Raw genomic sequence first — 288358 nt, forward strand, 5'->3', positions numbered from 1 at the left:
TGGAACTTTGCCCTAATCAATAGTAGCAAGGTTCATGTCACATGAGAGTCAGAGGATAGAATATGGTGCTTACTGAAGTCAGCAAATAAGGTAATTATACTTAGCCTGCTTGAAGAAGGGGACAAGTGAGGTCTGGTCCACCCACATATTAATGCAATCATCATTATCCTTATCCCTTGTTTGCTTTGTGCTTATATTACAAAAATCTTGTCACAAATGGAGGGTGCTGCTGACCCCTTGTGGAAGAAATACTCAGACATTTTAGAATGCACAAGCGTCACTGGGGAAATCAACTCAGATTTAAGGTTGTCTACTTACCTCCCTCAGATTTATTTCTACAGAAAACTCAGTAAAATGGTGTTATAGTGTTGCAAGGAGTCAGTATAGTCTCACAAGGGTATTTTCCTGATTTTAGGCAATTTTGCAGAAATTAAGTTTTGTATTAACTTCTTCAGGGTAGTCAAGTAAGCCCCAACAAATCCTAACTGCAAGAAAAAGATTTTGCACTAAGTTTCCTATAAATTAAAAGTCTTGCATTGTTACAGAATAAAACTTACACATTATCAGCTCTCACAGTTCTTGATTTCTAATGTAATTTAAACTATTTCAGTCCATCATAGCATCATTCGCTAAAGACTGCTTTAAAAAAAATACTTCCTATCTCCTGGAGAACCCAGACATACTACTCTCATTACTGAAAAGGGAACAAAGTATTTAAATCCCGAAAGTAATTTCCAGCCAAAACCTTTTCATAAGCATCAAGAACAGTTGATAGGCTTTATTCTTCAAAGTAAAGGCTTTCCAACGCATGCTACTTTGTTGACTTGAACAGGGTTGCACAAAGCACAAGAACAAGATCTTCAACAATACGGTTTCTGACGAACTGAAATCACCTTTCCATATTGTGGAAAACCAAGTCTGAAAAGGAAGGCTATCACTTTTTATTCAAAGACTGCTGCTAATTTTTCCTCCCTAAATAAAACAGAGTACAGCCATGAAGAACCAACCACCCTCTGCATTTAACTAAACGTCAAACCCAAAGGAAATCCCCATGGAGTTCATCATCCCTGCTGCAAACAGATGGCTGCATATTGGATAAGTTGGAATCAGTTACAGCAAAGTGCATTACACAGAGATTATATTATACAGTATTTATATTATAAAATATTACATTAATTATATTGTACAGTATGAAGCAGCCTTCTCAAAATCTAAACACATCAATATCAAACACAAGCAAAGACAGCAGCTTGCATTGTGAGCAACATTAGGGGCTGAAACCCTAGAGACCACAGAGACCAAGTCTTAAACCTATGCCAACACTGTTGCCATCACTTTCAACGAACAGGTATGGAGAAGTATGTGAATAGCTTGTAAGTCTCAAAGCAAAGAACAAGTGGCTATTTAAAATGTATTTTGACAACTGACATCAATTGTTTTCAAATAAAAAGTTAAAAAAAGATATCTGAAAATGTTATGTTTTCATATAGACCTGTCATATAAGCCAAAGTTGAAGGAATCTTGAAAAATGAGAAGAAACTGAGAAAGAAAGCAAGAAACTTTTTATTCTGTCAATTCATTTTTCACCTGTACACTATGATAAATTAAAACACTAAGCCATTAAAGTCTGGTTGTTTTAGTTGCCTTTCATTACATATATATCTGTATTTTTGAATGCATCCATTAAATCGAATCCTAGAAGTATAAACTGATGCAGCAACTGTTGTCGCAGAATATGGGAGTTACTGTATCTGGCAGGCAATTTTTAAATGATCACATTCATGTAGCCAAATCGGCAAAGGCCATTCAATTATAAGTAAATCCGGAGGCTAACATAAACTTAACAGCAGCTCTAATCAGTATTATGAACTGCATGTTTACAGAAAAATTTGCACATATGCCATAGATAAAAATTTTAAATCAACTTTTTTGTTGTTACAACATACTCCACCCTTCATACTTTTACTGTGCTGCTTAAACAATATTTGATTATCTGGGAGATTCAAAGGCATGTAGCATTTCTGATGTTGCTACAAGCTCACTCTTCAGGGATACATTATAAAGAACCAGAATTTTTTGAAATTTGGATTGCAAACTTTCTCAATGAAGTCTGGTGCGCTTTTAAACACCGTATGTCAGCCACTAGCACAGCTACCAAACATTTGTTCAGGTATACAATTTTCTGATTCCGTGGTGACATCGAACACCATTACAGCTAAGAAGGAAGAAGTCAAATGAGCCACCACTCCCTTCCCAATACTGTGTGCAAAAAAATCAGTATTAATTCAGCCCAATTACATCGTTAAATCACAGCTTTTGAAAAGTCAATATACATCTTATATAATAAGTTTTATTAACCATACAGTACAATAGCATTTCCTTTGAAAAAGCTTAGCCCTCGCTAAGCAGTTTTAATGAGAGCAATTACATAATGCTATCTGCATACAGAAATCCACTACATTCACACAGGCAACCTTAAATTTCTCCAATAAACAGCCATGTCAAAACCTACAGTTTACTGAAAATACAAAGTTGGTTTTAACAAAAGCAAAAACGTTCCTGTGGTTCAGTAAAACTTGTTTTCTAATATGAATAGTTTGCATTCATAAAGATGCTAAGCTTGGGACAAAGAAAGTATGTCCTAGAAGCTTAAAAATGAGACTTTAATTTTTGTAACTATTAAATGACATGCAAACATACAAATTTGTCGCTGATTATTTCTCTCTCTCTCTCTTATAAAAGACTTACTGGGCCAGAGTAAAGCAGGTATTTTTACATGTTTGTTTATACAATGACCTCTCCCCCTCACACTAAAAAATGTCATATACAGAACATTTTATCAGCTGTCTTTGCCCAAATGCTGCTTCTGTAAATTTGAATACTATGCCCTTCAGACTCCCATGACTGGTGCCAACAATTAACCAACTTTCAGAAAGCTTAACAATACCTAAATTTGCCAATTTTCCTCTACAGAAAATATACACAAGTTTATAAATCCATGGCAGGGGTATTACAATTATATTAACATCAACTCATTAACTGGATTCAAAAGATACCTGCATTCTGTAAGGACTCTATGGCTGCTGCCCATTCAATAGTTCTATCAAGGTACTGTACAGTCATTAAATCTCTAATATTCTCCAAGATGTGCTGAAGAATATTGTGAATGTGTTTAAGTTGTTAAAAAGCCCTGAGTCAGAACTTTCGTGTTTACCACAGGCTTAGCTATAAAAATGGCACATACTAAAACTTCTGCAGATAACAGTTTTGCTTTGTCAACATAAACAAGTTATGAAATGCATAAAAAGACAATAGTACGAATTCCAGCAACTTATGCAAGAATGATATACAATTTACATTGTAGCAAATCACACGCTTCTATTGTACGTAATCTATACAGTCAGTAAAAAAAAAAAAAACCACCTTCGCAATGTATTCAAAACTGATAAAGCAAAACAAAACCGATGTGTTCCCCATCCCCTCCTAAAGACAAAGAACAACTAGAGAAAAATTCAGTACTTTAACAGAAAGGAGGTAGCACTGCTAGAAGTTAGGCTGTAGTGTTGTTAGTTTGGTTTTTTTTTTTTTTTTTAAAGTGAAAACTTGACCCATGCAGCACAAAGAACAGGACAGGCTCTTCAGTTCACCAGCTGCTACTGGAAGAGTAAAATTAAGTTTCTGACATTTAATTTTGTAGAGGAAGCTTAGATCACTAGCTCAAAGCAGCTTCTTCAAACAATTTAGTGTTTATACAAACTGCAATTAATACTGCTAAAAATAATTAGGCATACATAAAACTTCATCTCTAGAAAATATCTACACAATAAGTACTTAAATCAGATTATTTTTAAAAGACCATTTCATGTCTTTAAAAGAAGCTAAAATACCGATTGTAAGACTATGATAACAAGGCACAAGTACTTGTGCAAATCTGCTATATCCTCACCCAGTCCAAGTTAAGAACACCACCTCCTAATCAAACTTTCACATTTACAAAGTAACTTGTTTATTCTCTTGCCAGTGTAATTTTCAGTATCCACTTCAGCAAAAAGGGATTCCTCCAAACCCCAACATACAAGTACACAGTATTTCAACAAATGGAAAGCAGGTAATAATAGGCCAAATTTTGAGAAGTGCCATATGAGCTTGGGGCATAGCAAGTGATAGTAGGTTTGGGGAAAAAAAGTCAAACACAGTTATACAGAAGTTAAAAAGCTACAACTATTTAGCATATTCTGATAGCCTTTTAGGTTGTCTTTATACTTTAAATCACTGTGTACTGATGTGACCGTTTATGTATTTTACTAAATGGAAAAAAAAAAGAAGTATTTTACTTAAACATCTGAGCGTACCTCACACCTGAACAATCTATATTACTAGGTGCCTTCTTGACTGTTTCAAGAAACACACTGAGATATTTCATTCAATTTAATTTCAAAACTGCTATTAAATAGTGGGGGATAATCATAACAAACAAAGCTTGCAACTCTTACATTTTATGATTTTACAATATATTAAAGATAAATGCCTTACTGATTTTTCTCTCATTTTCACTTTGCTTCCTAACAATAGTGATGATAATGAGATTTACACGTTCATCTTTTGCTGAAGACAGAGGCACAATGACATATCCTCAACTCTCCTACTTGTTATGATCCCCTTTGGCTTCCAAGTGAGCTTCTGTTTTTCATCCTGCAATATATTTAAGTGTTATCCAATTCAACGTTTGCGCTCTGTACACGTCGCACAGATGATACCAGACTAAATTGAGTGAATGAACTTACTAGCTTCCTCAACAACGCTAGTTCACCTTCTACATCAGAATCCAAAGACAGTGTGTGAATCTAAATATCTATTTCCGTAAATTATACTGGATTTGCAAACATTTTTCCTCATTAAGTTTTTTGAAAGGCAAGCACTGTGTAGCCTTCCCAATACAAGAATCAGCTCTTTCACCTGTTAGTAAGAAGCCTATATCAATAATTCAAGCATGTTGGTTAGCTTACCTAGTTTTTCTAATTCAGCTGTTTCTTGTGGTACCGTAATAGCATCAAGTTGACATACTTTAACTTCAGCTGGCACACAACACCGCCGAGTAAGTCCAACCACAAACTTGTAGGCAGTCACATACATCTGGTGTGACTACAGTATAGAAGACTACAGCTGCTCCTACAGTGATGCCTTCAGTCATTGTCTCTATTTCCATAGGACTGTGATGGCATCCAAGTATTAAGAGTGTTATAAAGTAACTTACAGCTTCTCTGTTGAAAAGTACATGCCTAACAGAGCACTTGCCCATCTATGCTAAAATATGTGCCTCCTGCAGACAAGGAGTATTTAACATTCAACTCCAGTTTCTCACCCAGGATCAGTTCTTACTCAGCTGAATTATTCAATTGATGCTAAGTTGGAATACTTCCAAGTAATTCTGGCTTGTTCCAGTGAAAAAGAATTAGGAAAATGCCAACTGCTATATTGAGGTTTCTGCATTATGAAGAAGAAATCCACCCTGCCTTTGTGCTGACAACAGTTTATAGAGGTCCCCTTGAAGAATAAATAGGATACAATATTCAAAATATGTCTTCCAGAGCCAGAGGAAACCGAGGTATGCATCTGATGCATTACAGGCTAAAACTCAGAATGGATTGTCAAATGGCACATCCTATTATAAAATTATTTTTATAATAAGACTGACAAGAAACTGAAGCCTACTGTAGAAGGTTCAGCTGTCAAACACACTACAAAAAAAAAGTCAGGCTTAGTGACATACATATTGGCCAAATGAAAATTGCAGTTAACACCCAGGTGCACTCAGAGCTTAAGCAGAGATAGTGAAATGCTGAACTGAAAAAAAGCATTATACCAAAAACTTTCTAAAGCTACTGAAATTTTAGTATTTTAGAATAGGGACCCAAGCAGCAAGAAAAAAGGGAGGGCTATTTCATTTGGCCAAGACGACAGATACACAGATTATCTGAGAACACATGACTACTAGTATGCAAAATAAAACAGACTATTATATTGACTCCAGATTGAGATTATGTTCAATGAAAAATTACTGAAAAGAATAACAAACATTTGCAATTCTGGATCGGGATTAAAGATGGCTATAGAAAGGCTGTGTATTACATCACTTTGCTATGTTAAAAACCACTCTACATACATTTTTCCAATATATCAGTGTAGTTGTTTCCTGGGAAACTATTCAGTGTTTTAACCTTGTTGGTTAAAAGTTCACCTGTCTTTACTAGTAACATTCTTGTGAGACTTTTGCCAATGTTTGCACAATTCAGACATATCAACATAAGCTTTAAAAGATTGAGATCGATTTATCTGAAGAGATCACAATTTTATGCCTTTATCCTTATTTGGATCTTCCCCTGAACTATCCCTTTCTCCACATTTTTGACATATGCAATGAGAACCAAATGAGAAATTAATCTTAGCTGCAAGTAAGGCACCTAAGTGACTCCAGCATGGATTTAATGTTCTGCAAGAGCACATCCAAATGAAGCCTGCACCATGGCAAAGGACTAAACTATGCACTCAGAAAACTGCCAAATCACTTAGGAGCAAGTGCACATTCTTTTTAGCTACAAGAGATCCTTAAATCAGCATACTTTCTTCCATCCAAAAAGATGGAAGGACGTACTTGTTATCAAAATGTTAATAGTTTGCAGTTCCTGACAGTAGCATTTCTGGCGTCAGGTACACCTCTTCGTCACATCAGCGACAGCTAACTCCTCCAACCAATTTCAGCTCACCTAGGCATGGCTCACAAAATTCACTGCACTGTGAGCAATATCTTCATTTGCAGTATTACCCAGTAATGTTGACAGATAAGTTCTGGTGTTCACACACAACTTAGATGAATAAGCAATATTAAATCTTCTCTTTTGCTGTTGACACTGTTTGCCTGGAGACAATAAAACTAATTTAAGAGAGGAAATCTTGCAAAATCTCTAGGTTTTTCCTAATCCATAGACCCAGAATTTTTAAATGGCCCCACATATATATGTGTTCCTCTAGAACTGAGCAAATTCACTCCTCTGAAATGGATAACTGACCCATTGCTCAAAAGTTTTCCTTTCCAGTCAAGTTAAAAGCAATTCCATACAAAATTATGTGGCTAGCAGAATTAAGAAGTTCACTATTTAACTTAGTTTGAATCTGTTAGACTGAAGTGCAGTTTTGGGAACATAATGTTTCTAAACTGGATTTTTCTTTTTACTGTTTCCTTCCCAACCCATCCTCAACAACAAAGGGCATGATAAAGTTAGAATTACCTTAACATTGTATTTTGAGGCCTGATCTTATGGAAATAGTATTTTTATTACTACTGTGTATACACTTTGTATTGATTTTGCATCTTTCAAGACAGAAATTGTTGTGAATCGTAACTGTCACAGGAAATTTCAACATTCTCCAGAAAAGCATAAACCAAAAAAATCCTAAATATTTATCTTTTATATTAACTGACAATATAAAAAAACCCCTTACATCACTTGACACCTGATACATACATTAAAAAACATGAATGAAACCAAAATAAGATTGTCCCTTTAAACTTTAAGGGGAAGAAGAAGACAGAAAGAAAATGAAGAGACGACTAGTTTAAATTCGCTTCAGGCTTAGATGTTTTTTAAGAGTAAAGGTAAAAGCTGACTGTTCAAATACTGTTCTCTTATTTGGTGTGTTCACAGTCTTTAAACAATTACCATGTAATGAACCTGTGCTACAGTATTAGAAATGTTTTCATTAGAACCCTTTACTGCCTTTCGAACGTAGAGAGATTTAAATCATCAAAATGTCCTTACTATTTCATAAACTAATAAAAGACACTGGTTCCACTACTTAATACAAAAGGATCCTTCGTTCAATCGCCTTGCGGCATATAGGGCATTCACTCATTCGGTCTCCACAAAGTTGACACGTTCCATGGCCACAGAGAAAGATCATATTCTTCAGACGGTCCAAACAGACAGGACACATAGTCTGTAAAAGATTTTGACAGGTTACATAGTCAACAGCAGTAGTGATACAGTATCAAATATGCAATATATAAATTATTGACATTTAATAATAAATATACCATCTTAAGCACAGATCATTGTCATTGCATAACCCAGCCACTAACTTGAAAACTAAATTGTTTTTTTAAAAAATCACATTTTTACTTCACATTGACTTAAAATATTTGGGCTTTTCCTACTGCATCATGACACAAAAACTATGTAGCCTTTTTCCAAATATGGACCCTTTAAGTAAGACAATCCGGTAGTAGGTTGACATCACATTTTCAATATCATTACCCAAGTTTGCAACATTAAGACATTCTTCAGCAACATTCCCCCTTATGTCATGTAATCTTCCACAGAACAAACAACACAAACAGCTTTATGTGTGCAATGCTTGGGTAATGATTTACCAATTTCTTCTCAGGCTACCTAGCCATTCATATACTTACCTTTAAACACCAAGTAGTGAACACATGCAGAAGTAATAAAAATGCTGCATAATCAATATTATACTTAAAGATTCAATACTGGTAACTCCAGCCTTTGCTCATGAAAGTTATCTAGATTTTCAACCAAAAGAACACCTCAAGTTTCAAATGAAGAACTTAATAAATCTGTGACCTTCAGTCATAACAGCAGCACAGCAAACTTTTAAAATCAGTTTTAATTGCTGAACATTAAAGTGACAGCCAATGCCCAAAAAAGATCTCCTAAAGTTCTTCAACAGGAAAGTTCATTTTGTACCAAGCCACTAAGGAACAATGTCCTTCACCTTGTCACAGGCAGAAATTGAAGTTTTGGTAAGGCATGTTCCTTCACCATAAACGTATTGCAGCCATATTAGGAATTCATTTATAACAGTTTATCAAAGGTTAGTAAATGAAGAGATGTTATAATAGATGATAATTGTTAAGATGATTCTATAGTCCAACAAATCACATCTAAGATGTCCTCAGATCTGAGATACACTACTCATATCTAACATAAATGTTGATCTCGTATACAATATGAAATATTGACAGGGCTCGTATTTCAAATGCAAATTCATTTTATCACCACTTTGCACCTGTGACTTCTTTCCATCATTGGGGCTTTACTTCAGCTTTTTCATCTCATTAGAGAGAGAATCCATAGCAGGAACCCTATTCAGTATAACCTTAAAGCACACTTTCTATAGAATCAATAGGTACTACTTCCTAGGGTAGATAGCTTAGTTGAAGATCAAAAAAATTCACCATCTGTCTGCTTATACAGAGTTTAAATTGGCATGGATTCTGGCCAAATGCCTATTTTAATCTCCAGGATACCAGTATAATGGGCTAGCAGGAATGTAAAACTTCCAGATAAAACCTTATGTGAACTGATGGTTAAAAAAAACCAAAAAAACAACAAAAAAAACAAACAAACAAAAAAAACCACCCTTCACTCTTCCCAAAAATGCTGTGCTCTAGCTTTGTCAGAACTTCCACAGTACTATAACAAAAAACTCTCAAACTAAAACTTTGCAAAAGATCAACTGTCTGTCAGTCAGTCCTGCTCATTTTTCCATTCATACCAAGTCATCACCTTCACATCCCAATGGGACAATTAGAGCATTCTTCCTCCAGTAACCTACAGTCTTCAAATATCAATGAAACAGCTATTTCCAATGAATATATAGCTGTCCTGTGACAAGTGCCTATAACCTGATAGTATTGACATGATGTACTTTGACAAAGGACTGACTGATAAGATTTATCTTTGTAGAAAAAACTTGTAGCCTTTATTCTATGTTTTTAGCTTAATTATTTGCTTTTGTACCTAAATATAATGTCAGAATTACTGACGTTAAAGGTCTGTTTTTCTCCAAATGCCACACCATCATTTGAAAACGAAAATATCCATCAAGGGACTCAGAAATAGTAAAAAAAAAATAAAAACTGTTCAAACATCATTACTTTTCATTATTTCATTCAGTGAAGCACAGAAATCCTAACATTTTCATTTTATAGATCTTTTCTGCAATTGCATGCAGTATTAGCAAACTGCCCAATTTCTGCTGCTTAGTACAAATGCAGAGTATTTAAAATACATCAGCTGCTTAATTTCTTAATATGATACTATTTTAACATTTAAATTACTTCATACAGTAGAAGAATTCAGCTGGCAGGAACAACTAAACTTCCTGTTGCTATGCAATTCTATTCTGACAAGGATTTTCTTGATTAGTTCAGCAGTTTCCCAGTGGGATACAAACCCAAATAACTGAGTTTTATCCAACTTTCAAGGAGCATTCATTACTTAACCACCAGCTTACAGGCACTTTTGCAGTGGAAGAAAGTTCACTGCGTGCCTTATACCCAATTTGCACCACAGCGGCAGGAAATAAGCAGTATCTGTTTCTATTGTACTATTAGCTTGTTTGAATGTTCTCTGCATGACAACCCGCACTCTACTTTTTTAATCTGCATGAAACATTTGACTCCCATCTTTTGAAGGAAAACAAATAGTATAAAAAGGCACTACACCTGTTCTATGTGAGAATTACTACTTTGGATAAGTAAAAGTAGTCTGAAGAAGTGCTCATCGTACCTGTAAGTATAACTGGGTTTGCAATTCACATAAATTTCTACCACTAACAAGGTGCTTTAAACTGCTTGAAATATCAATTCCTCATCACCAAAACCAGTTTTTCCAACAATATACAGGTGCACAGTGACAAAATAAATTTATTTTTAAAGGAGAAAGAAACTGATGTAAGTATGGTGAAGGAACATACATAAAGTATTAGACAGATGATGGTGATTATGTATGAAATGGAGTGAAGGTATTGCAATTACAGTCAAAAGGGTTCACATTCAGGGAATCCCTGAAGAATGGTGTGGTCATCAGATGTAGGAGATTCTGTTGACATCAGCATCACTTCTGCTTGGCACCAGAAATGGTTTTAAAAGCTTGCTGCACTAACATATTAGATTATCATTGAAGGTATGAGTTGAAACATAGGATTATACCTGCTGAAAGAGAACAAATTAATTTTAAGTACAAAAATATCAATGTAACATGAAAACTGAACTGTTAAAGCACAAATCAAAAGCATACACAATTATAGTGGAATGCTGTGCATCATTTCAAGGACAAATTTAAAAGATGAGATGACTAATTTTAATCAAATCCAAACTTGCTACTCACAAGTATGATACACAACTTGCCCCGTCACAAGACTAAGCAGAAAAGACACTAAGGAAAACATGAAAGAGTCTCAAGCCAAGATGCACATGAAAATGACCAGAACCATCTCTTTCTAGTGAGAGGCATTGAACAATCTTCAGTTTTATACTGATTTAAAATAAACTATTGGACAAAAGGGCATTTCAAAGTAAAAGAGTGCACTTAAATTCTCAAAGCATGCTGTTATTAGATCTTTCTTACTACTTCAAATATGAAAACCAGAAAATACAAGTAGAAAATGACACGTATAAAGTAATTATTCTCTTCTCCCTAATACAGCGTAACTTTCTGATATTAGAAAGCTTCTAGCTAGCAAATCCCAAAGGTAAAGATGAAATTGTTAAGAATAAAAGAGCACCTAAGGAAAACTGAAAAAACTGAGATCACATCTAATCAAGAAGGAAAAATGTAACAAAGTAGTTTTCCTTTCACATCCCTATATATGAGTATTAGCATACTCAAATAAAACTCCAATCTTTTATAAACTCCTAAAATAACCAGAAAAGAAAAAAAAATACATCTGAAGAAAACAGATTACTTGCATTTAAGCATTCATCTGTATGTTTTGCATATATCATTTTAAATGCCAAAGCAGTAACCTTATTCTTTTCATCCAATGTTAAAAAGTAAGACAGAAGCTAAACAGTAGATGTAAGACATTAGAGATATCTAGAAACTCCAGATGTTATTGTCAAGATAGACAGGCACCTTTCAAATGACAATTTTTAATCTGCATGTTCTTTTATAGACAAAAGCTACAAACTGATCTATTTTGAATTGGATATTTGAATTTCTATTACTGGGGTGTTGGCCAAATCTCCATATGACAGCTCTTCACAGACATGTCATTGAGGTTAAAACTTGACAGCATATCAGCTCCCAAACTTAAAGCATTTAGAGATACGGGCCCTAAAACTGGCGACTTAAACACTTAAGTCTTAGCTTTCACACACACGAACAGCTGTGAGCAACAACTACCCGGACTGGATGTGATGCTGCCATCACTGAAGCATTACTGACTGCTGTAAGTCTACAGGAAGAAAAGGCAAGTAATACAGTAAGAACGCTTTTCTGTTTCCTGTATCCATGAAAAGTTTCTTCCAATTGTGTTATACATAGGGAAGACAAAAATCACATTATCAGGGTTCTAAGAGAATAAGTTCATACAATAGTCAGATACCCCAGGTCCTTTACTGCTGAAAAATCTCAAAATCATGTTTTTCTTTGTCCAGATGGAAAAGCAAGGAAACAATTTAGTAATTTAAGACAGGGAAGTTCTGCATGTAAATGACTTCCTAAGCACTTCTAATGGAACTACACTTACAGACCTAACAAATTTGAATAGGTAACTGTCAGTTATCTGAGACATTAGTTTTCTGTTTTCATTAGGTTTCTAAATTGCATGTAACTTAACCAACGAATAATCAATACAATCTACAGTCCATTTGTATAAATTTCCTCCTGCAAACACTATGCATAATTACAAAAGACAAAACTTATCCTTTACATTCCAAATATTCAAATTATGTGTACGGTACTTTCAAAGATTTTAATTTTGCAACCACACAATTTTTTTAAAGAGCTCATAAACTATAGCCTTCATACGACAGGTAACTGCCAGCCATTGTTCAAAGGCATTTCATGAACAGACAAGTAAACATTCAGGTAGACACAGAATAGTGAAGAGTATCTACTTTTATTACTGTTCTGTAAAAACAGCTTCTGCTGGACCTACACACTCAGGTCAGCTAAACAGGCAAAGAACATATCGACTGGGCAGAGTATCCTTTTTTTAGACACACCAGAGATGCTCTAATAGATGGATTATCAAACATGGCCAGTTGATTTTTTTTTTTTTTTTTTTTAAACCTGTACATAGAAGACATACAAGCCACATCATGCACAAAAAATATTGGTTATTTAACTAAAATTTAAGAACTGAAGCATTTCAACATGTCATTTTGTTTTAAATAACAGAAGATGCATTGGCTTTTTCAGTTATTTTAGTGGTCGACAAATTTTTATCCAGCACTTTTACCTGTTCCTTGATGTCTTGTAACTGTTGCTGCAGCTTCTGTACATCCGCATTGACATTGGTGTTGTCTTTGTCTTTCTGCAAAACTGGAATGTTCCCACTTGCTGTAATTTAGAGAAAATAAAGATGGGTGATTATGCATCAATCTAATGGAACAGGAATAATTATTTCCAGTGTACTAACTACAATTCTTCAATTATCTGAAACAACGTTAGTCAAACATATTTTATAATCTAATTCACTACATCACTGCAGCTCAATTCATAAAGAACTTAAATTTGAGTTTATTGGTGACACTTCTTTGACAAATATTTCCTCAATAATGATGCTCGAAATGCCTGTAGCCCTTTAATGTTCTCAGAGTTCTGATTTGCCAGTGAAGTCCCTGCAGTAAATTTTTTTGCACATGTAAAAAATAAAGCCAAATCCTTTCACACTGAAAAGACTTTATCTACACAGCTGATTCTTTTTGGTGTTCAAAACTGCACAAGCGTCTTGGAAGTAGTTTGTTCAAATCTGAACAAGCTCAGATTAATATTCCTGTAATTGACTGATCCGGCAAGCAATGTCACCGTAAGAAACAGAAAAATAGAGAAGTATTTCACATGACAAATTTTCAATTTCCAGTATGAGTATTAAAAAACTGATTTTAAGGATTATTCTTATATTTATCTATTTAGGAACAGTATAAGAAGAATAACCTAATATTCCAATTCACATAAACTCAATTCAAACACTGCATATCATGTACACACACACAGAGTAAATACAAATAATTCATAGAAATTATTCAGAGAAGTCACAAGAAGTTTAAGAACTAGTCAAAGCAGGAGATGTAAAACTGAGCAATCTGTCATGAAAGTTGCTTGTACCTAGATGCAAAATATTTACCATTCCTTAACCAGTCAGAGTTCCAGAAATAAAAAACAAACAAACAAACATTTATTTGCTCATTTGCACAGTTACAGACAATCTTCAGCTCTTGCTTCATAGGACCTTAATAAGTGGCCAAGAAGTCATATACGTTTCCGCTTCTTCTCTGGATGCTGGAAGCAATCCTTTAGTGTAATGACTGGTGTTACAATCGCATCTGCTGCTATCAGCGTAGAAAGCAGTGCAAACAGCAAATGGATACCTGGCTTAACACTGTTTTTAATAAACTTTTCCTTAAAAAGTAGAGGAAAGATTTAGGTAATTTAAAAGAATGGAATAAGAAGATAGTGGGGGAATGTGAAAGAGTATGGCTTTTGGAGTCACTCACAAATATCATCAGTGGTATCTTCTGTACCTTTCCCTCCGCAGCACATTATGAAAGGCACTCTTCGCTCAACCACTGCCCGACACTGTACACATTTCTTCATCAAGCTTGCACAATCTGAGAGGACAGAGAAATAAATCAACTCTGAATCCTGCTCTTTCATTTTATTTCTTTCCTATCCATGCGCTTGTTTATTCACGGTAACTATATAGCAATGCCATAATAGATGCTTATAATACAAAACTACTTGTGTTCATCTTCACATCGTTTTCTGCAAGTCAAACCTACAAACAATGTCTTGTTCGGGATTCAAAGTAAACCTATTCTGTTTATCGCCTTTTAACATATTTAAAGTGAGCACGTTCCTCTTTCTCCAAATGGATGTCTATTCCACAAGAATTACATAAGTTAAAAAAGTAAAAATCACACACATTTGAGACCAGAACCTCCAAGAATGTCTTGACTACCTGCTTTTTCCTTTAGAACACAGGATCTCACTTACTGTCCTAATGCTCCGGGGGCAAACAAGTGTGGCTCCTTACCCTTAAAAGAGTAAACCTATATCTTTTGATATAATCCTAGAAAGGAGGCTGTAATTCTTCCACAAAAGGCAAATGATTATGCCTCATAAATGTTGAAGGTTACTGTGAATCAACAGAGTGGGTCCTATAAACTACACGAGTTTAAAGACTCTCTCTCATCCTGCTTGAACAAGATGTCCAGAAAGTAACCTGGAAAGAAATCGCCTACATCTGTGAAACCTTTTGCTGTCCTTGTTACAGCTTAGACTTGGTGATGTGTATTGCACTGCTGAAATCCTTCACCACAGCAATCAATCTTTTTGCTGTTCTCTTCCTGGGAAACTAATCAAAAAAGCTTCTTTGATCATCTTTCAACTGCAGACAGTGAAAGAGGCCAGATCAGGATAACTATAAAGTCAGTGATTCAATGTCAGGTGTCTCAGCCAGAACAGAAGAAGAAACCAGACTTCTTTAGCGAGACCAAGTAAGCAGTTACTTATGGGAATGATTATCTTCCCTCTTATGTAGATCCTTAGTAACAAGGACTGCTCTTCTCTAGGCAAATGACCCTTGAACAAAGCCCTGAAATGTCTGGTGACAAGGTGATCGCTGCATTCTCATCCACATATTCTCAAAACCAAAAAAAATTCTGGAAGTCTTCTATGTCTTTTTTTGCTACACGAGATAGATCAGAGCGAATCATAACTCGTGCTCTTTGCAAAGATATATGATGTGTCTTTTAGGGAAAAATATAGCCCTTGTGCAAATCTGTACATTAGCAATGAAGCGTATTAAATAAATATTTACAATATTCTCTTAAAACACCATTTGCACATCTGAATGCCCCAAAATTTGCAACAAAGCAATAAAATTAATTCTAATTACTTTGGAAGTTTTAACAATATACAGCAGGCTTCTATAATCTGAGCAAGCCTACTTGCAATTAAATAATTCAGATGGAAGAGCACTTGCTTTCTGAATTTTTTAAAATCTCCAGTTTGTCATCCAATTATTTCATTACCAACATGCCAATAATGCCAAAATTCTGACTATCACACCAGACAATCAAGTAAATTGGACCTGAAGTCAGATTACTAATAAGCTTTTAGCAATCTGATTAAAAATATTCTGTTTCAAGATTACTTCAAACAGAACTTCCATCAAGTTTACTTACTCTCACAGGCACACATATGACCACAAGGCTGGAAAAGCACTGCTGCCTTTTTGTCTGAACACACTACACATTCTTCAATCTGTAAAGAACAATAAACACACACATGAGAAAAGTTTATCTCCTGCTCTCTACGTTAATTTATTTTTACACGCTCTTTGGCATGCATGTGGACTTTGAGAAGCTCCATCTAGTGTTATTTTAACTAATTCAGCACCTCAAAATGCAACTTCAATGAGTGATCACACTGACTTCTAAGAATAGATATTTGCTGGCAATATTTGTATATTCAGTACACTGACAGGCATAGAGAAGCAGCAAAGACTGCATGTGTTTCTTTTTCTCTGTTCTTTTCTCCTCCTTTGTTCCACCATATATACTTAAATTGGGGTTGTTCACCCTGGAGAAGAGAAGGCTGCGGGGAGATCTCATTGCAGCCTTTCAGTACTTAAAGGGAGCTTATAAGAAAGATTGGGACAGACTTTTTAGTAGAGCCTGTTGCAACAGGACAAAGGGTAATGGTTGTAAACTAAAAGAGGGTAGATTTCAACTAGATATAGGGAAGAAATTTTTTATGATGAAGGTGGTGAAACACCGGAACAGGTTGCTCAGAGAGGTGGCAGATGCCCCATCCCTGGAAACATTCAAAGTCAGGCTGGACGGGGCTCTGAGCAACCTGAGCTCATTGAAGACGTTCCTGCTTGCTGTTGGGGGGCTGGACTAGATGACTAACTTTAAAGGTCCCTTCCAACCCAAACTATTCTATGATTCTATGAAATTCACTTATAAGAGACTTTTATAGCAATCTGTTTTAATATTCTGGGTTAGGGTTTCTTAAGCCCTTTAATGTGATGAACTGTATATATAGTGTGACTACAGATACCACATACCACTCCATTCATACTGGCCTGGACAACCTCTTCTAGGCCATAGAACTGTTGTCCAAGTTCATTCATTTCTTAGCTTTGCAGATATTACCATAAGAAGTATTGAACAGATATTCCACTCTCTCAAAAGAAATCAAAGGAAGGCTATCCACAAAGGTTAGCTTTCACCTGGGAAAGCTGATTGCCATAGATCAGCTTCTTTAGATGGATGAGTGGAAGCAGAAGCCTTACTTTGCTGCTCTGAATCACCCAGTGGCAGAAAGACAGCATAATGAAATTCATGATTCCAAAGAAAGAGAAAGTAAAAGTTGAAAGTAGTTATTAACTTCAAAAACAAACACATATTAACTAACTCAGTTTACTGGCAAATCATCTTTCCAAGAAGCCCTAGGGAATAAAAGAACTCAGAACTGAATATTGCTGAAGGAAATTATACTTCAGGGAAAGCACCAATTTATCTTAACATGCGGAAAAAAGTACCAGGGGGGGCAGGGAAATATCTGTTTAAATAAAGCATCCCTAGGTGACTGTATTAGGAACTCTGAGGACCTGAACAATGAAGACATTGCAAGGTGGGAGGAGAATGAGGGGCAGGTAGGACATGAGTACAGGCAAACAGAAAAGGGTAACATACAATGTTGGGACAAGGTATCATTATGCTGCAAAATTAATTCCATCCAGTGAGACACCTGTAAGGCAAAATACCACTTAAAATATACTACACTTTTCCCTGACCTCTTTTTTTTTTTTACTTTTCCATTAAAAACAGAAAGAGAACTAATAAATTTTGGAAGTTTTTACCTTTGTCCTAGACTGAACTTGTTCTTTACAGATGAGGCATTTTTTCACCCGTGGCGAACACAGAGAACATGTGGCAATGTGTCCACATGGGCCAAACAGAGTATCTCTCTTCATGTCTGAACACACCATACATTCTTCTAAGGTTTCAGAATCGTTGTTGATCATAGATGGACTTCGGGAACCAACCTGACCACTACAAAGAAACCTTGCAGTCAAACTTACTTTTAAGAATTTTTAAAATTCTTCATTTAAAATGCACATGAATTGGCTGTTTACCTATATACTCCTGTGCATTCAGGCATCAGTGTATCACCATAAAGCAATCCAAACTGCATTTCCCCAAACATACAGTTGACACCAGAGTGCAAGGTCACATGGTCAGATAAGACGTCGTACAGAAACAGGCCACACAAGACAGAATAGCATCTCATGAATATAAAAAACCCTTCCCTCCCATTCTAAGAGTTTACTTTATTAACAGAGATGTACCCTGTAGATTTAGAACTGCACAGCTTAACACTTTAACCTTCAATATACTTCCAATACTTAGCAAATGACAGGCTTGTAAAAGAACCCCCAAACTCCGAATGAATTCACCTCGGATCTTTGTCCTATGCTGCTGCTCACCCAGCAGAGGGAGCGCGGGTTGAACCTAACCAGCCCATTCCTACAGCCCGCTCAAGCCCATAAAAGGTGGTGAGAAAGAACAGCCACAGGGATGAGGCTGAGACAGACAGACACAGAGAGAAAGACTCTGAAGAAAATAAGCACCTTACACACCAGGGTAGCATCAACAAAAACAGTCTCTCTCCGTGACATTTTGCAAGTACGTTTTTGATTTCCATGCAGGAATTAAGGATGAGAATCATGTAAGCCAACAGTGGGAACACAACCAGGACAAGTAGCAAGCTGAAAATTCTCATACTGCATGCACTTGATAACATGGCATTTCACTGAAATCAATTCCTAGAGAAGTGCTTCTGAGACATCAGACCTACCCTCTCTTTCTTCTACAGGATCATACAATCATTCAGGTTGACAGGTACCCAGGAGGTCACCCACTCAAGGCAGGGTCAACACTGAATTCACATCAGGTTATACCTGGCTTTGCCCATTCCAGTCTTCAAAACTCGCACGGACAGATATTTCACAACCTCCCTGGGTAACCTGTCCCAATGCTTAGTTATTCTTCCAGTGATTTCCACCCCCTCGCCCTTTTCTGGATCAGTTTAAGTTCTACCAACCTCCAACTGCACGTTGCCACCTTCCCATTCTCCTCCCTCCCATTTTAACATGTATGAAAGTCCTGTAAGACTTGTGTAAGTTTCAACTAGTGTATTTGTAAACAGCATTCAATGTACTATAGAATACAAAGAATTAATTGAAAATCAAGAAAAATCTTGTATATTTTAACACTATTGCTAATAAAGGCACAATGTTTTGAATTAATCAGTTAATCTATAGAAAGCAGAGATTTGGAAACTGTGTATTTTATCAATATACAAACCTGACTTTTTCTTTGTGACATTTAGCCAATGCTTTGCAGAGACTAGGATCAGGGCAGAGGTCGAGAGGAGACTGACCCTTCTTATTACGAATGCTGAGGTCAGCTCCGTTGGCTGCCAGGAAGCAGGCAATAGATGCTGCGCTCTTCTTCTCTGCTCCCTGAGTGCCAAGTCCCATTATTAACTGAAAGAAAACAAATATGTAAGCAACTTGAGAGACTCTCTAAACAGTTAGGAATAGTCTGGCTAAAGGAAAACTACTCGACGTGCGCACATGCAGATACACACGTACGAACAAATCTGTAGGTCCAAGGAAGCATCTCTAGAACTAAAAATCAAAACAATTGTATGGTTGCTTAATACTGAGTCAGCTATACCCAACCTTCCTTTAAGGAACTAAAATTCAGCACAGAATAGTTCAGCTATTGAAGCATTCAATCTCCTGCACGCCTATACTCACTTTGAAGTGGCTGTCCTTCTATATAAGCACTGTAAAGGGCAAAGTCCCAGTGGGTATATTCAGAATACACTTAAAGTATACTGAAATTTCTGAGTGCAGACAAAATGCTACCACCACCACACTTGGACCGTAAAATGCAGTTGGGCAGAGAAGTGAATACACACACTTTTACTCTAGTGAGTAAAGCACCAGCACAAGAAAGACTTGATTTCAGTTGCCTTCTCAGCCTGGAGGGATTTAAACTCACATACCTGTCCTCCTGGGCTAATAATGTAACGCTCCTTCACCCTATTACAACTATTACTGTATTTCTGTATTAGCGTACTGATTAGGCACAATTCACAGAGCCAGCTAGAAAAATAAAGAGAGAAGGCTCACTACCCAGCAACGAAAGGATTCACCTACTCTGGAGCATTCTGGGCCTGCTCCAACATCTTTTTGTATTAAAGCTTGATCAGATAAAACACATAAGTATAATGCAGACTACATATAACACAAAACTGCTGGCACCACTAAGAATCCCTCAGCAAACTACACTAGACTATATTCAAACGAACAGCTTTGGCACAGCTAGGACAACTCCAATTCAAGGAGTTTTAAGTGCTGAATTCCAGAAATATAAAGACTTTGACACTAGGATAAAGGCAGGATTTTGTATGCACCTCTTTCCCATTAATTGGTTTAAGTGCCCAACTTGACTGATGTACATCTTTCTTTGCCACTTTCAGTTTGTACAATCTATCCCTGCAGGTGGTCTTCTAAAAGCTGGGTGTCAAGTATCACCCCTAAAAATTAAGTAATTTTGGCTGGATTAACAACCATTTTGTATTTAAAGAACTAGATGTGCTATTTTAGACCCAACAGAATACAGGAGTACATTTAAAATACCAGATACCTGTCACTGTAGCCCTAGAGGTTGCATATCTTGAAGTCTGAACTACAAAGAAAACAGTTTTCAAAACCCTTCTAGTTATTTCCCCCACCCCTCAGAGGTGACTTGTGAAGAAAAAGGCTTGGTTTGGGTCCATGTCTTGCAGGAGATGAAGTATGTATTAGAAGTCTTTACCCTGCCTTGAAAACTGCAAGATTATCCTTCTCATCATACAGCCACCCAGTTTCCTAGAGAAGCAGTTTTTTTAAACCTCAGTCTATACATTTTTTTCTAGTTAGGAGTTTTTATATCAATAAGTATCACTGAGGTGCTATGAGACTCTTGAAGGTCATTTCATGAATTCACAGATACTCATGTTCCTCCATTCTTCCCTATGATCAGGTAAGAACAGTAAAACTTGAAAGACTTCATACCAGGAAAACCAGGAAGTTATGGAAAGAAATTGTTTTGTGGTGTTCAGATCACAGAACATTTTTGTTTATAAATTCAGACCATTTTTCTGCACCTCAATTACAGCATTGGCTGAAGTGAAGCAGAGATTTTATCTAGCTTCAGCCAGAGTACCTTGGACCATGTCAGTAACCCAGCCAAGGTAGCACAACGCCGACTGAAAGCTGATTTGCTCCGAGGTTGGCAGAGTACACTTTTTGAAGGCATGCCAACACCAAACAATTTGCTGTAGTCCTTTCTTACTTGCTGGGACAAGAGTTCTCTTACCATCCACACTGGTACCTCATGGGCTCTGAGCTGTTCCTGAACGAACAGCTATTGTATCTCCAAAAGGAAAATCAAACACAGCTAACAGGACAGTTTGCTTCACTCGGTGTGGATATACACTACGCCAAGACTGGCTCCTCCACCTGGAACAGTCATCAACATTATTCAAGAAAATCTTGAGTCCTAAAATGCCTCTGTGTGCTGTATGCTTTAAAAACACCAAGACAATATTGCATCCCATGACACTTCTCTGGTAGTCTGCAACATTTCAGGCACACAGAAGGAAAAAAAAAAAAAAAAAAGAAAAAAAAGAAAACAAACCACAACTCAACCCATGCACAAAAATAAACATTATGTCTTAGTGCCTATTACGGCTGCAGCAAGCCTCCTCTGGAGGGTGCTTGCCCTGAGATGCATCAAGACAAGCCAGTCCCAGCTAATTCACCTGCGAGAGAGAAGACTCAGTGTAATCCACACAAACAGCATAAACGACATCTAAGTTATCATAGCTACTGAGCTATCTTTGAAGCTGTAAGCACCTAACTGACTTCCATTAGAGTTTCTTTAGTTTAAGTTAGGATTTAGGTGGCGGCATCATTTTGAATCTTGAAAGCATTTTAAGGGTCTGAAAAATGCCTATATTAAAATAAATTACACTAAACGAGCCTGGGGAATGATACATTTATTTAGAATAAAAACTACCCTAGACCAAGGAACACTGCATCTATAATAAAGCAACTGAAACAACTTTTTTTGTGGTGGTGGGGACTGTACTTCAGAAAATTTCTTCTCCTCCCAGATGTACAATCATCGCAATGGGCTGGATGAAGAACATTTAAAATTATTTAAAGAAATGGGCTTCACCACTCATAGCACTTGAACACAGAAACGTTTTTCAGATTGATACCTAAGATGTGTAGGGCTTTGTGTATTATCAAGATTGTTCACTACATGCATTTTAAATATTTTATCAAAAAACAGCTGAAGAAACCTAACAAAAATTGTTTTAGTTATTACGACAGCTTAATGTTGACATTCGGAAGGAATTACTAAAAATCAATGCTAAAGAACTCATTCCATATAATGCCACTTACGAAATAAGCTCACGATATCAGTCAAAAGTTTGTTTCGTATTTTAAACCATGCTCGAAGCAAAAAGTAACAAATGGTAAAATCTCAGTGGAGCTGCTGTCCAACCAACTTTATCAAATATGAAAAACCTCTAAAACCCTGCAAGTTAATTTTTTGTTATTTTTCAGTTTATTCAACTGGAAAAAAAAAAATCCTTATTTGTTGAAGTACTATACTACAAAGAGGCACCCTACGGGGCTAGTAGGTTGGTATCTTCAGGACAGTAGTCCAAAGTTAATTAAAATTTAGCCAAGCAAAAATGAGCTCTAAAATACTAAAGATTTACGTATCAGATTTGCTATCACATAGACTAAAGGAATCTGACATGTTTTCTCCATCTTTAAAGAAATTAATAAAAATTAATCCCAAAAATACAGACTCCATGAATTTAACTTAAGTCACCATATTCACAAAAAGAAAGCCTTTCTGTTTCTCAGACTAAACTATTAATCCTATTTATCCTCTATCATCCATCACCTGTATTTGCAATTCTACACAAGACATTACAAATGTGTCCTTGGATCGCTTTAAAGGTCCAGATGCCTGCACATATTTCAGCAGCCTAGATCCTGTCTTTTTTTGATATACGATTTTGGCCAAAAGGCGGCCTACTATTAAAAGTGTTCACTGGTAAAATCTAGTTTATAGCATTTTTACATTACCCTTAAATAAAGGTAGGTAGGTACAAGTATTGTTCTCAATTACTATTTTCCACAAAACAACATTTTCAAGATAGTTTGATCTGCTGATCACCTTAAAGAGTTTTCAGGTATATCTTAGTCAAACTTTACTCCATCTTTTACATTTCAGCCACATCTTATGTTGCTGCCACATAAAATTAAAATAAGCAAGTTTTCACCTCTTTTCTGGGGGCACATATCTTCTCCACACTGCTTAAACCTCCCAAATTTGTTAATTAGGCAAAAAAGTTTTTTTTTTTTCAGCTAAACAAAGCGCAAAAAAATGACCAATAGTTTGATCAAGCTAATACAGGAGGTACTGGTTGATTGTGAGGTTTTGGTTGTTTGGTTGGGTTTTTTGTTTGTTTGTTTGTTGTTGTTTTTTTAAACATCAGCACGTTTTTAGGTGACCAGAGAGAAAATCATGCAGGGATTTGTTTGTTTGTTGCGTTGTCTTCCCCCTGCCTTTTTTTTCAATTATTATTTTAATAGGAATAAACCAAAAGTTTAATTTTTTTTTTTTTTTTTTTAAACCAAGGATACGTCTCAAATGAAACTAGAAGAAAAACTTATTCTTTGAAACATAAAATCCCCCAAAACTAAAATTTAAAAAGGCAGTAGAAAAAAAAAAAAGCCCACTTCTTGTGTTAAAAAACTCAAACCACAACAACTCTAGTTTCTCACTAATAAGACGGGCAACAGAGAAAACTATTTATGAAATGCTGAATCACAGAAAAAGTATTTCTCTCCTGTTCATTCGTTTCACAGTTAAATACATGCATATTAAGTATTTTGGCCACCTCTCACAGAGTCCATTTCAGATCATGGAAACAACTGAGCTGTAATTGCTTTCCTCCTCTCACTTAAAAGGACGCTAGCATTTTCTTACATATACCAGTCATATTTTAAATCTTTTTTCAAAGCTTATTCCAGTGTATTTCTGCGAGATTAAGTAATCAGTCTGAAAAACATTTGTTGTACAGTGGAATTATTGTTTTGAACAAAGGCTTTTTAATAAAGTTGTTGGGGTTTTTTTGAATTAAATGAATGTCATTTAACATTTAAAGACAAATTTGTTGTCTTTCTCAATCCCAATCACTCAAAAATTTTACTTCTCCTTTGCCTATCAACAAAACTATAAACTTCAGTTTTGCATATGGTGTTCACACAGCTTTCTGGGTGTGAGCATTTCTTTTTTCAATAAAACATTTTGACCTTTATTACCTGGAGTTTCTTAGACTATTTCCTTACTACAGGACAATTTCTGAAATGAACTCTGTCAGAAAGATACATAACAATAAACATATAAAGATTAAGAATGCCTTGTTCTAACAGAATAAGCTTTCAGAAGGTTACAGAAGCAGCTGAACAATTAAAGCTACAAGGACATGCAAGATGTTGAATCACAGAAAACATAATTTTAGTCTTATTCTGTACTGTGATACTGCTTATTTTTCTTTCCTAAAAAGCTATTTTTGATTTTTTTGGTAGCCATACACATTCACTATGGAAGACAGATTTGTAGAAATATTTTGAACTAAATAAGCCATTTTTTCTTTAACAAAGACAATAAACACATGTGAAAAGCCACATATAACAATACGATTTCTGCCTACACTGCAGTCTAATGCAGAATGTCTATGTAAATTTATGCTGCCAAAAACCAGTTCAACAGTACAGAACCAGACAAACTAGACAAATAAAGAGACAAATGTGCAGGGGAAAAAAAAAAAAGGAATAAATAAATGCATTTTATTTACTGTGTTCTTTGATGGCTCCCAAGCAGTATCTACCTTGCCCACATCTTGCATGTCTTGGAGTTGGCGGAGCTGTGACAGGGTGTGGTGTCTCAGGGCTTCATGCAGGGGAGTATCCCCATCTTTATCCTGAATATCCAGCTTAGCACCTGCACGGACTAAGAGCTGAAACGAGAGAGAAACCAATTTAAAACTCAAAAAAAAAAAAAAACTATTTATTCCTTTTAAAACTAATTTCAGTGAAACTATGGTTTAGGATGCTCTAGCAGGTCCAAAAGGGTTATTCTTATCTTGCTACAATTTACAGTTGAGTTTATTTAAATTTATTTTCCATACTTGGAGCTCAGCCCTCAACTGAAGCACTTATCTCTTCAAATATCAAGCTTATTTCAGCAGAAGCCTAATGCTTGCCTGTCCTCTGAAGAAGCACTACAAGAGATGCTATTTTAGAGACTTCTTTCTACTGTCCAAAACCTTTAATTCTTACAAGATAGCCTACAAACAATGTAACATATTACAGCAATATATCAGAAACAGAACAAGTGGGCAATAATTTAGATATGTACATATTCTTTACTATTAGGTTTCAACGACCTCAAAAATCACCACTTTCACACCATGCTAAACTTTACAGCTTAATTTACAGTATCCTTCCATTAGCAAAGTAGTTAAGCATGTACTTAGGTTTATCTTTATTCAGCAGAAGACATAAAAACCACTGACACTATTAAATACTATCTTAGAACACTTTAGAAAGTAATGAACTGTAAGACTCATCTTTAAGGCTAATTTTAGACACACATTCCAGGTCACATGACACAAAAGCAAGCATAAGGCTGCACAGGCCCTCCTATTCATATTGCCTTTGCATACAGCCCTCCCATAATTCGATACACCAGAACTTTCTTAAATATGCTGTTAAACAAAACAAATCAACACAGGCTGACAGATAACAATCGCCCCTAAAAATTAAACCCTGTCATTGTTGCTATTCAGAAACCTGTAGATAGCAGCTGAGGTTTTAACTTTAGTTTTGAGCTTCTGCTACTCCGCAAAGTTCAGATTAGCAGCAGAGACAAAAGGCACAGCCTAGACACAGGAATACATGAAGTGGGATCTCCCTCTTCAGAACCTGCATGCTTACAAGGATCTCAGCCTCTTGGAATCAAAGAATCTCAGACTCTAGAAAAGGAAAATAGCTTAAAAGGAATTCAGAACTTAATTTCCAAGGAAATACCTGCCTGTGATTGACTGCAGCTTACCATTTTCCCCAACCTTTTCTTCCACAAGTGAAACCAAGAAAACCAGATAATAGTTGCAACACACTCGCCCCAACTTCTTACACTCTCTAAATGGACTTACTCTGGCCCAACTTTTCTTTCTCATATTCTTATCTTGTGTCTGCCACTAGCTATTTACTGCTTACGAGCTTCTTCTGGAAGAAAATCTATAAAAGAACTGTTTTCAGAGCAACGTGGAATCCTTGGCTGCCATGAAAATTCAAAGCCTTTGCAGAAGTTAAAAAAAATTAAAAAAAGCAAACCACCACCCTTTGTCATGGGAGCAGGGCTTTTAAAAGAACCCTGCTACCTTTGACCACTATTCCACAGATGCCTGAGGGTACAACCCAGCCCTGGAAGGTACCCAGTAAGAATTAACTTTGAAATACGGAGCCAACATGCTCTTTGCATGGTTGCACGAGTTATTTTAGGACTTCTCAAAGTTAATCCAGCTCCGAAGTACGGATACTCTACAGGGTCATTCCCTTAAACATTCTCAGATATAAGCATGTCAGTCCAATACATATACTAGTTCTTCAACATGCCTACCTTCCTGCTCATCTGCTACATTAGTATTGTATTCCCAGGTACCGTGTCAGTTCCAGAAGGGCACAAGAGCTCACCAAATATAGCTGCGAATAGCTTGCAGGATGCAAATGACACTGACTCTAGGAAACCATTCTTTTGGTAGCAAGCAGTTCCAGATATAGGGCCATATCACATGTTTCACTGTAATGGGATCACATCCATCAACCCTTGGAGATGGAGAAACCTTGTGGCAAAATAACACTAAACAGAACCACAGATATAGGTCTGCATAGGGGGGACAATTCTCTGCAGGCCTAAATAAGAGATAGCTTTTAACATGCCACGACTCTCACTCTATAAAGACAAAATAAAAAAAAAATTACTCAGAGGGCCAAGGCCAGGTTGATGTATTCACTCATAGGGAACATGTCCTATAGCAGTGAGTGCTCTCTCTGAGCCTCAACAACCCACGCTAGCAATCCAAACACTAAGTCACATAGGTCCCCTATGGACAGGGCACACAGGCCCTAACGGGCAAGCTGTGCCAGACTCCCGTTTCCTGTGCCAGTCACAAAGTTTTCTTAAACTGAAGTATTAATTTTTGCAACCATGCGAGCGAAAAACAGAAACAGCATGACTTTCACCGGTAAGGTACTTCTGTTACTGCTTATAGCCCTCCCAAGCTAAGAACAGGGAGTTACACACTCAGAAGACTGAAAAGTAGTTAAACTCGTAAAAAGCTGTTTCACTTAGCTACAATTTGCAAAAGTTATGAGCAAGAATAATTACTCATACAGCAAGAGGCATCAGAAATGCTATTTGAAGGTCCCATTACAGGATCACAAGACTCAGACATGTAACAGTGGAACACATTCTCCCTTACTCAATAAGGAGGGATGCTGGAATTGGCAACTGCACAGAGGAAACTATAATGTACATGTACAAAAATTTAGCATTCCTGAAGTGTCCTTCATATTGCCAACTGACCTTCTGAGCAAATTAGCAGGTTTCTGAATTGATCAAAATTAATCATACAAACATTCAAGGGCTACAAGTTGTTAAATCATTTTTTAAATATTCATGAAGCACCCATGTTTTAACAGCTACCATCAGCTTGAATCAAGTACCATTAACCATATGGCTTATTGCAAATAAGATACTTACCCTAACAATTTGTGTATGCTGTCGTTCAACGGCAAGGTGCAGAGCAGTTTGCTGGTTAACATTCTGGATATCCAGGTTAGCATTGCCCTGAAAGATATTCAAAGCATTAGATCATTATCATCCTAGCAGTTCATCTACAGGCAAGGCAGTCCACTAGGGCACTGAATATGACCCTGAATATGATTCCTAGTTTGGAGGTTTGAGAGCAGAAGTGATTAAATACTTTAATTATTCACTGTACAGATGTTGATCTGTTGAATCAAACGAGGTATCAAATTCTTCGGTCCCTCTGCACCATTAGGCCACTGTAATGATCTCAAAGGCAAGTTTGACCTTTACAGCTCACCACGTGTCCTTCCCTGCTCCATCGCTTCTGCATTGCAATTGCAGGTGTAAAGCAGCAAACTATTTTCACATCAGACGGTTAACTGAACTGTGACATTTAAATCCTCCTGACAGAAGAGTCCTACCTGATGCACCAAAAGTTCAGCCACTTCCACATGATTATTGAGAGCTGCCAGATGCAAGGCAGTGTAACCATCATCTTTCTTCTCATCAACAATCCATGGTCGTGGTAACTTGGACAACAATACACGCATTGCACTGAAATAAACATCCAGAGATGGCATAAATGCACATATAATGTATTTGTTGAATGACAATAGGACAACAGTAAAACAATATTCATTCTCAGAACTACAAAGTAGTAGTAGCTAAAATAACATTAGCGTTTTTTCAAAAAGAAAAAGTGGGTGAAAAGCTATACCAACAGTTCCAAAGAATAATTTCATGTTCAGTTCCTTCTAGTTAAAGCATACAAACCATATAATACCCAAACCAGAGTGTGGGAATCAGATTTTATTTTTTTTTTTCAGAAGAATGTTATCTAACAGTAAAAATTACCTTAAAAAAAAGTATTCATACAAATTCTGAAACATAGATGACAGAAGTTGTTCTCCCTCAAAACCCTTATAGCATCCTTTACTTAATTATTTAATGAGCAAGTTCCACTACATTAGATTTCTTTAAAATGATCACTTTATAAACTGATGCCATTGGCTGTAACAGTTAAGACTTTCAATTTCTGAGATAAAACTGGAGTAAGATCTCTTAGGCACAGAAAAAATAAATGCTGAAACTGTAAAGCAAATATTAGTGGAATATTTTCATAACAGATAGTGGCTGAGTATAACACATCATGGCAGTGTCTAGTACTCCACCCCACTTCTGTATGTGCTTACCTGGATGTGTACCAAAGGGGATTTATTATCTTACACCTCAAATTCAAGGGTGGGGAAAAGCAACTTGATTACTACAGTATTAAAGCAGACTAAAATCCACAAAGTCCAAAGACTGTAGTGTTAAGGGTATTAATAACACAATGCTAGATAAACAAATTGCTCAATCTTGTATTCTCTCAGAAATATACTTTTCTTAAGTTCATGTGTCTTCACTTAGCTTTTGGAATAGGTAAGTAACCAAACTTAAATCCCTTATTGTCTTATCTTTATAAACAGCACATGCAGCTCCCTTATGACAGCTCCCGAGACAGAAACAGAAAACCAGAAACTGCTACAATCTTGTGCCAGGAAACCTCTTCTGTCATCTGATCTTTCCCTACCATTGAAGCAACATGCTATTTACAGGAGAAAACAGAGCTTCTTCACAAAATTCAAACTTTAAAATCCAAGTAATACTAGCTAATGCAAGTGGAACCACTTAGTCACAGAATGCCTTGCAAGGCAGATACCATAACTGAATTAAACAGTTCTTCATTAGGCACCTGATATTGAAAACGTGGGATCTCAATAAGCCTCAGAAATATCCTCATAAAACGAGCCTCTTAGCTTTTACTTTAAAATATTCTCAACAGATAGCAATAAGATGACTGCACTGTCAAGTAATAACTGAGCTCCTAATTCATTCCAATAATCTGTTACCTTGAACATCCACACTGCATAAGTGCCATTCACTCCTAAGCTCTCTTTTAGAGTAAGCCAACAAGTTTCCTATAAAACAAACAAACAAAAAGCTGTGGTTCTGGGGATAGCTCACTCCAATGAGCACTCCTGAAAAGCAGAAGTAAGAGTCCAGGAGGTAGACTATTGTACCAGTAAGAAAGTGCACTCCTTCCTACACGCTGCTTGGACGCTATCCTAACAGACCCTGACTTGTTAAGCATCTCCATTTTCTCCTGCTACTGCACTGAGCACGCAACATAAATCCTCAGTTTCACACTTAATACACCATCCTGGCAATTGCAGGATAACAGTCACTTTTTCCCACCCCAGATTCAGAGTGTCTGAAGGAACCACAGCTAAGCAACTGCATCTTCAGGCCGCAGGATCACCCAGGCCCACAGGAGACCCATGACCAACTGCTACGTGAAGCGGCCGCAGAGTGGACATAAGCACTTGGCCAGGAACTGAATGCATTTTGCAGTCTGTGGGTTATCTCAGTCTTTTTAGACTACATCAAAATCACAGCTTTCTTGAGGTAAGCCAATAGATAAGAAACCATTCGCAACCTCTTAAGATTTTTTGTTTTCCTGGCAGGGCTAAGCTTCTCACTTCCTCACAGTCCAAATCACTTATAACACAGCAAAATAAGACAACACTTAACAGATTGTACATTGCTCATTGTGAACCATTGCTCAGCTTCTATTCATAACACCTTCTACAGCTCTGTCACGCGCTAGGAAAAGAGACTAGAATATTTGGAAAAAAAAACCCGCCAACATTAATTCTTTGAGAGATTCATTTATGCAGAAGTTTCCAAAATCAAGGACATGATTTAGTAAAACAAGTTACCAAAGCTTTAAGAAATGTGGCAAAATAAACGAATATTAGTTGCATTGATAAACATCATTTATTTTGTAATGAAATGATGTATTTTCAAACCTAGGATATAAATGTGTCTCTGGTTCAATATCAGAACTGTTGCTAGCTGCCTTAGAGAGGGATCAAGTCTGGAGCACTGTGGTTCGTGTCCTGTCTGGACTGTACCTGGGCACACCACCGTCAGCTCTTCAGAAAGCCGGGCTGATACAGAGCACGCCTCAGGAGCACACGAGACCAGCAGCACAACAAGCCAGTCTACTTTCTACAGTGGCTTCCCACAGGGCTTCTAAAGACCCCATAAAGCTCTAGAGTATCTACTGTGGATCATCGAAAAAACACAACAAAAATTACCTGAAAACTCCTTATGACTGACAGAAGCAATATGACCACTGGAAGTGACCAGTAAAAGGTGGGGCAACAATGACTTAAGAAAAAACCCAAGGTAGAGAGTTTTTGTGGTTTGTGGGGTTTTTTTGGTGGGTTGTTTTTTGGTTTTTGTTTGTTTGTTTGTTTGTTTGTTTGTTTTTTTCTCTCTCCAAAGCAGCTCTAGTCACTAAACAAGGAACCATCCTAATCAACTCAGATGATATTTTATATCCTTTTCTTCAGTAAGGAAATAAGGAAACTGCCAACTCCACAGATAAATAAAATAAATAGAATTTAAAGTACATTCACACACTTTAACAGATGCATTGAGAAGTGAATATACTTCAGAAACATTATTGTTGCCATTTCTTTAACACCTCTCATCTTTCAGAGAAAAGTAAGAAATTCATTGACTTAATATTTTGTATGCTACAAAAAAATTCACTCATCCTCATATTTGTAAGAGTGCCAGCCTTACCAGATCCTCTTTCAAATCCTTTCCTATTTAGTGTGCTGTCAAATACCAGGAAAATTTTCATCTTAAGTTCAACTGTAAAATATTTGGGGGCTAAGACCGCATCTTGCTTTCATATAAATGAGATGCCTGCTACATTTTTGGATGCTTTTAAAATGCATTGGTCCTGCTGAAAAAAACAGAAGGACCAACAAAACAAACAGCTTCTATGTGTAATAGATTTTTATCTTATTTTTCACAGCAAAGCATCAGAGGGCCAGTAACTACTCCTCAGTTGCTTCTGCCTATGCAAGTTAGAGACCACATCTCTATCTTCCAGACTGTGCTAAATTACTGGACAGCAGGATGGAAAGACAGTTTTATGGACATGACACTTCAAAATTCAGCAAGATATTAATATGCTACAAACGGCAAATTCTTTTATGATGCTCAGTGGCTGCATCCTCCTTCTCATTAGCTGAGAGGTAGTTTCTTTCAATGCACAAGATCCTGTTCCTTCACACTGCAGCCTTCCTTCCTACAGCTATTCTATTTTGCAGGATTTTCTAGAGCTGCTGCCAAAATTTTGACAGCTAAGTGGTTACCATTCACAACAGTACTCACTGGAACAGGCATGCATTGTATCATAAAAAGTCGTATTAGTGAATTAATGTTGCATGCCAATTACACAGTAATTCTTGATTCACTTTTCCACACAAAGTGTTAAAGAAGCACTCAAGTTGTACTGCTCCATTTTCCAGACCACAACACAAGTGTGGTCCTGAAAACTTGCTTTCATCTTATATACATTAGAACAGACCACAGACTACTTTCGCTGTAGTTGTATTGAAAAGACCAAGAAAACAGCAAATCTAATGGTAACCCTGACCATGAACTATCGTCTTCAGTGTATTCAACTGTTACAGTTACCTGGCTAATTGAGTAGCTGCAAAGATTGTTGGTAAAATGCTTAAAATTCTTATTGAAACACCAAAATTATGTCATAGTTATGCTCTTTAAAGATTACTACTAAAGCATTAGTGATGAAAACAATTTTGTAACAGGTAAGCTTTGGCATTTGTTGGTCTGCGGTATTTTCAGGTCAGCAGGAAGCTGATAAAGATTTTGGGCCTTTTTCAGTTGGATGATCTTTTGCAAGTTCTGAAATTTTCTAGGTGGGACAACAAAAGAAAAGCTTCAGTGAAAATTTTTGAGGAAGTTGTCTGTAAAGCTTTGAAGGGGGTGAAGAAACTAGTTCTGCTTTCATAGGAGCTAAACACCTGCTCAGTGAAAAAGGTAACAAGAAAGCATATGTGTGTATAAGGGGTTGAGATTAAGGTATCTGTTGCTTTCCCAGGCCCAGCTGTTGGTGGTACAGTGACTTATAAAGCCCACCATAACTAGCATAATTCACCCCCATAAAATGACAATCCAGGCTCTAATACTTAGAAGTGATTTGATAGAAGGAACACCCATTTATACTGTGTTACATTTCGTTTGAGATGTAGAAGACTAAGAGCAAATGCTGCTGCTGAACACACCTTTAATTTGACCTTGCCACATGAGTATTATTAATTTTTTTTCTAAATTCAAGTTTTTAGAGAGACTGGAACCACAGCTTAACACTTATATGCTGTATTTAAATTATAAATAATAGCAGAATTCAAATTCAATATAATGAATTTTATATTTGCAACAAAAAAATGCATCGCAGATCTGAACAATAACACCAATTCATTTTTAGCCATGTAGAGCAGTTGTTTCAACACCAGACATATGAAACAAAAATCATTGTTATGACCAAAGGCATCCTTCCACCCTGCTTAAAAAAATATGTAAAGAAAAAGTAGAGAAGATTCTCTTCTACCAACTGCAGAATGATTTAAACGGGGAAGGTTGGGGATTTGTGGGATAGTAGTGGGGTGGTTTTGTTTGACCTTTTGGGGTTTGTTTGGGTTTTTTTGTTTGGTTTTTTGTTTGTTTGGGGTTTTTTGGGTTTTTGTTGTTTTTTTTTTAAAGAACAGATACTTCAACGTAAAAAAAACCAGAGAGGCTACTTCACAATCAGCATTAGCACATTTAAATTAAATTGCTACTGAAAGACACAATCCCACTCTTCCCTGCACTTCAATTCCTGCATTATGTTGGCTCTACAGACACGTCACTGTCTGGTGAGTGAAGCGCCCTGCCAGACTCTCGATTTGGCAAGTTTGCTTTCAGACAGATCAATGAGCTAATCCAACCTACCCTGCGATTTCACAATCACTAGAAGCGATAGGAATAAGGAAATGATGAAGCTGAAGTTGCAGGGAGGGCAGACTGCCCTTTCCAGAAGCAAAGTCTTAGATCAACATAAACTTATCAGGAATCGTATCTCTAGAGGCTACAAACATTCAGTCACTTTCTACTACAAGTTTCTCTACTCCCCTGCCATTCTCCTCCGTCAGGGTCAGCTTTCCACTGTCTAGCGTGACATGGTTTCATAACATATTTTACAGCAATCCTGTCTTGAAGTATTCACACACACACACCACCTTCTCCACTTATTCCCACCCCTGGCTCAGCTAAACCTGTTCATCTGTTTCCTGTCATGTCCTTAAACGGTTGAAGGAACAGATCAGATTTAAAGACAGTTTCCATTGCAAAGCTTTCTTTAAAGGCTGTGTAGTATGACATGCATTTTAAAACACAACTAGAAGCAAGATTATTTTTTACTAATCCCATTCTTGTCCACCTCTGCTCAAGAAACAAAAATAGCGGTCCCAACACAGCATCTACAAAGTCACCCCTTTTTGTTGGATTATTTCTGACACAGAATAGTACTCCGAGTCTGCTCACTGTGAAGCCAAAGAAATACTTGTACCAACATAGTGCAAGAAGTAACACAGGAGCAGGACAGTGCTATTTTTGGCAATGATATGATCTTAAGTGCACATCAGCACACAATTTCAAGCCAAATCAGTTCCCTGATCTGGTTCACACCACACTCGCTGTGTGTGCAGCACAGGGAGTTACGCTGGAAGAACGAAGAAGTATCCCTCAGGAACAAGTAACAAAGAACAGATTAATATCTTAGACTGCTATTACTGAGCGCTCTGTATCATGAAATTAGAGTTCAATATTTCCTATCTGACTGATGGCTCAGTTAGCATAAGTTTAAGCAAGCAGGCTGTTTCCTTCTTTTTGTCTCTCAGTATTTTCAAGTACCTCTTGGTATTTGAAAAATCGATTTCAATATACATGAACCTAAAGAAAACAATGAAGTATATAAACTGATATGGAATTCACAAAACTTATTCTGTATTAGCCTGGATCTTACACAACACTTTTGTCTTCAGTGTATGATTACGAAATTGAAGAAAGAGAAATGAAAAAATGTGACTTTTACCAGAAAGCTACACTGCAACAGAAGTTACAGGGTAAGCAGCTACCAAGCACAGGACAAAGTCAACACAAAAAGAGGAAGCAAGGAAACTATAAATCCAAGATAGTGGTCCATTCAGGACTTTGCAATTCGCTCTCTGCCCTACAGTACTGATCTTTAATATATTAGTAACTATTAATTACATCAATATTCATTGAGATGTCATTTTCATTTAACAAGTTTATTTAACTTGAGAGACTGAGAGGTTTTCAGCTTTTTCACTCTTCCTGCTCCTGAGCAACATAAAGAATTTTGTCTGAAAAATATAGAGAAAGTCTTGAGGTATTTGGGTTCCTGATTGTTGTATTTAAATGGCTAAATTTCAGTTGCTTTACTCTTTTCTGAAGAAAACACTGGATATACTCCCTACAAATACAAAAACCCCCCTTTTCATATTTTGAATGTGTAGTTATTGGTCGTGTTATAGGCCAACTTTGCACACATGAAAGCCAGATTAATGGACCGAGCTGTTCACTTGATTTCTTTTTTTATTCTTTTCTTCTAAAACTCTTGAGTTTTTTCAAAGAACAGTAGCACCTAATTTACACACGTATTTATTTTTTTAAAGTAATTTTATAGCTAAGCATTATAAACAAAATACTGTGGAATTATTGAACATTATAGTACGGAATTATATGAATTTACTAATTAAAGCAAAGGTATCCGTTTTCCAAATCGTTTCTAACTTGATTTGGATATGGAAACATGGGGCCACAAATCAGCACCAACTTCTTATTTGTAAAATAACAGTATGATTTGCAGTTGAAAACTTAAAACTAGATGTAGGCAAGGCCGCTTAGACCTCAGGTTAAACGGCACGTCGTTGCTCATGGCGTTTTTCACTGATCAAGAAACCAGGTTACACAACCTGCCGTGGCGGCGCAGGACATTTGTTGTTCTATATCTGCGTGAAGTCCTTGCCTTGCTACTAGCAGGGCTGCCTTTTTTTTTTTTCCCTCCCCTCTCTCCCTCCTCCCCCCCCTCCAAAACGTTTCTAAGTATAGTGCCAGCCTCATCAGGGTTTACTAGTAGCAGCGCAAGCTCAGTGAAAACCTGGGAAATCTAACTGGAAACACGAGAGAGTGCTTTATTTGGCAGTGCTAAAAAAACCTGGGGACAAATGGCTCAGCGGCGTGGAAGTGCAGGCTGCACAATCAATAGGCAGAGAGCCGGATAGAAGCTCCCTCCGCTGCCGGATCGACAATCGACAGCTGAGAGACTATTTTTTGCAATGGTTGACTAAATATGGTCAGGGAAGAGAGAGGCACAAGAGAGCCTGTTTGCCTGGGAGTGCATGTTTCAAATGCTTAGCTGCCTATAAAGCCGTAACAGTTTTGCTCGTGCCCTCTGAGTGGGAAATACGGTCAGTGTCTTCTCTAGTGTGCGTGAGGGAGCCCTGACCTCGCTAGCAGACTTGACCTCTGAAGATGGAAAGTAGCTTCAACACAGACCTGCCTACAGTTAAGCCTGGAAACATAACCTCAAGCAAGAAAAGATGCAGTGCAATATCTAAGGAACTAGAAGAAACCAATATTTGCCGGGGGAGGGGGGAGACGATCGCTTTTTTTTTTTGGTGCCTTTTTTTTTTTATGGAAGCGACTCCAACTTTTGGGGGCTCGGTTTGGTTTTTTGTTGTGTGGTTGTTTTTTTTTTTCCTTTTTGCCTGTGATTATTTTCATCTGACAGTGGGCTAAGTCCACCTTCCCTTGGCTTCCTAGAGTTAAGACTCCAAGGATAGATGCTCAGTCCAGCAGACATAAGGTATAATTTTTATACAACATCATCCATATTTTAGCATTCCAAGAAAGGCAGCAGGTGCCAATTAGGCACCGGTCTTTATGCTTTTTTGTTCCTTTTAAGTTTTATCTATTTAAGGTGGTGAGGTACTGTATGCACCGACATTCGCCCCCCCCCTTGCCTCCCCCTCCCATGTAATGAAGAGCTGATTCAGCGAATAGAGTGAGAGAGCACTCAGGATGAGATGGCTGCTGCTGATGTGTCTCTAGGTCATTACCTCTCTTCCAACTGCAAATGCTGCATGATACTAAGCTTACAGGTAATAGAACATCAGGAGACCTGCATTATTCTGCACGTTTAAAGGATGCCTATGACTTTCTGCATGTATAACTTATTTACTAGAATGTTTTCTTATTGTTATATTAATCCCTCTACTCTGGGAACAGCTTAATTTTGAGTGCGTTAAAGTACCAAGCATTTGTAGTGTAAAGAGCAGGTTGAAAGAAAACAACATTAGTCCAAATTTCCTAGCAAAAAAAACCCCAACTTGCTTGGTAGGCAGAATTCTTTTTAAAGAAGATAAACTCAAAAATTGCAATGCCATTAACTGATTGTTCATTTCAGTGAAATATATTCTTATCTTCCTATGCACAACTAAAAAAAATTACCAACTTTAAAAAGAAAAATCTAATAAGCAGTGTGGTAGTGCAATGCTGAGTTCTCAAGTAGGTCTAAGCAAAATTTTCAAGGTGCTTTATCTCAGATGTACATGAAAACAACCTACTTAAAAACTAGAATGTGACTGCTGTGACTCTAATGCTGCATTGCTGTTTCTCCTTGTAGTACTGTGCTAGCTACTGCTACACTCTGATTTGCTCTCTATCAGCTGCACTAGGTTTTTGTCATGAGCTGCAGAAATTCTTACTTCCTCTGCTCTCAGCTTTCCTTACAACTATTACATTTACTAATTGTTAAGCTTATTCCAAATTTACCTTCTAATGCTGTAAAGACAAAGCTTATTTTACTGTAACCCCAATCAACTCCTGAAATGCAAATTAAGCAACCATAAGCTATATCTGACATCCCCTTAGAAGTCAAACCCGTAGTGTACATCAAATATTTAACTACCATTCCAAACCAAGGCGCACAAGGTCTGACAAAACAGGGTTAAACTTGGGGTTTGTTTCTTTGAGGTTGTTTTTTTTTTGGTTTTTGTTTTCTTTTTTAGTTGTCATAAATATTTCAAGTGTGGACAAGATTTTGACTGAAGCAGGTGAGTGCCAATTTTAAAAAATGAGAAAAGCTGCTTGCAGAAGTTTTGAGTAGGTATTAGCTTTCATATGTGACCTTCGGCCTAACAATCCAAATCCTGTCACAGCAGTTAGAGGTTGTTTTCTTAATTCAATGTCATCATCTTTACAATAAGCAGGATCACCAGTGGCATGTGCTGTTGTTTTTTTGGGGGTTTTTTTTGTTTGTTTGTTTGTGGTGGTTTTTTTTTTTTAAAACCACTCTGACCTACAGCAGAAATAAGTATAAACCTGCAAAGAGTTTGCAGAATACAGGATGGGATGAAAAAAGCATGGAAGTGGGAGTGGGGAGGGGAAGAAAATAAGTTTATAACTGCCATGTTAGACGAGTCTATACTTCCCTTCAGGACGCTAGATGCAAACTAGCATGGAAATCTGCTACAAGACCTGAGAGGAAGCTGAAGTTTTTACAGTGGAATACAACAACGAATTCCAAGAAAGCACGTTGCAAAGCTACCAGTGATGCAACTCTCCACTCAAACGTGATCACTCAGAACGAACAGCAAAGACTGCAAAAATCTGGAAAAGCACTTCTAATGTCCATGCCATCCCAGAACAATGAACTATATTCTGCTTTAAGCCACTCTGCAGGTAAATTGCATTGCAAAGTTCAGCTAGAATAATAAGTTTATTTTCTACCATCAGTTAATCATAACATTGTTCTTCCAAAGAATTGTCAGCCTGAGTTTTAACCTAACAGCAACGGAAAGCAGCAAAATACTTTCCAGGTTCATCTGACAGGTAGTCGAGCAACTCTATGTGTACCTGCTCAGAGTACATACTTCTTTATGTACCCATATGAACATACAATGCTATGGAATGTAAAGAAGTATGTATTTTTGGCAGGCACGGAACGACCAGTAAGAGGAAACTAAACAGCTGTTGGAAGAAACAGGTTTCCCTCTTGTTTGAATGACATTCATGTGACAAGTTAACTTGCTAAGGGTCAGCTGGTATTGCCAAAATAACTCATACTTGTTAGTAACGAATCACAAAACATTAAATTAAGTGACTATAAAAGTGGGTAGGAAGAATTGTTAACAGCTAATAAGCAGAACATTAGTTGTAAACAAAGAATTCAAAACAAGGCTGGAAATGAACCCTTGAAACACACCATAGCTGCAAAATTTATCATTACCCGTACTCCTCACTTAATAGATCCTAAACTGATCTTAAAAGCCTGATTACCAAACCGTATCTCATTAAAAACAAGCCATTGTTCTATTAATCACAGCCAGTTCTGTGTACTTCAGATGGTAGTATTTAAATTTACATCTACCATAGAATATTTAATCTACAGGTTGCAACTAAGGCACAAGTAGAAACAGCTGAGAAATTAAGGCTGTGATTTAGAGAAAGGATAGCCAAAATAATTGAGTAGGATAACTTCTGCAATTTAATATATGAGACTTAAGTTAGAATCTTCTCTAAATCAGCACTTATTATGCTCACTGAGCTCTTCGATACAAAGTGCAGTGTCAGGTTTATGCACAGATAGTGACAATACAGAGATTTCTAGGCTGCAGTTGCTAGTCAGCGGATTAAAGCTATTGACAGATTCCTAAATGAAAACACAAATGACAACTACAACCTAGAAGGTAAGTTATCTTAAATACTATTTTCAAATAAGCTGAATTTATTTTAAATCCAAATTTAAGAAAATTGGCCATGAAAATATGACTTTGTAGCATCCAGCAAATTGTAATAACGACATGAGAAATAGTCCTGCAACAGTTTCAAGTTCTAAAAGTGGTATTAATTAAAATATACCAGTGCATAGCATCCCTAAGTAAAGACACTCAACATCAAATTCAGGAACAAGGAAAAACATGAGGAAGGACCTCCCGGCTCATCAATCCAGCCATTCCTATCCATGACAGCAGCCTTCTAAAAGCAGTTATTAAATAGGATACGTCCCTGATAAGTAGGCACATTTGGCCCAGATTAAAGATTCTAACTGTACCCCTGTGCTTACTAAAATGTCTGGGAGGAAAAAAAAGAAAAATAAAAAAAGGGCAATGCACCATTTTTAGATGGAGAATCTTATTTTTAAATACTCACATAATTCTCAAACACCTAATGCTATACATAGCCTGCTATTTGTATTACCTGAAACTATGGAATAACATATATACAAGAAGAAACATTATCTTATACGAACCATTTTCTTATGTAAAATATTGATTTTGTTTTAAAGCTATTTCTCTTATGAGCAGATATTTTTGCATGAAGAATACAGTATGTTAACATCTAAATTAAAACCTGCTTTATAGTGGGAAACAAATCAGATCATGCTCACAGAAGCAGTTTGGTATTACCAACAGCTTTACAGAGGGGTTAATTGCTAAGCGTTTACTACTTTTCTTGAAGAGTTCCTGTCCCTACCACCAATTGATCTGGCTTCCACTATATAATGAGACCATCTTTTTAACAGCTTAAATTTATTTTGAAAGGTTTTTGGTAACAATTCGTCATGTTGTGTTCTTTCTTGTCTTCTTTGTATAACATTGCAATGCTATTCTGAAACAAAATGACAGTTCAGAGTGATACAAAAGTTAAAATTATATGTTGACATTGCTTCCTGCTAGTTCATGCTAGCATATCTCTAAGAATACATATCCAGTCACTGTGAAATGTCACATCCATCACTTAGATCAGCTGTTCAATTTTAACTGAGCACATGCTGAACTTTGGGCATCTGCTGACACAGTTGTAACTCAAACATTTCAACTGTGTGACTGACAGGGATAACAGATGCTGACATTATCAAATGCTACACGGCTTTTTTTCCACGGCCGTTTTTTGTCCCGATATGGCCAGTACATGAAACTGTATTGCTATCCAAAAGCGCACTTGAGCAGCTGTATCTGTAAAACAGTTCCTGTATAACTGGTAAAAATAGAAACTAATTTTATAGCCATCTTTAATGCTTAAGTCCAAGTGACACACCTGCTATGCTCCTATTAGAATACACGGCGTTGCGAATATATTTACATAAATCTTCTCACCAGCATCAGACTATGCAACAAACAGATGTAGACTATACTTGACATACTCATTACTAGTGAATGGCTTGAACTAAGGTTGCCCCCTACTTCCCACTGCAGTCAAAGCGCAAAAAGAATTCAGCATGCAACATACAAAAAAAGCTATGTGAGCATGCACAAATGTATTAAGAACCTTAATTTAGAAGAAATCAGACGCAACCCCAGATTATTCTTTAAAAGCTGTGTTTTTCTGACATTAAACGTTTTTATGTATACGATCAGGGTAAAAAAAAAAAAATCTATCCTGCTATATATTACATAATCTTTCCTAAAAAGTTAATACTAACCAGAGATATAGCAATGGAATTGAAAGCACTTGACATTTATACTTGTGCTAACCAACTACAGCATTAAAGCAGCTGCAAAAGGGAACCTGCCAGAAAAAGAATGGGGGGGGAGGACGGGGGGAAACCGAAACCTTCTTCCCCAGTAAAGCTTAACATAAAGAGGCAAGGGAGCTCTACACGAGTAGGAATTGTAAGACGACAGTTTCTGGTCACTACTCTAGAATTTCATTACTGCACACAGGAGAAAAAAAAAAAAAAAAAAAAAAAAAAAAAAACACCAGACCCAAAAAAACCAAAAACTTAGAACTGTAACTATAATTTGATTTGAGACTCATTCAAAGAGCCTCAAGGAAACACTCGAGGAAGGAACAAACCTGGATACCGTAGAGGCCTTTCTGTTACACAGCTTTCCATTTTGCCGCCTCCAAATTAGTGAAGGAATTTAATTTGCATTGACTAGAAACAAAACATGTAACACAGAAGAAAGCCCCATGTTCTTTGTGAACTGTTCATGTACTTAAAAATGTGTTACTGAATTATAACCTTCCTGCACTCCAATGCTTTGCTAAAGCTGGTAAAATGGAACCAAATCACCTCTTCAATGGATTTGGTCCCCTTCAACCAGCTGTAGCTATGCATTGATCACTACAGGATTTCTCGTATTTTTAAAACCGGACGCTAAGTCTGCTCAGAGTGATTATGCAGTCCTCTCTGCAGTTGGGAGTTCAATTATTCTAGGCAGTTCGAAGATAGAAGGTAACAAGTGTAGTAAATTCTATATTCCAAAATTTCAAGGTTGTATTTGTAAATAAACAGCTATTGGTGTTTAATATGCTGTCCATATTCAGTGAAAATTGATCTCTTATAACATTTATAAAGAAGATAGGTAAACAGTGAAATAAACACATTTTCCAATGATTTATTGTCTCTTGTATTTTTCCTCAAGTCTGTTGCCCTTTGTAACAGAACTGACCAAAGAAATGTAATCAAAAGGAAGCAATCATGAACAGCACTGGCAATGCAGGGAAAGTCTGCTTTCTGGGCACCTCTCTTCCTGTCGTCCCCCCCCCCCCCCCCCCTTTTTTTTTAATTGCTCAAGGAAGGAAACTCCACAGGGTAGGAATTGTATTTGCCATCTTGCACATGCTGGGCATATTATTTACTATTTAAAGATAATAAATTTGTCACTGACCTCAACAGTTACAGGCTAATCTGCCATCTAATTATAGGTCTGCACATGGAGATTATATTCTTTCTCCAAATCAACTTGAACAAAAGTCTTCTTTCAAAGCATTTTCTGACATAATACTTTAATAAGAGGTTTCAGGAGCATGCTTTTTTTTGCACTCAGCTTCAACCTACACTTACTGTTAAAACTGCAAATATGAAAGCAAAAAATCCCTTTTATTGGTTTAGAAAATAATTGTACAACTCTGATTACCTCACAACTTGTCTCTGTGAGGACCTCCACGACAATACAGCTCAAAAGTCCCTGAGACACTCATTAACACAAAATACAGGTGAGAAACCCCACCTCTCAAATAAATGCATGGCTAAAAACAGTTAAAAATTCCACTGCCAACCAATTCAAACCATCTGCAAGTCTAAAAACAAGCAGAAATCTACTACATAAGACAACCATGGGGAAAAAAGTATAATCCGATTTTAAACCACAATCTCCTACTTGCTAGTTTATGTACTTAAAGATCACGTACTCCTTGCTACTGGACAGCAATATGAAATCTGCATCTTACCCTAATATTTTAATATTTTGATTTGAAGTCCAGCAGACTTTACTGCTCTGAAAATCTAGTCATATGCATGTGCAAAGTCAGGTCAGCTCTAAAAGCAGCCTCTATTTAAGATGCTAGCTGCAGTGTGAATAAAGCTCTCTTCACAAGATACAATGCAAATCTAAAACTAACTGGGGCAACGGATATAAAATACGCCTACACTTCACAGTCATGTCTTCAGCTCAAAAATCTGAAGTCACAGGTATGCGAACAGATCAAACATAACCAAGAGTTGAGAACACGGCAAAAATAACCAATCTGTACAGTATTTTCAAATTTTACTCTCCTTTTTTCTGTCTGAAAAATCTCATTAACACTGAAGAGGCAAGTCTGCCAAGCTTTGAGGTTCACAGTACTTTGAAAAAAGTCCAAAATAAATGTACTTCTAATATGACCGACTCAGTTAAAAATCATGAACAAGAAACCATGTATTAAATAAAATCTTAACTTTCCTACACTTCATTTAAAATTTCTTTTTAGCTCTACCTCCCATGCACAAATTTAAAGCTACCTACTGCATAAATTGAACAACGTCCGTTCTACATTTCAACATTATACATTAGCATGAAAAACAAAAGTTCTGTTTCTGTACCAATTCACAAGGCCTGAAGAGAAGCAAATTAACAGGAGAAATATTCCGCTAACAACAGGATGCTCTCCAAAACACACTACACCTTGACTTCTGGAAAACACTGTCAAACTGTCATGGAAGATTAAGTCCTGAGAAAAATCTAAGCTATTTGGTATCAACTGTAAAAAAATTATATAGAAATCTAGTTCACTTTATTTTTGTATCCACACACTTAATACATGCATTTATTTTATTATCATTAACAAGGAAGATGGATATGGACCTTTATAAATACTTACGTACATAGCAAATATTTTATTTTTCTAATTATAGATATACACACATATGTATACATGCTTATATACATATATGAATATATGTTTAACTTTTATATAATAACATTTATAAAATAACATAATATATTTATATATTTGACTTTAAGGGGAATTTAGTGCACTGTATTCCATATAAGGCACCACATCCTAAAGCCACAAAAACTCCAGTTTAGGTGAAACAGGAAAGCTTAGGTTAGGAAAGATGAGTCCTTAAGTAAGGTTTCAAGCAGACTATATTATGTACTGCTTGTGACCCATACCAGCTACAAGCCAAAGTTCAGGGGCTTATTTTTAACAGTGTTTTAAATAGCTTGTGCTTAGTGCATTTAACAGATTGGTAACATCCATTGTTCTATATCAGATTAGAAAAACAAAGTGGCAAATATAAAACCTTTGATTTCATTCAGAAACAGGCCAATGGTAGAACTATAGAATCAACAATGAAATAAATGACTATCACTAAAGTCTTAACGAAAATAAAACAACTCCTAAATGAATCAAACTACTATAATGACGTTTTGGCTAGAGGTAAAAAAATGAAAAATTATTCAAAAAAGATTTCTTTTGGTTTTATTTTCATGAATTTCTTCCCAGGCTGACGTGTAAAATATCTAATGCTGTGAAAAAATGAAACTACTACTTCTCTGATGGAGACAACATTCTCTCTTTTTACATGCTTCAGAAGTGCTCAGATATAATTGCAACCAAAAAAGTAGATATCTAACAGCTTCAGATATCTGACTGGTTTAGATGCAAATGAAACCTCATGCATCGGGGAACCTACACAGGGTTCAAATCACTAATACTGGAAATATTTTCCTATTCTTCTAATAAAAACTTTTGTAAAGGAGAGAGGACTCTGGGAAAAATTGCACTATGCCTCATACTCTACCAACTGTTAAACTGAGCCAGTCTGAACTACAATTTGGATCCCTCCATCAAAGAAAAAGCCTGCCGCTCCTAAAACATTCACCCACAGAAAAATCTTCAGCACCCCTATAAAGAGCTTTTTCTCCATACACTTTCCCTGCATCTCATATTGACATCATGACACGCAAACTATCACAAGAGCCTAAGGAAAACAGCGTAGAACAAAAAACTAACAAAAAATACCCCACCTAGGTAACTGGAGACAGGAAACGGTACTCCTGGCTAATGCTGGTATGTAAATATGGAGAATTCACATTAAGTGAAGAAGGTACCAATTCAGACTTGAAAGAATTGTCTTCTGAATGCCAAAAATAAGCTCCCTTCACTAGGTCCTTTACATGTTCTCTTACAGACCTTTTGAGCGCTGTAGAAAACTGTAAACACATTTATTGTTCCTATCAACACTTCCAACCACTACTTCTACTTTGTGAAGTGTGATTCCATTCCACATACATATATAAATACTTATGTTTACTTTCTAACTATCAGTCTTGATAACTATGTTCTAAGAGACTAACCCACATTTTATTCCCATATATTAATATACAGCCTTATTTGTCCAACTTCACTTAACTGAAAAGTAGAATTTAGTAGTAAAGTTAAACGAGTAAAACGCACACATTTCTTCCTTCATGTAAACTATACTGAATTCTCCACCATACAATATAATATTATTGAAGTCTTTCCAGAATGCCAGGTCTGAAGAATACCATTCATCCACAACGTAATAAGCAACCAGCAATGCAGCAAGTATTCCATTAAGTTCTATCTATGCAATATAGTTGCTATATAAAAGCTGAAATAAGAAATTCCTTCTATATGTACTTCTAAGAAAGCAAAATTACATGTTTCTTATACTGACAAATACAATTTCATGCAACAATCCTAAGATCACTTTATAACTGCATGGTATATTTAATAATTACTCACAAATAAGTATTCCTTAAAAAACACAAATCCCTTTCCCAATTCCAATATTCGAGAAGAGAAACATTTCTACAAATCCCATCTTAAGATCTTACTTAACAACTTACCTATCAAAACATTTATTGGCAAAATTTTACAGCCACCACAGGAAATTTCCCAGGGATTTGGAGTTACCTGTATACAGGTAACCTGAATACAGCATTAAACTGAGTAGACCAGTAGCTTCATTCTAATAATGGCTTCTCAAGTATTAGAAAGATGCATATCTAAGCAACATCAAAATTTAAGAAATATGATTACATGCAGGTTCAAGGATCTTTTGAAAGAATACCATAATTCTACCCTCCTCTGCATTTGTTTTCCTTTTACAAATGATAAAATAATCTTTAAAAACAAATCTTTACCTAGGGTTTCCTCTTAGTGCAGCATGGTGAAGAGCATTAAATCCGTTGTTGTTGGTGATAGTAACATCTGCTCCAGCTTCTAACAATACAGCAAGGATGTCATCACGCTTTTTACTTATTGCATCATGAAGTGGAGTGTCACCTTCAGAATCCTAAAACCAGAACCAGCTTACATCAATTTTTGCATGCATCCACATTAAAGAAAAAAAAAAAAAAAGATGCTTAAATATAACTAGGAAAACTGACTACACAAACAGAAAACAGCTCTTCAGACCTTAAAGTGTTGCTATACTGCAGAGTTCAGAGCAAGCTGCTTCTGATCTTGCTCTGGTTTTGCAAATACTTCAGTGGGTAATCCTCCCCAGAGCTCCAGTATTCTACAATTACACTGCTACCAGAACTCAAACCCAGAGCTCAAGTATGCCTTGCATCTGACCGTACTGAAGACACTGGTGTAGACACCAACTTCTTTAAGCCTCATATCCAGATGGAGTTGATGCCTAAGTTATAAATTTATGAGTAATAGAAGGACAGCAACAAAAACTAATGCAGCAGAGAGGAGACTAGTCAGGCGGAAGGAGGCAGGGAATTTGGCGTAAAGAACGCTAAGATTGAGCCAGCAATTAACCATGTAAAAGACAACACCAAAAAGACAGTGTGAAATAAAAGCATAAGCAAATCAAAATAAAAAGCAGTCCAAGTAATAAATTTAGGCACATCTGCTGTTTTAACTGAAGCAGATTGTTCTCCATGAAGCAAAGGCCAATGTCATAAGCAATATTAAGCTTTTAAACTTGTTATGGCTAATACCAGATTACATTACACAAGGTACATGAAAATATTTCAGTGCATAATTGAACAAGCGAAGAATTTATATTTTTAGCTTGACGTTTTATTTTTCAAATATCCCAAATAAGGGAAAAATACTTTTTATTCCTAGAAGCATTTTGCACATTACTTATTCAAGGACCCAAATGGCTGGACTGAAAAGGAATGCACTAGACTAACAGTGAGAAAACACATCCATTTAAGCTTATTTGCTGCTATATAGGCAAACTCTCTAGATTTATGCTTCCAGTAAAATTTTAACACCATATAAGTCAGGAAGTCTTGTTATTGACACTGACTCAACTACAAACTAACACAGGAACTGAACATTTTAGCAATACACTAATATGAAACCAAATCTTTACAATCTTTACAGTAAGAATCAAAAACTGCCAAACAAAAAGTGCCAGAAAATGGAAACACTTGAACCAGTGCGAACCAGTTTGCCAAAACTAATTTATATAGCTTTTATTTTGTTTAATTGATCATATTTCCCAAAGTTACTGTTTACAGACTACATGTGTTTCTGTTTACACAGTGAATTGGCGTGAGTAGCAGAGTGCTGGCCAGTTAAATTCCAGTCATGCCTCAGTCTGACTCCCCTGTGCTCTCATCCACCAAATCAATTGCCTGCTTGCATTTGCACATTGGAGCTCCTCAGCACACATGCAGGATCATTATTATTTTCAGTGACAATCACATTTTCCAGATGGAATGTCATAGCACCACTCTACTGAATTTTTCAATCCAGACAGAATTCTATAAAGTCAGACACATCCACTTTGGCTAGCCATATCTCACACATCATTATATGATATACAGTCACCCTTTACTGGGCTCAACACATCAGGCTCCTTATTATATCTACTGTTCAACAAATACTAAATAGGGTCTGGATGGATGTTAGCTGGCTAACAGTTCAACCTCAGCAAGAGCAAGACAGTACCTATAAAGCCAGGTGGAAGCAGATAAATAATCACGATATTCACTAATTTCAAGAGTTTGTTCATTGTTTGTTATGTGGATATACAGCTTCAAAAAAAATCACTGATTATTGACATGGCAAAACAAGGAGGTAAATGTGTTACTACCACATATCTTGATTTTCCCAGGATATTACAGCTTTTTCTTTCTGTTGTAAACATCTTCAAACTTACCCATTCTGATTTGTTTTACTAACGTGGCTGCATTCAGCTCATGCAGAATGTGGATGCCTGCTTATTTGATAGGAGGTTTCTACTCTACCTTCTCAAGAAGTTGTTGCATTCCTACGTCACAGCTTCCACCACATTCATTATAGATAAAACTTGCTGTGAAATGATGGTATTTGAGGCCCTATGCATGAGGGCCTTTTAGATAAAAGGCTGAACATTTAAAAGAGAATCCGGCTAAATATTTCTATCAATGATAGGTCAATTCTGAAAAAAGGTTTCTTTTAACAAAACATTCCACAGTATAATCAGCCAAAAACCACAAAGCTATAGCTTGCAAAAGGAGCAAACAGTCGTGGATTTGATAGAGGAGTAATTAACAATTACAGATAACTACAGTTTGTGAGAATACCAATTAACATCAACTGGCTAGAATAAATCAGGTGCCTATCTAACTGTCAAGAAAACAAATAGATTTAATAGTATTTTTATAACAGCTGATCACATGTTGGGGTAGAGGCTGGGACAGATAACTTCACAAGGTCTGTTCCTTTCAATCCCATTTTCCATAATTTTTCTATTACCTACACACAGCATCTACACACAGCAAATCATAAAATTCAGTAGCTAAGAAGTGAATCTATATTAATATTTACTTTACCTGGAGACTAGGATGGCAGCCAAAGTCCAGTAAAGTCTTCACAACTTGCAGATGACCTTTGTTGACAGCAATATGAAGCGGAGTCTGCCTGCGTTTGTTGCGAGCATTCAAATCTGCACTGCCTCGGTGCAAAACCTCTATCACAGCACCCTCATCACCGAAGGCTGCATGATGGACGGCCCTGTCTCCATCTTTGTCCTAAAGCAGAAACATTAATTTGACCCAGTATATTCCACATTTCCCTTGCATTTAAACAAGACGACTAATTTAAACTGAACCATTGTGCATATTTGATTTCTTTAAAGAGAAAGAAATTAGACAACCATGATATCATTCAAATGTCTAATTAAAATAATTGCTCAAACCACAGCAATAGAGGATGAAGAGTCTGTTTGTATATAATATATTCTATGACATATGATATTCTATACCATATACAACTATTGCCCTGAATCTTTGTGTGATGTGTTCATCAGAAACTCAAATAGATTCATGTGGGTTTCTACTACAAAACAACCACTTTCAAAAAACAAACAAACAAAAAAAAAAAAAACCCCAAAAAAACCCAAACCAAAAAACCCAAACAACCCCCCCCCCAAAAACACCCAACCCTCAGCTTCCCAAAAATGTTACACTCAGTAACCCAGGGTAACCCTTCCCGTAACCCAGGAAGCATTACAGATTCCATATCATGGTATAGGATAAGAGAATTACCTTGTTCATACAATTAAGCTAATATTTATTAGGGTTTATTATAGTGCCCTAGTTTTCAGTTAATAAACCTTTTACAAAGGAAATTTCGGATTGATGGTGAAATGAATTAGAAGTTCTGACTCTATGATGATGATTCACAGCATTAAAGCTCTGATTAAATTCAGTTTGTTTCAGTTTCATCCAAAGTGAGAATTAAGGTATTAAAGTAACAAATTTGTCAGTTTGGGTTATTTTCACATCCGTAAGAGTGGACTGTACTACATGAAACATTTTTACATATTGATCAAGTGATTTCAACATTAATGACAGTATACAAAAGCTAAAAGTAAAATGGAAGGTATATAAGAGGTTTCAATGAAATAACTTCCATAAGCTAGTTTCTAACTAAATTTTTGTGCACAGTGGAATACTACTATGTAGGATTCAATTTTGACAATAGAGAAATACTCAGAATTGTAAGGAGGAGATAAAAATCATGACTGATCAAGGGTGCACTGACGCTCTCTCTTGGGTAAGCTTAGTTTCTCTTATCAATTTGCTTCCCGTTCAGCAATGTTTGAAAGTTATTTTTATTATCATAGAATCATAGAATGCTTTGGGATGGAAGGGACCTTTAAAGGTCATCTAGTCCATCCCCCCCTGCAATGAGCAGGGACATCTTCAACCAGATCAGGTTGCTCAGAGCCCCATCCAGCCTGGCTGGGAATATTTCCAAGGATGGGGCATCCACCACCTCTCTGGGCAACCTGTTCCCGTGTTTCACCACCCTCATCATGAAAATTTTTTTCCTTGTGTTCAGTCTGAATCTACCTTGTTTTAGTTTAAAACCATTACCCCTTGTCCTGTTGCAGCAGGCCTTGTTGAAAAGACTATCCCCATCTTTCTTGCAGGCCCCCTTTAAGTATTGAAAGGCTGCAATCAGGTCTCCCCGCAGCCTTCTCTTCTCCAGGCTGAACAACCCCAGCTCTCTCAGCCTTTCCTCACAGCAGAGGTGCTCCATCCCTCTGATCATTTTTGTGGCCCTCCTCTGGACCCACCCCAACAGCTCCATGTCCTTTGTCCTTCCTTTGCTGATGTTATGTGTAACACATTTCTAATATATTTTACATCAATGCAAAAATTAGTAGTTCTTAGAATACACTGTATTTGCACAACTACAAGATAACAATGAGACTATTTACAGCATTTAAAAAATGATGGAAGGAGACTTATTTGCTAATTATCAAATATATCTTTTAGGAAATATGAATACAATTTTCAAGACAGTCAGGGCACTAAACAGCAGCTCCAATAGCTTTTGAAAACAAGATATTTTTATGCCTTCCAAATCAACTCACGCTACAAAATTGTCTTCTAAGATAGCAGGATTACTTCTCAGGCTCATCTAACACAAACAGTCAAAAGAAGCCAAAGCTTGCCCATTTGGAAGGGGAAAGGATCAGAAAGGGGAACTTCTCTGTATTTCTCATCTGGTTATAAAGATCATTATGAGGTGAAACTTATCAAGAGCATGACAGTAGTGTTAAACTGCTACAACATTTATATTTACAGAGCACTTTGCTTCACAAGTACGTCGTAATTTGTCTTTTCATATTTGCAGTCTGCGAAGTACACCGAGATACTTACTGATGAAACCCCATATAATTCATTGAATATTTTACAGTTTTAACATATGCCAATTTTGAGATGCAAATCCCTGATTTTATAAAATCTTAAACGTATAGCATTCCTACTTTAATGAGTAGGGGTCAAAGAAAGCACGTGCCTTTTTTTTTAGCTCAGCATCAAAACAAATAATCTCAGGAGCTAAATCCCACTGTAGTTTACCTAGACAATAGTATATTAATATACCTAGAAAAAGCTAGCAACTAGTTAAGCATCTGTCCTCAGACTTCTATTTAGATACAAATCTAAATATTAAAAGCACTATATTTCTACACATGCCAACCATATAATATTGTCAGTACTGTCAATACAGTAACTGATACCGATTAATTTCTGCAGACTAGGAAGCTACATATTTTTACCGTATAATAACTACACCAGGCTTTTTGAGCTCTCTCAGTAACAAATTGTTTTCTGACTAAACAGAGGCCACTTGTACTCTGCATTAAGCTGTCAGAGACATAAGCACAGAGGAGACAACAGCATGAGGGCATCCCCAGAAAACGTCATCATGAATGTTCATACTCTGCAGCAGTGACTATAAGTGTAAATATACCAAATATAGCTATAAAGCAGGCGAAGTAAGGATTTTTATCTATTGCTTCCATGCCACAGACCACAATAGTGAAGTAAACGGACTAAATTTTTGCTCTCTGTGTAATGGGATGACTCTGCTGCATCTGTTCACATCACTAATTTATAGACAGCTGACATTTTTAAAGCCTGAAACATATAAACATTAATCTAAATCACATTATATATATGATTAATATTATAAAAATTAATGCAATTATATAATTAACTAGGAATATCATCTTCACTCAAACAACTTAAAGTTACATGAAAAAGCTTGAAAATTCAAACAGAAATCCCTGAAAATTTTTTTAATGCTAGTGTTACGATACTTCTGAAGCCTGAGCAAATGTGAACTCTTAGCAATTCTACTGCTAGCTGGTTACCAGGTGTATTATCTTGAAGCTGTTTCAGCGGTGCTTCTACTTCCCTCTCTAATGCTTTTTTATCTAGTATAAGGAAGGGTTAAAAGTATCAATCCACCACTTAACACAGCGGTTTTGATCCCATAGTACAGATGAAAAGCAGCTTAGTCTAGTTTATAACAGTGTATGCTATGTACCGCAGTGAAAGCACCGCTTCTAAAATGAAGCTACTTCACAGAAATCAGACCACAGCAAGTGTGTACTGCATCAAATCTAAGCCACCTTTACCATTTAGCAGAAAACCTTTATAAAGTAATGGTGTATCTGTGAATATAAAAGTACTTTTAGTTCCAAGGATTACATCATCACTTCATTAATGTATTAACATATTATAACTTCTGTATATCAAATACAATATAAACATAAATGCCCAAGCATATAAAGTTATTCTTCTGTTATGTGAACAATGACACCCTATTAACTTTTAAGCATTATATTAGGCTTTAATTTATACTCTTAAGAGAAATTTGACAGATGCTTCTTGTGCTTCACAAAATGAGCAAAGGCTACAATATCAGTGCATTCTGTGTAAGTAAACGAGGCAAAATCAAATCAAAATGCAAATGCATAGTATGCTGACAGATAATTTTCCTCACAAACAACAACTCTAAAAAACCTAAACAAAAGAAATCTTTCCATTTTGGGTGAAGTTCAAAAAAACCAAACCCTGAAAAACTGGAAGCAGAGTTGGCAGTTCCTACCCAGAGATACTGTTATTACTTTCTGCTCAAACTTGCTTTAGTTAAGAATGGAAAACTTTCTCCTAACTGAAGACGGTATATACAAAGCATGGCAAGTATCTGAGGTTGGAGATGCAGCATCCGACATCTTTTTCTCTGAATGCCACAGGCATTGTGCTAGCCTATTGCATTCTACTGTTGAAATGAAATAAAGGAAATATGGAAGGGGCTTCATCCACTATAATCACATACTAGCTTACATAGCTCTGTTATATTAGCATTATATTTCACTTAATTAGAGGTGCTAAAGAACTGGATATTGACCTTTTGTAATATTGTTAGTAGGAGGCTAATTTGGGAACATAATCACCGTAAGAAAAGCTTTTTTCACTCACTCTGACATTTAAAAAGAAGGCAACTACAATAGAATTGCTATTTCTGTATGTAGCAAAGTTTAAAACTTAAGGAGACACAAAGTGTATTTTGAAATATTTAGGTTACCTCTGCTTCTACATCCACATTCTGCTTCAGAAGCAACTTCAAAATGTCGACATGGCCATTCTGACTAGCAGCTTGCATAGCTGTGTGTCCAGCGCATTGTCCATTCACCTGGAAGCACATCAGTACTTTGAGATAAGTTGCAAGATACACACACATACCTATGAGCCACTTTAGAAGTATATGTGCAAGTTTATTAGAAAACTTAAAGCAACAGCACACATATTAAAGTATCAAATGAACCATTTTTAGACAGCTGCCTTTCTGGCACATATAGATAATCTCCTTCCTTTCTATAGCATCAGCTAGATCTAAGGAAAGCAGCAAGAAATGGATTTATTTCAAACACTAAGACCTCAATGATACTTGGATTAAAAGCTTTCATCTTTGGGCTATTGTAAAGGCAAGATTTTGAGAACAGGTCTCGGAATAATACCAGTCCTCTGCCCTACAGTATATTTAACTTCATTTTCTAATTTATGGCAACAACAGGAGTCAGCCTGAACAAAATACCATGTTTTGTATAATCTTGAGCTACAAATCAATCCTCAGAACAGATGGAGTTTAGTCTCTTATCTGCAAGAATTACTACTGCTGTAGTGAGAAAAACATCCAATTGTGATTTTAAAACATTCTCTGAACCAAGTCCTGTAATTCTTAGGCATTTTCTTTTAGGCTTTTCACTCCTAGGTGATTACGCAAGTTGGTAAAAGGAATCTGACAGAGAGCAGATTATATGATCTTTATCATGAGTTTAAAAAAAAAAATCCAAAACCCAAAACAGCAGCAGAAATTCACCAAAATCTACCCTCCTTCCTTCTATCGCCTCGAAACAAAAGCAGTTGAAGAGCCTTCACTAATTGTGAGTGGTTGGTTCTCTGCCCTGATTCTGGCAGACAGAGGCTGGAAGGTATTTTAACTCATAGCAGACGAGAGAACACAAAATCTGTCCACTGAAAAAGAGTGTAAAGCACTATTTTCACACACTCCCCAACACATTTCATAGGACAACAAATGGAAGAAGAGAAACACTGGAACCAGCTGTACTACTTCTATGCCAACACACTAGTGACTGGCAAGGAGTAACTAGGACAGCTTCACTTCCCTTAGTATTACAGATCCCCAGAACAGGTCCTCCCAAACCAGAACACTCACATCTACATCTGGTCTCTTTAGCAGGTCTTCCACTTTAGCAACATCTCCATTGGCAGCAGCTTTAACCAATTCTTCATTGAGATCTCCAGATTCTTGGGTTTCAAATAATTTCTTCAATAGCTGGGACAATCTCTCTATAATTATTAAACAAAGGACAATTAAGATTACAATTCTAATCACACAAGAACAGAAAAATAACAGCTAAATTTGTCATGTTTCTAAAGGCATGTACAAAGTAATACACAAACCACCATAAAATGGCAGCTGTAAGTTGTTATTCAGTTCTGAATAAGTGCTGCACCCCAAAACCCTTTAGATAGTTGAGACTGTCACAACAGACACTGCAAAACAAAGTTGACTGAACCACAAATAGCTTGTCTACCACAAAATATAGTAGGGAGGGGAGGAGGTAAAAACATGAGTTTACATATTGATATAACAGGCTGCTTAGTGTTCTAGCTTAACTGCCCTCTGTGATTTTAAACGCTAAGTTATATTACTCTTCTAGCTAGTTTTATGGCCACTGTGACTTTATCTTTGTTGCAGAAAACTCACTGTATCTATGCCTTCCTAGGAAAAAGTCTAGAAACTATGTAGAAAGGTTTCTTGGCATTAAAACAAATATGTGAAAAGGAAAAAACAACTAGCTATGACCAAAAAGAGGAAAAACATTCTAGTTTAATTGATCTGTGAAACAGCCAATGGAACATAAAACATTGGACAGTCTTTCTGCCTTGTTATTAGATGAATAAGAGCAGGTTCAGCAGAACTCAAATGTGATTACATAGACACAAAAAAAAAATCCCACTGTAATTAGTCAAAGGATGTCTGACTAGATTTTAAGATAGAAATTTTAAGGAAAGAATACTATCCTGAGTAACTGCTTGCAACAGATTCCTCACTTAACATTTGCTATCCCACACCACCTATGGAACAAGGAGTATGCTGCTTGCTACACCAAGTGACACCCTCTTCATGCCTTGGTCCCTATTCCAATCTAATGTTCCTTCCAATCATTTAAATTTTAAAGTCCTTAGAGCAGACGTTCAAAGACATATCTGCACTGTGGCCAAACAGAAACCCATATTTGATTTGGAGTTTTTGCACCTTATCAAGATAACAACAACCAACATCTCCATCCAGACTGCAAGCTTTTTCTTATATCTTTCTCTAAAACATAACATCAATTAGCCAAACCGCAAGTCTGAGTGTTATTAACCTTGCATACAACTTATGTACTAGTACTTATTAACAATTTTTTAATTAATACATACTTGCTGTACATACATTACTGCTTATCCTTCAAACTTACCGCCAGATGCATTACTTATAGCAGATCCTGCTGATGCCACCTTTGAGACAGCTGCTGGATTATATGTCCAAGATGTCCCACAAACCTCTACCTTTAAGTCGCTGTCTGAATAGATCTGCTGGACCCGACCAACTTTACCTAAAGTCTGCATTAAAGAAAATGTCAAATGAAATAATACTAAAAATAAAATATTTAGAAATCTGAATGTCATAATAAGCCACAAATTTTATTAAGTCAGTTGTTTAATAGTACAGTCATTAATACCTTTAGCTAAGTTTCCTCAGGCTAAGCAAATTACTGCATCTGAGCAAGTATTACACTGAGTTTGATGAAATCCACTTTCTCTAACTTAGAAGAAAATCACTGACTCCCACAACCTTGAGGTATTATTACCAACCGTAACTAGAGATACTATACAAGTTTTACGATTCTATGAATCCAAACATACAACTACTTACTGGAAGCATTGCTTCAGCCCACTCTCCATGACCTCTCTGAAGAAGCTTGATTCGCTCTAAGTCATAACATACTTGAACAAGGTCACCCACTTGAAATTGAGAGGTACCTCCTTCTGCACCTTGAGCAGCATCTCCACTTCGAACAACATTGGCTTTGGTGAGAACAGCTGGATTAAACGTCCACCTAGACAATGAACCATTTAAAGTAGATTTTGAACGTGCAAAGTGAAATATATGCTTAAAAATTATCTGTTGGACAAGATTCTGCTTGTATGCCTACAAACTTTCTGCAATTGGATACTATGGCATATTTATTGTTAACCATTTTTTGCCCATAAACTTGTCTGTGGCTCATTAGTTGAATATTTCCAGGGTAATCTTCAGAGACATACATTTGTGAAGCAATGAAGAAATATCCTGCCTAAGGGGAAGCAAGCTGACAACAATATAATAATCCTGAAAACAGCTATACACTTTGTTTATTTTTCCGGTGAGAGGAGGAGACAACTCTAGTTGAAAAGGGGAAGATCCAAGCTGTCTCACAAAGGATTGGACTGTCAGGACACAACATGGGAAGAACACAGGATTTTGCCCCCTCCCTCCCAAGTCATAAGCTGCAACATTCAGTTATAAAAATACTCTTCCATCAAATGGTTGTTCTAGATACATCTCAATTTTTAACCAAACTATCCTAATTTGTACTATAAATTTTACTGGTTTAGAGACATTCAGATGTTTTTATGCCGAGTTATATTCTAATATATAATGTGGTGATCTCTCCTTTACGTGCCATTTGGTCTAGGGTTGACTTTCATTCAGCTATATGATCTAGTTGAGAAGCATCAGATAATCTCTATAAAGGCAAAGTCAGGGAGGAAACCACAAGATAGAGCAGCTCCTCTCATTGGCTCTGCAGCCATGACTGTCGGAAGAAACACCATTTGCATCCCTTCAGCTTGTGTTAGCTGGGAAAACAACTTTATTTTGCATTACTTTGCAATATTAACAAACAATATCTTGAGGGAAAGCCTGAATGAATAATGCACTGTTAATCCTTTCTGGACAAACTGAAAAGGTCAGTCTCCAGATACAACTGAAACGATATTCCATTCATCAGCTGCTTTTTAAAGGTAAGCCCAATACTTCAGAGCAAGACAACACAAAACCATGTGGACAGATCAGCTCAGATCCAGCTGTAGAGCTGGGTTTGAATCCTGTTAGCATGGATGCAGCTCATCAAATTTCAAACCTAAACTGCTTGCAGTGAGTAGTTTTGGCAACAGCTTCCCCAACACGTCCCATCCTTGGTCCATCTTTACATAAACTAATATCCCTTTGAATAAGAAAATGCTAGATATAGATCATGCCAAGGTCATTCTATATTAGACAAGATCCCCAACACAAAAAGTTCGTCACCTGTCCTCTTAACCCATTTTCCTGAAAACCCACAATGCATTGCTATTACCATTCCCCTTGAAGTCATGGGATACTTTGTAATTAATAAATGAAAGTACTGCTTAAAACACTACATTTTGCAAATAAAGATAGTCCAGAACATTATTCATTATTTTGGACTCAAATTTTCACCAAGTGAGAGAGACAACAAACTTCCTTTTCACACTAAAGCATTTTTAAAGGTAAGTCTTCATTACACATTGTAGAAGGAACATAAAAATCCTCAAGAAAATCTTAATAGACACAAAAGGAGAACAGAAAGTTTCTGGCACCAAGTGATCACAAGTGCTAAAGGCAAGGGAAGTTTGTGAGAACCAATGATGAAGGCTATGTAACAAACCTGTTGCTACTTGGATATTGTACCACAATGTCATGATCCTCATCAATACCACAAACTGTTCCAGTTGTTGTTAAAGTTTCAAACATGCCATCAGTCCATCCTCCATGACCATGCTGCAAAGACTGTACAATTTCCAAATCAAGGTCAATGTTTACAAGGTCACCTATTTGCAGCCCACCAGGGTTTCTGTTACCATTTTGCTCACCTGAAATGGAATTAGAAGAAAATGTTCACATGACCACACTACTTCTCCATGCCAATTTAAAGAACAGAAGTTAATTTCTGAGACTCGATGTCTCTGCAACTGTAGCAGTCAACAGCTAAAAGGGAGTGAACCAGTAAAAAAGAACTCTGAACCTCTGGCTATGGACTTGTGCGTTTCCTGCTGAGTTTTCAAGGCAAACAGCAATGACACTGGCAAATGCTAAATACTTGTGACAGGCTCCCCTATGGGCTCTAACTGGGATGGTAACAGCTATCATATGGTGTTAGACATCTAGAATATATAAACTCTGATAATTTTGAGAAAGTCACCCACAAAGTGCCATCTATCCACTCAGCGACTGCAAGATAAGCAGAAGGCCTACAGAAAGTGGTTTTGAATTGGGTCAGTCCTTGAATGTGGAGAAAGCACTGGCAAAAAAAATACCTCCAAAATGACCAACGATGAAAATCTTTAACCTTATAACTGGGGAGATGACTACAAACAAAAAAAACCCTGCGAATTTGAACTTAAAATGCGTTCCCTGGACAATTCCTGCTTTCAAATGATGTGTCATAGCAAAAATTCATTAGCTGGAGGGAAACGGCATATATTCACACACATCAAGCTGTGTTAACTGATGAGAGAACACACTTGTGGACCTGCTCACTGCCAGAACCAGAGGATGGTATCTGGTGCCATCCACAGACAGTGAAGAGTACAACAACTGCAGAAGTCATGTAGATCAAGTTCAATGGCAACATCAGTGGTGAAGGACAGGGTGAGCACCGTTCCTTTAGTAATATTGCTGTCTCCAAGCGGGGTAAGGCAGGGGGTGTGTGTGTTTGTTGTTCCTCTTCCAAGCAAGAGGTAATAATAGAGAAAGGGTCCTTGCACTGTAACAATAAGGAAGTACAAACAAATAGCCTGACACACGGAGGCGAAAACGTTATTTGAAGGGAGATGATTCCAGAGCCTGAAATCCACACCAGATGTTGGCAGCACTAGTTGGAGCACTAAAAGTCTCCAGAGGAAAGAATAGCAAAGAAGAGAATCTGATACTACTGAAGAAGAAATAGCTGAGAAAGGAAACATGCCCATGAATAAATGCTAAGGTTCAATGGACTTTGACTTCCGTGACCAGCCCATGACTTCTTTCTGTCCTGGTCTTAGTTTAAAGGACTATAGGTGAAGTGCTATTTTCAGTCTGCACCCTTCACCTTCACAGCAAAACACACATAACATGGAAAAAAGCCACTTCTGCAGAGGACAAAGTCAAAGATTACTTCTTCAGAAAAGCTACTGATATGGAACTCACTAGATAGAAAACTTAGACAGCAAACTTCCCAGGGACAGCCCTGACGAGACAGGAAAGTCTAAGAAAGGAAGAGATACAAAGCAGCAAAGAATTATAGAAGCATTAGTTGGAGGAAAGGATCTCTAGAGGTCATTTGGTCTGATATCCCACACAGAGCTGAATTAACAACCAGCTGAGGTCAGCTGTGGCTTTGCCTGTCTGAGTCCTGAAAGCCCCCAAGGACTGAGGTGCCACAACCTCTCCAAGTAACTTCTTCGAGTGCTGCAATATAGAGCTGTCGGTGTAACAGAAAATTTCTTCAGTATCTGGTCTGACCCTCTCGAGTCACTTAAGGTGGCCTTAAGGGCACTACCATTTGTTTTTATGCCATTTGCCACTACTGAAATTTTGGTGCCATCATTTTCAATCACCCTTCAAGTGGTTGTAGGTGGCTAGGAGATTACATCTTAACCTCTTTCTTACCAGACTAAAAAAGCCCAGCTCCTCCTTCCTCAGCAGGGCTCCTTACTCAGGCATTCACAACTCCCAGTCTGGGAATTCCTGGTACATAGGCTTATTCCAACCAGAGTGCAAAACTGCACTTCCGATTGCACTCCATGAGGTATCCATTCACCAAAATTCTTCACTTCCTCAAGGCTCTTCTGAATAAAGCTCTACTTTCAACCACACCCCTCTGCCAACTTGGTGTCATCTGCAAATTGCCTGGGATTGTATTCCGTCTCATCATCAAGGTCACCGATGAGGTACTGAACAAAATCAGTCCCAGTATTTTGCCCTAACTACATACTACTCCGTATCAATTAGGCCCCTGCTGGAATACTATTTGCACTCTGAGTGTTGCAAAGCTTCAAAAATAACTTTCTAGTTTTTAATGCAAGCATACATTTACATTCACAGCATGAATTTATCTGTGAACTACATTCAGAAGACAAATAAAAGGGACAGATGTTCTAACAAACAGTAAGACTGAGAAGATGGAGGTTAATATGGTAAGAATGATGAAGAGAGTTCATTATCATCCTTTAAGAGCAACTTAAGATAGTGGAAGGGGAAAAATTCAACAAAGAATAGCCTCCTACTATCTTTAGTGATAAATACTCATGCATTCAAATACAGTTTCACCCCATAAGTAAGCTACATGCAGAAAACAGACCTGTACTTTTAAAGCAAGAATGAAAATGAATACAGGGCATTCATAAGAACCTAAGTTTACCTGTGTAATAAAGAACCAGTAAGATCCTATTACTATTTTCCTATTTTTATTCACATTAGACTAAAATGACAAAACTAATTTTAAGTACTAAAGCAAGATACAAAGATCAGAGCACCTTGGCTTTTTATTTACAAACAATTCATCTACTTGACAGTAAACATCTAAGTGACTTCTTGGACAACTGTTTTTTTTTTTTTTTTTCTAAACAAAACAGACCTTTACTGTTTTACCTTTTCACCAATGCTGTCAATAAAAGACTAGTGCTTGCAAGTCCTAGTTCAAGTACTTGTGCAAGGAATTAGATTAAGACTAGTAAACAGAGAATTCTCATTACTTTACAAAAGCCAGTACTATCAGCTAAGTTTTTTATGCACTGAAGTATAATAAGAAACTCAAGAAGAAAAGCAAAATTTTCTGTAGTGTCCAGTTTTAAGACCACATGTTTTGCCAAGGAAATACACATTAATAATTACAAAATTTGTGTCCAGTAATCTATAAAATTTATCCCAACTTGCCCATATTTTAAAAACCAAAACACCTGGCAATTATTTTTTATAATATACTCTTCACATGTCTACAGCCCAGCCAAGACACTAGAGGAATAAGTCAGCGCAATAGCTGATATGGAAAACCTCAACTGAGATTGCACAACATATTCTAGTATAAAATAACAGGTTAAGTTATATGTTCGAATGACTCATGCTTATGGCCATGTACATGCTACTTCATTGAACATCTCTGAATATTTAAGACAGTCTTATAAGAATGCACAGCTCTGTTTGGCTCTTTAGAAATATAGCGCACAAGACTTGGGACTATTACTTAGTCAACACTTAACAGCTCCCTTGCCATCCACTTGGCACACTGATACCAAATACATTTAGAAAAGTGTTACAATTTATTATTAATGCATGGAAATGCTACCATGTACATTCCACTAGTAAGGACAGTCCTTTTAGACGACATTTAAAGAGAAATCCAGACTGAGAATAATTAACACACATCAAGATAAATTTACTTCATCTTCAACTCACCTAACACAGGACAATGGTCCCTGTAGAAAGAGCCTCCTTTTGCATCTTGGACACATTTCAGGTCAGACTATGGAGAGAGATTGAGACAACTTTAGTCCTCACTGACTGAGTCTCCAGGCTAACGTAAGTCAGTGAATCTAGAACTGAGATGCACTCAATTAAGAAAGGATGAAAATTATGTGTACAGAAAACACGCCCCATGAATTCGTTACTGATGCATATAATCTCAAATACTTTCCAATCTATTAGCCTTGACATCCTCAAGATTTTCATAACTTTTACTGATATTAAAAGGCTATAAAGGATGAAACATTTTTAATTCAAAGGAAGGTATTAAAATAACACAAAGCTGCTTTGCATTGTTCTGTAAAGTTATCTTTCCTTTTAAAAAACACAAGCAAGGAAAGAAAAAAAAAAATCTGCAAACAGTGCTCATGGCCACCACCTTTCCTGTACTGACCATTTAATGCCTGCCAGTGCTGCCCCCTCTTCCCAGCTCTTTTTGACAGATACATGTTTATCTTAGAGAATAAAACCTGGCACCCAAATTCTATAAAACGAAGAATTTCTGATTAAGAATATACAGAACACAAGGATATTCTTTTTTTAAAAAAAACACTATGCTGAGCTAAACATGATCTTTTTAAAGACAAAAGTTCTAAAGCTCATCCTCTAGAAAGACTCTGTTTAATATTATCTGAGAAACAGAGGTTTCAAGTGTGATAACCAACTCCTATTCATAAAGCCAGCAGAGTTCCTATAATTCTCCTTTCCTTTAGCTTTTTCCCTGTCTAACCCTTAAAGCCAAATGGCTACCATCTGCCATTGCTCCTTATGGAACAATTCTCACTAAACAAAGGCATTTTGTGCACATGATGAGTTGGGAAGGAGATAGGAAACTGTTTGCAAAATGTGTCAGAATATTCTATGGGGTGCGGGAGGAAATAGAGGACAGGTGGTGGTTATGATATAATCAACCAGAACTAAACAAATACTCTAACAATTATTTTTCCCACACTCAAGATTTATTGACAGACTGTGCTCCTGCAAAAGGATTAAAATGAAAACTCTCAAGTCTTCCAAATCATCACGGCACTGACAAACACAATACTACCCTCAGTGACCTGTAATTGCTAAGCAGCCAGAAACAACAGAAAATTCAGTGTATATCCTGATCTATGACGAATGCACCGCCACTTTTTGCAAAAGTGATGAAAACAGCCAGAGGAAAATAATGAGATTTAGCCGCTCTTCAAATCCTATGAAAAAAGAAAAAAATCAGAGCACCAGAGTTTGTTGAGCCCAGCAGCAGCAGCAGGCTGGCGACAAAATGCTGCCACCCGGTGGGCAGGTGCTGGGTTTAACTCGGCAGAAGCCAAGAGGGCTGCCCTGACCATCCCAGATGGCGAGCTGATTCATTCCCCCAGACCAACAAGAGATTTAATATGGCCGGGAGGCACTCGGTCTCACCCGCTGAATACAAACTCTTCATGTCATGCAACAACCAGCTGCCTGCACAGGAGTCAAGAAGGGGTATACGCGCAAGAGCTGTGTTCGCATTCTTCCGAGCCATAAGAAAGGAGCGCGGGAGGGTCCTAAATGGTTCTCCTCCCAGCCAGGCAAAACCTGGGTGAAAGATCACTTGTGTTACAGTAAGTGTTAACATACTGAGAAGATGGATGGCTACAAGCTAGCAGAAGAAAAAATATTCAGTAAAAGGCTAATTACTATCTTGCAGCAGGAATTATTAGGAAGCAGGTTAAGATACCTTTTACAGGGGAAGAAAAAACAATGAGAAATCTACAAATCTGCTCTCTTTTTTTACCCTGCCTGTACTGTGCCCTACGCATAGTTTATTTCTGGAGTATAATGATATATTTGGTTGTAAAACTAAGTGGTAGCTTGGTGTTGAACCTCAGCTTCACATCTGTCTTCCTTTCACTTACGTGGTGAAGTCAATGTTAGATCACTAAGGAGTAAAACAAGAGTCTGATCTAAGTATCACAGAAAAGCAAGGTAACATGTTTATTTTTTTTTTACATAAGCCTTCACTAAAAAATTGAGGACTCAAAATGCGTAGAAAGCTGAGGGACTGACAAAGATTACGGCAGTACAAAACTAACTTGTATACACTATATATACAGCAAAGAGTTCCTTCAGCAACTTTGCAACCAGCACTACTAAGAAAAGTAACATCGACATGATAAAGGCCTGCAAATGTCTTAAAAAACATAGCCAAACCCAAAAAAGATCCTGGAGTTTTAAGATAGGAAACTGTACTTAGTTGTACTTCAGTACCACGGAAGGTGGGTAAGCAACTATAATTCTACTTTCAGCACTCAGCTACTCTATTTATCAGAAAAGGAAAACAGGTTTTCTTCTGCCCAAGTAGTTTAAGTAAAAAATCAGGGGTGGTGTTCAGCTCCTGGTCATCCTCCCCTGGGGACTGCACAGCAAGAGGCTCCCCTAGTGAGGGACTGTACCAAAACAAAAGGGATGTTAAAACCCAAGTTTTAGACTCACGGTGACCCCGTGCGCAGAAAAAGAAGTAACAACTGTGAGGCTGGGTGTAAATATGTGGCGGACACAAACGTGCAAAGATGAAAACAAAACATAAGCTTTTGTACACTGACTTGATGGAGACATCATTCAATGAACCCCGAGTAGGATTCTTTCAAGAAACAGAAAAACAAGCTATAGATTTTGTGGAATTTGTGCATAGTTAGAGGAGAGATAGAAGTCCCAGTTAAGCAGGAAATCATTATAATGAAAACTCAAGGAACAGCACAAGCACAAAACATTGCACAGCAGGACTTTCAAATCAGTAGTAACGGCTGATGCACATGAGCAGTGGGTAATAATGGCTTTTGCCTACAGCGGAGAACTTTGGTCTTCTAGCGTCTACCTTCTGACTTGCTGAAAAACTCTTTGCATTCCAGCTGTATGTGACTGGATTACAAAAAGGTCACGATCTGCTCAGCCAAATGGGAAATCCAGAGAACCTAACAGTTTACTTTGACTTACCATCCAATTATACCGTTGAAAAAACAGCAGCAATTTCATCACCATAAAAACTTCAGAGAATGACAAAAAATGTAGATTACAGCAATGTCAGCAGTGTTGGCAGATGGTGTAAAAGCACCATCATCACTGACCTTGAAGAGGAAAACAATGCTGAAGGAGCAGCTGCCTACTGGAATAACTATTAAGTTACTCCGATCAATATGGAATGCCATCCATCAAAACCAGGGAGGGGAGTCTACAGACTTGATAAGAAAAGAAGGTGTGCTCCTAAGAAAAAGAATGCTTGGTCCAGATGCACTGAAATAGCATCTAACACCAACAGCAAATACCAGGAGAGAAATTAATACTGCTCTTACAGATACACTGGCAGGAATGGTGCCACAGCTGCAGGTGTTTGAGGTAGCAATGAATACACCCATTATAGGTAATTTTAAGTCTTTAAACTCACAACAGCTTTTGGCAAGGAACTAAGCCCTTACAGAGCAAATGGAGAGAGCCCAGTAAGTGCTGCTTTGTCAGCTGATTGAGACAACAAGGGACTGGATAAATCCATAAGTTTTAGCTAAAGGTTTATAAGAAATGCTGTATTTCAAGTTTAATGAACTCAAATAATTTTCAGTTTCAAGAAGCTGAGAAAAGTGAAAGCAATAAAAGGAGAAAGCAGAAGATGGTAGAGAAAGTGATTGAAATGACAAAGAGGTGCGAGGTATAAAAACAATAGCAACAGCTTCTCACAGAAGAAATCAGACCTCAGGCAAATCTTGAGTGAATGGTTTATAACCTTACTGTCTACTGATTATAGGCACTTATAAAAACTTTCCATGTGTAACTTTTTTTTTTTTTAAGGAGGATCATTTTAAAGTCTTCCTTGTGAGTCAATACTGTAAATAACAAAATTGGAAAAGGACCAGAAAGTACACTTCTGCTTAAGAGAAGTATGTTTCCAAGCAACTCAGTTACAGAGAGATGAAAAACTTGGCTTGGTTGAGACTATAGCAAAAATGTACAGAATTAAGACTACATAAACAAGAAGCGAAACGAAGTCTGCTGACAAATGCAAATAAATGCACAAGGTATAAGCAAGTATCTCCTTCCTGTCTGGATTCCAAAACAACTAACCACCACCTAACTTTGGCTACACTGTCAGTAATGTAATAAAAACCACCTGCTCCATGTGTAAAGGCGGCCAAAATTCACATTTCTGTGTTTTACATCAGTTTTGATCAGCACCTAGAAGCAACAGAAGGACACTAAACTAACAAAATAACAAAAATTCTTTTTGCTCCTTCCTAAACCCCTCATTTTGAATGTACTGGGGACAAGACAAAGGACTAGAGAGCTGAAGATTTGACTTACATTACAGATCTGACAGTTGTAACTGCAGCAGAAAGCATATTTCTATATACTTTGTTATAAAGTATATAAAGGACTCACCAGCAATGCCTAGTACGCTAAGACATTTACCTTGTTTTTATTACAAAAGGTGTTAATAAGTCATTCTTAAAACCCTCTAGAGAAATTTCAAGGTTTATCTTTAAGGGTAACCCTAATAAATGCTGACGAACAGACATTAGGTATCAATCAGGATAAGAAAGTTTAAAGCAACGTCAAAAACACAAGGGCGAGGAATCTTCTCAGTTTCCCTTATGCACTCAACTATTCAGAATTTGTGGAAAAAAAAGTACACAACCACAGATGGCTTACAGATTACTGTGACAATGATGGATGATGACTACAGTTACTTCTTTCAGAGGTTACACAGATGAAAGCAAGATCCTCCATAATAAAAAACAAGAGGAGGAGGTTAATCACAGAAAAAAAAAAAAAAAGGCAAGAACAAAGAAATTTGGTAGCACAAAACCAGTTCCTAAATAATGAAACTGACTTAGGGCACTCTTGCTGATGGAACTATTTTCTGAAGTTTTTAGAGCAAAATCATTCTATGAGTAAGTAGTAGAATATAATGCTTATTGAAAACCAAGGGAAGTTACCAGCTTTAAATTCTCAGCTGTGTGATATGAAGAAATAAAAACTAGAAACAAGTCCGAAAAGCTAAATCACGATCTTCTCATTAACTCTCTAATTCCACATAGTGGATCTTTTTATTGCAAAAGGCTATGTTCACACAATTCTAAAGCAGGTAATGTGGTTAACAGCTTGGTCTAGCTCTAGAATCTGAATACATACAGACATGAAATGCAAGCAGTGTCAATAACTATATTAGCCAATAGGACTTTATTCCTACTATGGATGTAGCAAACACGTTATTCAACTTAACAGTATCATATAAACAGATTTCCATTTGGGAATTTGTGGCCTGTGGCAGCAGAAACTCACAGATTTAAATTGCCAGGCTTCACAAAGACAGGCAAGATGCACCCCTCTCAACCACTTCATATGTAAACACAGCAACAGCAAACTCGAATAAAAACTCTTAAGGATCTGACCGCAAATAAATGCAAGTTTTCAGCCAGCACCTGCTGCTCCACCAGCCAGTCCTCATCTCTCCTAAGGAAAAGCTGGCAGGCCAGATAGATTAATTTTGAGGACCAGATGCAGCCTGTCAGCTATCAAACAAGCAACCCTGACTTACAATAATAAACTGTGTTTCTTTAATCAGCTCCATTTGCATGAGTCAAGTGTTATTCATTTGCAAGTAGGGGTCTCTTCCCAGCTGTATTTACATGGGCAGACACTGAGTATTGTTGATTGCACATTCTCAGGACTTTCTTATCCAAGTCCCAAGGCAAGTTTGCCCCAACTTCACATGAACTTTCTGACAGTCTATTAGTCAACTTTACATAACAGCACGTAAATAGTAGTAAATAATAATGAATTGTACACTTAGCAAGTGATGAATCAGTTATAAAATCTAGCTTTATATTCAAATGACTATTTGTCACAGATATCCAAGAATCCATTCTGTCTGAAGTGAAAATTGCATTTGATAGAAGTATCTGACAAAGATAAAGTTATTGTAAGAATGGATTACAATCAGGTAAGCACTACATATAAAGCCTCAAATTATCCTTTTTATACGTATGTATGTACATATTTACATATTATTCTATATATACATATATAACATATACATAGATGTAGTTTCACAAACATTTTAACAGTTTTTTGTTGTTAATTAAATGACTGACCAAAGATTTCTGTTTGTACAAATCTTGTGTGAAGGGTCACCAGTATCCATTCAAACTTACAGTTGCAGTAGTTAATCAAGCATTCTATAAATATTTAAAACTTTCATGTGGCAACAGAATATAGTTGATTTACAAATAATAAATATATTTTTATTATTAAGGGAATAACTGTTTCAGAACAGGATATAACTTATCTTAAATGTACTTTTTACTGAGGCCCAGAAGGAATATTCAATGATTCCACAACACTCCTACTATGCAGTGCACAAATTTTAACACAGCAACTGAAATTGCAACAAAAAAATCAGTTGATCTGTACCTCATTCTATCTAGATTTGGTAATTGCACTCCTCCTCCATACATCACAATCAAATATAAGGGTGAAAGATAGCAACCATTGGTTTAATAATAATATACTACGTAATGCTACATATAACTTACTTTCCCTTTTCCCAGTATATAAGGAATTTTCTTTAGAACTGGTGGGGGGACCATGAAGGACATAATTCAATACTGACATGTTTTATCCTTAGCATCTTCATGCATCAGAAAAGCTGACCTGCACTAAGGATGTTTACTCTTTTTAAACCTGACACTAAAACACGTATTTGCTGCAAAAGTGGTATCTAGTATTTATTTTTTATTATAAAAATAAAGCTTATTTCAAGTGAGGCTATAAGGCAAAATATTTTACTTTCAAAAAAAGTAGACTAGTAATTTTTTAACCTTTTATTATTGATACACATCTGACAAGATGACACTTGAATGTTAAGTTAACATGGTTTTCCTCTGCAGTATCAAACAAAAATCATGCAAAGAAAATGCTAATTAAGATGTTATAAGCAGCTGATAATCAAAGTAACCTTTCCCTGACCCACATTAGGATAAGAAAACCCAGCAACAGAAGGCACTTAGGCTAGAGTCTGACCCATTTTCTCTCTAAAGCTGTAGAAGTAGCTGTAGAAGCTAGGCAGTGAAAAAGAAAAATTTAGTGCTAAAGCAAATTAACATTGTAACTTAATTCAACAACTTTCCATTGATCAAAAAATTGCTCTCAAGAGGATTCTGAGTGTTGCCAGTAATTTAAAAACTGCAAATCTTGCAGTAATCACATCAAAATTTGAAGTGAATTTGAAGTTCAGGAGTTAAAGAAATAGGGTCTTTAAAAAGTTCACAACTAAGCTTCTTTTTCTTTTCTGAATTTTAATTTAAGCACAATAGTAGCACGGTAAGACAATAATGTATGCAATGTAAATATTTACTATACTCTGGCAGAAACCAGCCCTTAACTTTAAGTTATTCACATGTTTTATAAATTCCCAATCATACTTTCTTCCTAATACATATGCATGATCCATACAGCTGTATTCACAATGACCTGACTAACAGCATACAAACTGACAGAGTATTACAAAAGAAGGATAATAAAGCACAAGTTATTCTTACTACCCTTCCCCCACCATGCATTTTACCCTTTGTGTTCTTTTATACTTACCATGCCCTCAAAGCCAACTCTGTAAAGGTTTTTAGCACCATTGTCCCAAAGAACATATGCTGCGCTATGTGGACTCGACGCACTCCAATCTTGGATTTCAGTTACCTATTCAGATTTAAAAATAAGAAAATTATTTCTAGAACAAAGACTTAAAAGCACAATTTCATCTTAAAACCTTATTCATCTCTTCAGAATAATTCAGGATACAGCAGTTTTACTGAATTTAATAACATTTATTCTGAAGCTGTTTTCTGTTTGATAGAAGTGTTCCCTAGGTATCTTAATAAGATGGCAGCCTGAATATATACTTTGTGGGCCTATTTTTCTTATGTATATTTGGTAGGTAATCTAACTACACAAGTAGAGGACAAAATCTGAACTGTAAAAATTTATTTTATGATGCTTTGACATGTTCTTACTAGAAGCAGCATTTAACTAAGAAAAACAGGATGAAAACTATTTTAATTGCTTCAATTTGTCTGGTTTAACCTGCACTAGCCTGGTGGTGGTGCACTATGTTAGGAGACAAAGTTTTATTTCCAGAGCCAATCTGTTTAACAACAGTACAAAAGAAGGAGAGTGAAAAGGGCTTTCCCTGACATTTCTGAAACCATGAGGGCATGCACCAAATTCTGAAAACACTTCCATTATTCAAAAAAATAAATTTCCAGAATGTCATCTTATCTGCATTTATTTAAAAGCTGTTTCTGCTATCTACCATCTGCTTTTCCTTGTTAAAAACATTTATATGCATTTATACATATTTTCAGCTTGCAAATAATCCCACTAATTCAAGTTTAGTACATAAAGCAGACAATGCAGGATAAGACTCTTATTTTTCAAAGTTTCAGAGATTTCAAAATATCTTGCCACATTCACAGCAAGGGGTAGATAATCAAGATGAATAAAGCTGCATCTGAATATCCCTTGCTTTAAGAGATTTAAATTCATTATTTCCTCTCAATAAAATCCAAAATGAAATCCCCAAAAGTCCTAAAGCTTCCATAAATGTCTAGGATATAAAATAGGCTAAATATCTTATTCAAGAATTTTTCACTTTACTTTAAATACTGCTTAAGTGTACTAAAAATAAATGCAACAACAACCACCAGTTCACCAAGATATGAGAGCATCCAATTCTCCTTCTAGAACATCTCATATTTGGTGATAAAAGTCATAGCATATTTTACACTCCCTGCTGTATGTTCATACTTATAACAAACCTTCATTAGTTCTCAAGGTAAATGTAAGTTGTAAACGGAAAATTTACAAAGGTTATGATTAGCAACATATAAATCCATGCAATTTTCAATAAATCCAAATATTTTTATTATACCACAAATCACAAACACTCATATAACATCCTAAGCCAGTAATATACTATCCACATCCAACACTTGCAAAATTTCTAATTTTAAACTGGAAAAGTCCCTATAATTATTAGATGAAGAACAAAAATCCAGGGTGCAAGCACTGAAAACCAAGAGCAAGAGATACTCAAATGTGCTGACCCACAAGCAGTAAGACTACGGAATGCAGTTACGACCAGAAAGGGCTATTCTCGAGAGCTCTGTTTTTATACCAGCTCTCTAGTAATGCTGAAATATGCCCAAGATCTTACTGTTGCTACAAGCCAGTCTTAAACAGAACCACGAAGACAAAAATTTAGTAGTTTTAAAAACTTTGTGTTGTTATTGTAAAAATGTAAATTTAAATTAAAAGAACTGGTCATAGTATGCGTTCCCTCTTCTTTCTAAATGCTGGAGCATTACAGAGTAAGATTTAAAAATGTCCAGCAAATTAAAATATAACTTCTATGGTGATATTTTTACTCTACAATTAGAAAGGCCACTGAGGCCATTACACGAGCATGCAGAAATGCATCTTCTTATTTAAATCAGTTTTATTTTTACCTTTCCTCTACGCCCATTGCCACCATCTTGATCTTCCCATTGCCAGTCAACTCCTCGCACCACCCTGGCACCTGCAAAGATTCCTCTTGCTGTAATTTTCTTTGATTTACGGCGAGACTCCAACAATACCCTGAAGTTATTAAAAGAAGAATCCACAAATGTCAAGATAATAAAGTCCAAAACAAATCTTTGGGGATGGGAAGGAAGGCGAGCATCTTGAAACAAAAATAACCCTACAAACACAGATTTCAGTGCATGAATCGCATCCATTCAATTCTCAACTTGAACAGCACCCCACAAGATAAAAAAACATGATCTTCCTAAATCTGATTTATTGTATGTTTATAATTAGTTTTTAATTCTAATGATAATTTCTGCTTCCTACTACCAGCAATAATTTCGTAACTACTTACACATAGATCTGTACTCATATTATTAAAATCATTAACATACAGAGTCATATAAACAAGACATTTCTGTTTCTCTTGGATGCATCCTAGGCCAATATTACTGTCTTGCAATTGTCCTGCCACTTTTATTCAAAACTATGCTATTAAGTAAGAGCTACAGCCCTTTCCCCTCCATGTCTCAGTTTATTTTCCACATCCTTCTAATAGCATATCTTGGCAAATTTAATTCAATATATCAGCACCCATTTTTTCAGTCATAATATGTTATTTTTCTAAAGCAAACCTCTTCTTTCCCTCTGACTTCAACATAACTGAAGTAGATAAGACCAAACAGAACAGTTCATGAGCATTTAACTTACAAGTAGAAACAAAGAGACAAACATTTTTTCTGCCTTTTCAGTCATCTCAAAAGCCACCAGTTTGCATGCAACCAGGTTTCTTACTTCATGCCAGGAAAATGTTGCCAGACAAAAGTATTTTTCAGCTGAAATTCTGAATGTTTCCTGACCTCTTCAGGAAGTGTATCACCCTCCTGCTAAACTTTTAACATCCAGCAGATGGCAGGCAAGGAAAAAGTTAAACTGTTAGAATTGACGCAAGGACCACATGAAAATATAGCCATTTTTATCTAAGTAATATAAAAGAGTGATAGAAAACACACAGAAATGTTGTTTATAGCAGCCTTTTAGAAAGACCTCAACACCTACAAAACTGAGACAAAACCCAGCATACATTACTTTAGTATGCTGCTCCTATGATATCCCGGACTCAAGAATAAAATAGGTAGCTTTTGCTTTCCTTCATCCAAAAGTCCTTAGATGCCTCTTGCCATTTATCGTATGAGATATCACTCAAATTCAATAGCACTGCTTTGCCCTTTTCTCCTCCCTCAAACAGTCAACTTCAATCAGTTTTTCTCAATTAAGCTTGACCCAATAGAAACAGCTCCTTGGCAGATGAAGCTGCCTTCTAGAGAAGAGTTGCAAGACAGAGCTCAATGGGAGTAAACAAAGATAGGGAGAAAGTGACAAGATGCAAAAGATTTCCTGCAATTGCATACAATCTATCTCCAAAACCAAAAATTATGCTTTATACACCAGAACAGACCACTTAAAACTACAAAGGAAACTTCAGCTTAAAAGGAAGGAAAAAAAAAAAAAGAAGAAGAAGAAGAAAGTCTGGCAAGCATTCTCAAAAGCAATGAGATTTTTAAAAAAGAAATAAATAGAAAAAACAGATTTGTGTTTTGTTATCTATCCTCTACTAATTACACTAAACCACCACTTTCTACTCTTGATTTCAACTTCTAAGTCTTGTTCTGCATTAGAACATTACAATTAAGACGCAAGCTTATGATATCTATTTGGTACCTAGATCTGCTGTCATGAATCTCAAAAAAAACAGAAGTTACTTTTTGATTAAGCCACTGACCTGGGCATTTGAGCCATAGCTAAACTTCAAGGCAAACGTTTGAGAAAACAAACACAGGCCCTACAAGACACGATATGAGAACTTAGTTTGTGTGCTCCAACCACTCCCCTTAACTGTAAAAGCACTGATAAAAGCACATCACTGAATTACAACATATTTGTAAACCTTACTTCTCCAAGAAGAGGAGATAAATGTTGTCTTACACACATCGGATTTAGCTGAGTATCATAGCTAACAAAAAAAGCTTCCAATGATTTAATGAAAGAACATTCTGGGGAGTTATCACAGAGGTGATACCACAGCATGTAGCCTTTACACAGTGCTTTACTGTAGCTCTCCAAGTATTTAGTAATAGGCAAATATCACTGTTCTCACTTAACTGGTAGACAAATCATGACAGAGAGGGGCTTTGGATTTAGACAAGTTATTTAAAGTCAAGAACACAAGAACAGCTATGCAAGAACACACTAAATGCCAATTTTGTTCAGAGTTCTTTGCTGGGAGACAATAATAGATGCTTAAAAAAAGAACATGAAAACCAAGGCAAGGGTAGAACAACCTTTCATAGCATCTTTGCTCTGCTTTCTGTAGCGAGCAGTTTAAGCAGTTCAAGTCAGAGGTTTTGTTGCCAGATCGTTCTGTTTTTCATAGCCCACAAGGAGGATATTTTCCCTCTATCCATCTACACCATTTTTGAACCTAATTAAACTTTCACATTCAGGAATTCATTGACAAATCATTTTGCAATTACACATTGTGTAAAGATAATTGCCTTTGTTTTAAAGCTGCTATATGATAACACAAGAACTAGGAAGACTGCAATGAGCTTAAAAGAAACTGAATAACCATATCCTAACTTTTTTCTCTACTCCACTCTTTCTGAAACTTCCATGTTTTCCAAGCTCCAAAGATCTGTCCTAGCTACCCTCCCTCACAAACAGGCAGAGAACCAGTAACAGAATCTACACCTCAAGCCACTATCTTACCTAATACAAGTTTCAGTAACTAAATCTGAAATTTAAAAGTTAATATCAATTAATGGTTCCTGTTCAATTTCATGAGGAAAAAAATTACATTTTACCTTTCACTTCCTGGTGTTGTAATTCTGTAAAAACGATGCCTCAAGTGATGTTTGTCCCCATGATAGCAAACTGTGCACAAGTCATAATTTGTACATTCAGCACATTTCCATCGGATGCCAATGATGGGTTGCTGTCGACAAGTATCACACATAGTCCCATCATGCTTGATACCTGTGGGGAGAAAAAGGAAAAAAAGACTAACAACTTTGCTACATCACTACACAGATTTCTGTCGCACACCGTTATAATTTGAAATCATATACTAAAAAGTTAACAATAAAGAAAGGCTGCTAGTGATACCCTATCAGCCTCTACGACTGAGGGGAAAAGATAACGGACTTTGCCTCATATCTCCAGTTGCCAGTCTGTTCCTGAAGTGTTCTGTTTTTCTCAGCTCAAACAGCTGAGAAAGCTACGTTTGGTTTTTTCCATCTATGCAAATCAGAGAAAGAAAATGAGAAATCCTTTAACTACAAGTTAGAGGGTCAGAAACGCGTATGTCAAAATATACAGGCAATCTAGAATTTTATCTCTGGATTAAGACTATCAACACACCTTATACCACAAAGGCTACTGTGTTCAATTGTGCATGACAGTTTAAAAATCATTGGTTTGACTTACACATTTTGTATGGTGGAAAAGATAACTGCTTATCTCTATTCTTTTTATACAGGAAAAAAATAAGCTCTCTTAGACAGATCCATTAGCTTCATGAAAACCTGTTACCATTTTTTAAGCATTTTACTGCTTTATGTGTTGGGTTTTTTAAAAAGAATGTGCCAAAGACAGACCAGGTGTAAGCCACCAGCATGTGCTCTGCCCAGCCATCCACAAAAACTGAGTTCTCAAGACTACTTACTCCTACAGCTTTGCCAAGCTACAGCAGAGTGAAACTGATCAGTCACAGACAGTTGCCATCCATGCGTTCTGAATACAGTGAACAGCCACAAGTTTATTTAATTAAAAAAAAAAAGTCAAATTCTGCTGCTGTTTGGAAAAAATTGAGTAATAGGAGAGAAAAGCACTGGCATTCAGTCTGTAGCACAAGATAAAAATGAGCACTAAAAGGCTGGAGTAGCACAGAATTTTCCCAGTCACGCACCCTTAAAAAAACAGCCAAAAAAACAGATCACTCAAATTAGTGAGGAAAAAGAATGTTTTTTGTCCCCTCCAGAAAGGATGCTTTTGGAAATGACTGCCAAATTCACTATAAACTTATTAGTCACTTGTGTTCAACAGCTAAGCCACCTGCAGTGAAGAAAAATCAACAGTTGGAGAGGCAAAACTGAAGGAAATGCCTTCTTGTCTGATCATTTCAGAGAATCACGTAATAGCTGAGGCTGGAAGTAACCTCTGGAAATTGTGTAGTGCAACCACCACTGCTCAAAGCCGGGTAAACTAGAGACAGTTGCCAAGGACCATATCCAGTCAGGTTTTGAGCACCTCCAAGAATGCAGACTCCGCAACCTCTGGGCAGCCTGTTCCAGTGTTCAATCATCCCTAGAGCAAAAATGTTTCTTCTTACGCTTAAGTGGAAATTCCCGCATTTTAATTTGTGCCCATTGCCTCTTGTCCTGTCACTTTACACCACTGAAAAGTCTGGCTCCATCCTCTTTACAATTTCCATCAGGTATTTATATACACTGGTAAGATCCCCCTGAGCCTTCTCTTCTCCAGGCTAAAGACCACTAGATCCTTCAGCCTCTCCTCATACCAGATGCCTTAAGACCTCTTAAAACACATTTGCAGCCCTTCGCTTGACCCACTCAGTATGTCCATGTCTCTTTTGCACTGGGGAGCCCCGAACAGGACACAGCGCTTCAGGAGTGGCCTCACCAGTGCTGAGTGGAGAGGAAGGATCACCTCCCTCCATGTGCTGGCAACGCTCCTCCTAATGCAGCCCAGGATACCACTGTCCTTCATTGCCACAAGGGCACACTGCTGGGTGACGGTCACTTGGTTGTCCACTGGGACCCCCAGGTCCTTTCCTGCAAATCTGCTTTCCAGCCAGCTGTCCCCAGTTTGTACCAGGTATTCCTCCCCACGTGCAAGACTCAGCCTTTCTCTTTGCTGAATTACATGAGATTCCTGTTGGCCCATTTCTCCAGCCTGTCAAGGTCCCTCTGAACGCCAGGAAAATCATCTCGTGTATCATTTCTCCTAACCAAGAAGGCTTCTCACCCTACCCGCTTCCAAACTTGATTATAAATGTATTTAGGAAGATTTCTGTCCTCATGATTAAAAATTTTCCTGATGCATGAACATTGGAATAAATATTTAGTTAAGGCTGAAAAAGGCAACACATTTGGAGCAAAGTCTGCACATCGCACCACAGAGATCTGAGCACCTCTTCAGGACAGGCAAAGATAGCCTTCAGTGACAACAAAAACACTGAAACTGCTGACAGTATACTAAACGAGCACTGTAATTCCTGGAGCAGTTCATGACTAAGGTGGCATCCATACCTTGACCACAAAGTCTGTGCTGAAATTTTGAAGGTCTGGCACAGACAAGTCCTATAAACCGTAACGTTATTTGCCAACTCCAATTGCCAGACAACACACCTCGTATACCATAATCATTCTTTTTAACTAACCTTCTACATTTAAAAAGTATTTGCTGCCTGGTAACAACAACTAAAAATGCTATTTTTCTACAAAACAAGAACTTGGAAATCACCCATACATCTCCTCCCCCCATACAACTCCATCAATGACCCTGTTCCTAGCGTGGAAGATTAACATCAAGGAGAAAGCTATCTTTCTTGTTATGTTCACTGAGACTCTGATGTCTGGTATCTGTTGATTATCTGTAACACTCAAAAAGATAGCATTAGCTATGACCTTGCAGTGGCTGCCTCACTGATATGAATTGTATTGAACCATTTTACTACTTTTTGGTAGTGTTCAAGAGCAGGTGCATTAAAAGGACTCAGATAACGTGTTACTGTTTTGTTGCCTTGCTTAAAAAGTCTAACTAGTTATGGCACTTGGGATTGAGGGGTAGCATTTGGGGTGGTATTTGTTTATTTTGTTTGTTTGTTTGGTTTTTTTAAATTGATTGCTAAATTGGTATTTCACATAGAAACAGAGAAGTAACACATCTTTGGAATTTTTTTAATGGTTGCTGAACTTCAGGGAAGACAGTTTGCCAAGGATCACATTTGTTCTGGATGTAAAAGGACCAAGGAATTGGGTGCTGCAGGATTCTTCAGTTTGTCCAAGCAGCAGGAAAGAGGGCAAAAGAGAGGTATAATCGTGAGTCATGTAATACAGAACTAGGTCATCTCACAGTAAACTTAAATAAAAACTAAACATTTCTAGGCAGTGAGGCAAAAGCAGCAGTGGAAAAACTCAGAAAAACTTCCTTAGGAAAGATAAAGAAAAAATATACAAAGATGTTTGACTTAAAAGTCATTTTACTGACTAGAGTGTCTGGGACTTACAAGAGAACATTACATGACTGTATTTGGAGCCTCTGATCGAGAGAGTCACATCTCTATCTCTCAGATCCCTAAACACCACCCTGATAGATACAGCCTTTCTTCCCCCACTCCCTGACACATGATTCCAGCAGCAACGCCCACTTCAGTGCATGCCTCACCTGACCATGCTGCTCCATTCTTTCCATTATGCCAGCAAAAGGTTTTTGCAGAGTTAAGCTGTAAACTGGATCAAGAAACATACCCGGATGAAAAACAGCCAGGAGGAAAAATATTCAGCTGGATTGGTTTCCCAATCCTGTTCTTTGTGGTGCTGCACAACACTGCTGGCATGACAAACAAAGCACTGCAAAGCAGGAGCAGGCAAGTAATCCTGTTACAGAATGTTTAACCACTGCACTAGAGATCTGGAGGGAGAAGTAGATTTGTATGCCTCTGGTGACAGTGGACTAAGAGAGTTTTAAGTTTATCTGCTAAAAAAAAAAAAAAAAAGATGCTAAAACAAGGTGCTACTACTGGATCATGAAATGTGATAGCTAAACTCTCATTCATGTTCATAATACAAAGAAAATGAACTATTTAAATCAATAGTATGTTTTAAAGAAGGTTGAAAGATTTTTTTTTTTAGTTGAACTAGATATTATAGGTACACGAGTGTGGTGGGTTGACCTTGGCTGGCTGCCAGACGCCCACCCAGCCACTCTCTCACTCCCCCTCCTCAACAGGATAGGGAGTGAAAATAAAATGGAAAAGCTTGTAGGTCGAGATGAAAGTGAGATCACTTACCAATTACCATCACAGGCAAAGCAGACTTAACTTGAAGAAAATTAAATTTATTGCCAATTAAAAAAAAAGAGAATGGTGGGAAAGACAAAAACTAAAACACCTTCTCCTTACACTCCCCCTCTTCTTCCCAGACTCAACTTCACTCCTTCATTCCCAACTCCTCTATCTCCCCCTGCTTCTCCCCTGGGGGAGACAGAATCATAGAATCATTTCTGTTGGAAAAAGACCCTTAAGATCACCAAGTCCACCACTAAACCACGTCCCTAAGCACCACATCTACACGTCTTTTAAATACCTGCAGGGATGGGAACTCAACCACTTCCCTGAGCAGCCTGTTCCAATGCCTGACTATCCTTTTGGTGAAGAAGGGGAATGGGGGGTTATGGTCAGTCCATAACAGCCCCTCACACTTTTCCCCAGCTCCAGCATGGGTCCTCTCCACGGGCTACAGTCCTTCAGGAAAACACTGCTCAAGTGTGGGCCCTCCACGGGCTGCAGCTTCCTTCAGGACATATCCACCTGCTCCAGCATGGGGTCCCCCACAGGCTGCAGTGTGGATACCTGCTCCACTGTGGCCCTCCATGGGCTGCAAGGGGACAACTCGAATCACTGTGGTCTCCATCTACTCATCAAAATTCAGTATTAAGGACCTGATGTTGGTACTACACACATTTGGCGGGAGGGAAAGAGACATTATTTCTAATGTTTCAGACTAGCTCTGCTCTAGCCCCACAGACTGAACTCTCATCAGCAATGAGATCATATCTTTCAATTTACTTTCACCAAAAAGTAAACTAGTTTGTGTGCTCCAAAACCACCCCATGATGTAAATCGAAGCACAGTACACAGGAACAACCAGAAGACTGGGTCAAGCGTAGGCTCTGGAGCCAAACTGAAATCCTGACCCAAATGCAATCTGTATCTGTCACATAAACCGCTTCCGCTCTTCGAAAGGAAGGCGGTTGAAGAAAGGTTGAGAAACAAAAACTTTACAAAGTTTATATTAGGAAAGAATGCCTTAATTAAACTACTGGAATACATTAAAGTGCCATAAAAACTTCAGAATTCAAACATCAGCCCTGCAGCTGGCCAGCTGTGAACCAGAAGAGCACTTTAGCTCTCTAAAGTGAGATAATGCAAAAACTAAACCTCTAAATATTCTTCAAAATTTCCTAGGAGCAGGCTATTTCAAAATGAAACAGGTTTTGTATCATCCTCCATACTGCACTGAAAAAAAACAAAAGAAACCAGGTAATGAGAAGGGTACTTTCACCATGCCTAATTACTTTCACATAGCTGCCATTTCCTAATGCCCCTCCAACCTTAGCACACCATAAAATCCAGTATTCCTGATCTTCACTTGTCATTAGTATTTTTACTATTTGCATTACATATTAGTTTCCTACCCTTATGTCCCTGCCACAGTTATTTTCACTTTTGTCATCTATTCCCAAACCTTCCCTGGATTACCTAGCTCACCATTCCTCTGTCAGCACTCATTTATACATCAATTTTACAGCCTTTGCCTGCAAGTTTTTAAAACCCACGCTCGCTCTTAAAGCTATGAAAGGAAATAGAAGCAGTGTTGCTCAAATTGGTATTTGAATTTGTTACGAATATCTCTGCTGTAAAGATAATTTTCAAAGGTGGCAATATACAACTGTCCAACAAAAGAACATTTATTTTAACAGTAAAATAAGATGTACAAGAGGTATCCATACCACTCACTGTTAAGCACAGCAGAAGTCAATAGTGATTTCAATTACTTCTCAGAACCAACAAAATCTGGTTTCCAATGGACTCGTTATTCTCTACAGAACTCTAATAAGCCGAAATCTTTTCGTATCATAATGACAATACTATCAGGCAAGGGATATCACAAACTACTTCAAAAAGTTATTCATTTACATCCCAATTTAAAAAACAATACCAATGTTTTGTTCTTCCCATTCTTCCACTCCAGATAGTTTTTACACTATGACCAGACTGCAGGCAAACTGAAAACAAAGAATTCTTAGATTAACCAGATTCTGACAAATTGCGTGAAAACTCAAATCAGCGTCCGCACAACCATAACTCATTTATTAAATACCCTGTTTGGCAGCAGCCAGCTGACCAATTACTATATACAAGAGATGCCAGACTTGCCAAAGCATGTGTCCTATCTGGTAAGGGTATCACAAGATACAGGAGGAGGGAGAGGATTATTGTGTAGGAGACATGGGGGAAGGGCAGGAAGAACAAAGGACATGTTTATAAAAAAACCCAGGCTTCCCAAGTACCACTGCTCATGAAGCTATTAGATTTTTCACTGGTGAGGGGTTCTGTAAGTATTTACAAATAGCCACTAAAAAAACCCAACCTTGACTAAGACAATTTGCCTTAAATTACACTTGATGTGCTAAAAGCAAGAACAAATGAACAAATACGTAGGATAAATCATCCAAGATGCTCCACTTTTTAAAATGTTCCAACATGTACGACTTCATGATGATTTATGCAACTCTTTAGGTTACAGAAAACTATTAATGCAAGTACAGAAAGCCACACAAATCTTCAATAGATAACACCTAAATTTTCAATATTAGCAAAATACAGGACATAGAGCTTTCCATGCCGCACAGATGCACGCTCTAGCTGTGGGATAATTCCATGACAAGATTCCCTTTCCTGACCCCAGCCCCTCTGCCACCTCCCCTTATTCAAACACAATTGAGTAAATATTTTAAGCAGGAAAGTAACATTGTTACTTTGAACCAACCATATACAAGAGGAAACAGATGACAAATGCATTTTTGCCTAAGCTTTGTAGAAAGCAAATCTTCAGAAAGAGAATAAACACTGAAACTTTCTGTAATGATCATGAGTATTATGTGAACGTAGTCAGGAGTGCTCTCTACAAACATGCTACTGTACTGCCTTTACCTTTGGCAGAAGGCTGCCTTCCTTTCTAAATATAAAGCTTGGGTTTATATACTTTTAGCTTCTGTTCAGCAACTCAGAAGACTACTCCTTTCTGTTTCTTTTTCCACAACACTACCAGGAAAAGGGGACTCTCAAGACTCCTAGATCCTGGCAAAAGGCTGCGTTACAGAAGGACCAGGATTTATTTGCAAGTAATCGGGCAACCACACTCCACTGCTAGCGTATCGCACCCCACCACTTACCCCGTTTAGGAGCCAACTACACAGGACCTAACTGACATTTCCTTTCCTCTAACTGAAATTTCCTTTCTTTTCAGATTCTTAGTTTACTAATCCCCCTCAATCTCTCTGTCTTGCTTAAACAAACGCTGGCCAATGTAAATATGATCACCAATGGGAGCTAATACAGCTAGCTTGGTAGACATAACCGAAAAACAAAACAAAATTCATATCACAAGTCATTCATTACCCAGATGATGACATCTGGAGCAAATAGCTTACAAGAGAAACTTCATGTAACTCATCGATGACTTTTTATTTTGAAGAAGACCATCCTAAAATCTTACTACTAAGGCTATTTAAGTTTTATAAAAAGTTAACATGCTATGAAAGTTGCAATGCTGGTAATAGCCTACAACCATTAAAATACAAGGACAGCACATCATTAAGTCTATGAAACATTGTTCTGGCATTAAAGGCATATACATATATATATGCACATACATGTATCAAACTCAGATTTCTTTTTTTTTTTTCCCCTCAGTAGAATGAGCTTCAAACATCACTTCTAGAACACAACGGGTTCCTGATGCATCACTACTGTTTCTGGCTGCACAGGCCTCAAACTCAAAGCAGCAACTCTGGCTGCAAGTACCACTTTTAAGAACTTATAATAAAGTCTGGTTTTGAATACCTAATAAAAAGGACTCCCAGCAATAAATAATTTAGTTTTGCTTTCTACTGCTGTATGTTTATGTTTATTCTCACTATACACTTACAATCATGTTGTGACTGTAAATTTATGAACCAGAGAAATTTTTTTTCATTTTAAACTATAAGAGCCATGATTTAACACTGTGCTAAGTATCACCAAACCAAAACCGACCCCATACTTGATAACATTTCCTTGCTCACCAGCATCATTATTAATACTACAGTTCGAAATTCCTGTCACCTAATGCCACTTTTGCTGTAACTATTTATATCAAAATTATCTAAATACGCCTAGAGATAGTATCAAACTATCATCCAAAGTCAGAGTCCCTTATTCTAAACCATGGATAGTCACTACCATGGAGAAAAATAAGTAACTATAAAAAGGTGGAAAACTAAAGAAGGGAAGTGATTTGCCCAAGAATACAAAGTGAATCAGTAGTAAAACCAGGATTTCAGTCCAAATTGACAGTATCCTAATTCCATGAATTTTGCCCTTTTGCTGCTACTACTTGACAGATTCTTACCCTTCCTATCACCAGGGAACCACGACCTCAAAAGTAACTCCCCCTAGCAAAAAGCAACCCTGGGTAGCTCCATGCAGCAGCTCCGTCAGGCTGATGCATGCGCTGGCCAAAAACCTCAGGAAGAGAAATGCCATTTTGCAAAGCCTGACAACAGCAGAGTTTTTCCCACAGCAATATACATAGTCCTACCTGAAGTAGAAATTAAAATTCTAATACAAAAGTATAAATATAACTGATAATTAGAAGGAATAAAGCAGCAAAAAAACTTACCGAAACAAAACCCAGGGACTTAAAACTGAGTATTAAGTGTAGGCTTCCAGATGCAGTTAACAGGATACTGTCAGCTTGCAAATACGTCAGGTATAGCTAGAATAATGAGCATTCAAGGCTCATATTCAACATTTATGCATACACTTCAGTTTTAAGCAGAAGTAGTCCCACTGGTTTCTACAGGACATCAAATGCAGGTAAAGTTTCAAAGCATAAACAACTGCAAGACAAGGATCGACAACTTGGAAGACTACTCTTAACTTCTTGTTCCAAGGTCCATTTCAAAAAGATTTTCAGCTCATTTTAATAGCATCTACCCTCCAAAACAACACCAAAAATCCAACCATGAAGCCAGGGGAGAGGAAGGTACCCAGACACAGAAAAATTAAATCCATCTCAAAGGCTCACCATGCATGTGGTGTGTTTTTTTTTTTTTCTTAGCAACATTTTTGTAATTAATTAGAATGAATTCTGTGATGCTGTCTCTTCAGAAGTCTGTTAGCTTCAACCCACTGCTATAATTTTCCTTTCTGTAACACTACACGTAGCTGGCTCAAAGATGGTCTCTCCTCTTCATCATATTCTAAATGAAAGACACGTTACAAAAACAGTATATCTAAGTAGCCCAACAAATCGGTCCAACCATCTCCTTATTGAGGCAGTCCTGCCCGGCCCAAAACCACCTCACTGTATTTCTGATGAAACTAAACAATGTATTTTTCTTTGTTAGTTTTCACTGTAAAAAAAACAGGTGCTAAAATAACATTTCCCTGCAGTGTTTGCAACACTAACGCTGCCGCATAATGTCAGTGCAGATCTAAATCCATTGTCCAAATTGACTGAATTTAAAGCATAAATATCAAGCAGCCAAGTAATTACAAAAATGAATGAATGCTTTTTTTTTTTTTCTCCAGTACCTTCACTATTTTACAGCAGGTCTGGCAATACAGATAAAAGGCAACATGCAGATTATAACAAAACACTGTTTCAACCACTTGATGTAATCTTTAGCAAAAAGGTGCTACACCTCTTTTCTGCAATCCTCCCTCCCCATACTTGACTCAGGACGACTGTCACCATTTTACAAAACAGCTCTGAAATATAAAATCGGGGGTGGCGTGGGGTGGGGTGGTGTAAAAACCAAACCAGACCTTGCGGGACCATCCTCTCGGTTCCCTCCCTCCACTGCCTCCCCCCAGCATACCGGGAGCCTCCTCTCTACGGCAGATCACTTTGGCTTTGTCTACCCCAATTTGAAAGTCCCAGGACAACTTCTCCTCTCCCCACGGCCACACACCATCTATTTGTTCTAAGCCAGCGTATGCATATACATAGGCACGCACGCACACAGACACCCAGGCGCGGCCATGCGAAAGGCGGACTTTTCCCTCCCCCCCACCCCCCCAAAACCGAGAGGGAGAGGCGGAGGGGAGCAATCCGCCCCCAGGGACGGGCCCCGACCCTCACCCGGCCGCGGGGGCCCTCGGCTGCTGCCCCCCGCACCCCCCACGGCCGCGAAGGGGTCGCGGGGGCTCCCCCTTTCCCTCCCACCCGGCCGCCGCTCACCGGTGGGCGCGCTGTCGAGGATGCGGAGGTCGTAGGCCCCGGAGCAGCGGTAGTTGGCGGCGGTGCCGTTGTCCCACACCACGACCACCTCCTCGGGGCTCTCGAAGCTGCGGACGGTGCCCACATGGCCCTCGCCGCCATCCTGTTTCCCCCACTTCCAGTCCGGGCCCCGGACCACCCGGGCCCCGACTCCCTCCACCATCACCCGGTTGTTCCGCGAGCTGCTCATCCCGGCGACGCCCCGCGGGCCCGGGCCCCGGGGCGGCTGGAGGGGGCGCGCAGCCCGCAGGCGGCGAAGGGGGACCCCGATGGGGACGGCTGCCTCGGGCGCCGGGAGGGAGGGCGCGGGCCGCGGGTGCCGGTGCGGCGAGGGAGGGAGGGGGGCAGGAGGGAGGGGGGCAATCCTGACGCGACGGCGAGCGGGGAAGGGAAGGACCCTCCCGACGGGCCGGGGGACGCGGCCGGGCGGCGGCAGCCGACGGGCGGGAGCCTCCGGCCGACTCTTCTCCTCGCTTGCTTGCTTTCTTGCTTCCTACCTACCTACGCGCCCATCCCCGGCGCCGCAGCGGTCCCCCCCCCCGGCCCGCGGCACCCGCCCGCACCCCACAGCGGCAAAGCCGCCACCGCCGGCCCCGCGCGCCCGCCGCTACATCCGGGAACTGCGGCCGCGCCGGCGGCAGCACCAGGGAGACCGGCGGCGGCGGGGGGGGCGGAGCGCGCCCTCCTCAGCGCCCGCCTCCCCGCCCTGCGCATGCGCGTGCGCCCGCCCCCAGCGCCCCTGCGCAGCCGCGGGGCGGCCGGGCCCGGCCGAGGCGGCGCGGGGCTCGAGCGCCACCTGCGGAGCCACCGTGGGCACTGAGCGCCGCCGCCCGAGCTCCGGTGCTGCCCCCGCGCCCGTCCCCGGACCGGCCGCGGGCCCGCGCCGGTGGAAATGGGAGGACGCGGAGGAGGGAACAGGGATTTATTTATCCCCGTGGGCAGAGCTGCCCGGGGCTCCCCCAGGTCGCCGCCCTGGCGGGTCCTTCTGCGGTCCTTCTTGCGTCCCCCGCCCGGCCCGGCCCGCCCGGCCCTGAGGTGATTTTGGCGGCAGCGGCCGGGAGGGCGCCCCTGCGGCCGGGCAGCCCAAACCGCCCTCTTCCACCCCACCCGGGAGAAGTTGCTCCTATCGCCTCTCCTTTAGTGACAGAGAGATTATCAGTTAAACGGCATCAACTAAGCCTTGCGCGATCTAGCTGAGGTAAAGGTGTCGCGTTTTCCTCGTTTTTCAGTTACTTCTGTGCCTTGAAATCCCATTTTCTTTTCAAACTGTGGGCGCGAGTCTTGCGTGCTATTGAGGTGAGTCTAGCCGGGCTGTACTTCTGTAGCCCAGGAGCTTTTTTAGCTGGTCTTAAGGTGCTCCAGTCAGCAAAAGGGGGGGAATCTGTACCTTCACCTGCCCTTCCTGCCTCGCAGAGCATGTACCTACTCTCACTTTGAGCACATACCTGCAATGACGTTCTTCATAAACTACCCTCTTCGTTAGCACTCTCACGACACTCAAGGATTTCCTTTTAATGCCACACATCCTGGCTAATCTTATATAGAATATGATTCTTCACTTTTAAAATGGTCCTCCGATTGTTTTTGTCTCTCTCTAATCATGCTCTGTGTCAGCTTTTTGAAAGCATCCATCTTAAAGGACAGAAAAGTCTGAACCAGACAAAAAAATACCATTTCTTAGTCAACAGGAAAATGGCTGATAAAAGGCAACTCAGCTACCCTTGTGTCCTGGGTATTTTGACTGTTTCTGTGCTTCCTTCCACCTTTGTGGTTAGTAGTATGGCTAGAAGAGGCTATGAGATCATTTCCTGACTTCTTTTCTGTAGTTTTCTCACAATACGTATAGCAGGGCAGAATAATATGAACATGTAACCATCAGACTACCACCACATTCCTCACATAATTCATTCCTTCCTAACCCACGCTAAAGAATGTTGCCTTAAACATGGAATAGTGTCCTGACAATAGGCACTCCCAAGCAGTGTCTGATTTCTACTTCTGCAGTGGAAACCTCAAAACGCTAACAGATACCACCCTAGGAGAGCATGCAATTGCCAGGCAGTTCGGGTTTTCTTGCAGATGCTTCTCCCCATACAAAAGCTAACCACAGCTTGTACTAGCTTATTACATTTGGTACGAGCAATTGAAATGAAATGTATAACACATGGCAGGATTTCCCAGAAATTCTGGAGGGTTCTTGATCTATGGAAGGATCTAGCTAGGCTCTGTCTATGGTCATAATGTTCCCATCTGCCTCACTCTACTTTTTTTGTGCTTTGATAGTTCTGGGCAAGTATAATGTTCATGCATATCTAAGGATAACCCAGAGCATGTTTTTCTATTACCCTTTGATAGGGTTGGATAAAAAAGCCTTTTTGCAACAGGGAATGCGTGCCAGGAAAACCAACAGAGTCTGAGATCAGAATTAGTTCTCCTGGAGAGAATCAGAAGAGTTCATCCCTTCCATTTATTTTTCCAAAAAGGGTATCTCCTAAATTACAGACCTTAAGAGAGTCTGCTGCTGCAGTTCAGCAGCAATGCATGTGGGCAGATACTATACTGGAGCTGCTTCTCTCCTGATAATGCTTCTCTTGACCACTCCTGCTCTCTGTATCCCAATAGCACCTGCCTCTCCTTCTACTCACTTGCTTTTTCTATCAGATGATTTACTTGCAAAAACCAAAATCTCAAAAGATGCCTGGATTATTTTAGAGGTGTCTTAGACACCCAAGAATACAGGTAATAACTGGAACCCAGCGTCTATTGGACTGAATATGAATGCTCCTCTAACAGCGAAGAGAGAGTTCTCCGTAGCTCAAAATACAGAGGCTTGTACCATTTTATTGGTGTGGTAGAAAATAAAGAGTGGATAGACTGATCTGATATATTCACTTGCCAGTGACTACGTGACTGATTTCTAAACTCTAATCTCCTGTCATTTTAGTCCTACATGGCCACAAAATTGTGGAAGTTGCAAAATTGTCATTGGCTACGTGATCAAGTTTTCCAGAATCCCAAATATTTTATGGTGTTGTCTCTTTGAATCATACATAATATTATTTATTCTCTGGACCTGTTTGATGTTTAACCAATCAGTAAGGAAAAAAGGTCTTTAGCTCTTGCACCTTTTATCTGAATTAGCCTTCAAAATAATCAGTAAACACCGGTCTCAGATGGAGATTTAGAAAGTGAAAACAGAGAATAGAAAAGGATATAGCTTTGGGGAAAGATTTATTTTTTAAGTTATATTGGACATTTAGTGGTCCTACCTGATATTTTTCTGGTATCAGCCACAGGAATATGTATCAGCATGATAATTAGTACTAGAATAATAAGCAAAAGAATCTGAGTAAGCACCTGAAGACTATTTGAGACTCACAGAAGGATGGAGATAGAAGAAACAATGTGAGCAGCAAAAGAAAAAAGAGAGCTTTGAGTTTTGAAAAGAAGCTGAAGCAAAATTAGAGATAAATAAAACAAGCAAAGGTATAAACAAGATGGAGATTCCATAGGATGTTGAATGCAATTAACACATTGTGACAAGAAAAGTGACAGATACAGCATTTTCAGGTATGTATCAGCATTTTGTTTAGACTGGGAAACTAGACACAGTAATACCTTAAGGAAAAGAACTCATATTCACTTTTCAGCTAAAAAAAACCTTGTTGGCTTAGGGCCTTCTGCAAGGCAGAGGGGATTAGCTCATTGGCTGGTTGGTTTTACACAGAATAAATGCACGTGATTTTCAGTTGTCTTTAACAAGTCTCTGGTCCCTCGATGGGACTGTTCTCTTGATGAATGCTGAGAGGTTATCGCATCTCCTAAACTTGCATTTGCCCTTCATTGCACAGAATGGCTATTTTGCAGCCGAGGAGAGGAGAGGAGAGGAGAGGAGAGGAGAGGAGAGGAGACTATTTCAGTTGGAAGGGACCTACAGTGATCACCCAGTCCAACTGCCTGACCAATTCAGGGCTGACCAAAAGTTAAATCATGTCATTAAGGGCATTGTCCAAATGCCTCTTAAGCACTGACAGGCTCGGGGCATCGGCCACCCCTCTAGGAAGCCTGTCCCAGTGTTTCACCACCCTCTCAGTAAAGAAATGCTTCCTACTGTCCAGTCTAAACCTCCCCTGGCACAGCTTTGAACCATTCCCATGTGTCCTGTCACTGGATCCCAGGGAGAAGAGATCAGCACCTCCTTCTCCACTTCCCCTCCTCAGGAAGCTGTAGAGGGCCATGAGGTCGCCCCTCAGCCTCCTTCTCTCCAAAGGAGACAAGCCCAAAGTCCTCAGCCGCTCCTCACAGGACATGCCTTCCCGCCCTGTCACCAGCTTTGTTGCCCTCCTCTGGACACATTCAAGGACCTTCACATCCCTCTCAAATGGTGGGCCCCAGAACTGCACACTACTCAAGGTGAGGCTGTACCAAGCTGAATACAGCAGGACAATCACCTCTTTTGCCCAGCTGGTGATGCGTGTTTGACACACCCCAGGGTGCGGTTTGCCCTCTGGGCTGCCAGGGCACGCTGCTGACTCACACTGAGCCTGCTGCCGGCCAGCACCCCCAGATCCCTTTCTGCAGGGCAGCTCTCCAGCCACTCCTCTCCCAATCAATACTTGTGCCCAGCGTTACTCTGTCCTAGGTGCAGAATCTGGCATTTGGACTTGTTAAATTTCATCCCATTAATCATTGCCCAATGCTCCAATCTATCCAGATCCCTCTGCAAGGCCTCTTGTCCCTCAAGAGAGTTGACAGCACCTCCCAGTTTGGTGTTGTCAGCAAACTTGCTAATGCTGCATTCAACTCCAGCATCCAGATCGCTGATAAATATATTGAACAGCCCTGGCCTTAGAATTGAGCCCTGAGGAACACCGCTGGTGACCGGTCACCAGCCAGATGTAGCTCCATTCACTACCACTCTTTGACCCCTGCCCTTCCGCCAGTTCTTCACCCAGCACACTGTGAACCTGCTCATCCCACAGTTGGACCACTTGTCCAAAAGGATGCTGTGAGGAATGGTGTCAAAAGCATTACTAAAATCCAGAAAAACTACTTCCTCTGCCTTCCCTCATCCACTGGGCAGGTGACCTTATCATAAAAGGATATCAAATTAGTTAAACAGAACTTTCCCTTATGAAGCCATGCGCTCACGCTCCAGGTAATTTAATCTGTCAGTCCTCAAATTGTGGTGAAAAATGCCATCTAAAACCTCACTACTGGAGTTAGCAGAAGGTTTATTTCTTTGCTTTTTCGGTCTACAATCTAGAAATCATACTCGCTTGTAACCCTCCTCAAACCTAGCACCAGCAGAGGAATGGGACTATGGTTTTTTCTGCCATTCCTGTGCACGGGAGGAGACCACCAGGGCAGACTGGCAGAGCAGTACTGCCTTAAACTGCTGCAGCAGAAGCAACCAAAGCTCATCTGCCGAAGGCCTTATTTACCTGAGCAGTGCTGCTGTAATTACCCACTGCTGCCTGCCTTGTGAGGCAGGGCTCGCTTTGAATACCTCAGGTAGTCATGACAGAGCAGTTAAATCACAGGCTGGAGGAAGGGAATCCACAGTGCTTTAGGCATACTCGCCTGTAATTGCAAAGACTCATTACTACGCATTCAGTGCAGGAATCTGGACGCACAGAAAGAACTACAGAACGAGTTCCCTTCTGGCTACCCAAAATGAAGTGCGTTGCTAAGTCACACCATCCTCCAGCTGGTGATTATAGTCTTCCTCACTATTTCCTGCTATATTAGAGCAATCCAGCGAGGGGCCATGAGAGAAGACCTCTGGTTTATGCAGAATTCAGCGCTGTGCATAACCTAATGACATCCCTTTAAACTCCTTGTTATTGTTGGAGAGCATATTGGCTTTTTCTAAGAGCAGCTGCTGCCCTCCTAGAGGGTGGGACAATGCTCAAGACAACTCCAGTAGAGTCACAGGAAATAGGACTTTGGAGATCATCCAGCCTATGCTCCTGATCATCTAAGCCCTTCCAGAGAGCTGCTTGCCTAAACTCTGCCTCGTTGCCTTTCAGTTCTGCAACATGTCACACTCCAGCAGGGGATCCTACTGTGAGTATTTGCATGGATTGAATAGAGACTTAGATAGAGGTTTTGCTGGACTATCTTGTTTGGTTAAAGCTGAAGTTGCAACGTAAGATCTGGAACACGCAACGCAGAAAGGGGACTGTGCCTATTGCAGGTGAGAATCCCACGTGAAAAGCCTCGTTTTATATGGTTTAGAAGAAAAAAAAATGGCAACTTCTTGGAAAGACAATTATTAACTCATGGAGTTTTGGGGTTCTGTTTACTATCTTGCACAAATCCCGAGTTCTCAGAATTCGTCATATGAAGGGTATATATAAATAGCTTCCTAGGAGTTGAAAAAGAGCCTCTAGTTTACATGTAATGAGCAGACTGTAGTTTTGTTTTTAAAATAGCAGAGCTTATTGATTTATACCAATCTGAGTTCAAAAATTCTGCCTCCTCAGTTCAAGACTGTATTAGAACAAGCAGTTTTCTCAGTCCTCCTCTTAAAAATTGAAGGCATTCTAGATTTTAATTTTGTGGTTTTCCCCAAAAGGGGTTTTTGTAATGCAGTTTTTTCCTGTGGACAAAAATATTAGGAAAAGGAATTAGGAGAAAGTAAGCAACTGCCTTGGTTTTATCAAAATACGCCTGCTCTACTGGGTGGAACTAACTCAACTAACTGAGGAAGAAAGATGGAAATATTGGCAATTGAGATGAAAACTACTGTTTTGCTGAAAATAATTTGCCCCCAATTTTTTTTTAACAATTAAAAAGATGTAATCACTCTCCACAGAAACTTCTAGTCTGATGAACATGCCACATCTTTTCAAGTGAAAATATACGTAATGTATATTTTCTAGAACCTGAAGAACCAGTTAGAACTTCAGACCATATCCTATTTATCCGTAGTTTAATGTAGAAAAAACCCCTAATTCTTCAGTCTCTGCTGCCATCCCGTGGCCATGTGCCATCCCTCATTAATACTAAAACACACCTATCCTGTTAACTTGTTGCCCTGTATTTCCACTGCTTTTCCAGATCCATTAGCCATAACACAATCCAATTTCTTCCTCAATTTTCAGAAATGTCATGAATAATTGGCATTGATTTTTTTTCCTAGTTTCTGCAGATTAAAATATTTTTTAATGCCAGATAGTGAGCAAGCTGTCATGCAATACAGCAAATTGCTTTGGTGGGTTTGGTTTTTAATGTGCTACTGGCATCCTCTGTGAAACTGTTAATTAGAACACAGATATTAACCCACAGTGTCCATGCCGCTGTTTCTCTCCCTAAGAAGTTCTATCTGCTACCTCTTTTCTAGGAAGGAAAAACAGCTGCGCAGAGAACAGATTACAAATACATCACTTCTTCATTTTCCTGCTGTGAAACAAAACTAATCCTATGGAGATCTGCTAAAAAGAAGGATTTTTTTTTCCTATATCTGGCTAAAAACTTCAACATGTTGAAAAAAGTAGGTTTGGATAAAGAAGATTCTCTTTCCTAGCAGGAGCATCCTGGAATCTTCTTGCTTGGTTAAGGTTTTAAGTTTTACTAAGCTGAACTATTTTTAGTGGAGAGAAAACAACATACCTGTGAAGTTAAGCTTGAAATTTTAAATATTCAAAGATAAAATAAAATAAGTAAAAATAGTGTAGCAATCTAGGGCATACACACTATAATACCATGTACTTGGGTTTGCACATCTATACAAATTCTCCTACTTCAGCATACCTCAGAGGATTAAAAAATGTATACTTACCTGATATTTCCAAACGTTTAGCCACCTATTGTTGTTTTATTCATAGATGATTTTTACATTAGATGATGCGTTGGGAGGGATTAATTTCTTTCTGATACTAAATTTCCTGATTGTAAAGACAGTACTTACTTAAAATTCTAAGATGTATTCAGAACCAGCTAGGTCATATTTTTAGACTGATAGGAAAATAAACTGTCTCTATGGGTCATCAAGATATTTTAAGAATGTTCCTAATTTAGGTGCATGATAATTTTTGTTGTGATCAATGGGACCAATCGTGTGCTTACAGTCAAGTACAGGTCTTGTCTTACAAAGGCACTCAACATGCACTAAATAATGCCTGAAAGATGACCTAAGCACTGAATAATATCTATGTTTAATTTTAATAACCTGCTAAAATAGTAACAAACATTGAGTAACTCAAACAGAATATAAACATTGTATGTTTTGTCATAAGAAAATAGACCCAGTCACAACATTATGTAATCCTAAATTCTAAGAAGTAAGATTTCCAGTACACTCTGATAGACTTGTTGAAATCTGTATTTATTAAAAACACAGCTAGAAATTTTCAAAAAAACAACAAAAAATCTGTTGCTAAACAAGGCTATATGCTTTGCATAAAGTAGACATTTTTAATATATATCTCATTTAAGATTATGTCTAATGCTTATAAATATTTTTAACTATTAACATGCTAAAGAAAATCTAAGAAGCTGCCTAATGGAAGAAGATTCATTGGACATATTTCTGACTCCCTGGAATTCAGCTGGAGCCATACTGTTGATGTAGGTAGAACAAGAGTTTACCAAATTTATATGGACGTTGTTGGGTGTTTTTTTACATTATTATAAAGTATTCTAAAATGCTTTGGGTTTGTGTTTGAAATACAAGATGCAAATTCTTAACCGTTTTGAAGTTCTTATAAAGGAGTGAAAATAAGTAAATAAAAATGCAAATGTTTCACTTCAAGCAACAATTAAGATTCCATGGAGCCAGGAGGAAATTTAACTCAGATTCAACATCCAGTTCTATTGTACTCTTCTGAAAATTCTCCAAGTTCTGTAGCAGCTTCTGATAACATTTTTAATGAAAAAAAAATTTTAAGAGAAATGTCCTCAATATATTTGCTTGCTTTCAGGTTATTTTATACTGTACTGTCTCATGTTCTCAGTTGTCAGCATGCCGTGGATTGTCATCTTTGGTTTCTGAACAAAATGATCAATTTTAAGTTAATTCACATTTCTGAGAATTATACTCAGCTATATATCACAGAATTTTAACCTTTATTTTAACTCTTCTGCGAACATTTTAAATGACACAAACCAAAGTTTCATCACCATCATTTAACATGATGATGAGTCAAATCGCTCTGGTCCTCTGCTAACCACGAACCTGTATTTAGCAGTTTGCCAGCTGTATTCAAACGCAGGGAACTGGTTTCATGTAGACTAGATCCTGCAGGAGTCATTCCAAGGGGGACAAACATTGGGCAGTCTTCACGTTACAGCAGCTGTTGAAGGTCTCTTCACCCACCTAAACAGAGAGTGAAACAATACTAAATTAGGCATTTGTAATCAGGATACCCGCTACAGCTGCTGAACTGAAATACTCACATTTTAATTGAAGGAAATACAGTTAAAGAAAGTTACATCAAATGATACAAAACATTCCTTTTGAATCCTATGTTCCTTCCAACTTTACCACTGGAAAGGGCTGAGAAATACTTCATGAGGGAGTGAAGAGAAGCAGCATGGAAGAAAAGGAGACAGATGCATGGGAACATGGAGGTAACAGTAAGAGCAACAAAGCTCAAAAAGGGGACAAACAGAAGCAGCTATTCCTAATGCCACAATCATTGATTTTTTTTCACGAGTACCAAGAGTACAAACATAAACACATCCTGGCTTTTTCCTCTGAAATTTGAAGAGGCTCCAACACAGAACATTTACGTTGACTTCATTCACACTTTAAGGGAAGAAAAATCTATAATATGCATGAGGAAGGCTTGAGAAATGCTGACTTGAATTTTTCAAATGCACTTTTTTCCTCCCATTCCCCTGCTGATGATAAATACCAGGAACAATGAGTGCCCTCTTCCCTGCATTGATGGAAAAGTTTTCAGATGTTTTACACGTGAACTTGGAGCTTTTTAAGTATTCCCAAGACAGGTCAGGCTGACGCAAAGGTATTTTTCCCATTTTGTTCGATGAATGCTAAAGTTAAAACAACTGTTAAAAGAATATAACCAAACAGAACCTCAAATTTAAAACTCGGGGGTTAAAAGTCACACCTCAGAGGTGCTGCACTGCCTATTGAAATCAGTTCCAAGAGTGGGGCTACAGAGAACCGCGCTGGGACCAGCTTGCAATTGTCCACCGGAACGTCAGTAAGAACGTAATAACTCCCCCCCAAGCCCCCAGTGATCACGGAACCACCTCCCCTCACAAAAAATAAAACAAGGACAACATAGCGCTAGTGTAGCCTCCTAATTAAAAGTGTAAACCAAGCTGTGACTAACCAATTGCTTCTGTGAATTATTATCTATTGCTTAAGCAAAATAAATCGGGGGACAATACGGAAGAACAATGCTTGTGCCCTTTCCTTTCTGCCTAATCTATAATCCATTAGAGCTGGGTTAATGCAATCATTTTATAAAGCACTTAGAGAGCAGAGAGCATAGTGCAAATAGCAAGTCTCTCTGGGAATGTAGCACTGTCTTCCTCTGAAAAAGATGCGGTAAGAGTTCGGAACACCATAGCGACCACCTTCTTTTCTTCCCACACACACAATTTGCAATCACTAAATCGCTCGGAAGCAGTTGTAATATGAGCAGAATACAGCCTTTTCTTTTTCAGCTCTGCAAAATGTGTTGTAGGCCAAAGGATAATCTTTTAAAGATTTAAAAAGAATACACTGAAACTGGGGAGGATCTGATGGGGATTGCTTAAAACAGAAGGTTATTAACATTATTGCTATTGACAGTGTAGCAACGTGGTCACACAGTAACAAAAAACCCTCGGCACTTCTCAGTACAGGTAATTTGTTTCGGTTTGCCTACGCATGTCATCAGTGCCTGACGTCATGTTTAATTAACACAGGGTAGTGGTCAAAGACCAGATAAACCGCATCAACCTTTGCACCTGGATCTTGTCTTGCGCATTCAGTCTCTCTAGGCTGTTGATCAAGTCATTAAACTGCCGGTTTTGCATGCCTCAGAAGGGTTTCTCTAACCATCAACAGCCACGCCTGCCGCTTTTCCGTCAAATGTGCGTATATGCGTTCATAAGCCTTCTAGTCCCAGGGACACAGGCTGTGTCCTCTTCTTTCTCAGCCATTTGGGATTTGTCTTTTCTTTAGTTTTTGGGTGGCTGGAGGATTCTTCAGCTTAACGGGGAGAGGACTTGAAAGCAGGAGAACGGTCTGCTGCAAGCGACACCCAGTTCCCTTCTTTGGAAGTAGCAGGTTCCCCTGCACCCTAAAGTCTAGTCAGTTCAGCCAAATTAGTGCCTCCGAGGATTCCTAAATTCACGTTGTTGGTGAAGCCTACGTGTTCTCAGAACTAAGCCGTCTCCTCCCACTGCTCACGCTGGAGTGTTCCTCCACGATAAATCCTTTTATCTGGGGTGTACAACACGCATCCCCAGCAAGTCAGGACCAAGACCGGGTATGGCTGTTCTCCGTAAGCAGAAGCAGAGGGAGCACGGTGTTGATGACAACAGGCTTTCCATCCATTCAGTTTCCTTTTTCTCTAACAGCTGCAGGGAAAAGAAACAAACCCCAGATCCTTCCTAGCCTCTGCCTACCAATTCCCATACTCTTTTCCACGGCTGCAGTAGCTCTGCCCCCATGTCTCTGGAAACTTCGGACAGCTGACTGGATAGGAAGAATAGGTATTTTTAAATTTCTTTAGAACATTGCAATACACTCTTATTAGTTTACCTTTCTTAATATAATATCAATTAATTACTTTGCATACTTTCATCATTCTGATTCTTCAATGAAAAATTCTTAACATTGTACAAACGGCTTTTACTTGAGAAGAAAAAGAGGGTGAGAGGTAGAAGATTTCTGCTTCCCAGACTGCATGGTGAAACATGCTTGATGTTTCCAAATCCCACATCCAAATGAGCAATGCAATCAGAAACAACCATTTGATTGCAAAGTCTTCAGACGTTACAATGGGTTTTCATGATAGTTGTCAAAGCAGGACTGGAATCCACTGTTGCTGCACCAAAGCAGAGTGTTCGATCACACAGTATGAACATGGTAGCACTTTTCTCTACAGTATGGAAAACTAAAGTCCCTTTCAGGATTTCTCTAAGTTAAGCTGTGGCCCGATATCCAAGATCTTGCCCCCACTATTTCACAGTAAACAAGAAAAAGTTGGGCCCAGATGCTCTATGCCAGAGCAGAATCTCTCTGGTAAGGTCTGCCTGAGTAAGGAGAAGCAAATGAAATGGGCCACACCTCATTTTCTGCTCTTACATTCTTTTTTTTTTTTTTCTTTTGGTTATGGTACCCAATTCAAGTAGATTTTTAAATTTGGATATAGAAAGAAAACATGGATAAGGTAAGAAGTGAAGAGCCTCACCGAGCAAAGTCTGTCTTCTCTCAACACTTCATGGAGCTGAGGCATAAAATAAGGAGCAGGAAAGTACTTCTGTGTCCTGTGGCGCACGCACGCATCTCAAACAGCGGATGCTCAGCTCCAGGATCCTTGTGTTTTCAGCTGCGCTCCTAGGACTCGGCCAAGGAAAAGACGCAGATACTGTGCGTCTTTTTCTGAAGCTGAAGGGGGATGCATCCGAGTTAGCGAACACGTGAGGGCCTGCATGCAACAATCCACAGAGCTGGAAAGGGAGCGGGCAGAATTTCTCTTGGGAGGCAGAGAATACACCTGCTCCTCTCCGATCCTCACTAACGCCTTGTAACAGCAGTGGGAAGCGGAAAAGCACTCGCACGCTTCAGTCTCACTTAAAATATTTAGATAGATGTTTAGGCAGATATCGATGCATCAACCAATGCTCCATCTGGAAGCACCGGCGTCCCCTCGTCCTCCTGTACGGTACGGGACTTGTGCCCTGCACAAATAATAGCGTGTGGGAAGGGGACACGCTGCCCGGCCGGGAGCGGCTGGAGTTTCCACGCCCGCATCAGCTGCTCCCCACGGTTTCGGAGGGGCGCCGTTCCCGCCTGACCCCACACGCCCTGCCTGAGGATAAACCGCAGGGGTAAGGTGACACCGACGGCGCCCCGGGAAGGCACCTGCCGTGCGGCGGGCGATGCCGGGGCCGTGCCGCCGAGGAGGCGGCGCTGCCCCGCGCCGCCCGCGCTGCCCCGCGCCGCCCGCGGCCGCGCTCCGCCGCTCCGCTCAGGATTTCCTCCCCGCTTCCGGGAGGAGGCCGGCCCGCCCGCCCGCCGCCCGCCTCTCCGCGCCGAGCCTGGCCCTGGCCCCGGCCCCTCCGAGCCGGCCACGGCCCGGGGCCCCCGCCCGCGCCCCGCAGCCCCCGGCGGCCGGGGCGGGGCGGGGCGGGGATATCGCCGGCGGCGCTGTAGCGCGGAGCGGTCGGCGGGCAGCGGCAGCGGGAGGCGGGCGGCAGCTCCTCCTTCTCCTCCTCCTTCCGCGCCGGGGTGGGCTTGGCCGCGGCAGCCGGGTGCGCTGCGCTGCGCTGCCGAGCGGAGCCGAGCCGCCTGTGCCATGGACTGGCAGGTGCTGACCAGGGAGCTCTCCCTCTACCTGGAGAGCCAGGTCCGCGTAGGGCTCTTCGGCTCCGGCGTGGGCTTGTCCCTGGTGCTGGGCTTCGGCGTCGCCTACGCCTGCTACTACCTCAGCAGCATCGCCAAGGTGAGCGGGAGGGCGGCGGGGCGGGCGGGCTCCGCAGGTGTCCCGCCGAGGGGGGACCGTCCCGGGAAGGTCACCCCGACCCGCCCGTCTTAGGGGAGGCAGCCGGCGCCCTTCTGGCGGGGGGAGCGGCGGCACCTGAAATGGCTGCGCCCGCCTCATCCCCGCACCCCGCGTCCTTCCTCCGGAGGTGCCGCTCCGGGGTCCCGGCTGGCCGAAGCCCCGCTCGCTCCCCGCACAGGCCCGTCTCCCCCGCCGGGCCGGGCCCCGCCGCCCGCCGGCTCTGTTGGGCCCCCGGTGAAGCGCTGAGGCCTCTCCTCCGCTGGGGCCCGCCGGTCCCCCCGCTGCCCGGGGCCGGCCGCCCTGAGGGAGCGCCCGCCTGGTCCTGCCCGGCCCGGGAGGGGAAGGGGCTCTGGCCTCGGGCGCCCCCGAGATGCAGCTGTACCGGGGGAGAGCTTGGCCGGGGGCGACGGCCTGGCAAGGGAGGTCAGGAGCCCTCCCTCCACATCGAAAGCCCGACCTCTTTGGTTCACTAACGGTGATAAAGTAGTTTGCTGTCCTTGTGGCTGCCTTCGGTACCATCGTAAATACCTTCGGAGCCGCCGTCGCGGTGGTCTGGGGGCTGGGACACTCGTGTACATCTTCTCGTCAGTAGTGGTTTCACAAATTAGGCATTCGCAAATTACTTGGATACAGTGAGCCTGATCTGATCTAAAGGGGCCCCGTGGCAAGAGCGCCTCGTTGAATGCTTAATCAACTGAAAACAGGCATATCAAAAGATTTATGACTGTTGAAGACATGTGTGTTGCCCCAGCCCTTCAGACAGCCACGGAGAACATAGCCTTCCTCTTCATCGAGAAGAGGGTCCTTGGTTTTGGTCGGAGGAGAAACATGAAGGGAGGATACGTCGCTACCGCTGTGTACGTGTAATGGTTTTTCTTCAAAGCATCTCTTATTGTCCCACTAATGCTTGTGTGTTGGAGAGCCAGTGTTAAAAGAGAAGTTTAAGAAATGTGGTTGCTTTAAAAACGAGATGTTTGGTATGCAGGGATTTCCACGTTAACTGGCATACAAACAGAAGCTGTAAAAAAAATCTCTGTGTGCAGAGCGTTATTAGAGATGAGTAACCAATGCACTTGTGTACTGTAGTATGAGGAGCGTCCTACCAGGTTAAAATAGATACTGCAGGTATACAGTCAAAGTACACAGATTGAGTCATTTCTGTGCAGTGCAAAAAAATTGATTCAGTAAAATCTTGCTCACCTACTGTGAGACAGTGTGGTTTTGATTTGTCAGTGAAAGACACAATGCTGGGAAAAGTAGAGCTAGAATAGCATGTTATTAGAAATAGGTAAGGAGTCCATTATGTTTAGCGGGTTTCACTTTTCAGTTGGGCATTTTGGCATTTTGTTTGGTTTTTGTTTACTTCTCTCTTTACCATGAAAGGAAAAAGCATTGCAAATAATTATAGGAAAGAAATCAGTTTACTGGGAGAGGATTGAAGCAACCTTTCATTTCTTTCTTTCTTTGTTTGTTAGTTTGTTTTATACGTATACCCATGCCTGACTGTAGTCTCTCTTCCTAGAAACCTCAGCTGGTGGCCAGCAACAACCGTTTCTGCCGCTTTCTCGAGGAATATTGCCCTGTTGTGACAGAAACTTACTATCCCACGATTTGGTGCTGGGAAGGTCGGGTTCAGACACTCCTGCGTCCCTTTATCACCTCTAGACCCCAAGTACAGTACAGGAAGTAAGTGCCTTTCTTCTGGAAAGTGATTGATTTCGTAGCCAGCGGTTACCTTGCCCTGACCGTGTCACAGCTACCGTTGTTGCTCAGCTTGTGCCTGTTTTTTTTGCTTTATGCCTGATTTTATAACTCCATCATAGACTTGGAACCATCTCTATCCTGGATTCAATATACAGTAGGTTTGAAAGGTCAAGGTTCCCAAATGGCCCTGGTTTGGCTCGGAGAGTTTTGGAGCATTGAAATATTGGTGACAATATAAGAACTGATGTGGTTCTATGTTCACAGGATCACACAATGGTTGAGGTTGGAAAGGACCTCTGGAGGTCACCTTGTCCAACCCCCTCTGCCCAGGCAGGGCCACCCCTAGAGCCAAGTTAACCCAGACCGTGTCCAGATGGCTTTTGAATATCCCTAAGGATGGTGACTCCACAGCCTCCCTGGGCAACCTGTGCCAGTGCTCAGTCACCCTCACAGTCAAAAAGTGTTTCCTGATGTTCAGAGGGAACCTCCTGCGTTTCAGGTTGTGCGCACTGCCTCTGGTCCTGTCACTGGGCACCGCTGACCAGAGCCTGCCTCTGTCCTCTTTGCACCCTCCCTTCGGGTATTTAAATGCATTGATAAGATCCCCTTGAGCCTTTTCTTCTCCAATCTGAGCAGTCCCAGCTCTCTCAGCCTTTCCTCATAGGAGAGATGCTCCAGTCCCTTCATTATCTTTGTGGCCCTTTGCTGGACTCTCTCCAGTATGTCCATGTCTCCCTTGCACTGGGGAGCTCAGAACTGGACCCAGTACTCCAGGTGTGGCCTCGCCAGTGCTGAATAGAGGGGAAGGATCACCTCCCTCGACCTGCTAGCAACACTCCTCCTAATGCAGCCAGGAGGCTGTTGGCCATCTTTCCTGTGGGGGTGCCTTGCTGGCTCATGTTCAACGTAGTGTCCACCAAGACTCCCAGGTCCTTTTCTGCCAAGCTGCTTTCCAGACGGTCAGCCCACAGCCTGTACTGGTGCATGGGGGGTTGTTCCTTCCTAGGTGAGGGACTTTGCACTTTCCCTTGTGGAACTTCATTAAGTTCCTGTCAACCCATCTCTCCAGCCTGTTGAGGTCCCTCTGGATGGCAGCACAGTCACCTGGGGTATCAAGTATTCTGGTGTTTGAATGCCATCAGTTTGCAAAGGTCATGCAATCACTGTATCTGTCCATTGAACAAACGTGTTCTGCCTTAACCACAGCATGGCCACATTCAGCCTTGTTTTGAATACATAAAACTTCTGGGATTTTCAGAGTAACTTTTACCTGTGGGGTTTATGTTGTGTTCTTTGATGCCTAAATTCTAAGAGGGAAAAGGCTTATATTTATTGTTTGTCCTCAGCTGATCTCTCTCACACAGAAATGAGACTTACTCTGGCAAATGAGGCATTTGGCACAAGACCTAAGGAGAAGTACTTTTATGCGCCGGAACCTGGATGCAGCACAAGTTGTTTCAGCTCTGTTTGCATGGTAGAATAGATTTAGCATTTAGCAGCTTCCCTCAGTTTTAGTAACTAGGAAACATTTCAGTGGTATGGCCATGTCCACTTTTTCTAGCCCTTCTTGTATACTCTCTATTTCAAGGTTTGTGAGGGAAGAAACATAGTTCCATGGGGCAATGCTTATTTTGCACCATTTGAGATTGTGTTGGCAGTACACACCAGTATTGCATCTACTTCCCAAAAAAGGGCAAAGCTGAGCTAATGAGTCCAACAAGGCTGATGAGCTTTAAAATCTCGAGTAAGTGCTATCAAGACTTTCAAATGAAAAATCAAATGCAAGGTACGCTTACATTTTGGTAGTTCCTACACCAACTCTCTACAATGTCTTCATTGCCGGGTAGAGGGAAGATGCTGTATGTTTCTAAAAAAAAAGAATGAAACCTTCTTGTCATTGTTTAATGCATGCCTAGCTTCTTGGGATATTATAATATTTGTTGCATTCTTAAGATATATGGTTTAAGAGTGCATTCTAGCAAAGTTTGTGGAGATGCAGGGTGAAAGATATAGTAGTGTGTGTCTGTGTTCCGTATGTTTAAAACATAGCAAAGTGCCATCCATTATACATGCTTCTGCTTTGGATACAGAGACAAAAGTGTGATAAATGTTTAACACGTTGCCCAGTGTGTTATCAAAAGATTCCCGGATGATCCAAAGGAAATCTGCAGTACACAAGCCTATATAAAATAGAAGGCAGTGCCAAAAATCGCATTAGTTACAAGCTTCCAGTACATCAGCTGCAATTCATGAAAGGCCAGCTCTTCATTTACTGTGAACGGGAATTGCTCCACAAATTGACTGTGCTAACTCATGTCAGCTGTAGGGATGGCTCTTTCTGAATGGTAAACATGCAAACATACCTAGTTAGGTGGCACTTTGAGTATTAAAACATAATTAAAAATGCAGAATTCATACCTGGTAATTTGTACACTGTAAGCACTCTTAATAGTATGTGTGTATTTTTCAATCTAATCAGTGTTGTCTTGAAATGTGCCTTTCAGTGAGCTCATTAAAACACCAGATGGAGGACAGATTTCGTTGGATTGGTTTGATAATAATGACAGTTTATATTATCCGGATGCCAGCACAAGACCCACTGTTCTGTTATTGCCTGGCCTGACAGGAACGAGCAAGGAATCCTACATTCTTCATATGGTCCATCAAAGCGAAACGCTGGGATACAGGTGCTGTTGTATTTCATTGCTAGTATTTTGCTTCTTCTAATAAGATCCAATATAAGTATGTATAAGATGCCTTCCTAAGGCAAATGAGATCTAAAGACATTAGTTTATGTAAGAAAGTATTATTAGTAATAGTAATAATAGTAGAATTATGTAACAGGCAGTACATTCGGAAGGGCTGTTTTAGTATCTATAGATATGCCCCAGAGATTGCAGTGAAAGCAAGCTAAGTCTGCATAGGCCTTTGCTGCTGCTTCTTAAATTATAATATCAGTATTTGTGTTACCTTTATACTTTCTAGAGAAGGGGTTTGTATTCAGCTCCAAAAAGACTCGTGTGGATGGGTTGCTGGCAGCAGGCCTCGGAGGAGGTCAGCTTCTGAATGCCAAAATTGCTTGATTCAGGAGCCTCAAATTCGTGAGTGCAGAAAGGAAAGCTAGCCTGCTCTTACTGGTGGTGGTTAAGGAAGAGGTTTGTCACCTCTTAATTGTCACTGCTTAATTTAGTTTTGTTATTAAGGCTCCTGGTCAGAGTTGGGTAAAATAAGTGGATTAGTTGATGAGTAGATTCCTTTATGTAATCATCTTGCTGCCACTGTGCTTTAAAATAAGTTGTCATTGTTCCAGGATCTGTATTTGGAATATTACATTTTGTCTTTGCAGATTGGCTTCTGGTGCTGACTATAATAAGTTCTTCAAATATGTATATATGAGCTTTTACCTACATGTCTGGCTATCTTATTCTCTTTTTGGAGGTCTGGATAACTGCTTTACTAAATTATGAAAGTAAAGTAGCACTTTAACTGTTCAAAGTACTTTTAAAGTCACTTTAAAACTTACCAGTAAAAAATATCAGAGGCGGAAAGCCCTCAAATCAACAACTTCTTACTATTAATTTTTTAAATATTCCTGAAAGAAGTATCTGCATTTGATCACCTAAGAAAAGAAGGTCTAGCATTAAAAAGGAGAGCTTTAGGTCAGATTTCAACAGAACGCTATAATTTTGTTTTTAAACAGAAACATTTGAGAAAAATACCGAAATAAGTATTTTTTTCATGCCTTCAACCCATCTAAAAATATATATGTATTATTTAACAAAATTATTACAGTGAGATCGTAGAAGAGTAATAGAAAAGTAAGATTTATTAAGAAAGCATAGATCCTTAAATCACGATAATATTGCTAGAAAATTCAGAGACTCCCACCAGCATAGAGAGAACAGAAACTTCTGCTATACCAGACAAAAAAAAAAAAATCCCGTGCCCAAGAACCTGCCACTTAGATGCAGCTATATTGCATTTCTTGCTATTTAATATAGTTATGTAGCTTTGGAGGATGTCTACACATGGATCTCTGATGTCCTCTTTCAGAGCACGTTCAGAGCTCAGCCCTGCACTGGCAGAGCTTATGGCTCGTATTTGGCCAGCTCAGCGTGCAAGCAGCACAAGATGCACGTGCCATCTTCGGGTAAACCCTGGGGCTCTCATCCTGCAATCTGTCCTTGGCCGGCAAATCAGAGCTCATATAGAATCCCAGTGACTTCAGTGAACTCCATTTTGGTGTAGAGGTTGTTCCACTCAGGTCAGACTTTAGGATCTGTAGGACTGTAAATATTTATGTGAACTTATTCATAGAACCGGCTTGTTTTTCTTTATGCATTTTCATTTGTTTGTGTGTTTATCTTTTTTAGTGGAATGAACAATGCGTATAACTGAATTTACTGTCTCAATTTTTAGATGCGTGGTTTTTAACAATCGGGGGATTGCTGGTGAGGATCTTTTGGTAAGGATGACTCCTAAGATAAACATCTCTCACTTATAAGTGGTATATATGGAATGATTCAGGTCTATTTGTATGGCTAGATTTAAATGAGAGAAACTCACAGCGTTTTTTGAAAATGCAGAGGAGATAATCTAGTCATCTGGTAGATAATCATGTGCCAATATTCATCTTTTATTTTAAATCTCAAGTCAGCTGGTCAACACACAATTTCTGTGAACATTTCATTTTGGGAAATAATTTAAATTATTAATATCTATAACATTAAAATGAACAATCCTTATACTTTTCTTTCCAAAAATACTATAGTCTCTAAAATGCACACATATAAGAAATTCCATTCAATCAATGCAATTTTCTCCCGTTGTTTTAATATACAATTCCAAATATAAGCATCGTAATTACTTTCCCAGTTGCCAATATGAGTTTAAAATAGATTTTGATATGGTTAAAAAGTTGTGCCATTAAAGTTGATCCCTATTATGTGTTATTGAATTAATGAACCAGATTTTTATGGATAGCCATATCCTAAAAGTTAAATGTGTTCTTGTATTTTTCTCAGCAATTATGCCACAAACTCAGCTACAAAAGACATTTTTTGTGTTCGGGACAGACATACCATGTTTGCTTAGAAATAACTGGCAGTTCCACAAATAACAGAGTCTTGAAGCTAACCATTTTCTGCAGCTAGGGACAAGGCATGATGAAATATTGCTGAATAAGCTTTGTTTCTTCATATGCGTTTGGTTGACAGTTCTGCAGCTGGAGTGAATGTGCATAATACTTGGTATTGTTTTGCATTTTTTAATCCCCTGGTTTCAAACTTTAAAAAGCCCAGAATGTTTTCCCATAATCAGATAAAGCATTTCAATGCAAATATTGCCACGTTAAGAGTAGTTTTCTGCATACTTTTGGAGATGGATCTACAAAGCAGTTTTGTAACACACAAAGTCCTTATTGATGAATTTCTGAATCGTTAAGAGAAAAGATCTCTTGTTTGGATGCATTGTGTGTATTTTACTGTAATCGGATTTACATCTTTAAGCTTTGTAAGATCTTACTGTGAAGCAAACCAGCTAAATTATCACATTTTCTGCAAAGGGGTTTCTACATTTTAATATAAAATCCCTAACTAATGAGTTTCAAGCATAGTTGAGCACCACAGTAGAAATTAGTTATGCAAGTAGTTCTTTTTCTAGTCTCTTTTAAAGACAGATTCAGATTTACACCAAATAATAGCTATTTAAAGAATCAGTTTTAAAATGCTGTTCTTGTTTGTTATTGAAAGTTACTGTGAATTATTGTTACGGAATAATCAAATATTAGATTGACCACAGCCAGTGTGAGCTAAGATGGTGTTTTAAAATATCTTCATACAATGAGTAGATAGATAGACATTTAAGTATCAGGAATTAACTGAAACTAAAATGCAACATACCTCTCTAGTTTTATAAACTTTTAGTCAAAGACACTTTCACTTAGAATACATTAGACCCTTGCTACCAAAAATAATTTATTTTTCCTTGTAAACTTGACAATTTAATTAAAATAAAACACATTCACACTGCTTATAATTAATAGGGTGTAAAACAGTGAAGAGTGATTCATGTGGATGAGAACTAGAAATGCAACATAAATGGAAATTAAGGAAGTCTCCAGTTTTAATTATCCACATTTAGCCTTTCTTTCCTTTTTTTTTATCTTTTGACTTTAACATTTCAATATTCTTGTTAAATGTATTTTAAGTAATTAGCTTCATCTAATTAGACTTGTTAAAATTGCCCACAAATATCCAGGCTGTTTAACTGAAAGCAATTTAAAAAAAAAAAAACACCTTAAAAAACATTGTTGCTTCAGGCCACAAATAAGTTCAATTAACTCATAATTAAGTATTTTTATATTTAGTTTTAATGTTTATACTGAATTTTGGCAGGCCAGCCACTACCTATAGTTAAGTCAAGGTCACTAAGAGGTTTAGTAGCAACTCTATAGTTAAAAGCTCTCTCATGCTGTAGCTGAAATCTAGAGAACACCATTAGAAAATAACTTATTTTACTGTGATTCTTACTGTACCTAAAAGGACTTATCTCCCTTATACTGCTCAAGATAGTCCCCTAGATTGCGGCCCATAGCAGTTGTCTGTGCAAGTGAGGCTCAAAAGCTGTGCTTAATCCTTCAAGTAAGCAGGGAAGGGGTTACCCAAATCCAGTGATGCCAGTGGAAGTCATTCCGAGTCCCAATTAAAGATTTTAAGAGACACTGATGGTGGATTGAGAAGAGATAATATGGATGTTTCATTGATTTAGTTAATAGAGTATTTTAGTAAATTAGGTAAATGGCACTGGTGAATTTATTTATCTCTTTATTTGCTTGTATTGTGTGTAGAAGCTACATATTGGCTACTTTTCAAATGCTAGCTGACAGAACTTTAAATCTAATGTTTTGTTTTGCATTTCAATGTGTGTGAAAATGGTAAAATTGTCATTAAAACTTTCTTTTCTGTAAATTGCAGCCTTTATGATGTATTTTCATTTCCTCGGGGTATTTTAAAAATATCGGTGCCTATTAGTTCTGATCTAGTTCTATCTAGTTTAGCTTGTGGCTCTGTGTTCAGATTTCATCTAATGACCTGGTGGTTGCAGATATTGAAGATATTTGTCACCTGTTTTATTTTGTAATGATAACAAGTATAACTCCTTCCTCCACCTCCTCGTGAAATGCTCTGGGTTTATATTTGCCATTTAGCACAGCTTCACGATAAATGCTAAATTTATCTTGTTATATAAATGATCCCCTGTTCTGTTTGCTTTGTCCTGAAAGGATAATACAAAAGCTTATGGTGGCATTTTTCCCTCTGACTCCTTACAGACACCAAGGACTTACTGCGCAGCTAACACAGAGGATTTAGAGGCCGTTATTCATCACGTACACAGCTTGCACCCCTCAGCTCCGTTCATGGCAGCCGGTGTTTCCATGGGAGGGTAAGGTATTACATAACACAAGTCTCTGCTTAACTGCGATCATAAAATGAAGACCGTTGTAGCCTGACTGTAAATTATTACTCTGCAATACTTGCATTACTTACTGAACTGCAACTAACTTGGGTCTGTCTCCAACAGTTAATATTCAGAAGACTTTCAGAAACTTCCCGTCTTCGAGGCTTTTAGCTCTGTGCCAGGGAAGGTCAAAATCAGCCAACATTCAAAAGTTGAGGGGGGTGGAGAAGGACAGGAAACACTGACAGACAGATTGACAGCCTAACAGGTAGACAATACAATCTTTGGAAACTATGGAGGCTGTCTTTGGAACAGAGGGATAAAAATTAGGGACTAGAGCTAGCATACCATGTTTCTTAATAACCTCTGGAAATTAGAAGATTTATCTTCGCTCTGTTTGGGTTCTGCAGTGTGTGGGTAGCTTAAGATGGAAGAGATGTGGGTATCTGCTCTGTCTGGCTCAGAAGCAAGAAGTAGTATTGTTGCTGAAACCAGTATGGGTTGATGGAGCTTGTGGTATTAAGACTTGCTGTGTCCTGGCTTCTCTCCAGAAAGCACAGCTAGAACAGACAATGACAGCACAGTTTCTTGAAAAAATCACTGCTAGAAGCTAGGAGAAATGTTCAGACAGCCTCTTTAACGAAAATTGTAGGAGAGGAGAACTTCCATTCGAAATGCTGCAGACACAGCGGTAACTTCCTGAGACTTCCCTTCTTTCTGATAAATTTTATGGAGGGTGGGCAGATATAGCCCTGTACATTAACCTACTAATGACTTGTAGGAGCTCTGGGATAAATACGGTTTTGTTCAAGCAAAATAGTTATTGATAATCAAATAAATAAGTAACTTGGAAGCCTTTTAAATCAGGTCAATCATTTTCCATTCATGTTGCTGGGATTTTGCCAGTGTCTTCAGTATGAAGACGTATGAATCTCTCCAGTATGTCAGTGTCTATCGTGCTGGGAAGCCCAAAATTGGGCACAGTGCTCCAGATACAATCTCTTAAGTGCCAAATGCAGGGAAATAATAATTTCCCTAGACCTGCTTGTTTTGCTCTTACTAACAAAGCACAGCATGTCGTTAGTCGTCTTCATTGCTGCAAGGGTGCATTGCTGAGTCATGTGCCATCTGCCCAGGTCTTTTTCAGCTACTCTCTATTCAGTCATTATTCTGTCCTCAGTACAGGCCTTTGCTTTTGCCTTTGTTGAACTTCATGAGGTTTCTGCCAGCCCATTTCTCCAGCCTGTTTAGGTCCCTCAGAATGGCAGCCCTGTCTTTCAGTTCACCAGCCACTCCTCACAATTTGACCTGCAAGCTTACTAAGAGTGCATTCCATCTCATCATCCAGTTAATGAAGGCGTTACACAGAATGGACCCCTGAGGAACACTACTAGTATCTGGTCCAACCGCTCCAGTTGGACTTCAAATTCCTGATCAAAACTCTCTGAACCTAGTGGTCTGATCAGTTTTCCACACACGTTGCAAGTCAAATTTGGCTATGTGGAGACCATGGAAGACTGTCAAAAGCCTTGCTAAAGTCAAAATAAGCAACATCCACTCCTTCCCGTAATCGATGAAGGCAGACAGCTCATCATAGAAGGCAATCAGGTTGCTCAGGCATGCTTTGTCCTTGGTAAATCCATGTTGGCTGTTATCAGTCACCTTCTTTACCTTTACATGATTGGAAATGGTTTCCAGAGAATATTCCCAAAGCGCTGAGGTTAGGCTGACCGGGCTGTATTTCCTCCTCCTTGCCGTTCTTGTAGATGGGTTCCTTTTTTTTCCAGGCATCAGAGTTGCTGCAATCTTTCAAAAGTCATAGCGAGCAGTGTCATAATGACATCAGCTGCCTCCCTCTGGGGTTTCCAGAGGGAAACTGGGTCCTAACTTGATCTTCCTCTGCCATGAGTAATATTTCATTCTCCCATACTCTGCCACTAGGCACAGGGACCTAGTAGGCCTGAGAACAGACCTCAGCAGTAAAGACAGGGAAGACAGGTAGCCTCTGCTTTTTACAAATCTTTTGCACTAGGTTCCCTGCTCTGTTGAATAGTGGTCCCAGGAGGGAATAAAGGCTAGTCAGCCTAACCTCAGTTCTTTGGGAAGATCCTCTGGAAGCCATCTCCAAGCACATGAAGGATAAAAAGGTGACTGGGTTCATCAAGGATAAAGCATGCCCAAGTGATCTGATTGCCTTCTATGATGAGATGACTGGCTTCATTGGTGAGGGGAAAGGAGTGGATGTTGTTTGTTTTGAGCCTTTTTTTGTACCAATGTATTTACAGAAGCCTTTCTTGTTGCAGAAGCCTTTTTCTTGTTGTCCTGCATATCCCTTGCTAGCTTCCTGCACATCAGAATGTACCACACTTTTGCTTTATGTTCAGTTATCCTTAAGCTCAAACAGTTCTCCCAGACCCCTTTGCCCATTAGGGCCGTCTCACATAGGATCCTGCCAACCAGATCCCTGACCAAATTAAAGCTGAACTTTAGTTTTCCTAACTGCATCCCTGCATGCTTGGGCAATGACTGTTTCTCCCAGGCAGCCCACCCTGCTTCCACCTTCAGGATACTTCCTTCTTGAACTCAGTCAGGAGTTTTTTGTTCCTCCATGTGGTCTACTGCCACTCTTGCTCAACTTCCTGCACATCAGAATGTACCACACTTGTGCTTTATGTTCAGTTATCCTTAAGCTCAAACAGGTCTCCCAGACCCCTTTGCCCATCAGGGCCATCTCACATAGGATCCTGCCAACCAGATCCCTGACCAAATTAAAGCCAACTCTCTCTGGTATTGTAATCCTGCTGTTTGCCTTCCCCACTCACTTTTTATCTTAAAAACCCACCATCGAATAATCTCAACGGCCAAAACTGTTCTGCACCTTCCTATACCTGATGGGTTCTTCCTTACATGTGAGTAGCAGATCCATAGAACATCTTCCCTATTTGGATCATTGATTGTGTATCAAAAGATTGTCCTCAATAATCTCCAGAAATCTGGTCTGTTTGTGCCTTGCTGTGGCAATTGATGTTACAGTTCCCTGTATCCGGTGATTATGAAGTTTCTTTTAGCTGCCCAAAGACTTGGATTCTCTGATTCCTCCTCTTGATCAGGAGGTCTGTAGCAGACACCCAGCATGATATGCCTTTTGTTAGCCTCCTGTCTGATTTTCACCTATTAGCTCCGAATTGGCTTATAACCTGCACCAGGGAAAAGTTCTGTGCATTTAAATGGCTTCTTTGTCTAAGGTGCCTTCAAGGCCTTCATGAAGAGTTTGTTTGCATCCATCGTAGCATAGTCTTGTCTCCCTGTGAGTCCTCCATGTCACTGTGATCCAATAAAATTATTCTGTGACTACGCACAGACTTCTGATTCCTCCTATTTTCCCCATGCTGTGTGTTCATGCTGGCACATGAGATGGTCCGCAGTCGTGCTGCCTTCTCAGGGAAGCGTGAGAGCCTCCCCAATTTAGCTAACCCTTGGGTGCTTCATCAGGGCCTGCCAGGCCTTCGCATCTCTTCAGACTTTGTTCTCTATCCCTTGACAAACCTAGTTTAAAGCTCTTCTTCACAAGGTTAGCAAGCCTGTTGGGTCTCACCTCACTTGGCACGCTACCTCTCCCCAGCTCAGACTCTTTTGCATGCAAAACATGAAATAACATGATGTATTGCAAGAACATGTTTCATTGGAAATGGTGAAAGCCAAAGAAGCATCTGCAGTAGAGGCTTGTTTCAATGATGAGGTACAGATTTAAAACACAGTAGTTCTTCATGGGTAGCTTCATGTGTGGTGCACCATTACACTAGAACTAAGAGGGACGGGGTGTAGTAAGTGAAGAACCAGGTTTTCAGGGCTGAAGGTGCAGTAGAAGCTAGCCATTCTGCGACTGCTACAAAAGACCAGTTTAGCCCTTAGTGTCATTTCTGTCCTCGGCTTAACCTGTTTATGGTATCCTAAATAGTGGCAAAGTCTGTTAGTGTGGCACAGGGGATCTGTGTTTTGTTCCTGGTTTTTGCCTCACCACCGCCACTGGGTGATTTTAGGCAAAATGTTCCACCTTCCTCCTCTAAAATGTTTTTAATGTCCCAAACCACAAAGAGAAAGCATATGCTTAATTGTCCAGAAAACTGAAAAGAGTCTCTAATCATCCACATGGGGACCATTTCCATGCTTCAAAATTAATTGGAGCACCTGCATGTTTAAAATTAAGCAGAAGCAGAGATCTCACCAGGGGCGTATTGTGAAAATCATCCCTTGTCTTAATCTTACGATAGTTTTTATTATCTATTTCTTTTCAAAATTTTCTGAATAGCCAGTTAATCTGTACAGGACACATTTGCCCAATTAAGAAGAAAAATAAACATTCACTTCACGAAGGTGTAAACATAAATGAAAGCCCACTTGTTCTGCTGATCTTCAGTATGTACTATTTTGGAAAGGGACTTTGTTTTCTAACATAAAGATTCCTAAACCTTCTCTCTACCACATATATTCTGTGTATTCTGTTAGAGAAGTGGCTTCTTCAGCTTTTTTTTTTTTTTTATTGGTTTACAGTTCAGTGTTCTTGCAGTATATAGACTGGTGACTCACAGGTTCCTCCTCTTCTGTGGGTGAGAGGGAACTTATGCTACCTAACTCCTATATGTGCCACAGGTAACTTTCCTCATTGTGTTTAACTGCGTGAGCTGATGACAGGAGCCCACTCCCAAGCGCTGTTTGCTGTTCTTTTCCTGCTGGTTCCTACCAAGTGGCAAGTCTTTGGTAATACCAAAGACTGGTTTCCCTTTTGCACTGCTGTCCTATTATCTGGTAGGTAGCACACAGGGATAAAGTCTCTGTGATGGCAGGCTGCTTCATGATGTCTTTGCTAAAGGTTGCTGTCTCCTGAAGTACAGTAGATGAAGCCAAGGTACAGAGTGTTGGTGGTCCAGGGAACAATATTAAGTTGTAGAACTTGTAATGTTTTGAGTTAAAGGCTTGGTATTAAAATGCTGGTTGTAAACTTTGGGGCCTCAGGCAGTAAAGTAAGACTTACAGCTTTTCTGTTAGTATTTTTCTTTTACTCCCTTCCTGCTATTTTAATTTTTCGACATTTCAACGGTCAGGTACTGGTGAACTCTCCCCTTTTTTCAACTCAACATCAGCAGTAGAGACTGTAAGTTGCAATTGGTCAGAAAGGCAAGACTTAAGCCATTTATTTGGCTCATAATTTTGTTTTGCTAGTTTTATTAATTATCCAACACTTCATTCTTTACACACTTTGTGTTAAAGAACAGCTGTGTTCTCTCACATGTGTGAGGTGGGGTAAAGGCATTGCCTTCAGCTCAAAAGACAGCTTCATAGTGAGGCAGGCGTGTCAGGGGCAGCTTGCATTTGTCAGGCACACAGATCCGATTTATCAGATCAGGAAGACCAAGAGCTTGTAAAACGGTACAACTTACTAACAACTTGGGAATACCTGTTCCATGAGTAAGATTTATTTGACCTTTTCCTCCCTTTTAGTGATATAAATAAGACTAGTACATCTTTTTATTTCTAAATGCGCTCCCACCCACATCCTACGTGGTGCACTCTCTGACAGTAGAGAGAGAAAGCAAACTTCATGAGTCATATGTTGATTACATTGACTACCTTTTAGAAGTATTAGGCACAACTGTAGGGGTGATACAAGAAACTATTGAAAAACAGACAGAAAGGTGGCTGATTGTTATATTTGCTTTAAATTGAAGCAAACAATTTGATAGTATATATGTTTCTGTTTTTCATTTCTGTTTGTAGCATGCTTCTTTTAAATTACCTGGGCAAAACTGGCAGAGACACTCCTTTAATGGCAGCTGCAATTTTCTCTGCGGGTTGGAATGTTTTTGAATCTGTAGAATCTCTGGAGAAGCCACTAAACTGGCTTCTTTTCAACTATTACTTGACTACTTGTCTACAATCCTCTATCAGCAGGTGAGTTGCCTTCTGAACTATTTAGCAAGGTGGAAGGATGTTAGCATGAGATCTACAGCAGGTATAATAATATTGGCAAAATTAATGCTGTAACAACACTTCACATAGCTGTTCTGTGTGCATCCTTCTGTAAGTTTTGAAATCAAAAGGGTCTTTGCACGAAAGATTGTCATCAATTTGACTAAATTTCTCTGCTCCTCAAGGGACTTGGCAGAAGACCAATGTACTTCTGTATTTATGGATAAAGTGAATGGATTTTCTAATATTTTAGACATGCACATATTGACTTTGAGTATATATGCATATATGGTAATTCTTTTAAGTCGGTGTTGACTGCAAAAGCATGGAAAGGACTAGTTCATCCTTTGCTTTAGAAAATATGTAAAAGGGTGTATTTTGTATTCCCAAATATTTAGTTCTCTTATCTTTGGCATCTTTCTCATGGCTTATGCAGATTTTTACTATGTTGCTGGATGTGCCTGCATATGAATGAACAATTCTTCTGCTCTTGGATTCCAGACAGGTTTTTAATATGACAGAAAATTAAAAACAAGCATGTTCTTGTTAGGGTGTTATTTCTATAAATGTATTTGTAAAGCAGAGGACTTCGACATCTGTTTATAGAACAAAAAACAAGCCCTCCAATTTTTCTCTCTCTCTTTTTAGGCATCGACAAATGTTGGAGAAATTATTTGATATGGATCTCGTGATGAAGGTATGTGAAAATGTTACTTCTGCTTTAGCTGGATGCTGTTTTCCAAATGCTGACATTGTTCCCTATTTGAATTCTGTACTTCAGGCTAGAACTATTAGAGAATTTGATAAGCGGTTCACTTCAGTTATGTTTGGCTACCGTACAATTGATGATTACTATGAAGACGCTAGCCCATGTCGCAAGCTGAAGTCAGTAGGAATTCCAGTGTTATGTCTAAACTCTGTGGATGATGTTTTCTCACCAGGTCATGGTAAGTTTAGGCTTTTTAAAATATATTTATCTGTATATGCAGTCATTAAGATGAACTACATAGGTCTGAGAATGAACTCAGACCTACGTGTGGAGGTGTATTTAAATGTTACTTGTACATAGGATCAAAACCTCCAGGGATGGATCAGTCTTGCAATTTACTTACAGTGTAAGACATAAAAAACAGCTGATGATGGAGAGACGTGATAAGTACAGAATGTAGAGGCATATGGGGTGGCAATCATTAGCCATTAGTAGACTCTTTACAGTCAAAAGAAAGAAATACGCACATTTAGGGTGTGAGTTATCTCACTGTAAGGAAGGTATCAGATGTATTGCCCTTTCAGAAGCACCCATTTCTATTCACCAAGTATGAAGAGAGCCTATAATGAGGAACTCTGATTCAGATGTCTGGGTTGTAGACATTCAGAGTTCAATGAAAGCGAAAACAAGTATTTTTTATTGCCATTTTTCAATCCAGTCCCTACAAAGAATGTCTAGGAGTTGCTTGTGTTTCAGATTACTTGAAATCCTCAGCTGTTCATCTCAGTGCCACCTCCAGTGCCTGAAAATTAAAAGTAAGAAAAAATGTAAGGTAGTATGTAGGCCACAATCTAGGCTAAGCGAAGAGATATAGACAAGGTGAGGTCCTAGAAGGAGGCACATTGAAATTAATAAGAATCTAACTAGAAGCAGCAATATCAGCTAGTAACAGATAGGCTGAAAACTCTGTTTTCCCTTTTCTTCCTATTTTCTGCCAAACACGTGATCATTATGAGCATTCTGCTTTTGATCTGAAGATCAAAACCCTGTTGCTAACCGTCTTAAAAAGACATGCTTGTTCCTGTGGTCTGTGTGTTGGTTATAGTGTCTGAGAAGAGCGGGAGAACAAAAGCTAATGTAGAGGAAAACCACTATAATGAACAGCTGTTGGAGGGGACAGTCTTCAGCAGTGAACACCTGACACCTTTAAATATGAAGTTTATACACTTGATTTATTTCAGGGAAGTTTTCTTCTGCCACCACAAGTCAAGTGAGATTCTTGTAGAATGAGTCATGAAACCAAAGTGAGTAGGCAAACAGATTAGAACAATAAAGAGAAGAATGAAGTAATTGGAAGACACTCTGTGTTTGTGTGTGTGCCTACTGTTCATCTGTGCGCAGATGTACGACACATACAGAGACATGCACGCACTTCTGTTGCTATTTATAGTTCGAAGATCTGTTAGAGACAAACGTGACATGACGAGAAAAGGGTCACTCCAGCAGAGTGCACTGGAAAAAGACAGTCTGATTTCTTCTCCTCTTGAACAAAAAGCATCCATGCTATGCATGAACAATATAAAGAGGTGACAGCCACCTAATATGAGGGAAAAAATGGTGACTCTGGGTTAGCCAAACTACCTATCCCTTATGTTGGCCAAAACAGAGGCTTAAAAAAAAATAAGATTTGGGCAAACATAGCAATATTCTTCCAGAATACTGCATCCACCTTTAACAATTTGCGGTTCAGGGACTTTCGGAGACAGAGTTAGTCCCTTTGTATTTACTGGCCTCTGTGGGATTTTTTTTTTTTCCTTGAAATTGGCCAGTTGCTGTTTCTGTTATAAGCATATAATGCCCTGGAAATGAGAATGGATGGGGCTGTGACCCTTAAATCTGTGTCCAAATATAAAATCTGGCTAGTGATTCTGAAGATAAATTTTTATGGGTCTTAGGACCCTGGGGATGATTTTCGCCATAGTACTGCAAGGTGGGTGATCTGCTGTGCCGTGCTTCTGCCATGAAGCCTCTTAGAGAGGGAACAATGGCTTCACCTCTATGTTTAGCTCTAGCTCAGTTTGTGGTTTCTGTTCTAAAGTGAAGTAGTAACTGTGGCAGGAGTAAGCTAGCTGGTTAGCACACGTAACAACAGCAGTGAACCAGACAGAGTGCCTCTGTCCCTGGAGGATTTGTTAACTTTTTCCAGCCTGTTATCACTGGGACTGGGACCTTTGTTAGCTAGATTAAAGCTAGTGCAGATACTCCGTCCCCTTGTCTCTTCATTTTGGAATACAACCTCCAGCTCTCAAGAGCTGACCGTAGACCTTGACCCCATGAAATTCAACCTGAACACAAGAAAACACTTTTTTACTGTGAGAGTGGTCAAACACTGGCATAGAGGGGTTGTGGGATCTCCATCCATGGAGATACTCAAAACCTGATTGGACGCAGTGCTGGGTAACCTCCTGGGTAACCCTGCTTGAGCAGGGGGGTTGGACTAGGGGATCTCAAGAGGTCTCTTACAGCCTCAACACTTCTGTGATTGTGTAGTTTGACTACAATCAAAAGATTGAGTCCCCTAGAGTACAGCTGTAGCGGATCTCTCCTCCCTTGAAGCTGTTTTTTAAGAGAAACACAGCTCTAGGTGAACAGTGGATTATAGGGATGGTCTCTTGTGTAAGATTAAGTATCAAACCTATTGTTAGAATGCCTTAGAAGTCTTGCAGTGTAGAGGGGGGTGAGGTAGAGCGCCAGCACTTCTGAAACAAGAACTGTAAGGGTCTGTTGTAGTGACTGTCCATCCCCTCTCAAACTTTGACCCTAACCAGCCTTTCTCCGTTAAAATGTTTGGGTGGTTAGGCATTCATTTATTCCTTGTTCACAGAGTTAATGCTGTTGGCTGTAAACCATTGTCCTTGTGGTGACAAGTTTACCTTAGAAAAGGCCACTGGGACAATGTTGATTTACAGCTAGTAGCATGACTCTGTTATGCGTGCGTATCCTTGGCTCCTTTTTTGTTTGTGCTATGCACCCTCAATGTGAAACGTTGTGCTGGCAGGTGACACAGGGCACCCTGATTAGCAGCCTAGAAATTATGGCTGCTGCCATCAGTTACTGGAGTTCATTCATCTTGACACTGCTGCGGGCTGTTTTAAGTTAGCAAACATAAAGGGCTGGTGTTACTCTGGGAGGTGACTATTCTGGTAACTGGCTTGTTTTTTCTGACTTAAAAGTGTGTGGACACATGTAAGCCTGTGGCAACCAGAGGCAGTTTCCACTCACAACTGTATAATGGATTCAAAGCCACAAAATTTCTTCTCATCCAGACCCCAGCTTTTTATTGACTTTGGGGACTGGTTATTTCATGCCTCATCTCTCCCAGTAATACCTATTAGCTTTTAAGCTACCTTCCACCTCTGTTGTAGATAGCTGTAGTTTCCAGCAGCTGGGAAACAGGCCTAGAAAACTCATTAGGGAGAAAGCTGTGCCAGAATTCCTTTGTGTTTAAATATCCTGTATAAAACCAGCCACATCTATCTTCCTATAACAGAGCTTGGGGGATACAAACCCAAGTCTGCTTTGTCACTACACAGTATGGACCTACAGAGAGACTTCCCTTAAGAAGTGCAGATGCTGTCTCTGTTGCCTCTTCCTACCTGAGCATTTCTTCTCATGTAGCTTTTTGGTACACTTTACTTCCCAGCAATTATTTTTTAATATATTGTGAAAATGTGCCCTTTGATCTCAATCCAAGATTAGGAAGAAACAATTGATTTGCAGTCCGTCCTTAATGTTGCTGTTTAAAGTTCATAGAACTTGGCAGCTGATGTATCTATAGTTTAATTCTGGAATGCAGTTCTCATATTGCATAATACTAACTGACGAAAATAAATGCTTTCTTCATTGCATGACACTTCCCTCACCATAACTAATTTAAATGAGCCAGTGCTTCAGGAAATATGTAATATCACCAAGTCAAGCCCTTTTATTTTCTAAGTGTCAAAAATAAATCAAGAAGATGGAATGATAGCATTCATTATCAGCGTCACATTTAACTTTTCATCTGAAGTGGCACTTTTCGCCTCAGAGACTTCAAGCAGCGTATTAGGCATCTGACTTAAGTTTCACTATACTAATGCTTAGCTAATTGCTGCTGGTGAGCATTGTGCCCAAGCTGAAAGCCTGCCCTTGAAGGTAGATATCATGCCAGCTCTCTCCTGATCCACTGGGCCAAATAAGTGCATGTCTGAAGCTCAGTTATACTTTTTGTTGACCTCTCTGAACCTCTTCCATCCCTCTGAATCCAAACTTGGAGTAATTACTCTTAGGTGTTATTTTGCATCCTATTATGTAAACAGCACAGTTGAATGAAGTTGTCTGGAGAGACCAAATGGCCAAGGACTGGCCAGACAGATAACAATTAGGGTAAGAGTTTAAGGAACAGGGAGAAATCAGCCAAACAATGGAACAGCAAGTCTGACAGCAGTGACTTATTTAAGCCTTATGTATTCTTTTTTAAAAAATACTTTTTGCAAAGGATGTACAACAAATTGATTTTAACAAGGTAATTCTGCACATATGTATTTACGTTGTGGTTCTTTGATCACAAATAACAGGACTGTGCCTCCTGGATCAAACGGCAGTAGAAACTTTGGTCAGTAGAAACATAAGTACAAGGTTACCTGTGGACAAAAATGAACAGTAGTATCTTTTGGCATGCCATCCTATATCCTAGAGTGCATCACATCCAGTGTTCCATTCATCTGCCCTTTACATTGCAGAATTTCCTCTGTTGCATTGTGGGTTTATTTGTGGATGGCTAACAGTCCCTAGAAGCAGCCTTCAGAAAAGTACTGCACCCCTGCCAAGCATCATTTGCATTTTGGCACTGGCGAGCAACACAACATTTTCAGTTCTCTCTTGAGAAGCTGCAGAGCAAGAAACTCTGCTGGGAGGGAGTCGTACAAATGGTGACCCAACTGTATCAAGACCGACTATGCCAAGGGCAGGCTCTCCTGTTCACCACAGGGGAGGGAAGAGCAGGGAGGTAACAGCAGGTCAGACTTGGCACCTCCTAAAAATCCTCACTGCAGGTGGAAGCAAATGACTGCATATTCAGCACAGTGCTGCAGCTTGGGATAAGAGCAATGATCCGTGGCAGAATTCTGCTGTGAACTCATGTTAGTTAAACAGGGGGAACTTCAGGATGGGGAAGATGACATTTGTAAAGACCTGTGTGTGGCTCGCACCTTACCTGGCACAGAAGATATCCCGCAGCCCTTAGTGCATGTAGGCTTCTAGGAGAGGGCTGCTGTAGCTGTTTGGAGGCAGGCAGCACGTGGCACCCACTACAGTATTGCCTGTCAGTTGTGGAATTAATAATTAACCACCAGGAAATGGATTTGGGAGGTATCATTACGCTGGCAACCTCTGAATGACAGGTATGCTGAGGTCACAGTGAGCTTTGCCTGTAAGGCCTTCCCCAGGCTCTCTCTCCTCACACGCTCCTCCCCGTACCTTTGCATATAAGCCCTCAGTGAGCAGGCAGACAGCTGCAGAATGGCCCTGCAAACTGTGATTCACTGCCTGAGGCAGGAATGGGGGACTCGGGCTTGAGTCCGATCCCCGCTTCGCTATCGGGATTCTGTTTAACGTGGCCCATCTGCTGCTAGAGGGAAGAGGAGCAGATGGCTTGGTAGGGGCAAGCGGGCAAATTCCCATGCAGTCAGCAGAAGCTGACATGAATCGTAGCCACTGTCTTTGTACGCGGCAATGGGTTCATCCACAGAATCCAAGGGAGCCAGATCAGAGATGGCTGGGCAGATTAACTGAGGCAAAACTCCAGACGAGCGCTTGCTGAGTCTGGAGTCTGAAAATGATGCATGTGTTGGATTGCAAGAAATAACACATTGTTTTCTGCATCTCTTGTTTTCAGCCTGTGTTATTTCCCAGTCAAGGCTGGCAGGCCCTAGGCTTTTATTTCACGGACTGTTCTTTTTAGTCTTGCCTCAGTATTGCTTTAAAAGGCCCAGATACTGCACATAGTATTTTCAGTTTTCCAGCTGAACAAAGGAAAAGTCAAGGACTTTTTGTAGAGACAGTGGGAAGCACAGTTTCTCCCACCTAGTAAAGAATCAAAATCACTTGCTAAAAGCTGGAACCTATAGGCTACTTGGATGCATGCAACTTCGAAACGAGGAAAAGAGTGAAAGAAATGAATAGCACTGAGTAGCAAAGAACCTCAAGTACTCTGCAAGAGAATCCCCATTGCTCTCTGGGGCTCAGTCTGTGCTCCATTCAGGGCACAATCAAGTACCTTATGTTATGGGCAGGAACCTTGTAACACAACGTTCATAAAAGACACTAACCCTGCTACGGATACAGTCGGTTTAGCATCCATGCTGAGGCTCTGGAGTGGAACAGAGCACGTCGTTCCGGCACTGCTGGTAAGGACCGCCGAGGCACAGGCACCTCCCCTGACTCTGCAGGTCCAGTGCTTCTGCCCTGATCTATTTTAGGTTGGGCATCTGTTCACCACAGTCATTGCGTTCGAGATCTTGAGTGACGTACTCTGGCTGGGGGTCCTTCTTTGGCTAAGGAACGGGGGCCGTGCTCTTACTCTAGTTGCTGAAAACGGAGGCAAATCGGCATCTGAAGCACACAGCAATGAGCCCGCCAGCGCCCAAATGAAAGCAAGGAACTCGGCTAAAAAGAAGGCAGTGATAGGCAGGGACAATGACTATTCACGGATAACGACCTTTGAGATAGCAAATGTATGAAGGGGTAAGGGAAAGCAGGCTCCTAGAAACAGCAGTGAGTGGGGGGTGTCTCTGAGGGAAGTTCAGTCAGAAAGGGATGGGGACAACTGAACCCCCCCAAAAGTGAACCTGATTAAAAGTCTCTCTTCAAAAATACTTCTTAATAAATAAGGCAGCAATAGAAATCCTGCGAATGACTTGCTGCTTTGTGTTGTAGTGCCAAGGCATTTTTACTTTAGCAGTGTATGATCTAAAATCCAATTTATTTTCTTGTAGAATCATAACCTTTTTTAGACAATACAGTGAAAATCCTACTATTCCCTTCTCTCTGGACAAAGCACGTCTTCTTTTGCTGTTGTTTTTTCTGTCAATCCTGAATAATTAAAAAATCTGTATTACTTCTATTTTTTCCCTTCCATGAAGTTTATTATTTGAAAACTGGAACTTCCAAAGGCATTCTTTACTGAAATGTATGGAGATCTCTGCTTGTGCAGGAGTATATTTAGCACACTGAAAACTCCAGACGAACTTGCTTAAATAAATTTTTGTATCAAGAGCGCGAACACCACAGCTCCATAAAGCTCTGCTGTTGTGTCAACCGGTTCATATGATAATAGTGTCATCCCATCACACTGAAATATCATTTGTAAAGTCATACGCCTTCTCTGTTGTCAGTCTGCGCTAACTGACCTGTATTTTCTTTCACAAAGGCAACTGCCCAGGTGATAGCATTGATTCAGCTACCCATCTGTGCATGTTCAAAATAAGATGCGCTGAAGCCTCCCCTTCTGCGCATCTCAAGATCAGCGCACGTCTTGGGTGTAGTTCGCTGATGACTTTAAGCTAACGGGAGGCTGTCACCGAAAGGGCCGCCTCACTGCAGCCCTCATCTGACTGTGCCTGCCGCCATTCACATAGTGGCATTAACGTGGGGAACCCAATCAGGGAGCTGATCCAGCTGAAAACTAACCCAGCACAAGAAAAATCCTCATAATATCTGGTCTAATAATCCAAATTAAATCATTTTCTAGCAGTCACTATTCAGCAGAGAACCACTAACCTACTGGGTGACGTGGGGCAGCTTTCTGTGTCCACGTGCAGTGGTTTGCCCTTCCTCTTTTTCTGTTTACTGTGCGTGTTCAGGTTATGAGCTCCTCAGGGCAAGAACCGTCTGCCAGGGTGTTTGCGTGGTGTGGTCTAAACGTGCAGGTGTAAATATATGGCAAATCAGATATAATAATGATAATAACCCAGGATCTTCTTTAATATTATCTGATAGGATCTTAAAGACAAAATCTAATCATGACATGAAAGGTTTTGCACTTGGAGTCTCCTACAAAAAGAACAGGATTCCAAATTAAGGTCCCAGTTCCTCAGTTTTTCCAAAGCCGAATATTGCAAGACAGGTTAAAAACTACAGGCTTGATTGTCCTTTCACTTACACAATTTATACCAAATCGTGAGTATGCGTTAACGTGGGTGCTGTTCCATCAGTGGGACTGAAAGAAAGATGAAGCCCAGTGATTTCTGAAACTTTTGCAGCAGCCAGGAAAATCACACAGATAAGGTGAGTTAATGATGAAGAGATAAATGGTTTTTTACACATCTATGGTTCTATGTCCTGCGGTACGTTTAAGCATATGTTGATATTGTGCATATTTATAAATATGTTACATGAGAAACATTTCAGAGAGATTATTCAGTGGCTAGCATTACACAGAAGCATGAGGACTTAAACTTTTTTTCCCCCCCCTTTTAGCTATACCAGTAGAAACTGCCAAACAAAATGCAAACGTTGCTTTGGTTCTGACTTCGTGTGGAGGCCACATTGGTTTTCTGGAAGGAATATGGCCAAGGAAGTGCACTTACATGGACAGAGTCTTCAAGCAGTTTGTGCAAGCTATGTTTGAGCATGGAAACAAAATCTTTAGCATGTAGCTTTGGACCACTATTATAGCACAGTGGCACATTCTGACAAGGGCAGTTAAGCTTAATGCACAAATTTTAACTCCTGTAAGCCAGCAAATGGATAAAGTCCATTACTACATGCAAAAATATTTTTTGCCTAAGATTTTGTAGCAAGAAACTAAATATTATGTTGTCACTTTTATATTTATTTTTAATATGCCTTACTAAGAATGACCTTAAATGAAACAGTATTCTGCATACATCAAATTGCACTTAACCAAAACCACCAAGTAAATAGATTATAATTCCTCAGGATTTTAATTTAAACCGGTACATATTTAAAAGACTTAATTTAGATGGCTTTTAATATTAGAATGGCAACACTCAAAATAGCATATATTATCCTGTCGCACATAGTACAAGTTGGCCCGTTCCTTAGGGCACTGATGGTGAAAATCTTAAAATATGAAAACAAAAGAAGGAGGGAATACAAAGAAGCACTGGTTCTTCAAATAAGTCAAAATTTCAGCATGTTGTTCCATAGCATTAGATTGATATCTGCTTTTGCTGTTCTACCCTGAGAGTATTCAGAGTTAGGGCTAGTTATTGTTTTTTAAACTATGTCAATGCTGTACTTGTCTTACATGATTATTTTTTTAAACAGCTAATTTATAGTGTCTACATATAACCAAAAGATTCCTTTAAAACAGTACTGTAATAACTTATGTAATTAAAAGACATACGTATTGCATTTCAAAGTTCATGTAAAGCTGGGCGTTGTTATAGAATGTAATACATACTTCATACAACTGGTAAACTCGATGATTCTATCTGTTATGTTTATATTACCCTGCAAGAACTTTTCAGTTTTAAAGAACGAACATTAGAACATCAGGAAATTATGATATAATCTGCTTTAAATTAAAAAAAAAAAAAAAAATTATCCAAACCCTTTGTCTCTGCTATTGTTTCAGATAATTTCTAAAAAGAATGTAACAAACTGTTTAAAGAAAGCTGGGAGCTGGGGTGGGGGGTCAGAGCCCCGTCTCTCTGGTTTGTTTATGTGGTCATTTGTCAGCACTTCAGCAATAGGTTGTCAAATCACTGAAGCCTTTGCAAACAGGTTTCTGCCCTAGCGGCGTACAAGTTTGTGGGGCTGGCGGGGCATCACTGTTCTCCTCAGCCCTGAAACAGAGCAAGAGCCAACGCGGACCTCTGGGGAAGAAGGGCAGTTGGACAGAATGTATCCTGAAACTGCTGGGAAGTCCTAATTTAGGGCATACTGAAATTAAAAAAGGCTTTTAAGCAGCTTCTGTGGAACTCCCACCTTGTGCTGATCACTGATTTGGGCACGCAAGATAAGTCAGTAAAGATGCCTTTGCATTTTTATTTTTATCTTTTGAGCAGGGTCAGTACAAGAAGAAAACGCGGAGAAAAAAGCAAGTTAGGTCTTTTGTCTCAAGCGGTACGTGAACAGTCCTCTTGCAAGGCATGTTTCCTAGTAACAGCAAAGGAGAACAAAAATACTTTTTGTCTTTAGAAAAAGAAATTGGGACATGCTATAAGAAAGCCCGTTTTGTAAGGTGGAAGGTTAAATTAAAAAATTAGAAAGTGCTTTCAAGTTTTGACTTTTCAGACAAGCATTGGCCCTTGCCCAAATAATAAAATTTAACTTTTTTTTTTCTCTAATAAGGAAAATGAGAAAAGTGACTTGTAAAAGCAAAATGAAAATTTGTGCATGTTACTACAATACACGAAATCAGCATATTAGTAGGGTGCCTTATTTATTCTTACATTCATTTCCAGTTTTTATGTTGATACAAAAACAATGAGCAATAAACAGTGTATTGAGCATTATATTTGTGAAACTGGGTACAGTACTGTTCAAAATTCAGCATCGAGTATTAATAAAAATAAAACCACTTACATTAAAAGCACACCTTACTGTTTAAATAAAAGTAACATGATTAATGGCAGCATTTCTGTCTCTTTGCACTGTCTTATTTCATTTAGGTCCAATCCCATATACAAATCCCCATGAGACATTTCTCTTTAAAGCTATGTCTAGCAAGTGGCTATAAAGCTGGGATTTTTTCCCCAAATGCCGAGTGTTTTTCCTTACACCCCATTAGAGGAAATGCACTGTTCAAAGCACAGTGTGCAAAGTGGCAACAATCAAATTTTCCTACGGATATCTTCAACCTTTCCCAGTCAGATTTTCTATAACATAAGCAGACACCTCAGTTCTTGCAGGGGACACACAAGCTAGCAAGAAGTGTCAAACGTTTTTGCTGCGTAATTATCTTTGTACCTTGTACACAGAGTTTCACCAGTGAGCCAAAATACTGACTCCAGAATGGGCCCTCTATTCAAAAAAGTGTGAATTCATAGGGTCTTTATTTGGCTTTTCATGGGATCTGAGTATCCAGACAGCAATAGGGATATGAAACGTTGGAGGTGGCAGACAATCGTTAGTTACCAGTGTACTCATTACTGGAAAGATGGAGTATAATGAAAATAAAAATCCAAGTCGCAAAGGTTGCAGACAACTCTTAGAGAAAACTTTCTTCCTAGTTCAGAATCACATAGTTGAAGTCGGAGCAGACCTCTAGAGATTGTCTAGTCCGATCCCCCTGCTCAAAACAGTACATACTACATACATGCTTCAGAACATCCACCTCTTCTCAATTTGCTCTTGGAGTCAACTCAAGGTACTGTTCTTTTTACCCGTGAGGCCTTCAGTCACCCAGGAACCATCTGTGGCCTCAGCTGTCTTAGTAGCAGATCATAAAGACCAAGATTTTAAGGTGTAATTTATTATGTCTGCTCTTGCCAAAAAGACCTAGAAAAACTGAGAGTTTCATATTGAAAAATATGGTTCTATGAAGGCAGAGAAACTAACCCATGGTATACATTTCACACTGAACAAAAGGAGGATTAATGCTCTTTTTAGAAACCAGGACATACAACAGCACAGTTTACAAGACTGAGCAGAATGGGCTATGGAGAGCAGTACAATTCTATAGGAGCCGGTGTCTAGAAAATGTGAATAAAACGCACGTGACTCCAGGCAGGTCATCGTGGTCCTGTCTGTATGGCACCCAGGATCACGCTTCAGAAGCTTCTCCTGACCTCCTCCATGCTGCAAGCTGCTGTTGCCAACTGAGATCAACTGTTTTGGCCCTGCAAATTAACAGAATGGAGCAGCTTGCTTATCTCAGCAGTTCCCAACCGTTTCAGGCAATGGCCCCCTTCCCTTTTTCTGTAGTTGTCTGGACCCCTCTGCACGACTCACCAACATATACAGCCACTGCCTGGCCTGGCCCCAAATCTCTGCAAACCAGCTGCCAGGCTTCCCTCCAGATGTAGCTATCTCCAGTCCTTTCTATCCCTGCCCCCCCCCCCCCCCCCCCAAAATCTCACACTTGGCATGTGAGGAAAATGGACAAGTCCCGGCCCAGTTTTTTCCTGCCTCCCTGCAAAAAGAAAAACACAAAAATAAAACAAAAAAGCCACGACTCTTGACTCCCCACCCCCCTCCATTTTCAACATGGGCCCCCTGCTTGCTTGGCTAGATCCCCTGTAAAGCTCCTTTAACTCTGGGCAGTCAGGGCACCCTCCAATCCCTGCTGTCCCGTGTGCCATCTACGCAGGAATTTCACAAGGGAACTGCCTCTTTCACCTGCGACGCCTACAGCTGCCTGGCTGACACCAGTGACGCAGACCTGCCAGGAAGAGGACTTTCAGCCCTGCACACGGCTTGCTCATGAGCAAGCACACCGCGCTGCTCTCCCCAGGCCGCTTCAGCTCAATGCACCACCGCCCTGCGAAAAAAAGAGAGGAAACACCCGTTCCCTGAGTCACCGAGCTGCCGTCACGCACGGGCGTCCTTCAGCCGGAGCCACGTGCTGTGGTTCTCATCCCAGGATGCCTGCTGGTCAAAAAGAGCCTTATAATGCTCAAGGCAATGAAGAAGAAAGAGAAAAGTATAAAAAAGCCCGAGAGAGTCTCCCTGGGGGGTTTCCACACACCTCCAACATACGTGCTGGATCCCCTCCCCACAAGAGGCTAGTGGTGCTTCTTACCAGCCAGCAAAATAACTCCTGCAGCCAATCTGCTGTAGAATATCCCAGCCGTGGTTTTTCTTTTCATTTTCGTTCCAACAGAAGAAAAGGAAAAATCTGCCAAATGCACCAGCAGGCACCACAGCCAGCGGTTCTTCATTGGCAAACACCTCTTCCTCTGAGGGATCCAGCTTTCCTGTCTCTTTCTTTCTACCGGAGATGCAAAAATCAGCCTCTCCCTTCTTCCTGGATGAGGGTAGAGGGACTTTCTGAATCTGCTTAAAGGATGGAAATCAGGGCCCTATGCCGCGTCAGCTGCTCTTCCAGTCCCTTAAAGGATCTATACATTTAACGATTAGAAAACTGCTAGTTTACATCAGCTTCACGTGCGGCCTTAGCTAACCTGTCTGAGGCATTCTTCTGATGCACTAGGAGCGCTCGCAGGGTTAATTACAGCTGAGAGGTTTAAGCAGGTACTGCCTCTTGGTTGTCAGTCACCGCTTCCTCCTCAGATGAGGCCTCTGATAAGCAGCAGGGCGGGTTGGGAGTGCGTTAGCATGTCAAACAGGGCCCCAAGGTCTGTCCCAGGACTGCTGTGATTGAGCTTGGGATCAAGAGCTCAATCCTCTAACTATGTAGCCCGCCCTAGGGCTGCAGTTTCACAAGCAGCTGCCAAGGTTAACAGCTCCCTCATGCCAAAAGGGAAAGGCTCCTCCCCTGCCTTTTCTTTTCCTCCCTGATTCCAGTCATATGGTCCTCAGCCTTTCTTGCCCCGGCAGAACATGATCCAGTTTTTCCACTGGATTAATTATTTGCTAGCTCAGTGAGTTAAATTTGCTTGCCTGGAAGGGTGCCTTAGGTGCTAGAGGGTGGGTGGCATGAGGTAAGGAGTTGGAGCATGCTGCTGAGAGCGGGGAAAGAAAGTGGGAGAGGGTTCCCCTTTTTGGTGACAGCCAGCTGTTACACAGGGTCACCGCATCTCCTGAAGCTGTAGCTCAACACGGTGCTCTCTGCAACCAGTGCGACAATCGATGTATCAGCTGCGATATTGCTGCTGTGAAAAAAGGCATAACCTAGAAGCAAGGCATTTTTCACTTAGCTGCGGTCAAGAGGCACTTCAGCAGCAGTGGTAAACAGGGCTAAATTAACATAAAATCCTTTTGGGCTTAAATCTGTTCCTATCCACATACTCCACCGATGTGAATGCAGTTCTTCCTCCCTCCCCAGGTCTCCTAGTTGTACAGCAAATCTGTGTGCGAGCACTCCTGTTTGTATTCACCACAACTTCTGAGGAGAGTAAATTTCTGTAAAGTTGGTGTTCTTTCAGCAAAGTGACATTTGATAGCAAGTTCACAGTGACATCAGTGCTTCAAAATGCTGCCCCTTTCTGTGGAAAACTGGAAATTTACTCACATTCTTCTATCCCATTAATTGAGTTTTTCCAAGTTCTGGAATTTAATGCTTTATAAGAATGCCTGCTTCTTTACTGCTTCCCTGATGTACAGCAAATCACTATTCCACGGAAGGATGTGAGAAAATCTAGCTTATACTTGCTTCATGTTCCTAAGAAAGAGGGATGGGAAAACATCATGTTAAATTTACAAAGTCAGCGATAACATAAGGCAATGCTTTTATCATCCTCCAGGAAATTTACAGGCAACCCAGTGATTAAAGTGTCCTTAATCTGGAAAGTATTCTGCAGGTTACTGTAGGAGAGCAGGAGACCACATGTTGCTGCGTTCACTGTAAAGTCACAGCAGATTATCGTGCATTAAAGAGGAGCTGCAGGCAGTTATAAATAACATCTCCTTCTATCAGCTTTTTAAAAAACCTGCAGCTGCTGAAAATTTCCATTTGTCTAGGACAAACTGTGCTTCCATGAAGTGTGTCCAGAAAGAGGACTTATCAAGGAAGGCAGTTCCTTGTTTCAGTTAATAAAGAGACAAAAAAATTTACAGACAGAACAAAATATCTCCAGGTAATTTGATCTCTGTATAAAAACTTTTACACTATTCAGCAACTTGACTGCAATTTCCAACAATTAATCCCATAAATGTAATAGCTATAGAAAGCAATAAAATGTTTGGAAGATTATAAAAAAAGGCCTAAAAAGTTTATTATAAAAATCAAAATAACCACTTTTAAAATACCTCAAACATTAATAAAAGAATATTTGAAGAACGTCTACGCTGCATAGCTTCCAAGTACTAAATTACTTGTGCGGTCTCTGTCTGTTAGATCAGCGAACCGTAACCAGAAATCTGTACAGGAAATGAGACATCTCTGGGAGAAATACTGTCACATGCTGCCAGTCAAAAAATTTTCTTCTAACATCTTTCATGGTCATTTATCGGTTGGCTAATGCCAAGGTTCATCATGCTGTTCTCCAGCCATTCTGATGTAGTGATGTATACACATCACCATGCAAATTTGTGGTCAAATAAGCTGAGACTGTGTCTGTATTAGCAAGTAGCAATTACTGATAGGAGTGGACAGACACAGCAAAGCTACTTAATGTTCAACAAGGCTCAGCATCGGGTCCTGCACTTGGGTCACAACCACCCCATGCAACGCTACAGGCTGGGGGAGGAGTGGCTGGAGAGCTGCCTGGTGGAAAAGGACCTGGGGGTGTTGGTTGACAGCCGCCTGAACATGAGCCAGCAGTGTGCCCAGGTGGCCAAGAAGGCCAATGGCATCCTGGCTTGTATCAGGAATAGTGTGGCCAGCAGGACCAGGGAGGTGATGGTGCTCCTGTACTCGGCACTGGTGAGGCCGCACTTCGAGTGCTGTGTTCAGTTTTGGGCCCCTCACTACAAGAAGGACATCGAGGTGCTGGAGCGTGTCCAGAGAAGGGCAATGAAGCTGGTGAAGGGCACAAGTCTTATGAGGAGCGGCTGAGGGAACTGGGGTTGTTTAGTTTGGAGAAGAGGAGGCTGAGGGGAGACCTTATTGCTCTCTACAACTACCTGAAAGGAGGCTGTAGCGAGGTGGGGGTCGGTCTCTTCTCCCTAGTAACAAGTGATAGGACGAGAGGAAACAGCCTCCAGTTGTGGCAGGGGAGGTTTAGGTTGGATATTGGGAAAAATCTCTTCACTGAAAGGGAATACCTCCCATCCCTGGAGGTATTCAAAAGACGTGTAGATGTGGTGCTTAGGGACTCGGCTTAGTGGTGGAGTTGGCAGTGCTAGGTTAGTGATTGGACTTGATGATCCTAAAGGTCTTTTCCAATCTAAACGATTCTTTGATTTTATGAATGTTGAGATCCTGACACGCATACTATATGCATTTGAGGTAGGATGTATGTCAGGTTAGCCCTAGCCTGGTAATATGGTTGGAATGCACTAGGTATGCATGAGGTATCTCTACATTAGTACTCTAGTTAGGATCAGGAGCACACTTTTGAAGGAAACCTTCTAATTGTTCCCACTTGTCACGCAGGGTTTTGGCGTGTGCATAATGGATTCCTTTTGAAGGAAACCAAACCCACAGATACATCCCCAGAACATACCCAACGCGTTCCAACCCTATCGGTCACTGCATCTGCAGGACTAGACTAACGCTGGTCTGGACTGGCACGTCAGTGGTGTGGACGTCAGACCCTCAGCTCCCCTTCCCTCACTCAGAACTTCCCTTGTTACTCGCCAACGTAGGCATAGGCTCAGACCTGGAAATATCCTGAGGCAATGAAGCCACAATGTAAGGTTAGATGAGGTACAAAGCCATTACCCAGTGTAGTATGGACTGAAATATCCCCGAAATGGAAAAAAATCACAAGTACCTGGTTATGCTATAGAACGAGTTGTGAAACATAGTGCAGAACACAACTTTTTAAACAGCTAGCCGGCATCTACAGGGTTACTACTGAACTTGGGAAAGCAAACCTCGCTGGACTCAAACAGGCAGTTCAGTGAGTGAACTCATTGCCCTGGAGAGAGAAGTGGACGCCGCGCAGGACCAGGACACACCCCGCAAGGCTCTGTAGTTTCAGCTCTGAGGCACATCTGTCCTGCTTTCACGCCCAAGCCACCCACGCGGGCACAACGCTGCACCCGCGCTTAGGAGACCGACCGCTGTCTGTGCGCCTAAAGCAAAGCTGACCGGCAGGAAACCCCCCATCACCCCAAAATACGCCCTTAGAGAAGCTTCCGAAGGCGTTGCAAGAGCGGAGGCGGCTTCCAGGAGAGCACCCAACCCCACCTTCAGAGGGATTTCCAAACGTGTTTGCCATACGCGGCCCACGCACGCTTAGGGAACGCTGCTGTACCGCCACCGCGACCAGCAAGCGCGCGACTCGGCGGCATTTTTCATTTCGCACGTAGTTGCGCCAGTCGTGAGGCGTCGCCGACGGGCTGCGGGCCACCACGGAGGTCGCTCCGTCACCACCACGCCGCGCTGCTTTCCCCCTCGTTTTTGGCAGGCGAGGAGCCTAACGGCGGAGGACGGGGGCTTAACAACCAACGCGGGCCCCCGCCGGGGCCATGCCGCCGGGTAACACCGCCAGGCCGGACGGGACGGGACGGGGACAGCGCCGGGCACCCGCTGAGGCGGTGGGGGCAGCGCTCCCGCCCCACGGACAGCGGGGCGGGGCGGGGCGGGGGGGGGGGTGCGGCGGGCCCGATCCCCCGCGGCGGCCGCGCTCCCCTGGCCCGGCCGGTCGCGCTGGCGGGGCGCGCTGCGCATGCCCGAACGGCACCGCCCCCGCGCCGGCCGGAAGCGTCCCCTCCGCCGGGGGGGGGGGGCCGAGGGGGGGCTCCAGCGGCGGCGGGCGGGGCGGGGCGGGGCCGCGCCGGTGCCCGGATGTGAGGAGGTTTGAGGGTCGCGCTCGCCGCCGCTGCGCGAGGGGATAGGGAGGGGGCGCGCGCCGCGCTGACCTCGACGCCGCAGCGTCCGCTCCCCCGCCCCGGCCCCGCGCGCGTGCGCGCGCGCCCCCCCCTCCCGTCACGCGGCTCCGCCCCGCCCCCTCCCCCTCCTCCCCCCGCCCCCCCGCAGCTGGCGAGCCGGGCGAGGAGGGCGGCTCGCGCTGCCGGCACGTCGCTGACACCCGCGCGAGGTAAGCGGCCGCCTCGCGCCGGAGGGGGGAGCGGGGGGGTGGGGAAGTTTGGCTCCCCCCGCAGCCCGGTGCGCCAGCGGCTCCCGCCGGCCTTTCGCCCCGCTCCGCGACCGGTGGCCCGTCCTCGCCTGGAGAGGTGCCGCCTGCCCCCGCCTCGGGGCCGAAAGGCCGGCGTCTCCTCCTCGGGCCTGCCTCGCCGGCCGCGGCCCGGGCCCGGGCCTGCCTGCGGCCGCCGCCGTCGTCTCCGCGATGGCGGTGGGAGCGAGCGTGCACCCTGTCGCCGACTCCGCACGAGTGGGAGCGGGGGCGGGCGACCTACGGTGCCACGGCTTCTCCCCCGCAGCCCCCGCCTCGCCCCTCGGCGGCGCTTGCCGTGGCCTGAGGAGCGCTTGGCCGGGTTCAGGGGCTCGCTGCCAGGCCCCGCTCCAGAAGGGGCTGTCACGACGGGGCGCTGAGGCGGATGACACTGGGCCACGCTTGGAGGCCTTCCCTTTTCTTCCTTCCTCTTGAGTGCCCGTCGTGGGGTCTCAGCCGGGAGCTCAGGCGCGGGGGCCGCGAGGTTCTGTTGCGACAGGCGGCGGGGGAGGCTCAGGTGTGAGACCCCAGCACCCTGTCAAGCAGGTGGACACCCCCACCCCCACCCAACCCCCGTCGCAGCAGACACCAAGGGCTCACCCCAGCTTTAAGGGCTCGAGGGTGCGTGCGGTGTGTGCTTCTGTTTCTCCTCTACTTCTTGCACCAAAACCTTTGATTGTTGTATATTTTGTTCTTGTACTTCTGAGTCTTCTTTCCATAATCTGGCTTTTACTAGAGGGGACTTCTTCAGGGCAGAAACTGCCAGTTCTTGCACGTCTGGAAAAGTCCTTGCTCTGCTGTGCAAAGTATTAGTAGGAAAGAAATGACTATTAAAGAGCTAGCTCTCTTTGTGGGAGGAGAGTGTATTTGTCAGTCTCCTGAGAAGCAGTACTGCTGAGGGAAGGATTATATTTTCTGTTTTGTACTTGAAAGTCTTTCTTGAGTATGCCGTGTCACGTGGCTGAGAGTGACAGTGATGTCTGTATACGTCTGGAAAAAAACCAAGAAGGTCTAGGTGTATACAGCGCGTCGCATGGCGCTCTCAAATTCTGAGAGTCAATGGTGTGCTCTCAACTAAGAGAACAGAAGACCGAAGACTTATTCGGCAACTAGAGCTGTTATTTTCAGTGTGAGTGGCTCTGACGGATAATCTTTGACTAGTGGAAACCCCTAGGCTTGCTAAGTGTCATGGAGCTTATGAGCTATTAGAAGTAAGGCATACAAATTCTGTTACCTGCTCCTTAGGGAGAGACATAGAAATAGCACTATGAAAAGTGCTATTAGAGTTTTCTTCCCTGGATATGTTCTTTAATTCTATTTCAAATATGAGCTGCTGGTCATGCAGCTTCTTTAAAGGAGAAAGTCAGAAGACAGCACTGGTGTCTGGAATTTGAGCATTATCAGTCTTGTGTTGTTAGAAGTGTCTGCATAAAAGAGTGAATACATGAAAATGGGGTTAAGGACAATTTAACATCTGAAAGAAAATAAAAAGTACAGCTCTTTTTCCTTTTGAATAATGAATAATTATTAAAAGGGGCTTAATGTGAGTATCTTTCACGTTGTTAGAGGAAGACATGCATTTGTCAATACTGGAAGGCTTACTGTAGTTGTAATGAAATGAAAGTATCTGGTCTGTGTTGTACAACTGGTGACTTAAAGTTCCTGTTTGACCTTAAAGTCTGTCAAATTTAACATCAGCTTAGTTGAGGTTTGAAAAGTAATATAATTTTGTTACAGAAATATTTCTTTGCAAGTCTGTTAGTGGCAAAAATTAATAGATAATTCTTGACCTAAAAAGGTGATATGGAAGTTCTGAGCACTCAGTCTTCCAGTAAACTTAATTTTAAAAAGATATTAGTGAAACTTTGCTGAACAATTATTACTTACGCCATAATACAAAAACAGTGTCTTTGAACAAGAGGACTTAAAAGTTTCAGAAGCCACAAATAGATGTGAAAGGTATGATTAACCAAATCTGTGAAGACCTTTTACTGAGGATCTCTGCTAGTTTTCAGACTCTTGTGCAGATCAACTTCTGCATCGTTAACATCATTTCAGTTCTCACGAAAACATAATTTTTAACTGCCCAAGGCAAATGTCTCAACTAATGCCTACTTTCTAGGCTTTCTGTCTCTGATTTGTAGCTTAAGTCATATTGGAAGGAACAGTTATAGGCAGTTGCTGATGTCTGTGGAGTTCTGTAGCAGCAGCCACAAAACTTAAGAGTCCAGTGGATTTATTCACTGTTGCTGTGAGAGACAGGATTGACAGCAGGCCCACTTTTTTGCGGGCTATGAAAGAGAGCAACATACTATTTTCTGGAAAAACGTGAAAGGCTAAGAAACTTCCTTTCAAATGGTACTATGTCTGCCACCTTTCAAAAGGTAAAAGGGTAATGCTTAAGATGGCAAAATGCCAAAAATTGTTGGATATGGAAATAAAATTTGTAGGTTTTTTTTTTTTTTAATTGATTATCAAAGAAACTTTAAAGCTAAGCATTGTTTGAAGAGATGGAAGAGGGTGGGAGTGCCAAGTTCAGAGTCTGACAAGGAAGTTAATAAAGTGCTTACTGCATGAACATTTTATATTTTTCATAGGTGGCATGAAACATCCTGTTCGTAAGCATATACATAAGGAATGCTCTTGGCACACCTTGATAAGTTACTTTGGCCTAAACATCGATTGCCTCTTGTAAAAACCTGTAAGTAAAATAAATGTAATTTGATTTGAGATTGCTTTGATGATTTGCTTTCTGATCATAGTGAGCATGGTCTGCCTCTAAAAGGAAAAGCAAATATCAGTTGCCTTATTTTGTAAAACGGGCAAATCTTCGGTTATATTAACTGACCCTGTAACAACAGTTGACAGAGACTCTAAAAGATGAATCAATTATTATGTTTTACAGAAATGGCAGCTCAGAAAAGGAAGTCTATGTTAGTGGAGCCTTCTGCTAAACGTCCAAAGCTGGACAAGAACAGCAAACCGTCATCGGCGAAGAAAGAAAAAGAGGTGTCAGATGCAAAACATGTCTCAAATAAATCAAAACCTAATCAGTGTGCAGTGCAGGAGAAAACTGTACTCAAAACCTCTGTCAAATCAAACAGGTCAGTGACAAAAAAATAAGTAATTATTCTAGGTTATCTTCCTAGACTAAATTAGTGCAGCAACAATCTAAGCAGAATGAATTTGAGTTAAAGATACAGCTAAGTAGTTAAATAGTACTAGTGGGAAGATCAGCCTTAAATCATTAAGTATGATAGCTGCTACATGATCTTTCTCTGGAATCATGTTAGCGTCTCAAAATCCAGAAAGACTTCTTCCAAAAAAGGTTCTGAAACAAAAATAAATCTAATATATATAATCTAATACTTCATTTGAAAGCCACAAGTGTCAACAATTAAAAACTGCTAGAGATGTTAAAAACATTCATCTGGGGTTCACAGGTCAATCTTGCCATGCATAAAAAACATTAAGTACTACACTTTGGAGTAACCAGGTTGAAGTGAAGTCCTCTTAGAATGATTCCAGAGAAAATTCTTCTGAAAGTATTGAGGGTGTAAGATGTAGTGTTTTAAAAAAGAAAAGAAAAAAAAGTTAGAGGCAAAGGCTAGTAGGAATGAGAAGAGTCTTATGACAAATTCTACTTTCTGGATACTGAAAAAATAATTATTTGAATCTTTCAGTGACACCACCAATGAACCTGAACTAGGAATGCGCATGACTACAAGATCATCAGGATTCAGCTCGAATAATAAAACAACACCTGACAGAAAGGTCCAACAGCAGCCTAAATCTGCAAAAAATAAGGAGGTATGCCAGAAAAAACCTGTGCAAGAAATTCCTAAGTCAAAATGCGTAATTGCGCCAAATGAGCCAGTAATGAGGAGATCACAGAGACTGCAGCAGTTAACACATGTACATGTACCAGCAAGATCCCTGCGCAACAGAGAAGTTAAAGAAGAAAAAGCATTGGAAGTTAAACAGAGTAGTCAGGCAAAAAAACATACTCACAGTGTTGCAGCAAAAGTACTTAAATCTGCTGGAGAGAAAACGGAACAGAAAAACACAAAAACAAAGCCAAACAGTACAAATGAGGATAAAGAAATACATGTAGAAGTGACCAGCTCCCTGAAAGAGAAAAAATGTAAAGCTGAGAATAAAAATGATAATTCCAACAGCTTTCAACACAACCTTCAAGGGTCATCATTATGTCCTGATGAGAGTCTTGAGGAAATTAAGAAAGACCAAACGGGCCCTGTATCTCCTGTTCCTAGCAACACAAAGAAAGTGGAAACAGATTCTCTTAAGCCGAATTCTAAGACAGTAACTAAGGAAAAGCAACAAACGCATCAGACTGTAAAAACCAGTACAAAACCAAAAAAGGTTCCACAGCCATCTGTAAGTGAAACAAATGTGGCTGATCAATCAGAGAACGATGCGAAATCCAAAAGGGTAAGCATCCTTGAACTTTGTGAAGAAATCGCAGGTGAGATTGAGTCAGATACAGTAGAGGTGAAAAAAGATTCCCCTAATGCTGAGGATAGCAAAACAGAAGAAAAGCATGCCGACATACAGCTTCAACAAAGTGAAATGCTTACTCACAGAGAACCTAGTCAAAGTACTCAATGCAAACGGTTTTTCCCTAGCAAAAAAGGAATGCCTGTCAAATGCACTCTGAATGGTAGAAATAACTCCTCAAACAAAAACTCTAAATGGACCAAAATTAAATTACTGAAAGCTAGTAACATGAAGCAAAGTAACTTAAATTCTGCAAATGCCCCCAAGCTTTCTTTGTTAAAAGATTACCCTGAAGTTTCAGAGGCAAGTCAAATAGCTACGGAAGCAGAGCTTTCAAAGGCACAAGGCAAGCTGTCAATAACAGGATTCTCTGAGAATGAAAGTGCAACTTGTGTGCAGGAGAAATCAGATCCTTCATCTGAAAGAGCTGGAGCTAAAGAAGTGACATTAGAAATAAAACAGCCCACAAAGAGAGGTGCAGAAAATGGTTTGTTGCGTAATTTGACAAAACATTTATGTGAGCCAAGACCAGATGAGGTAAGTCATTTTAATTATGGTGTATGGTGGGAGGGTGTTCTAAATCTGTTCTGTTTTCTGAGAATGCCATGCTTAGAAAGTTTGTTTTAACAATGACTTTATTTTACAGTAACTTAAAATTTTCAAATGTATTAAAGATCCTTTACTGGTGTGTTGTCATAGACAGGATGATAGTAAGCTGGAAAATTAATCTGTTCCACCCTCCTAAGTTCTGTAGTTAACTAAATGTCAATCGATAAAATTTCCTGCTGGAGCTGAAGGTTGTACAGATTCATATGGACACTTCTTGATGACTTAAGTTTGCATACCTGTTCTGTTCTGAAAAGGTGTGTTAAAAGAAATGAGAGGGGGGAAGAAGTGTTCTCTATCTGAATGAGCTTCTACTAAATTTTAAGGACAAAGGTGTTCTATAGGAAGTATTTTACAAACTTATATATAAAATGAAAAAGATTTTTTGCCAAATCAATACCACAAACTTCAATATGGACTAGGTAATCAGTTGCATTTTGTTTGCTTGAAATAATGTAGGAATCAGAAAACTGGTGCTGTATTCAAGATGTTAACTGAGTGATTTTGTTAACAGGTTAGAGGCATTAAGTAGTTCGGGTTTTTTATTTAATGTTTTCTGTTTTGTTTAGAACTTTCGATTACATTTGGAATCAAGCCCAGAAAGTTCTCCAGTAAAGTATGTTACAGCTCCTAAACCACCAAAACAATTAAAAAAAGAACCCGTAGAAAGTGAACCTCAAGGTAACTGTTTACTACTAATTTTTCCTCTTCTTCCGACCAGTTATATGGGAAGCATAAGTCTTCCTTTCAGAGGAGTGTTTCACAGAATAAGGTGCAGCACTAAACATCTGGGATTGGAACTGTTCACCAGGGTTTTCGTATTTCTGTGTGCGCCACACCCATGGCCACTTCAGTAGCAGCGAATGTCCTTTTATCTCTGCACGGTATAGTGGGAAAGAGAAGTGTCTGTTTTTCTACCCAGCCGTACTTTTAGTGCATCTTTATGCTTTGTGCATGAATATTTTAATGCCTAAATATGCTCCATTTGAGTAAAAGTGATTACTTTAAAAAACAAACAAACAAACAAAAAAACAAAACCAAAAACCAAAACAAAAAACCCCCACCCAACCAAGCAAACAGGAAAACCCACAACCAAATCCTTCCCTTTTCCATGTAATAAAGTAGTAAAACTTCCATATTTCAATTGGGTTCTTCTCCTGGATTGGTTTCTGTTAAAGATTTTTCTGTTGGTTACTGCTTTCTTTGAATAAGTATCTGCGTTTTGTTCTCCTAAACTGTTCTACTTGATCTCGACCAAATTATTAATTGAGTAATTGCTCTCCTGTTTTTATTACCCAGTCTTCATTTATCAGCCTGTGAATGCAGTTTGTCAAACCTTATAATGAGTGTGATGTGAATATTTTGACTCAAGCACATTTGACTAAGAAATACTATTGATGGATCACTAACATCTCTCTTCATTAACCTCCCTCTTGATATTTCATCCTTTTGCTTTTGGGTTTTTGGTTTGTTGGGGTGTTTGGTTTGGTTTGAGTTTCGTGTTTGGTTTTTTTTTTGTTTTTGTTTTTAATCTGAACATGATTTTGTGTGAATTGTTTAACTATTTAGCTTTACTAAATTTTTTTTTTCCCCCTGCCATTGTAGGGTGTTTTTGAAGGGCAAAATACTCTAATTGTACTGTTAGAGAATGTAAAAAATGTTTTTTCTTTCTTTTGCTATTCTTGATTGTTTCTTTTCCTTAGGTGTTATAGAACACACCTTGGATGAGGGCATACTATACATTTATGATTCTAATACTGTACATAGAGCTATTTACATGGGTGTCGATATAAACAGATTTAAACTCTGTGTGTTTTCAGTACTGGCCTTGTTTAGCTGCTGGCAAACTGCTCTGCAGAAATGCTATGAAAATGTTGAAGAAAATTGCTTTGTTTTTTTTTAAGTATAGATGGAGAAACATCTGAATACTGCCACGAGGTTGTATCTTTTTTTATTGGCCATGAACAAATTGCAACGTTGTCTTGAATAGGTTTTTGCAAATTGTTATTTGTGTAGCTCAAATTTCCTTTGCAACTAAAAACTTTATAATGAAGTTATAATCTTTGATTAATTGCAGGTTTGGCTCCCAAGCAGTTGACACAAACTTCATTTACAAATCAAACTTCTGAAACTGAGAACAGGTATAGTATTTCATACATCATGAAATTACAGTAACCTTCCATAGAGTTATGAGAGGTTTTATTACAAGACTAACTGTTCTATTTGCTCCCAGCCTCAGCTTTGAGATTCAAATAAGTGACTTGTCCTTTATAAAAATACCTTCATTTTACCCAGTTAAGAGATGTTTTTATTTTGTTAAGAAAATTATTAAGTAAGGTATTTGTAACTGCACGTTTATTTTAAAAAGTAGAATTTAACAGGGTTGGGAAAATGCTTCTAGTGGTCTCTTCCTCAAATCAGATGATAACCAGAGTGTGGGAAGGGTTTACCGCGTGGTTTTCACTTACTGAATTATTTCACTTACTTTTGGAAGAGTTTTCTAATTCTTCATTATGGGAGTCTTGTATATATGAGATCTTTTTAGATGGGGAAGAGGGGATTTAATTTGAGATTGTTTTGTGATTGCTGTGAAATGAAGGTATCAGCTACCATATAAAAAATGGTTCTTAACTAAATTGTTCTTACTACTAACAGTTCAAATGTACATTTTATCCTTGATCACATTGACTGTTGTAGTTTTTGAACAGTTGTGACATAGGCTCTGGTTTTAGCCACTTACAAGCTAAAGACAATAACTTCTTCGTACCCGATACCTTGAACAGCAACATAATTGGCACAGTGGTTAGTATACTGGTACTGTTTTCTATATTCATAATGGAGACAAGAAGAAATGATGCAGTACATTTTCAGTACATCTGTCTGAGGCCAGATTAACAATTCTGATTAACCAACCCTTTTGTACATGTTGAAAAACTCTGCTACTGTGGAATTTCACAGAAGATGGGTGGTAAGGTAGATCTAAAACTAGCTAAATTAATATTTTTAGATTTTTCAATAAATATTACAGTAACTTTGATTTTTCATATTTTTAGTCTCAACTGCCGAACAGCTTTGTGGTATCTACTCAAATTTATTAACTTTTTTAGCTGAACAAGCCTGTATTGCTTTACTAATATTTGGATATATATTTTTCTTGTGAGAGCTTTCTTACTTACATATACTATACAGAATTTAAGCCATCATTCTTTCTGTGGTACTCCTGCCATAACATAGAGTAATGTGCCTATCTACAGTGTAGCTCTCTTTAGGGCTTTGTAAGAAAAGGTTGCAATGGGAAAAGGCAAACCTTGAAGTAGCTACTTAATGCAAATTTTGGGGCACATGACAGGAATAAAAAAAATTAGCTCTGATCTAGCACAAAAAATGCTGTTTTAAAAATGTCTGGCAAGAGTTTTTAGTTCTGAAAAAGCTTTTGAATTGACCTGCTACATGTACTATGGCAGCTGCTACAATTAAGTGTTTGGCCCTGTATCCTTAGTTTGCTCAGAAACAGAAAATACGTAAATACCTAGTTGAAGTATGAGTAATTTTTGTATGTGTTTTGCTTTGGTGATCTCCACAAGTTTTATCCAAACCTGGAATCAATGTTATTTTTCCCCTGAATATAGTAGCAAGTTCATAGAATAACTTTGTTGTTGATGTATTATAGTACTTTCCAGTGTTTCTTTCAGTCATGACAAGAGGAAACTTAAACTGAGTGAGAGAGATTCTAGTGATATCCATCCATTTATTCCTCAGGTCTTCTTCTGCCTCTCTTCACTGTCAGCCATTAGAAGAGAATAAATTTGAATTGAATTTGAGAGATTTATGACATCTGTTTTATGTTGCCCACTTATATTTGTGGGAATATTTACATGGTCTGCTTTAGCAGCCTGATGTATGATACCTGACACTAGAAAGCTAAACCTTACATAGGAAATACATAGCATTAGGCACCATCAGTCATGGTCTGAAAATGCCTCAGTTACATGCTTATGTTAATGGTTGTGACTAACCTACCCCACTTGATTACAAATTTAATATTTTAATTTTAAAAAAATTCTTGTAATTAGTCACAAACTTCATTTTTTGGTTAATCCTTTTATTTCCTTATTTTTCCATTTGAATTACAAATTAAAATATATAGGACTGTGTTTTGGGTAATTAACTTTGATTTGCATCTCGTTAAAGTTTAGTTATACTAATCACAATGGCTTTGAGTATCTAGGATGACATGTATAAGCAGTCCACTTTTTTAACATGAAATATATTTGTATTTCAAGGGTTCCATTGTCAAATCCTTCATTAGCATCAAAATGCAGTAACTTCCTACCATCTGAGGAACATATTCAGAAGCTAAAAGAAGCAGGAAAAGATGGTGATAAGCAGCTGATCATAGTAAGTAATACGCTTTTAGTAAGGCTTAGAGCTTCTCGAGGAAATTACTTTTGAATTTGCAGTGCTGTGTTTTTATGAACTTGTTTAAAAATCATTGCTTGTACATACTACTATTGCCATTGTAAATGATTCATGAAAGTAGAACCTGTATTAGATTGTCATTCAGTATTGATGGAAAAAATGGTGTCAGACAGACTTAACGTTTAAAGCTGATTCTTCTTAAAGCAAATTTCTGTATTTTTTTTTAATAGAATGGCTGTTCAGTAAAAATATGGTTGTTTTAGGGAGAATGAACTTGCCTTTACTTATGTGCAAAATCCCCGTTTCTTAATATTTCAGAATTATTGGGGGAGGTGCATCTGGCATATTGTGTGCCAAATTAATATAATGTGTGCAGATTTATTCCTGCATCACTCAAATGTCCATTGCACTGAGACAAACTTAGAGATTTTCCTGTGGGTGCACTCATTTTCAACATAATATTTAAGCAGCAATATGGCTTGGTTATTTGTTCTTCCCCTTATTTGCTATTAGCTACCAAATGCAGGTATCTCTTTTAAAACAAGAAAACGCAAAATTAGAAGGAAGAGAGTGACGCACAGTCATTAGTACATCTTGTAGAATCACACAACTTGATAGTGGAACAATTGGAGGTTTTGTTTGTGTTTTGTGTTTTTAATAATTTACACATTAGATAATCCTTGAGAAATGAAAGACTGGAGCTGGGAAGCTACAGAGGGAGAGGAATCCAGGCCATTAGGAAGGAGGACTCTGTAGTAAGCTTCTTATGAAATTAACCCCTCTCACATGTAACTGGTGGTCTTGCTAAAACACAGTTTTTTCATGTAATACATGGATTATACACATGAAAATAATAACTAAAATAGAACCAGGTGAATTTTGAACACTCTTATATCCATAATGAAATATTTTAAAATCAAAGCTTTTGAGAACCCAATTGATAAACATATCCTTGATTTGCCTAAAGTGATACAAATCTAGGCACTTGAATGCCTGGTCACAGGATGATAAATGAACCATATCTAACACTTACAAAGTATTTCAGCTGTTGCCTCTTTGAAGCTCATTTTACCAACAGAGTTAAAATGCATGATTATGACCTTAACTATATTAAAAGGACTATAAAAATATTCCTTTTCATTTCAGTAAAGCTAACTTAATTTTTGCTCATACAGTAATAGAACTTGACTGAAGAGTTGCTAGGATCTTTGACAAGAAGAAATACATAACAATCTGGTTAGCTACTAAAGAGAGGTGGTGTAGATCTCCTTTACCATATTCAAAGAAAGACATTTTTTGCAACTTATTGACTATGCTGGTAGTATTCTTATTTTCAGCCCAAATTAGGAGAGTAATATTTTTCCGTAGGTATTCAACAGTAAAAATTTTAAGTTACTTACCCAGCAAAATTTTAGAATATAAAGAATGGGTCATCAATGAAGAACACTAGGGAAAATGGGAGAGACCTAGTTTCTTTTTTTCTGTGTATATTTTTGGAAAATGCAAGTGAGTACTGTATTTAATTTTTAAGTGTGAAAGTAACAGCTTCATAATATCTAATATATTTCAGCACTTCATACAAAACTAGTTCACTTTGATTTCATTGAGTTTAGAGTAGGCTTTTCATTGTGTTGAAAGGGCATTTTGGTAATGCCTGTAGTTCTCTCTACCAAGAAAGCATTCGGTAAGGTACTGCTCTGTTATTCTATTATGGGGGAGGATGACACAGGACTGCTTTTAGAATTGTCAAAACATATAGAAGAACCCAAATATTTGTTAAGCCATTTTGTAAAATACTGTCCTTGACATTAGTTACTGTGGAGACGAGACATAGTTATGTCTAGAATAGTTTCTGCTAGCATCTGGAAGGGAAAAATCGCTAAATTGACTTCCAAAGTACCAGACTTTGCTCGTACAAATACTCAAAAGATTGGGAATTAAATGGATATAATAAAATAAGGTACATTTCGTAATTAATTGTGTTGTTTGCAAAACCATAGTGAATTTCTTAAATGTTGATTCTGAATGGCTGGACTTTTTTTGGGTTTTTGGGGTTTATTTTTTAGGAAATATTTTCAAAGGTGTTTATGTACTTTTGTAGCGATCCTCTGAGAACAGAGAAAAGATTCATTTGGTTTAAAAGCTGTTCAGGTTGAAATTTCTCCTGTACAGAGCAGTCTTACTACACACGGCCAAATCACTTAAATTAGCATTTATAGTGTCTGTAAAAAATTTTATAGTTAATAGCTATAAATCACTTTTATTTCAAGTTTCTGGTGTGTGGTATTAAGAGAAGCAGTTTCATTATTCTTCTTTACTTTGAGCAAAGTTGGGAAGTCGTGATTTTATTCTTAGCAAGGAACATTTAACTTGCACTTTGCTACACTTTTTAAAAAAATCAAATGCCTGAAAGGGGCAATTTTGGGCTCTCTACTGTGAGATCTGATTCTTTTGGAGATCTGTCAAGCCAGTCTATCTTAATGTATGTACAGAACCCTTTTTTTCTTTTTGTAACCAAAGGGGAAAAATTAGTTGAGCTTAGTTTGCCTCACCACGTGATACATTATCTTTGTTTTGCTGTTTTTTTGCTATTGAATTTTCCTGGTCTTTTGTATTTAAGTTTGACATCTGTCCTTTTAATTGTCTTTATAGTATCTGAGGCCTAGAGTCTGGGATGTTACAATACTATCTGTGTATTCTAACCTTTCCCTTTCCTGAGCTATATTTAGAGAGGTGTTATGGTAAAACTAGTCTTTGTTTTACACAATATGCTTTTTTTTTTTATATTTTATCCTTAAAGATGTATCTTACGTTCCTCCTTCTCCCATATGATTGCTATAATGAATAGAGTCAATTTCTATTTTTCTTAAGTAATATAATCTTTAACAGGCTTTAAGGCTATTTGACTGTAACAGAATTAAAATAATACAACTTCTGCTTGTAGAAGAAATATTTAGTAGCTGTACTCGCACCATTCTCTTTCTTGGTACACATCATCTAGTTATCTGAGCAGCTTTCAGACATAAAATTACGTTCATTTTGTAGAGGTACAACTAAGACAAAAGATGAGTTGTTGCTGTTTTCTTCAGATTTGTTGTCACACATCTTAAAAAGCAAGTCTCTTCAGAGTGTAGAACTTCAGCTGAAAACAGCAAAGAAACTAATACTGCAGCAAACTCTGTAAAACAAATGGGCAGGAAACAATGGTGTTCGAAGTAACGTGCAAAGATTTAGGTTCAGACTTCGGAAAGTATGATCTGTTTTTTCTGGAGGAAAGAAATTAAGACTGAGGCTAAAACTATGTTATGTTCCAAATCCATGACTTGGTGTTTAGAGAAGTAATCTGTTCTGAATGTTTGTGAACTGTACCCTCTTGCACTTCATTTAAATGTTCGGTTGGTAGGTTGACAGGTTACGTGAAGCTCCATATAGGAAGTTTTAGAGAGTAATGCACTAAAATTGTTTTTTTTGCTTTGCAAGTACTTGAATCTAATGTGCAAATATGAGAACTTGAATATGAAATCATCTGTTCCTTTAACTTCTGAAATGGAAAGAAATACAAATGTGCAAAGCATATGTTTTTGATTTTCATAAAATGAGATATGCTTTACCTCCAAGACAAGGAAAGTCAGTTGTTTGCCTCTTGTAAAAATTCTGCTTGCCTGCCAGACCTAGGACAAAATTTTGACCACAAGAATAGGAATTGATAAAAGCATTAATGCTAGAAAGGAATGTTCTAAATAATGACCTATGAGGTACAAGGATACTTAGTCCATTTTATGCCACGGAGGAGGTGTGTTCCTTTGAAAATTAAGCTAGTCTTTTGAAAATGATACTTATCAATTTTAGGAAAGGATGTGTAAAAAGAATGAACAGTAAAAACAAATCACTGAAAAGATACAAAAAGATAGTATAGCGTTACAGAGACTTTTCTGCCTTTCTAGGGTTCTGAGTTAATGCCTGGATGCAGGCAAACATGATTAAATGTAGAGGATCTTTATAAGTGTCTGCAAACGCATGGATCAAGATTGCTTGATGGAAGATGCTTTTGATTCTGAGGTTCGAATTGGTGCTGTCTGTGGAAGCGATGTGCATGCTAATTCAGTTTACACATTTGGATATCATACTTGAATTTTTCCTTAAGTATATTTTGGTTAAACTTGAACATAGTTTCCTGTTTGACTGAAATAGGTAACGTATGAAAGAAATATGCTGATTTAAGCTCAAAACACAATCCTTCAGTGAAAATAGTAAGTGTAAAAGTGGTTTCTTATGAGCCTGAAGAAAGCTACATAGCTGTCATTTAAAGTTGCTGTTTTCTTCCTTAAACTGGTATAGTCTGGTTGGCAATTTCTCTGAAGAATTGGACAATGGCTTTTGGGCAATCGTTTGTTGTTCACATTAGTTAAGTACTGCCTCTTTTTTTTTCCCCTGTAATCCCAGTAAAAACAAGGCAGTGGTTACTGCATAAGTGACTGGGGAGGGAGTTTGGTAGTTGTGATCAGTCACTCTTCCTTTCTTCCCATGTAAATCTTACCCTTTGGGACAGCTCTGCTCTTAGGGGGGCAGTAATGGCCATCCTTTCTTGTTATCACTCCTTCCCATTTCTACTTCACTGCAGCAGCCCAGCTTTCTCTAGCAAATTTGGGTGGGTTCTGTTTGATGTCCTTTGTCCTGCGGGTGAGAATGTTTTGAAAGGTTAGCTGGGCACCTGATAGAGGAATTCCAGCACCAAGGCTACTAATGTTGTGTTATGAATTAACCCTGGCAGGCAGCTAAGCACTGTGCAGCTGCTCGCTCACTCCCCCCAAGTAGGATGGGGGAGAAAACTTGTGGGTTGAGATAAGGACAGTTTAATAGGTAAAGCAAAAGCTGTGTGCGCAAGCAAAGCGAAGCAAGGAATTCATTCGCTACTTCCCATCGGCAGGCAGGTGTTCAGCCATCTCCAGGAAAGCAGGGCTCTGTCACGCATAACCGTTGGGAAGACAAATGCCGTAACTCCAACCGTCCCCCTCTTCCCCCTTCTTTCCTTCATCTTTGATTCCTCAGCACGGCATCATGTGGTATGGGATATCCCTCTGGTCAGTTGGGGTCAGCTGTCCCAGCTGTGTCCCCTCCCAGCTTCTTGTGCACCCCCAGCCGACTCGCTGGCACAGCAGCGTGAGAAACAGAAAAGGCCTTAGCACTGTGTAAGCACTGTGCAGCAATAGTTAAAACATCCCTGTGTTATCATCACTGTTTTGGTCACAAATCTAAAACACAACACCATAGCAGCTGCTGTGAAGGAGGTTAACATTATCCCAGCGAAAATCAGTACACATTGGAACACTCTCTGTAATATATTTGAATTATGTTTTTATATTGGTTGAGAACGGATTACTTCTCTGTTGTAAATATTGTGCAGATTTTTTTTAACTTTGTGTTTTTTTTCATACTGCTTTAGCTAATGACCAGTGAGGACATAATTTCATGGTGGATAATGACCCTACATTTTCATTTTTCAAAAATGTTAAATAAAATTAGATACATCACAGTTCTGAAGGTTTCGAGTTGTTTTATATCCTTTGGCTAAAATAGCTTTTCAGAAAGATGGGTACTGGTGATGTGTTGTTTTGGTGTTTTTTTTTTTTGTTGTTGGTTGGTTGGTTGGTTGGGGGTTTTTTTGTTAAATTCCACAGTCTTCATTTGAAGTGAAACTTGTTTCTGAGTTGGGTCATGTCTTCTGATCCTCCTGGTCAGCAAGGGGATCTACCCATCAGCTTCAGTCTTGAATGCATCTTTCGTTGAAATAGCGTTCTTTGACCTTTTCATTTTCTGTGGAGAGCCCAAAAATCTTTGTGTTGTTCCTTCCTGCTCTTGTATTTCCTTTCCAGCCTGCCTGTTTCTATGGCTGGGTTTTATTCTTTGTTCTGTGAAAAGACTAGAGGAAAAAATAATCTTCCTCTAACTAACACTAGGTAATCAAGAAGGAGGTGACCTAATCTGTGCCTGAAGAGAGAGGGAAAAAAGAAAAGAAAAAAAAAAAAAAAGGGGCCCCTTTTCATCTCCTACAGAGGCACCAAATGCCTTTTTTGCTTGCAGGGCTCCTTATTCCACATATGGAGGATCAGCAGACATGCACCTTCTCAAAGAAGATATTGGTAAGACTTTTCTTTCTGTCTAACACAGAATTAAGAAACCCTTCTGGAGATTAAGACAACATTGTCACAATATTCAATTACAGTTAGCCTTGAAACGCTGGATCTCATATATCCTATGCCTATATTAATGAGGATTGCCTGAGATGTTGGGAGTGCTTAATTGCCATCTACACATGCAGAATTTGCTTAGGAAATGAAAGTATCCTTGCTCTTTATTGTTACTGTGTAGAAAATTGAGTTTTAAATAGAGTAACACATTCCTGTGCTGCAACCCCATGTTTCCTTAAATATTACTTTGAAAAACATTTCTCTAAGTTCTGAGAGTCAAACCTCTTACATCTTTTTCTATTTGTGGCAAGTTGACAGTTTATTCTCCAGTGCCTAGTATCTGATGTTTGCTGAGATTTTTTTTTTTTCTCTCCCCACCCCCCCAATCCCAGTTTTAAGTTTTTATTTACTCTCATATGTGGTGCATAAGGTCCTCTTGGTTGTTTGGGTTTGTGGGGTTTTTTTTTTGGTTGTTTTTTCTTTTGTTGTTGTTCCTCTGTCCCCATTAGAAAGTACTGGCAACCTTTAATGCAGTATTATTGTTTGTGAGCACTTTTTTACTCTTGATGCATGCCCTTTCCACTTTTGCTTATGCAATGACATCAGGTGAAAAATAGTCAGATGCTGGAGATGTTTTATTAAAGTACAAAAATAAATTCTTCATAATTCCTGATTTTATTTTGCATGTCCTGGTTTTTTTTGTTGTTGTGGTCTGCATTGGATTTACAAAGCTGCCTTCCCCCCCCCCCCCCAGCATTATGTCCTGTGGTGTGGCTTTGAAATAGTACTTCGGTTACACAAAAGGCTATCTTCTTTACTACCCTCAGGATACTGTAAAATATTTGCTAAAAAGTATAGTCAGCATTTGTTAGGGCTACAGAGTTCACAAGATTGCTTTAGATACTACAATGTGTTTTTTCTGATATTCACTTAACGAGTTTTTTATTAACCTATGTGTGTAGCCCATTGATACAACTGGATGCATGTAAAAATGGTAATATCAGTGAAATCCTTAAAAAAACAAAAACCAAACAAAAATTCCCCCCCCAAAAACCCAAACCCACTGATACCAGCAACATCCAAGAAAGTCAAATTGTAAAATACAATATGGTTGTACTGTTCAAGGGAAAGAATCTGTTCCTGGAGACTTGGAAAACGGCATATGTATTTACAAGGCAAGATGGGGATGAGCTAAGGAGCTTGACAACTTTGAGGATATCCTTGCCCCAGATTTTTCATGACTTCCTACATAGCGAGGCTTTTTTTTTTTTTTGGCTTGAGATTTTTGGTAGTAAACTAATAGATATTTTAGCTTAAATACCTTTTAGCTTCTTCATCACTTGAACAGAAATTGTTTCATGAGGCTTACTGCAATACAGATATGGGCTAAGTATTTTAAGAGTTGCTTTATGTAGCTGATTTTCTAATTTACATGTCTTGTTCTTTTGAAGTATATTCCAAGCATCAAAGTAGGCTTCCTCTTCACTTATCCTACCCTAGGTACAGGGGATATGTTCTCCATCTTCAAGATAGGAATTACTAAGTTCGGTTCAATTGGTTCATCTTAAGATAACTGCCATACATCATCCTTCCTGCTGAACTACCTTTTTTCATCTTTCATGTATAAACCCTTGAAATGCAGTATATTTTGGTGGCCAGATGGGTACCTTGTTTTGAACTATATTGCTGCTTTAAAGGAAGCCTGCAGGTAAAATAAAATGTGTTGGATTCAGTTTTTACACCTTTAGAAATATCATCTTATTCTGACTTTGCAAATCTCAGGGTTCATCTTTCCTTTTTCCTTCAGAAAATTAGGGTACTGCTGTTTCTCCTTCTGTGTACAGTAGGAACGTATAAATTGACATACCATTAAAGCAATGACGTCTCAGATGCAGCATCTTTCTTTTGGCTGGGTTCCATACATTTGCTCTTAAAGAGAAGTTCAACTCTGAATTTGCCTGGCTGGTTGTACCTTTAGTCTCTTCTTGGAAAGAAACTGATACCTACATTTTAGATTTCACTAATGACTGCTTGAAATAAGTTGCTGTTGTGTGGAGAACTGAGCTGTCATCTAGCTCTTAGATGCACTTAAACATATCTTTGAAGATGGGAGCAGTAAGAAATGATTTGTAAACACTTTTGCGGTGTTGCAAAATGCTTTCTTCTGCAAAGTAGGCTTTTTTACTATGAATATTTTCAGCTCTTAGAAAACAAAATTAAGTTCAGGTGATCTGTTTTCTTGCAAGTTGTTCACTTTCAATTTGTGCACACAGATCAATTTCCTTTTGAAAAAACACCTTCAAGTCTTCTTTTGCTTATATAGTATCCTATTTTAAATTATAAAATAACTTTTTGTTTATTACTTATGATATCTGTTAAAATAGATTAGAAGTGACATTTATTGTTGCTTACATAAACTCAATTTCCAGATGTAGTTAAAGAAAAAAATACTGTCTTTGAGCATTAAGCCGTAACTTAAAACATGCCTTTTTGGCTAGAGACTTCAATCTAACTGGTATTCTTTTGCTGTTTGCAAAAGGCACCCCCTGCACCTGACACTTCACTCTTTATTAGGCACTGACTCCTTAATCGGAGCATAATTCCAAATTAATAACACTGTTTTAATGAATAAATAGCAAAGCAGCAGGTACTGAGTAATGCTCTTAATTTGGTAATGGTTGGTTACAGAGTAGGAGGATAACCTAAAGGGTCATGAGTAAAATGGTATGATCTTCCATTTGTATTGTAGCTGCTATCCAGTGTCTGAAAAATAAAAGTTATGAACCCTGTGCAATTAAGATAGCATGTCAAATGTCATAGTTAGCTGTTTCCAATTAAGACTTAAGTCCTGAGAGTATATTAAATGAGGCTTTAATCAATGAAGAGAGGGATAAAAAAAATACTATTTGATTGCCTTGAAATATTTGGTTTTCGTAAAAACCTAAAAGGTAGTGATCAGCTGTTGCAGATATATTACTGTTCTTAATAATTGTTTCCGTAACGTTTGTGTTTTATAATGTCCTTCCAAACGTTCAGGAAAATGGCTCACCTTTGGCCCACCTCAAAGCAACTCATAACCAAAAGACAGGCAGGCAGCAGCAGCACTGTAGGAAAAACCAAATCGTGTGGGGCTGGATGTGGGAATTTTCTTTGTGAAAGATGATTACATTTCCTGCAAATAGGGTAACGAAGGAAGAATTGTCTGTTCTTTGTACTTCATAAAATAAAAGAGAAGTCATTTGCTCAAAACTAATGGGAGGGGAGCAAATTTCAATGTTGGGTAGAGTTTGCTCTGTGATTGATGCCTGTGCCTTTTGAGGCTGTGTGGGTTTTTGAAAGATGGAATTCTAAATTCTGTACTTGTTTTCTCCTGCTTCACTCCATTTTAGCCTCTTTGTTGAGTTTCCAGCAGATAAGTTACAAAAGGCATGTCTGATTAGATGAAAGTTCTGTTGAACTGTATTTACTGTGCTTGCAATTGACAAATATTTTTTTTTCTTCTTTTTTTTTTTTTAATAGGATGCAGGACAGAAGAGATTCGGTGCTATTTCCTGTAATATTTGTGGAATGCTTTACACTGCGTCAAACCCAGAAGATGAAACCCAGCATCTGCTCTTTCATAACCAGTTCATAAGTGCTGTAAAATACGTGGTAAGAAAACCTTATCTTTTTGAAGACATAAGCATTATCTTTTATTTGCTGTGTACTAGTTACAATTCATATTACATTAAGTCACATTTTAGTAGATTAGTATCATAGTAAGCCATGAATAACTTTGGGAAATAGATGTTTTTAAGAGCCATGGTACACACCTTATATGTAATGTATAAAAATATTTAGTAGGATAGTGGTGTTTCACTGCCATTGTATTCTGTCCTTAATCTTGGGGCATGGTGTGGGGGTGGTGGTAGGAAGACAAAGGAATGTCACTGTTCTGAAAGTGCTAAATACAGGTTTCAGTACAACTGGTGTTTGCAATGGTTGGCTTAATAGTCAGATAAAGAGCTGATTGTACTGTTTTTGTAACTGTGTAATGTTAGATGACTTCTAAATTACTTTTTCTTAATTATGTGTAATTTGAAGAGAGACTGCCTAGGAATCCAGCCGATACAACTTCATAGTATATTGAAACTTTACTGAATTTATAGTATGATTGTAATCTTTAAATATAAAGTCCGAAGTATTATTCCGTAACTTCATTATACGTGCTGTATCTGAGTGTAACTCTCGTATTAAAGCTCAGATTTGAAAAATTTTGTACAATTTAAAATATATTGTAAAATCAGCTACTTCACACTAACTGATACTACAAGACTTACAGGAAATATCTGTTTACGTGTCTGAAATCCAGAATAGAATCCACAAAGTGTATTTTCTTTATCACACATGTTACCTTCAGTACTCTACACTCGAGTAGATAAGACCTCCAGGATAACTGAACTGAGGCCACCAATTCATTTCATGTAGGTACCAAATAGCTGTTGGGCTACTCTTAAATCTCAAGCTCAATTTTATCCCACTGTTTGCAAATATAAAGATATATCTTTGGAGCTAAAGTGTTTGAAACGATCTGGTAAATAGTTCGGTATTTGTTCTGTTCTTGGTTAGTTTTTGCTGAATAATCCAGACTTTTGAAAGATCTCTTCTGATACGCATTAGCTACATCGCAGGGTGAGACTGGGCAGAAAGTGTGGTGGAACGCAGTACGTTGTAATGGCAGCATATAATACGTTTCCCCGTTTTATTCCTGTTTATCCTTTTCCCGTCCCGTCCCCCCCCCTGTACTTTCAGATCTTGAATGTTACCAAAGATGTAAGCGTAATTTACAGAAGATGGTGTTAGTTCTCTAGGAGAGAAGCTGGTGGATGAGTTCAGTAGTTATTTAGAGCTGCTATGTTCACGTAGGTAGGAAGCTGCACTGAAGTTTGAGTAATTTTGAAAGAGCTGAAATTTCTCACTTGTATGTATGTCTAGAGTAACAACATGACTAACATAGAAGTGAAAGAGCAGACTGCCTTAAACCGCTTGTAAATAACTACGTATACAGCTAGGTATGCTTTTAATTTGAGAAAATCTTTCCCTGTTGTTTTCTTAGTTGCTAGGCATCTTTTTAAAACTTCACACAATGTGTACTCAAGCAAATTATTTGTATTGTCAGTTCAGTGAGTAAACAGTTCTATCTCTGAAATCTTTTAAGACTCTAGTTGTGTTTTGTGACATCATAGATGGCTTAGAAGTCTTCAACAGTAGTCATTTGACCCATAGTCAGTGATTCTTAGTTGATTGTATTGTGGTAATGTCTGTGACAGAAACATCCTCACCTCCTCTTAAAAAATAATAATTTCAATTTTCGATAAGCCTACTTGCCAGTGAATTAGCACACTAGATCTCTACTTGTTAATTCTTAGTCGTCCAGAAATACCAGAATAATGATGGCTAGTTATCCTAGTTTTGCTAGGAGGTTTCTAGTGGGGATTTTGGGAGGATGGCTTGGAGGTGTGATATGCTTGCTTTCTAGATATTTGTATGTAGTTACTGTTTTGAAACTGTAGCTACCTACAGTAGTGGTAACTTCTTGGTTAGACTTTCTGGTCCAGGAACATCTGGTCTTGTTGACCTTGGTATGTTACTTCATTAGCTCTCCAGGTATTCTCTTTTATGTAGTTAATGTATTTGGCATTATTGTCAATTTGAAGGCCATTCTCAGGTATCTTAGAAGTATTTTTCGTTCTCTTGTCAGTCACATTCTTCATGCCATATGATGCAGTTCCAGTCTGACGTGAGAAGACTTCTCTCAGCTTTTCTCCCTTTTGAGTGTCTCTTGTTACGTGCCTAGTAATTCTGTCGATGATTCATTTCACAGAATCAAAAAAAGAAAGCCTATATACATTATCATGCTAGAGCTCCTTGCTGTGAACTGTGAAAATGGACTTTATTGTTAGTGTCCTGCCCACCTGCATGCAGCTGCTTTGTGGGTTTTTTAAAAGTACTGAGTAGCCAGAAGATAGTTTGCTTGTAAACAATAAATTACTTACCATCGTCAACAAAACATAATTTTGTTTGGGTTTTTTTAAGGCCTATCTTGTTTCTTCTAGTAAAATTCCATGATGCCCCCAGAAGTAGGACAGGCTAATGAGGAGATGGTATTGGGATACTTGTTCTCTCATGGATGGCTGATAGAGGCAGTAAGGAAATTGCAGGCCTTGGGTGGACAGAGGAAATTTGGCAAGTTTAATGACGTTTTCTGGATTTGGGAACAGAAGATTGGCAAGGACTGATAAGGGTTTTCTGAAGAGTGCCATTTGCTGTTAATAGGAGCGTGCAAATTGAATAAGCAAGAGGGTAAGGTGGTCAAGGATAGTACTGGAGCAGGAATAGATTAGTGGGGAGATGTCCCCTACTGCAGACAGATGTCGGAATCTGTCACACTATCCTTCTGTTTTCAGACATCTGAAAGTCTCCAGAAAAAATGCGCCATTCTAGCATGTGCATGCATTGAGTGGTGACATATACATCAAGTGGTAACTCCAGTGGGATGGATAACTTTGTGGGATGGATACGTGGTTTAGTTCTATAAAATCCTCCAGCAGTGATACCACACCATCAATTGTGTATCCTCTCTGTGATACCGCATAGTATCAATTTAGTATTTCTGCAAATTTTTTCTAGGAGCAAGACATTTTTAATGACATTTTTAAGTTGCAAAGCCAAATACTTAAGTTAGAAAATGCCTGTGGATTCAGGTGCCTGATATGAATGCAGTTAATGTGTGTATTTCAAGCTTATCCTCTTAGTTAAGGGTATCTTGAGCTGAAGAAAGTGGAAGAAGCTGTTATTTAGGCTCATGTCTAATCTGATAACTTTTAAATAGCTATTCTGCTGTAATTGCATCCAGGCCCATCTGTGAGGTTCTTACGATTTTCAGATTAAAACGACGACAAAAAAAAAAAAGCAACATTTGACTTCTTGGAACCTAATGTTAATAGAATATCGGGATTGAAGATGATGATGAACTTCATGTCATTTTAGAAAGATTTCGTGGTTGTCTTGATTTGCATTAATTCCAAAAACGATACATCTGTACAATATAAAACTTAATAATATTTCAAATACAGTTCTTACCATTAGCGATCTTCTGTAAGAATCTTAGTTTTAACAGAGGGTAGTATTTAATAGTTGCATCCAAGGATCTTAATGTGTTCTACAGTCAAAACCTCATTCTCCATATTACACTTGTGGGAAAGAGGCAGAATACCTGTAAATTGAAGGAATCAGGAAGAATGCAGTAGACCATTTCTCTGCTACAAATTATCAAGGGGACAAGGGCACAAAATTTCATACTAGACTTGATTATTAGGGGAAAATTTAAAAAATGTGAAGGAGTTCTATAGTATTAACCACATTTTCCTCACTATCTCAGTATTTTTGAGGAAAAAACAATGTAAGAAAAAACCACCACCAGTTTTCATTAATTTGTATTCATTTGAGAAATAGGGAGTACAGACAAGCCAGAACTGACATCTATGGAAAAATACCAGGTTTGCTGTCCCATTTCCTGCTCTTACATAAGAACTTTTAAAACATGAGGAAATGCATGGGAAGCAGTCTGTTGTGTCTTCTAACTTATGCTTTGAAAGGCAAACCTACATTAGATATTATTTTAAACTATAAGTGGAACATAGTTCATGTGAAATTGAGTGCTGAACATTTTAGCTACAGTGCTATTAATGTTGGAGCCATCTTTCCAACTGTATGCTACACCATTTGTTATATGCATGTGTATTGTCCAGGGAAAGCGATATACTACACAGCGTAGTTGTAATTACTGTCCGTGCTACTTCATGATGCGGTAGCAACTGTTTGTCTGTATTGCACTTTTTTGAAGGATTTCTTTCTTCTGTAATTCTGTTGCCATTGCACCTTAACCAAGCAGAAGCAATCTTGAATCTTGTTTGAATTAGGAGGAAAAGTTAGAGGTAGATTAAAAATGAGTTAACTGTTCATCGCGGAGTTGCCTTACGTTCTCAAACCATTAAAAATACCTATAGGATAACTAGCCGTAACATGGAGGGGAGGAGGGTATTGCAACAGTTACTACACAGCAATGGGCTCTGTACAGCTGGCTATAGGTAATCTGTTGTTGAGCACAGGTTTCCAGTATTAGGGAGGAGCGGTATAAACACGTTCTTTTACTCCAGGCCTTGCAGAACATGTATCCTGGTGGGAACAGTAGCGTTCCTTTTAACTTCTTTGGTCATCACAAGCAATGTATATCAATACTTGGGCATCTCGTTCAACAGTAAATAAGTCTTAATGCCCTAAAGTAACGTCAGTTCAAAGGAAAGGAAGAGCAAATTTTCTGACATTGCAGAAGAATATTACAAAGTATATTGCAGATGTAATGCTTTCTTCTTAAGTGTGTTCTTGCCATCTGGCTGAGTTAAGGAGTGCTACTTTAGTTCTCAGTGATTGAAACAAAATACAACAGTCTGCAAGGTGTTTTAATAGTGTTAAAATAGTGGGGTTTTGTTTAAAAAAAAAAACAACAAAAACAAAACCACAAAAAACCCAAAACAAAACAAAACAAAAAACCAAAAAAACCCCAAACTGAAATATGCTAATAGGTATGTTAAGGGAAATCATCTTCTGACCACATGCAAGATAATGGTACTAAAGCATATTTTGTCTATTGTAGGTATCTAATAGGATCAGTCCCAGTTGAAGCTATAGCACATTTTCCTTAACAACTTTAATGTTAGAATATGAAAGAGCTGCGACCTATCTTGTGCATTACTTGCATTTGTCTGGTTTAAAGGAAGCACAGTTCATTCCTTACTAAGACTGAACAATAAGGATACTGAAGATGCAGATGCTTATGTGAAATGTTAGTTTTTCTTTTTGAAACTGAGAGCTGCTTCAGTAACAAAGGAATATGACTTTAAAATGTCTTCTCTGATGTAAATCAAACAAAGTAAAAATCTTGGATGAGCTTAGGGTTTGCAGGAAGTTTTTTGAAAGCTTCATCTAAAAGATATATTTCTGTATAAATTCTAAAATACTTCAATTTAGAAACTACTTCTCCTGTGAATATGTTCAGTCCCCATGGTATACTAATCACTTAAGAAAATTAATAGGTGGACAATAATGAAAATAATGAGTTCTAAGTATTATAGAGTCAGTTATTGCATTTTTACGGAATTATTTTTAGACTTCTGCTAATACGCTGTTGCTTAAAAGTATAATAGCAGTAAGCTGTTCAGAAACATTTTTTTCCATCAGATTTCATTTTGTTGGAAATACCTGGCTATTACATTAACATAAAATTTAGGGTTGAATTTTCTGCATTAGGCCTGCCACATTCTGGATGCTGTAACGGGAGGATTATCAAACACATTGCGTTTATCTGCTGAGTGATGGTCATGGTTGGTTTAAAATAGGCTATAGAAAGCTTTTGCAAGGCAAACAGGTAGCCAAAAGGCAGCAAAAGACAAAAAAATGGAGAGAGGATGGTGTTTGAGGCTGGAGAGTAGTAATCTTTGCCTGAATTTTTTGACACCTTTTCTAACAGTCTGAAAAGGCATGTCACAATCCCACAAATTGCACTTTTCTGCTTACTTCAATATTGTGACACTGCTGTTTACTGCCCTTTGTGTTCAGACCATAATATCTATAAATTCAAATAGGATCTTAATTTGTGGTGGTATTTAGTGCAAGTACTACTGAGAAGAAAAGCAGGCAGGATTGAAATGGTGTCTGTGTTGCAACCGTTGCCATGCTGGGTGCTAAACTCGTACGTAAATAGTTCCAGGGCTACCAGCAAGTAGGTAAATTTCTAAAATTATTCTCTTCATGTCTTGTTTGGGATAAGGGAGTAAAATCAGCATGATTAAAATGAGATACAGATCAAGCGTTATAACACTTAAATTTGTCATTTTTTTTGTGGTAGTATATATGGCATTCATTCAGTGCCGAATTCCATTGTTTGGTCTTTAGTTGAACGTTATTTTATGGGAAGGTACAGATTTCAATGAGAATTATTCCATCAATATTGTTTCTTCAAAGGCTTTTTTATTTAAAGTTGCTTTGAGTAAGACTTGTAGATCAGCCTTTTTAGTGGCTGAAGTTACTTCTGCTTTCAGTATTTTTAGGTCCCATCAAAGCAACTTGAGTTCTAATATCTACCAGTCCCATCTTACTAGATTTAAGTGGCTTTTTTGTTTTGTTTTTTTCCATGCAGGTACTGCTCATTATTCACCACGAGTGTGGATCTGAAGAAGAGTTAATTACCTCTATTTTTTTGAGTATGTTTATACTTCAGATACACACAACGTAGCCTCCTTCCCCATTAGATTCTTAGAAGGTAGTTATAAAATTTTCTCTAGTATCCTTCTTGTGGCTTTAACAGTTATGATCAGTAACAAAATAAACTATTCCTTACATTTTGGGCAACTGCATGCCAATCAGTTCACTTAGAACCTCCTGGAGGTCTTTCGCATGCCAAACTTTAAAACTGAGTGTGTATTTGTGGAGGTAACTATGTTAAAAAGAAATCTTTTATTAAAACTTAGGGTTTTTCCCATTCACTGGACTTCGGAAAATAAGTATTACATAGGTTTGGAAATCAGTTACGTGAGCTGAGTTTGCTACTTCTATTTTAAAATTCAGTTTGCACTGCAGTCCTGGGGGAAAAGAATCTAGTTGGGAAATTATAAGACACTCACAAATTGTTTCTAGATATAGTTAGGCTATTGTATAAATTATTGTATAAATAAGATTGTATTATATCTGTTGTGCTCATTTTAAAAAGCTAGCTGAAGTTTCCTTCTCTAGCAAAGCAGCTGCTAAATAGTGTGAAGTCTCTGTATAAGTTCAGTGTCTAGAACAATAATGTGCAATTTCTGTTTGTAAAAGTACATCGTTTGCATGGTTTAGATAAGTGTTTGTTTTATTTAGGGTTGGAAAAAGGAGAGAATTCTGGCTGAATATCCTGATGGGAAGATAATAATGGTTCTTCCTGATGACCCGAAGTATGCACTTAAAAAGGTATGGTGAAAAGGACTGGACTTACGTATATCTTACCGTGTTTGATATTTTAATATAAGTAATGAGAATGGTCATGGAAAGCTTGTATAATTTATGTATGAGCAGTTGAAGTTGGAATCAAAATGGCAGTGATCTTGTAGCTTTTTCCACAAACAGGCCAGATATCTCACCCTTAGGCACTGCTGCTCTCTTCATAGAGGGGATGGGTCTGAGCAGGAGTGGAAGGCAGGGGTGGGAACAGCATCAAAAAACTGACTTTTTTTACATTTTTTAGTATACTTGCTGAATGTCTGCCAGATATTTTACGTAATATAAACTTCCTACTATATTTTAAAAAACTGAAATGTATCGAGGCAGCATGAACACGGCACCGTTCTCTAAACAATTTTTGGATAAAAACAGGTTTAGGTGGAGAGTGGCCTCAAAGTCACATAGTCCATTCCCATCTCCACAGCAGGATCAGCTCTGGTTATGATGCATCTGACAAATTTCTAAAACTTCTACCAGTGGAAGTTTTTCTAACCTCTCTGGACTCTGTTACAGCGCTTCGCTATCCGTAACATTAGGATATTTTTCCCTAAATGTACAACAGAGCCTCTGTACTGAAATTTAAGCACATTAGTGCAAATCATACTACCATAGCTGTAGAAAACATCCTCCTTTTCCTCTTTGCAACAGCTTTTTTGTGCCTGAACAAACTGATTGTTTCGCCTGAAGAAGATGGACAGGATGTGCTGTTTTTAAGTTTATACTCCCAAATAATGTTTTACAGAGCTCTGATCATTGTCATACTCTCCTCTAGGTTATTCCCTTTGTGCCATGTCTCTGGTCTCTTTTGAAACTTCATCTAAAACCGGGCACAGTACACTAGTGGAGACTTAGAGCAGCAGGATACTTCAGTGTCTTGCTGGCTAGCCTGCGTTCAGACATCTTAATATGTCATTACATTTGTTTTTTCAGTAGCATGGCATCGATTCTGTTTAGCTTGGGATTTGCTGTGACTAATAGGTACGTTTTTACAGTACCACCATGGCAGGATCACGGAATGGTTGAAGTTGGAAGGGACCTCTGGAGGCTGAAGTGATGCCCAAGACAGCTCTTTCTGATGGTGTGACTGTAGGGGGGTTTATTTAGCCTAACACAGAATTTTTTAAGTTATTGAATTGAAAAGAAACTACAGATTTTCTTTTTACAATATTTAATGCAGATAAGTTTCTTTATTAAGTTTTGTTTCTCTGGTGGTATTATCTTAATTTTGGTACATTCATTGCACATTCATTTTTTACTAAAATGGCCGAAGAAAAAATTACTTAGAATACCTAAGTGGGGCAGAGGAAAGGAAGACTGTAGCAACTGAAGTCATTTAGGATAGAGCTCTCTGTAGTTCTGTGTGGTTAAAGCTGAGAGAATCTACGACTGTCGCCACTGTGGATGACTGACTTCAAGAATGGTTACTTAGTGTGTCAGATCGGCTAATTGGACTTGTCATTAAAAGACTGGTACCTGAAGGTTAGATGAGAATGTAGAGAGTAACTGATACCATGCCTTTTAAAAGTTATTTTAAAAGCATTTTTTAACACAATTTTCACTTGATCAGTACTAACTTCATATATTCATAGCATCAGTAATTCTAGTTTTGCTTTACTAATGTAACTACAACATGCATTAAAGAAGCTTATGTCGTTTAATGCACCACATAGGAAAGGCCACCTTATTTCTGTCTCTCAGGAGATGACAGAGGGGTGATAGAGGCTGTTTCAATGCCTGGCTGTAGGTGCAAGAATCCCCCAGTAAAATCTCAGCTCGTGCATAAGCTTTTGTTTACATTCATGCTGGAGTTTATATATTTCTTCTAAACTTGCTAATATTAAACAAACCTGTATTTTTAGTTTCAGTTACTCTTTGGAAAGCTAATGGAAGAGCAGAAAGCTTGAGGAAAGAGATGACAGTTAGTCATTCCTTTACAACAAATGCATACATTTTCTAGCTGCCTTGGCACTGTGCTTACCGTCATCTGCTCAAAACCCTTAATGGATTAGTTCTTTCAAGACTTTAAAAATAACAGACAGAAAACCTTCAACTAAGCTAGTTTATCTTTTGGCATAGATCTCATTTACTTCTAGAATATCAGAGTCCACACTTTGATTATCTACATTCTCTCTATTAGCCTTTGACTAATGGAAGTTCGGACTTAATGGAAGCTGACTTAGAGGTCTCTACTCTTCCTATTTCCAGCTGAGTATTATTTAAGGAACATTTATATGTTGCAGGTTACTTAGGGTAATCCTTAACTTCTGGAATAGCTTTCAGTGTTCTAGGTACCTTAGCGCATTTTTGCAGATCTGTAATTTTTATGTAAATTTATACAAATATGTATTTACATGTATTTCTTATACAGCATTTAAACTTATTTTGACAGGTTGAAGAAATTAGAGAAATGGTAGACAACGACTTGGGATTTCAGCAAGCTCCGCTCATGTGTTACTCTAGAACTAAAACTCTTCTTTTTATTTCTAATGACAAAAAAGTTATCGGCTGTTTAATTGCAGAACATATCCAGTGGGTAAGTGACTGAATTGGAGAAAGGCAATCTCTGTCAGTGCTTAGTGACCGTGTTCTTCAGACATTCTGAAACTATAGAATTACCTCGGAGTTTAAGTCTAGTCATTTAGCGAATAAGTATTCCGTGTTTGCCTTTTCCACAGAGGAAGAGACTTCTGGTGGTAGAGCTTTCTGCAATGTAGTTACTCATTTTTGTATAGTTGACGCTGAGCTGAGACACGTCTGTGGTGTCATACTTGGCTCAGACCTGCTCATCTAAGAACTCGCTACAGCCGAAGGGTGGGATTTTTCGTCCTCTGCTCTTACGCTAGCTCTGGCTCTCCTCTTGCTTGTTGACAAGCAGATTCAACTGCCTGGCCGGCAGAAATCCAACGTGGGTGAAAAAGTGGGTACTCTGTAGGACTGTGTTGAATCACCGCGGGGTCAAACGGCTCCACAGCGAACAGAAGCAGAGGGCAGAACTGTGCAGCGGAGAGCAGGACAAGAAGTCGTACTGCCAGGTGCAGGACTAAAAACTGACGGCAGAGCTTAGTCATATATTCTGGCTGTTCCCTTGTAAACTGTGGTATTTTCTGCTGTCCCTTGGGCGTAGCAGGCAAAAAGCAAAACAATCTTAGTCCAAGTCAGAGAAATTGATGCAAACACTTTAATATAGGTCATAATAAGAAGTGGATTATTTCGTTGCTGCTATTTTAAATCGGATAAGCTTTAGAGGGTTTTTTGGTTTAATCTGTTATCATCTGTTCCAATTTTGAAGCTGTTAAGAGAAATTAAATGAGACGCAAATATGCGGTCTTTTTGTTAAGGCATTTTAGCAAGTAAGTATGTTTAATGGAAATAAATTACAGAAGAATTACTTTGTTCAGTCATTAGTGATGCTTTTATAAAGTGACAAATATTTTTTACATCACCTGCAGGGCTACAGAGTTATAGAAGAGAAGGTTCCAGAAGTCAGTTCAGAAAACGAGAAAGTCATCTTTGAAAGACAGAAAGCATGGTGCTGTTCAACTTCTCCAGAACCTGCTATTTGTGGGATTAGTCGAATATGGGTATTCAGCATGATGCGTCGAAAGAAGATTGCTTCTCGGATGATAGAGTGTCTTAGGTAATATAAAAAAAGTTCCTTGGTTACATATGTTTTAGATAGAACTCAGTCCAAGACAGTTATTGCTTTCTGTGTCTCAAGCTTGTATTTTTACGCTGCTGGTGATATTGGGGATGTAGCTTTGAGCACAGTTGACAGTTCCAGTGTTCTGTGGAGTTCAGTAACTGACGTCAGTGTTCTGCAATAGCTCGTCTTTAACAGCAATCTTTCTGCTCAGTGCGGTTGTAATGAGTCACCCTAGCAGACTGCCAGTGGGCTTGGGTGGATTCCTCTGAGGTAACGATGAGTGAAGGAAACGAGGCTGTCTTTGGTCAAAGTGTGAGATTACCCAAGCGTTACTAACCATTGGCTGAATGTCCGTTCCTTAGAGGTAGAAAGGGGGAGAGAACAGAGACGAGTGCACTGAACTATTTGATACAGTCTGATGGCTTCCAACTGGTTTGGGGTTTTTTGTTTGTTTGTTTGTGGTTTTTTTTTTTTTTTTTTTTTTTCTGGTTGGTTTTTCTTTTTTTTTTTTTTTTGCTTTACTCGGGTTCAGTGAGCCTTTTGAGATATTTTCAATTTCCATGGAGCTTCAGTAGCTAGTGATGAGTGTATTCAGCTGAATGCTAACTACTGGATCCGTAAAAGGACTCAAACATCCGCGTTACTGTTTAGATAAATGTTAAAAATGTTGAATCTCCAAACCTTACGTTTCTTCCAGTGACCTCTCCTAGAAGTTTAAACGCTTGTTCCGAGTAATGCGAAGAATTACCCAAATGTTGTTACTGCTGGGCTGTCGGGTTTGTGCTAGGTGCCTGGCTGGCCCCATCGTGCTGGAGTTTGTGGCACAGGCACTGCTGGGTCTGCCAGCCCTCGCCCTCTCGGGTGTTCGCAGAGCCTAGCAAAGCTGTCCTGCTCGGCAGAGTGCGCCTTGCCTGGCTGGTGGAGCAACCAGAAGGTTCTTAGCGGATCACGTTCTGTCTGAACGCTCGGCTGTAAAGCTGCATTCAGCTAAGCATATTAACTCGATGATTTGGTTATATTTTTGGCTGATTTTTAGTTGTGTATTCAGTAGCTTCCTAGAAACTGTTTCTAAAGGAAAGACTTCTTCCCCAAAGCAACGGTGGAGTTGCTCCCTCAGCTATAGCTCTACAGGATCTTTACAATCAATCTCACCGGTTGGTTGCAGCCGGCGAGAAGAGGTCTCGGTTTTCCTCTCAGCCGTGCGCTGCAGCTTCCCTTTGGCTGTGCTCTGGTGCTTGTTTGGCCTTCCATTAGCTCACGGCTGCCTGAAAACAGGTTCACCAAAGAGCTTTGTGCTGTGCTGGTGCTCGGTTGGTTTGTAGAAAGGTCTGATGAGCTCTAGCGGTGGCGTCAACAAGGGAGCCCAGGAAGTCGCAGAAGGCAAGGGAAAGGAGCGAGACTCGCTTTTTGATGGCAGTAAGCAGTTAGATTTGCTCAGCTGCCAGAGAAACCTCAACCTAAATGGCTTTCCTAGCAAAAGGTAGTTTGAACGGGAGGATTCTGGTAGCCGGCTAAACCCTGATTTCGGAGCGTTGAAGGCAGCCTAGCAGACTTTTAAGTCCATTTTGAGAATGTCTGCCCTGTTTCACTCGAGCTTCCACAGCTGACCCGGAGTCCCAAAAACCCAGTCAGACAGTCTTAAGAACCTTGCAAAATCGTCTTCCTAAATACACTAAAGAGAAGGGAATAAAGCTGGTAATAATTAAAAAGGATTTTGTTCCTATTGTCTTTTCCTCAAGATTTAATGGAGATGTCCATAGGATCAAAGTTCCTACTTGCTTTGCAAGTACATGTAAGTTAATTTTCTAGGAATTAAAAACACTTTAATGGGAGTTTCTTCTGTTTCCAAGGATAAACATTACCTCCTCCTTCCCCTGCTCGAGGTCTTAAAGCCTGAGATCAGTTTTCTAAGTTTGCTCATGTAGCCATCCAGAAAGGTACAATGGTATCCCTTGATTCTCTCCTCTTTCTTCCAATAAGAATAAAACATACATAAAATATTTTCATGAAGTTGTTCAGCAAATTGAATCTTCCTTTTCACATAGTTATTACTGAAAGTGTATCACGTATGAATTGTGCCTCGAGCTTGTGTTCTCAGATGTTCTAAATTAATCCAAGGTGCGCTCTCATCCAAATGTCAAATGTTTTTTCAAACCAAGAATTTGAAATTCCCCCTCTGTAAGCACCCGAGCTCGTTTGTAGCTTATGTTTTCTTTCCTAGTGATTGTAGTCATGGTCCTAGCAGTCGCTTTTCTATGAAGAAGTAGTTGGAATGAATTCAAACTTTTTTTTTTTAAAAAAACTCTGAAATTGAACTCTTGATGGAACTCGCGAGCAATTGCTCTGTACAAACATTTCTTCTAAAATACCAAAACCTTATAAAAGCCCCTCCCAGAACAAGTGATCCTCCTTGCCGTTTGGAGGAGCTGTCTCTTCCTAATAGAGCTGCTTCCTTTTGGATGTCCCTGCCACTTAATGGTTTGTGGCCTCAGGGCATAAATATTTTTGCATTATTCCCTGAGGGTAATTTTTTTTTTTTTCCTTTTAAACAGGAGCAACTTCATATACGGCTCATACTTAAGTAAAGAAGAAATCGCTTTCTCTGACCCCACTCCTGATGGAAAACTCTTTGCCACGCAGTACTGTGGCACCGGCCAGTTCCTGGTGTACAACTTCCTCAACGGACAGCACCAGACTTAACTGTTCCCGAAGGAATTCCGTTTTTATTGGGAGACTTCTGCCGAAACGTACGGAGTGGGGGCAGACCTGCAGCAGAAGCCAGGGCCATTTTTATTACAGTGAACTCAGGACTGGTAACAACCGAAAGGTTGTACTATTTTATTAAAATTGTAAACAATGCAGTAATAGGCTAACTTTGTTTTTTTTAAAAGAAAGCTATTTTATTAACTTTTACAAAAGTTTGATTGTATTTTATCTAGTTAGTCATGTTTACATGCAGCAGAAAATTGTTCATAGTGGACTGTAAACTAATGCAAAGACTCTATAGTCTGACTGACGAGTAGGTGCTGAAGTTCTTAACGTGGCGACATACCAGTGCTGCTCGGCGCCGGAACCCCGCTGCCCTGCCGCCGGTGCCGGCAGCCGGGTGAGGCCGGCGGCGCTCGCTCGCTCGCCAGAGCCCAAGGCCACGCTCCAGGGCGCTGAGGCGAGAAGCGGCGCGGCGCGGCCGGCGCGGTGATAACCCCGACGGGCGGGCGGCGGCCTCCAGGGTGGGCGTAAGGGAGCCTGCGGGGCGTCAGCGTCGGCAGCTCCTTCTGCCCTGTCCCCGCTCCCCCAGCTCGGCTGCGGAGCGAGAGGCAGAACGGAAACCCCGGGGGCCGGGGTACTCGGCGTTCTCCAGCTCCCGCGCTGAGTATGTGCCTTCGTGAGGGGACTTCGCTTCGATACTCGTCACTCCTTCATAAATCTCTCCTCTTTTAAAGGGTTTGTATGTTGAAAAACTGCTGTGGCCTTTCTTGATCTGTACATAATGTAGATAGATTAAAAATAAAATACTTGATAGCTTTTTTAAAGTTACTCTGTATTGGTACTAAGTGCGAACGAATCTTTAGTGTGCTTTGTACGTCTGCGTGTGAAATACCACCCTAGTGGCTAACGGCAGCGCGTGTTTCGAAGCAGGCTTCGGAGAACACCGTCGCTGTGTTCGTGCCGGCTTGGGGTCCGAATTCCCTTCGTGACGAGGCATCTGCGGCGCGCCCCAGGGATCAGCTCCCCAGCAGCTCCGGATCGGTACCGTCCCGATGCAGGGTTTACAGTGAGGTGAGAGGTGATGCCTTTGGCCTTGAATAATGGCTTAAAACCGGACTGTAAGATGGGAAATTTAAATTTAAACTCATTCTTTTTTTTAATTTTGGAACTCATGTGCAGTTAGGCTACGCTTGTTTGTATCGTGCTGTCCTTACCTTGGTCTGGACCTAAAGCAAAGAACCCGCACCACCTCCCAAGCGTTACTCAGCGTGCTTAAAACTGATGTAGCCGAACGGCGCTGCATCCTGGCCCGCGGCGGCGGCTGTTCCCAAGCTGCGACCGGTAGTTTCCGAGGGGACTGTGAGCAGGCTGCCAAGGGGCTCGTCACGAAAGTGGCGGGGGTTCACGGAAAATCTGAAGGGGATCCCCTCTCCGGTGGGCTCGGGAGGCCGGCAGCGCCGCGGGGCTGCTGCTGCGCCTAAGCTCTTGCCCGAGCCGTGCCGAAGCGCGGCCAGACCAAGCCCCTTTTCCAACTGCTCGTACTTAAGGGGGCTAAAAGCTGGTATGTGCGGCCGGGGGCCTCCCCCTCTTGGCTGTTTGAAGCAAAGCCGCTCTCCCGGGTCCCAGGTACCCGGCTGGGAGGAGCCCCGGTACCCGCAGCAGCCTTGCGCGCGGAGAGAGAGAGAAAAGGGGCCCTGGGCGGGGGCCAGTGAAGAGGCAGCCTTAAATGGTAACTTAATATATTCAAATTTAATGAAAGCACATTATAAACATACCATAGCCACAACTTCAGACAGTTTCAGTTCATAAACGATAACATGAGGTAGACTGACTAGTGAAGCTAAATTCACCAAGTTTTTGGTTAAGAAAACTTTACACTAGGAAAGCAACGTTTTTAACCCTCTTCCAAAAGTCACAAAAAGCAATTACATAAGTTAAGCAAAAAGCATCTGCATATGATTCTTTAAATCTTAGTTTACATTCAGATTTAACCTGTGAACAGACAAGAACATCTACAGGTAAGAGATAACGCTGGCCAGTTTAATACATTCATAAGAACGGCCTTGATGGCGAGGCTTACAACCAGAACGGAACAGCCATAACCTCGCTGTCCCCTAAGTGTCTCCTTCCCGGGAGCTCCCAGGCAGCCATCGCCCCCTTGGCGGGACGGGGCCTCGCCTTCCGAGCGGCTTCAGGAGGCCCCGGCCGGCGTCACCCCAGCTCCTCGCTCGCGCAGGGGAGGGAGTTACCGAAAGGGGGTTCCTGTTATTTGGGAAAGGCGGCAGGCAAATACGCGGACTCCCTGACGGCGCGCTCAACCTGCGCGACGGTTTCGCGCCGCTTCACCAGAGGGCTAACTCCTCCTAGTAGTTCTCAGCACCTGGAATTTTAAGAACTTAGTGCAAACATCAAATACACAAACAAAAAGGAAACCGTTTTTGACCACCTGGAACTTCTACAGCACGCTAAGACTCGGGGGTGGCCTTAAGCCCTTCCGGCAAACCCAGAACTACCGGAATGCATTCAGGTGTGTATCAAAAGCTTCAAGAAGCATCTTTTATATCCCTACTTCTTCCAAGTGTTAAAATAGATAAGGCAGGTCGTGTCTGAAGGAAAATAAAAAATAAATTTACAGAAACGGGTTGGTCATCTGAACTTTGCTAAATTTACAGCATCGGAGTTATGCTACATTAACACAGACATATGCAAACCATTTTCCTTTAGCCTCTGTCAAATATATTATGTTTTTTTTCATCTGTAAACATCTCTTCACAAGATAAAAAAAAGTTGCTTAATTAACACTATGCGTTTAAAAAAAAAAAATGCAGCTTTGGCAGGTCCTTCTCCAAGGAGTTGCAGGCCGAGTATAAAGACGTGTTAATTTTCATTGCTTTTTGGGGAGCAAATCACTGTTCCTGCACCGCTTTTAAGAACACGCTGCATTTTTCTTTTTAATGAAGGGGTGACAATGTGCAGGAAGAGGATTCTTTTTTTGTATGGGAAGAAACCCCAGTGGGGCAGCCCACGCTGGCTGCACGAGGAGAACGGGGTCCCGCTACGCTGGAACCCCGACGACCAAAAGCTGCTGCACCCAGCTCATTCCGGAACAACTTAAAAGGATCAGGCGTACGCTTGTGAGTAGAACAACGTGCGACTACCGCTACAACCGATATTTACAGAGGTTAACCAACATAAAGGGCTGACAACGTTAGGTGATGCCTTCAAAGATCTTTGCTTCTGGACAGAGTCTCTCCTGAGCAGCCCCAGCTCCCTGGGACTTCTCCCCCGCTCCCCCGGAGCTGTCGGAAAAGTCTGGAAAAGACTGGAAAAGACCTCCTGTTTCACTCGGACGCACATTCTTTCCTCTCAAACCCAGCTCCGGCAGCGTTGCCATCCTGCACGTTTTTTTGGTACGTTGATGGACGTACGGGTACGACTTGACCGACCTAAACCGCAGCCAACTGGAGTCGGGTGAAAAGGAGACCCAGAGGAAGCCGCGTACGGCCCGCCGCCGAGGCAGGGGACCTACGGCAGGACTCGTTTCCCTACGCAAAGGAGGACGGCCCACAGGTTTTCAAAACTCTGTCGAGCGTGAGAGACCGCAGGCGTTTCGCTGGCAAGTTATTCTGCCCTCCGACGGAGGAGAGAGCAGCTACGAGAGGCCGCCTACGAGAGGCCCCTGGAGTCGAGGAGGAGGGACGGAACGGGGTGCAGTAACGGTGCTGGGAGAACCCGGGTGCACGGTGCCTGCCACGCATTTGCTGATTTGTTCAGGTTGAAGCAGTAAACTTTGAACACCTGTGGAAATTTTGCCAAAGACAGTTTCGATACATCCACAATTACAAATTTTAAACTAACACTGCACAGAGAACAAGACTATTCCTTTTAATACAAATCTCTACGTTATATTGTAGTTTCAAACCCCTGAGTATTCCTGTACCACAGTACAGAGCTGAAGAGACGCGGTGGGCTCTCCTCCACGTATCTCCAATAAATTCCACATGTGGGTCGCGTTTCATCTAACACGTTCAAGCTAGCAGCTGCTGAGAGCAGCGTCTTCCCCTAGCTCAGCTGAATAGAAAAAGAATTCTTCTTCAACCAAATTACGTCCTCTTCCTAGATCCTACGGCTTGGGTGGCCGTGTGATTAGCGTCGGCGGTTGTGACCGATGTGAAAATAACTTGAAGCCAGGATCCTTTGAATCATAACTGATGTGGTGATTTTCTCCCTAGGAATAAAGCCTACTTCAGAATTGTGGGGAATCCTTGAGAGCAGTCTAGATAAATACGGGTTGCACTTTGCTCCACAGTGATTGTACTTTTTTAAAAAAAAAAAAAAAAGTTCTTTTTTTTCCTTTGTTAGCGGTGTCTTAGCGAAGCTTATATATGGCGTCCGGTGAGAAAATAGAGTGGTTTGTCGTCACTACTGTTAGCAGTTTGAAACTCATCCCGAAGCCGGAACTGCCACTCATCCTCCAACTCCAACCGGACTATTGTCTGCCGTAACGAGCTTCTGTCTTGACATATGACGCACAGGGTGGCACCTTCAATTGAAAAGCACGTTAGATTCTCAGGGTACAAAACCAGCTCTATTTCCTTCATGCATTTTCCGAAGATATTTTAAAGAAATCTCTGCTGCTAGGTAGGAAAAAAGAAGGATTAGAAGGGTCTATCAACCACGGGCCAGCCTAGGCTCAGATCAGTCCCGTGAGCCCTGGGGCAGAGGCGCGCGCGTCCATTTGGAGGAAGGCACGGACAGGGAGAAGCAAGCGTGGCGTGGGGCCTGCTCTCTATCACAGGACGTTGCTGCCTGGCTGCTCTTGGTATCATCAGCCGTAGCAGAGAGAAGGTTAACTTGAATCCAAGACCCTTAAATCACTACTGATAATTACGCCAGAAGAATAAAGCCTACTTTTTGGTTTTTTGGTTTTTTGTTTGTTTGTTTGTTTCACGGGACATTTGGGTTCGTACGAGGTCAATGATGAAACTCCACTAAGCCAAACCACAGGCAGTCCCGCAACTGACTCCTGAGAAAGTCTGCTATAACTTCCCTGAAGTATGAGAGCTCCCCTTGGTAAAGCACCGTAAGAGGAATAACAAACCCAATCCCTAATTTCCCCGGCTTAACAAACTTGCAGGCTTCCTTCCACCGGGTGGTACCAGACTGCGCGGTCACTTAACGCGCAGGAGAGCTGGGCACCTTCGGGGCTTTCTCTGTTCTGTGCTGCAGCCCCCACACCTGGCACAGGGAAAGTTCAGGTCCAGACCCCTCCTCTGCTCGATTCGAGCAGGGGAAGGCCCTTCCTACCAGGCATCCGCTGCTATTTGTTAGTATTAAGATAAAATGATGAAGAAAGATTTTGATGAGGTTTATAAAGTTCTGGTGGGGGCAGACCTCATCACCCTCCAGCTAAGACCTGCCCTGATCTACAATACTGAATATTTATTGCCATTCTAGACAGATAACTAGAGCAGAATTTCTCTTCCTCAGTAACACCTATGCTCTAAACCCTCAAGTTGCTGACTGCATGAGTCACCGACTGATTTCCACGTATCCTTGTTTTTCTGAACCTATTTCCATTTGATGGCACTTTAAAATACTTTAATGAATGTAATTTACCAAAGCTTAGTGAAAGTTCAATTACTCGCACTTATTACCAACAGGAACAGAAGTTTTATACCCTCCCAAAAGAAACTCTCCATCTACTTCTTTTGAAAACGATGGCAGCACTAACTGTGAAAATACTGGAGCTGTTTAACGAAGCTGGTTATTCCTCTACCTTTCCCTTTCCCTCCCTGCCGTTGCTTGGCAGGACAGCACGCGGGATGCCCAGCAGAGCAATGAGATGATTACCTTTCAGAAACCTGAACCGCTTGAGGAGGTCTGCACCGACGAAGGAGTCGCAGAGATAGAGCAGAAGCCCGCTGAAGAACACCCCTTCGCAGTTGACATTGACGGAGTGCGGGCGGGAACTAACATAGCATATAGCCACCTGAAACAGAAGGGGAAAAGAAAGGAAGCGGTTCTGTGTTAGAAAATGCCTAGGTAAGGCTTTAAGTGGAAAGGAATACAACTTAGTGATAACAGGTGAGTCGGCTGGTCCTGGTAAAAATACAGCCCAACAAGAACGCGGGACTGAGCAAACTTCCCCTAGGAAATCACACACGGGACAAACTTCTAGGTTCAGATTTGGTCACCAAGTCTGCAATATGTAATTTCAGGGCTCTCCGTAATTCAGTTTGATTTTCTGCTTCTCTGTGAATTACCTGCTTATAACGACAGTTAAGATTACTCAGGTTGTTCTAATGAGGATACATTTGTCAAACACAGTAAGCAGTTCCACGAGTCCTGAAACTGCTGAAGCTTGAGCTCCTCTGCGCTGGCGCTTGTCTTCTCTTGCTGACCGCAAGCATCAGCTAAGTGGTTCCCAGCACTGGGGCCCTCCTGTGTTTCAGTGCCGCGATGGCTGTTCCCTATCAAAGGGTTTCTCCTCTATCTTGCCACTGACCTCCATAAAATTTGTCACAACGAAACCCTTGTTAGACTTTCACCCAGTTCAGACTGACCAGTGGGTTCAAAAGTTCTGATCTCCCTGCCTACGGAGATCTCAGGCATACTTGCAAAACCCTCGTTTCCCTAGAAACCCAGGTTCATAAAAAGAAAAGCATCTGAAAGGAGAGCTGCATTACAAAGGATGAGCTTTGTCCATCAGTGAAGCAAGCCACCAGACAAGGGTCGTATCAGAAACTCTCTTGGCCAAAACAAGTTTGTTGCAAGGACAAATCGAACACAGATAATCAAAAGCTGTATGACAGGACAGTGATGTAAAATATTTTATGGATAGTTTTTGTACGGACTATGCAGCACACCACGTTCTGTCAAGAATGGCGTCACTTTCGGGTTTTTGCTTCATACGAAATATTATTTCAGACAGACATGCCCAATTCCTTTGCAAATCACATCAATCCATCACAGACCTCTGGTCTCTACCCACACCAGCCAGCTAGGAGGCTTTGCCACCAGCCCTTCCAGCGGAGTTGGTCCTTTAGCTCCAACAGCAGAGTCTCACTGTTTGAGAGCAAAGTCTTCAAACACTACCCTTGATGCCGAGGGTTCATAAAAGAAGGGGCTTTCAACACAAGAAAGATGTTGAAGTAAAGGTTTGCATTTACTTGTCCCCATTATCCCAGCAAATATTTTGTACCTCGAGCCCGATGTTCAGGTAGCAGTCAATGGCCAATACCGGGTTCTTGAAGTTGTGAATGGCCTTGGGGAAGAGTTTGTACGTAGCGTGTTGAAGGAACTTCTCCAGGAGGAACTGAGACGGGGCTGCCAGCAACGTGTGCTCACTGTCAGGGGCACAGACGTACTGAAGAGGCATTATTGGTGCCAGGCTGTCCGAAACCTGCAATGGAACCAGGGGCAGCCCCTTTTAACCCACCTACTCAGTGTGTCTTCTCTGCAGGAGTTCCTCTAGCTGGGGAAGGGGCCACCATGACAGGGCAGGAAGAAAGAGAAAGCTGGGGGAAAGAATCAAAAATCCCCACCCAATTTTGACACAGCACCACAGCACAGAAATAAATGAATGAATTGTTCTGTGGTTGTTAAGTACTTCTGTGGGTATCGGCTCGCCTAAAGAAGGGACATAAAGTTGGGAGTTCAAATTGCCACAATGCCCTCCGTCCTGCCTTACTCCTCGGCAGTGTAGGAAATGACATCCTCGTGTGGAGTCATCCACAGAAAACTTTTTCTACGGAGTTTTCTCATAGGCCAGTCGATCACTACGGCTTCCACTGCAACCACAAGAAAAGGAAAAGTCTGAAAATGACCTCCCAAAATACTGAAACCCGGGGTTCAGTCAGTTAAATCTGAAATACGGGGGTGAGTTTTTAAGAGAGGGATGGTGTGGGGTGTGTTTAAAACCACCAGGAACACAAGTGGTAAGATTCCTAGATTAAAAACCAACTCTTTGAAATACACCTCCATGTAAAGACGGCACAGGTGTAACATACTCTGCATAAAATATTTGGTATCCCCACACCATTTTTGTAAATAGTTGGATTTCCTCGGTGGATTTCAGAAGGCTGCAAATTTCAGTGCCTTTGCTCAGGTCTCTTTTTGTCAGCAAGTGCAAGGACTGAAAGTCAACACAAAGCAGCAAACACTGGAAGCTAGTGGCTGTGTTAAAATTATTTAAACTAGTCCAGTACCACTTGCCTTCTCGTGATCAGAGTGTATGTCTGCAAATTCTGCTTCCATCAGAGATACTCGTGAACAGCTAGACAAAACTCTTCCCAGTCCCAGTCCATCTTCTAACAGATTAGGAGGATTACTGTTAATAATTTATAATCAGCAAAATATTTATTATTTTCTGTTTCTGATGTGGCAGCCCTACCATGGAGTAGGCCATTAATGTCAAATAAGCACTAGATAAATCTAAAGGGCTAGAGAATTCATTCTTTCTAGGGGAAACTGGTCCTGATTTTACCCTTTGTGTATGACGGCGCATACATCCACACTCACCATGATTTTTGGCTTAACGACAAAGTCCTTTTGTCCTCCAACCTGAATATGCTTCTTCATGACGCTGAAGTTGTTGAAGCGGCAGATGAGCAGGCCGCTGCTGTTCGTCCGCAGGTTAAAATCTACATCTTCACAGAAATACCTGGACGTTAAACACAAGATCACTAAACCAGCTGTGTGGCTGCTGTGTGCGAGCAAGCATTCACACACCCGCTGCTGAAATGCACCGGAACGGGTTCAGTAGAGATTTTTGGAGACCATCTGATATGGTGCCTATACAAATTCTCTACATGACTCTAAAGACTCATTCCTTCAATGTGCTCCTGGTGTAGGAAAGCAACTTCTGGTCATCTTAGGATCAAACAAGTCTTCACTTTTCAGTGCGTCGGTATGTTTCTCCCCCATACCAAGTCGAGTTAGCCCTCTCATCCTCATCATGTACTGGCATCAATCATTTCTTCCCCATCTTTTCCTTTTTCTTTTTTTTTTTTTTTTATATATTTATCTCGACAGCATTTAGAAATATGGTGACAAGATTCTTATCATGTATATATATCAGTGACAAAAGGAGGGCCAGGGAGAATCTCCCTCCTTTGTTGGATGCGGCAGGAAACATTGCCACAAAGGATGAGGAGAAGGCTAAGGTACTTAATGCTTTCTTTGCCTCAGTCTTTAATAGTCAGACTGGTCATCCTCGGGGTTTTCAGGCCCCTGAGCTGGGAGATGGAGATAGGAAGCAGAAGGAAGCCCCAGTTGTCAAAGAGGTAACAGTCAGCAACCTGCTCCTCCACCTGGATGCTCACAAGTCCATGGGGCCAGATGGGATCCACCTGAGGATACTGAGGGAGCTGGTGGAGGAGCTGGCCAAGCCACTCTCCATCATTTATCAGCAGTCCTGGTCAACCGGGGAGGTCCCACATGACTGGAAGTTAGCAAATGTGATGCCCCTCTACAAGAAGGGTTGGAAGGAGGATCCCAGGAACTACAGGCCTGTCAAGAGTGACCTCGGTGCCGGGGAAGGTCATGGAGCAGGTCATCTTGAGTGCCATTACGCGGCACGTGCGGGACAACCAAGGGATCAGGCCCAGCCAGCATGGGTTTATGAAAGGCAGGTCCTACTTCACTAACCTGGTCTCCTTCTATGACAAGGTGACCCGCTTAGTGGATGAGGGGAAGGCTGTGGATGTTGTCTGCTTGGACTTTAGTAAGGCCTTTGACACAGTCTCCCACAGCATTCTCCTGGAGAAGCTGGCTGCACACGGCCTGGATGGGCGCACTCTACGCTGGGTTAAAAACTGGCTGGATGGCCGAGCCCAGAGAGTGGTGGTGAATGGAGTCAAATCCAGTTGGCGGCCAGTCATGAGTGGTGTTCCCCAGGGCTCAGTGTTGGGGCCGGTCCTGTTTAATATCTTTATCAACGAACTGGATGAGGGGATCGAGTGCACCCTCAGTCAGTTTGCAGATGACACCAAGTTGGGTGGAAGTGTCGATCTGCTGGAGGGTAGGAAGGCCCTGCAGAGGGACCTGGACAGGCTGGGTCATTGGGGCAGGGCCAACTGTATGAGGTTCAACAAGGCTCAGTGCCGGGTCCTGCACTTGGGTCACAACCACCCCATGCAACGCTACAGGCTGGGGGAGGAGTGGCTGGAGAGCTGCCTGGTGGAAAAGGACCTGGGGGTGTTGGTTGACAGCCGCCTGAACATGAGCCAGCAGTGTGCCCAGGTGGCCAAGAGGGCCAATGGCATCCTGGCTTGTATCAGGAATAGTGTGGCCAGCAGGACCAGGGAGGTGATAGTGCCCTTGTACTCAGCACTGGTGAGGCCGCACCTCAAGTGCTGTGTTCAGTTTTGGGCCCCTCACTACAAGAAGGACATCGAGGTGCTGGAGCGTGTCCAGAGGAGGGCAACAAAGATGGTGAAGGGTCTGGAGCACAAGTCTTATGAGGAGCGGCTGAGGGAGCTGGGGTTGTTTAGTCTGGAGAAGACGAGGCTGAGGGGAGACCTTATTGCTCTCTACAACTACCTGAAAGGAGGCTGTAGCGAGGTGGGGGTCAGTCTCTTCTCCCTAGTAACAAGTGATAGGACAAGAGGAAATGGCCTCAAGCTGTGCCAGGGGAGGTTTAGATTGGATATTAGAAAAAACTTCTTCACCAAGAGGGTGGTCAAGCATTGGAACAGGCTGCCCAGGGAAGTGGTTGAGTCTCCATCCCTGGAAGTATTTAAAAGACGAGTAGACGTGGTGCTTAGGGACGTGGTTTAGTGGTGGACTTGGCAGTGTTAGGTTAACAGTTGGACTCGACGATCTTAAGGGTCTTTTCCAACCTTAACGATTCTATGATTCTATGTCAGCATATTATTTTACCACATACATATATTGCCTACCTGTTTAGATCATATTGCACATTCTGGGTCAGGTCTATGTTGAGCAGTATAAAATCACGCACGTGGCACCTGGAGAACGGAGCCTTTGCTTTCCTGGCATTCAGCTTGCTGTTCCATTTCTGAACACCCAATATTGCATAATGAACAATTTTGGGGGTGGCTTCAATGTGCTGGAGGACGCTCTTCAGAGACACATTCTTGCTGGAACCCCCAGGCTCCAGGGACTGGCTGCAAAACATGATCACACACAACATACAAACATGGCTTATTATTTCTATATAACATACGCTGCATATACATATATACATACATATATGTGTACACAGAGGACCAAGAAATTCCATTAATAACTGAGAGTGTTTACTCTAGATGCTGTAAAATATATACATAAATGCAGACTTTTTAAACAAGAGCCAACTAATCTTATCCCATCAATTTAGTCATTATAAGAAAATGGGCCTTTCAGGAGAATAAGGTCTTATACCGCAATTTAGAAAGGGAAAAGGAATTGCCTTATGCACCATGTCTGGAAGGCTATTTTCTCCGTAATGGACAGCATAAGCGCTGAGAGGAGCAAGAGCTTAATGCCTTCTAAAAAGCTAAAGTTCCCAAAATAAACTGTTTTCATTGAGAAACATAAATTGAATCAAAACAAATCAGGGAAGTAACATATTGAGGAATCACTCAAATAGTCCCTAAAAGCAAGAGTGGCTTTAGGCAAAGAACAAGCACAAGCAGAGGTTTGTTGATGGTACTGACTGTGGGACACAGATGTCAGGGTAGAGCCAGGTGCAAGTGTTCAACAGCAGGAGGTTGGATGTTGGTGGTCAACAAGACAAATCTACAGCCTTCCTACTGCTCTGAGTGAAAGAGCTGATGTTTTGCCTTTTAGACAATATATCTAATGTCCAAGCGAACAGTTCCTGGGCTATCTGAATAATAATTGAGTGAATAATGACCTCTGTGAGGCCCTTTGGACAGGCAGCCTGGTATTATTACATCAAGGCCACTGCCAAAAGCTTAGAAATATTTTGAATATGTTACCAGCAGCTCCAGCTGCTCAACTTTTCCAGTTGTCTGGTCTTTCATACCCTGTCAGATGCTAGAGATGAGCCTAAGTTGCAGGTGTGCTGCTGTCTGTGCTGGATCACTGCAGGGACCCCAGCACTGGGTGGTTACTTACCTCGACTGTTCGTGGACACTGTGCATGTTCCACAAGACGCAGGAGTCATCCATGACCACGATGAACGGCCACACGCACTGGCGCTTGACTCCCAGTTCCTCCAAGCGATTTCGTTCCAGTTCCAGATTGTGGTAGGAAAGTTCCTTAATAAGAAACCTGGCAGCACCTGAGAAAATACCATAAAGAAGACACAGAGGTCTTTATTAGACTTTATCACTCTCTCTTCCCAGAGAATGGCTACACAAACATCTGCAGTCATTACCCTTTATGAACCTAGTGCTCATAACATCTTAGTTTAAAAATAAATCAATATGTCCTTTTTTCCATGTAAGTAAATCTAAAAGGCGGATACAAAGAAGACCGGACCCTTTAAGAGAATCTGCAGAACATGATTTTGTGGGCATTAATAAAGTAACTTGAACCGGGAAGGGGCTGAGATTCTAAAACTGAAGCTACTTAAAACTTCTTGCAGGAAAAACTCAGCATCCATGAAAACAAAGTCCAAAGTTCAAGCCCCCAGTGTTCAGCTGCAGTTAATATTTAGCTTCTGCTAACTAAAAAAGTTGCAATTTGAAAAATCATGTGTAAAATGTCTAGAATGAACATTCACACAGCCGGGCTGAGTAAAATGAGTGAATACAACCTATAAAACTTCAGATTTTAAATTGAGAAGGCAGTGATCAATACAAACATATATTCCATGGCCGTAACAGCAGTTGTTACACGTCATTGTATTTTGCACAGATACTGCTGCTATTATCACAGCATGAACGTGAGGAGCTGCTGCAATGTTTCCTTCAACAACATGATCCACATACTGTCCAACACAGATTTTGATATCTCCACAGCAATGCACTGATGGTGTTTCTTACCAACGCCAGCATTGTTGAACATGCCTGGCAGGACAAGCATGATGTGGTTGGGCCAGTATTTACGGTAGAGCGGCATTTCATACTCTTTGACTACAAGGAGGTGAAGGTGGCTGACACCTTCCATGGCATGGTAGAGGTTCAGGAGGCCGTGTTCATGACGTCCACTTGATGGAGTGAAGATAGGACTCTTGACTGCATTCAAATTCTGCTGGAACAGGAGATATTTTGGCAACATTAGGTAAAAAGCAGGTTATTCCTGACATGGATTTTTATTTATTTATTGTTTATACTGGATTTTAAGATTATTGATCATTGCAACACATATGAATTGGACACTAGGAATGCAAAAAGAGATGATTGTCCTCAAAAACTCCAGTTCTAAGGACAGTCAGGCAAGAATTATGCACAGGACTTTAAAATTAAAAAAAAAAAAAAAAAAAACCAGAAAAAAAAGCCCCAGCCAACCACCATTGATTTGCAAATGTATGTCAAGTTGACTGCATTCAGCATTATGTAGTCAGCAGATGGATAAGAGCCACACACGCACCTTGTCAGAAACAAGTGGGAGACGCATGCTTTCTAGATGTTTTCCCTGCTTGCTGAAGACAAAATGGTTCTCTTTGGACTTGGGGATTATAAAATGCAGTTGAACCTCTTCTCCTAGCATCGAGGATGAAAACGTGAATGCATGCAGAGTGGAGTCAGATATCTGTACACAACGAAAAAAGTGGAAGAAAGATTTGCAAGCAGGAGTATATGGCAACCTGCTCTTGCAGTCAAAATACCGGAAGGCACCAGAGAAGAACATCCAGAATATCCTCTTTCAGTAACTGAAGTTAACTCTATTATAGTCTCATGTTCCTCTACCATAAGCCACATTACTTAGGCATGTAACTTGCCTTGCTATTAAGACAATCGGCGTTCTGTACCAGTAATGATCTTTGGCTCAACAGGACTCTTCTGAAGTCCATTTGAGCTGGATATCATTTATCAATATTTCTAAGACGTGAAAAATATATATACTAGGAAACAAACTGTCCAAATAAATTTTCCCAAAAGATTCAAAGAGCAGTGCAGCATGTGGGTGCACCTCCACAGCAGAACGCACTGCCGTTCAGACACCTCAGCAGCAGCATGGCTGCATTAGTATCGTATTTTTCCTGCGGCAATGCTCTTCTAAGCAGCTAGGTAACCAAGGCAGACCACACCATTCACAAGGCTATGAAGAATTTGGGTGAGCTTAAGTTTGCACAGTGCTTCACTGAACCGTGTTAAGTGTATACAAAGTGCCTATGTATCTGATAAGATTTCATCCTACAGAAGCATGTCTTACTACAAGGTCAAATCTTTACTCTTAGCAGTCATCTTTCTATAATTTTTACTAAAGACTATCAGCCTAAGTAAAGGTGAAAAATGAAAGGGGCTTTATTTAGGTTCTGTTAAAGCATTGAAGAATCTCTCTCCCTTCATACTGCCTGCTATCCGATGACTCCCCTTTGGATGTGTAATTTCTCAGAGTTCAATTATCTTAATTCTATATACACAACTCACACTTGCACATACAAGTAGATATTTATATTTATTACTAGTCGTTATGTTTGACCACATGCACAAAGATGAGTGGAGGGAACAACAGACATCCTTTGGGAGGATTTGCTTGTGTCAATGTACTTAATGAAGCATGAGGTTTAAATCAGACCTGCTGGTGCTGCTCCAAGGTAACTGACATTGTACATTGCCAGGTCAGTGTGTCTATGCTGTGTTAGGTTAATAGCAAGCTGTTGGAAAAGATTAGCAAGCAAGGAGAGAACGATTTGAGATGAGAAACCTCCAAGTAAAGTATCGGTGGTAGTTAAGAAATAACATCTGAGCTATTAACCAGGAATAATCTTACCTGACAGGCTCCTGTGAGCATAACTGTTTGTTTTAGAGATCAAAAAGTTTTTAACTAAACAGTTAAAAATGATCATTTTTGTCTAGTGACTCATAAGCTACTGCTGAGAAGCATGCACAGTTACATACAAAGGGGGGGGAAGAAGTAGGCCTTCCAGTCTCCCATCATAGGTGTGGATGGCTGGCATTTAGGTAAGAGAAGCATCTCTCTCAATTTTACAGTCCTCTCCCATGAGATACTGCAAATGCTCTGGGCAGGCTGAATAATGCTTTGGCTTGAGACAACTAGTCACAATATTCACCCTTTGTCAGAGGCAACTGGAGAGGAGAACTGCTCATGCAGAACACAGCAGACACAGTTGATGCTCCAGGGTCTGTAGCTCAATATCTCCCCTGAGAATGGAAGAATTAAACAATTCCATCTCAGGGAAGGTGAAAGCATGAGTCCTGAGACCAGAGCAGTACGCCTGGAGAGACCACATTAAAATCAAGGATGCAGTTTGCCCCTGGACCTAGACACCAACCTGTGCGGCAGGATTAATGTCCATATACTGATGGCACTGCTCACAGTGATGGAACGTATTGTAAGCTGCGTATTTAGTCAACATCATGGACACAGTCTCCCTTTTCTTAGGTTCCTCTGATTTTGTTTCTTTGCTTGTTTCTATGCACAAAGAAAACAGAAATTTTATGACTGTTAAAAAACAACAAAAAAAGTGTGATCCCAGTAACAATTACAAATAACACACAAAATGTTTGGTTTCATTTCATTTTGGAGACTAAAGGCTCTTGTGAACTCATGTGTTCAATCAAACCAATAAAACCTGATTATTTGTAGGGAAGTAGTCCTAAAAAACCTTTACTTACCTTGTTTCACTCTTGACAGTTGTTCTGTGTATACGGGACTTATAGTTCTATACTTGGGGTCATGTACATTCAGGTCAAAAGACATTTTGCTGAAGATCTCAATATCCGGCCAGCGGTCATTGCTAGACTGAGTAATTTCACTGTTTTCTGTATGACCTGCAACAACACACTTCAGGTAAGCAGTATCAGATACCCACTGAATGGTGTTTACATGATGTTTGCCGATTTACAGTTGCACAGGAACTCACACAGGTGCATACACACAAAAAGAGACCTCTTTGAATGTCACAAATATTACCGGAATTGAAATTATTATCCACACAAAGCCATTTCAAAGAAATGGCAATTTCTTGGAAAACGTACACAAGCAAGGAAGCCTCATAGGTATCTTTCTGCTCTGCTCCTCATCCAGCTGCTGAGGTACAATTCACTCTGGTTTATGCAGAAAATGCTCAAGTGAACAGTCCTACCTGTGCAGAAGATACAGGTGGAATCTCAAGCCTCTCTGTGGTTCTGTCTTTAGCACACAAAATGAGGAGCATTGGGTAAACGAGAAGGAAAAGTATCCAAAGGCAGAAGGATGAAAGCAAGGAGAAAGAAGCTGTATAAATTTATGAACTAGTAGCTGATGGTACATGATGAAGGCAGTAAAAGACACGCTCCTGTTAGAGAATGGGATGTGACCAGCAAGGATCAACTGGAACTTCTTTGCTTTGATCCAACAGAGGAAAGTCTAAGGTAGAAAATCAAGTGTTAAGTCACAGAAACATTAGAAAGCACTGGCCAAAGGCAACAACCTCGGACTGCAGCTTGAACATGAGTCGACTCAGTTTAAAATGAGGTGGAAGAACACACAGAAGTAGGTGTGTAACTGAGGTTATTGATTTCAGAAAAGCAAACTCAGATGAAACGAAGGCTGGGTTTACAGACAAGCACGTGTTCACCCTACCCAGACTGACCCAGTAGGATGTGAGCCAGCGGCAGTTTAGAGGCCATTAACCTCACTGGCACCCTGTCATGCTCAAATTAACATACGCTGCCTGTCAGGTGAGGTGTATTCATTTGTCCATACAGACAAATCCTGAGAGAGCCGGCTCTGTAAGTCAGCTGCCCTGAGAGAACCAGGGACTTGCCTATGAATGAGACTTGGACTTCTTAGAATCGCAGTTGCCAAACAACTAGTAACCAGCAAAATAGAAACACCAGGAGGAAGGGGCTTCAGAGGGACTGCATCAAAAAGGACACTAAGAATGAACAAAGTCCATGAGGAATGGAAAAAGCTCAATAGCAAATGAGGTTTTGTCTTAAATGTCAGCAAGTGTGAGATAAAATAAGCTTTGCCAAATGTAAAGCTGAGGTAGACTTCAGAAAGTGCATGAAAACAAATAACCATGTTCTTTGCTATATCACCTCCATTATATAAATTACATTTTTATTAAATTTTCTTTTTATTTTGATGATTATGTTTTTAAGGGAATAAAAGGTTTACTATAAGCCAAGCTGGAAACAAAACTCTAAAAGCTTGATACACACTCAAAACAGAGAGAAAGAATAACCTCCATGCCAGTTTTCTGAAAGAACAGGTATGTGAAATCAGGCGGGAGCCTGATTTCAATGAAAGCATAGCGCATATATTATCACCATTTAAGAGGAGATACAGTAATCTACGGAGCTCTGGGTCCATTACTTTGACTTTGGTAATATTAAAAACTTGGGGACGGGGAAGGAAATAATTAACGATGTTGAAGTAAATGAAAAACGTAATAAAATGCAACATGGGTTGACCAAAGAAATCTTGTGTTGCTTTCATTATACAGCTATGATATATCTATTTCTCTAAACAAAGGAAATGAAACATTTCTTATCCTTCTGGACTTAAGTATTTGATATGATACTGTATGAAAAATTATTAATACAGCTGAAGAAAATGGAGACAGTGAATAGTCTGTAAATTGAACAAGTTGATTAAACAGAAGATGGCAGCATGTAACATCGTAAGTATTAAGGCAAATGGAGATTACTAGTGAAGTTAAAAGATCAGCAAAGGGGCATACTGTTTAATATTTTCACTAATGTCACCAACTCAAAAAAAACATTGGCTTAAGTTTGCTGGCGGCACACTGTGCCAGTTTTGGCTGGGATACAGTTAATTTTCTTCATAGCAGCTAGAATGGGGCTGTGTTTTGGATTTGTGCTGGAAACAGTGTTGATAATACAGGGATGTTTTAGTTACTGCTGAGCAGTGCTTACACAGAGTCAAAGCCTTTTCTGCTTCTCACACCACCACAGCAGTGAGTAGGCTGGGGGTGCACAAGAAGTTGGGGGGGACATGGCTGGGACAGCTGACCCCAACTGACCAAAGGGCTATTCCATACCATATGATGTCATGATCAGCATATAAAGCTGGGGGAAGAAGAAGGAAGGGGGGGATGTTCAGAGTGATGGCGTTTGTCTTCCCAAGTAACCGTTACATGTGATGGAGCCCTGCTTTCCTGGAGATGGCTGAACGCCTGCCTACAGATGGGCAGTAGTGAATGAATTCCTTGTTTTGCTTTGCTTGCGCGTGCGGCTTTTGCTTTACCTATTAAACTGTCTTTATCTCAACCCATGAGTTTTCTCATTTTTACCCTTCTGATTCTCTCCCCCATCCCACCGGGGGGGAGTGAGTGAGAGAGCGGCTGTGGGGTGCTTAGGTGCCAGCTGGGGTTAAACCACGACGCCCATTCTGAGATTCATTGTCAATATGGAGAAGGAATCGAAGATGATCCAGAAAGAATTCAATGGCTTTGAAAACTGTAACAACAGAAACTGGATGACATGTAAGAGAAAAAAAAAGTCATATGTACAATCAAGGACTAATAAGAAGCGTTTCTGTAGCAGGTTGGGAGCACCTTGGATGGAAATGACTGAGTTGCAGAGGAACCCATGAGTACAAGCTATGTATCAGCACTGGTGAAACGGGAGAATGGAAAAGACAAGTGCAATCATAAGTTTCATCAATCATGGGGCTTTCAGTGGGGGAAGGGAAATACACGGGCTGTTGTACAGTGGTTGGTTAAACATTCTGCAGAATACCACATTCACTTCTGGTCACCCATGTACCAGAAGGATAAACTGAAAATAGATGTGCAGGCAAGACCTACTAAACTGATACGGAGAATAAAGAGCCTGTCATTTGTGAGGATCCTGTAAGAAGATCCAGGCTGCCTAGATGAACACTGAGAGAGGGTAAGATTGCTGACTATACCACAGAAGCAAACATCAAAGAAGAAAAAAAGTATTTTAATTTAAATTAATATTTTCTTTGGTCCCAAAGAGAATGTTTGTAATTGGGACAGGAACATCTTTGGGTTGGAGAATAAAATAATATTATCAATCATCAGAACACTAGGGCTCTGGAAAAGCATTCCAACAGAAGTGGTGGGAGCAAAAAAGCCACAACCAAAAACCCCAAACAAACCCAAACTACTCTTCTGGTGGAGTGCCACACATTCCTGGCAGGGGTGTGACACGTTGCTGTGATCACAACAGGCCAGACAGCACGATGCAGAACTTCTCTTACATTTTGATATTTCAACCTAAGTTTCTGGGGTACTTTAGTTAAAATAATGAGAGAGTAACAGCCCTCAAATCTCCAAATCAACAGAAAATACATCTTTGTGTTGGTTTTTTTTTTCATTTAACAGCACTCTCTGAGGAGAAATACAAATTAGTCTTTTCAAAGGTTTGACAAGAACTACATTTTCAGGATGCCAGTCTAATGGTCGTGAGATTTATGCACCACAGTTATCTTCACTACGAGACCACAGAGTTACATAAAGAACACCCTGAAGAGGGCTCATTTTTAAAAAGGTTTGTGCATCTCAAGGCAAAGTCCTGCCACAGCAGTTAATGGATCTGTGAGATCTGACAAATGAGCGCAAATCCAAAGAGGCTCCCCCTCCCCTTTTTCCTCAGCATAAGATCTGTAAACTGCAGACAGAAGACAGTCTTACTGAAAATTGGTATCTATTTATAATTAAACATAAAAAATAGTGATGGTTTTGCCAGGAATGAGATGTTCCTAAATGTTTTGTCTGCTTAAAAGCAGCCAGTGCTTAAAAACTAGCAAGGAGAGGCAACATGGGCAGATGTTGCCCATTTACAGTTTTGTGTTCACTTTCATTTTAGTGCTATCCAAATATATCAATCCAAAATATGTTTAATAGTTCTCAGCTAAGCCCAATATAAAACTTATGGTTTTATTCATCTATATTTAAATATATGCAGACACCTGCAGTAAGTCTAGCTACACACTAATGGACAGGACAAGTGGTAGGTGTAATTTTTAATCTTTCCATGAGCCTAAAAATTTGTCACTGCTGAATAGTACATAACAGAGCGTCTTTATAATGCATATTAAGAATGACTACTAAATACTTACTGGCATTAATCTCTTCTTCATCGTACACATCTACTTCCAGCAACCGGATCAGCATGCGGAAGAGAATCCTTAGGAACTGCAAGTATGAGCCAGTCTTTCCCACCTGAGCCAGAGATGGAAAAAAGTCCAAATCCCAACTCAGACTAATACAGAGGAAGGATACATTTCAGATAAATGCCTTTGGGCTTACCCTATCCTAGCTCTGCCTGAGAACATAACAAGATGTAATATTCCCCATTACGCTGAATAGTATTACAAAACTGATCTGTGAGCAAAATCTGGCCCACAGCCTGTATCATTTTTGTACGCAGGGAGATCAGCAGTGATAACTGTTTCTCTACTGATAGGCTCATGGCAATTTTATGCCCAGTGCCATCCACAGGTATTTCATTTAGGCTAAAACATGACATACAGCATCAACCTTCCTCTCCTTACCACTTCCAGCACGGACTCAAGCTTAAAATTCAACTGATTTTTGACCTCGAAACACATCACTGCGTGCAACCTTGCAGGGGGCCTCTACAGTACGATCTGCAGTCCTCATCATCGGTCCTCTCATCCTGCTAATAAGGCAAGAGGAAGGAACTGTTCTCTTACTTGCGGTGGTCCTGTCAAAAGCAGCCGCCTGGGGTGAAAACTCCTTGAGCCAGACGTCTCACCCTGATTGCTGAAGTCCGCGTGGTGCTGTCGGGCCGTCGTCCACTGCCTGTAGTAGAGAGACTGCTCTTCACTGTTCATGTCCTTGTGAAGCAGAGGCCTCAGAGAGCTCAGCCAAGACACATCAGCATGAGGCAGGAGGGAAGAGGAAGAAGGCAAATTCCCACTTTTCTGCGAGCTCAGGAGACAGTAGGCAGCTTTCGACAAGATGACGATGCGTGGCAGCGCAGCACGGAGGGCCTTGCTGTCTTTGGCCGAATGGGCAGGCCACCGAAACGTCTGGGAGACCGAAGACAGCGATGATAATTTTGAAGTGGTGCTGCTCGCCATCTGATTACCCAGGGAGTCGCATTCTTGTTTCAGGGTCTCTCCGGCTGTGAAACTGGGGTAAGTTCCCTCATCTACCGAGCTGTGCGCCACAGTCTGAAAGTTAAGCGATGGTGCTTGCTTCTGAGACTTGTCTGCAGCACTCGAGGAGCTCACGCCATTGTCCGCCAGGGAACCTGGGGAAACAAAGAGCAGGCAATGAACAGATACTGGCCGACAAAAGAAAATCATGAACTCTGATCTATGGGACAATCCTAACGTACAAATACTTCTGTTCAATGAGTGCTGCTGTGGCATAGGCCAGTGTTTCACCATTTAAAAAGAAATTGTTGACATCCATCTGTCCCTCTTGCTGGAGAGGCAACAGCCCTTCTGCTAGGGTTCAGAGTCCAAACACAAGTGTCCCAATCCCAATCTCTGTATGTTACCTATCATTTCCCATCTGGGATTTGAAGTTTGATAGTACAACCTTCTGAAATTCAAGTATAACACACCACTGTATACATAGACCAATTTGACCTTCCTTTCTATGGATAACAGTGCATTCATTTCACCACAAGTTTAATGTGAACTGGGCTATGCTCCCTCCTCCATACCAGTCAGGTTTAGTTAGCGTATGGGAAGATGTGGTCTACGGCAAAGGTCCAGTTCAGCTGTCTTAATACCTCAAGCTCACAGGGAAACAAAGGGAAGGACCCAGAAGTGCCTGAGGAATGCAAGGAAGGGAAGGCTTGGTTGGAGATGAGGCTCCATTGATGCCTGAAGAGGTATGGCAAGACCCAGCCATTCTGTTGGTCTTGGCAAGGAGGCAAATACAAATCCTCACCTATAGCTACCCCCCCAGTTACAGAGCATTTTTCTATTCCTAAAATTTTATACTATTCATTTCTACTCTGATTTTTAAGATCTTTTCAGGATCCACCAGACAAAACTAGCAACAAATGTGAAATGTAAGTTTAAATATAAAAATCACAAGGAACCCTTAGCTATGGCATACCATCGTCCCATTGCAACACCATCCCCTTTTAGCTGTACACAGGAAAATTGCTCGCTGTGGAAAGAATCTGCTACTGACATTTCATTGCCTATCTTGCAGCAGGATATGGCTAAGCAACCCACATTTGACTAAACATCTCAATGTTTGCATTCAAATTCCAATGACATAGGAATGGCGACTTGTTTTTCAGAGCAACAGCAGAATAACTGACCTGAGGTTCCAGTGACAGCGCTGCTATTACTCTGGGGTCGGTCCAAGTCTATCAACAGCTCATCAGAGTCATTCTCGCTACCATTAGCCTTCTCATGCTCCTTCTCGCTAAGGTCAAGAGCTACAATAGGCCCTCGAATTGCCTCCTTCGAGACGTAGCAGCATGCCAGGCCTACTTCTTGCTCTAATGCAGTCCGAGTTAAGTAGCTTGAGTCAATTAGTCGAAGGTCACAGTATTTCAACGACCTAGAAAACCCAACGCAAGAAAAAAGAAAGTTTTGTTTTCTCTGACTTTGAAGAATAGTCCCTATCTTTAATTGCTTATTAAATATTTATGAACAATTTTATTAGCCAGTAAATATAAAAGGATTTTAAAATATTCAGCACATGAGTTACGCTCCTTGGTACTTTGCACAGACATTCACTGACCCACACAGTACAGTAGCTTTACTTTTCACAAACTGTGCTTTCCAAAATTTTAAACTGTTCCAAAATAAAGTCTAAAATACACTTTTTTTGTGAAAAAAGTAGCCAGACGGTATCAAACCACTTATCCATCCCCCAACTTATCTAGACATGTTAGAGAACAACCATATTGCAAGAGTAATAACAGAACCTGGGGAAAGTTTCTCCTAGAGGGTCCTTGCCAGTTAGAATAACAATGCAAGGTAGACCTTCCAAATCCTGATAGGTGCGAGGGATCCAGTCATCCTGCTCATTTCCCCTCCAAGCCTGTGAACAGAGAAACTTCCGGTCACTTTTAAATGACACCTTCTAAACCTTCACCTGTTCTTTTTTCAGTTCCTGCTTTTTCTTTATATACAGAGTTCGCTTGCCTGACAGCCAACAAGAAAGAGGCCTTAGGTACAGGCATGCATTTTTTCTGATAGCGAAGCGTTAGCCAAGCATTAAATGCACAGAAAAAGGATGCATAACATATGTTATTCAGTGCTGGAAACATACACCTGGTGTGGTATTAGTGTGGTCTGTCAGAGAAAAATGCTGTTGATGCCTTCGATTTCAAGCTGGCACAGATAAAAGTTCTTCCAAATTAATGGAAAGCTAAAGTAAGACCTTCAAGTGGAGTATGAAAATGATTCAATGATCCCCAAATATTTGCTTAATTATTCCATATAATGAAAGATTATATGAAAGAAAAAAAAAATTCCCTTTCACTGGAAGTAATCCCACAAGAAAGGACTCCTTACCTACAGTCTACCGAGGCCACAAAACTACAATTTTCCCTTAACACTGGAAAGACTGGTAGCGTCAGTCCCATGTCCTTGCACCCTTCAGTCCCTTGGTTCAGCAGAACTTCCTGACCCTGGCTGAGCCCATTTGTGTTCTCTGTGTTGGATGCTGCCTCCTAAAAATATTGCTCTATCTTGAACAACAGTATCTTTCTTGCTGTGTTGCACAGTGCTCAGACTTCCAGATGACACAGGCAGTATTTAATCAAGACAGGCATGGGCACCCTACAGCAACTGTTAAAAGGAAGTAAAGCCGAAAGACTCAGACCATTAAGCCCTAATGGTTACATAATCATCAAGTATTTGAGCTACAGCATATCACCCTGATGGAAAACATTTTTCCTTCTTTCTTATTAATAATGGACAAAATCAGTTCTGGAGAAGACTCTTACCTAGCTGAGGCACGGAATCTACTTTGTTGAGCTATGACAGCAAGCTCAACCACTCAAACTGCTCATTAAAAATAATACATATGTATATATATATATTACTCTTCTCAGCACAGTTGTGCAAGACAAGGAGACACAGCTCTCTTGACAGAGCAACAAGACTTATGCAAGCTTTGTGCAAACCATACCTTGCAAGAAGAACCCTATCTTGAATTCCCTCTTGGTTCTTCTAGTCTCAACCCGTACTCTTGACCTGTTCTCTCCTTAGCCTTTCTCTTCCCCAGAAACGCCATGCTTTATGAGTAATCTCCTCAAGCAGATGAAGGGGATTGAAAAGGAGGACTCACTAGCAGATCAGTGACTCAGTGTGCCATTTAATCTTTCGAAAATTTCCACTGAAAAAAACCTATGATTATTTTTTTCTTAGCTTAGGAAGAGCATGATTTGGAGTAATATTCCCCTTTTCTGCTGTAGCTCTATTCTCTTTCAACAGTTCTGATTTCTTTCCCCTGCTGATTTCAGTATTCTCTGTATAACATGTTCACAGAAAAAAATTATTTCTCCAACTACCTAACAACATCTACTGGCTCAGTAAAGCAGCTTTGGCAGCACAGAGATCTCTTCTGGCTCGGCAGGGTTAGGCTGGCTAGATGTTATCCTGCCTCTCCAGTGATGGAAGTTTCTGTGAAAGCACAGGGCTAGAAAATGAAATAGGGGAAGACAGGTACAAAGCTGATTTTCTTTCTGCTAGCCTAAGGACTTAAAAAGAAGCCTGAGTGCCTGGGGCTTTGAGCTGTAAACTTGCACACAGAAGATTTATTTCTTGACCATCTTACTCAGGAGGGGCAGAGAGCTACAAGCCCTCTAGGCTCCTCACTTCTGAATGCCTCCCAAACGGTTTGATTCTTGTTATGCTTAAAGGGTCTGCCATGACAGCATGCCTGGTCAACAAAATAGTTATTTCAATTATTTTCCATCTCTTCTTTCATTCTGTACCTCTGGGTGTACCATGCCCCTTGAAGCCTGGCTCCCTGATGGAGAGGACTGACCTGTCTGGCTGGCCAGAGGGCTGGTCTGACAGAGAGGGGAACGGTCCAGCTACCAGCACTGCAGAGACAGCTGCCCACCCTCCCTGCCCCGCTGCGGCACCAAACACACTGCTAACGCCCTCTTAAGGAGAGGCTAAATTAATTCAAACTTTTCAATTGGGGTCACTAAGAGCTATAAAGTTTCCTTCCCTGTCCCTGAAAAAGGTCGGGATGAAGTCTCATCCTCCCCACAACCAAAAGCGGTTATTGGCAGGACCAGCATTTCGAGCCTCAGCCTCACCAGAAAGCACTCAGTAGCCTCATATTGCTCTCCGCCCCCCCAAAAAAGGGCCTGGGTGCTTATAGTGGAAGGAGGCAGTGACCAGTTCTCCACTTGTTCTAGTCCTCCAGCTTCAGTACTCCATCTAACATCAGGACAAAAGCCAAGCAGCACAGAGATTAAATCAAAATTGTCTGCAATAAACTAGACTCAATGGTAGCATGGTTGATTAATTTTATAATGGGAATCAGTTGCCCAAACATATGCTCACACGATTTCAGATACCCCACGTTATCCTAGGCACCAGACTAGCAGGTACGGCAGCCCAGCACAAGACTCACAAGCGACTTTGATCATTTTTGAGCATCATGGGGATAACCAACCTAAAAAGACACTACAGGCTTATCTTTGGGCAACTGAATTCCTCTCCTCCCTCCCTTCACATGCATGTTTCAGAATTGAGAGGGTTTTTTCTAGTCACCTGTGAGGAAAGAAACAAGTCCAGAATCCTACATCTTTGTTTACTCCAAAAAAGCATCTTCTGTTGTGGGGGAGAGGAGTAAGAAGAATTATTGAGAAGTTTTTTCATTCTCTGCCTGATCAAATTCCTCTATTCCAGACCAATGGCTACATGGATATTCACCTGCAAGAGCTTCACACTCAATCCTGATCTGCACTAAAGGCCTCAGAGGCTGCTCCAGCAATGTGTAAGGGCTGCAGCCCTTTATGGCAAAGGGCCATAAAGAAGCCCTCACAGGACTCAGAGTCCAGAATGACTTAAGGTTGGAATTAATGCCTAGCCAAAAAACCCCAGCACCACAGAGCTGCTATCTCACATGTAGTTTTCTCCTTCATGACTACTACTTTCCTCTCTTACCTCTTCTGCTGCAGACAAGGTTTGAGAAGCAGAGGTGGTAGCTCCTTTAAAGGACATTTTATCTGCTTTTGGTTGTAGGCGAGCTCTTTAAGAAAGGCTCACAAAATTCTTTCCTTTTCTGTGTAGCTTTGAATACACTGTGTAACTCATGGTAGAAAGAGAAAATTAATCTCTCTGTGAGACTTAGAGCAAGGATCAGAACAGATAACCAGTATTACTTTCAGGCTGGTACCTAAGGCAGGCAATCCGTTTCCCTTTGTGTAATGTAGTGAGGCTAATGCAGAAAGCGGGTTTGGCTAGTTGAACCATGCTCTTATAAATCCATGCAAAAGTTTAGCTTGGTGCATATATGCTGTGCAGAAGAGGCTTTCAGCATGCGGTGGTTTAAGAAGAGAAGTCTATGACAAACAGAATACCAGTTATCAGAAGAGCAGAAGATGGATGGACAGAGCAGACAACAGATTATGCTAGACAGACAGATAAGCTGGTGGAAAGAATTAGTTTGCCTAAGGAGATCTGAGCTCTGCTTTCTGAGATTCAGAGATGAAACCTATCTGGTCCATGCCGTTATTCAACTTTAACAAAGAGAGATAACATCCAGTGTTTGACTTGATGGGCCAGTAACAATTCAATTTTCTTCCAAGTTTCTAAATCATTTATGCTCATCAAAAGCACAGTAAACTTCCACAGAGACAGACACTGAACATGCACTCTTCTTCTATAGAATAATTAACCTAAAAACACGTGGGAATGAATACAAAATGTGTATGACAGTCAGACGACTACAACAGGCATACAAAGAAATATTTAGTTTCTGCTAACCTTCAACCGTGTCACAAAGTGTTTCGCGACAGTAAGCTCTGAAGCAGGATTCCCAAGGAGGATCTCAAAACGATACTGCAGACCTAACTTGTCTCTTACTTCTTGTAACCTCTCCTTGGCCAGCATGGCTAGCTGCACAGAGGGCACCCTAATGACGAGCATGTGGCCACAGCCATTCTTATCCTTTCCTGGAGAAGTGATAAGGTCATCCATTATGCTGAGCGTTTCAGGTGTGCTGTGATCTCTTAGTGAGGCCATGGTCGTGAGAGCCATCAGAGCTTGGGAATACTGCTGAATGAGAAGGTAGCAGCGAATCACCATGCTGTGCAGCCGGGGGTACCTTTGAGGAGACAGAGTTCCATGTTAACACATGCAAAATCAAGGCAATGCCTGAAGATTAGCTAAAAACCAGGACCATGTGGTAAAGAAGTGCCCATTTTTTTCTGTAGCCTTTGATTTTCACGGACAATAATTTAGCACAAAATGTAACTGTGTTTTAAGTAACTGAATATAACATGGTCCAAATGCAGAAGAGCCAAGTCCTGTGGACAAGTAACAGGAATTATAAACTTCTGTTATCTTCATTTGGGTGAAAATTTCAGCTAAAGATCTTTAACTTGATGGAGATACAGATCATCTGAGATCCATAGCACAGGCTAATAACTGCTTTGCTGTCCACAAGCTTTTTTCTTCATGGAGGACCATCACTGCTTCAGGTGGCTTGTGGGAGAAGTACTTCATAATTTCACACATCTCACCCTCTCACCAGAAAGTTAGACTTACCAATGGGGATTGCTGGCTCTGAGCCAAATCTGAACTTCCATTTTGCCTTTTAACTTAAATAGCCAACGTTTCTTTCTTTCTCATTACAGCTATATGTGGTGACAACAGATATGAACTCACAAAGTAAAATGCTAAGAAAAAAAAAAAGATTAAAACCTACTCAAGCAAAATAGCACTCCATTTCTAGACATTCCCCATGAGGTCACTCACCACCATAATATAGAAAAAAACCTATGTTATTATGCCTTGAGTGCTAGTCTTGTGCCACCAAAGTCCAAATACCTGGAACAACTAAAAGTTCCAAATTTTCCTGGTCTCTTTCTTGGGTGATTTAATAGATGATACAGGATCCATTTGAATAAAGTTTTGTGTCTGTCTTTAACCAGTAGGTGTGGTAGCTGGCTCTGTATACCATAAGCCAGTCATTAAGTCAACGTATTTTTAAAACACTTTTTACTCCTCCTCCCATAAAAGTACCCACTGCATTTTCGCTACTAAAAAAAATGGACCGTTTCTTATAATACCAAAATGTCTGCAGTGTTTTCAGCCTTCTAAGCTTGTATGGCTCACCCACCCAGACAGAATAACCCAGTTTCTTGAAAAGAGAAGCTAAATCAATAAACTGCGATGTGAAAGCATATCCTGGCTCCAAGGTATAGATTCACCTCCCATCAATTTCTAGTCTTATCCTAACCCCGTATCAGGGCAGTATTTGCACATGCATTAATCCTCCTTCATCCTCTTCCCCATCCGCATTTTAAGAACAGAAAGAGAGCAACAGTGACCACTATCTATTCCTTTGGGCTTGGCCAGAAAGAGTATGAGAAGCTTAAAGAACTGACCTATTAACTGACCGTATTATTATTTATCACATTCATTGCTTACATATTTGTAGATAATAATAAATATTAATTATTAATTATGTGCTTAATTATTAATTCATGTTGTTAATTTAACATATTTGATATTGCATTTTACTTAATAAATATAGATACATTTACAATTATTAATTATATGGACCTAAATAAAATAGGCAAAACAGTACTGAAGACAGAACAATCCTGTTCTAGTAAATATTAAAATACAATGAGAACTATAGCTTGAACTGTTATAAGGGATCTGTCCTTCTGATACACAGAATAGATGTCCACATCGCTGGAAACATTATTGCCTTCATTCCTGTACTGTACGCAGTTAATTATATCTTGGATATGTGCTACGGAAGGAGCTTGTTCTGGCAGCTGCGGGGTACTAACAAGCCACTTTCAGGCTCTGAGGTGCAGGAACCAAAACCATAGCCAGCAATGAAATAATAAAAATTACATTTTTGAAATAATATGTCACTCACCTGGGCCACCATTGAAAAATCTGTTGGCAGTCTCAGCAGAGAGACACCACAAGTGGTGAGGTATGAAACCCCTGGTACCTTCTTAGTTTAGCGAGGGCTAAGCCACAAGAAGAGAGTACCACAGCTGAGCCTGGACTGCTGCTGAATGGGCCTAATCGCTTCTATAAACAAATGAAGGATATCCCCTCCTTCTTCAACAGCACTAAATTCGTTACAAAAATAAAAATTGCACATGCTTCACAGATTCCACGGTCAACATCAAAGGTCATCATGTCTTCATCCCCCTGTGATGGGGCTCATAAATATATCTGTATCCTTAAGATCCCAATTAAGCAGAATCCCAAGCTCCCATGTTACTATTTACCTTTCTAAAAGCGTGTTGACCATTTTTTCGAAGGTTTCATCACATCTCAAAAGGGGACTTGTGACTCCCCATTGGAGGGATTTGCTGTATTCATTCAAACCAAAGTACAGCTTGTCTTCACTCGCTGCGTCATCCTGTTCCATACAGAGACAGCAAAAACATAAGGAAAACTAGAAACAATTTTAATTTCTTTTGTCATTAAAAATAGGTGGAAAGTATTTTCCAAAGCAAAGTATCCTTTCTTTTCATTCATTCTCCCTCAGTGATGCTATTTGTTTGTTTCAAAGAACACAATAAAAGGTAAACTGTTTTTTACTTAACTCATTATTTGTCTACTGCTAGGAAAGACAGGTGTAGGTCCTTGCAAATTCTTCAATATATCTCCCACCTGTGATTGCAGGGGGTTTCTAGAATCCTGCTAATTATTTTCTGACTCCCTATCTCTGGCTTTATATCTACTGACAACTGCTATCTCATTTCTATTTAAAGCAGAACCTGAAAACAGAAGGATTATTAATTTCCAAAATTCTTATTGACTTGTCAGATTCTACACATCTCTAATGGCAATCAGAAACTGATCATTTCTTTGCTGGAATGTAAATCTGCAGACAGCAATCAGCAAGGGCGAATATTTGCTGCCTCAAATTTCATGAGGCCTTTGCTGGAAGCACAGCATGGTCTCCAGTGCATTTGCATCACCGGTAATTACTACGAGTGTAATTAATCACACAGTCTCCCCTTTTCTTGTGGGTTATTTTTTGAATCATAAAACTGAAAGTTTGATTTTTTACTTTTGGGAAAATAAAAATTGTCACAATTGCTTATGTTAACCACTGTCACAATGGCTTATATTAACAATCAACCAAAAGGTAAGCTTTGAATATTCATTCACTCCCTCATTTCCACTATTCCATTTGTTTGGCTTCAACTATTTTTTACAGCTACCACTTTAAGACACAACAGTCCACTCAACACAGTATCAAACTTGATCTAAATATACCAAACAAGGAACAGGAGAAAAGGCTGGTTTTTAAGCAGGTTTTGCCAAAACATCCTTAGAATCAGCTGGCTGAAATGGTGAAAAAAGCTAATGGTGCAGAATGTCCAACATACCTTTCCCACCTCTTCTCTACCCAATGATAGCATCTACTACACCAGAACTTGTTAACCTAGCAGACATCTTTGATTAGTACCAGAGAAGTAGTGAACAGACTTGACAGGCTATGTGACATATAACTTACAGTCAAAAGTCAGACTGTTTGAAAATGGAAAGCCAGCTCCAGAGCTTTATGGCATGTCTACATAGGTTTGTCTGACAAGAGTGTAGAAAGTAATTTCTCATATTACATGACTGGACAAAGAAAAATGTGTAGTTCCTGGGCCTAAACGTCAGTGCTACCTCTACCATCAGCATCCCAGGGCTGCACACCTGGAGCTTGAGAGAACAAATTCCAACAGAGAAAGAGCTCCCTCCTAACATTTTTCTTTAATACACATCTGCTAGATTCTGTTCGGTGTGAAGTCCACGTTAAAATTAACAATTAAAACACTTACCACATTGTCAAATTGTATCCAATGTACCTCATTGCTAGAGCTGATCCTGGACTGCTGCGTTTGCAAGGCATAAGGAAAAGAGCTGACCTGAAGAACAAGGAGGTTGAATGCTTCAAGGACCTCCCTGCAATTAATAACTCTATCAGCCAGACCATGACTAGGCTCACCATGTGACAGGGAACTTGAAATGGCACTGCAGAAATAAGAATGCAAAGAATTGCCTTACTGACAGCCTGAGACTCAACGGATTACTCTCTTCCTGCAGAAAAATCTCCAAATGACCATGGCACTGAGAATCACAGCTCAAAAAACTCTTTGGAAGGGTGAAAGATGTCAGAACCATTTGAGTGTTTTCTGTGGGTAGACTCAGGCAACAGAGGAAAAAAAACTACACAGGGGACCAAAATCTGCTGGCAGTGAGAAGGTGAATTAGTGCGCCAATTTAAAAGAGCATCAGATGGAGGAAACCAAAAATAAGCCAAAGCTGATGAAATCCCTCTCATGTTCCATGAGCTGTGGGGTTAGGATACAGTGACAATGTTACAAAGTCCAGTGGATTGCCCAGCCTGAAACATCCTCCTAAAAGACTGGGGAACCTGACAGTCTCCTGATGTTCTCATTTCCATCTCCTGGAATTATCCTCGTCTCCAGAATATTCACAAATTCCAAATTCAGCGTACAGCAAAGACAGTAACAAAAATGTGATGGGGGGGGATAAGGTAGGAAAAATGTTGCTTTTATCTATTTTCAGCTGTCCTTCAAGGAAAGTATTTTGTTTGTTACAACTCTGATATTCCAATTCATCCCACAGCATTACACAGCATGTCTAAATCACATTAAGATTATTCTCCTGAGTTTACTCATGGAACAAAAGCAGAATAATTAGCTTTACTTATGTCTTTCTTTTTCCATAGCAAAGTTGTGATTCAGTGTGAAGAAATGTTTCTGCACACGTGTATGTGTTGTTCTGTTTAGACCTAACACTGACCAAATGCAATGTAGCTGATTTTTAAATCCTTTTCTTACAGCAGCTAAGGCATTTTTCAGATGATGCAAAGAGTTAAATGTCTGTAAGCCTTCTTATATTAAAAACACCTCTATCATCAAGGATAAAAACATGAATTAAAACATGAGTGGATTGTGAACATGGGAGAGATTTGGGTTTGAGTAGAGAAAAAGGAGGTGAACAGGAAAAAAGACAAGAAGAGCAAAGAAAGTTGCAAAATTCAGCCCTTTTTCCTGGACTTCAGTACCATAGCACTCACCCCTACAGTCTTGTTAGGGATCCAAAAATCTGAAACTAGTCTCACCTGTCTTCAACTGAATCAAAACTAGTTAACAAATATCATGGGCAAGCAAAAAAGATGATTTCTGATTCTGAGGCACAAAATGCCTTAGGCCTAGAGAAAGCATTGGGTGCCTAAGATGGTCTTTTGAAAAACCTAACTGAAAGATACTGGGAGAGGATGGTTTTCCTTTGGTAGATTGAAGCAGCTACCTTGTTAAATCCACATGGGCATTGTCATGAACCAGCACAAACAGTGTATAGGGATTCTGCTTCACTCGTCTCATGAAGACTTCAAATTTTGTTTGAATCTCATTGTCTAGCCGAACCACATATTTCTCGGCTCTCTGGTATGCCGTTCCATTGTCTTCTAGGCCCAAGTCCACAAGGACACCTGTCAGAAAGAAGAATACAAGAAAAATCTTTTCCTTTGAGTGCATCCAAAAATGAAGCTTCAATGGTAAGTTGCCACTTGTCCGCCAATATTGGGACTTAGCCAAATCACTGATACGCCCCAGTAAGAAGAAGATTATCCGAATACATTTTATCTCACAACAGGGACCGAAATGTGCTTCTTGGCTTCTGGGTTTCCTCCAAAAAGTGCCTGAAGACCTTTCAAAGGTTTCTCACATTACCAAAAACAAAACAAAAAAATTTAAAAAACCTCCACAAAAATTTCCAGAGCAGCTCTCAGTTGGCTATGCTCCATGATCCTAAGCCAAACCTGCCCACATTTAGCCAATATATTAATCCTGCTCATGTCAGAAAAAGTTACCCTGACCTTTCCTTTGCAAAAATCATAAATTTATATAAAACTGACTCTCGCTACATATCATTTTTTTCATGCCCTGCTTCAATGTTAGTGTCGATACAACTACTCTTTAGCAGTCTTTGTAATGACAGATTGCCATCATATTCATAAAGTAGGCATGATGTAATGTATATGGCTTTGAATGCCACTTGAATTAAAGTAGCAGCAATAAGCCACTGCGAAACGTGGGTCAACTATGTATTTGCCAGGGTCTTAATGATTTAAAAAAAATATTTTAAAAAGTAAACTAAAAACCATTCCTTTAAATAAAATAAAATAAAATAAAATAAAATAAACGTGAAAACCTGTTAACAGATATCAGAAAACCTCTGGTTTAGTGTCTAGCAGCAAATTAAGTAAATACAATGTCTGAAGAAATAAGGAATGGAACAAAAAAACCCACAGTTATGTTAGAAAGAAAAAGTAACCCGTACTTCAAGTAATCTATTTTATTCTTTTCATTTTACTAGTAAAATACTACAAAGCAGAGAAAAAAACCACAGAGACGGACCACAATATTGAGCAATATCAGGGCATACCTGCACAATCAAGAAGTGTGGGACTGTTTAGTTCACAGTACAAAATAAGAGGGAAAAAAGCCAACAGCTACCCAAGCCCACTCATAGACACATTACACCAGAAGCTCATATTCATGTTTTTCAAATGCAAATGCAACATATTAGATAAAGCTGAAGGCAGAACAGAAACGTTCAGCTGATTAAAAAAAAATCCTAAATACACAACTATCCTAAGGGCTTCATTACTCCCAGATACCAGAGACCAAGAGCTAAAAAGGACCAAGCATCTACACAGACAGTCCTCAGTTCTATTAGACAGTAATTTTCTCCATGGAGAAACTCTTATGCTTTTCTGGATACATGTCAGTCACTAACCAAGTGGATAACTGAAGTCATTCTCAAGGGGGACATATTCCATAACATGTCTACTAAAGCTTTCTTCATCCTCTTGAAGCATTTGGTACCAGCCATGGTCAGACACAGAACCCCAGACAAGAAAACTCACCACCTGAATCATATGGCAATTACTGTGTGCCAATGTACATGTATTACTCAGGCATTTATCTACCTAATAAGAGAGCTTCCTGCACATACATATGTGCTAATACATATGAGAGCATATGCACAAATGTGTACCTAGAACAAACGGCACTAACAGCTCTAGGGGATAAAAGATCTGAAGAACCGCATTTGCTCATTCACTCCCCCTCTTGACAGCTGAATGCTTCTCCAGGTCATACATTCCTCAGACCTGTATGAATATGGAAGTTTTTTTTGACACTTACGTGGCACAGCTTGGGCCCAATTATGAAAGGAAGATATTTAGAATTCATCAATGATATCAACTAATGGAGCTAATATTGGACATGCAAAATACATGTTGGAGCAACGTACTTCTCCATTTATACCAGATATGATTTAATAACATCACATAGTTTGGTTTAACAGTCTCTTTTCCCTCTCCTCCCTTTTACCTGATTGTCGAATCCGTTGAAGGGTCTGCTGCACCAGGACTTCTGAACGGGGAACTATAACGATGAAGTCTACTTTGCTGAAGTGGCCCAGATCCAGGCTCTGATTGCCACTGTCTGCTATAGCACAAACCTGGGACAAGAGCTTTCTGGCAACTGTAAGCTGCGGCTGGTAAATTTGGAAGGTATCAACATCCAAATCTAGAGTGTGTTTGTTTGAAAAAGAAAACAAAACACAACAAGAAACATGTTTACTTTCCCACCCCCCCAATAAACATGACCCTCCAAACAGCCTACCCTCTATTATCAGAAAAAAAATCACTCACCAGAATAAACCCCAAGACTCTGGAGAGCTGGGTACAGATCACAAATGTCAATTTGCTTTTTTTGATCAAAATACGATTACATATCAGACCTCAAGTACAGCACTGCCCATTTTTTCAATGCCCTAAGTGTTTTGAGGATTTTTCACAGCACAACCCAAGGAAACCTCAATGCCCACATAGTGAAATGCATTCTGTTAAATGAACCAACACATACATAATATGCATGCAGAGAGAGAGAGATAAAATGTGTGTGTGTCTGTGTGTTGTGTATACATATATATACACATAGCTCTAATCTTCTGAAACTTGCAGTTCTTCAGGAGCATCCCTCCATCACTCCTGCTGGGAGAACCAGCCATGGGTGCCGAAGCTGCTGTGCTCAGGGCACAACGGGATGAGAGCCAGCGCACTCATTAATCTGAGGAAACTGAGCCTGCGCTGGTAACCCTGCCAAAAAGACCCTAACAGGACAGCAGGTCACCTGGGAGTTCATTTGTACATCCTCTCCGCTCTGAAGTACCGAGCCCCACTCTAAGTCATGACTGAGATAGCCATATGTCTATATACTGACTGATAGTAACATATGCTGTGAAGGGAAGATGAGCAATACACCTAGGCAACAAATCTCAATTATCGGTGGAGATGTCATTTATTTCTTTGGAGTTTTCTTGATTTTTAACAAAAGTTTAGTCTCAGATTTATTTGAACTTAATAGATGTCAATATAACGCTAGCTGCAGAGAACTGGGGGACGGGAGCTTTGCTCTGTATAGACATCTACCAGAGCATTCATGTTTCCTCGAAGAAAAAGCATGTTCCTGTATTTCAGTATTCCCAGTAGATAAATTCTATGCCTGGCAATCCATGTTTCACAAGCCCCTGAATATTTTCAACTTGCAGATTACCAAATTAAATCCTATAATGCCATTACAGTTTTTGTTTATGGCAGTTTTTCTAGTACAAATTAAATTCTGATTAATGGACTGCTTATCATAAAAACTACCTAGGGCAAATTTATTAAAAAACCAAAGAAAAAATCCAAAAGTACTGCAAATTTAATAGACAAGAACTATTGTTGCTTCTTAAGTAACAAGCCACTTCATAAAATCTTGCACTTTACATGAAAATTGGAAGGTGTTTGGGCAAAAGCCTGGTATGTTAGTTTTCTACAGGCACACGTGTATTTGTGTGTGCGTGCTTACCTCCTGCTCAAAGCTGCCTCAGTGTTCATTTCAGTAGATCTACTTTGGCAGAAAGGTCCCTCTCACTGCCTAGGAGACTCACTTCTCCTTTTTTTTAATTCAAGGCAGATTCCCAGTAGCTTCAATCATTGTACAGCCACATTTTAAAGACAAAACTAGCTCAGAATAATCGTTTGAGAAAACACGAAGGTTTAAAAAAGCACTGTTGCACATCATTACATAGTAAGAACAAAAAAAACCACAAAAAAACCAGAATCAAAAGATCATTCTCCTTCAAATTAATCCTGTGAGGAAGCTCAAGACTTGTCCTTCTGGGGGTGCCAGAACAAAGTACCTGGCAGCCTTCCTATTTGGATCTTCTGATCTGTGTGGAGACTATAAACCACCTTGCTTTCACTCAGATCTAACACTGAGCTGATTAATTTAAGCTAACTAATGTGAGTCAAGAGCATACCTTTCTTTCACAGGGAAAAAGCTTTATTGGAGGTTGAATTTTCTTTGATACCTAAAAGAATCTCAGTGTTCACAGCAGCTCAATGTATCTTTTACCATTACTGTCATATGAAAAGGAAAGTATGGTTAAAACTCTGAATAATGAAAGAATCCCAAAATGAGAAAATTATAATTAGTATTTTTAGACAGGCAATCCTAGCTCATCTTTTGCAACTAAGTATCTCATCACATTACGCTGAATAAGACACATCTCAAATAAGCAAATTATAGATTACAATTGCCTAGCTCTTTCAGTCCAAGATCTTAAAACACTTTCCCTAGAAGTTTAAGCCTCAGGGCACAAGTGTGTAGTGTATGTTAGTACAATTTTACACATGGAAAGTGAGGAACGTCAAAAGTTAAGATACAGGAGGACACCTGGGGAGATCAGAACGAGAACACAGTTCCCCTCTGCCTTAAGCCCCAGGTTACATTCCTTTTCTAGGTGCAAAAGGGTGAGATGAGTCCACGCTGTCAAGGTTATACAGGAACATCTTCTGTATTCTGCTTAGTGCAGAACAGAAAATTACATATTTTAGCTTAGGATTTATAAAACATAGGGGAAAAAACATCGCTGAAGGTTACTACAGAGATTTTCTGTCTGAGAAACTGCTGTATTGCTACATTCAGCTGGCAATATTAATATTTGAAGGTTGGCATGCTGACTGCCGCTGTGCCCTCAGACTCTTCTGAGGCACATGCATTTTGACATTTAACAAGCTACTCACTTATTTCACATCTTGCATGTAAAAAAAATTACCTGGTTCTTGCGTAGAAACCATGGCAATTGCCTCCTGAGATGACACACACTCACTAACATCTCCATTAAAAGGAATAATGACACTTTCCCCTCGCTGTTGTAGCATTTTCTCCAGCAGCTTGTCCAAATCATCACCTAGATAAGAATTAGCAACACCAAATTATCTGGAAGCCATTTCAGACAAGCGTTGTAGAACATTACATACACACATGTTCTCACATAGCTGATGCTGAATCTGCAAAAGGGGCAAGGGGTTGGAGATACAGGGAAGAGAGGGAGGGAGAATATTTTCCTCTTTTATTTACTGATTTGCCAGTTGAATGAATTCCAAAAAAAGAAACCACAGCTGAATAATTTCAGCTCTGTGCCTTTACAGCTAGCGGTGACATCTGATGCTTACGCACACTATAAAACAACCTCTAAAATCTGTGCTAAAAGCGCAAACAAGAAAAGACTCATGCACTTAGGGGTGCCCTGCCATCACATTCAGCAGTATAAACAGTATTAAAAATGTTTTGCCACAGGATGAGTAACTCACACTGCACGGGTGAAGGAGACGAGCACTCCTTTACACGCAGTGAATGGGGAGATGGAAAGAATGCCTCTCAGTGGAGAGGGCAGAGCTGTATTCACGTGCGCTTTAACTGCTGAACAGGAGACACACCAACCCTAATGAAATTACTGACTTGGCTAGAGCTTCTGTTTCTTAGGATCACTCACCTAAAGACGTATTTTTGAAATGTGATGCCAGGAAACTAACTTTCCCTGTGATGAGCTCGTAACTGATCTCTTTTAAAAACTCACTGGTGGTAAGCATGCTTTCTGCAAGTGCCCTAGATTGATATTGACCTGGAGAAGAGAAGGGAAAAAAGCAAGATCAGTCTTTAACACAGTGTACTATCAACACAACCTTTTCATCCTAGAAGTGTGGGGCACGCTGATCTTCAGTCATGGATCCCCACTGCCTTTACCCAGTAGACTGAGAGAGCAGTCTCAAGTCTATTTCGCTAGTGATGGGAGAATTAGTTATATTGGTTTAGCACATCCTTTGCAAGCTGTTGCCCATAGTTTTGCACACTTGGGTGACAAATGATATGCAAGTAAGTATTTGTACCTTAGATGGAATGGAGGATTCTGGGTAAATATGAAAAAGTAATTACCCCTAGTGTGAAAAAAAGTAAAAAACTGACATTACTGATTTATCTGCCTATAAAGGAAAGATGACTAGCCAAAATTCACTTCCATCCAGACACACTCATGCACACACAAGCATCACAGCCAGTCACCAATGTGGAATTTGAAAATCAACATGGTAAAAAGGACAGAAAGCATGTTTTGTTTTACAGTGGTCTGCAGAAGACGGCGGTCAATCCAATATTGCCATGTGAAATAGCACAGCTGTTACACAGAACAGAGAAAAACGAACGGACTATTTTTTCACAGGGTCACTTCAAGATATTTTCTAAGGTAGCCACACAAACAAAGTCTCAGTGTCCTCAAGGAGTAGTAATGACTAGCATACAGCTATTTTTCTAGATCCTCATGGACACCAGTACTCCAGGTCTTGATGGAGGAATAGTAAACTTTGACATTGCAGTGTAACAATACAAAGGAGAATAAAAAGAACAAAAGGGATTTAGAAGCTGGAACAACAACTCAAGAAAATTAATTCAGCAAAATTGCATTGGTATTGAAGTGTACTGCAAATATACTCACCTAGGACTACTACACAGAATTCATTTCCTCTTATCTTTGATGCACAAATGGCAACTACATAATCTGGTAGCTTTTGCTGATGTTTCATTTCATTGAGAGACCTCAAGGTCTCTGAGATGCCCTCTGCCAGCGAATTCTGGGTAACAACCACATGCACGAGGTCCCGGGACACACTAGCAATTAACCTAGCAAGCCAAGGGAGTTGACCCGGTGACACAGAGACACACTGTGCGCTCATTTGCAAGGATCGCTCTCTCAGAGTGAACTCCTGCATAGCTTTCAACATGATCTGCTCAAATTCTTCCCTCAGGGGTATCTGGTCAGGACCTACATTGAAAACAAACAAACAGAAGAACAGTATCTCATATCAAAATGTTATTGAACCAGGAATAATCACATGTCCGTCTTGATCTGACAAGCTCCTTCACCATCTTTTTTACATTTACAAAAGCCACTTGCTACTCAGTGGATATCTACCCACATTGCTTACTCTTGGTTTTTCATATTAGAAGCCTCTCTCTCCCGCCGTCTCCATTTTTTTTTTTTTTTTTTTTTTTTTAACAATGAGGAATTCCATCTCATTCCTAGCTTTTCTACCTTCAGAAACTGATGGGACAAACAAGGGAGTGGGAAAATGTGTGCCTTTTGCCTGGAACAGAAGGATTAATCATGTAGCCTCCATATGTTTTCACAGCAGAAAACCCAAATGCTTATCCTTGCAGTCTAATTGCAGCCGTGTGGTATGACAAAGCCTCTCAAGTGGTCTCCGTTTTGCTTTTTCTCATCATGCATACTAGTAAACTAAGCATGGATGTAAACAAACACGTTTAACCCCTTCTTTTACTTTAGTTAAATTAGAATAAATTAGCAAATCCTCAAACTTCTAACGTAAAGAGGTATATGCAACTTCAGATCTACATTCCCCAGACTTTGTAAACTATATTGCGAACTTGAATTGGCAAATAGAAATGTAAGCTATCCTATCTTAGCATCAGTCCCCCAACTCAGCTTCAGTTAACATTTTGCTCAGTAAGATTTGTCTCATTGTCAAAGATACTCAGGAAAGGATAAAAATATTCATGAATGCAGAGTAAAAAGTAACCACAGCTTAAATTGCCAAGATCTCATGTCAGTGCCAAAGGAGACAGCTTCACGCTTCAGCAGCTTGCTTTTCTATGACAAAAAGCGGGGGGCTTAAATATCAGAGATATGTGAAATGCTGGTTTTGGTTTTATGTTTTCTTTCAGGGCCAAAGACAGCAAGCAAAAAGGGGAGTGAAAGACAGGGAACAGAAATGTTGCGTGAGAAGCAGGGCGGGGAGTGGGTAAATAACCTATAGTACAGATTCTGTAAAAACTGCCGCCTGTTGTCATTTTGCCTTTTTGAGAAGTAACATATGGGCAGCATCACCATCCAATTACCATAGGATGGCAGGACAACTATACACTTGTGAACGCAAGGCTGTTTTCATTTTTGATGCAAACTGAAAAGTTCTGATGAGTCTAATTTAACGCAGCATGGGCATAATTCTCTCTTTATAGTTCTCTGTTTTGGAAATATATTTTCTTTTCCCTTCTAAGAAGGCATCACGCATTCTAGGTCTTTGAAGATCTCAAAACAGAAATAATAGACATTTATAGACAGAGAGATAAATCTTCTGCAGAAATAAAGTCTATCTACAACATATCAACCGCAAAAAAAAAAAAAAAAGCTGTTATACACTAAAAGAAATAAAAGCAAGCTTTTGCTGATTGAGGGAGGTTACTTAAGAGACAGGCTCTAGGCACAGGGGTCATCATGAATCCAAGAAAATGAAAATAATTGGATAAACGGAAAGACTTCTGTATGAGAACACACAGAATTTCATTCAGATGATTTATAAGAGAAAAAATGTAAAGAATAGTTAGTTATCTGAAAGGCACTGATAAGGAAATATTTTGAAATTAGTGAAGTGTTTAATACCACACTGGGCTTATGGCAGTCTTTCTCCACAACTATCCAGAAAAACAATGGAACTAATATCAGATGAGATGGAAGACAAAATGATAGATACTGATTTCAATTGTGAACAGTTTCATAAATACATATACAGGAAACTGTCAAGGTTAAAAGGGAATATTTGGAAGCTTCTGTACAGAAATGAGTACGCAAAGGATCATCTTGACTTCAGAAAACAAAACTGCAAAACAAATAATACTATAAAATGTTAATATCGGAAAAAGACCTTGTTAACATAGTTATGCTTCCAAAAGCACCTACAGTTTAAGACAACATATTCAAATGCCATCCCTTTCTGGGTAGGCACACTTCACAGTGCATCCCACAGAGAACTACTCTTCCAACCATCTAAGACTAGGAGAATTGCTGGAATAACCTCTTGCTTTGAGTGTCCGAACATCCCTTCCACTGAAGACAGAGGCTTGTTCCTGCCTTGAGACTGGACGTGCATTCAGGTATCAAAGCTACAAAACACCTCTGGGTGTCACGACATACACAGAGTCAAAGCAATTCAAATGTACCACCACAAGAGAGAAGGGAGAATGATTTTGTAATTCTAAACAGGTAGTTAACAGAAGGTCCAGAAATCTCCTCCAGCTGAAAAACCAAAACACAGACACTGCGTAGGATGACATCGTGTTTGTAGAAACGGTAGTGCAATAGTAAAAAGCAGATGATTACAAATGATAGAATGTAACCTGTACTGCAAACGTGGGCATTTTGAAGTATAAAAACAAAGCTTGAGAATACTTCACTATGAATGCTGCCAAAGATAACAAGCGTGAAATCTGAATAAGTACAGGAGACAAACTGTAAAAAACCACTAAAATCAAACACACCTCTTGATCTTTTTTTACTTATTCCTTTATCACAGTCAGTGGAATTTATTTATAGCAATGCTATGGCTCACAATCACACCTTTAACTGTGTATAGTCTTCACAGTAGGTTTAAAATGAAAGCATCAGAAATGCACTTATTTTGTTTGCTTTGATTTGTAACATCACTGTGCGATTGCTCAGCTGATTTCTGAAAACACAACAGCATTATCCTACAATTAATAATGTTGTCATAATCTCACAGGAAAACTGAAAGGAATTCTCAGACATATCTTTTTTCAAAAAAGGAGTACTTTCATAAACAATATTCTTATGATCTGTGATCACAGTCACCTGCAAACATATTGTGTACAAGTAGTGAGATCTGAAAAAATTAGGCAAGACAGTATCTATTTCATTCTTCTGTCTGCCTTTTTATCTTTGTCTTTATCTTACTCCTTTATCTTACTCCTTGCTCTGGAAAAAAGAGTAACTTTTTAGTCCTATTTCTCAAGAAAAAAAAAGAGGCTCACATGAATAAACTGTTAATTTATGTGCATATTTCTCTCTTCTCCTCATCAAAAACTTTTGAAGCTGGCTGCACCTCCAATCATCTTTAATCTGCTTTGATTTTATAAAATGGGATAAAGGCTACAGTTCAGCGCAACTGTCACAATTCCAACAGTTTTAAGTTTGTAGAAATATTCAAACCAGCAACGTGTTTTGATCCCCATACTGTGCAGAATGTTTTTACTTTTCTCCTCATTAGGCTCTTCCACCTTACAGTACTGGCACCCATCTCCACATAAGGCCAAATGAAAAATTATTCATCTTTGCACAGCTAAGAACAAAAACCGAACTGAACACCTGCTAGTAAGGGAACTGCTTTATGCTGAAGGCACAGTGCTCGCTAGACACAGCTTGGCTCGGCCCCAGAAGCTTTGCATGAAGCCTTCTCTAGTTTGCAGCAAGTATAGACTTGCTGCATCCATCTAAGGCTGGATTTGCTCATGGAGTGTAGTTCACTGACTTGCTAAGTTTCAATAAATAGTTTATTTTTAATTGGGAATGCTGTATCAGCTGGCTACATGTTTCTCTAAAGTAAATTTGCAAGCTGCCTCTATCAATCCAGAACGTGTGAAGCAGCTGATTTTAACATGCAGACTCTACACACTTTCCAAGGAAGATGAAAACCTCAAATACCAAATTTAAGCACACTGAGAGAAGGGCAACAGAAAAACATAAAGCCTGTAAAAAATAAAGAAACCTTCTGTCAGTTCTAACATGGCATCCAATGGACTATTGAGGCAGAGAATGATAAATAAAGCAAACAGGTCACTTAGAGAGTGTTACAACACAGAAGACAGCCTCCTCCTTGTGTGTGACAGTACTGCATCAAGGGAGGAGAGCAAAGCATAAGAACCCATGGGTGAAACCTACACAGAGCACATTTGCTCCCCAAATTACAGGGTTATCACCAGTTGCGCTTCTTTTGAAACATTTGCACATTTCATACCATTATGTATTACAGATGCCCGAGTGGAAACCCAGTACAGGAGAAGCAGCGTGCTCTTCACAGAAGTCATTTCACACTCCTCTATGATGAGCCGTATCTTTTCAAATACAGAAGTTAAGACTGAGACTGCTGTGAGAAGTTTCCCAACACTATCCTGCATTATTCTTTAACTTCTAAAACCTTACTGCTGATTTTTACCCTAAGGTAGGGAAGAATATCTGGACCCGCAATAAGAGAAATAAAATGTGGTTTGCTGGTTTGCTCTCCAACTTGCAAAGAGTCCATTTCAAAAAGATTTACAAGAATGAGATACTCACTGAATCACTTGCCTTAGTCTGAATAACAAATGTGGTTTTCATGTAAACGGTGCTGTCACCAAAACAATGATGATCATCACACATCTGCCAGCATTTGTCACAAAACTGAATAAAACAGACTGAGTGTCCTTAGAAAGAGCTGTGATAACTGATGGTTTGATACCCTAAGCAAATGAGTTATCTGCATTGCAAATCCATTTTCACAAAGGTGACCTGGTCAATCCCCATATGGAGAGCAGAAGCAGTATCAGCCTTTAAATTCATTTCACTTTTTCAGCCTGATGAACAAAGTAGCAAAGTCACACACACTAGATGGAGCCACTTACCTCTTCCAGGCACAAAAATAGCCAGAAAATTAGCTCTGAAACCGACGGAAAGAGGGTGGAGAGAAAAAAGGACAGTCACAAGTAAAAACAAGTGCTTATGACAAATTGCTTACCTAGTTGGACAAGATACTGAATAGTTAGAAGTATCATATTCTCCACACTTAGCAGCTGACTGCTGGTCAAACCCAAGAGATCCAAATCCTTGTTTTCCAGCTGTGTAATCTTGTAGCAATTCACCAGCAAGGGACTCACAACAATATCACCAACATTTCCATAGAAATAAGGTAAAGTGCCATAACCTTTGATAAAAGAAAGAAAAAAAAAATCCCCAGAAATTCACAAAATATGCCACTACATGAAATCTTGCACAATGTATACATTTCCAACCCTCTCCTTAATGTTATCTTGCAAGATATACTGCATCGGTGACTGTTCTTGGCATTATAATTGCTTACAAAATAAATGAGATAGGCCAGTGATCCTTTGCTGTATTTACAACAAGCGATCACATAGATTTGCAAAAACTAACAATAACCGTATACCAGAAGGATAATCATTGCTATCCAAATACAAATGAGAATATTATGTATTTGGGTCTTACCCTGACCTTTAAGTACAGATTCTCCATAATATAGTGTACAAAAAAGAAAAATCAATGGAAGCAAAAGTACATTGATCTTAACATTATAAGAGCAGCATAAGTCACATTAGCATTGACTCGGCCACTGTGGTACTGCTGTGATTAATTTCACTTTTTTGCCACATTTCCACTCTGTTTTCATAAACAGGTTAAATAAACATCAACAACTAAACATGCTGTTCTGAAAGGTAAAGCACGTAAGCACAGCCTAATTCCTCTTTTCCTCGAGAAAGTTTTCGTTTTAAAAAAAACTTTCCACACAAGATTTTGCCAAACCCATCCATTTGGGTACATCTGGTTCTGTACTATTAATAGGACGCTGTTTCTCAGGGCCACTAACATTTAGCCTAACTGAGGACTTCACTGGCAACTCTCCAAAAGCCTAAGGGCTGCATTCAATTTGCACTTAAGCTGATGACTGTAGGCACCCTCATCTTTAGTAAGGAAGCGTTTCTCTGAAAACCATTAGAGCACCATGCTAGAGCTTTAGAATAGGCTTCTAGAAAACACCGCCACACAAAACAAACCAGTAACCCTATCGTTGACGGTTTTTTTACTAGTACACGGCCCTGTTAATTCTCTGGGAATTGTGTGTATTAGGAGTATCTGTGCAAGTGAGGACTTGGAGAACTTCTCCATTTCTTCAGGAATGATAAATTATTCCATGGATTGTATTCATAGGCATGTTCTGTTAACACTGAAGCTACTTTATACAACCATCTGTATGATGCTGGACTGAAAAAGAGACTTAAAGAGCCAAAAAAATTTTGGCAGTACTAGCCGACCCATCTTTGTTATATAGTATGCCCAAGTAGCTCAGCTTGAAAGGGATATTCGCATTATGAGCCATACTTTTAAAGTAAAAGCAATGTCTTTCTAAGGGTTAACAATGTACTTTATACAGCTAACAGATTTTAAAAGCCTGATCTGTTATCTCAGTTGCTTACAAGAAGCATGGACTACAAAAGAAAAAAAGTTAGCATGATTCATTTCTGAGTAGTCAGTTTGAATAAATTTTCAGGTTCTCATGCAGAATCCCTGGGCTTCAAGATCTGGACTATAAATGCTGCAGGAAATATTTGCTTGTTTTTTAAGTTGTTTACACTGGAAAGCTATTTTCATTACATGGAAATATTTCTATTCCTGGGTTTTACAAAAATCTTATTTGTACAAAACTTCAATTTGGCCACAGTTTTTATATAAATTTGACCTAGTTGTGATCCGTTTGCAAATCAGGTTCTCCAGAAATCCCTTAACTTCCAATTTTAAGTGTTGAGCAACTAAAGCAAACTATCCGTGACCAACTGACTTTGTATTGTACTGAATGCCAGAACCAACAAAAAGAAATCAAAAAACTCCCTCTGCTAGGGGAACATGCATTTATTCAAAATGCAGCATTTGATTCCCCGGTGTAAGACTTACCTATCAGAATCACTGGTCTGACTCCCGAGTTATTCAGCAGGTTTTCAGGAACTATTACAGTCTCCCCTGCTGGGATGGGTTGAGGCTGTAAAATTCCAGTTAACATGGATTGAGGAACTGGGACTGACAAAAGAGGCTCTATAAAATAAAGAAAAGAGAAGCTTCCATTACTAAAAGGCTCATACTGTGATTTGGCCGTATGAACAAATAAGAAAAAATTACTGCAGATCACTTACTGTAATAAAATTCAAAAGGTCTCTGCATTTCCTGCTATAGTTTTAAGTAATTTAAATTAAGAGCCTATATCCTCCTGTAGCCCCACCCCTAAAATAAAACTTTTTCTGACCACTGTATTGTTGGTGGGAACAAGAGAGGAAAACACAGGTTTGAATATGCATCTTCAAACAAAGCCAAGTACTAAGCCAAAAGGCCACCTCTAGGACAGAGGCTACTTCTCAGTACTGCCTCTCAATACAAGGGAAGAGACTGCTCTGACTTCTGACATAGAATGTATGTAGATAAGAAAAACAAATACAGGCCAAAATCTCAAAGTTGTCCTTAGTTGCTATAAGGATAAAAATTAGGCTTTACTCACGAAAGAGCAAAAGCAGCTTTCACAAGTAAAAAGAAAGGAAGTGCAAGAATTTTGTAATCTGTAATCAGGTTTCAGCATGAGGTCTGTTTCAGAAGTTTCTCAGGCTTCATTTGGTGGTTTGTAACAGATTTTTCAAACAATGCCACCAAACAAGCATCCTAGGCAGCAAGAATGAATGCATCCACGCATATGTTTTAGCCATGGAATTGTTTATCCAATAGAAAAAAACACTACAAAAGACTCATGGAAAATGGAGTACACAGCAGAGGTAGTGGATTTGTGGAGACAAACTCAACAGAAGGGAGGAGACTGCCTTATATCACGTATCTTTGGCAGGTGTCTGAAGCTAGAAATCTACAAAAGCTGCGACTGATTTGAGGTGCTCAAGTAGGCAGGCCTGCACTACCATGTAACCCTTCTTCCCATGACGAACATCTCTGAAAATCAATTCCAAAATATCTCAAAATCAAGCCCGCCAAAGCAGAGTTAAAAATACATTGTGCATATTGACAATTTTTTTTTCTTCCTTGTATATTTATTCTCCCACTCTACAGAGACCAAAATAAGTAATTGCTTATTCCCCTTTACAAAGTATTCTGAATCCCACAACTGAAAAGTGCTTAAATAGTGAACAGTTTTGTTGATAGCTATCATAAAGAGGCACCTACATGGATATTGATGAGTATTCACACATACTCATATTTAATCCGTATTTAAACACATTAATATCGTGGTGTTGTATATCCCTCTTATAGCTTTTCCAGGCACAATAGACATCTGGTCTCACAAACTTTATGCTTTTCACTAAAGATGACCTAGTGGACATCAGTGTCCTTTGTTAGGCCAAAATTATATAAAGCCCTTTTTCCTGTGCAGGAACTGAGTGTACTGTTTCTGTAGCATGTCACACTAGATTGAGACACAACATTCAAGGTGAAGGCTAATGGAAATCCTGCAAATATGTTCATATATCCATACACCTGCACAATTTTAGAAGAACTGAGTTACATTTTGGGGGACTGACTTAGATAGCTTTGGATCCTTATTAATATTACTTTCCTCTTCCTTTCCTCTCCCTCCCCCAGTAATTTTACTTTCCCATTGTCCCATCTTAGATTATGGCAACAAGGACCAGGCAATCACATGTGTTTTTCTGGGGCATTTGAAAAACTCTCCATGGTGTCCTTAACTACTTCAACAAGCTTAGTTATGTTTTCTGTGCAACACTTCAGAGAAGCAGCACAGGGCTACTGGTCTGGCTGAGTACAGCTTTCCACAAATGAAATCTGCATGATTCAAGTTTTACCTGTTCTTGCTGAAGGCCGAATTGTAGGAACAGGTACCGCTAAACCAGGAGGAGGGACGGGGGACCCAGGAGACCATCCCCGGTGACGTTTCTTTGGTGGTCCAGAACTGGACATCGATGCTGAGAAGGAAAGCAAAAACTAATTCTAAACCTCATCTTCCCAAATGACCAGATTCCAGCCCCCATTTCCATTTCACATTGGTCTTGAGCTGGTATCATGCCACAGAGCGTCAGAGGTTTACACCTAGATTTACACGAAGCCAGACTATGATGTGAAAAATGTTGTTACCTGTGTTAAAAAGTACAGCATTATCATTAATGGTCATGCCAAAAACCAAATGGATCTGTAAAGACTGAATTGCAGAAACAGCAATGACGGGAAGAAGAACGAAATCACGAATTTCAGCCTCAACAGCCAGTGCAGCTTAAAATAAAAGAACGGAGAGGTTTTCTTTACCTTGGTCTCCAGCTGCACAGCCAGGGCTTGGAGATGTCGAGTGAGGCATTGGCCGAGAGACTGTAGAACTCAATACATTATTTCTTCCTCCATTAGCGTTTCCATTAGCAACATCAGTGGCACGCAGCGAAAGAGGAGCTGAGTATAACAAAATACAGAGTGTATGACTTGAGACAATCTTGAAAACAAACAAACAAAATAATACGGCCCCATGCAGACACAAAAGAACAGGGCAAGATGCGTGACTGAAAGAAACATACTCCAGGGAAAGCATGAAGTGTACTTGGCAAATAATCTGGACACAGGCTGCAAAATCCTAACCTTGAAACGCAGTGTCCAGATTTCAGGGTGGGGAGAATAGGTGGAAAACAAACCCCACTAAAACAAAATAGAAAATTACACACACAAAAAAATTATTGGGAAGTTTGTGACACATTTTTTTAAGCACTGAAAATCTAAAAAAATGCATATAACGAATTCAGTTTGTAAAGATTTCTAAGCCTCTCTGGTGCATCGGTACGTTTTTCTGCCAGTCGTCCATGTGCCACACACAGTAATTCACTATAGGGCTCTAATCTAAAGCTTTAGCAAGGGAGACTGGGCAGAGGAGGACAGTTCACTGTAAAGTACACATGCTCTGAGCATTACTGAGGCAAACTATGCTGTATTTTGCTACCTTTGCCTCAGACAATCCTCCAGTCCCAGCAGGTCTCACACCCTGGCAGGACCCACTATATCGAGATCACGAAATGAAACTACAACAACAGAGGATGACAAGAAGTTATCCTCATGCTTCTGAGCTCCTTCTTATTCTTTTTCAGAGCCTAGTTTTTGCAGGAGGAAAAAAAAAAAATGCATAAGCTACATAGAGCAGACACGGAGCTCCATGGGGACTACAGCTTCTTGCCGTTTCTGCCAGGTCCACAAGGATTTTGCTCCAGGAACGTATTCCAGGAGCAACAGCAGGAGATGGTGCAGCAGCTTGCTGATGTCAGCCACAACAGAAAGCATTTCAGATGTGGGTATTTAGCACAAAACACTGTAGCAGGGAACTCTCCAGCCACAGTCATCCAAATAAATTCAGGCACAAGATTCCCAGGTTGCCAATTAGCAAAATTTGAATAACATCACTTGCCCATTGTAAACTCTCCATTTGTACCCTGAGTCAATGATTTGGTATGGATAGATACGGCGGGCATGGGTCAGTTACAGAAGTCACTGAAATGGTGGGAAGTAATTTCAGTGCATGATAAATTCTCTTTCTTACACAAGTACAGAGGAGAAAAGGGTATTTTACACAAAGCACTGTTAATGATTCATTAGATACAGTATAATAATATTATGTATATATAACAATATATATTGTATAAAATAGCAGATGTAATACATCATGTATAAAATGTAATGCTCATGTGCATATATAAACCAAATATTTTTTTTTTTCTTATTCAAGCGTACTTCCCTGTAGTAAGTGTGATTTTTTTTTTTTCATTGCTTAAAGGACTAACCAGCTAAAGTAATAAACAATCAGAATATCACAACAGAATACCAGTGAGGGATTTAGAGGCCACAGTTGAGGGTTCTAATTTATTGAACACAAAATACAGAAATAAATAATTAAAACAGCACAAATATTAAAACTCCTTTAAATGAGACTAAATTCCATTAAATGTATCTGGAGGAACTATACCTGTTACAAATGCAGAACAACACACAGCTTTGAGTTACTGAGGCAAGAATCAGTGTCATATCAAGAGGTGGCTTTTATGCTCTCTTAGGTATCTTAGGAAGTGCAAAGAGGGATATGACATACGTTTTTACCAGAATGTCAAATCTGAAAGCCAAGGTGTGGCTCAGTTTGGGGACAGTAACAGCCATGGAAAATTTCTGTGCAGAGGACTGCAAGAATATGAGAGTTTTGGAGAATGGTAGTGTAGTGAATGTTTTCCTTTCCATTTTCCACCAAAAAGATGACTCCCTTATTTCTTGGCTGTTAAGCTGATAATTCCCTTGGCTCTCAGCTATCCTGGAAAGCAAAGCCATACCTGCAGCAAATGCCTTTCCGACGAGCTGTACTGACAGGGCCAGAGGTTTCACGACGTTCTTGTTCCGGGATGGGTCTTGAGTTCCACTTAAGTTAACAGCAGAAGATGCTTTTGCTGGACTAAATACTGAAGAATCTGAGAAAAGAAGTTGTTCAGTTAAGTAATGATTGAAAATTATATACATGTATGTCCATATATGATTTGTATTATATACACATGAACAGTCATACACATTTATCTAAACTCATCTCTACATATAATGCAAACGATTTTTTTACACTGATAAGAAATCGTCATGTGTCGGTATCTTTTAGGAGCTGTAACAAACGTTTAAGCGGGCATTTCTATAGAATCTCATGATCTACTGATTGATCTCTTTCACTGTATTTTGTATTCACATACACTCAAAACATATTTTAACTGTAGAAAGGGCTACCTCATTGCTCCTCAAAATATTGCTGTGGGATAGGCAAGTAAACACAGCTATCCCATGTTACAGATGAGAAAGCGAAGGCAAAGAGCTTATGTGACTTGCCCCCAGCAAGCACAGGCAATAAGCACTGGAATAAGTTGCCTAAAAAGGCTGTGGAATCTCCGTCACATGAGATTTTCAAGAACAAGTTATCGAACCTCTGTCAGACACAGCTGAGCTTGACTTAGGGCAGAAAAAAAAAATCAAATACATAATCTCCTTACAGCACTACTGTCCATAAGGCTACGAAAAGTGTATGTTCATTTATAAGTCTGGGTAAGAAATGAAGAGCATCTGAGCCCAAACCCTTTGCATGAATTAACAAACAGCAACTTGTTAGAGCACTTTACCAAGGCTGAAAAATATTAGCCTTATTTTATAGATGGATAAACCGAAGCACAAACAAATTCTAATACTTGCCCAGTATAAAACTGCATATCAGAACTGATTCCAAACCTCTCAGCATGTAGGCCCCTACTTTATCATCAGGCATTTAATATCCGCAATTTACTTCAAGAAAAATTCGACATTTGGATGCTGACACACTGACAAATGCAAATTCTTATAACTGGGGTGAAAGAATATTAACTCAGCGTTTGTCCAGAAAGCAGTTTGCAACAAGTAGGCAAAGCAGGCTAAGTTCACCTACAGATGTCCTAGTAAAACAGCCAGGGAAAGAAAACAGACGGCAAAGACCAACTTGATCTGCCAAATACATTCACCCTCAGGTCACACACCATTTGGCGAAGGAGGATGGGGAGGAGAGTCTGCTTTGCCAGACGGAGCAACTGGGACGAGGAACGAACACAGAAGCCTCTGCTGCTCCTGCTCCGCCAGAAAACCTTGTCCACGTTCACAGGAAATACGCTGACTGGCTAACAAAATAGACCACCAGGTCAGGGGCTTTGCAGGAAAACGCTGGGCTCTCATTAAATACGATGTAGCAAATACGTAGTGATAAAGCTTTCCTCACAGTAAGCTGTCCAAAAGCTTTAGGTATTTTTTTTCTTCTCTCTAGTTCTAGTATATTTTCTTAAAATTTTACCTATGAATGCAGATGTAGCTGGTATATGTTTAAACATCACACCGGTATGTAAGCAGAACTTGTAGTACTACCAGCTATTAAAACTGTTCATCTTTCTATTGTAAAACCCTGTTTCTAGTTTCTTAACACCCTTTTAACACCTGAATTGAAGTTTTCCCTCTTGTGTGTCTGCCTAAAAACTGAATATTTGATTCTGCTCAAGGTTTCAGCCATTTTTGCATTGCCAGTTGCCTCTCCTCTACAACGGAACTGCATCTCCCCATGGCGTTTTGAAAGGGGGACTCGACACCTGACTGCGATGTCACGGCCACACCGTACTCTCAGCTTTAACTATGGTATTTCGAAATTCTCTTGTGCTGTCATTTCCATCACGAAATCACCATTTCAGTGCAGTACTCTGTGTGTGCCCATAGCTGTCTACCTACAGGTGTCTTCTAGAACTTGGAGAGTGAAGCGCTCACTTACAAGGGCAGAAAACAGGAAATATTTACACAGCTTTAAAAGGATAAAACGGGTATGAATTGACAATAAACTGAAAACGATTTCAGAAAGCAGCTTGCTAATAAGTATTCCTGTTTTTAAACAACAGAGAATTCAAAGTACAGCTATGCAAAGCCTAGGAGAGATAAAGTCAGACCTCCATCACGGGCGACACATGTCAGAATTCACGCCACCAAAAAAAGGTGCCCTCCCCCCTTCTCCTGGTCACAGGGGATTCGTATGTATGCATGTGGCATTATCTTCGCTAGAAGATAACAGTAGAAGGAGATGAAAAGGTTTGGACGACTGTGACCTAAGAGTACAAACAGTGACACACAGAAACACCGAGCAGACTGAAAAGCGCACTGAGTGATAAGGAGAAAGCAGCATATAAAAGGTGTATCTATTAACTTGGCAGGTACAACAGAAGACAAAGCTGTGCAAATACTGGATCACTTGTTGTTTCAAATAAATAGGTTCTCATGCATCTGCACAGTTCTCATGCCAGGATCTGGAAGCCAACAGATCATGCAATGAAATGCAGATGTTTAAACAACACTCTCATTTCATTTTCACCAAAGCCTAAAGCATACAGCTTCCTAAACAGAAGCAGGGGTGACCACCTGGGGAAAGCATCTCTGAACAGACTGATCACTGATTACAATTTCATAAGAATGCATATGTTCGGCTTTTATTTGTTATTCCTTTTTAACATTCTTTGTAAGTGGAAGAAGTACTTTAACAATCTTGTTTTTTCATCTGCATTTCATACTCCTCTAGAGAAATATATGTTCTGGTACATACGTATCAACCAATTACAACAACTAAGAGAAAGTTTTCTCCTGTTTTTAATTTTCCAAAAAATAGCACAAACAGACACAAAAACATGTAACAGCATAGATGAAGCTACAGTAAAGCAATGAGAAAAAAAGCTCAAAGAAAAGCACCTCGGCTCTTTGCAATAAATAAATAAATAAAAGAAATTTAGATGCTGCTCCTCTGTCAGCCAATGTCCATTTGATTTTTATAGTTTCTCCTTGTTTAAGTATGTCATTAATAGCTTTCTAGAACAGTTATGAGATGCATGCTAGCTCGCATAACACAAAACCACTGTATGTGTATGGGGAAATTGCTATTCTAAGTACACCCTTGTGTGAAATACAATTTAAATAAATAAATAAATAAATAAGCAAGCAAATAAATAAAAGCTGCCCCCCAACCCCAAAAGATTATTTCCCTTTTCAAGACAAATAACCTCGCCTATATACTAAGTAAACACCTCCCGATAAATGTGTAATTCAAGTTGAGATCCACAAAAAATTAAATGAAACAAACAAAGGGAGACACAGAATCAAATGAATTGATAAAAAGATCTTTTAATACTTCTTAATCAACTATTCTTACGAGGACTAAGTTAACCTTCAGCCTCACCTGGGTCTTAATCTTTCACAAAGCAAATTTTGAAAAGCATCCTCCCCACTGTAATCTATATATGGCTTGAGGTAAATACCCAGTTGTTTACAGCATCTCTGAACCAACAATATCTGAGGTAACTTACCACCCCCAATGGTTATCTTTATAGCACTTTCAGCTCCTACCTGTCTGAGTGAACCCTGATTTGTATCCATTAGCTGATCCACCCTCTGGGGTCGCGGACGGTGACACCGAAGAATTTGGTTTAGCAGAGAGGCTAGCAGCAGATGATTGCCTGCTTCTACATTCTGCAAACGAAGCAGCTATAGTACATATTAACAAGGCCTGCCTTCCAGTAGGAAAGTTCAGCAACACGGTGGCGAAAGGTGACAAAACGTTAAAAGCATACATACAGCACGTACAACAAACAGCGGCAAATGGCAGCATTCAACGAAAATCCGGCTCTCGCAGTTTAGTCAACTTTGTCTTCTAATTAAGAAAATCTCCCTGGGGGCCACTCAGAGGGCCAGGCAAATACAGACCAGATGCTGCAAAATGGCAAGAGCCCTCAGTTCGCAGCTTCCAAGAGATTTGAAGGTATTGGACATATCCCAGGAAACACTCAGCGACTTCTGTGGCACAACCTTTATACAAACCATCATACGTTGCCCTTTAAAGGAGAAATTGTGCTGAAACCCAGATTGTCAGTATGCCTCCACAAAACCTTCAGGGAGATCTCAGTGCTGTGAGTGTCTGTCTGAATGGAAACTGAATTGAGGGAGGAGAAAGTCACCTTGAAAATCACACATTAATCCATTTTTAAAACTGAGATCTAATCAGGTTTTGTTTGAAGAGAAGGAGGTGTTTAAAAGCATTTCTCTTCTTCTAATTAGACCTTTAATGCAAGTAAAGGGTGAAGGGTTACCAGATGGATGGTAGCAATACGGGGATAGAGCCTGTCAAAATAATACCCATGAGGTCGATTTCTTGGTCAATTTTCTAAACTTTCATGGGTGTTCAGAACACTTGCAACCAGCATATAACCAAAAGCGACCTCGGTATCTGCCTCTTCCACATGTGCGTTACACCTCACTGCGTTTACCAGGACACGCACCAACCCCAACCACATGAGCATCAGGGAGGGGGTTCAGAAAAAGGATTACAACATTTAAATAAGGTTTCCTTTTTCTGTGTTTGGAACTTCAAAAAGAGACTACCAGGTTATATCTTTCTGTAGTTTTTGTGAAAAATGCTGCTGAAAAACACATCCACTCTAAAGCAGCAGTTAATTATACTTGTAACTGAGAAAAGCAGCTGAAGCCAGGATCCCTTTGAACCACTGATACAGTACTATAATCACTCATACAGGTCGGTGATAACCATCTCTCTCTGGTGTCATGCTGCCATTCACATGAGGATGTGACTCTTCAGATGTGTGTCAGTCCTCCTGTGGAGCTTCTCCTCTCCTCACATCATCCTCTTTGGCAAAAGGCACCAGTTCAACCTCTGTCTTTACTGAGTGAGACCACAGCTGAGGAAGACAAGCAGTCTGCATATATACCAACTCAGTAGAGAGAAAGTAGGTAAACCATTCTCTCCTTGAGTGTTTGCATGGCTCTAGCTCCAAAAACCTTCATCTTCCAATAACAGACCCCATGGCTACCTTGCCTTGGGGTCACAAATGTCATCTCTTTAGTACGTAACAATATGGCACCCAGTAGAGGGTAACCCAAGTGTAAAGCACACCGTAAATGGCAAGAGTATGCAAGATTTCTCCTCTTTCCCTGAGATCAGTGACCTGAGCTTTCTTAATCCTATGGTGTGCTAGCTATCCTCAGGCATTGGACAGATTGAATTGCACCTGCTAAGATGAATATCAGTAGAAAGCCAATGTTGGAGCCCTGGCTGTGAGTCATCTTGCTTCAGGCACAGAAAAGAATCAGTAGACTGAGCAACCTTGTTTCTTCTACCAAGATGGCTGCACATCCCAAGAAGGATAGATTTAGGGCTCCCACTGAAAGCATAGGGAGATTGAGGGAGACCATTTACGATTGCATGATTACTATTAGGACTTAAATAAACCTCTTTGGCAAAATCAAGACTTCACTGAAATCAGTGGGAATTTTTCCTTCAAGCAGTAAAAAGTTCATCTTCCACAGTTACGTTTCAATGCACACATTTTTAACAGCAACTTTCAATTTTTCATTCAACGTCACACTAATAGAATAAAAAAACCCCTAAGTGAATGGGCACCTTCATTACCTTTCCAGCAAATAAGGGGTCCCTTTGACAGTACACCTTGGGAGCTTCTTACTAGGTAGTACTTTAAGTGCTTCTGCTTCTTTGGCTGAGTGGTTAATTTCAGGTTGATATGATTGGAAAACTCTGTGAAGTATCGAAATCCTCTTTCTCCACAGCCTATACAATTCCCAGAAAATCCTGGAAGAATGAAGCAGAAGGTACACACACAGATTAAATGAGTGGTGCTATCTGCTAGGAATAAGGCCATTTTAACCTACCTGCCTATCCAGTTCAGAGCGACTGAAGGCCTCCAGCCAGACAGCTTCTGTAGATGCCCTGCTCAGCACGCACGTGTCAGGAAGCAGCCAAACGCAGGCAGATTTCAGTCTTAGCTTTTCTGAAACTCTTCCATCTTTCTAGGTCATACTAACATGCCAAAAGCCTACCGCCAACTTTCCACTCTACACAGTGCAGAGAGGAACAACTGCTTGGAGAGGGGAAGCTATGATGCCAGGCTAGGAAATCTCTATGATGTTGCCGATTTTACTTCCACATTTCTACATTAAAAAACATAGAATCCAAGATGCATGCTTCCCTCTCTCAAAACAGTGGCTAACCCATAGTAGCCACTACAACTTCATGTGGCTAAAATTAACCTTAATATCTAGTGAATTTTCTCTGATGCTCCTTATACAAGGCACTTTCCAAGTAAGCTGGACCTTACAACTTACTAAGGTCTTAAAAGCAATTATTTAATGTCAAGATTGTCATGGCAAAAGTTAGGAGTGCTTCAGAAAGTTTTTTTGAAAACCTACAACCTTTCATGAAAGTAAGATATTTAGGAATAACAGCAGAAGACTGCTTTTCTGCAATGTTTCCAACATGATTTCACAGAAGGGGGTGAAATTTTGAGTTGAAGTCTGGAGGACAGGGTCCAGACTGAGGATTATATGCACCCTTATTTCCACCGCCATTCACAACTATGTTAATGGCAATGTTGCACACAGACGGCAGTGGTCTAACATCTCCTAGAACAAAGCACAGGGTATGTTCTGAAATGGGCCTGCCTTAAAATCCTTGTTTGAATAAGCCCTCTATTATCTAATGCTGAAGAATTAAACTCCTCTGGCTTATTTGCCACTCCACTCATCTCTGAAGCACTTTCAAACCTTAATGCAAAAATATTTTGTATTCTTTTTGGAACATCAATAACGATTTTTAATAAATGCTGGGCTGATGAGTACCTAATAGAAATGCTTTATTTTTGTTTCTTTCCATTTACTAATCAGTTCAAGATCTGTAACAGAACCAATTTCTCATCCTCACTAGTATCATTATTTTCCACAATGCCAAGCACCTTGGAGAATACTGGTTCCTACACTCACCTGTCAGCCAAATTCATAGTTTTATGAAAAAGATATTCGGACTTCTTGAAAAAAAGCATTTTCCATAGAACTCTTATTAATTAGGCCATTGTCTTCAGCCTTACTGTGCCTCATTATCATCTTTTACCATCATGTTGCTGAGGATGCCAAGAGGTAGACTTCTTCATTCTGTTTCTCCTGGGACTGAATCAGTCCTTCCCTTCTCCCTTGCAACCCACAGGAACCACAGAGTACCCCACGATCCCATGTCCCCAACTGCACCCAGCAACGGCACATCACACCACAGCTCCCATCTAACTCAGGCCAGTGGGATTTCTGCCTTAGGTCCAAAGGTTTACAGTGTGTAGCAGCACATTAAATGGGTTTAAAGGAGAAATAGTGTTAAAGCTCATAAGTACAAAAAGGAGGTGTTTTCAACAGTTATGCAAAATATTGCTAGTTTGGACCAGAATTTAAACGGTGTGGTTAAATCAGGGTATTTATGCTTTTTTGTAAATTCTTCCCTGTTGAAAGGTCTTTCTGAATATATTCTAGGCAGCACAATGACTGGAGGGAGAAACGAGAGAGTAAATTCAAAACAGGCTAAAGGAGCCAAAATACATTAAATCACTTTTACTAGCCTGTTAAAATGTGTACCAGTTGTGAGCTAGGCAGGAAATCTAGGTGCACATATGCCTGTCTTCAATCACCAAGAAGCATTCTTGTATTAAAATTTTAAAGCTCATAAATGTAACCAATTATGACATAAGGTTCCCCCCCCGCCATGTATTGGATTTTGAGAGGGAAACTGCCCTCAGAGCTCCTATTTAGAACAATGTTCTTGGTGGAGCCAAGGGCATAATTTGTCCTTTAATCCACAGAAAAATAGACAGCTCATCTTCTACAGTTGCATGAGCATATTTCTTCTTAAATGAAAATGCTGTAAACATCAGTGGAGGTAAAGAGCATATGGATAGTTCACATTTAGAATGCCAGGGCTGCAACTGACTTATGCCCACACAGAAATCACCGAGCGTTAATTGTGGAATCAGGGACTTGTTTTAAAACAGGCTTTTAAGGCAAGTTCAGCTACGGATTTAATTTAATAAAAAGAAGCCTGTCCTCAACACATTTCTAATAGAAGGTCATTAGCTGAAATGACTTTAGATAACTTTGAACTGAGATTTTTCTCTGAATTATTAGGGCACGAAGAAAAAAAAAATCTCTTACCTAAAAGTGCATTTTTTCCATGATCATCTGGCAAAAACCGCTTGTCAACAGCGCAGACTAGAATGTGCTCAGGAAGGTTGGGAGATTTGGCTCCTACTAACAGGAAGCCTGCTGGGATATCAATTTGCTCCATGCACAGAGATACTAACCGTAAATCCTTGCCTGCTTGACAAAAACCTACAAAACAAACCAAAACAAATGATAAATCTTCAAAAGATTTTGTTTCATTTTCTTCTTTTTATCAGTTCCAAAAGCAAATGGGCTTCACAACTTGATCCTGTAACTGAGGGTTTTAATATATCCTTCTCAAGGGAAATAGAGGAAACAGAGATAGCATCTCATCCGATCCACTAGCTCAGGGTTTCAGAGACACTAGATAAGCATTATTTTAAAGAGATCCTGAAGACATTCAGGTAGAGAAGTAAGTCTCTGAAGACTAGACATCGAATGGCTCAGAAACTCAATTTTTCAAAAACATTCAAAATAAGAAGGAAAGTTTGTGATTTTGTAACAGAAAACAACTCTTAAAATATCCCAAAGAATATTCTTTCTTTGCCAAATTTCAGTTTACAGTCTTTTCAAGAGAACCAGTTTTGTCTTTGTTGCTTGTAACAGGCTGGCATTGGTCCATAAACATCACTAAGTAATACAAAAGGAATGATAAAAATTGATGACTGAAGTTTAGTACTCGCTACTAAAGGAAAAATATTTTTAAACCTAATTTTTAACTTGTCTATACATTTTAGGAATTCCAGGAAGCAAAAGATTAATTCACTGGTTTTAGAGATGTACAGCATGTTTTCTGTAAGTAAGTCTCCAATTGAGTCTCTTGAAGTCTCAATGGACTGCATGATTTCAAGTCTCCATTTTGTTTTTTTCCCACCCAAATACACATACACACACAAAATAAGAACATAACGTTGGTTCTTGTGCTACTGGTCAACGCAGGGCTAAAGCCAGTGGGCAAAACCAGGGACTGGAGTGAGCTTCTGCTGTTCCACGTCCTGCAGTGAGCAGGTAGCAGGCTGGGACACACAAAAAAACACGACAGGGCAGCCCAGAGCTGTGGCCGGGCACCACAACGGGGCCCTTGCAAGCTCAGGACTCAGGGTGAGCTTGGCAGCCATCCACCAAGCAGCCACCGTGGGGATTTTCAAAAGGCTGGATGGGACAGCTTAGGGCACTTTGAATCACAGAGCAATTATGGGACCTCTGGATGTCCACCTGGTCCAACCTTCTGCTCATACCAAAACCAACTTCAAAGTTAAATTCTTTCCACTAAGTAAATCAACAACATTCAAAGACTCTTGCATTAGCTTCAGCACTGGACTTACAGGGGTCACAGTCACCTGTCACTTTTTAGTACAGCTCCATCACATTATTTCTCTTGAGCAACTTCTACTTTCAAGTAAGGAAATGACACATGTGAGAGAAAGCAAGTGTCGTGTGGCTTCCTCCACAGGAAAGGACACGATCACACCGGGCTTTCCCATTTCCCTTAGGCAGAAGACAATGAAAGCACTACCAAGTTTTATGAAGAACTAGACTATTTTGTTGTGTTCCCCTCCAATCCTCACTTCTCCAGCTGCAAGATCAGTGCTACAGTCTGGCCTCACACCTCTCCCACCAGCAGCTGGTGGAACAGCCCCCCCCTATTTCAGGATGTCCAAAGACACCACACATTTATCCATTGACCATCTCTCTCTCACTACAGTCATAGAAATATCACAACATAGACAACACATGCATGCATCTGCATGAATCAATATTTCAAAAAAAACCATAATGTGTCCTGTTTTAACATTATTGTTAAAAACAAACACATTAAATTAAATTTGAAACTATTGTAATACCTAGTAAGACTTCACCTATTAATATATATTACTTACACTTAATTTAAAATATCATTCAAGTACTCCACAGTTGTTACAGAAATTGTAAAGAAAAGTCAAACCGCTGGAGAAAGACACTGACTGAGTATCTGGAAACACAATGTGTTAACCAACAGCCACCTCAGCCGTTACTAATATCTGTGCCTGCACTCTTACCTACTGCGCTAAACCCCATAGTTTAAAACTTCAGCAAAGACAGTGAAAGCTAATGTTGTTTTTTGTTTTTATCTCAGAACTGTACCAGGCAAAGAGCACGCGCAAAGCGGAATGCACAGAGTCAGCTAGCGTAAGCTTCCTGGCAGGCAGCAGCTCGCTGAAAACAGGGTCCAACGCAGGTTCAGTCTTGCGCCTACACCCACAATTTGCTGAACCAGTTCTTGGCTGAATTGCTTCTTCAGTTATTCAATCAGCTCAGTTCCAGCAGCAGCAAACTCGCGCTGAAAGCTAGCTCGGATTCACCCCTCACGCATGCCTGCTTCCAGCCAATGAGTTAAAACGAAGTGCCTAAAGTTTTTATTTACAGATCAGCAGATTTTAGTGATAACTTACCAATAAGACGGAACCTATGTTTTAGAGGAAAAGCATTAAAACTACATATTTAAAGCAACATTTATTCTTTTCTGTTTTGATACAATTCGATTTCAGTATGTTAAACTCTTTTTAAGGTGTATTCCTTAGAAACATATTGATCCTAATCAAATGGAAGGCTAGGTACCAGGCTAAGTATTATCTAGACTTTTCAATGTAATTTAGAAAGAAACAGTTGCAGATAAACATAGAAACAAAACTCCCTTACCTTCAAAACAGAATTTGCTTATTCAAATGTTTATGCCATTTGGGTACTATGTCCAGAATTTTCAAAACTGGCCTTAAATATTTAGGCATTCAGTGAAATCTGAGTAGCTGACATTCTTAGAAAATACCACTCTATATCTAGATTTAAAATAAAAAAAATTACCCACTGCTGACAATGTGGGCAAACAGGAAATCTGTAGATAAAGATTACGAAACAGCAAGTGCGGTAAGATTTCAAGACAGATTTAAACCTATGCTTTTACACAATTACTCTTTAGCCTTGTCCCTACCTAAAAATTTTCAGGAAATGCCCAGAAGCACAAACAGTGACTAAAAAGAGTCTTATGAATTAATTGTTTGTAATAGCCATACTAGGACACCAAAGAAAGCAAGATTTTGGTTGTCAATGTTGTTAACAGTTCCGTTTCAATATAGACTTGCTTTCAGAAAGAGCACATGACATTGAGAGGGCTGAAGATCACATTAGAAACTTAGAGCCTCCTTGGATGCTCGAGGGATTTGATCTCCCAGTGAGATGAAGCAATGCTCCAGCACTCTACAACATCTGAGACAGAAGCAAAGACTCTGCTATCATCCAGGCTAGGAGGAAAACAACTTCAGCTACACTTTGAGCAGCTGCACACCACCATTCTGCATGAGTCCCCAGGGGAGAAGGTGCAGGAAAACCCTAAGGAAACCCACCACAACATCACAACACCTTAACAAGTTTATAAGCAATACTCGGTAACATCTTAGCAGTATCCATTGAAACAAACTGATGTATCTCAGTCTGCGATCACAGGCATCAGCAGCCTCTTACCTGAGAGACTGTCAATCTGAATATATTTAATATTTTCCCACCATTTAGGATATGTAGGACTGTACTGTAGAAATGCTGCATCCTGCCTAATCTGCGAACAATACCTAAGATTTACCCCCTATATCATCTCTTACTCCACCCAAAGTGCTCTCAGATCCCTTCCACGTTCCCCTTCTTCCTCCTTGCACAATCTCCTCCGGCATCCTCCTCTACTTTGGTTGGCGACATCTCTGGATCAGAGGTATGTATGTGTAGACTGGCTGGCCAGCACATGCCTCTGTAACGTTCAGGCTGAGTAAGAGGAGAGCTATAATTACTTTTCTGCCCCAGGGGACATTAGTTTGGGGAGACCGGTGTCATCCAACCAGCTCCTGAACTTCACAAATCTTGCTGAAATTCAGTACCTTTAGGATCTCTAGCTCTCTACCAGGAGTGGCAGAAAGCAGCTACCAGCTTCCCGACAGATGGGCAGCAGAGCTCACGAAACCTCGTTTTCTGAGGGAGCGAGACAAGTAACAGGGTTGACACTAAAAGGTTTCCTCCAGCTCCCCTTCCGCAGAGGGGAAAGGGGTCCCGATGGGTGCGCAGCAAGAGGGGGCAGCACCGACAGGCCCTCAGAGCCTCTGGGGGCTCTTCTCTTGTTTATTCAACAGCTGCAGCAAGACAGCCAGGGAGGGCTGCGGAGCCTGGCCAGGTACAGCTGGGGCTTACTTTGACCAGGAGATACGGAGAGAATGCAAATCTGCTTCTGTGCAGTAAAAGTCTTGAATTTTCCTTCAAAGACAAGCAGATGGTGTGTTCAAGAGCCCTTCATCATCCTTCTTTCTCTTGGCTTTTGGAGCTGCAAATCACTCTTTGAGTTTTAAGTTCCTGCTGCTTTTTTAAACTGAATGAGAAAATTCCACATGAGAAACATTAAGTTGGAAGCAAGTAACTGACTGTGGGGAGAGGAAGGAGGGATTAACCCCTTCCTCTGCTATATTCATATATATACAATTGTATTTTTCTAACTAGCAAGCAACACAGAAACCCGAAACCTTTTTCTACTGTTTTGCATGATTTTGCATTGATATTTAATGATCTGTGAGAGACAACCATTTCCACATTAGGAAAGACAAGACATGATGACTCTGTACAAGCAGAACATGTGCTGCCCATGTCTAAGATTTAGAACACGCAAAATCCATTTACATTTCATAGCTATAAATTTATAATGGAGTTTGCACCTAAATTTCTATGTCAAGCAGCACTAACACATACAACTCTTAAGAAAAAAGAATGGCACTTCAGTGTCACATTTACCTATGTACCTTTTATGGACATCTAAGTATGAAGAGGAGAAGATCCAGGAGCAACTAAAACAAACCAGCCTCTCTTTATGAAATTGTTTATCAATGTGTAATTATAAAAAGTAAAAGCATGCAGCTGAGCTGTTCCATTTAAAAAAATAATCTTCCCACAGGATCTCAGCTTTGTTTTAAATAAAGAAAAGGCATTTATATTGTGATTACAGATTTGCAAATACCAAGAGCAGTCACAAAAAAGAATAATGAATAGCTTTTACAGACAATATCTGCATTTCTTTGAAAGAAAATTCATTAGGTTTTGCTTCTGAGAACACATTTGCATTTTCCAACATCACTTGATTTAAATTAATCCAGTCCCATCTTCCTGAAAATGAAAATGTATCCCCACAACTGTCAACACCTAGAAGTGCTGGAATCTTCTTAAAAATGAAATTTGAATGTATTTTCCCTTTCCCCACCAGTAACAAGCAGTAGTTTCAATGTGGGGTACCAGCCCCTTGTTGTACTGCAATAAATGGGCTATTTGCATACGGAATTAGCTTCCAAGAATTACATATGAATTACCGGTCACTGTCACTTGCTATTGTAACTTCACAGTAACTGATCAGGTGTTAAGTACCTGCTTACCTAATTGCTTCTGAAACTACCTTGGCCCTTCTTTAAGCATCAGGTAAATTGAGGATTTACTAACAAAAGAAAGGTGCTACTATTGTGTTTCCCACAGCTTGCATAAAATGCTATTCCACAAATTAGACACAGCCTCTTTTAAAGCTACAGCAAACAAGTGGTTCAGAACAGCTTCTTCTATTATTTTCTCGCATATTTGAGGCACCTGTATGAAAACGAAGTCCTTATGTTTGCGGAGTGGGTAGACTGGTTACAAAAGTTTGTGCTGAGCAGAAGAAAAAGCCCCTGAAAATAAGTAAATCCCCCAAATACCATTATTCTTCTTGATTACAAAGTCTTTACTTTTATGACTAATAGTAAGGATCAATGGCAAATGCATTTGCTCTTTCCAATGGGCTAACAGGAGAGTTAAGGGATCTAATATTATGGCCAGCTAAGAAGGAACATCCAACAAACTGTCACTTGTGAGGCACTTATTTTTTTAACTGATGAATAAAGGCATTAAGATCTACTTTCTGCACCCATGTGACTGACAACTCAGCCACCTGAATAAAAAAAACAAGTCACCACAGAAAGTAATATGATGGTTATGGCATAAATCCTGAATTCAGAAAAAGCAAATGGCACAAATACCTTAAAAGGGAAAAAGGTTTCACCCCATCTGTGCTAAAAGGTGGGAGATGGGTTTTACAGCAAGCGGAGCTATGAACTGCAGGTTCTAGTACCAATATTTTGCTCTTGGGTAAGCAATTAAATACATGCTTAGTTTAAAGCATCCAAACACTTGCAGTGACTTCAATTAGTCTATCAGTATTATTTAACATTTTCCTAATGTTATTTGTCTTTGTAATTAAATAACTAAGATAAGGGATGTAAACAATGGCAGCGATCCTGTCTTACATCTCTGAAGGGCATATTCATGAGATGAAAGATGAGCTATGAGATTAATATCTTGCTCAGATACGGTCTGCAGCGTGAATGTTTGGGAATCTGGGTGTTTTAAACACTTACGTAAAACTGTCCTAACAGATCATTACCGGTATTTAAAAAAATGTATTTTCCTTTCCTTTTCCAGATGCAAAACCACTGCTCTCTTAAATTAGTTCCCCGAGAACAATATTGCAGAGTGAGACAGATTTTCTAAATTCAGAATGGTAAACTGGACAAAGACTAATGAACAATCCTAAAATTCTGTGGATGTAACAGAGGAAACTTTCTTCTAGGGTGCTCTGATCATAAAAGACTTCTGGATAAAAATCAAAACACAGAACTGCCCCTGGAAGGTCATCTTTTTCCAGGACATACTAAAAAGCATAATATGACATACATACATGAGCATATAATGACGTATATTATATAACTATAGCATAACTAGGCATAACCTCGTGACACGCAACGTGCAGCCACAGCACAGAGGTCTGCACTGCAGTGAGCGCTTGACAACGGAGCACCTCCTTGCAGTGCCAGGTCGGGCAGGGCAGCCTTATGAAGCAATCCTGAGCAGAGGCAGCAAAGGCACTGGTGAACACGGAGCAGCTTGCACGTGGATGAGAGGTCACCTCTCAAGCAAAGACATAGACCTTTAACTGGAAACTCACAACTAACATTTCTGTCTGGGCGTGCAAGAGCAACCAGGGATCACCAGAACGTGTGAGTGAGACTGAGAAAGATCTCTTGATGTCGTATAAAAAGCTCTTTCACAATCAAATGAATGGTGGCCTTGGAGCCAGATAAGGTTTTCGAGCCCTACCCCCGCTACTGGCAGGCTGGTCCAGAACCGTCTCACCAATAGTTAAAGAATCCTGAACCTTTAACCTGAATGCATTCACAACCACTTTATGCATCCATTACACTTCTGCAGGGCCCTGCTGGCATGACCGGCTCTTCTCCCTCCTTAGTGTTTTATCCTTGATATCTTTAGAAAGTGTAAGCATATGCCATCTCAGCTTTTGTCCTGGTAGGCAAAGAGCCTCATTAGATAGAACTCCTTCCTCTTACCATCCTGTCGGTTCTCCTCTGCATCCTGCCCAGTTTATTTTATATTTCTTTAACAGAAGTGATGAGGACTGCTCCTGCTCTCCCAAGGAGATTTTGCAGCCTTTACTGATACTTGTCCTCGGTTGAGAATACCTTCCTAGGAATACATTGTTTTATACTTTCTCCTTCTCTGCTCCTACCAATTTACAAGCCTCCAAAGGACAGCAAACACAATTCTGCGTGAATAACAAATTCTCCCAAGAATATTCCCCAGCTTCCCATAGCAGCCAGCCTTTCTGTTCTCTGTATTACAGGGAACTGAAGGTACATTGTTATGGAGAGTAAACGTGCTTATATAAGCTGCATTCAGAAGGGGTACGGGCAAAAACATCAACATTTGCCACGAATTACCCCCCAAAAATGCTGAAGGATTGCCAGTCACTAGTGCTTACTTCTATCACTGCATATAACCATACACTATAATAAGGTACAAAACCATTCTACACATTACAACTTTTTATGACGTCTGCACAAGGAAGCCCATAATTCAGGAAGATACTGAATAAAATGTCAAGAATGTGTTTTGGACGTGGTGGGAAGGGCTGTTTGTTTCGAAGGGTTTGAGGGGAGTGGGAGTTGTTCTTAAGAGAAGCATATCTAATAAATATGAATAGATCTTCCTTCTTTAGGGAAGTTAAATCTTCAGAATAGTGCAATTATGAGATAAGATGAACCAATTCCATCGAGTTTACTTGGTCTCATAGGCATATTCATAATGATCTGACCCTTTCTTTAACACATTTAAAAACAAACAAAAAAAAGTACTGTCAACAACTTTGCTTATCTAGAACAACAATCAGGACAGCTCAGGGTAAACTAGCAATGGCCAGCAGGCAGGTGGCAAAGGCAAAACAGACAAGCTTCCACTACCATCCCTCTTAGACCCTTGGCAGCAGAAGGAACACCAAGTCTCTTCTCCATTTTCTCTTTCCAAACTCTTCCTTCTGCCCATGGAAGCAACTAAATCCAGCTTTGCCAATGTTTCTCAGAATAATTTAGGGATAGATTGAGAACCAGACATACTGATGCTGACTTATACTACTTCTTTGAGGACAGTAAACCAATGATGACTAAAGAAAATAAGGGGCTTTCAGAAACTAATAAAGTGCCACAGCAAGTCTTAGACCCTGCTTTCAAATAATACATTACATTTTATATCCTGAAACAAGTTCTCTTATTCCCCGTTTTCTCAGATTTAAGGTTTTGACTATAAACTGTATTTCCAGACTTCCTAGCTCAAGAGTTTCTAACTGTAGAGACTATGCATTATACTGAGAATTAGTTGTAAAGATCACACATGTAAAAGAATGGACACCAACCATCAGTAGTGCAAGACCCTTCCGGGGCAGGTTTTTGTGAATACGGGATTGGTGGACTACTTGAATCTGACATGTCTTCATCCTCCTCCTCATCTTCCATTTCGTTAACAGTTTGGTTGGTAGAAAAGTCCAAGTTTCCATTTTGTGAATAGCGATGTACTAACTCTTTATCCAACTCTTCTACCTTTGGCTTCACATCTGAGCAAGAATAAAAATTAAAAAAAAAAAAAACAAAACAACTTTTCATGAGTACTTGCATTTAGCTCCTTTTAAAACAACCAGCATGCCATTCTTTCTCCTTAACGCGGCCCAAGATTCAGATTTTGTGCCACACAATGAACTGCTGTGTGGCTTTTTGGTTTTTTAATGGAACATATCCCACCCTTTTCTCACACAGAAAAACAACAATTGAAATGTGCCATACTTTCATGGTTACCTTCCGGCAAGAAAGGAGGCTGGTCAGGATCCAGGTACAGCTGTGAGAAGATTGGCCGTGGGACAACGCTGCTACATCTCAGAGAAGCTTCTATGGAGTTATGAAGAGCTTCTTCAAAACGGGCAGATTTTAGTTGCCCTGCATATGAATTCCCCATGGTCTAAGAACACAAAGAAGACATCTGATAAGGGGGTGGGAAAATGCATATGCAGACCATTTACAAATGAAGAGTGAGGTCTTGTTAGCGTCCACCATGACAGTGATATAAAGTTAATAAGAAAGCATGCTACGAAAAGAACACTTATAACTAGCACTACGTGTTCACATTTCTCTCTCAGTCTGGTGGACTGTGTCCTCTTGTTTCAGTAACAGCTTTTAGCACGTTTCCAACACACTGCTTTGTGTCTTCTGCATACATGGCCTCTCAACAGCCTCGAGAACCTGCCTGGTGTAGAATTTAAGGACGGTTAGATAAAATCATTATTACTGGGTTTTTTTAGGATTTTCAGAGTACACTACAGAAGGGTACATAACACAGATAATTAAAAACATCAGGTTTGGCTTCATCACTAGTTGTCTAACTGTGTTAACATAATTTTACTTGTCAGTATGCCATCATTTGCAGAGAAATAATACATAAAGACATCCAATAACTTGAATTTTTGCTCTTGCTCATATTAACTGAAATTATGTGGAAGGTCAGTTCTCTGTCTTTTCAAGGTCTTCACTTCTTACCTTCAATGTAACGCTATGATTTACATGTAGTCTGATCCATATAATTCAAATTGTCTAATCATACTCTTACAACAGAGGAGGTAAGTAAAAAAAGAGACAAATAAATAACATCCAAACTGTATGCAGCAAATGCTGTGAAATGTTTTTATTTTAAACTATGCTTTATACCAGTATGGTTATAACAATCGTTTAAATATCTGCTTTGACAATTAACACTTATGTTTATAACAATAATGAATTTATGAGCTTCATGAAATATTCAAGCACAAACAGACCATTACTTCTCCTTGAGTGACATTATACAGCCCACAGCCTGTTACATTTGTGCCTCTCGCATTAGGATACAGACTCTCAAACGTAAACATTTAGTAGCAGGATGGCCATAGAAGTTTTACAATGAGCTGAGGGAGGCTCGCTGAAACATTAAATTTTCCACTTTGCTGGATCATTACACCATATGACATTTGTTCCAAAGAAACAGCAATCTAACATTTTCCAATATTCTGAATACAAGACTGCATTTTCAGAGAATTTTATTTCAACAGAGAGAACTTTTCCCCAGTTAAATCAATAGATAGAAAAGTACAAAACCTTATAGCATTATCTTTGTATTTCCCTTCGCTAAATGTCACCTAGCCCTATGACCGAGAAGAGACCTTGGCCAAGAAGATAAGTTGGCATTTAGAAAACCTACAATTCCACTCCTGCTTTGTCACTGGGTTGCTCAAGGTGCTCAGGGACACCTGTAAAAGAGCAATAATGATGACAGCCACTTACAACAGCATTTGAGATCTGCTGGTATAGACAAATAGCTAAGTACTACTATGCTACTGGAATACATAGGCACGAAGCTTATCTAATTACTCACCTCCAGCCTGGGAGAGAGGCTCAGTTCCCTGTTCTGTTAGAGACTTTATACAGCTTTGGGCAAAGAATTCGACATCTCTAACTTAGACCTGCTTTTAATAAATTTTGGGGCAACAGCATTTCCCTACCCCAACCGGAGACTATATAGAGAGATAAACACAATTTCTTAACATGACGCATTCAGGTATTTCAGCAATAAAATATTTAAGACAGGTACATTTTCTTTTTCATTCTGTAAGTTTTCATTAAATTTGGAATGGCAGGGAGGGTGTACAAACACAACTACAAAGTGAGTTAGGGAAAAAGTTATGCTGAAGCATGATTAAGGTTGCAGTACACTAAATCCTGTCAGGTGCCTTTGAACAAAGAATTGATGAAAAACAACTAAGTGACTGAAATCCTGGTTTTGTTGAAATCAGTGATGATATTTCCACAAATGTCAGTGAAATCATGACAAACATTATATCATTAAATTGCATACCATAAAATTTCATTTCTGTGCTCTGGAATTTTATGTCAAGTATGATGTGCTTAAGGTAGGATTTCAGGAATGTATTTAAATGAAAAGACTTTAGTTAAAATACCATAATAAAAATGAATCAATCTTTAAGAATCAGAAAATTTGCAATTCCTACAGCACATCATCTGCCTGAAGTCTGCTCATCCTCCATGTTTTCTACAATCTATATGTTGGATACAATCTACGCCATCTATTTTCATTTTGACAGGAAACTATTAATAAAATATAGTATGCACACAGCAAAAATGCTGGTGAGCCAAGCCTATTTAATTTGCCTCCCTGGAATCTACACAAAGAGACTTGCTTGTGGATGGTGATTGTCATGGATTTCCCCAAGAATGTTGGTTAATATTACTGGAGGACATTTCTAGGTTGCCAAGAGAAAACAAGATTGCAATTGGAAATGCCAGGTAAAGGAAAGCAACTTGTGTGAGCAGCGGTCTCTGCAGCATGGAAGCGGAGCAGGAGGAAGGCTTGTCAGGGATGCGTTTGTGCAAGACAGGGCAGGCGGAGGGACCAGCGGGCTGAGCGGCCGGGGGTCCTGCTGGGCTGTGGCGAGGGAAGCTGGGAGCCCCGGAGCCCAGCACCTGGGAGCCAGCACTGGGCAGCTGATTTCCTAACACCGCCCGAGGCCATTAGGACAGCTGGGTCTCATTTGGAGTTCAAGGGAGCTGGGGGGGAGAGCTGGGGCTGGAGGAGCAGGGGGCTCTCCCTCTGCAGGGGAGAGGAGCTGGCGAGACCCTCCGACAGAGAGCTGCGGGCCAGTTTGGGTTGTGCCATCCTGATCTAGCCTGCCCAAAAGCCAGAAGTACCAATTCAAGGTATTAATGGCTTAGTGTTTCTGCTTTTGATTCTACCCCTAAACGCCTGGTGCAACTAGGAAGCGCTTCATTTTCCTCCTCCCAGGGTAAATGGGAGGCAGCTCACAGTGAGTGCACCGCAGCAGTGGCAGGGGAGGCAGCAGGAGCATAACCTGCTTTGAACACGCTCATGTGTGCGGAGGGGGCTTGAGGAGGCAGCAAAGGGTCCGGAGGAAAAATGATTTGGTGGAATTTGAAGGGAAGGAAAAAAAGAGAAAAAAAAAAAACCACCAACATTTCTGTTATTAAGATATGTACCCGCCATATCTGCATTTAAATGTGACCAAAAGCAATGATTTAATCTAACTAAATTAATGCTCATTGTTAAAAAACATTATACAAACAATATGTCTATCCCGAATTCCTTTATGAGGCCATTTGGTAAAAACAAAACAAACAAACAACCCCCCTGTTGCTTTCTAGAGTGAAATTAAGACAAGCGTTCCTTTAAAATTCTGCCCAGCTGATGTAGCGTCAGTGAGCTCGGGGGGATGTGGGAAAGACGGTCCCAGGCCGAGTGCAGGTGAGAATATCTGACACAGTGTCCGAGAGAAAACGGAGCTGGACTTGGCTGAGGAGCTCCTCCCCAGTCTCAGACGCCTGTTTTTCTCCTGTCAACACGGATACATCAGCGCCCACCCTCACACCCACTGTCCTGTATCCAACCATACCGCACTGAGCTACGCCGGAGCCTACCTGGGTGCACTGAGAGGTTTCTAATGGGCAGGAGGTTTGATTTGGGGGTAAATAATTCTTTCCATAGCTACATGTGCACTAATTGCAGCTAGCTCAGCACAGAGCTGGTTAAATTCTCAGCAACGACCAATTTGCACATCTGTAATACAGTATTCCAACCCTCACCCTTCCTTTTACCTGCACCAGTGCAATTCATAAGTTCACTACTTCCCTTAGCAAGCTTTTGAGCTCTGTTTTGGATTGGACTCTTCAGGATGTTAACATGTGCATTATGCAGAGTATATATACGTAGGAAGATTTGCTGCTATATGTTCTCTTCCCCCTCCACCCTGCCAAGGAAGAAGGTTCGGTTTGACAACAGCCATTCTCCAGGCTTCCCCTCTTTACCAACTCTGCCGCTCTACTCGGACAACTTTATTTCATGTCCTTAAAACTTACTATAGAGAGACTAGAAGACACAATTAAAACTGAATAATTTCAAAATGAAATCTGCAGCAAAACATGAAATAAGAGGAGAATTTCCTAACATGCAGGTCACCTGCACCTCCAGGCTCTCACTCTCAGGGTACTTCTCTGCAAAGATCCAGATACTAAGGCATCCTGATTACTACCCCACACATCTTCACTGCTGCTATGCTTCTTCAAAGCAGATTTCCTGAGCCTACTTCAAGTCTTCTTTGCAGCAGCCCATCACTGAACTGGAGGGTTAACTGTGAGATTTGCTGGAGTTTGAGAGCTGCTGTAACAACAGAGCTGGAAGGCAGCTCTCACATCTCAATCTGGGTCCGTACAAAGAGACATGAACACGGCAATCATGAAATTCCACTAGCCTGACCACAAGAGAAGAAGTATTAATGCTATAGTTTTTAATAAAAAAAGTAAATATGGGCATTCATTGTGGAAAACAAAACTACAATTGATGGGAACTTCCACCAAAGCAGCCAGAAATGGAAGTAACATAAAGCAAAATTTCAAGGATGATTGATTTTAGCACCGCATCGCTTAACTGTGTGGGAAAGGACCCAGGGAAATTCTGATGACTCTTTCAACCCCAGAAGCTGAACTTACAAGAAAGTCTTGTCAGTTCAATCAAATAATCTTGTCCTATGCTGTCATCCAGGTTTCAAAAGATCTGTGCAGAAACATGACACTGGATGTTCAAGAAGAACCAGAGCCCAGCTTCTTTACAACTCCAGAAGACCTGAAGTGTGTAAGTACAGTAAACACTACACACTTTTAGTTAGAAAAACCAGTGACTATGGTCCATCACATACCAAAAAAAAAAGTGATCTCTGGAAAGTGGATTGTTACCCAATAGCTCTTTGGAGTAGAACTGCACATTGAGTTGAAGGCTCTGGCAGTAAAAATATAATCAGATCATTCAGTACACCAGATACCACATATTTGGCCTCCAGGTGGGTCATGACCCCAGAGACTTTAAAGGAGAGGAACTGAACTGGAGGATGAGGGAGGGGGTGAGTGTTGTTGTTATGGCTTAAAGCAATTTCACAATTACCTGATAGCGAATGATGAATCTGATGCAAACACCCTCCATTAAGTCAGCTCTATCAAGTCCTTACTTTGTGTTTAACCTAATGATGTAATTGTGTTCTCCAAAACACATAATCTGGCTTCTGATCTGGCCTAACCCCACAGGAAAGTTTCTCTTCAAAGGAAAAGAAAGCCAGTTTCTTCACAAAGGCACTGCCAGGCCCAGCACTGCTTCTGTATCTCAGAGGGTTATCTTAGTCAAAGAGAGACAAGGCATCTATTTATGCTGTAGAATTGTTTGGGAACTGGTTGTTTCAGGTACAGCTAGCATTTTCTATTATTTACATCATTCTGATTGATGTTTTGGGAGTAGTATTTTTTTCCCATTAGGGCATCATTAAGATGTATCACGAACATGCATACAGCAGAAAGGATGACAGTTAATAACAACAATAACAAATACATACGCTAATTAAAAGTGTAGACTTTGAAGTCAAAAGTATATACCCAGCATTAACTGTAGCATTCAGTGGGGAAAGACTTATATGTGAGTCAATACAAGAGTGAAAGGCAGAGTAGTCTCATTAACAGACCCCTTATCTCATAACCTTTGGAAGATGCTTTTTTTCCCCCCCACAGTCCTTTCAAGATCCTGAGATTCTCACCCTGCTCTTGTCTTGGTTAGGGATATTCAAACTCAACTGTAAAAGAGTTTACAATCTTATGTAGCAAGTGATAGACAAATAATTTGTTCACAAAGTCTTTCAGGAAAAACGAATGATTAGTTTGTATTGACTCTGTTTACAGTGGATTTTCCTTTCATTTTTACTTTTCATTTTATTTTGAATAAAATATCGATAGCATCCAGTACTGTTTAGAATCTAGTCTTTCAGTCTGATGTTGCCACTACTGTGTCAGAGGAACGGGAAAGATCACGACCGCCTATTTTTTTCTGACAAGGTTCCTCCTCTTACTGCTCAATTAATAGTATCTCTACTTGGAGTAGTGCATGAGGTTACCTGGGATTTGGACAATTCCTTGGACAGAGATAGACAAATGGATACACAACAGAGCTACATGCAGGATGGGGGAACAGGGCAGCTGCTTCCCCACAACATGAAACAAAAAGCAAATCACAAGTGGTGCTAATATGGACGCTGTTATGCCCTTACTGTTCCACCCCTTCCACCTCAAGACTATCCCCATAGTCTTTAGGCACAGCTCACAAAACAATAAACACACTTGAGGTAAAATTCACACCTGAATTCAGGACGGTATTAGTAAGTTGAACGTATATGCATGAAGCTGTCAACTTCAAATCACCCCCAAATACTGCAAAAATTAAGTCTGAATTGCATTGTTAAAAATTCAGTGATTTGGGAGTTTTCAACTTCACAGTATAAGCCAGCAGCGATGTAACACTGAGGCCAAAACAGGAAAACCACCAAGAAATAGAAACTGAAACTCAATCTCATCTCTTAAAATTTGAAATGTCTCTTTAGTTCTTTTTAACAGTATTATTTACTGAGCTGTACACATAAAGACGAGCTTACAACTGCAATTAAACATAGAATATTTTGCCAAGTGCAATGTTACACAAGTCAATGCAAGTTAAGCTCAAGTAAAGATTTACAAAATTGTAGTTCAGTAATTTTAAGTTCAGCACTGGTCTTTATTGCCTAACATCTTGCATTTTTCTTCATCTTTCAAATGTTCTGATAAAACTCTCCTAGAAGCTTTGGATGCAACCTTTGATAAGTCTGAAGTTTTACAATACTGTTTCAGAGTTAAGTCTGTGTAGTTAGAATCAAACTACGTAAACCTGACAACAACCAGTTCTTCTTATCCCCAAACTGGAGCTGGAAGTCATTTTGCAAGATTTCTGCACGTGAAGCTTTGTGATGAGAACTGTACAGACCTTGCACTGGCTTTACTTTTCTCCAGATTATGGCTCCCACTCGGAAAAAAAAAAGTCGCATTCCAGGTAGGCTGAACTCCTGCGGCACAGCGAGAGGAAAACTGGTGCAGTCGGTGCACTGGGGATGCTCAACACATCCTTCTAGTGAAGACTGAGATGATTTAAGGATTAAGCATGTGCCAAATTTCATTTGGTGCCATTTCCTCCGTAAACACATGCAACAAGCAGATGAAAGAAAACATCTGATCTCACTACTTAATTTATGTGAACTCACCTACAGTGACTACACAATATGCAAAAATTATGGAGGACTAGTTTCTGTGAATAAATGATGCTATGCTAAAAGCATTTAAGGCAATATATGCCTACCTGAATATGGAAAACTACATGAAAAAGTACTATAAAGAGACTTGAACACTGATGGAGCAAATCAGTAGCTGACACCATTTAGCGGGGTACTTGGAATCAAGGAACATCTTCTGTCGTCTGTTGTAAATGCACGGCTAGTTTTCATGTGCAAAGACTGTCTTATGCACGCAAATGCCCATATACAAACAGGCTCTGTACGTTCTGTCACCACTTGCATGCACTCATATGTTTTTACTCTTTTACACTCTCACCCACCCACACACATCTGTTCACACAACCTTCCCCTCCCCCCCAAGCTTTTGCAAATATACCATTTCCCTAATTATTCCTCCTCTGCCTTCCTACTGTGGAAAAAGGAGCTTAATTAGAAACCATAAATAAACCCTATTTTGTGTTTATAATATTAAAAAAAATTACATCCTTTTTAGTCTTCTCCTATTACATCCCCTGATGTTTCATGGAAAGGTTGATGATACAGGGTTGTGGACAGTGACAGGCAGTCAGATGACAACAAATCTGACCATAAAGGCTATAAAAGAGTAGAAGGGTTAATAAAAACTCAGTTGCCAGTAATAAAAAAAGAAATGCTCAGTAGTATATAACCGAGAATGAGAAGATTATATAGTGGAATATGAACCTTATATGAATAGGCCTATATCCTTAATGATACACAAGCTTTCAGGAGTTAATTATGTTGATTTAACCTATTCTGACTGCAAGGCTTTTAGAGCCCTTTGAAATGATGTTATGAAATTAGCAGATAAGTTACTGTGAAGGTTTTCTAGGGTTTTTTAAATTAATTTGTAGAAGATGAAGCAAATCCTTTTATGCTACTGGGATCTTTCACAGTGTACATAGGGAATGGAACATTACTATGCACCTTCAACAGAAGAGGTACATTTTCTCTTTTCTTTCAACAGAAAAACCTTCAGGTGAAAAAAAAAAAAAGGGTTATCACCCCACAAACCTAGCTTTTCATTTTGAAGTTTTGGTAAAGTTAAAAGACTTAATTATTTTAAAAGGAGTATGTGCTTACACTTGGATGCTCACACACTCATTGCAGGGGTAGCACAAATAAACCACTAAGCAGCACTTTTGAAAATCTCAGCGTGCTTCCTTAAAACAACCATGCTCATACGTAGCTTTCCCCATTTATGTTCCTTCCACTAAATCAATAGGACTACTAACCACATTATTAATGCCTGTGCAATACAACCAGATCAGCAATGGTGCTTAATCCCAGCTCTAGTATCAAGGCATATTTTTGCTGCGTAATTTTGATTTTGCAATTAGTTGCAGACATGAATTACAATTTATTCTCCTAACAACTTAGGGTGTTAGCACAGTCAGGCTAGTTACATGTTTGAATCCTTTCAGCTACCACCACTAATAACACAGCAGATAAAACTAATGTAGTATCCAAGTAATTAATGTAATAACTATTTAAATAATGTAACTGCATTTGGCATTTTGCAGCTTACTGAAATGTTCTTCCAAGCCCAAATATGTTCCCCAAATCATGTATTGAAAATTGGTACCTGTTCCCAAATCTAACAGATTTTTATTGAAACTTTGTTATTTTTATATACTTTTCACATACATAAGTGTACAGTCATTCACTGACAATCCGCAGTCTGCTAGCAATACACAGATCTTATTATAAGTTATTAGATAACAACTATCTTTAGTAATTACAAATTAAAACAAACTATTCAGAACTATGAGAGACATAAAATGTATTTATGTAGTTTCCAATAATCTATAATGTAGACTGTATCTTCTAAGATGCATCAGTTAATTAATTTAAAACTGTGTTTTTGATGGAGATTTAATCTTTATTTCAATGGAACATGGTCTAATATTACACCATTTTTTAAAAATTATGTGTGGACTTCTTTAATTTCCATGACTGGGAAGCTCAGTGGACAGTCTTGTTACATCTTTCCAAATACGAAACACAAGTCCATATTTGACAACAATTTTAATGCTGATAACTATCACTAATTTCTTACTTTCATGAATTATGTATTTTTCCCCCCTGAGGGGTTGCTTCTATCCTGAGAAAGTCAAAGGGAAAGTTACAAGTGTTTCAAGTGCGCCATATAATGACGTAAAAAGGAGCACCAATAATGGCACCTCAACTTAACACTACTCAAGAAAATGAAAGGGATAATGATCTGCTAAGCATATGTGGCCTGGTTACATAGAAGCTGAGCACTTCACCTACGATCCCAAGCGCCCTTTGAATGCCTTATCAATAAAGTTTGTGATCAACTCTTCAACACAACTGGACTAATGAAGACTACCACATGAAGCTAATGATATTAATGTTGTTGCCAATTACTGAGTTTGCTCAACCTGTTTGTAATTCTTATTCATTTTTTTCCTGCACATCCCCTCTACACCACTTCTCATGATCTACCTTCAGTGGACCTCAGTCCTGCAAGTACATATTCACCTGCCTGGTGTTGTTTCATTGTCTTCAATAGGACTATGGAGTAAGACTGGGCACTACGGCTTAGCAAACCATGTATGTGAACTACTGTAAATCCTTAGACCACTAGGCTGCAAAAATCTAAGTTTTAAACATCATAGCTTATGCTATTTATTTATTGTATTCACAAGCTACCATTTAAATAGGAATTTATGCATACACATTGCTTGACATTTTTTAAGACGGCTAACCAAGATGACACTATTTGATAGAAAAGCAGCCTAAAAATTCACTACTAAGATACTGAAAATAGAAGCTAAAAGGTAATCCATTTTGACACATCATAACATCAGCTTGTACAATACAAGCATTAAACAAAAAATCCTTAATAAAAATCATCCTAGGTATCTACATCTGCAGTAAAAGTGTTTTTCCCTATGCTCTTTTTTTTTTTTTTTGAAGTTTTCTCATGTGAAATTGCTACTAAATAAGGGAGACAAATTTTTATTGCCAAGCAATATAAGCTAATTGCTATTCAATTTGCAGAAACGTTACTTGTTCTGAAAGTTCTTAATTCTAACAACAGGTACTAATGGATGCTACTAAGAAAGTATCTTTCTGAGTAATAGGCATAATGGTAATACAGAGTACACTGGCTCTTAAAACTTTCCAACCAGAGATGACCCAATTCTTCAGGAACATCTACTCGGTATTTTATTTTTCCACAGTATTCATCTTATCTGGTGCATGTTCTGGTTTGCGACAGCTATAACAGACTAAAAATGAAGCACTGGAGTAGGACTTTGTAAACTTCAACCTTTCTTTTGCTGTTAGCAATCCTTTCTCTCCCCCTTGAAGCAGTTCTTCAAATCTGCAACCTGAAAGTAATTTCAGGGTTACCACCTCGAAAAAGAGATGGTCTCTGCATCCAGAGCATGTCTGTGACACTGTGCAAAGGAGAGCACCCTGCACGCAAGAGCCTCACATGCGGCGTTTCCCACACCTCCTTCATCTCTAAAGTGCATAATCCTGCCAAAAGCACCATCAAGTTTTCTTCCTTTCCCTCTCCAGGAAGATTATTAAACAAATCCCTAACACAGATTTCTAGATTAAAAAGTAAAATGAAATCAAGGAATAATGAAGAAAGTCTTAAGTAATCAAACTTGCCTTCAGTAACACACTTGGAAAGAATAAGGTTAGGTGGGTTGTTGGTTCCTCAATTCCTCCAAAAAATGACTGTTTTCCCCCCTAGATCCCTGTCTGAAAACAAGGCAAGTCTGAAAAAGAGTTCTTGTTTTTACAAGGCTTGGAAACCATCATCCCTAAAAAGGAGCCACGAAAGGTGGAAACAAGCCCCTCTTCTTTTGCAGAGAGGTTATGTCAAAATGTTTATAAAGTCTACTCAGAGCACATTCCTGTGCAGCTCTTCCGAAAATACCATTTTCAAACAGGTCACAATGATCATGTTTCTGCTCATCCGAACTCGGAATATGTTTTAGAAAAGAACAAACAAATCTTTTCTAATTTGAAGCTCCCATGCAGTCTCTAGATCAAGAGGCATATCTAACATCGTTCTTCTGCAGTCACTTTTAGCCTGTGATGCAGAGACAAAAAAAAAAAAAAGCCAACCAGAAAAGCCAGCTGCTTTCATGGCCATTTCTACACAAAAAGCAATACACTGAACGGACAAGAAAACCCTGCCTAGATCAAAACCATAACAATCTGCTTCAACCCAACAAGTAATGTCAAGTTTAACATCGTGTGGACATTTTTTGCACCTTCTCTGCTGCTAGGAAAAAGTGTCTAAATTGCCCATAGGATTTCTATTTAAAAAACCAATAAATTTCTTGTATTGAATTTTAGTGGAAATGAACTTCAGAGTACAGAGTGCTTTGTAGAGTTCTTCCTTTTCCTTTTACGCAATGTGTGTTCGTCATGTGTCAAAGCTGACTCTACTTTCTCCCCTCCCCAGAATACCACAAATTCTTCTGTAAAATAAACAAAGCTCTGTCCAGAATCTCTGAAATCACCAGAGGCAACCCCTGTTTCAGATCAAAGATGCACATCACTACTGTGCCTTCTGCAACATCCAAGATTTCAGTTAAGAAGAAATTTGCAACAAGCAATCGACAGAACAAAACATTAACATCACATCCAAGGATATAACTAAAAAAAAAAAAAAAAAAAAGCTTTGACATTCAAGCTACCTTTTCTAGATACTTAGGGATCTTGATAGGTATTTATAGGATAAATGTCCGTTTTTATAATGCTATTTAGGTCTGGTAAAGAAAAACCTTTATCGTTACTTAAGACAGAAATGCAAAAATTCAAAATTACATACTATTAACACTGAATAGCAGAAGAAAACAATTTTCTATTTCTAATGCTTATGTTTGTTCTGTGATGCAACTCATCACTCACTACGATAAATTCTGTATGGGGTCTTTATGTCTTGGAAGAAGAAAAAATGCTAATAAAATGCATTACTTGTTGGAGACATTAGATGTGCTTCCCTACTTGTTTTTCTCCCAAAAGGAAAAAGGTTAATGATGTTTACAGGCTAGACTTAATTTACCTGCAACATAAACATACTAGCAGAGGCAATCTTGATTCCCAAAGCTGCTATTACAGTTTAGTGAGTCAGTAACACAGAAAATTCACAGGTTCTGTGCATTCCTGAAGGCACGCATATAAAACTTCCAGTAAGTACTGACAGTCAAGAAACTAGCGCTCATAATATTTTTCTGTGACTGCTGCCACAGTAGAATACAAATGCTGTGTATAGAATTCTCACTGTGGGCTAAAATCCACTTGAAAAAAAACACCTGATAAAGACTTCATAGATACAGAACAATTTTCTCCAGTAGATGAGAAAAAAATCTTAATAATACATATACTTCTAGTTTACATAGTTTGAGTAATTAAATTCTAGGGTTACAAAACAAAATTAAGCATTATAGTGCAAATAAGTATTTCTCTAAGCAGTTTTATCATACAGTTTATTTTATACAATCCTTAATTCCATATAGATATATGTGTAAAATGTGATATTGTTTATAGGGATAAAGCTGAAAACAGACTCAAACAGACATCTCATTGAGTTCCTACAGCAAAAGCCAGTCCAGTCTCATTGATAAATAAATCACCTTAGTCCTTTCTTCATTTGTTATTGCCTTATTGCAAAAGCATGAAGCTGAAGCGTAGAAAGTCAAAGTTAAGGCCTGACCTTCCATCTCTATCCTATCTGGCCGCTCCCTTGTGTACCCCTCAAACACACATGCTGTCATTTCCTGATGAGTTTAGAAGGGGTTATCAGGAGAATTTCAAGACGTGTCAGTTTTGTAGCAACCTGAATGCTATACAAACATCTTCTGTGTTTAATAGGCGATTTGTATTTTAGTAGGTTTATCCATTCCCAACTTTATTTGTTTAAAGGTGCCTTAACCTTGACATAAATCAATGCTAAGCATCTGTATAGAGTACTTCTAAAAAGTTTAAAAATTAAGCTCTTTGGAGAGCTGTATTTTGCAAGCACGTTTCTTTCAAAAAAAAAAAAAAACACTACTTGTCAACTTCTTTGCTCATTTTTTACCCCTTGAAAATTATGCAGTTTATTCTTTTTCACTCTTCTTATGACGTCCTTTTGAAGATCACGATGAAACACCAGGTTAGTCACTATAAAAATGCCACCACCGCTGGCTCCCGTACCCTTTTCTTCCGAACTCAACAATGAGTGTTTGTGTAAGACAGTAGGGCCAAAGAGTCGGAGGCCCCGGGTTGTGTCTTGGAGCAACCCCCCCCTTCCAAAGGAAAACAAAAAGCACTGAACCTTTTCTGCCACATGCCCGGTCCTTCCCCCACCACCTCTCTGGTGAAGACAGCCATTATTACATTTCCTTTCGGGTTATTTACAAGGTCTTGGCTCTGACATTGATTTCTTATCTGTTTCTATGACAAATGTTAAGTGTTAATAAGCTGTCGCCTTAACGAAAGATAATGCTAAACAAATCATATGAATTAATTACTCAAAACCCATTCTTTAGGGTCTTTTTGTGAGCATTGAACAAGAACAGCAAAAATTGCTCAAGACCAGAAAAAAAATGACTTTTTTTTCAACCAATTAATAAGTGTTAGCAGATTAAAAGAAGCTATAGTTTAAACTATGCAGTATCCTGATAACCTAAAGAGAATTTGTCAGGGAATACAGAGGAACCAGGCAGGCGCACCTCCCGAAGGAACAAAGTCTTTTAATTTATAAGTGAAAGTTTTACTTTTTACTTTTCCAAATATTTTGCTCAGGGTATAAATTTTAGGATCAAAGGTGAAAGTTCAGAAATCTTTTCAGTTACAGGACCATTAAAATGATAAACATTTGGGATCCCAAAGTACACTTCTACTCTAACTGTCCTTTCAAACCTGCATTGACTGCACTATAATAGCTGCCAACATTTGGTAAGGATTAGCCTTTCATTTAGACAAAAGCAAGCATTCCTTAGCTAAATCAGCACTTTTTGCCATCAGACTCATAAAACCTTTTCACAACACAGATTTTCAAGAGAATCCTTTAGGGTTTTAGGATGCTGCTCCTTTTACTAAGTAACAAAATACACCCCAGGGTGTCTCATTGACCGCACTCAGCTGTCCTTTGACCTCTGCAATTGTTTAGCCTAACTTCAGGGCCACAGAATCTGCCTCCCCCCCCATCAAAAAGGCTAATGTTGCTTCCTCCTAGCACCTGGCGAAGCAAAATCCTAGAGGTTCCCCCCTCTTGCAGACTTCTACCATGTTCCAGATGTTGCCGAACAAAATGGTCCTGCAGACAGGTTTTGGGAACCCGCAAGCGTCGCTCAGAACCTGGGCTGTGGCCATGACCCCCTTGCTCTGCTCAGTGCTGCCCTTGCCCCAGGGATACAACAGGTCATAAAGCAGGAATAGATCTCCAGCCTTCTGGGTACGCTGCCTATTTAAATGCAACAAGAAACTATGCGAGCCCAATATTGTATACTGAGACAAGCCTCCCCCCTTTAAGAAGTCAGAAAAAAAAAGATGTGTGAGAATCTCAGTTGGAAGCACATATCTATTCCGATCATTACAAAGATCTGCATTCTTCTCCCATTTGTTTTAAACCCTTTGAGAGGACAAACAAACAAACAAACATCCACCCTCCAAGTGCATAAAACATATATTTAGCTAGTTGCTGAGGTATTTGCAGTGCTTCTAAGTAAAACAGCAGAAGAAAATTCTTACAGCTTCAAAAGAACTGCCATTAAACAATGAAGTTGACCTCATTGTGGATATATAAGAAAAAAATGGAAGCACAAATCAGCCCTCTTTGGTGAAGGCTGTTTAATTCTATGAACTGGATTTCAAGATTTTTGAAGAACTTTTAGACATTGTACATGCCCGAAGCAAAAATAAAATCATTATTTACAGTCCACACTGTTCCTAAAATGCAGTCAATGGAAATGAAAGAACAGATACTGAACACAAACATATCATGTATTGTCTGTTAGGAAAGGCAAGTACGGTACCTTCTCAGATTCCTTTTAACCTATTTGAAATGCAGTCATGATTAAAGGATGCAGCTAAGAGTTTATGAAGCCTTTCTCTGAAGTTGTTTAAAACTCTTGAATACCTGAAAAATAAGAAGGGAGAAAAAAATTAGAATTACTTGTGCCAGCATATAGTTTATAACAAGCCAACGAAACCTGCCTATCTAAACCTGGTCTAGGCCAAAAACTGAACTGGGGTGGGGAAAGGAGGGCTGACCACTTAAAAAAGCATCTTTTTCTTCATAGGAATATTTGGCTGAAGCTGCATGGCTGCTTCTCTGCATTCTACCAGAAGTGAAGTACAAGTTTGTCACAGAATCTGCACATTTTTGGCACCTCAGTCGCTATATGAAATATTAGGAACTCAGTACATCATTATGAGAAAATTAACTGTCACAGAAACATAAAAAATAGAAGATAATGTAGAAGTAACTATTTTACTATTGGTTTAAAAAGAAACAAACTAAATGGGTGAGTGGTTATCGATGCTAAACTGGAGATCAATGTTCAAAATGAAGTCAGAATTAGCTGGTTGCTCTCCTATCTGACATCTCATAAAGGTATTTAAGTGAAAACGTTTCTAATAGAAATTGCAGTTTATAAAAGAGAATACACCTGAAATACCCCAAAGAATGGCAACAATGGTGTAGTAAGCAGCAGGCCAAAGAGTAACTCCTAAAATACCTAGGGCTGTACAGCACAGTAATTAACATCAGGACAAACTTTAAATTAAGTTATAATTGACTGGACTTTGACAAGGCTTTCTTAGGCACACGAGATGGTTTGGTTTCTCAATAGAAATGGACAATATTTTGCCAAAAGATTTAAAGGAATTTTCCCTGTTGCTCACAAATGGGATTTGAGGCTTAAAGCTGGGACCACAGCCTTGGGCCTGCTGTCAAAACCAGAACAAAAGCAACTCTTTCAGCTGTACACCTAGAATTCAAAACGCAGGTTTTAAAATTAAAAGCAATATAGCTTTAAGCTTCCTCCCCCTCCTCCCATTTTTAAAAATCAGCCTATTTAAGAGAGCAGCTATAACCCTCACCTCTCACTCAGGAAAAGTTTTGGGTAGCGTTGTTGTGTTCTGAGGAAAGACATTAAACAACTCTATTGCCAGGGACCACCGATGCTACCCCGCGCTGCGCATCCCCGCCATGCTAACAGTGAATCTCTTGCAGATGCTCAACGAGGTTAACACGCAGCTCCCGACCAAACTGTAGGGCTCCGCAGAGACTTCAATGATTGCAGAATGTCAGTAATCCAATTCCAACAGCTCCTGGCTCTGAAATTGCTATTTTTCGGACACGTGCTGAACATTTCACCTGCTAGTAATGACATTTTTGTATTTTCTTCTAATTACACTCAAAGCTAAGACCTTTGGCCCTAGGCCACAGACCTCTATTCAGGCTGCACACATTCTCTTAAACGCCCTGATCCTTTGTTGTCACTCTCGGTCTTTCATCTATTATTTACATCCATTGAGAAGAGAGATACTCTACCATTTGTGAAGCTTTAAAGCTCCTAATCATCTTAATTTCTTCGCCTTTCAACCAGTGCTTCCCCTTATGGACCAATGCCAATAGTGTGACAAAATAATTTTTCAAGCCAAGATCCTCCTGGACCCTTCCCAAACCTTGACACACGCTAGGCTGTAAGTGCCTTTTGTCCTTCGCCGGCTGCTTTTGCAAACACAGACCTTTGCTCAGCTTGCGGGGGGCGGGGGGTGTATGGATTTGCTTGTCAGTGGCTTGGGGGGAGTTTTCTTGGGGTTTGGGTTTTTTTACATCATTTTCTTTCTGTTAAAATGTCTAACTCAATTAGTTCAGCTAAGTCAGAGATACTATATTGAACCTTCCCTCTCTTAAACACATTAAGTACCTTCTGAAATACCAACAGCTATGAATTTTAAGTTTACTGTTTTTCCCAAAAGCCAAACTGCCGATACGCTCTTTTCGTTTTATACTGTTACGTGCCCACTCAGTACAGACAGATTCTCACACAATATTTAAGACACACAAAATATCAGGAACCCTTGTTCTGATTACTGGCAGCATTAATTTGTCCTAACCTTACAACACAACGTGACAAAAATACAATTTTTTCAGCTGATGTTCAGATCACCTCCTTCTGACCCTCCCTTATTTGCAAATGAAGTCGGAAACAAATCAGCAGAGTTTTTGTCAAGGCGCAGAAGATCTCTTCAGAATTCATCAACCACCGATCTTTGTTTCCAAGACCTGTAGGACCTGCTAACGTGTGATCCATCTTGGCTCTTTCTTCCACTACCACCTGGCTTACTTTTGATTTCTAACAGTGCTTCCTTGTTGTCTGTCCCCTCTGAAGACCCCCAACCCCCTTGTCTTTTCTTATTTTCACCATTTGCTTCAACCAGCAGTTCACTTGAGACTCATCCATCTTACAATGCCTAAAGTGACAGATGCTCTTAGGAATGACCATACTGCTGAGTGAACAAAAGATAACATCACCTCTAGGAACTCAGGGAGAAATACAACTTCAACCCTAAGACAGGGTTATCCTGACGGACACAGCACCATAAACCTCTCCCAAGTGGAAAAAAAAAAAAAAAAAAAAAAAAAAAGAAAAGAAAAGCAATTGCGGAGAAAAGGAATCTGACACAATTAAAAGCCAAAAAGAGGATTCATTCTGTTGTAGCGGTAGTTAGTGGTGTTGATGGCCTTTTTATTTTCTCTTTTTTCCTAACACCCCATGGAAGAATTTTGTAGAATTTACCTGTGATAAAATCAAGAGGTGCAGAGAGAGTGGAGAAATTTCACACAAAACCTGTCTCAGGATCCCTACAGACTTGAATGGAGGAAGAAGGCACTTTGGAACAGTTTCAGCAGCATGTCACCCAAGTCCTTCGCCAAAACACAAACATTACCTTGTTAAAATCTACACATCCTACAGACCAGCTGTTGCTCAGTTAAATTCTACAGGAATTCAGAATCATCGTGCAAGCCTGTGCCCTTGATGAATGCATACTATAACCAAAGTAAGATTACTTTAATGTCGCGGCTGCTTGATAAATCTGTAATTTGCAAGTAACAGCCCCCCAGTGTTTTGACATTTGAGCACACACCATTTAGAAAAAATTTTCAATTAGAATGGTAGATTTTCCAGCCAACACCCACATACTCGTCTACAGAATGATGTCTGTTTCTAAAGGAAGATCTGTACTCTATGCCTAGTAAGACTGAAGGAAAAACTGCTGACTTGAAATATGCCCAAAATTCTCTATCCAGTCGGTGAAACAGGACTTGTTGAAGAGAGAGGAGTCCTGGGTGGTGCTAGAAATCTCTTACTTAACAAAGGAAAGGTCGTATTAGCATCTCCCAGTGACATACTCGCAAAAGTGACGCTGCAAATGCTGGGAATGCCTTCTCCGCAGTGAGATGTAGAGAATTCCCTTCTCTCTCAGCAAAGCTTGAAACGGCATCTCATGTTCAGTTTTCAAACACTACAGGAAATAACCATCATTACAGTGCATGAGATTGACAGCATGTGAGTTTAATGGACATAAAAGCTAGAGTTGTAAAACAAAGACCAAGATAGGGGGCCTATTAACCAAACGTCTTCTGTTCAGTGTAAAGTCAGGGAAAAATCACAATATGCACTTCTTTAGCCTTATTTATTAACTGCATTTAGCCATATTTATTAATTTATTATGAGTTACGATTTTAGGTCCCTGTCCTGATCTGGAATCTTTCTATTGTGCTCTCATAGCACAGCCAACATCAAACCACCAGACTGTAAACACAAAAGTAAGGTATAAATACATCATTTTTTAATATAGGTGATTTTCCCATACTGTGCCATGCAGTACCATTTTGGACATCCAATATAGGGAAATTAAACTAACAACTGGTCAAGTTTGGTCCTTCGTAAAATGGATCCCAACTCTGGACACCGCACCACCTTTAGAGTTCCTCTCCCATTGTGAGCAACTGAGCGATCTGGCACCGAAATCTTTGATAAAATCCCATTCAATTGGGGAAAACACTTACACGTAAGAAACTCTACAGAAGATAATTATTGGGACATGATTGAAAGAGTGGTATGCAAGACTCTGCTTTCCATCTCACATCCCAGCCTGCTCAGTCCGCGTCGCTCTGGAACCCCAGTCCTTGGCAAGTGGCGGGGCTCAAGGCATGCCATAACTAGCAGGAAAAGAAGCAATGAGAAAACCGAGTTTGGGAGACTCACAGGCACATTCTGCCATGGTATCTGAATCCAATTTTCAGCACTGACTCTATTGTACCTTGAGTGTCACCATGTCCAGGATAACTTTCTGAAGCTCATTCCGACCCAATCAAATCAAAGCAGCAAATAACAAAGGCTGCAGTTAACAACCTCACAGGAAAAATCTTGAAAATATATAATGCTTTCATCTGAAATACTTGAAGATCTTGGCATCAGATATGGACCAAAAAGTAGTAAACTGTATGCTGCCATATCAAATCTACAGTCTGCACTCAAATGGGTATGTTATCATACAGACAGTCCTTACATGTTGTATCTCCAAATATTTATCACAGTAGAGAGACGTTTTTACAGTTAATATGCAATCCATCTTCTGCAGGCTGCTGCTTTTAAACAAGACAAAGTGTGAGGTAAAAGGTCAAAACTACTAGAAGGAGCCCTGAATAAAAACTCTGACATTACAACCATTTTGCTAGAAAAGACAAGGTGTAAAATAGATTCTTGAAGTCAAATTCCCTATGCAATGGGGCAGGCCAAGGGTACTGATCCAAACAGCGGTGAATGGTAACACAACCGTTGGTGCTGATGTGTTTAGTAACACCAGACTGCTTTGAAAAATCTCTCATTTAATGAAAGCAACATTTTTCATTCGAAACTGAAACTGAACGCTTTTACATGCACATGTGTAAAATCAGTTCTAATTCAATGCCATTTTAACATGGAATAACTGAAATACTGATATTAAACTTACTGATAACTTCTGTCATTACCATTAAGTTATTGACACTGAAACATGACCTTGAAATGACAGCTCCATTAATGCAAGTCTTACTGGGGAAGGTTTCAAAAAGCCCCGATTAAATTAACTACTTTTAAACACAATAGGATCAATATGTATGCAGAGAATGTACACCCCCATGGCAAGTTCTGCTTGCTTGATTGATCAAAAACAAAAAAATCCTGTGGCCTTCCAGATCTCAGCTGGTGCCAGAAATCCACATAGAAAAAAAAAAAAATCCATCTAAATGAAACTCTGAAAAGGTTTACCCTTCACCAGTCTATTTGCACTTCAAAAACTCCTTAAGTCCTTCAGCTAAACCCCAGGGTTGAACCATTTCAAAAATGAGAGGGGGATGGCCATGATTTATCTTCCTTCTGTGCTCTGGACAGAGCTGTAAAATCTGCCTGCTGGTGTGCGTGTGTGTTACAGGCTCATTTTCAGGAACCTCGGATATTTACCATTTTTAGAAATAACTCTGCCCTGTTCCTCACTGTCATTTATCTCCTTCAATCAGACACAAGTACCATATATAAAGCAAAATTTTGATTTCTGCTCACTGGCATCCAAGCTGATGAAGCTGAATCGACATAATGGCCAGGCATCTGAAATCAGCATTTTAAGGAAAAATATAGCAGATCTTATTCATACTTCTAAGTATCAGCTGTTGCCTTAGGGAATTTGTGCTGAGGGAACATTTCTTTAAGAATATAATTTAAGCCTATCCCTTATATTTACTAGTATCAAACACATTTGTAGCAATAAACCCAAAATAATTTTCCATTTGTAAATAATCAATGTGTTAGGACACACAGGATGCATTTTTCAGTCCTCTGTACTTCAAGATACATTACCGATAGAAGGAAAATGGAGATTTCATGGGTCACAAACTTCTGGGTCACAAGGACCTTCAGTGCTGCTGTCAGCCTAGTAAAACTCAATCGATATATTCTTGCTTTATGTGTCCACTATTAAAAACCCTGCACCTGAATTTCTACATGATTCTTTCTGAAGTAGAAACACCAACTCAACACCTTTACTGACATTCTTTGAACAGAAATTAATGCTCTGATATTCAGTTAACATGTTAAAAATATAAGCACATGCATACATAAATGAAACATACACCTCCTCCAAACATCACAGATAAATCCTATAGCATCAACACCGCAGAACGGCACAAAGCGAGGGCACTGAAACATGCCTATATACTTCAGTTTTTCTAAAGCTTTCTTCTACTCTTAAGACCCAACCCTATAAACCACATATCAGTGACACAACTCTTATCAGTCTAAATTCTTCAGACTTGGATAAACAGATAGACTTGCTCTCAAGGTAAATAACAATACGAATAGATTCAATATTATCTATTTTTGCATGGAAAGCGCCCATTTATTTCCAAAGCCCTTTTCAGATTTAGCTTTTATCACAGATTTGGTTATCTTACATTCTAAAACAACAGAAACGGATGAAGAATATTTTATGAAAAGATAAAACTATGCAGATCCTGCCACTGTAGGTCGAATCTTAATCAGACTAGCGGGAAGCTTTAAAAACATTGACATTGTGCCTGTTTTTGTGGAAGCCAAATACTGGCCCTAACAAAACTGCAGGGCTAATCTGAAGAAAATCCTAATCACTCTATTAGTCCCCACTCAAATCCACAAGGATACTTAAGTAAGAGGTTGTGGATATAAGAAGGAATGGCATCTTACTCAGCATCTGACATTCTACTCAACTCCTCAGAGCCTGAAACTCTCCTTTACTTTAGACAAAGAGTACAAGATGTTTTGAGCATATATCTGAGCATACTCTTTTCATATTAAAAAAAAAAAAATCTCCAGTATAACTACAGATCTGTGTACTTTTGCAAAAACTGTAATAGAAGATTTAATTGACTATGTCCTTCGCTGGCTCAAAATTATAAGACTGTGCTGAGGGTGTTTCTAAACTTCCATCTACTTCTGGCATACTTGCAAAATTTTACGATTCCAGCTGCAGCCTCATTAGCGAAACACTTCAACTTCCCTACATATGCCAAGATTTGCTATTTTAATAGAAAGAACTTTCGTGAAGGTGGAGGTTTGTCTCTCCTTACTACATCCAGTAGTACCAGAACCATTTTTGTATATTATTTATTGTAATAAAGAAGTTTTGAGTATTTGTGTAGCCATCTATTTTTCTGTATTTATTTACAAATCCTGAGAAAAGCCCCAATGCACTTTCTGATCAATATGATTTGATACTTCTTTTTAAAGCAAAATGAACGTCACCACAGCCAGGTAAAGAGACTTTAGGAACTGAAGTCTGAGCACAGTGGAGAAAAATTCCATAAAACTGCAAACAGATTACGGTCTGCTTTCCCCCCCAAAAAAAGAAAAAAAAAAGCTGGAAAAACAAAACACAAACAAGAAATAGCCTGTGGATTCATTAGCAACCAGGGTGGCAGGCCTTCCTCTAATTCCCTTATAAAAGCCCATGACTACCTGCAGAGCCTGGGAGTGCAAATCACATTAGTGGAGCCACCAGATGACCAAAGAAAGCACTGGAGGCCTGGCGAAACCAGTAAACAAAAGGCAGCATTCCAGCTGAATGCCGCTGCTAGAGTCAGCATTGTAAGATGCTTGGATCTGATAACCCAAAAAGCAGATTAGCTGCAGACAACAAAAGAGTAAAATGAGAAACAAAGGGGTCATTTTGACACATGAAGAAATCATTTCCATTAAGCCATCTTGAGTTTACTGTGTAGTTATAAAAACTGCTCCTAGTTGAAGTGACATTTGAAGCAATGAAGCTGTGACAGTGCAGCAACTTGGACACGCTCCTGAAATAACGCATCCCGGAATGCAATATAATTTAAAGAGGCAAACTGGCCTCTTTGCCTTTGAATCTTTGTGACATTTTTAAAGGCCTATTAATGATTTTTTTAATGTTGTACAGATTTCAGTTAGAAGACTTAACATGTATTGCTAAGCTTGACAAACAGAAGATTCATTAGTTTTATCTGTATTTTAAAGTCTCCTGCAGAGAACGCACATACCGCAAATATTCTCATGTAATTATATGAGAAGGTTGCCTTCTCTCCCTAGTCCCCATCTCCTCCCATGCATGTCTCACTCGCTCACTCTCAACACAGGAAAGGAAAAAGTCATATTATATTCCTTACCAGAAGCTTAACAAAGGATTTGTTAGGTCTAGGCGTCCTTTAATCACAAAGACCAAACTGCAAAATTGAGACACAGAAGTCCCTAAGAATATGTAGACACCAGAGAGAGAGAAGTCAAAACTTTCCGGGCTAAAACTGGAAAATTTGCCACAATTTTGTCTTATGCAATAAAGAATTCTATATACTCAAAGCCAAAACAGGTCTTTTTCTTTCTTCACAAGACAGTAAATTGCCCTGCTATGAAATATCCATGAGCTAGAAGAAATTTCTGAGGAACGCTGTGGCACATAGAGAACATTTCAGCTGGCTAGCTGTGCTCTCTGCATCTCCCGTTGCTAGCGCAAAATACAGAAACTTGACACACGATAAGGAAACAGGCCTTCCTTTAACACAACGACATTTCTTACCCGGTTTTTGCACACATATAGCAACTAAACCTATTAGCTTCAGTAGGGATGGGATTTCACAAGCATAGGTATCCACAGCTAACTGATTCTTCTCAGCGACAAGTGCAGAGAAAATATACCCAGAAACACAGCTCAGCAGAGTCTAAGAGGGACGGCATAAAAGGACAACCTATGGCTGTGTCCAGATACAAATATATGGTATGCATTGACATGGAAATCCTGCTATCAAGGTTCAATGAAAAGCTTGCCATAAAACGTTCTGCAAACACCTTCAGCCACCTGACGACTTTGTCAAAATACAAAGCCATTAAACACATCTGAAAGGGGAAAGACATAATGCGGACACCTAGTTATACAATATGGACATCCTCCGAGGACACCTGTACCAACATACTGACATCAGGACAAACCCAAAAATAAAAGCAGTCCAATGGTATAAAGCAGATATTGTGCACGTGTGGTTTTCCCCTGGTTCCAAACCGTTCTGCTCTGGAGTATCACCATGGTATCCACGCTGCTCCTAGTATTTTTGCTGCGTACATGACCTGGGAGACAAAGAAGGTGCATGAACAGAAGATAAACAGAGTAGAAGCCCCTCTTCTATTATTGTTCTTCTAAAGATATCTTCTTATCCAAAATAGCACTCAGGCATAAACATGCCTTCAGAAATTCACAGAAGGAAAATGCAGTCAGTGAATGGTGTAAGGAACATAGTCAAGAAGGAAGCAGAGTTTAAAAAGAAAAATGACTTGTGGCCATACTGTGCACACATATCTGCTATGTAAATCTACATGGAGGGGAAGCATGAGATGCTGTTGTACGTCAGGCTCATCTTGAACCCTTATACTGAGGATAAGGAAAAATAAATTGAAGTTCAGAGATTCAGCCTATCACCATTCAGAGAAACACTTAAGTGTTTTTATTTATAGCCATCAGCCAGTCTGAATACGAAGATGGATGCAGCTAGTAATCACATAAAATGATCCACTTCAATGCACTTGGCCTTTATACTGCAGAGAGAAAACAACATGATCTTTGCTTGGTAGTCATGGACAGTAGATTACCATTAGTGATTTTTCACGTATCTTTCTAATAAAAATGTCAGAGCACTATAAACAAAAGGGCAAGCTGATCAGTTCAGAATATTAAAAAATCTTCAAATATTTAATCCAAGCAGACCCCATATTTCAGTTACAAAGGGCTTTTCCAAGCAAGGCTATTTCAAGTTGTGTTACCCTGGATTCCCTCATCACTAAGATATTCCAGCAAAACAAACACTCTCTCAGGACTTGCTCCTTAACTGCTGTTGCTTGTGCAGAAAGACGCAGTGTGGCCAGACCTTCCTAAAAATGCAAATGTTAAAAGCCTTTATCTCTTTGAGGAATTCTAGTTATTTTTACATAGGGGCAAGCACCTGACTCACAAGTCTTCCCTCAGCTGGGACTGCCATGGACCCAGTTCTGGGCAGCTGACTGAACACCTGGGAGGTGGAGGAAAACTGGTTTCTTGTTCCTAAGGTCACTCAGCAGAGCTGGCAGAAGGTCCCTGGAATGAAGACCCCTACATACATGGGAAAATTGATGGGGTCCTTATAGACCTGATAGGAAAACCACAAACAGATCAGGGCATCTTCACTGTTCCTGCTGATCTACATCCTCTACTACTGCAGTTTGGGTCTACATCCTCTCTCACATTAAAACTGGTTTTGTTGAAAAGCCCTCCAAATAAAGACTTCCACAATGCTCACAGAGCTCCCTGAAGTGATATACTCGCGCAAAATTTTGGGCCACAAATACCGTATATTAGAATAGTTATCCCAGTAGAGTAGAAACCATTCATACAGAACTAATGCCTAATCCAGACACTCTTGGCATGCTAGAACTCCAGGAGCATTTATGAAAGTGGATATTGAAGCATTTTACCTTCAGGTTGGTGGAGAAACCAAGCTGCTCTTTGAACAATTAAAAAGAAATCTAGCGTAGGCAAAGTGCCAGATGAAAGACACAGTCCTGGGAAAGAATACTACTCAGGTTTCACAAGGATAAGACAGTTGCCAGTGCTTTCACTCAGTTCTTCCACATCTCCAGTGCTCTGGCATGGAGAGAAAGAATAAAAATTGGTCAAGGAAAGAAAAGGCCTTTCAAAAATAAGAATTTCATAAGAAAAGTAAATAGGAAGAGAATACTTTGTTCTCTCTCACGCACACTGAAGCAGAGAGGAGATCTCGTGAAGACTCAGGAATAAGGAAAAGATCATTCTACTCTTGAAGTACAGGAGGAGGGCAACAGATGGAAACACTGATAAGGAGCTCTCTCTGCTTGTGATTACAATCCTGAGAGAGTCTGGTAAAGGTGGGCTAAGGAGGATAACAGCATTTTCTTCTTCTGACATCATAACCAACTTACAGTGAACTCCTCAGGACAGAGCGGATCGTCCTATAAACCTAGAGAGACCTCTGTTCTTGTCAGGGCTTCTTTAGAAACTACCACAAAACACATAAACTGAAAAACCCATACAGAGAGATCCTGGAAAAGAAAAAGCATTCATATTCACAACTGTTAATTATAACATAACAATCAGGAGTGTATACAAAGACATATATTAAAATAATCTAATCCTCTCTACAGGTCTATTAAGTCTGACTTGCGCTGAAATGGAAGTCCCCCATCCGCCCCCCTCTTCTTTCCAGAGAAAAGTCTCCATTGCTGCTAAATGTATTGGTTTTCAAGGCCATACCCATACACTGATCTATAAAGAAAACGACACACTTTCATGGAGTAGGAGCCTTTCCATGGAATTCAAAAGGAAGATAATTTTTTGTTCCCCACTTAAGTCTATTGTTATTGTACAGGCTGTTTCAGAGGACAGGTTGTGTAAAAGCTAAATAGGCAGAAAAAATACTGGCTTCACCGCCTGTCACCCTTGAAATCCCTAACATGACAATAAGCAGTACTTCCCCACCATATGCTACACGCTTCTGGTGCCTTCCAGAAAGGCTTTTTATCTGATGCTGGGAACAGACTCCTGCTGCAGACCTGAATGCAGAGGACTGAAAGTACTGCAGAAATGAGAGATGGAGTTGGGGAAAAATGAGTGGTTGAGTACAGAAAGAAACAAGAAATCAATTCTCAGAGATGCTATCTTTGCTTCGGTGCTTCTTTTCCACCTCCTCCTCCCACACTTGCTCTCCGTCCCTTGCCAGCTTCCTACTGTACCAGCTCTTGTCCTAGCTACCCACTAGCGATGGAAGGAAACTTTACCAAGATCGTCTTTCCTCTGCTGGTGCAGTTATGTCTCTGTCTTAGGAGTACCGTCTGGTTTACCCTGGCCTATTTCTGGCTGTCATCTAAAAACACAGCAATTCTTTCTTCCAGCCTTTTCTGCTTCCCCAGGTATCGATCCAGATCCCATCTAATGACAGGGTTTGAGATCTTACGGAAACTTTGACAAATCAACAGAAAGATGAAAATTACAGTGTATGAAGAATAAACAGGTTTTTTTTTTAAAAAAAAAAAAAAAAAAAGAGCAGGGGCCAGCAGGATAACAATTCCAGATAAGATTTAAATAAACATACGTGGGAGGTAGCAGGAAAGGCAGTTGGTTCCTCCTGCTCAGACGCACACAGGTAATGACCTCTGTCTCTTGCTCTCCCAAAGCTAACAATGCTGGTTATTGCACCCCTCCAGTGTGATCTGGAAAGGATCCAGCGCACTACTGATTACATTTCATCCACAGTTAGTTTAACCTTTGAAACATGACAGTCAGAGGCAGGGAACAGGCCAGCACGTAAGGTCAGCTCAACCTTGTTGGTCCCAGCATTCTCCCAGTGTTTGCACAGAAAACAACCCAGTGATCAGGGATTCCTTCCCCATAAATACGAAAGACCCAACAGGGACAGCGCCAAAATGCTGATTTTATTGCAAGGTGCCATTCACAGCCACTAATCTGCCAAAACAGAAAAACACCTGGTTCTCCTTTTTCAAAAAACATAAGAAATAGTATTACACGGAAATAGTCTCATTTAGGAAGGCAGAGATGTGACTGTTTGATCTAACGTCAGGTATCACACAAATGTTGCACATTACTCCTTCTCCAAGCATATAGAAAGGGAAAAAAAAAAAAAAAATCAAAGAGAAAATAAGTATGCTCTGAAATAACAGTGAAACAACTGGGTCAGCAAGTGTAACAAGAACACTTTGTGCTAAAAGGCAGGCTAAAAAAAAAAAATTCCTGTTAAGTTGACCATTTTGCTCAAGTTCACTTCCTTCCCAGAACAGCCTCTTTTGAAGCTCACATTGTACCTGTTTTACACTCAATTTTAAAATGAAAAAACAGCATCTTCAATTACCTTGTATTTCTACAGAAAAGTATAGGACTTAGCAAGATCAGATACTTTATCTGTTTCTAAATATTATTTTTAAGTTTCAAGAAAATCCTTAGTCACAGGAAAATGCATGCAAAAGGAGAGCGACAGATATTCCTGGCTTCAAAAAGCTTCTGGTTAGTTACTTAGGAGTTATCACATTTTCCTTCTTTATAGATTGAGAGCATTTTCAAGTTATTAAAATGGAAAAAAATCAATTTTCCGTAGGAACTACTGCCCTCTAACATAATAGCAGCCATGAGAATTTTTTTTTAGTGATGCTTAACTATCCCTTGGAGCATGTGCACTTGGATTTTTCATTATTTGGATAAGTGTTTGTGTGGATGGCTCAGGGAGCACAGGCTTTTCAAGAGCCAGTAAGAGGTGAAAAAAAGGTCACTTCAGCAGAATTCATTTTCTCTTAAATTCTCAGAGAAATGCTGCTAAAAAGGGGCAACAACAAACCTTTCATCTTTTCCTCTTGCTATTAGCATTTCCTAAGGTTCCTTCAGTTATAATACAATAATATCTTTGGTTATAGCCTATCACCTTTTTCTTCCTCCTCTAACACGAATTTTAACCCAAGTGCTGGCAACAGCCCTGTTAAGAGCAGGAGCTGGCCCAGACCTCCAGACGCCCCTTCCAACCAGCGCTTCAGCACTGCCACGAGCAATCCGCTCGCCCACGAGCCGCCTCCGCTGCTGCTCCGGAGGGAAGGCCTCCCCTCGCTTCCACTCACGCCACTGCGAATCCCCACCATGAGGCACAAGCTGGAAACCTTGCCTCTGGATTTTCCTGGAGGCAAACCCAGGGTCCTTCGAAGCAGGCTGAAAGCGATGTGGGCTTGCATAAAGAAACAACTTTCCATCAAGGGTTACTGTGCTGAAGTAACATTAATTCTTCTATTTATAGTGGAAAGAGGATGCTGCTTTAAAAACTCACAAGCACACGAAGAAACAAAACAAAGCCTTTGGAAAATCCAGTCTTCTCACTCTGAACTCGCTCACTCCCAACTCTTCACACCTCCCCATCCCCCTGATTCTCTAAAACGGTTAAATGCCTGTACCAAAGTATGTATGTAAAGCACAATATACTTTTTTAATGCTTTGTATTACCTTGGAGCTGGCAGTATATATACTAGGAGAGATGCTACCGTGACCTACAGATTGGCTCCTTTCCAAAGCATCCACAGGAGACAACATGGCGCATGAGGGAATAAAGTCACCCCCCCCGTACCCAGAGGAGCAGGTGCTGGAATACACCAGATAACAGAAAAATCCAACGCCGGAGAGTGGGACCACAGAGCGGAGACATTTAAGCGGCTCTGCCTGAAAGCAGCAAGGCCAGGCCTGAGCCAAGGTGAAAAGAAGACCAGCCAGAGCAGAGCTGGTGCCTGCAGAGCCACCGTCCGCCTCTCGCTCAGAGAGGGCTCATCCAGCCCAGCTCAGCAGCTGGCTGGGCCGGCTCTGCGCAATCATGCTCCCACCCCGGAGCCAAAATGCCTCAGCAGATGCAAAAACACCACACATGTGAGGCAGCGCGAGTGAGCTGGGACCCAGCGGGGCTCACCGGCGCTGGCCTGGCCCTAGATCAAGGTCGGCTGCGCCTGCCCCATTAGGCACTGCAGGCTGAATGGGTCCCGGGGCTGACATCTCAATAACAAGGAGACACAAGGGGCAGATAACGGAGAGAAAAAACCCTCAGGGATTTGAGGGCCTTGAAAGAGAAGATAAAGAGCTTAGGTCCAATGCTATAAAGACAAGAAAATGCTGGCAGAGGAATGCAAAAAGAAAGGTAACACAATCAAGGTGACAGGCTCAGAAAACAATTTTCACACAGACCAGGCACAAGGGCTACGTTCGTCCAGGCCTGCGAACACGGTCTTGACGTATCGAAGGTGGGAGGGCAAAGCCTGGGCAGTGATTTTTTCCCCCCTTGGAATGAAAGAGCGAAACCGCCAGGTCAGAGACGTTTAGGCAGGACGGACCCGCGAGACGCAGCCCCGGCCCGGGCGGGCGGGCGCAAGGACGGGTCCGGGCGACAGAGGTGGCCCAGGCACGGTGACAGAGAAGGGACGCGGGAGGGAGGAGCGGGAGCTCAACGTGCCAGAGCAGATGTCAGGGAGACAGGCCAAGGTTTCAGCTCCAGCCCAGGGAGACTGATGATTCACTTTATGGCCTGCAAGCACTGCCCGCCAGAGTTCACACAGGAAGATAATGTCCCCTTCAAATGAATTTATGCAGACGGTGGTTCATTTGTTAGAGGATAAAAAGATGCACTTTCATTTTAAAATGGAAACACCTGAGGTCCTCAGCAGACAAGAACAAGCAAAAGCCCGTATCTGTATGTGAGCAGCTTCTGCTTGCGCCCGTTGTCTGATTTCAGTGGGAGTTTACACCACCAGAGTTACACAGGCCCACCGGTCCAGAGAGGCACATGGGTGTATCCCATTAAATCCCATACAAAGTCCATACTTCTCAAAGATGCAAACAAAAACCCCATAGATTACGCAGGCCGATGCTCCTGCAACGTAACTTCTGCATTGAAAACAAACACAAAACAGAACCAAGTGTGCTGCAAAATGGACAACTGCTAAAATAATATGCACCTGGATGCTTCAAGAAAAAAGTATTTGCAAGGCAAGCAACATTTTTTCTCCTGATTTAGATTAAAACCCATCTTTACTGATCCTAAGCCTCAATAAGACTTTAAAAAAAACAACTGCTTCAGAAAGTTATTCCTCGTCCAGTCCATTATCCAGTTTCCTGTGCCTTTCTCACATGAACTTGTAATCCTTGGTACGGTTTACACATGTGAAAATAAAGTTTTAAGCTGAAAATCAGTATTACCCCTACGCCAAAACACTGTATCATGTCAGGCATTTGATGCAGTAGACAAAGCACAGTGGTAGGATGCAAAAGAAAACATTTCATTTCACTACTGCTGAAATCAGGCATTGAAACTTGTTAATTGATTTTCCTTCATTAAAAAATAACTGATGGTAAAAGAAGTGTTGCTTGGTAGGATCAAAGCCTATCCTACAGGAAACGCACACACAAAGCATTTGGAAATGAGGGTTAATTTGGCATGCAATTTAACAGCATTAGCTTTTATCAGCAGCATTTCAAGGTCAGGCACAACCATGTTTAAAATGTTTGGGTTTGTTACAAATTCAGCTATAGCATATTAGAGTTCAACACATCTTAAAGTGATATTAATCTGAAGAAAGGCTGCACAGAAGCACCAAAAGTAAAAATACACCGCTGTTCATAGTTTAGCATTGCAACCATTAAAACTATTCCAAAGTAAAAAAACCTAAAGAAGTGATGTGGCTCTTTAACTCTCCGGTTCCCTTTTATTAACTCAAGACTTCACCCTTTCAAGAAAAAAACCAAAATTATATCAAATCAACAGATTACAAAAAAATGCTGTCCTTCATCTGAGCACCGGACTAAGTCACAGATCAGGCCAAACGGAAGGAGTCCTTTTACTGACATAGTTTGTGCAAGATTTAAAGAGCTTTTGAAGAGACTCACTTAATATATGAAGTGACGTAGTCAAAATGGCCTCATATTTTAAATAGTGTTTTTCTTCAAGTCTCTAATTTTTTCTTTTTAAAGAAAAAAAAAACCCAGTTTTTCTTTTTTACCTAAACCTATGCTGTTCAGAATTCAAGTTAGCACATTTTATTTATTCCCCAAAAGATTAATTCAAAATGTAAGATCATTCATTTATTATACTTTACGCTTACTCAATTAAAAAATGTACAAAAGGACAATGGATAAAACAAAATATTAAGCAGAGTTGCTCAGCTCCAATAAAAAATACTCCACAAACACTTACTGGAGACCTTCCCTTTTACTGATTTATAAGCTTCAAAAACTAATGAATAGTTACATGTTTTCACGTTCATGGTTATGCTATGGAAAGGTTTTCTGCATCTCTTTTCATTGAAAGCTTGATCTTTATTTACCCTAACTACCCATAATGCTAACAGACTTTAACAGTGGTTGGCACCAAACGTTTCATGGGATCAAGTCCATACTGCACTTGAAACAAATACTTTCATTAATCAATTACTGGTAGAACCTCACAGTATCATACCTAGGATGTACACTTAAGAGCTTCACAAACGCTTATGGGACGGTAAAGTTAGGGGACTGAAATCTCTTAAGCCTCTTTCTTTGCAATTCTCTGCCACAGTTCAGAAGAATGCCACCCCATTACACCAAAACCAGGGGGGAAAACAGTTGCTCTCGCCTCTCGCATGAGGATAATTAATCTTCTGACACCTTGACAAAGCAGCTTGTTGATAGTCAAAGAAAGGATTTTTCTGATTTCCTCTCAAGACAGGAGATGGTCTTTATCCATCATCCCTTCTTCCTGATCTCTTCTTCCAGAGCCTCCACATCAGCAGAACTGTCTATCAGAGCAGACAGCAGGAGGGAAAGGTCTGACTGACTGATAGGGCACCAGAGCTCGACAGTGCTATTTAAGTGTAGGAACCTATTGTTAGAAACTTACTTTACAGCAGTTAAACAAATATAATGGCAGCCAATTCAACTATTGTACCACTAGAGTCAGCTCAAGCTAATAAGTAAAGTTAGCTAATTACACTGATCTGATTTAAAATACAGACAAATTGTAGAGACAGAGTCAGCGTTACTGCACACTGAAAGATTAGAAATTTTAAAGGAGAAAGTTTTGCACATACAATGCTTTCTGAATTGAATTATGGATGCTTCCATTTTCACTCTCCCTTGTGAGCAGGATTATACACCCAGGTATCCTTTCCTTCCCTCCTAATCATGGGCCCGCTTGGTATTCCTAATTAACTGAAATAAAATCATTTTTCTTATAACGCAGTTGAAATTTCCTCCTCTTCCCCTACCTCCCCCAAGTTCTAACATACTTGTGAAGATTGCGAGGAATTTCAATTTTGAAGGGGAAAACATTACAAAATGCCTTCTGAAAGCAGGATACTGGCTACTACAAACCAACCAAAACTCCACCCTAGTAACATTACCTTTGAGGATGACGATTTGTGGTAACCCAGCATAGATGTCCTGATGTAAAGAAGATTGTGCACACTTCTCAAAACCAGGCATTTAATATGCAAAATGCTATTTTTTCATATATAAATACATATTTTTATGATATACACATTATATATATTTCTATGTATCTTGTAGTTCCTCTCCACTCATCTCCCTCACCCTCTACAAAAGAGATAAGAAAAACAGTTGGGCATAATTATATGTCCATTTAATCATTTTCTGCACTCACAGAGAGAGAGGAAATGGTGTTAATCACTCCTTTTAAAGCTCTAATTCTTTGATAACTGCTGGTCATGGAGAAAACCAGTCCAGGTCAGAGAGGACCAGGGCATGGCACTCTGGGAACTGCTCCCAGCCAGGGCAAGTCTGACTCAGTTCTTGGTGACCTATTTCAAATATAAATCAGGCCACAATCTGTACAGACCTCTGTCTCACCAATGTAACAAACAAAGCAAAAGCCCACAAGAGTCTGTGTTCTCTTACTGAGGCTGCCAAGAAAGGCAGCTTCATCCAAGTCACAGGAGCTCAGTAACCCCTGCGTTGAGGTACGCCACTCTGACCTTGACTGTTTCCTTCAGGACCTACCCCTCCATAAAAATAACTGTCCATGCTATCTGGCCCAGACCAGTTCTCCAAGCAGTCTTCTTTCATTCAGTTACACCAGAAAATTTAGCAGTATTTATCTCTATGATGTATAAAATCAGTTCAGTAAAATTAGCTGTTCAGAAAGTGAACACAGTGTTCTTTCCATAAATTACATGAAACTTCAAGGGATACCAACCAGGCCGGAGCAGTCTGTAAGTTAAATAGTGTTTATGTCAGAGCAAGAGTAAAAAACCGCATGTTCTTTCTGCAAAGAAGACTATGCCACAACCTGCAGAAAGATCTCCCTGCCTCTTTGCTGGCAGTCTATGCTTGCAGATGTTAAGGCAGCAATAGGAACCTGCAGTTTCCTACTTTTTCTCATGCAGTTTCCCAAGCCAGCGAAAGAGATGGGCTGCAGGAACCAACAGGGGAACAGGCCAACAGGAGGGATGCGGCAGAGATGGGGAACACTGGCATGGGTGAATGGACCATCCAAATGCAAAGACCTGTGGCTAAAAGCAGAGAAGATGCTGGCTGGGAGGCAAAAGGGGCACAGGGGAGAAGCGAGGGGGTCTCTGCTGCATGTTGCTGAACAGGAAAGGGGACTTTCTAAGCTGGGAGGGAGTAGATCAGGTTGTCGGGACACAGGACAGCAAGGCTGGGCAATCTGAGTCTGGAGGAAAGGTGAGCATGAACAAAGGGCTGGGGAACACAAGGATATGGGAAATGGAATATAGGGACTTCAGGGTTCAAAATGTGAGGTTATTCTCTAATCCCAGTATCAAGCACCCCAAATGCAGATCTTGGTTTAAGGGATGTGAAAACAAATGCAAGACTGCCTCCTCCTTTCTTCCCCTCTCCCCCAGTACAGGCTATCAAAAAAGCTGTCTTCCTTCATGCCCAAACCACCTCATTTGCTGTCAGAAATCATAGCAGTTTTTTCCTGGATTGCAGTCCCATACTGTTGGCATGACATTTTCTTAAGACTGGGAATGCTGAGTCAAAACTAGGGAAAAAAAAAAAAAGTAGACCAATAAATGATAAGCTGTAACCCTGCAAATTTCCAGGCCAGCCAAAGGTGAGTTCCCCAGAGCAGAGGAAATCACAGAGCTTTCTGTCCATAAAAGCGCTGTACTCCTGGGCTGAGCACTCCCTCTCTCTGTTGTTAACTCAGTGGCAAGAATTTATTAAGTGTTTGCTGACACAATATAGAGCATTACTGGACCACAGGAGTCGGACAAGTGCATTAAAGATCACTGGAGTACTGCCAAGAATTATTTTCAATGAGCCTTCAACTATGCAAGAACCGCTAGCACTGTTCATCTGACAGGTCTGTATTCCCCTTCCTATTTGCGAAGACCAAAAGTAAGCCAGAGGTCTGTCAGTCAGAGGTGACGTTTAACAACAAATATGACAATTTCAGTATCCGACTGCTGAATTTTGCATTATATGCCTGAAAGCAAAGGAGTAGTTCCCCGCCAGTGGTAGAATGGGAGAGCACTGGGGCCTGCAGCAGCTCCTGCAAAGATAAGATGTGCCTTTGAAACTGTTTCTTTCGTTAACATAGCATGCAGCTGACGCACAGCCCAAACTAGGCTGTATCTTCCCAGCACACGCAGAGCAAAGATACCTGAGGCAGGAGGCAGCTTGAGAACCAGAACGGGCCCGTCCGCAGCTGCAGGCAGCTCCGCGGGCAGCTCCACAGGCAGCACGTTCTGAGCAGCGGACTGGATAGCTCACATGGAGCTTCTTGCTATCTTGGGTTGGTGTCTTTCGAAGTCCAACCTTTCTCTAAACAGTCAAGCTTGGGTGCTTTTGCACTGCACCGCAGAAGAGATGTATTACGAAATACCACATTCATGCTTTTTCTGTTTGATGGTAGGATGTATCAGGACATAGAATCATAGAATCGTTTAGGTTGGAAAAGACCTTTAAGATCATCAGGTCCAACCGTTAACCTAGCACTACCAAGTCTACCACTAAACCATGTCCTCAAGCACCATGTCTACCCATCTTTTAAATACCTCCAGGGATGGGGACTCAACCACTTCTGTGGGCAGCCTGTTCCAGTGCCTGACTACCCTTTTGGTGAAGAAGTTTTTCCTAATATCCAACCTAAACCTCCCCTGGTGCAGCTTGAGGCCGTTTCCTCTCGTCCTATCGCTTGTTACTTGGGAGAAGAGACCAACCCCCACCTCACATTAAATTCCTCACAGTAAACTGCCACTTTAGAAGAACACAGTATATTTCTTACTGATGGTTTCCCTCTCTATATATTAAATAGAAGATTGTTAGTATATGCACATTCATTTAGAGCAAATTCATGAAGCACAGAACTGTGCGTGTTTTTTTGCTGGCAATAATTGTCACAACAGCAAATACAAAACATTTTCCCCTCGGTGCTAAGTACCTCTTGGGTATTTAGTCATCATCTAGCAGAGTTCGGGTGCAAGGTGTTCTTCACTAGAAATGAGGAATCTCTTTGGAAAGATGAGGCCCATTTGGCTTGTAAACAAATGCCATGATATTTGATATGAGAATAATTTCAGGGCCATGCTAGGGATGTATTCGGCATAGCTCATCTCTGGGACTGACAGAAAAGTATTCCACAGTGAGTAGAATATTATTTGCTAATCTGATCCTTCTGCTAAAAAATATGTAAGATGGTTAATGCCAGTGATCCCAGCCTACAGTGGTTCAGCAGCAGTCAGGCTTCCTCAGTACAAGCTCATCCAAGGTACAGCACAATCATTTTTAATCAGCAGAAGCATTTAGGTATGGCATGAGGTGTGCCTATACCCCATGACAGAGTGCTGAATGAATGATAGCTGCTACCACCTGGAGATGTCTACAAGGCACAGTCCAGCAAAACAGCAATAACGTACTGCGGCAGTGCCCCACTACTGCTTAGACCAGCCAAAGTAAGGAGCTCCAGCAGAACGCCACCCCAACAGCTGTACAACTGTCTGAAGAGCCAGCCTGGTCAGGTCCAAACAGAGTATCTCCATATAACACAGTGAGGTATGTTCTTCATATATTAAAGCATGCAAGAGGAGACCAAAGGGCAGTTGGACAACGAAGTAATTCCAGTGAAGAAAAAAAAAAAACCTATGGACAGAACATTTGCTTCCCTCTTTGCTAACAACTTCCACTAGTACTTTCTGGCTTGCTTAAGGTTCCAAGTAAGTCATCATTTACAGCACCATGACAAGCTTTAGCCAGATCAAGTACTCCTTCCCCTCCTGATGTCTGAGTAGCAGATAGAGGGAGGTGTAGTCCTATTTACACCAGGAGCTATAGGTGGCCCTTAACGCAGCGGTAGGTCAGTCTCTGGAAGAGCTTTAAAGGGAAAGCTGACCCCAGCAGAGAAGCTCCAGCCCAAAGCTGCACAACTTTTAGAGTACCGAAAAAGAGTATTTGGACTGGTGTCTGCTCTACGCTGACCCTGTGAGGGGGTTTTCACCAGTCAGTTGTATGTAGGACACTATAAATTGTTTCCCTTCTTAGTGCAAAGGAAGTGACTTTCCATCGCTACACTGATGAACAAGAAGCTGTTCTGAACATTATCCAAGCAGAGAATTTTATAGTGTGTATGATTACAGTTCTGATCCACAGAAATAAAAGTCATGTCTCTGAGCGCTAAACATGCAAATACTTGTTAGTTTGCATTTTTGGAAACAGCATGTATTTCTGTCCTGGAGGTGAGTGACAGTAATGAAAAAGTTTCCTGACAGGTTGGGCAACTTTTTTTTTTTTTGCCAACTCATTTACATGCCTGAAGTTTTGTCTTTCCACAAAAAGCACTGGGAAACTAGAAGTTACTAAACAACAAACAACCAACACTTGCTTCAGATACAGCAGAAAACAGCAAAGAAAGAAAACACAAGGATAAACAGATAAAAAACCAGTACATGTAACAGCGTTATTCAATATTTATTTAACAGCACTAGGTAGTGAGGAACAAACTGGAGGGTAGCACTCTCTACCACAGTTCCTCTGACTTTTTGCTTACAGACGCCGCTGCACCTTCTGGCAGTGCAGAACTTGGCACCTGCCAAAGGAAGCCCAGTGGAGCACTCTTCTCTGTGGTACATGGCTACTGCGGATTAAATGAAATCCGCCTTTCTGGAACTCATAGCAATAAGTAATTCTCATTTACAACAGAAACCTCTGTTCAAACGTTCAGCTTCAATGAAAAAAAAAAAAAAAATGCTTTTTTGACTACAGTAACATAAGACTTTCAACCATGACCAGTAGTAAAGTACAATGGTATTTAGAGATAACACTGCCTTGTTAAATCACCCATTTAATTCCTCTCCCCACAAAAAAAAAATCCTGAAACAAAACAAAACCCAAAAAACGCGGTAGTAAAACTACTGATGATGAAAACATGATTCTTCTCAATTACAAGAGTCTCATCTATCCTCTAAAAGACAAACAGCAAAACAACACAAATGTTTCTTAAAATTTATAATTTAAGACGATTAGTATAAATTATTTGAATAAAGATAAGGGTCCATCATATCCAAAGCTCCCATAAAAATTTTTCCACTACTCTTAGTCATACATAATTTTAATAATTCAGGTAGATATTTTTCAGCAAGGTCTACAGATCCATGACGTTCTGTCAAATGTTACTGCAAAGGTAATGAAAGAATTGGGTAGCATCGCTAAAATACTTCATGAACCTACATCAGATCTTTTGTAATCAGTTCTTACGTTCACATATTAACAATGTGAGGCAGATAATAAAGAGGTAAAGATACAAGTGAAATAGGTTTGGACACGTATGTAGCAATTGTAACTTTATTAAAATTCTGTCTGTGTTTGATTGCAATTGCACTTGTTTTGAAATTTCCTGACTGACAGATCTTCCAGCAATACGCACTGTTCAAAACTAACGTTCTTCTGACCTTACAAACATGCCCATCACAGCTCTGTGACTATCAGGATTCAGATGCTCTTCTCTAGCTGCACCAGAATGTCAGGATCTCTAGACCTGAGATTTTCAATGCAAGCCATGACACCAGCAAGTGCAAAAGCCAAGGCTGTAAATACAGATGTTTTACCATTATCAGAAGAGCAAAGACTGGGAACAGTTCATCCCAAAATACTGTTAAACTCAGATTTGGGCCAGTCACTTAGAGACTTGCCATCAACAGCTGTTTGATGTACAATAAGAACATAAATTCCAAAAGCTGGATTTAGAAAAAAAAGGTTCTGTATATTTCTATATTATTCAGCCCAATTTTAAGTCGCTTAAATTTAACATCTGAAAGTTAAAGAGGTGTCTGAATGATTTGTGCTTGTTCAGCACATGCTGTTCTCATCATGAACATTTAGTACATTTTGTTCTCTGCCACTCAAGCGTGTACACCAAACACTAAGTTACAAAGAAAAGCAGATATGTTGAAATGAATTATGGTTGTTTTTCGTGAAGATGAAGTACAGCGGAGAAAACTAACTCAATTTTTTTCTTCCCTTTCTCCACCCATATCCTTACACATACCCAAGGTAAAAATATATAGTTTACTCCTTGCCTTCTAACAAATCGGATAATATTTTGGGGTTTTGAAGGTATGTTTTCAATTATCTGTTGAGTTCCAATATTACACAGATCTAAAGCTGCAACTGTTCTGCACACAATTACCCATTACTCAGTGTTTGCCAAATTAACATCCCTTTCCAAAGAGATCATAGATTAGTCACTAACCGTGGTGGCTCCACTTGAACACTATGGGAATTGAGGCAACCCTTTATAGAACAGCATTTACCCCAGTGCATGAATTAAACATATAATCTAGTGTCCTGCAAGGCTGGTAACTATTTTTATTGTTGTTATTTTATGTGAAGCATATCACACAAATCTCAGAGTCCTTCTGAAAGTAACTGCAGCTGGACGGGAGAAAGCAGGTGAAGTTAAGTACAGAACACTTGATAATACTAATTTTGGGGAGGACAGTTGTTAAGTGATGGCTTTACAGAAAAGTACTTTTTCATTTAGAAAGAATTTGTGCTTTATATGAAGCCCACTTCAGAGCAAATATGAGCAGAAAGGTATGATAGTATTTGCTTTTTTTCATACGACATCCAGCATGTTTATGCTAGAGGTATTTGAAGACCAATTCTATAATGCTTAGCAATGGAAGTGGACGATATGAAGTATTTTTTTCCAGTCTTCTATATGCAGCCTGATAGATTGTTCATAGATGTATGCAAAATGGTTTTCAGAAAAAGAGAAATAGATGAAAACTGCAGGCTTGAAAGTCTACAGACTTTATTCTTCACTTGCATTGTTTGCATCATGGTTTGAAACTAAAAAAAAAAAAATCTGGAGGCACATAACAATAAGAGAGAAAACACCAAAGTTATAATGACAAATCTCAAGAAGCAGATAAATAATGGAAGAAAATGATTGACAGCTATGCTGTTACAAAGTGAAAATTAAAACAAAATTATTACAAGTTCTCTGGAATAGGTAGATTTCACCTCAACAGTTTCATTTAGTGCATTTTTTTTTCAAAAATCAGTTCATATCCATTTAAAATCAAACCTAATTGCAGTAGTAGCTATTAAAGTGACTTCTGAAACTCCATACTTTTTTCTAACCTACATAGCCTCATTTTTGCTTGCAAGTTAGGTAACATTGGATCTGTGAAAATGGAAAACGCAAACAAGTTTAAACACTAACATTTAAAGATGATGAAACAATTTTATTGCAGAACTATAACTTTTTCAAGTATTCAAAGACTGTCAAGTCAACAAAATTTAAGCCAGTCTTCTAAGCAGCAAAACTGCAGTATCCTTCCAAATTGAAACAAGCTATCCCATTTTGCAAGGGAATGCCTCAATTTTCTACTCCAGTTAATTTAAAAACAACAATATTTCGAGGGATTATATATGCCCCTGATCTACCTTGCTTGTATGTGGTCTTGCCCAGTGATTCACATAGCAAAACAGAGAGAAAAAGACCCGATGGACACTGCAGAAACTAAAGGGACAGTTTCCATTTTGTAGTCAATCCAGCCCAACCAGAAAGAAACCGAGCAAGTTAAGAGGGATTCTTCTCATTCTTCATCTACTGTCATGTAGCCAAATAAAACACCACCACAGAAATACAATTATTTCAGAGTCACTTGCTAGATACCATACAGAATTTACCTGCACATAGATTTTTCTGTGAATGAAATGTAAATATCCCCAAAAATCTGACAACATAGACAGTGGCTAACGACAGATAAATAACAGATGTACTTGTTTCAAGAACATGGCAATAACTAGGCAAAGTGTGATGAAAACCCTACACAGAGTAAGTGCCTTGCTCTCCCTACCAAAGAACAGAAGAGTAAGCTCATACAGCGTAACAAAAAGTGGGTTTAGAGATGCCTAATCTGAAGAGCAATTTAAAGAACTGACTTCATGTCTTTTGCTCCTCTATTACAGCAAATGCTATATTGCCATGAATTCACACTGTAGTGAAAAGATGTCATCTTCAAAATCAACTTCATGTTTAAATGCTGTTCTTCCTGCTCTGTCGTTTCTGGTGATAAATAGTAGGAAATCAATGAGGAAACATCATTTGAAGTGAGCCATTCATCATGTACCGAAAAGGGTAAGTACCCCATAAATTGCAGTGATCCGTTTCCTATTAGAATCACACAACAGAAGGCAACAGCGTTTGCATTAGCAATTTTTATGACCTCCGTAGGCAGAGGATAAGGTTAGGAAATGGCTTATTTTTGTCAGCTATAAAGCAGTTGTTGGGTGGGTAAGGAAGAAAATTTTCAAGAGAATGAGAGTTATTGGTAGACCAAAGCGGGGCAGGAGACAACAAATAACAGCCCCACCAACTACACGTCTTCATACTAAAGAAATTTGTGGATTGGCAGTTCTCCTAAGTAATGTTGAGTATTTTAGTAAGTTTTACAATCAGTGGAACCTTATTACACTGCGGCGTGGGTGGAGGCCCAAAAAATTTGCTATCATTGCCTATGACTGCTTCCTAATAAACAGCACTTTTCTACAATCTAGAAAATAGAGGAACACTCAAAAAAAGGTAGAGGAGAATCCAAATCCTGTGTTATAGAAAACATGAAATAAAAATTCAAGCTTTAAAATGAAAAAGCAAATTTTATGAAGTCAAGCGCTGCACTTTCCCTTAGCCCTGTTTCCCTTCCTCATCCCATCCTGTGCAACACTCTGTGCGCTCTGCACCAAAACCAGGCAGGACGAATCCATTGACTAGAACAAAGATAAATAAAAATTGTAATTTTTGATGTGCTCCTTCACAGCTTGCCAACATCATATATAAGGATATGACTAAACACCAGTCCTGAAAGAAGAATGAAGCTTTATACATAAATAGGCTACTCCTAGGGTGCTGGGAGTGGGGTTGGGTGGAGGCAGGATAAAAGAAAGGAAGAAATGGTTTTATTTTAAAAAATATTCCCTCAATTAATTTTACTGTATTTAACACAGAAACGCTTCTCAGATTCAATTTGACATACCAGCGAGAGGTTACATTTTTAAGGTAATCTCACCCTAAACCCACAAGATTTTAAAGTCCATACACCAAACCATCATCCAGTCTTGTGAAACAAATTGTAGGAAAGCACCTCGTATGTCTCTGAAAATTAAAGAAAAGAGGCAAACGCACACTCAATGACAGTAATTAAGTTCAAGAGATGGAAAACCAAGTTAAATGAAATGAAATGATTATGCACCTCCTGTGACCCAAGGTCTAGTGTGCAAACCACTCGGAAAATCCTCTGACCTGTGTTATACGTTAGGACAGTCTAAAGGAATGTTGAGTCACTTCTGTTCCCGCTTCCTCCCCTTCCATACACCCACCACAAATTAACACTGAACTAACAACAGAATTCACCACAGCTCAAAAACTGTAAATGCGTATTTATTTATACAAGTCTTTGAGCTTAGTTCTTCCTGAGTTTCCACCCTACACAAGACAGTGCAAGTCACTTGACTTGGTGAAGCCAAAGTCCCATGGAAACCCAGATTCAAAATCCTACACTCACTCCATCACGGCTAAACTGGAGCTGCGGGTGCATCTACCAGCCAGGCCTCTGGTCCACTGACTGTGCTAGTGGTGGTAAAAATATGACAGCCTAGATACCTAGATATGAATACTCCCCTCAGTGATCCCTGGTATCACCTTACATGCCACCCACAGATGAGCCCATACCACGCTAATTATTAAGCTACTTTCTGTTGCCAGCAGCCAGGATCAAACGAATGTTATGACAGTCATGAAAGTGAAGGGCTAGTTAGCCTTCATAAGTGAGATTGGCTTCACCTACATGAAAGCTCACTAATAACTTTTTTTTTTAACATTTCAGACCAGCTTTCACACACACTTTCTTCTTTTCCTCAATGAAAAGTTAAGAATTCTAATTTTCTGAAATAGTTGAGTGTGTAATTATAATAATTTAGGGGCTTAGCTGTTACCCAGAGAACCGATTTTACTCTCCTAACAGTGCTATCTTATTAAACTTTGTAAAATCAGAGCTCAGCATGCAATTTCAGTATAACAACGTTTTTCTTCCCTCTGTGCCAGCGTACCTGCCATACCTGGGACAACACCAGCGTACCACCACGCAGTACGAACACATTTGTAGCACACTCCCCTTACAGGGTGAAACCTAGGCATCTGCAGTAAGTTAGGAAAAAAAAACCTAACAGTTATCTCCACTTATACCCCTATGCTTTGATTCAACCTTTTTTACACATGACTGAAAGGAGTCCCCCGCTCTGCTGGCTGACCAGGCAGCAGCCCCAAATTCAGCCATACAAGCAGTATGCGACAGGTACGTCTTTACTGAAGGTTTTCTGGGAGCTTGCCAATTTTCCTAAAACCTTGTGTTATGCTGCAATTTCTAGCCTTAATCCCTGATCCTATTTTCTGACACCCAGGGACTCATTCCCAGCCATCCTGCTTCGCCAGGCTCCTTTCCTGGCGTTACTGTGTTCTGGTGCAGTTTTAGTCCAGCCTCTGCCTCAGCCCAGGCTACAGGCCTTGGTGCTCACTCTGGCATGCCGGCGCTTCCCAACGTTCCCCATCACGGCCTGGCATCCACACCCCTGCCTTGCCCTCAAAATTAATGCATTTGTACTTCTTTGGTCTCTGACCTTGGGTTTCCCCGACCCTGACCGTGACCTCCTTCTATCCCAGCAGCAGCCTGACCCAGCCACTAAGCCAAACCCACCCATGTCCTAGCCACAGCAGCGATCACAGAGCGCTTGAGGGCATATTTAAGCCCCACATAGGGGGAGGAGGGGGGGCGTTGGTTGATGGTCTGTTTTCACGAAGACAAGCAGAAGTCAAGCAGCGCTGTCAGTATTCCTACAGATCAGTGAGAGCACTGTGGTGCTCACTTCTCCCACGTCCGCTTTGCAAATGCAAGTGGCAAAGGTCTTTGGAGTTCCACCCCTCAGGTCATGGTGCTCCATGCAGACCACCAGCAACGAGGCAAGACGCTGTCAGTGAATAGATTTAAGAGCTTTACTGACAGCAGAAGAACGACAAGGTTAAAAAACCTTTCGATTCTGTTTTAGGCATTACAATGGACAAACTGCTGTGGAAACATACTATTCTGATCTGATCTAACCCTCCCTCCTCCTCTCCCAACTGGTTTGTCTAACTCCAGACCCATCCCTTTCACTAGCCAGTCCCAGTCATCCCATAGGATCCTCATCCCAGTCCTGAGTTTTGTCCCAGCCCAGCAGCTCTCTCCCATCATCCAAAGGCTCCTGACCAAACCAGATCCCACGTTTGTATCTGAATTTGTCAGAAGCACTTGGTTTCACCACATCTTTTTTCCCTCACCTCAGCAGTTCTTAGGCTCCTTGCCAACATATTCTCAGTGTCATTGCCCAGCTTTGCTTTCAATGGCCCCTTCACTTCAATTTCTTATTCTGATTCCCATACCCTTCCTCCTCTTCAAGCCAATCTTGGTTTCTTCTACCATGTGCTTTCCCTTTAGTTTCCAAACCCTCCAATTCTTGTATGGCCAGTCCAATCTCATTTTTTTTTTTTCTACAGCCTTCACTCCAAGCTCCCCGGTCTTCCTCAGCCTCCTTGACTACCCCCCCCCCCCCCCCCCGCTTATTTCCATTTCCTCACCATCTAAGTCAAGTAGCTTCCACCTGCACATTGCCTAAAACCAACCAGTAAAGTCACACAGTCACACAGTCTCACACACACACACACACACACAACCAACCAACCAACCCACCCTATCCTCAGTTTCAGTGCCTGGCCTTCAGATGGCTTGTAAGGGCCGGGGTACAGCTAAAGGCTGAACAGCCGTGGGCTGTAACGGAGTCCCAGGGGAGGCAGAATTTTAGCAGCGCAGCACTAACAAGTTCCTAAGCATGAATAAACTAAAAGTTTTGGCTTTTAGCTCGGATAGTTTTGGCTGACTTCTGAAGGGACAGCAAAGATGCAACCTCAAGATTAAATCTACTGCCAAGCACAAAGTAATTAGAGCACAAAGATGTTGGGAGGAAAATAAAAAAAGGAAGAACAATGTTTTCCTTATATTTTCCCTTCTGCAAACAAAGCAATTCCTCCATCTGTACACCTGATGCCAAAAACTGCCGACTACTTCGATTGAAATAAGAGGACAGAGTAGTCTGCAACAGCTGTTCAGCAAGCCCAAGTTTCACACAAATGACTGAAGTCTGGTAAAGCACTGGAACACTAAACTGTGTAACAGAAACCACTTGCAAATCTCAGCAGATTCCATTAACAGTTGCACCTATAGTTACTTGAAAAAACAAACAAACAAAACAACAACTTTGTCCAGAAGTGTTTGCTGTTGCCTCTCATTTGTTTCTAAAAGTCACTCTTCTTTCACTGCCAATTTTAAGCTCGGTAAGACTTTTAACCTTCATCTTGCCACCACTCCCCCCAGCTCCCAAGAGGACTCAAACAAGAACTTTTAAACTTACACTCAAGTATTGCATTGATACAGCTGGCTTTAGACCAACTCCTTTAAGACAAAGTTCATACGAATTTGCTATTACCAAAACCAAAATCATTTACTGCGTAATTTCCAGTCTCTTTTGAGACAAAGATTCTCATCATAAGGCAAAGTTCATCTTTCTACTAATAAATCAACAGTTTTGACAGCTGATAAAATTAAGTTCTACCTACCATACCCCACGAGAAGGCTACAGATTCAGGCAGATTCAAACTAACCAGCTCTACACTGATGAAACTTTCTTGTATAAAAGAAAATAAAAAGACGGCCTCCACACTTAGCCTCGGCAACTAGGAAAATAAAGTCACAAGAGCAAAAATTTCAGATGAAAAAGGTAAGGTCATCTAATGCCTCTTGTCTTCTCAGGCTATTAAGGAAGATATTTCCTAGTGCTGTATCCACTCCAGCTGTGACTCAGCTGCCCAATATGTGTGTGACCTGCACTCCCTCTCTCAAAATACTAGTCTAGTGTTTTACTACTCCAGAAATCACCCAGTGCAGTAATTGGAAACTATGGTTTCCAAAGAGCCAAATAATGGCTTTCTCTTCTCCATTTCTAATTTTTAGACTTTGTAAGGGGTGGCTAAAACACACTGAAGTGCAGACTTCCAAAATCCCATCCTGTCCAGCACACGCACTTATAAACAGATGTAAGATCACTGTACAACAGAGGAATTGGTTCAGAATCAATTCAAAGTCCATGGACATGCAATTCTGAACACCTGAGCTGGGAGAGAGAAGCTACAACCCACAGCCACACTTCCTACAGCTGCAATTCCCGCCAAACACATTATGCCTGAATAAAAAACAAAACATACATTCACATATTGTCAGCCAAAGGCAAGTAGAGAGCTTTGTTTTAATGGTCTAGGCTTAACTCAAGAGATCTTTATTCCAATTTGATAAAAAAGTTTCTCTTTCAAAAATACACTACTGTCACCATTCACACATATGGTCTGGAAAACCACCAATTTTTTTCTCCACTAAAGTTTAAACTACAGGTTAGAAGGAAAAGAAAGTTATCCCAAAAGCACAAAATGTGTTTTAAGAAGTTAATTTTCTTTTCACTTTTAAAGATGGTAATAATATTGCTAATCAAGTAGCACCTCACAGAAAAATAAAGCTAGTGAACCAGGTGCTCCTATTTTTCACAGAAACATGAAGGAAAACTACCCAAGGCCAAACTCGCTTAAACTGGCACAGCACAGAAGTCAGATGGTTGCATTGACTCCACCACCACTCACAAAGCAGGGAAGGTAAGTCAATTAGCTGACCCTTTAAGATCTGCCTAGTTCAGTAATTGTCATCGGTATCCAGTTGGCATTAAAAAAAAAGTAGTCATGATCATGACCTTTGCATTTCTACAAACATTAGCCATTGTCACGAGGAAGACCTCTCTGGCCTCATAATTCACATGCTGTTAACAACCAGCAAGAACACAGCATGTGTGTCAGTCACTAAATAATGTAAGAAAAATTGGATGTCACACTGTTACCCCACTGTTCCTGTGCACAGCCATGCGCATTGAAGCTAACCTGTATTACACTTAAAAGTTCAGAAAAATTAAAATAAATCCATTTTTAATATTCACAGGCCTTTTTTGACTAGATTATTACTACTTTGGGGCAAGAGAAAGGATTATTTGGTTTATCTGTATTATTTATATTTATTTTGTACTATTTGTTTTTGCCAGGTTTTTGAGGGAAATGTGGCTCATGTTACTGTGTTCTCCATCAAGCACCTCTTAAACCCACAATTCCATACAAATGAGACAGAGGTACAGAGGTCTGAAATATATGTCGTCCCCTCAATATTCATGAGAAAACCTAACCAGTTAGGCAGGACATTTTACTGTGTCTCAGCTACAGGTAAAGGCAGTATCAGAATCATAGAATCATCAAGGTTGGAAAAGACCCTTAAGATCATCGAGTCCAACTGTTAACCTAACACTGCCAAGTCCATCTACACCATGTCCTCAAGCACCACATCTATCCATTCTTTAAATACCTCCAGGGATAGAGACTCAACCACTTCCCTGGGCAGCCTGTTCCAATGCTTGACCACCCTCTTGGTGAAGAAGTTTTTTCTAATATCCAATCTAAACCTCCCCTGGCACAGCTTGAGGCCATTTCCTCTTGTCCTATCACTTGTTACTAGGGAGAAGAGACTGACCCCCACCTCGCTACAGCCTCCTTTCAGGTAGTTGTAGAGAGCAATAAGGTCTCCCCTCAGCCTCGTCTTCTCCAGACTAAACAACCCCAGCTCCCTCAGCCGCTCCTCATAAGACTTGTGCTCCAGACCCTTCACCAACTTCATTGCCCTTCTCTGGACACGCTCCAGCACCTCGATGTCCTTCTTGTAGTGAGGGGCCCAAAACTGAACACAGTACTCGAGGTGCGGCCTCACCAATGCCGAGTACAGGGGCACTATCACCTCCCTGGTCCTGCTGGCCACACTATTCCTGATACAAGCCAGGATGCCATTGGCCCTCTTGGCCACCTGGGCACACTGCTGGCTCATGTTCAGGCGGCTGTCAACCAACACCCCCAGGTCCTTTTCCACCGGGCAGCTCTCCAGCCAATCCTCCCCAAGCCTGTAGCGTTGCATGGGGTTGTTGTGACCCAAGTGCAGGACGCGGCACTGAGCCTTGTTAAACCTCATACAGTTGGCCTTGGCCCAACGATCCAGCCTGTCCAGGTCCCTCTGCAGGGCCTTCCTATCCTCCAGCAGATCGACACTTCCACCCTACTTGGTGTCATCTGCAAACTTACTGAGGGTGCACTCAATCCCCTCATCCAGATCATCAGTGAAGATATTGAACAGGACTGGCCCCAGTACTGAGCCCTGGGGAACACCACTCAGTACAAAAAGAAGCCATTGGAAGGGCTGATCCTAACCACATCCTAAATACAGAAAACATTTTAAATCAGAGTTTATCAACAAAGAAATCCAAATCTTTAGGAAACTAGGGCTCTTTAGTTCTGGCACTCCTGGAATTGCTTGTAATACTTAGTTTTATTACTTATATAACCAACATGGTGCAGAAAAGAAAACTGCATGCTGATTTCACCTGGCTCACTACCTGCAGAAAATGCACTGCGAGCAAAGAACAGACCTGGAACACTTTCCGCAGCCCACCTCACCCAACCCAGTGACCCACACCATCAAAGAAGAACGATGGGGTGGTCAGAACAACCTGAAGATGGACATGGCATGTCAGACCACAAGCCTCCCTCCCCAAGTCATACAGTGGCCAACAGCAGATACTCAGAGAAGAATACAAACCCCCTGACATTCCTGTAGTAGTAATTATCCAAAATATTCTCCCAACCTCCACTGATCTGCAGCTCAAAGCTCATTTAACAGCAACCATAAATTTACCCAGCTGCTTTAGAAACCACCTAAACTTTCAGCACGCCTGCGTCCCGAGAAAGGAGTGCCACAATCCACCTCACACTTGCAGTTATCACCTTTTGTTTGCATTCAGCATGGCCCCTGCTGATTTCATTTGACGCTCCTCAGTTCTTTTTCCACAGAAGACATGAACAGCTATCACCTTCTGCCCCATGGTATTTTATGGACCTCAGCTGTCTTACTCCCAGGCTTAAGTCTAGTCAACATAGTTGTTCCTTACATAGTAGTAGTAGTTCTACATCTTTGATCACCCTTACTGCTTTCTCTGTGTTTTTTCCAATTTTAGTATCTGTTATTGCAGAAAAGAGAGGAAGGAGACAGCTGCACATGATCTTCAAGATGTAGATATACTAATGATGTGCATGGTAGAATCATGTTTTTTGCTTTGGTCTCCTCCCCCCCTCCCCCCAATGACTCTTAACATTTGCTTTTCTTAGTCTTTTTTCCCCACCATTATGGACCGTTAAGCTAGCATGTTAATAGCACTCTCCATTACAACCTCAAGACATTGTTTCTGAGGAACAGCCCATTCAGAGCACCTATATAAAACTGACACACATGCATGCACTAAGATATATACTGAGGAATTTCCAAAAGAGAACATTGTATATTTCCTGCATTACTATCCCAGTCCATCACCAGGATGGAAAATAAGTAGGACAATTGGAATTCAGCTCTATCCTTCCTCTTCTGTTATTACAGTGATAATAAATCATAGGTCAACTTAAGTGGACTAGCAATTCTGCATATGGAAGCTGAACAGCCCAAGAATGCTGACAAACCTTTTCATCAACCCATCCTGAAATTTAATACAAACCAGTGTTGCACCTAACTACATATTGACTTCATCCCATATTAGAAAATGTGTACTAGGCAATAGGTTTCGTTAGAGAAATTTCAGTACAAAAGAGCATTAAATCATCAAAATATAAATACAGATTTATATAGATATCTGTAAGTAAAGAATTAAGTAATTGCGTTCTTCTCCAGGAAGAACAAATTACAAGCAGTTGCAAAGATGACGTGAATATAATTCATCTCTCTGCTCAGTCCCTGAGATCTTCAGCAGCAAGAAACTGAGGTTAAAAAACAAAACAAAACAAAAAATCAACCTGGTGTGGTGGGCTGTGAGCTATCTGGAAGTAAATGACACTTTTTGTATGTGGATAATCACATAGGCACACGTTGCTCTATACTGACCAGTCATAAAAGATCACAGAAGCAGCAGAGCGCACACCGTGTGAAAACCAGAAGATAAGGTGGATTTTTCCTCTCTCTTCTCCTGAAGGCTGGCAAAGATCAGTGAAATTAAACACTGCCCAAGGCAATCGTTAAAAGCAGTTTGGCCATTAAAGTCATGTCATCTGGTGACCCAACTGACCTACATTAAACCCAGGCTAAAGGGCAACATCATCTTTCTTCTCCTTTAGATAGCATGACTTTGCATCTTCAGCACAGATGGAAGACAACCCCTTTGGCCTTCTGGTTTCCACTGTATCCCTTGCCACAAACCAAAGTTAGCTGCAACCCATCTTTTGTACTTGTTTGGCCTTTGTTTCACGCTACTACAGCACTACTGAGCTGAAAAACAGCACATTTTCTCCCTTAAGGGTATTCAACCAGTATCTATTTAACCAGAGGCTGTAGCACTCCATGTACTTAATGATGAGAAAGATTGACAGGCTAATGCAACTATTACAAAAATTGCCTATTTAATTATCATTAGGTATATTCAGTTCAGATAGTTTGAATAAATGAGACATGTTATAATCACTTTTCTGTTAAAGCACTAAACATCAAAGAAGAGGTTACTCAATGTATGATTTACTTTAAATCTACTGCATGGCCTACAGTTCTCCACACAGATTTGAGAGCTGCCATGTCGATAATATAGATGTTCTTTAAGAATTCTTCTAAAACCTTTAATACTTTACAAAGATCATTCACAATCCACAGAAATGTTGTCGAACAGATAACAGGGTGGGTCATTCCAACTCTCTAACCCACTTCAGCATTATTATGCTGAAGATCCAAGACCATTGCTTGCAGAACTGCAACAGAAGCAACACCCTCCAAGCACAATTTACCATGCAGCTGTCTTGTATACATTTTATAGACAAATCAAGAATACAAGTGTCTCAAGTAGGAGTACATACACTAGTTGGTTCAGTGAAAACAAATATAATGCAACAGGATTTTGCTCCTGTTGAACCCATGTGGAAAACTGCCTTTTACATTGGAAGATTTGCATTTAATTAGATCAAACAGATTTAACTATTGCTTATTCTTAGAATCACAGAATAATTCAGGTAGGGATGGATGTCAGAAGGTCCTCCTTCCAACCTCCTACTAACAGCAGGGTCAGCCATGAGAGCAGACCTGGTTGCTTAAGGCTTTGCCCAGTCAAGCCTTGAAATCCTCCAAGGGGGCAGACTGCACAGCCACCCTGGGCAACCCGTGCCTTTGCTTGATCGTGTTCAGGGTGAAAAGGAAAGCTGCTCCCCAGCTTGTCAGACCCCAGACTGTCTCATTACAAGGGCTGCATGTGGAAATTCCATTAATCCAGTTTATAGGAAGGAAAGAGGATGAGAAACAAAAGAATAGGCTTGTACTGTTTATTATCAATCCCTCATTTATGCACTGTTATTGAGGAGAAACCCCTGTCTTATTCAATCACTGTTTCTGATAGCAAATGGTGTTCAGCACAGGCTGCTTTAAGAAGATAAAGTGAATAAAATCTTGCAGCCTCAAAAGGGTTCTTGAATCATTTCTATGTTCCGCTCTCCTGTTAGAGAAAAACACTTCATCAAAAACAAAGTGTATTCTTACATTTCATTCCATCTTTGTTCAATGTGGGCTGCAAGACACACCACTTATTTACACTGCAAGAGCATTCTTGTTTGTCAGCAAAAGACATTTTGAAGAGCTGCCAGTATGTCAGGAATGAAGTTTATAGCTTGATCCTGCAATGTCTGTGCCTCTTCATTAGTCATCTTTGTCAATGGGAATAAATTGCTAGGCTGCCTAATGGCTCAGGTGAACAGCCTTTTCTCATGTGAATAATTCTTTTGAAGTATCACAAACAGGAACTTACCAGAATTTAGATCTTCTTCAGTTTCAGATTATGCACATTTATAATCCATATATGTTTCATAGTGGGATATTTCTCTAGAAATTATACATCTGCTAAAGCATTAAGCTGGTTTTTACCCCCAAAGAATAAAAATTATTCCCTTGTTTGAACCAGGAGCACACTAAACATCCCAGCAATTAAATTGTCTTGTTGGTTTCACCCATCCTTTCAGTCTTCAAAGTCTTTTAAGAAAACTACGGAAATGTACGCAATGCATAAGAACGCAAACAGCTAAGTCAGCTCAAAGTTTAATTTCAATTTTTTTTTTTAACAGCCAAACTATGTGTAAAAAAGTCAAACAGAATTCAAGAGAGTTGGCATTTGAACTACCACTGTTTTCTCTGGTGCTCAACCACACCTGGATCTTACTGAGGTAAATACGCTCTACCCCACTGAAGGGTAGTATCTTACTGTTGAAAGATCTAAAGAGGCATCTAATAAATCAGTCCTCTGACTCCAGTAGATATATACAGAAACATTACATATACATTTCTAAAAATACACACACGAAGCACCTGGTAGAATCTCCTACAATCTAACCACTGATCAGAGCATTGAAGGGAAGAACATGTACTTAATGCCTCATGTGAAAGTGTAAGTTTCCTATGATTGCATTAACACATTTCAGTTTGTCCAAAACACTTATTTTGAAGAGAAAGGTTTCCATTGGACAGACTCCTTTCTTAAGATTATCATGAAAGAGATGTTTTCAGAAGGAATTTAAAACAGAATCTAAAAAGTTGACAGAAAAGCAGTATTCCACATGGGCTAGTCAAGTAATTCCTATATGGAAAGAAGAGCGAACAAGCTCTTTAGCTGGCACACTTAGACTGTTTTAAATACGCTGGTATATGGTTTATTGCAACTTTCATAAACTGAAATGGAAATTGTGTCTTTTAAGAGCCACACTGAGAATACGTGCAGGCACTACCCAACCCATCAATCTAATATGGAATGAAATCAAAAGCTGAAGCTTAGCAAAGAAAAATAAGTAGCTTTTTGTTTGTCTGTTATTTAAACACCCATTTTCAGCATAACGATCCTTTCTCATTCTTTTTCCAAAGGCAACTGGCTGAAGTGCCAGTTATAGTGTGTAATTGCTTAGAAACTAGGCAATGAGAACCTTAACAGAAGATATTGGCACCATTTTAAAATGTGAGGGAGATGTAGTGCGGGAGCAGAACAGGGCAGCATGAAGAAGTGAAGAATTCTGCCCTCAGAATTTCCCAGTCCAAAATACTTCATGTCAAATTCAGTGTCATGCCCCAATTAAATATATATTACTGAAGCTTATCTGGTGCCTGCAATATATTACAAGATGCTTACCACAAACGTAACATTTGCCTTTTGTAACACACCGATTGTCCTTGCCTCTTGTTGAGATTAAATACTGCAGTTGTTAGGATGGCAAGGTCACACTTGCTTTAAACACAGGCCAGAGATTTCTAAAGGAAAGCTTTTCCATTTAACTGCATATAAAATTTGCTGTGTATTTATGCTAAGCCAAAAGGGGTTTCTATGATTGCTTTTTTTATTCAGACTCCAAATTCCACATAATAAATGGATGTTGTTTTGTGCTGTGTTTGAAAAGCGTTGGCATACAAGACCCAAGGCAGCATTGCTGCACTGACAACGGGCCGAAGTAAACGTGTAGGTTCTGGCTCTTGGCAACTATGTTTTCTCCAAAAAGCAAAGCCGTGCACTTTTCACAAAAGCTAGTGAAACCCCCTCAGATAACTCTTTAATTTCTGGACGTGGCAGAATCAAGCATAACAAACAAAACCCTTAGTCTAAACCCAGCTCCCTATACCAAACAAAAGAGCAGGGACAGCAAGAGAAGACCCTACCTGCCCCAGCGGCTCCCCTGCTGCCGGCAAGGTAAGACGGCCATAAAAGTGTGCTGGGCACCCTCAAACAGGGGCCAGCAGCCGGGCATCCGTGTGCTGCGGGGAAGCCTGGTTAAACTCACGCTTCAGCCTCCGCCATGGGATCCCCTCTACCTTTCACCTACCAACTTTCTTGCTAGAACAGCTCAAAACAGGGTAATACATACAAAAATAAAACTCCAGGATGATGGAGTAAGAGGTAAGGAGTTTTAACTGCTCAG

At 40.0% G+C, this 288358-nt stretch overlaps 4 protein-coding genes and 2 long non-coding RNA genes across 23 annotated transcripts; 2 read left to right on the forward strand and 4 right to left on the reverse strand.

Moving 5' to 3' along the window:
* Positions 1–313: 313 nt before the first annotated feature.
* Positions 314–85702, reverse strand: MIB1 (MIB E3 ubiquitin protein ligase 1). 4 transcript variants are annotated; one of them, XM_082325876.1, is made up of 22 exons: positions 85075–85163; positions 83509–83604; positions 74626–74797; positions 71704–71833; positions 69791–69895; positions 62123–62189; positions 58356–58560; positions 56561–56744; positions 56103–56247; positions 54791–54924; positions 53639–53746; positions 49081–49278; positions 46441–46592; positions 28486–28618; positions 28016–28102; positions 25047–25208; positions 19409–19590; positions 17902–18094; positions 16217–16295; positions 14525–14638; positions 13267–13367; positions 314–7995 (listed from the first exon to the last, which is right to left on the reverse strand). In XM_082325876.1, exons 3-22 carry the CDS (start codon positions 74775–74777, stop codon positions 7855–7857), a joined length of 2772 nt encoding a protein of 923 aa, XP_082182002.1. In that variant the 5' UTR covers positions 74778–74797; positions 83509–83604; positions 85075–85163; the 3' UTR covers positions 314–7854. The 4 variants fall into 4 exon arrangements, with proteins under 4 accessions (XP_082182002.1, XP_082182001.1, XP_082182000.1 ...); XM_082325875.1 differs by lacking the exon at positions 83509–83604 and having other exon boundaries at positions 25080–25208; positions 85075–85702; XM_082325874.1 differs by lacking the exon at positions 83509–83604 and having other exon boundaries at positions 14552–14638; positions 85075–85702.
* A 7866-nt stretch (positions 85703–93568) lies between these two features.
* On the reverse strand, positions 93569–98203 carry LOC309588495. Its single transcript, XR_014227791.1, has 3 exons — positions 97494–98203; positions 94295–94435; positions 93569–94107 (listed from the first exon to the last, which is right to left on the reverse strand). It is a non-coding gene; the product is annotated as an uncharacterized lncRNA (long non-coding RNA).
* Positions 98204–98436: 233 nt separating this feature from the next.
* ABHD3 (abhydrolase domain containing 3, phospholipase) lies at positions 98437–131579 on the forward strand. 6 transcript variants are annotated; one of them, XM_082313998.1, is made up of 9 exons: positions 98437–98747; positions 100330–100493; positions 103016–103198; positions 104931–104976; positions 107842–107954; positions 113745–113918; positions 114585–114633; positions 114718–114883; positions 123163–126690. In XM_082313998.1, the coding sequence occupies exons 1-9, from the start codon at positions 98601–98603 to the stop codon at positions 123339–123341; spliced, it is 1221 nt and encodes a 406-aa protein (XP_082170124.1). In that variant the 5' UTR covers positions 98437–98600; the 3' UTR covers positions 123342–126690. The 6 variants fall into 6 exon arrangements, with proteins under 6 accessions (XP_082170124.1, XP_082170123.1, XP_082170122.1 ...); XM_082313997.1 differs by lacking the exon at positions 123163–126690 and adding an exon at positions 130814–131579 and having other exon boundaries at positions 114585–114883; XM_082313996.1 differs by having other exon boundaries at positions 114585–114883.
* LOC309591547 lies at positions 126775–131652 on the reverse strand. The gene is made up of 3 exons (XR_014228377.1): positions 131573–131652; positions 127397–128938; positions 126775–127135 (listed from the first exon to the last, which is right to left on the reverse strand). It is a non-coding gene; the product is annotated as an uncharacterized lncRNA (long non-coding RNA).
* A 693-nt stretch (positions 131653–132345) lies between these two features.
* On the forward strand, positions 132346–169882 carry ESCO1 (establishment of sister chromatid cohesion N-acetyltransferase 1). 7 transcript variants are annotated; one of them, XM_082317569.1, is made up of 14 exons: positions 132350–132425; positions 135098–135201; positions 135406–135604; positions 136184–137555; positions 138194–138305; positions 139702–139765; positions 141908–142022; positions 151751–151882; positions 159185–159274; positions 161694–161837; positions 162754–162941; positions 165500–166391; positions 166587–168183; positions 168617–169882. In XM_082317569.1, the coding sequence occupies exons 3-12, from the start codon at positions 135408–135410 to the stop codon at positions 165645–165647; spliced, it is 2562 nt and encodes an 853-aa protein (XP_082173695.1). In that variant the 5' UTR covers positions 132350–132425; positions 135098–135201; positions 135406–135407; the 3' UTR covers positions 165648–166391; positions 166587–168183; positions 168617–169882. The 7 variants fall into 7 exon arrangements, with proteins under 7 accessions (XP_082173699.1, XP_082173695.1, XP_082173696.1 ...); XM_082317570.1 differs by having other exon boundaries at positions 166587–166727; XM_082317568.1 differs by lacking the exon at positions 168617–169882 and having other exon boundaries at positions 166587–166727; positions 166836–166899.
* Positions 169883–170017: 135 nt separating this feature from the next.
* GREB1L (GREB1 like retinoic acid receptor coactivator) lies at positions 170018–233837 on the reverse strand (the record flags this gene model as incomplete). Of its 4 annotated transcripts, none has more annotated exons than XM_082317528.1 (32): positions 170018–170199; positions 171510–171648; positions 172861–173061; positions 174180–174321; positions 176561–176788; positions 177744–177909; positions 178616–178820; positions 179163–179324; positions 181033–181172; positions 181376–181531; positions 185799–185901; positions 186396–186958; positions 187991–188235; positions 188606–188721; positions 192636–192975; positions 195131–195264; positions 196685–196877; positions 198183–198363; positions 200273–200470; positions 203049–203183; positions 203769–203897; positions 204765–205091; positions 209851–210036; positions 211800–211937; positions 213701–213820; positions 214158–214295; positions 216203–216337; positions 219798–219920; positions 221875–222051; positions 224448–224624; positions 233245–233442; positions 233681–233837. In XM_082317528.1, the coding sequence occupies 32 exons, from the start codon at positions 233835–233837 to the stop codon at positions 170036–170038; spliced, it is 5916 nt and encodes a 1971-aa protein (XP_082173654.1). In that variant the 3' UTR covers positions 170018–170035. The 4 variants fall into 4 exon arrangements, with proteins under 4 accessions (XP_082173654.1, XP_082173652.1, XP_082173653.1 ...); XM_082317526.1 differs by having other exon boundaries at positions 233669–233837; XM_082317527.1 differs by having other exon boundaries at positions 219798–219935; positions 233669–233837.
* Between the last annotated feature and the right edge of the window lie 54521 nt (positions 233838–288358).

This window comes from Platalea leucorodia, assembly GCF_965183815.1.
Source record: "Platalea leucorodia genome assembly, chromosome: 1".
Taxonomy (NCBI): Eukaryota; Metazoa; Chordata; class Aves; order Pelecaniformes; family Threskiornithidae; genus Platalea; species Platalea leucorodia.

Bases quoted from the DNA above. Each gene is read 5' to 3' on its own strand.
- MIB1 (XM_082325873.1), bottom strand. From the start codon at position 85,303: ATGAGCAGCTCGCGGAACAACCGGGTGATGGTGGAGGGAGTCGGGGCC. The intron at 62,190-69,790 runs GTAAGTATAAAA...CTCTCTCCATAG, and splicing joins GAGTTGGCTTTGAGGGCATG to TCTGACCTGAAATGTGTCCA. The intron at 28,103-28,485 runs GTAGGACTCTTC...AATATCTTTCAG, and splicing joins CTGAACTTTTGGTGCATCAG to GGCAATGCTAACCTGGATAT.
- ABHD3 (XM_082313996.1), top strand. From the start codon at position 98,601: ATGGACTGGCAGGTGCTGACCAGGGAGCTCTCCCTCTACCTGGAGAGC. The intron at 104,977-107,841 runs GTAAGGATGACT...GACTCCTTACAG, and splicing joins TTGCTGGTGAGGATCTTTTG to ACACCAAGGACTTACTGCGC. The intron at 113,919-114,584 runs GTGAGTTGCCTT...CTCTCTTTTTAG, and splicing joins CTACAATCCTCTATCAGCAG to GCATCGACAAATGTTGGAGA.
- ESCO1 (XM_082317573.1), top strand. From the start codon at position 135,408: ATGGCAGCTCAGAAAAGGAAGTCTATGTTAGTGGAGCCTTCTGCTAAA. The intron at 138,306-139,701 runs GTAACTGTTTAC...GATTAATTGCAG, and splicing joins CGTAGAAAGTGAACCTCAAG to GTTTGGCTCCCAAGCAGTTG. The intron at 159,275-161,693 runs GTATGGTGAAAA...TTATTTTGACAG, and splicing joins CGAAGTATGCACTTAAAAAG to GTTGAAGAAATTAGAGAAAT.